At 54.9% G+C, this 284535-nt stretch overlaps 1 protein-coding gene and 1 long non-coding RNA gene across 5 annotated transcripts; one reads left to right on the forward strand and one right to left on the reverse strand.

Annotated features, from left to right (window-relative positions):
• Positions 1 to 13841: 13841 nt before the first annotated feature.
• RBM19 (RNA binding motif protein 19) lies at positions 13842 to 156176 on the reverse strand. 4 transcript variants are annotated; one of them, XM_047827917.1, is made up of 25 exons: positions 156038 to 156176; positions 151996 to 152178; positions 150204 to 150329; positions 149967 to 150005; positions 149473 to 149665; positions 148136 to 148377; positions 146451 to 146531; positions 139067 to 139142; positions 136842 to 136913; positions 135689 to 135892; positions 134230 to 134360; positions 133075 to 133196; positions 132602 to 132698; positions 130701 to 130811; positions 128499 to 128699; positions 127083 to 127212; positions 118201 to 118370; positions 116313 to 116373; positions 112918 to 112997; positions 110320 to 110375; positions 106845 to 106961; positions 61325 to 61430; positions 48735 to 48855; positions 30014 to 30126; positions 13842 to 14535 (listed from the first exon to the last, which is right to left on the reverse strand). In XM_047827917.1, exons 1-25 carry the CDS (start codon positions 156071 to 156073, stop codon positions 14524 to 14526), a joined length of 2880 nt encoding a protein of 959 aa, XP_047683873.1. In that variant the 5' UTR covers positions 156074 to 156176; the 3' UTR covers positions 13842 to 14523. The 4 variants fall into 4 exon arrangements, with proteins under 4 accessions (XP_047683873.1, XP_047683872.1, XP_047683874.1 ...); XM_047827916.1 differs by having other exon boundaries at positions 139067 to 139145; XM_047827918.1 differs by lacking the exon at positions 13842 to 14535 and adding an exon at positions 26682 to 29401 and having other exon boundaries at positions 139067 to 139145.
• Positions 156177 to 156332: 156 nt separating this feature from the next.
• On the forward strand, positions 156333 to 164946 carry LOC125149670 (uncharacterized). Its single transcript, XR_007146003.1, has 3 exons — positions 156333 to 156586; positions 157783 to 157883; positions 164615 to 164946. It is a non-coding gene; the product is annotated as an uncharacterized LOC125149670 (long non-coding RNA).
• The last annotated feature ends 119589 nt before the right edge of the window (positions 164947 to 284535 follow it).

Consider the following 284535-nt stretch of genomic DNA (forward strand, 5'->3'; position numbering starts at 1 on the left):
CACTTGGATTTTATGGAGTTCTTTGGAGTTGCCACTTCCGCCCGACTTCTGGAGGCCGCCGGGCCTCTTGCCACCTGACTCAGCCCCGGTTGCTGGCCACGCGCTGGCCCCCCGCGCCCCCAAGCACCCCAGGCGGTACGAGGGACCCCGTTTGGCCGATGAGAAAACCCAAGTTCCCGGAGGGGCGACTCGCTGCCCCTGTCCGCCAGCTGGGAAGTCTGGCGTCACAGCCGGAGCCTTTCCGCTGTGCTCGCGGCCTCGGCACCCCGGTCAACAGCTCTCAGCACCCAGAGGAGCCCCACGCTTCTCTCTGCCCCCCTTGTTAGGGCTGTAGGGAGGGTAATGAGAGCCCCGCTCGACCGGTGGGGAAACCGAGGCAGGAAGCCATACAGCAAAGAGGTTAAAAGCACGTTCCAGCGTGCCGTAGGGAGTCTCTGGGTTGGTGGCCCGGCTCCCCACGAACCGGCTTTGGGCACCTCTCTGGGCCTCAGTTTCCTCATCCGTAAGATGGGGGTAATAATAGTACCCGCCCCCTAGGCTGGTCAGGAGGATGAATTTTAAGTGTTGAGGACAGTGTGTGGCGCACCTACTGGTCATTATTATAAAGGTGACTCCAGGGTCAGTTTGGGGGCACTGCTGTGTGTCCCTCCGCCCCACCCACATCCCCGGGGGGGCTTGGCTCCTCTCCCGGCAGCCAGTGCTCTACAGGAACTCCCCCACCCCGGCAAGTGCCCCGGTCGTCGTGACTGGCACCGGCCACGGTTTCTGTGTTCAGGAGGAATACCAGGCACCAGATAGGAAAATCTCTTTCAGGGAAAGGGGGGAACTTTTCTCAGTCTCCCCCAAACCATCACAGCAGAGCAAGAAGGGCCCCCCTCCCCCCACTCGCCGCTTTGTAGGTGGGAAACTGATAGGGTATCAACAAACATGTGTGGGTGAATGGATGGATGGATGGATGGATGATGGATAGGTGGATGGATGGATTGGTGGATGGATGGACAGATGGACGGATGGATGGATGGATGGATGGACAGATAGATGGGTGGATGGATAGGTGGATGGATGGATACGTGGATGGATAGGTGGATGGATGGATGGATGATGGATGGATGGGTGGCTAGATGGATGGATGGACAGATGGATGGATGGATGGACGGATGGATGGGTGGATGGATGGATGGATGGATGGATGATGGATGGATTGGTGGATGGATGGATGGATGGATGGATGGATAGATGGATGGATGGTTAGATGGATGGATGGATGAAGAGTCACCTGTGAAACACAGAGGCAGCACCTGCCAAGTCCCAGGCTAGGCGCTGGGATTCAGCAATGAGCATTGCCGCCCGGTAAGGTCACTTAGCCTGCATTCTGCACACCTGCAGGGGACAGTGGTCACGAGCCACGAGGTCGTAGGCACCCCTAGGATGTGCAAGGTGGTGGCCCTACATCTGAGACACCGTCTGTATTCCCAAGGAGTACATGGATGGGCGGGGGGGGGGGGGGGGGACAGAGGAAATCAGCCGTGTGGGAAGTGCGATCATAATCGTACGAGGAAGCCTCTGTGGCATTTTCCAAGAACGGAATGCACGACTGTGGGTGTTTGTTGCCACCTCTCGCGAGGCCCGGAAGGTGAAGGTCACCGCCACCACCGCACAGAGGAGGAAATGGAGGCTCAGGGGGATGAAAAGAATCTGCCCAGAGCCACACAGGAAGTGGTGGATGAAGGATTCAAACCCACGCTGGTCTGGTCCAGAACTGTGGGTCCAGGACGAGGGAGTGTCCGCCTCTTCGGAAGAACGGGGGACGTGGGGCTGGAGGGCTTCCCTCTGGAATGTGGCGCCCGGGATGGGTAATGGCCAGAGCAAAGGCCATCTGAGCCAGAAGCTTCTTAGTAGACCTCCTCTTCCTCCTCCTCCTCACCTCCTCCTGGGACGGGATTGAAACTGACTTTAGCTCTTTTGTGTTCCGTCTGGAAAGCGGACGTCCTGCCCCCATGGGGGCTCTGCTTCTGCTCTACCCCCTGCCTGCCCCCAAATTCCAGTGGCTTTCAGCACCCCACCAGGCCCTCCAGACAGCTGACATTTTGCACTGCCCCTGTGGTCAGCTTTGGGCAGTGATAACAGGATTAACCCCGTGGAGGCAGATCACTTAATTAAACTTTGGGAGGAGGAACACTGTCTTCCTTCCTGGTCGCGGCTCCGGGAAAGGGGAGTGGGGGCTCCTAATTGGGCAGCCTGAGGGATTTCACCCCCACCCCCACCCCCCACCCCTGCCCATGGTCAATTCTGGCTCAGACAAAGGCAGAGAACATCCATCCGTCATCCCTCCACCTGAACGTCCATCCCACAAGTACTGACTGAGATCCTCACCCGTGCCCGGCACCGTGTTATCGCAGGGAGAGATAAGTGGTGTACCTAAGTGGCTTCCAACATTGGTTTGGCCGATAGAATGTCCCAGAAGTCATGCTGTGCCAGCTCCGTGTCTAGACCTCGAGAGACCTTGCAGCTTCTGCTCTTCCTTGTAGCTCTGGGCAAGCCTGGGAGATGAGCGACCGACCATGTGGTGGAGAGCCGGGTCCTCCCAGCAGAGGCCGTTCTGGGCCAACCGTCAACCAGCTGATGCCTCGATTGCAGGTGCCACCTGACCCACAGCTGACCACTGATGTGTGAGAGAGCCCAGGCAGAGCCAAACTGTGACCCACGGACACACAAAGCAATACTTTATGGTATTGTTTTAGGCCTCTGAGTGTTGGGGTTATTTGTCTCGCAGCATCATCGTAGCAATAGCTGACTGATACACCTCCCCCTCGCCTCTGTATTAAATCCAGCCTGCCCGTGCTCCTCACCTCTTCCCACACGTCCCCTCCCTCGCTCCCTCCCCTCGCTCTTTCCTCCAGCCATGTTTGCCTTCTTGCCCGTATTTCCTTGTAAGTCTTGCTTTTTATCTGCCCCCAGCCATTCAATCTGGCCCGGGGCAGGTCCCCGGTCAATGTCTGAAGAATGACTGACTTGATGAATGAATGAGTGAACACAGCGATCCTTGCACATAGGGGACGTAACTGCTGAGTGGCAGAGATGATGTTACCAAATCCCAAACGCTGCACGCTCTCAGGGAGGTCAGGGGTGGGAGGAGCAGTCTGTCAAGAAAGCCTTCCCGGAGGAAGTGATGTCTGAGCTGAGACCTGAAGGACGAGTGGGTCCCGATCAGGTGAAGAGGGCACGGAAGGGCATGTCAGGCAGAGGGAACAGCAGGTGCCAAGACACTGACGCTGGAGGGAGCATGATAAGCTCAAAGGGATGAGGGGGGCACTTCGTCTTAGGTCTCGGACCTCAGGACCTCCCTGGCCCGCGACAGGAACTAGCGCTAGACCCGGGCAATGGAACAAACCACTGTATAGACCGATGGTGGCCCGTGAGTGAACCCTGGGCTGCAGCGCATTTCGGTCCATCAGTGATACTGGGGCCCAGCGACACCGTTTGCGTCCACGTTGTTTATGGCAACTCCGCTCTTCTCTGCAACGGCGGCAGGGGTGAGGGGGTCACCGCAGGCTTCCGCAGCTGAAAATATTTACCATCAGCCCCTTTACAGAAAGAGCCTGCCGGGCCCCTGCACCGGACAAACAAAGAATGTCGATGACCTTCTGCCGAGGGGACAATGCACCGTGCTGGCAAGCCGAGAGAGTCACTCCCAGCCGTCCAGAGGCTGCTGGCCCTTCCCGCGGGCTTCCTCCCCCTGCTGTGACTCAGGAGGCAGGGAAGGCCAGACCCTGCCTTCTGCGGAGTGGCTGTGTCCCAGCAGAGGACGGGTGTGGGGAGGAAGGAGGACGACCGGCGGACGGGGAGTTGGCCTTTTGGGAGACCTGTGATCATCCTCATTCTAGACACGGCCCACGCGGTATTTCTGAGCCTCCTGGCCACCCGCTGAGGTATCACAGCCCCCTTTTGCAGATGGGGAAACTGAGGCCCGCGGAAGTGAAAGTGACTTGCCCCGGCCCATGCGGGTGGGTGGTAGGGTTACAGCCCGAACTAGTTTGACCAGATTCTGTGTTTTTTCTACAACCTGCCCCCTTATGAGCGTGTGTTCCTTTTACACACGAGAAAGTGAGACCCTGAGGCATCACCCGCGGTTGACGTGGGTGACCCACGGGTGTTTCCCTGTACTTTTCTGTTTCTACTCTTATTACAAGTGAGCGACTGCCATATGTGAGACACATCATGTGCAACGTCCACTTCGTACGATTATGGATTAAGTCATGTTATTCCCCCCCTCCCCCAGTTTACAGATGGGGAAACTGAGGCCCAGGCAGGGTGGTGATGTGCCCAAGCTGTGGTCAGGATGGTGCTGGGACTTGATCCCACCCCCTCGGCCCTCTCGGCCGGTAGCTTTCATCGGCCTTTGGCGGACCTCAGGGTTGTCGCCTCCCACACCTTGTGTTTTCGTGGTCTGGGGTCTCCAGAATGTTCCCGTCTGGGATCTGCTGTGTGGGGGAGGGGTGCAGGCGGTAAGCGAGGAGGGAGCGATTACCCCTGTTTGCTCAATGGGGAAACTGAGGCCCGAGGGGGAGAGTGGGCCCGTCCGGCTAGGACAGCAGGTCAGGTCGGCAGACTCCCCCCTTCGCCCGGTCCCTTGATTGGAGCCCACAGCCCCCGTCCCTCCCTCCCGCCCTCCCCAGGTCGGTCCCCCCCAGGGAGGGCCGGGGAGGACAGTGATGGATCTGGGCCAGCCTTCATTTTCATTCCTTCTCCACTTCTCCTGCTGCAGACCGATGACAAGTGAGGACGTCTGTGACCCGGAGAAATTATCTTCCCTTCTCTTTCACAGCATAATTTTCTGCCCTCTCGTCTGGACAAGCCTGGGTGATTTTTAGCTACAAAAAAAGGGGGAAAATTATCATTCAGAAAAAAAAAAATAGAAGGAGTCTCCTAGCTATCCGACAGACAGGCTGTCTCCCGGGTGAAAATGAAAATCTCCTGTCCTGTGAGCCCCGGGGACTTCGAGGGGGGTTCGTCCTCGCGGGATGACGGCGGGCATCCCAGAAGGCAAGGCTTGTGGCCCCAGAAGTGTCCAGCTGTCCTCGGCGGATGGGGTACCGGTGGTTTTTCTGGGTGCACCTCAATGCCCACCCACACGTGGGTGCCCACCTTGAGGACTTCGGGGCAAAACAGCTTGGTTGTGGGTCACCCGTGAGTGCCCCCGCGTCATCTGACAGGCCAGCCTCACGGTGCCCAGGACCCGGGCAACTGTCCACCCAGCTTGTGGCTTTCTGGAAGTTTCTCTCCCTGCCCCACCACCCAACGCACACAGACACACGGCCACATGCCCCACGCGTCAGCAAGGAAAGTATTTTTGACTTTCCAAAAAAATCTCTGTTTAATTTTTCTGATTTGAAGCTTCAAACGTTACAAGCAAAGGCTGAGCAAGGGAAGGCCCATCTGTTTCCTCAACCTTGTGAGTAACCATCGCTAATGATTTGGTGTCCATTTTTTTCCAGACTTCTCCGTGCAAACACCATGATTATAAAAACGCAGATGTGCGTGTGCACACACACACACACACACACGCCAGTTGTAAAGCCACTAGCACTGGACTTGAAGGGTGTAGTTGCCAGCATATGCTGGGCTAATTTGGCTCTGCTATGTGATCTTGCCTCTCTGGGCCTCAGTTTCACCATCTGTAAAAGGGACACAGTAACAGCATTAAGGGCTCCTGGGAGGACAAACTGGGATGGTGTGTGTTAACCACGTATAGCGTCTGGCGTGGCAGATAATATCCCCCCAGGTAATAGCTGCCGTTACTATTATTAGCTCTGGATGTGGCTTTGCACTGAATGGACTGGAGGAGGCTGTGTTTTTGTTCTGGAAGCAACCGTGGGGCTTTGCGGCAAAGCAACTCTCCTGTACCCTCTCCCCCAACCTGTGGCTGCAACTTAGAGGTCAGAGGTGAGCCTCGCGGGGATGGCGTGGCCCCTGAAATGACGCACGTGCCCACCCCTTTTGCGACCGCTGAAAACAGTGTTCCTTCCTGGCAGAGAACTTTCATTTTTATCAGATACACAGGGTGGTCCTGGGGACTGGGATCTGAACGCTCTCAGGCAGCGTTCTGAGGGGGCTGGGAGTCCCAGGGACCCTTTGCAGGGCCCTCCTTTTCTACCTTGCCCTATGTGGGACAAGAATGTCCTCACACACCTCAACCCCAACAACAGACTGCATCAGATTGCAGAAGCGGGTGTGAGAACAGAGAGTCAGGCACCCCAGGTCTGCGGAAAGGAGAAGCCGTTCTGCCCCCGTCCCCACGTTCAGTGTAGTGCTTGGAAAATATTATGAGCTTTCCACGAAATACGTTACGTTAATATGTAATTGAGTTTATTGGTAGTATTGCTAAATGAATTAAGTATCTTTACATGTCTCAGTTTTAACTGCTGAACAGTACCTATTAATGGATGGCACCCACATAAATGACATCTCTTTGAGGTCCTTACTGTTTTAAGAGTGCAAAGGAATTGGGGCGCCCGGGTGGCTCAGTCAGTTGAGCATCCGACTTCGGCTCAGGTCATGATCTCGCGGTTCGTGGGTCCCAGCCCCGCGTTGGGCTCTGTGCTCACAGCTCAGAGCCTGGAGCCCGCTTCGGACTCTGTGTCTCCCTCTCTCTCTGCCCCTCCCCTGCTGGCGTTCTCTCTCACTCTCTCTCTCAAAAATAAATAAAAAACATTAAAAAAATTTTTTAAAAAAAGAGTGGAAAGGGGTCTTGAGACTCAAAAATTTGAGAACTGCTGCTCTACCAACTTAACTGGTTGAGAGAGAAGGGGCCAAGAAGATTCTGACTCTAACCCAGGGAATGGTGGCGGTTTTGTCAGAGGAGCATCCTGGGGCGTGTGGCGGGCAAAGCAGGCCAGGGTCAGGCAAAAGGGGCAGATCAAGGATCAGGCCAGGGTGCCTGGGGGCTCAGTCATTAATCTGACTTCAGCTCAGGTCATTATCTCACAATTCAAGAGTTCAAATCCTGCATCGGGTGAGCTTGAACCCCGCTTCAGGTGAGCCCTGCTTCTCTCTCTCCCTCCCTCCCTCTCTCTCTCTGTCCCTCATGGGATTTTCTATTTCTGTCTCTAAAAAAAAAAAAAAAAAAAAAGGATCAGGCCAACTGGACCCTAGCCAGGGACAGCCAGGACAGCCATCCTTAGAGGACATACAATCAGCGATAGACATGTAATAATAAGGAGAAAACAGTGTTTTCTAGAACTCTTGTTGGGGGAGACTCAAACAGCTCTGTAACACTGTAAGGCTCTTGGAGTAGGGAGGGTGATCCCCAAGGAGTTTTTTCACATAACAAAGATGTTTGCTAAACTGCCTTCGTACGACCATGTGTCTAGGAACTAATGGCGAAGCCACTGCTTTGCTGAGGACGATATGCAAGTTCAGAGCCGGAGCGGAATTGCAGTGGTTCCTGTAGGAGAGGCCGAGCTCTTTCTTCCACCAGGGGGCACTTATTCTTACCGTCTCCCCAGGAAGCTCTCTGCTGCTCCTTAAAACAATGCTGAGCAAATATCTTTAGTGGCTCTCAGCCTGAAGGGGCACCAAATCATTAGCTCTGCTGGGCAGAAAGAACATTTGGGTTGATTACAAGGAGGGCAGAAATGGAGAAACAGGTGGATCCAGGAAAGAGGCAGTTGAGGATTCCGGGGGAGGAAAGGGCTCCCGTGCCTCTCAGGGTGGGCTTACGACATTACAAGACTCAGGGTCCAAAGTGCAGACACTGGCTCTCCCATCAGGAAGAGACGCTTGCCAAGAAGCATCCTCAGGGGCGACAGGTTAGGTGTGAACCCCAAGCAGGACCTCGAAGGCAGCTGGGGATAGGAAGGAAAGTTCCTTGGCCAACCAGCATGGATTGTGTGATATAGGAAACCTTTTTCTTAACAGAACACGTTCGGAGGGCTGCGGGTCGACACGTGAGACTCCACTGTGTTTGCGGGCTGGAGGCTGATAGCGAGGGGGTCCATTGGCCTTGGAAAGAGGCTAAACAGCTCTGTTCCCCTATGTTCCCGACACTTCCTGAGAAAGGGGCGTGCTTTCTGTGTACCTGAGGAAACGCTGAATGCTGAATGCGGAGGAAACCCTGAAATGAGGTGCTGAAGCACGGCTGTGCTGTGCGGCTGGGGTGTTCCCTCCACCTGCAAGTCCCAGGGTCTCGGGGCCGGGGGGGTGGTGAGCTGTGAGAGGGACAAGCCATGCCAGCCTCCAGGCGGGAGGGGTGGTGGTCTGGGGATGAATAGGATCTGGGTGTGTGTGTGGGGTGGGGGTGGGGACTGTCTACTCTCACACCCTGCTTCCAGAATGTTCTAGAACATTCTGGAACATGGGGTGGGCTGTGGGCTCAGTCACCGAATCTCCCTCCAGCGGGGGTGGGGGGCAGGCAGGAAATGGTAATTAAGGAGGGCTTAACAAAGGAACAGAGGTGTGGGCGAGGCGAAGAGGCACCACGAAGAGGGGTGAAGTGCCTCGGGACTGGCGACAGTGGGGAGCCATTACAAGTCAGCTGCCGGAGATAGGGCGCCCAGAGAGCTCGTGCCTTCTCAGTGGGGTCCACATCACCTCCAAAGGGGCAAAAAATGGGTGCCTGGGAGATGAAACGAACTTACCTTTTGATGTCTGAAGCATAAACATGCGTACCTAAACAGACACCCAGTAGGTCTGCGGTGTTGCGATTTTAGCGGTGGGGGAGTCATTAGGAAGGAGTCGAAGGGGTCTCCGTAGGGGGATGGTAATGAATAGAGAACAAAGAAGCATTGCGGTCACTGATGGCGCCCACTGCCAGTCAGACACTGGGGCCTCTGATGGGGGGGCGGGGGGACCAGTCAACCCCGGGTGACCCGCCAGCCGGGGGTCTGGCAAATGAATGGCCCAACCTCTTTCCCCTCTGGCCTCTCATCTTCTGTCAGGGCCTCCCCCGGGGCCAAACACAACTTGATCCTTGAAAGGGAGTCCCTTGACGCCTTCCACCTGGGCCAGCCTCCTGGGCACGGAGCGGGGTGAACGGCGGAGACCAGATCCGGGGCCAGATGCAAACGGATGATGTCCGGCACCTGATCCTGAGTAGCCCTTACGAGCGGCGCGGCTTTGGGGGAAGGTCTATCTGACACCAGTTTCGGCCTGGCTTCCCAGCTCTCTGTTGGAAACGATATCGCTCTCTCTCCCTCTCCAGGCAAGAAATTGGGTCAGAAGCTGGGTGGTTCAAAAGTATGGCCATCATGGTACCTGGGGGGGGGGGGGCGCTTACGGTTTAATAGGGAGTTAGACTTGCAGACAGGGCAGTTCCTCTGCAGAGATGTACAAAGGTCATGGGAGGTGAAGAATCCAGAAGAAGATTCCAGTTGGACGGGACCCCGAAGAGACAGGTAGAGCTCTTCATGCTCCCGAGGCTGGTCTGCCTCTGTGCCCCCGTTTGTGCCGTTCCACCCTGGAATGCTTGTCCGTGCCCTCTCGTGTGACCTGTCCAACTGGACGTCCGTCTTATCCACAAAGCCTTATCTCCTCTGACACAAGGTCTATGCCAACTTCTTTCCTGAGATGTCTTGGAACAGAGACAATCCCAACTTTTGATTATTTCTGGGATCTTGTCTCCTCTAATAGACAGTGAACACCTGGAGGGGGGGGGGCTAGGGTCACCCTTGAGACAGAAGTCCCAGAGCCCAGGGTTGCTACCCATCAAAATGACCGGGGGGCACCTGCAATGCCTGTTAAACACACACACACACACACACCCCAAAACCAAAACGGACACCATAAAAAGCAAAAAAACCCCAACACCAAAAAAAACCACACACAAAAAACCTAACAACCAGAAACTTAGCTGGGAGTTCTGAGACGCCCCCACTGTCCCGGATGAGCCATTACAGAATCTCTTGGGGTGGGGTCAAGGTGTATGTCTTTCAAAAACTCCCCAGGGGACTCTAATGCGCATCCAGGTAAAACAGGATAAATCACATAACAGACTTGACTATTGGATTACATACGCACGTGGGTATCTGTGGCCTTTTTATTTGTTTTTGGAGCTACAGCTTAGACAAAAGGCACATCTCACTGCATTTCTACCCGTGTAAACCCCTGCGTGACCGCCACCCAGATCAAGGCGCGGGGACGTCTGCAGCCCGTCGGCGGGCTCCCCTCAAGGGCAGTGGAGTCGCGCAGCAATTTTGTGCCTGGCGTCTTCCACCCACTGGGCACCGTCGGTGAGATTCGTCCACGCCACGGTCTAGTCACCCGTTTCTGCTGCTGAGAAGACATCGGCGTCCCCATGGACGCCACACCTGGAACTTTCCGGGCGTAGACCGGCCGGCCCGCGGGGCAGCAGGCACACCGTGGGTCTTCGACAAATGTTTGCCAACTGCCTGCCATTGTGCCGCAGAGCTTAGGCAGAGAGCCGTGTGACGGTTTCTCTTGGCCCCGCTGGCCCTCGACCTCAGGTCAGGGAGTGGATTAAGGGGTCGGGACTGGGACTGGCCTGCTGCTGGGTACTGGGAACCAGGGCTCACACACTCATCGCCTCTCGTGCAACGCCACTGAGGCCTCCCTCGATGCCAGGGTATCTGGGTCGTTGTACGATTTCCATTTCAATGCACCTCTCTGCTTAAGAATGGGCCTCTTGAGAGAACAAAAAAAACCCACGGAATACATGTCCTTTTTTTTTTTTGTCTTCTTCTGCATCAAGAATTTGCACATTCTCGTCATTTTTCTCTCCTATTGCACAGAACGTTTGTCACGACGTGCCTCCCAACTCTGGAGACCCAGGGGGATAGCACGTGGGCCCTGTCAGGGCTTGTGCCGGAACATTCTCGCCTCTCCCTCCTTCCTGTTTGTTTTTCACCACCCCTGGCTCCTTCCCCACCTCCATTCAACGATCCCGTGAATTGAACCCCAGAAAGCAGTCTTTTCCACATGGCGACGTCTGCCCACCCAACTTGCTCTTGGGTGAACTGAGGGTTGCACGGAGAACAAGGATCCGTGTCTAGCCAGACTCGCTTCCCCTTAGCCCTTCCCAGTAAGGAAGGGGGACTTGAAGTCCCCCAGTAAGGAGGGGACGTGAAGCAGGAGTTCTCGGTTTCGTACAGTGAACATTCCGCACTCAAGTAAACAGCAGGTTCATCGTGTCGTCAAAGATGGTTCTTCCACACGGGGCGCTCCATTTCAGAATCTCAAGGCTGTGGCTTTCGAAACCAGACACACCCACTCACTTCTCTCCGGCCCCGGGTCCTCACCCTGTGTACCAGCCTGGGCATTCTTTTGGCAAATAACACAACAACCAACTAATTGTATCTTAAAGACGAACGGGGACTATTCTTCCAATGTACCGAAGAATCTGGAGGTTGCTGGTGCAGATTTTCAACGGCCTGCCTGTCTCTGCAATTCTCACGGCCTTTCCCTCAAGGGGGCAAAATAGCCGCGGCAGCTCCGGGCATCACGTCTAAATCAAAGGCAGTAAGAAGTGGGGAGGAGCGAGGGAGGGCCTGCGGTTTCCCTACCCCTTTTATCAGGAGAACAAAACCTTTTGCTGGAAAGCTACCAGATTTCTGCTTGGGTCTGATTGGCTAGAACTGTGTCTCCCACGCCTCTGGCTGCCACGGTGCCGGGTAGGCAACACGGACGGAGGGGCTGGGAACCACCGGTTTTCCCGCGGCGTCTGCCACATCCTGTTTTCACCCCGTCTCCCACACTTCACCGTTGCACCCTTTACCTTTCTTGTCTAAATGAACAGCAAGCCCTCTACAGTGGCCTCTGCGTGGCCGGGCACCTGTCCACTCTGTCCCTCCGTCATCCAGCTTTCAGTCCTTAGCCACATGGTCCGTCTGCCTCCGGACCTTTGAACTTGCTGGTCTCTGCCCAAGATGCTGCAGTCCGCCTCCGATGTCGCCTTCCTTTCTGGCCTCGACTCTTGGCTTAAAAGTCACTTCCCCGGGGCAAGGCCTCCCAGGCCACCACCGCCAGCCGAGCCGGCCCTTTGCCCACTAGCTCTCACCGCTGCTTGAAATTGTATTATCCCTTCGTTCCGGGTTTAGCGTCTGTGCTCCCACGAGGCTTCAGCAGGTAACGTCCCCGTGCGAAGCACGGTGCCAGGGTCTCAGCAAGTATTTGCTGAATGCATAAGTGGCAGGAAAGGAACGCTGGAAGTCTGCCGGCAGGTACCAATCGGCAGGCGGGGGCTACGGCTCAAATACGGGACCTGAAATGGCCCGAACGGCACCGTCGTTAGGAACAGAATGTGCGTGTGTGGGCGCTCACACATCCACACGCTGCACAGTGAAACGGGACAAGGAGAGACGAGCAGAGGAATTCTGAGGCATGATAAGGGCGCTTTCATGGCTTCTCACCCGCCTTTGGGCTTCCTTCCCGGACCATGAGGCTGGACGGGCAGCACCAGGGGTCGGAGGACGGAACGAGTCATTCGCAGTGACTCATTTATAGGCCCAGATGCATTTCTTTCCACGTGGGCCCAGTGTCGCAGGCTCATGATGATGGGGCCACGGCACGGGGGGACTGGGCTGCATTTCACACGCAGGGCACCTGCACACCTCTCTTGGGGGAGCACCCAGCCCCGGCCCGGGGGTCGCAGGGGGCGCGTGGGTACTTGGCACGGAGGCCGCCGCGGTTGCCTGTTCAACGCCCCGGCCGCCTCCCACCTTGCTGCCCCCTCCTAAGCGTCATCCCTGCGCAAAGGTCGTTTTTGTTGAACGCTGACCCTCCCAGGGCAGGGCCCGGTCCCTCGCCTTTACCACCCCAGTGCCGAGCACCCAGTGGGCGCTTATTAAATGCTTGTTGCTCTCATGTCCGAACCACGCTTTCCTCCCATCTTCCAGAAGACGCTGACCTCCCGTGTGAAGTTTATTCAATTCATTCTGGTCTTATTAACCCCACACCCGACTGGAAGCTCTTTTCAGCACAAGGGGGGTGGCCTCGCCTCTCAGGGCGCAGCCCCGGGCCCGGCCCATCACGGAGCTCTGCAAACACCTGCTCCCCCGAGGCGAGGCCCTCTGGAAGCCTCTGGAAGAGGGGGGCCCCCGCGGGCGCGGCTTTCCCAACGCTCGTGTGATGGCCCTGCCACTGGGAACTCAGAGCAAAGTGAGCTGCTGTGTTTTGTAAGAGGAGGTCGGGAAGACGTCGGAGGACACCTCCCTCTTCCCTTGCCTTCTGCCTCCGGAACACTCTGGACCTCAGAACATCGGTGACTCGTGCGAGGAGACGTTAAGACAACCAAGTGGGTGGACGGACAGAGCAATGGGAATCGGTGTCCAAATGCTTCCAGGACCCTCTGGGTGGAGCCTCAGACCATTCTTCACCCTCTTCCCTCTTGGACAATCTCGAGCAGCCATGACATCCCCTCCCCCTGCAAGGGGCCCAGTCCTTTCTCCGACTGCTGGGGTCTATCCAGCCAGCCGAGGTTGCTTCTTCGAGACCTCCCCCCACCCAAGTTCGGCTCTGGCCCCAACTTTCGAAGGCGTCCGGGGAGGGTGAGCTCACGCACTGGGCATCCACAGCCGGGACATCTCGGGAGGGGCAAAGCCCACTCTGCGTGCGTGGGTGGCCCCAGGTGGAGGATGTGGGGGCAGGGGGCGGGAGGGGAGATACCAGGCAACAAACACCAGGGACCTCAGTAGCCTCTCCTCTGTCAGGGGAGGGAGGGCCGCCGTCTGGGCCTCGGGCGGAACCCGCAGAGGAGGTCCAGGCCTCTCCTCTCCAGCGATGCCGTTATCAGAACCCGGAGAGGGAATCTGAATAAAGACGAGCCAGAGAGAGAGCGATCCGGCCCCCACCGCGGTTTCCAGGCGACACACAGGCTGTCGTGGCTGTTGTCATACAAACCCTTTCCCCGGAAGACGGCGGGTCCCACGGGGAGAAGGGGTGAGGCGGAATATTTTATCAGCCATGTACATATGTAACCAGAAATGGGGCTGAAAAGCAAAACCTCGTTTCCCTGAATAGGGGGAAGGGAGGAGGGGTGGAGAGGGGCTGGCGGAGGTGGCTGGAAGGGACTTATCTCTACGAGGTCAACGGCGAGAACACGACTGTGACCATGGTTCTCGCCCTCCGAGTTGTCAACGAGCAAAATGTCCACGCGGAGGGCTGTTCTGGGGACGAAGTTCAAAAGGCATCTTGTTTTCGCATTTAGAAATAGGAATCCAATATACATATAAAAGGTGAAGGGAGAAAAGGAGTAAGAAGTATTTGAGAACCGTGCAGGAACGAGCCAGATTTCTCGCTCATGGGCCACCTTCCAGTCGTGGTTCGAAGACAGTTTTGCTTCTGTGGGCAACGGGTCCTAAGTCCCGGCTTCCCGTGCATTGCATTTCCGGGATCAGCCTGCAGCATGGGGCCGGGGTGGCGGGGGGTGGGGGGAGGCTGTGTCCGTGTGGTGCTGGGACAGAGAGAGTCCGGCTTCCCCCTCCGGTCTATCCAGGTATGCCGAGTGGAAGGCGCGGTCTGTCCTCTGCTCCGAAAAAGGCAGCCGTCTCTTCTCTGCCCTGGTGAGCTCCATCATCCGAGGATCTAAAGAATGAGGTTAAAAATAATAATAATAATAATCGTGGGGCGAGACACCTGCTTTGCCCAGGACCGGGCGTGAAAGCGACCAACCTCGCCAACACCCACCGGCCCTCTTGCCCGGGGAAAGCGCCCGCCCGCAAGGTATGGTGAAGGATGCTCTGTCGCGCCAGGCGGGGAGGTCTGGGCAGGGGGGTGGGGAGAAGGAAGACCCCCATGTTGTCCAGAGACCGGCCCGTGCGCGCCTCTCCGAGGAAGAGAACGTGGACGGCACACCCTCTGGCCGCAGCTCACCCGAAAGTTTGTGAGGTCAGCAAAGTTAACGCGGAGACGGATGGAGACAGGGAGAGGAGAGAAGAGGGAAGCGAGGGGGAGAGAGGGGTGAGAAATGCAAGAACCCATCTGGGCAATGCATCACATTGAAATTGCCCCGCATTAAAAATTCACCAGCCAGTGAATTTTCAAGGGATTTGTAGTAATTAGATGACAAAATGCTGGCAAATCTCAGGCTTGCCAAAGATGTTACTCAGGGGTCAAAGACTCGACACTTTCGGCTGGGTAATTTGTAAGTGTCAATCACTCCCAGCCATCAGAGAGCAGGCAGGATCTAACGGCTGCATTCTAACTAAGGCGAGACGAGCCTTCAGCCGGCCGTCCGCCAGCAAACCCCCAGACCCCGCGGCCGCCACCCGCCTGGGGCCCCAGAGCCACACCGGCCAACCCAACTCTCCAAGTTCTCGTTTGATTTTATTCCCCTTTATCCTCCTCGGACGTCCCTCCTTTAAGGCGGAGAAAATGTCCTGTGGCCAGAGCCTCTGGAAGTTGAGAGCTCTGCACTGGGGCATTGGGGGGGGGGGGGCGGGGGGACACCCAGCCCCGGGGCCTCAGTTTTCTCCTCTGTCAAAGGGGAAAGAAGAGTCACCTCGCAGGGGCATTCTGACTGAACCAGGAAGCTCTCTGCCGACCTGACAGAGTCAGTAGCTCAGGATCGACGCGCCCTTGCCCCCGGAGCTGTTCTGGGCTCGGGGGACTCAGCAGGGACCAATAACACGCCTGCCCTCGTGGAAATTTCTAGCTGGGGGCAGCAGGAGGAACGGACAACAAAGGAACAGCAACTATGTCAGAGAGGGGCAAATGCGCGGAAGAAAATGAAACCGAGTTGGGGGGTAAAGTATTTTGTACCCAGGGGGAGGGTCACATTAGATGAGGTCACATCTGAGGAGAAACCAGGAGATAACAATAGAGGACGCGTAAGGATGAGCCCTGAGCCGGAGGGGATTCTCACGGAGGCTGGAGACGGTCGGACAACGGTGGGCAGGGGTCCGGTGGGGCTTGGCCTTGGCCCTTGAGGCCTTGGATGCTTTGAGGCCCCACGAGACGGGACTCCGGGCGGCCCGGCCTGGAAGGCCGCGCCTCAGATCTGACCCGAGTCCTAACGGGGGAGAAACAGCCATGGGAGGGCCTGCGGGGCTGGGCCTACAGCCGCCAGACGGCCTCATTCCACCTGCCCGCACTGAATTAGAGCGAGGGGCCAGGCGGGCCAGTGGCTGCTTGGAGCCCAGGCCGGATAGGCTTCCGAAAGAATGGGCACGACGGGGTCTTCTCTCTCGCTGCCTCGGCCCATCGGGGTGGCTTCTGCAGAAAGCGTTGGCTTTGCATTCAGACCCCGGGCCTCGAAGCCTCACTCTGCTGTTTCCGGACCGCACAACCGTGGACAAGCCGCCACACCTCTCTGAGCCTTAGGTTCTGCACACGAGCCCTCGCTCACACGGTCAGGGAGGGCCTTTGGTAAGAAGCATCCGGCTCCGGGGAAGTTCTCCATAGAAGCATTTCTAACGCACACAGCGCCTATCGGTGAAAGATGATCGGACTCCGGGGGGGCGTGTCCGAGGATCCTACACAGCGAAAGCGGCTGACCCCCTTTAGGGAGACGAACCGAAGGCCAACCTCTGCTTCCAAAGACGAGGAGCCAGAACAGGTTGTCTCCGTGCAGTCTGCTGCCCGGTTTGCCAACGTCCAGATGCAAACCGGGCGGGATCTAAATGCTGGGCCTATTTATGTATTTGCTAAAGACTCCCGCCGGGTCCGGGGCTCGCATTTCTCACTCACTTTCTCCCTCGGGCTCTTTCTGGGTATTCGGTGGTGGAGGGGGGGGGGGGAAGGGCACGGTGTTGGGACCCCTCAGCCGCCTCCCTCCCCGGGCCTGGGTCTCCAGCCGGCCAGCCTTCGCTGCAGGTGAAACCGCTCAAGGGGAAAATGAGAAACTCCGCGGCGTTTCGGGGGAGGTGGAGGGCCGCGCTGGCCAACCCTCACTGCCGCGCCCCACCCCCTCCATCTCAGAGGCATGGCGGAGCCCTTAAGGCGTGAACGACGGTCATCAGTTGGTGGCAAGGCGGCTCATCCATTCCCCACGAGGGCGTGTGATTCTCCTGGAGGATCAACGAGAGCAGGAGCCATACCCACCATCACTGTGGCTGTTGTTTACTGAGCACTTACTACGTGTGAGGCGCTGGGCACGAGCCGGTGTGCTGGGGAGGACGGCCTAGAGGAGGTGTCCTGGCCGCTGCCGGGTGCACAGACGCAGCGCTGGCGACTGCCACACTGCCCTCCCAGGGCTGAGGCTGAGCTCCCGATGACCACAGAGCCGCGTGTCCACGGCTGTCCCGTCCGTCCACACACACAACCACGGGGACACGCACCTGTGTCCCCTCAGACGCCAGGGCAAAGCACCTAACCTCTCGCTCCCAGGACGCACGGGCACGTCAGTGTTCTGTCTGCCATGGCTGGCCCGTCCGCCCCCTGCCTCGCCTGTGGGCTCTGCAGGGCAGGGGCTGGGTCTGCCCTCCTCCCCGTGGACCCCAGGGCCTGGCCCAGGGAAGGTGCTCGTGTCTTGTGAATGAACAAATGCGCTGGGCTCAAAGGCAGGGAGACCAGACCGGCTTCTTTCTTCCGAGCTGAGTGACTTTGGAGGGCGGTGGGGGGGGGGGGGGGGTCCCGGGCACAGCCCTGAGCCTCTATTTGCTCAACTGCAGAATGGGGAGAAACCGCAGGTTGCAGGAGTCGCTGGGCTGCGGTGAGGACTCCGTAACCGATCGTTCAGCTTTTTTATCGTGAAATCCCCGGGGCCGAGGACTTAGCGCTCAAAGGAAGATGGCCGAGGCACTAGGGCTCAGAGCGGAGCCCCGAGAATCTGTCGACGGTGTGTCCGGAGGCCTGCAGGAGCTTCTAATGTGGGCCCCGAACTTCTCAAGCCCCGAGTCCGGGTCGACCACAGTCCCCGACAGAACTGCCTTTCCCTCTGGAGACAGAACACCATTCCTGCCGGGACTCAGGGGACTGGTGTTACTTCTGCACCGACTGAGGATGGTCTGGGAGGGCGGACTCGGCTGTCCCAGCAAGGGGGGCCATGGCACCACGGCGGCTCACCAGGCCAGGCAAGGACGCGGGGCAGGTGCACCGTACAGGCCCCCACAAGCCCCGTTAAGAATCTAAACGCTCCCCCTGGTGCGCGAGGGAGAGGGGCAGCAGGAACGGGCTCAGAGCCTTTTGCGGTCGACGCAGGGCCGTGAGTCCGCATTTGGGAGACGATGACGGGCAGACGGAGACCTGGCAGGCAGGCTGCGTGGCGCACAGTCTGGAGGTGAAGAGGTGAAGAGCACACGCCAACTCCGGCTTGGCCGCGGGGCTGTGTGGTCTCGGGCGAAGCACCTAACCTCTCTGAGTTTCCGCTTCCTCACTGCAGATCAGGACGGCAGAAGCGGTGCCCGTCTAGCGGGCTGGTGGGTGAACTGAGCCATCTGTGCTTAGGGCAGCAATGATGACGGCCTCTTATCAGGACGGTGGAGAAAACCGGAACGAGGGAGGCCGAGGGGGGGAGGTGACCCTCACTCGACGTCCACGGTGTGCCAGGGGCTTTACACATCCCTTTTGGTCCACAGGCCCCGCTGCAGTGGGGCCACAGCTTAGCGAGTCCTCTGAGGTGGGTGCTCTCATCCCATTTAAAGGAGACTGAGGCACAGAAAGGCCAGGTGACTTGGTCCCAGGGCCACAGAGCTTGTAACAGTACGGCTGGATCTCACGCCGGAGTGCGGCCTGTTCCCGTGGCTGTCCTTAACCCCGATTCCCCGACCTCGGGCTGCGGGGCGCACGCAGGAGATGGGTACCCACGCAAGTGCTCAGAAGGGGACTGGGCTCCACCCGGGACTCCGGGTGCTGCTCTCCAGGACCAGGAGGGCCGCGGTCCCCCTGGGACGTGCTGCCCCTGGCCTCCTGTCTCGGCTGGGGGTGCCGGCTGGACCCCACGGCTGCCCAGTACCCAGCGGGATGGATGGGAACCTGCGGGGGCCCCACACCCCGGATGCCGGCGACACACAGGTGGGCTGTGGCATCCCTGAAGGGCGGCCTCGCCTCCCCCTGCTTCCCCAGAGCCTGCTCCCCGCACCCCCGGGGGCGCTGGCTGCTGCCCGTGCGGGACGCCTGCTCCCCGAGAGCGCTAGGGGCCTCAGGCCACCCTGCCGCCCGCGGCTCCAATGTCAGGCTTTCCAATTCCGGTCACATCGCGCCCACACCTGCCTGCCGCTGCCACTCTCCTTTCCCGGACCCAGTTTGGGGTGAAAGCCTTCCTTATTAGTCAATCTGGATCCCACTTACTGTGAATTACCAGGCCTGATTGATATTCATGAGTGGATGCATCTGAAACCTCAGCCGGCTGTCACGTGACTCCCCGCCTTGGGGGCCGCGGGGACCTGAGCAGCCCTGACACGCGGTGGCGGCCCCCAGCCGGGGACAGCACAGTGCCCTGGGAGTGGCCCCTGGCTGACAGAGGTCCACCCCTCCCCCACCCGCCTCCGACAGTGGTGGCGGGGCCCGGAAGGTGCCAGCGGGGCTTTCCAGTCTGGACGGGTTCTGGGGGCTGGGGTGGGAGGGGGCCGGCGGCCAGGCTCCAAGCCCCCACCACAGCAGCCTCGCACAGGCCGTGCCCCACTCCCCTCTTCCCCTTTGCTTGGCTGCCTCCCGCCCCCCCTGCGGGTGGGACCCCACTTCTCAGAAGTCCCTTCCCAGCACCCACATCTGCACGAGACCCCCGTTACTGTCCTCACGGTGCACCCAACAGTCCCCGCACACACACTGCAAAGCACCCCAGACTACCTGGCGTTTCTGGAGCTGGGGGCAGAGCCGCAGTGCGTTTCCCAGGGAACAGGCCTTGGGCTGCGGCTTGGCACCCACCCTCCGGGGCCCTGGGACCCCCGGGGAGGGACGGTCTTTTCTATTTTCAGAGGAAGCAGACGCAGAGGTTCGAGACCGGGAAAGCAGAATCCGGGCTGGGTGATTCTCCAGCCTGTGCTTCTGGGCCCTTCACCTCTCACCCCCCAAGGGCTTGGGTTTCTGGCAAGTACCCTCCTCTGGAGGGTCCAGTGGCTTTCGCTCCAGAAGCCAAGACTCCCAGGCAAGACGCAGTTGAAAGTAAATACTTGACAGTCAACTCAGAGAAGGTAAAAATGCCGACAGTCCTCTCCTCCCTCGTTCTGGAAACAGCTTTGCTGAGTGGAGGCTGAACGGATGGGGCTGGGACTTTTCGGATGCTAACGAGTCCAAGCACGGGCTCCAAGCAGGACCCAGGAGGACCTGCTTTCCGGTCCGCCCAGAACCGGGGCCACACCACCCGGGGGGAGAGGCGGGAGGTGCTGATGTCCCTGATTTGGGGCCAGGCGGCCAGAGCAGGGGGCTGGGGATGGCAGAGGAGCCGCGACACAGAGAAAGGAGGCTAACTCCCAATCTCCGGTTTCTGCATCCTAACGCTTCCAGAGAAAGTGGGGTTCGGAACGACGGGAGTCTTGGGAACCAGAATGGACCAGATCAGGCTCCCAAGAACCCCGGGGTACCTTCTGAAGGGAGGCTGAGGACTGTCTCCGGGCCAAGCTGAGCAGGCGGAACCGGGGAACGCGGGCCCGCTGAGGGCGCCCTGCACGGAGGGGAGGGGGCTGGTGGGCTTTGAGGAGGATCAGGGTTGAGGCTGCCTGGCTGGAGGGCACCTGCTGGTGGCCCGCCTGGCTGTGACGACGAAGCAGGCTAGACCAGAGCGTGCAGGGAAGGTAAGAACACAGAACCTTCCAGCAGGAGCGGAGGAACTCGATGGTCCACTCACCCGGGGGTTTGGTGAGTGCCATCTGGGTCCCCCGGCGACGTGAGAAGACAGGCTCCTGCACAACCGGGATTTCCCTGGTTTTGGCCACAGAGACTCTGAACGGCCTGTTCAAGAGGCCAGACCAGGGCCGGCTTGGATCCCTGGGAATCCTCAGCAGGTGCCTCTCCTGCTGGCCACTACTGGGTACAAGGCCAGGTCCCTGCCCTGAAAGGGCGTCTGGGTGGTGACAGACTAGCAGTGACAAACCCACGGAGGCCCCCCGGGAGAGCCCCGGAGCCGGGATGGGGGTGAAAAGGAGGGAGGCCGCCCCACTCATCTAGGTGGTAGACGGTGCCCAAGGAAGGGTGTGGGGGGGAGGGACTGCATCCAAGCCCCGACTTTCCACCACCTGCCGCCCTACCCCACGTCCATGCCTCTTGGGAGTCCCCTCCCTTGAGGACTCTGTCACGTGACTTGCTGTGGCCAGTGGGGCAGCTGCAAACACGTCTTCACGCGGAAGCGACACCCATGGGTCTCTCTGGGGATCTGCGCTGACAACTGGTGCTTGGGTCTGAGATCGCAGGGGCTTCCTGCACTCGCTCCCCTGCTCCTGGAACACGAGGACGCCGCGCCTTCGTGGAGCATCCGGCTCCCACGTGGCCCTGCTCCGGCCAGAAGCGCCGAGAGACCGCCCGGGCTGTGGATGCTGTCTGGGCTGGCCTCTCCCTGTCTCTCGGTCCTGCAGCCTGGTCCTGCCATAGTGGGAAGTGACATGCCGGAAGCCGGAGGGGGTTAAGGGCTCTGGCCCCAACCCGTTCAGCGCCACGTCCTAGCCCTGAGAACCGTGAACAGAAGCAGTGATGTTGGCTGCCGTGCACGTGGCTCCCGGCGTATCCAGCTTCCGCCCTTCTTCCGCAAAGCCAAGGGGACGACGAGACGACGGCCCAGACGGTGCCACGGCCGCCACGGCACGCGCCTGGCAAGCGGCCTGCCTCCATCTGGCACCTTCCGGGAATACTCGCCACTTCGCTTCCCCAAGCCTCAGTTTCCCCACTGGTGCAACGAAGGCGACAAGTCTCCGCCTTGTGACTCGGCCGAGCTGGTGGCTGCGAGGGCTTTGCCCACTGCAGGGTGGCACGCGGGCATCAGAGGAGGCAGCGGTATATCATCGCCTGGAATCTTCTCGGGGACCAGGAGACGGGAGGGCTCCTGACAGCTCCTGGGGAAGGCAGAAGCAGCTGCCGCCCGGAAATCTGCAGAAAAATGCCTGCTGTTGGCCTGAGCCCAAGGACGGGGCGCTGAGGCCCCAGCGGATCGTTTTCATGAAAGCTGCAATTAAGGGGAAGTGGGGTTTATTAAGGAAGCTGGAGGGGACGGAGCCCTGGCTTCTGGCGAGGCTCTAATTAGATCGCAGAGCCCCTCTTGTTTCGCCGCTGAGCCGGAGCGCTCGGCCTCCTGGGTGGTGGGTGGTGGGGTGACACAGGGGACTCTCCTTGATGCTGGGGGGGACGGGTGACGGCAGTGATTTCTTCTGCAGCGCTCAGCGCGTGGGGGGCGCCGGTCTCAGCCCTCGGCGCGTCTGTGCTCGTGAAACCGTCACGGCCCCAGTGAGTTGGTTCCGCCGTTGCTCTTGGGTCACAGGTGAGGACACTGAGGCGGAGAGAGGCCAAGGAGCCGGCCCAAGGTCATGCTGCGGGTGAGGGGCAGAGCCGGGATCTGGGCCCAGACGGCCCGGCTCTGGTCTGTGCCCGGGCCGCGTGGTGCAGCGGGCAGCGCACAAGATGGGGAGTCCCTCAGGTGTGGCCTTGGAGCAGCCACTGGCCCTCTCTGGGCTGCAAAATGACAGGGGCTGGCTTTCGATCGGGACTCGGCAACCTTGATGCGAAGGGTCAGACGGGGAATATTTTCGGCTTGGCAGGCGATACTGCCTCTGTTGCAATTATTCAACAGTATGTAAACCCACGGGCGTGGCTGTGTGCCAATAAAACTTTATGCAAACAGGCAGGGGCGGCGGGATCTGGCCCCTGGGCAGCAGTTTGCTAACCCCCCCCCCCCCCCCCCCCCCCCCCCCGCTTCCCACCATTCACGGCTCTTCGTTACCACTTCCGTGTTACTGTCTTCACGGTCTTAATAATTCTCTTTAGACGGAGAGTTTTGTTTTGTTTTGTTTTGTTTTGACCTCCTCCTGGAGCTCGGTGAAATCACAGGTTCGACGAGCTATCTGTGCATTTGTATTTGCAACATACACGTGAAAATAAACACACACGTTAAGAGTCTGCCCCGAATCTTGTGAACCGCTGCAGGCTGCACGCGATGCTCTGTTGAGTCCTGTTTTCGTGTTACCTCGGTTCTTTGCACCGCTGGGGTGTCGAGGCAAAGGACGACTATGTGGGGGGGGGGCCCGGCCTCACACCCCGACTTTGAACAGAGTGGTTCTGCTCTGTTTTCTACACCGGGGTTCCGCAGGACACTTTTGTTTGGGCAAGAGGGTCCTGTGGCCAAGAGAGTTTGGAGCGGTCTAGGGCTGGCTTAAAAATGAACTCGGAAGTTCTCAGCTTCGAGCGAGGATTTACTGGCTCTCCCTTCAGGGGCCCATGAGTCCCCCACACTGCTTCTTAGATTTCTTCAAGAAACGCAGATGGTTTCCCATTATGCCTTTGGTCCGGCCCTCTCCTGTGAACTTGAGACATGTCTGCCAAGAAGCTCTTTGTCTCCACCTGACGGCTAATGGTCATCTCCAGCGTAATGTGCATTTAAACCCCCAACTCCGGGTGTCCCCCCTGCCAGCTCCGGCAGCAACCGGCCTCAGCACATGCTCGCTTCTTTCTTCCCACCGTGCAGGCCCAAACCTTGGCCTTGCACACCTCAGAGTGTGTCCCATGGGCTGCACCTTCAGCACATCTAGGACCTGGCCGCCTGTCACCTCCTCTGAGGGTCTCAGTCATCCCCCCTGCCCCTAGATAACACATGTCACGCCCTCCCCCCTCCCTGGGCTCCGTCCACATGCCTCGCCCTCAGGGAGCTCCCCCGTCGGCCCTTCTGGACACCCTGTACAGACGGCGGCCCCAGCGGCCCTACAAGGAGCCGACTGCTGGCTGCCTGGCTCCTCACCTCCTGCCGTCAGCTCCCCGGGACCGGGAGCATCATCTGCCGAGCTCACTCCTGGTCCCCAGTGCCCACGGCCCGGCCTCGTGCACAGGAGGCTCCACAAACACGTTGGACACACACAGCAAGGTGTTTTATTTTCAAACCTCAGCTTCGGCTTCGCAGCTCTATTAGCTCCCGGGGATGAGGACAAGGGCTCAGACCACCCTTCAGGGAGCCTCGGGGCTGCTTCTGTCACCCCCACTCTCCGCCCGGGGGGCCCTAGGATGGCGCCTGGCGCTGGCCACAGCCCTTCTGAGCCACATGTGCCCGGGACTGATGGCATCTGAGGATACTGCAAACACGCGCACGCCGAAAAGCACGCTAGGGATCCGTGGCAAGTACGTGCTGGATGGGAAAAGCCTGATCGGGGGGAAAAAGACAGGATGCCTTTTGTTGCAGCTGCCCTGAGTTAGAGATCCAGACCCAGCACACAGGGGGCCTTCCCTCCGGAGCCCCAGACTCGCCTGTAAACTGGGGACACTGTGGCCAACCGCCCTACGGCTGAGAGAGGGAGAGAGGCTCTCTCTCACGCTTCCTGCGCGGCATGGTGCTGGGCATGAGCCCTCCGCATGGTGTCACCTGGGGAAAGCCGCTTGCCTCTCCGAGGCTCTGTTTCCACCATGAACCCACCTCCCACAGCTGCCGGGAGGTTCAAGTGGGGAGCATTCGGTCCGTCAACTATCGCCACCCCCCACCCCTGCCCGCACCAGGCAGGGGAAGCAGGGTGCAAAAACGTGGCTCCTACCCTCCGGGGGTGGTGGTGGGGGAGCACACACAGGAAACCACAACACAGACGACCTGTGACATTTGGGTGTGGCTGGACCTTCGGAGTCGGGGGGGGGGGGGGGGGGGCTGGGCTTGCACAAGTCACTGCTGGCAAGATGCCCGTTTCAATGGCTGGGGCAATATGGGAGAATGTTATGAAGCAAGTATTCCTCTCATCTTTTATTAGTAGTATTTCCGGAAAAAAAAAAAAAAGCGTGCCACCTAGTCTTAGTGAGGCTCCGGGGAAACAGAAGTGGGGCGGGGGCGGCGGGGGGGGGAGGGACCCAGGAGCGGCTGTCGCGCAGGAGGGGGAGAACGTGTTCCATTTCTGCAAGGTGCACCAAAGGGTTAAAGTCATTTTCATTAAAATTTAAATTTCAGCAGGCGTTCACTCTCCCTTCCCCATCCTTTGAACGTTTGACTGGCAACCATTTCATATTTCAATCTCGGCAGAACAAATTGAATTAGATGTTGAAGCCGAGCTCGGTGCTGTTCACCAAAGCCTGCATGCTCGGCTTGCGCTAATCCTTCCTAGACGCCGCGGAGCACAGGCACACCGGCCCGGCCACAAAAGACAAGCCGAGGAGGCAGCAAAGGAGGAGGAGGAAACACGGGCGGGCGAGGGCCGCTGGAACCTGTCCTCGGCCTGACACGTGGGTCTTCAAGCCCAGGAGACAGAAGCTCATGTGGCCGTTCTGGCCTTGAATCCCGGGTGCCCAGCACACGGGGCCCCTGCTAAGTGTCTGATGAATGAATGAATGAATGAATGAACGGACGAATAGGTGAGGCGTACTGGCTGACTCTGTGGCAGGCTCTGCCTCTGGCTGGTGCCCCTTCCCGCCCCATGTGGAGTGATGGTGGCTGCCCGGCCCCCTCCCAGAGTCCAGATGCTTCCGTGGGATCCCGGGTTCACTCGGGTCCGTGACCGTCTACACCAGCCCCTGACTGGCGTGCCCCTGACCGGCGTGCAAACCGGCCAGAAGACGCCGGCTCAAGTTTCCCGGGAGGGAGGCAGACCTGAGGGCTTGCCCAGCGACCTTTGCCGGGTGGGCACCGACAGGACCCTTTCCTTACGCAGCCAAGTGGGTGGACGGGTCTAGGAGTGCTGGCCCAGGGGCCCGAATCCGGCTCTCAGAACGGCCGGTTCTACTGTGACAGTGGCATCCCTGCCCGCGGGTGGGCCCGGGATCACAAGCGTTAGGAGCAAACCCAGCCATACCACGGCCTGGGGAGGGGTCCACCTGTTTTCCAACCGCACACCCAGGCAACCACTGGCTCATCTGGGGTCTGGCTGTGTGCCAGCAGCTGAACCATGTGCTTGCTCGGCCCGCTTTGGGGCCTGTGGGCAGAGGGCACCCTCTCTGGGCCACCTTCCCGCGCGTATGGACTCCCCATCCTGCCCCATGCCTCCGATGTGGGCCCAGCAGGCCTGCCGGGCACGCGCTGGAGCCTGGCATCCTTGGGCATTCGTGGGCAGAGTGCCCCAAGCTTCCCTCGTTGTGAAATTCGGACAGCAGTCGTGAGAACTACCCCTTATCTAGCACCCCTGCGGCATGCAACGGTCTTAAGTGTTCCCCAGCCGGGGTCTTTCAATGTTCAAAACGCTTCCACGAGGCAAGAAGTCTTCTCCGACTGGTTTTAAAGGCACGGACGTGGAAGGAGGAGACAGCTGCACGGCGGCAGGGGTGCAGCGGGGGTCCCGCCCAGGCCTTCCTGGGACCAGGGCCTGTGGGTCCTGCTCTCACTCCCCTCTGGGAGACCCCCGTCTAACTCCCACCCTCCCCCCGCAGGAGGGAGCCGGGCCCCTCCTCACCCCTCCAGAGCTGTCTTTACGGCCCCTCCCCGCACCCCTGCCTCCCACTCCGAGCCAGGCCCCACATTCCAACACTTGGTCCTACCCTCGAGGGTTCCCCGGGGCCTCATGCCCTTGCTGACCCCCCACGGCTCCTGCACAACTCCTGCCCTCCCACCCCGGCTTCCCTCTGGGCCCCCTCCCTGCCGTGCCTGTAGGGCGGGTCCACCGAGGGGGGACTTCAGGCAGAGCCAGAGGCCAATGGGTGACAATGCCTCCACGTGGAGGGCCCCAGGGACTGGGAGGAATACCCTGGCTTCTCTCTCCTATGAGCCCCCAGAGCCTGAAGGCGCCCACCCCCGACCAAACCCTGCTGCCAGGCTGTTGCCAGGGGAGGCTGGGAAACACGACCTGCGGGGCTTGGGCCCCGGGAGTCCCAGCAGGCGTGCGGTGGGTGTGTCGTGTGTAGACGTGGGGCACACAGGCAGGGCTCTAGCTCCTGACTCTGCTAACGGCCGTCTGCACAGGCCTTGAGGTCAGGACCCCCCTCTGACCCTGCGGTCCCCGGCCCCACATCACCTCCCCTCTCCGGGTGCCTGCTCCGGTCCAGCCTCCAGCACGGCCCTCTTCCTGGCTCCCCCTGACCATCCGGGGGTCAAAGACCCCCTTGAGAAACGGGTGAGTCTGCACATACATCGGGAGGCTCGCCGGGGCCGCACCCCTTCCTCAGCGGCCACCTCCGTGGTTTATTCCTGGCATTTCTTCTCTGGACCGAATGATGGCCCACTGTCACTTCTAAACCCTCCTCATAAGCTCCCCTGCGCCCCATGTTCCTGGTGACAACAGTGCCCGTCTGCCGGATGTCTGGGCCCCACAGTCAGGAGTCCCCACAGTTCACCCGGCACACTCTGGATGGATGCGTTTCTCCCAGGTACTCCCGGCGGCCCCTCCCCCGTGCCGGGCGAACTTGACCCAGCTTCGCTGGACGGTCATCTGGCCATGCTCCGCCTCCTTCCAGAATCGTAATAGACACGGCAGTTCCGATATAAGTTACACAGCGTTAGTAGCTCCTGACTGCTCAGGGCTGCAGTCATTTTCAATGGGGAAGGGACAGGGACGTCCGAGACAGGGACGTCCGCACGTGGCAGGGGTGGAGTGTGGCCCCTTTGGATAAAGCGGTCAGGACCAATCTCTGAGTGAGGAAGGAGAATTTAAACTAAGATCTCAAAGGGAAATAAAGAGAGACAGGAAAGATGCGGGGGAAGGGTGTCTGGGCAGGGGGAAGAGCAAGTGCAAAGGCCCTGGGGTGGGAGCATGCTGGAAAGGCCAGCATGCAGGAAGTGAGGGACAAGAGGCAGGGCCTTCTCGCCGGGCAAGGAACGTGACTTCGTTCCAAGTGTGTGGCGGGCCCTGACGGGTTTTAAGCTATGACTTGTATGATCTGGTTCACGGATCCAGCTGGACCCCCCTGGCTGCCTGTGGAGAATGCAGTGCCCCTGGGGAAGGGGAAGGGGGGAGATGAGGGTGGCATCCGCCATGGATGTCCTGGAGAGCCAGGTGTGGCATGAAGGAGGGGTGATGGGGCCCCCCGCGATCTCCAGGGGAGCCGAATCGACTGCTCTCATTTGCTTATGTGGCGGCTCCCTGTCTAGACAGTGAGCCCCTGTGGGGTTGGGGGGCAGAGAGGCCAGGCAGGGCAGTGAGAGGGAAGGGGACCCAGCGTCCCAGGCTGGTGTGAATGATAGCCCATGCTCGGCATGCAGCCCCAGGCTGCAGGACTTGGCCGGTCCTGCCCCGGGGATGTTCTGTTACCTTCATCCGAGTCACTTAAGTCTGTGCCAGCGACGCCTCCCGTGGGCCAGGCCCAGGGGGTCCGATGGCCTCCTATTTGGTGACATGCACTACCCCCCACCATCGGCCTGGCTCTGGCAGTGGGAGCACAAATCGTGTGTTCCGCCAGGGGGACCCACGTGCCGCTCAACGGGACAGGCAGTGGCGGGGGAATGGGGCGGGCCCGTCACCCCCAAGACCCACGGCACCCGGGGGGACTGGCCACCCGAGGGCCTGGCCGGGGTGAGGCTTAACACTGACCCTGCCGTACAGCCCCACCTGCACACTGTGGCCGCACCTGCTCTCTGCAGGACACTCCAGCATAAAGGCTGGCGACCAAGCTCCTCGGGGTTTGTGCCTTTTGCCTCCGTTGTCTCCCAGGGCTGGGCACCTGCCCCATGGGCTGAGCCTCACAGAGCGACCAGCGCCGTGGAGCTTCATTGGGGTTCCAGACGGCTCAGGCAAGCGGATGGAGACGGGAACCTCCCGTCTCCGGAAACGCACAGACCCGGTTTTCTGCAAAGTCGGAAGGTTCCTGGACGCGCACCTGGAGCCCTGGCCAGAGGTCCCAAATTAAGAACAGAAGTGCTGATGGGCATTTTCTCTGGGCTTTACTTGGGTTGACGGGGGCAGTCAAACACCAGGCTGGCACAATGTCACCTCCCTCGTACAGAAAGGGAAGCCGGGGGTCAGAAGGGACCTCCCTGGTCTGCGGCGGGGGCTGAGGAGGGCGAGGCTGGGATTCAGACCCAGAGCAGACCAGCTGTGGCTCTTTCCTCCCCACGGGGGAGGCCTTATTTCCAGGCTGGAGCAGGTGTGTGTGCACGGGCGCCCCAAGCCCGGGATAAGCCTTTCGACACCGCCTGCCGGGGCCGGGGCGCGTCTCACGGGGTCCCCTGCCTGTGAGCGGAGGGCGTCCGCCATCAGAGACACGGCTTAGGCGCAACTGGTGAGGCTGGTGGCTGGGCTTCGTGAGCAGCTCAGAGGCTCCCCAGCCCCGTGCTCGGTCGCTGGCGGTCCCAGGTGACCTTGGAGCAGGACGGAGGCCAAGTCCCCAGCCGGGAGCACTCCCGCGGAGGGCCGTGGGTGGGAACCCCCCGCTGACAGCCCCGCAGGGGAAGGCGAGAACAGGAGTTTCTGGGCTGGTCTCACGTGCTCAGCCCCGCGCCCGGGGGTTCTTCGTGGATTAAGGCGGCATTTTTTTCTCACTAAACCTGTACGAGGCGGGAACCCGTTTTCAAGGCAGAGGTTGGGACCAGGGAGGTTAGGTAACTGGGCCGGGGTCCCCAGCCTCTGCAGCGTGGAACGGGGGCCTCGTGCCCAGACGGCCCGGCTGCAGGGAGCTGCCCTCAACCCCGGTGCCACACTCGTTCCCCTGCAGCCGTGCGCCCCGGAGCGACCCCCCCGAGTCCCTCTGTGCCCCGACCCTCCAACCAGCAAGGTGGGGCCCTGTCTCCCCGTCTGGGAGCAGCGGACTGCCAGGCTTGGTGGGGGCCGGTTCGTTTTTGCTGCTCCCGGGTCCTGTGCTGGCACAAGAGGCTCCCTAACGCGGCCGCGCCTCGCCTGCCCGCGGCCCTTGGGTGCCGGGCATAGAGTGGGCACACAGTGGCCGCTGGAACCGGTCACCCTGGAGGCCGACTGGGGCCCAGGCTGCCCTGGCAGCGGCCTGAGGCCACTGTCCCCTCTGACCTTGGGCCGGGGCAGGGTGGGGGCTCTCTTTCCCCGCCCACCCGCGCAGTGCTGCCCGCCCCCTCCCCAGCCCATGTGGCAGGAGCACAGAAGCCGGAGCGGCTGTCCCCAGTCCCCAGGGCCCTGGAGCCACGTACCCTCTCGGTGCCAGCTTGCAGCTGAAGGGTTTGCTCCTCACTGTCATTTTCACTGTCTTCCAGCTGCTCCAGGATCTCGTCCAACATCACAGACCGCTTTTTCTTCGGGGGCTCTGTGGGAGCCCAGATGGCAAGAGAGGAGGAAAGAACAACCGAGAGGGTTGGGAGGCGGGAAGAGAGAGCCGGCAGGAAGGGAGAGGGAAAGGGGTGAGCAAAATGGAGGGCGGGGAGGCGAGAGGGGAGAGAAGGCACGGAGAGGGAGGGGGCACGAGGGACGGGAAGCCAACGGGGAACAGAAAACATGGGAGAGAGAAACAGTGAGGGTTAGTCTCCCGCTTCACCACGGGGCTGCCTTCCCCCCAACCCCAGCCACTCCCCTGTTCTGCCCGCCACCCCCCTCCCTGTCTCCCACCCGCAGAGGAGAAGGGAGGGGAAGAGAAGGGAAGGGAGAAGAGAAGGCCCCCTCCCAGCAGCTCCGAGGTGAGCGGATCTCTGTCCGGCTTGCAGGGAGCAGGAAACCTTCGGAGAGGATGGGTCAAGTGAGGGCAATCGCTGGGGAAACAAACAGAAGCCGCGCAGGCTTTCTTGGAGACTGCAGGCTCCTAATGGCAGGGGAGGCGGCTGGCATCCAGCAGGTGCTCAATTAATGTCGGGTGGAATCATGCTCAAAGACGGCAGAGGAGGCGTGGAGGGAAGAACAGCGAGAGGCAGCTTTAGAGAGGAGGGGCGTTCTGACTTGGGCTTTGAAGGACACAGAGGAGGTTTCTGTGACGACAGGGGAAGGGGGTGCAGGTGCACAGCATGAACAACGGGACGGCGGGCTCAGCAATACCTATTCCCCCTGGGCCTCAGACGCTACTGAGCGCCCACTGGGTGCCTCAGCTCCACTCCTCTTAACAAGCCCACAGGCAGGTGTTATTATTGCCTCTTGCAGGTGAAGGGACAGAACCACAGGCAGGTGAGTCTCAGGTCCCTCAGACAAGGGGTGGAGGCAGGACTCGAACCCAAGCAACACCACAGCCACAGCCTTCCCACTTTTCACGGGAGTCTCCGGTGCTAGCCAGAGAATGCCAGGGAGACTGAGGGCGGCTTGGGGAAGGTGAGCTGGTCCCCTTGGCCCTCCTGGGAGGGACGGGGTGGTGGGGAGGGGGAAGACTGGGCTCAGGCCGGGCCTGCTGGCAGTCCCTCTTCCGGTCTAACCACTCGCTAACGGTCAGCCTCAGTCAAGGAAGGAGAACGTGGGCTCCTTCAGAGGCGGCTGCGGACGCCTCCTCCGCGAAGTCTTCTGCGGGGACAAACCCTTCGCCTCCGGGTCTGCAGAGCCCGGTCTGGCCCTTGGCCCAGACGCGAAGAGTCCTGGGCCTCTTGTAGAATGTTCTGGGTCAGTGACTTGGCGTTCCTGAGCCTATTTCTTCACCGTGTTCCTCCCCAGGTGACCGGGGGCACCGACCCCTCTGATCCTCTCCACGGCTACCTGCCTGATCCAAGCACTTTCACCTGAATCCCTGTTCCCGCCGCCCCACACCGTGGGGTCTGCCCTGCCCACAGCAGCCCGAGGGATCCTTCTAGCACAGGTGCTACCCCCGGTGGTCTCAGAGCTCCCACGGCTTTGCCCAGCAGGGAGCGGGAACTCTTGCGTCCCCTGGGTGGTGTTACTCGAGCTGGGCCCTCCGGGAGACCCCTGCCCCCGCACGACCCAGGTCGCCTGTGTTCAAGCCCCAGCTCCCATGCCCCCTTCTCAGAGGACCCCCAGCCCTGCCGCGTGACCCTTCTCACCACCGACACCACGGCGCACGTTTCTTTGTCTGGGAACAGAGCTGTCCTGTGGGTCGCTATGTCCCCTGGCTCAGCACACAGCCTGGAACTCGGTGTGTGCTCATTGATGTTTGCCCAGTGAGGGGATGAGCATGTTGAGCGGGAAGGAGGGACCGAGCGAGGCTTGAGGAAGTGGTGGGAGGCTGCCTGCCCCCCCCCCCCCCCCCCCCCCCCCCCGCCGCAGGAGCCCCCAGGCCTGGCAGCTGTATCCGTCATTGTTAGTCATGGAAAGGGAGAGGGGGCAGGACGGGCTGGGGGTAGGGGCGGCAGCCCCCGGGCTCAGACACACGCTTCTTCTCCCCGCTGCCTCCTTGACGCTCTCGGTTTCCTTATAATCGCCAGGCTCCGGAGGTGCACAATGGCCTCTGGAAATTGAATTTGTGGGCAGGTAATGGGAGCCGGAAAATAGAAGGGCAGGAAAATAGGGCCTGTGGGCCTGTCACTGACGCCCCCTGCTCGCTACTAACAGCGGGGGGTGTGAGCTCCCGGGATGGCGGTCGGGCTCCCGAGGGGCGGCCGTGGCGGTGGAGCCACGGTCCTCCCCTTCAGGGATCGTTCTGGCCTTCGCCGCAGCCCGACACAGGCCAAGGGAGCAGGCTTTTGCCTACGCGTCCTATGGCTCAAGCTCTCAACCAGTTCTGCGCCCCACGCGCCCCCCCCGCCCCGCCCCCGCCACCGTGTCGCCGTGTCTCTGGTCCGCAGGACGGCGGGAGCCTCCTCCGCCCTCCCTCCCCAGCCCAGGCTCCCAGGGGAGTCAGAACATGTCGCTCCTTTGTCTCAACCCTCCGTGGTGCCACCCCACCTGGGGCAAAGCTGTCAGGACAGCCTCTAAGCCACCCGAGTGGTCCCTGTCGCCTCTGTGAACTTGTAGTCACACTCTCCCCCTCACTCGCACGGAGACAGCCACCGGGGGACCCCTTCCCGGTTCCTGGCACCCCCCGTCGCCCCCCTCTCCCATGTCCGGACTCTGCACCTGCTATCCCCTCTGCCTGGAGTCCTCTTCTCCCAGGAAGCCACGGGGGGAGGAGGAACCTCACCTCTTGGGGGCTGGGGTCTCCCTGATGCTGTCTGAAGTCACAAGTCCCCCCCGGTGCCCCTGCCCTACCTCCCTGTTCGCTTGCCACCATGGCATTTAGCCCTGTGTTTTACTGTTCAGCTCGCTCTCTGCCTCTCTCACAGGAACGCTGCCTCTGGGAGGCTGGGGTTTTGTCTGCACCATCACTCTGTGCCCCCCAGTGCTTCCAACAGTGTGGGACACACAGTGGACGCTCGGAGAGTACTTGCTGAGTGCCTAAACGGACGGGTGGCAGGGACAGATGAGGGCGAAGAGGGCAGGCTGCTGAAGGACAAACCCAAGCAGGGTCGGGAACCGAAAGTGGCCTTGAACCACCTTCATTCACGTTTTGGTCCCCTGACAACACAGACCAGGGCAGCGCTGCCCTGGGCCGGGCGTGGGAGTGAACGGGACAGGCCCCGTCCAGTGTGTTCCTGGCCCACGGAGGGGAGATCGCGATGGAGCCAGACAGCTACAACCCAGGGCGGGATTAGTGCCGGGACGGGGAGGCCCTGCTCCAGTGTGGGCTATCAGGGCGGCTTCCTGGAGGAGGCGACAATGTAAGCATGGCCGGTGCTGACTCCCAGCTCCGGCCCTCTCCCGCCACTGTGCTAGTCTCACCACCAGCTGGCGGCTGTGCTCACGGCTTCATGGCCTCTCCCACCCCCTGAGCCAGTGGGCCCCTCCCAAGCCCAGCCCGGCCTCCCGGACACCAGCCACGCTCAGTCTGCTGGGGAGCAAACCAGTTCTTCCACGCCTTTGCCCGGAATGCCGGCCCTGCCCTCGGTCACCCTGCGCCTTCCTTGGAGTCACCTGGGCCCAGAGACCCTCTCCTCCCCTGCGGCCACTTGATGAGCGTCTAAGAGCCAAGCATCTGTGACGCAGCGGTAACAGATGAAAAGAACCCACGGCACCCAGCGCTGGCCTCTGATCCTATGTTTCCCCTCCTTGGCAGCGGGGCTCTCACCCCTCGGAGCCTCAGCTCCTCGTCCTGGGACAGGTGGCCAAATGGCCACATGATAGACTACTGCCACTCCTGCACCTCTCAGCACAGAGTGGCAGCTCGGGGGGCCTCTGCCGTCTGACCGGCCTCAGGCCTGCCCTGGCCCCAGCTGCGAGCTCCGGGAGCCGGTCTGCCTTGTCCCCAGTGCCCAGCACAGAGTAGGTGCTCTGCGATCACGTGCTGAACGTAAGAACGAACGAACGAACGAACGAGCAAATGAACGATCGAGTCCCAGGGCACCGAGGTGGGTCGTCTCTGAAAAACCGCACTGATGTTGTCGGGACAGCAATACAACATAACGGGGGCCGGTGGGGGCGAGATGGCATCTGGCCGGGGAAACCGAGGCCCAGAGGGCGGGGGATGCGGCCGGCAGAGGAACGCACACAGGCGGTGGAGTCTCGGGGGCCCTGCCTCGGGGTGGGGGGGCCCCCGCCAAGGTCGCACGGGAGCCCGTGACACCGACACGGGGCCCGCGGTTACCACGTCCGGCTCTAGGATCACACGCACTGGCTTTGGCACGTCCCCCGTTGTGTGCCCTCGGGCAGGGCACGTACCCTGAGGTTCACGCCCTCGTGTACAGAATTGGGGGGGGGCAGGGCAGTTCCCCACCGCTCCCCGTCTCTCTAGAGCCACCTCTGCTGACCCGAAGGCTCCGAGGTAAGGAGCAGGTGCAGGCTCCCCCTTCCTGCGCAAGCCTCTCAGGGCACCCCTCCGTGCCCTCAACGCTTCCTTGCACGCTCAGGGACGCACGCGTGGACACCGTCTGTGCCACAGTCTCCCTACCGGTGACGGGGGGGGGGCACTACCAACATCGACCTCATGGGGTCGTGGGCAGGACTGACGGAGGGAAAAGAGCAGCGATCGATCGGTGCCTGGCTAGAACCCAGCCGATGGCGTGGAGACCGACATCTCTGCTACCGAAACTCACGTCACACGTGCTGATTTAACGTCTCGCTTTGCCATTAGGCCAGTGGGCGCCGACGGGGCGGGGGCCGTCATCGGGCGGCCAGCACACGGTGGGCGGTCCACGGAGAGCTGTTAGGCAAACGCATGGGATGATGCGGCAGGTACAGTATCCACTCCCCACCCCACGTTGGAAAACGGCCCAGGGGATCCGCCGACCCCAGCGGGGTGAGGGAGGGGCATACAAAGCGGGTCGGCGACTGGCTAACTCCACGGCCTTGGAGGTCACGTGACCAGAGGGCCCGGCTCTGCCGCCTAATGGCCCGGTGACCTCGGGTAAGTCACCTCAGCTCTCCGGGTCTCGGCTTCCTCGCCCGCCCACGGGGGATGAGAACGGAACCCGTCTCGCGGGGCGGCTGTGCGCATTAGCGAGTCTGTGCGCGAAGCCCCGCACGGTGCTCGGGGGCCACGACTGCTCTCGTGGGCCCTGGTGCATCTGGCTCAGGTCAGCCCCCGAGCACCACCCCCCCCCCCCCCCACCGCGAGAGGACGCCGGTTCCCACCAAACGACACCCAGCGACCCCCCGCCGGCCCTGCCTGCACGCGGAGCACCCTGCTTGCCGGGAACAGCTGCTGAAATCCCACTTCCCCGACATCAAAAGCCTCAGTGGGTTTTCACCAAACAAACATAATGCAGAACCGGAGAAAGGTGTAAAATAAATAAACAAAACAAGCTGTGCATTTTCTTTCAGCATTACAGCTGCACCCGAAGATAAACAAGAGAATGTCACCAAACATCAATACCCGAGAAATTAACTTGACAAAAAACTCAGCCGTCCCCCAACAACCCCCCAGTCCTGCCCCCCTCCCCGCCCCCCCTCCTCCAACCACCATTTTGCATTTCTGGAGTTCCCATCTAATGATTTTATTTTTCAATTAATTCCTTGACAGAATGCCAGCCCGCGTCTCTCTCCCGTCCCTGGCTGGCGCTGTCGCCCTGCGTGGAAGGCACAGGCAGGCAGAGACAGAGAGGCGCGAGCGGGTGGGCGGGGGGGGGGGGGGGGGGGGTTGTACTGCCGGGAGGACAAGAGAAAGCGCTTCGTGGGGTTTTGTTCCAGAGGCAGAGCGCTAAGGAAGGGCGAGCGGAGCGGGGCAGAAGGGAATTCTGAAAGGGACCGGAGAGGAGCAGGTGACGGCAGCCGGGGGAGGCCGGAGCCAGGCTGCCGGGATCCGAGCCCGCCGCCCCTGGCTGGGCCGCCTGGGGCAGGGAGCCTCACCTCTCTGTGCTGGGTCCCTGCACCGACTGAACAGTACCCTGCTCGGGCAGAGCCTAGGGGTCTTAGACGGGCCAACGTGCTGAAGTCTTTACGGCAGCACCTGGCACGGCGTGAGCGCCCAGGAGAGGTTGGCTGGTCTTATGGCTCATCGGTGGACGCGGTCGCTGGGCATTAACGAAGGCAGGCAGGCCACTTCCCTCCACTTGAAAATGGGGGCAGCACTACCAGCCCCGGACAAATGCAGTGGCCACCGTGGGTGTCCCATCCTGGTGGCCACCCAAGCATTAGTGGGCGGCTCCGCGACGTACACGTTAGTGGCTTTCCGTGGCCACGGGGGAATGTGCAACCCTGGCCCGGGACAGGCTGGGAGTGTTGGGGGGCATAAGCCTCCAGGGAAACCCTCCACCGGCGAGGCGTGTTAATGGGGACTTGGGGGACACGTGTCCCAGCTCCCTCGACTCCTGGGGGACAGCTCTGAGGTGTTCCACGCCGATCTGGCCACTGCTGGCTCACTGCGGCCCCTGGACGGGTTCCTTCCCTTCCTCCCCATCCCTCACCTCCTCCGTGATCTGCTCTGGACCTAAACCCACGTCTCCAGGTCGGCTTCTGGGGAACCCATGCCAGGACACCATGTCCACAGGTGACCAAACGGGAGGGAGCCTCAGGCCCCCGCAGAGCATCTGAAGTTGCGGACGTGATTCAAAGACTTAAACAGCTAGTGACTAACATACGAAAAAGTGGGGGTGGGGGGTGCTCCACGAGAATCTCCATTTCCAGTTTTTCTGGGAATTGGCTGACCTGTGTCCCCACCTAAAATACCGTGTGCCAGGCCTGGCGCTGCGGATCCAGCCGTGAAGACAACTCTCAAGGATACTCTGAACCATCAGCCACGGTGGCCACGTCGGAGCTCCAGGGTGGGCAGAGCCCAGGCACCTGAGAGTGAGCTGTGGGCTGCGAGACCGAGGATCTCTGCACTCCTTGGGCCTCACATCGTCGGAGCTCTGCAGGGAAGGGCAGGACGGGTATGCAGGGAAGGGCGGGACGGCTCCCAAGCACCTGCAGGCTCTGGGCGGCAGGCTGGGTGAGCGAGCGGTGGGAGAAATCCCACGAGCTGCGTATTATTGTCCCGTTTGTCGGATGGGCAAGCGATGGCTCTAGGAAAGTCACCCGACCATACTGTCCCCTCGCCCCATCACACCAGTGGTGCCTAGGGGCCCGTGGCTCAGTGGCCGCCCTGCAGTGGAGAGGCCGGCACAGCCCTCCTTAGGGAAGAGCTCGCGACAGGGAAGGCGAGAAACAGACGGGGCCCCCACAGCCCCCACCCACCTGCAGCAGCAGCCTGCGTGAGGCCAGTGGTTCTCGACCCAGCTGCCGGAGAGAATGATCTAGAATCCACTCCAGACACAACCCCACCCCCAGAGGTTGTGATGTGAACGGCCTGGGAAGGGTGCTGGTTATCGAGACTGCTGGTCACGGCCCTTACGAATCACCTCGGTACTCGGAGTTCCGGCTCGCTGTGAAGCGTGCAGCCTGGTGGGTGGCCCACGCACAAGGCCTGGATTATTGTGGATTTAGCCCGGGGTAGGGCTGTGGGGGCCAGGCCAAGCCCGGGGGCTTTCGGGCCCAGGCCTGCATGTGTTTGCATTAGTTACGGAGGCTGGGGAGGCCAGCGCAGGCTGGGGAGGCCCGGGAGTGGCCAGGCGAGGGTGACTCCTGCCACTGGAACAAAGGAAGAGAAAGGGGACTAGTTGGAGGTCATCGTCTGCCCCCGTCTCAGGCCTGGGGGGATCTTCCCATTTCCAGCAGTTTGATGGGCATTAGCCTCCTGTCCCTTCCTCTTGGCGCAGCCCTGGGCTGGGAGTAGAGACCGGAAGGGAGGAAGTGTTATCGTCTCCTCAGGGGGCCAGGGCGGAAGGGAGTCCGCACCTGGCACCTTAAGTGGCCAGGCAGGAACGGCGGGGGGACTATAGGGAGGGCCGCGGACTGTGGCAACTCGGCCCAGCCGTCTATGGGCACGCAGACCCGGGGTGGTCACACCCGATCTTTCCAGAGGCCAGGACCTCGATCTTCAGGTCCAATCTTCTGATAGCAAAATAGCAGTAATTCGTTGAAAAAACAAAAACAAAGACACAAACCCCACCTGTCCATATTTTACGGACAGATCTGTGGCGGAGGTCCGGGGCTGCCTCACCTGTGTGGCCTCTGACTTACTGTCTCTCCCCTCTCGGTCTCCAGAACCCTGTCAGCTTTACTTGTGGCCGCACAGCCGTAACAAAAACCTCCCCGTCTGTCTGTTCGTCTTGGGTTTCTCTGGCCTGGGCCAACCTACAATTCAGAAACAAAATCGGCCACCCCCTGCCGCCAGCCACAACCCTGGAGGGCTGTCCACCCTCCTCCTGCCCCTATTTCCAGCACTCCGGTCCCCAGGTCCCTGAACCCCTGTCCAATCCGGGCCCGGCTCCTTCCCCTCCCAAGTCGCTCTGAAATTCTCCTTCTGTCAGTTTAATTCTGTGATCGATGAGGAAGAGCAGGAGAAATGGCCCGGCACAGCTGGTTTCCCCGTTAGCCCTAGCAGGGATTCCTGGCCTCGCTGGCGACGGCTGAGTGAAATGTTTGCGGAGCGCAGAGAACACAAGTCAATAACAATTTAGCTGGATTGGGAGCAAGTACCTTCCCCGCACGGACAGCCGCTCCCGGGGGAAGGGAAAGAGAGTGTGCAGGATATTGCTGAAGCACTTGGAAATATTTCCAAAACACCGCGCAAAGAGGCTCGGGGCGTGGGGCAAGGAAGGAGGGAAGGGGCGGAGGAGGAAGAGGTGACCTACAGATGCCCGCTCCGGGCCCCTCCAGCCTCCCCAGCACCTCCGCAGGGAGAAGCTTTCGGCTTGCTGAACGTTGATCCCCCTCCCCGCCCCCCACTGTCATTTGCACCCTTGCGGGCAGTCGCCCCTTCGAGCCACCTGGCCAACCAGCTCCTGCTTCTCTAGATTCTCGGTGTGCGCCAGCTGGGATGGCTGGGGGCGTGTGTCCGAAGAGCGGGGGCCCCGGCTGATTTCGCCTTCTCTCCTGGTGCCACCCACCCTGCCATGGCTGGGAGCCGGCGCAAGAATAAAACACGCCACGCTGGCCACGGAACGCCATGTGCTTCCGAGAGGCGGAATTGGGAGTGGCGGCCTTCCCTCTGGGGCGACCGGGACGGGCCTTCGATGCCTCTGGAGGAAGGGCCGTGGAAGCGAAGCCTTGGGGAGGGAACGAGAGGCACCCGAATGGAGGAAGGAAAAGGAGGCCAGGGGAGCTTACGGGAACCCTCGGTCTCTGGGGAGCTGGAAAGAGCCACACAGCAAAGGGATATTTTGAATAATAAATTCTGTGACTTCACATACTTGCTTGAACTTTCCCGACTGTGGTTTTTAAAGCCTGATGATTATGTTTTCACGGCCAAGATCAAGAAGGCCTATTTGCAAGGGCTGGCGTGGGGATAACGGGCTCTCCTGGTCCCCGGTCTTTTGAAAATGTGCCGTCCTGTGAATGATTAAGTTATGGAAGGGGGGTGGTGGTGAACTGTCGCAGGCTTTAAATATCATCTGTATGCTGATGACTTCCAAATTTATATCTCGGCCCAGACTTTGCCCCTGAGCTCCGAACTCATAGATCTATCTGCTTGACATCCCACGGGGAGTCCTAATAGGTGTCTCAAACCCCCTGTGCCCCCTCCCCAGCCCCCACCTGCTTTTCCCGGCTTCCTGGGCCTCAGCACCATGAGGCGACGCCACCCTCTGAGTGCACGCTGGCCTTAATTTCCCTCATGCCTTCCAGAAGCAAATTAGGCTGGCTCTCCCTTTATCACATAGGCTCAATTCACCTGCATCTCTCCATCCCTACGGTCTCTGTCCCCACCCAGGCCCCTGCCCCACTTGCCCCTACCTCCATCCTTGCCCTTCCATGACGCATGCCTCGTGCAACAGCACGGAAGAGGTCTGACGGTGTAAATCGGGCCGCTGCACTCCTCTCTTCTTAAACCTCTGAGAGACTTCCTGCTTTACGTTGAATGAAAAGCCAGGTTCCCTGCCAGGCCCCACAAGGAGCCCTGCTGGCCCGTCTCCAGCTTTGTTTCCTAGCATTCTGCAACCTGGGACCGTCCTCTAGCCACACTGGCCTACTATGACCATGCTCCTACCTCAGGGCCTTTGCACCTGTGGGCCCCCGTGCCTGGAATGTTTTTTCCTCGCATCTTCGGCTGACTGGCTTCCTTCTTCCCATCTCAAAAGCACGGACTCCTTGGAAACACTCTTTCCAACCACAGTACTTGAAATCGCTCCACTCCTCCCCACCCCTGAGGAGTGTATTGTTACCCTTTCTAATTTCCTCCGTAGGGCTTGCTGTCATCCCAACTTCGTTGGTATTTACTTTCTCCTTTCTGTCATCTGTCTCTCCCCCCTCAAATATCAGCTCCATGAGGGCAGGGGCCTTCTCTTGTGTTCACTGCTTTGTCCTCAGTGCTGAGTAAGGGCTTGAGCATTAGATGGTCAACGCGGAACTGAGCGAGTGAGTGAATGAGTGGAGTAAATGGGGAGCACAGCAATGGGGCTTCCTTTCCAGGGGAAGCTGGAGTTCTTAAGCAGAGCACTCCAGCTGGGGGTGGGGGATGAGGGTGTGGCTGTGATGCTTCTGGAACTTCTGGAAGGCACGGTATCACGAACACCCTTTCCCCGGCAAGGAGCCCTCCCGAGAAAAGAGGAGTCGTGGTGGAATTAGCCACCCGTGGCTTTTAGGTAAATTAAGGGCAGCCATGTCACAAGCCCCAAGGCCCATGAACTTCTTCTGCAAGCGGGGACACGTAAATAGTTCTGGTCTCTGTTGCAGCCAGTCTGCTTCTCCTTTGCAGTGTGAGGATGCAGCCGTAAGTACCCTGGGAACAAATGGACGTGGCCGTGTGCCAAAAACGCTTTATTTGCGAAACAGGCCGCAGGCTGGAAGTGGGCTGTAGTTTGCAGCCGCTGCCCTACCCGGACTGGGAGACCAGCTCCGATAAAGGGGGGGATAAGCTTGGGACTTATTAGGGGCTTCTGTGGCAACAGGGCGTGGTGAAACAGGCTTATCTATTCTGCAGTGTGCAAAGCTGTGTGCCCTCCGGCAGTTCACTAGACCTCTCTGGGTCACAGTCTGCACCTCGGAAAGATGAGAACGGCCCAAAGGGGACTGCGCGCCCGAAACCCCTTAGCAGTGCTCCCCGCCCGGAGTGAGTCCTCGGCCGGCTCTCTCCCCTCCTCTTCTCTTGCACCTGACTTGGTCGTTACTAAGAAGCCGCATGGCTGCCTCCTTCAGAGCAGTGGGGTGTCGAGGTTCAAGGTGGGGAAGAGCCGGCTTCAGGTCAAGCGGGGCTCGGGTGCTGGCTGCACACCTGGCCACCGTCCGTCCAGCCTTCCTGTGCCCAGGCTTCCCTCCCACGGGGTGACAGTGAGGAGGAACCGAGTGGCCTCCTGCACGGGGCCGAGTGCCTACCAGATGCCCGGTTAGGAGGGGCCGTTCGCTGCTCATTCACGCACCCCACGGACAGTTACGGAGCGCCCCCTCCGTGCCAGATGCAGGGCCAAGGCAGGGGATGCGGAGAGGGCCCTGAGCCTGGGGACGGAGACTCTCGGGGAGAAAACACATCGGACAATTGCACACGTGAACACAAAGCGGCAGGAAGGCGAGGTGAGGGGCGGGATGGGGGAATTGAGAAGATAAGGGGCATCGCGTCCAGGGGGAATTTCAGACGCTCTGGGGGAGACCTGAGGGCGACGGGGGTGGGGGTCAGGCTGCCAGGACGAGGGCACCAGCAGTCAGGCTCCTTCCCTGCCTGGTCCCCCGGCTGCAGGGGGGGCGGGGGCAGCATGTGCTAAGGGCTAGTGACCCACCTGGACAGGCACCCATCTGCACCTGGAGAGAGCAGATCTCCCACCCCGGCCGGGCCGGGCTCGGGCGGGCGGGCGGGGGGCGGCACGGCTGCCAGCCGCTTGCCATGCCGGTCATGTCTGCGCTCCCGGCTCCGGAGGTGAAAGGTGCAGCAGCTAACCACAGCCCATCAGTCCTCCCAGCTGGAATAAGGCAACGGCGGGAAGAGGAGCCACGCTCCCAGCCCAATAAAAGCCTGTTTGCCCGGGCCTCCCTGGCTGCGCGGGCTCCGAAACAGAGGGTTCTGCGGGCGGATTGCTTCTCTACCATTATATTCTCTCGGTGCCGCTCGCGGGTACCGCGGCCTGCCGAGGCCCTGAAAGCTTCTCGATGCCTCGACCCTGCTGGTTTGTAACACGCTCGGGAAGAAAAGGGCACAGCCAGTGGCCGACTTTCCTCCTCCTTCCCTCCTCGCGCTCTCTTTTCACCCTCCCACACACAAGGCGCGGAAGAATGGCACTTCACCTGCCGGGGGGGGGGGGAGGGTGGGGGCTGCTGCGAGGTGGAGAGGGGAGAGCTGGTTCTGGGCCGGGAGGGGAGGCAGGGGCAGGGCAGGGGCGAGGGGGAGGGCGGCTCTGTGCGGAAGGGCCGTCTCGCTATTCCCTCCCAAAGCATCTCCGTCTGGCGTCAAGGCCTTTGCAGACTCAGGGCAACTTTTCCGAGGCCTTTCAAAGACCTGCCCTTCGCTGCTCAATCTGATGGGTATTTGGTAGGTGCCACCTGGGCACTGAAAACAGGATACCCGGCTGTCTTACAGGGACCTCGGAGAGGACGCAGGCTTCCACGTGGTGGGGAAGCTGGGGGTTTAAAACCAGCTGCCAATATAGGGGCCTAGGCAAGCGGCGAGCACCAGACCGGGCGCCGAGCACGTTCAGTTCCCACAGCTGCAGTGGAAGGCAAGGCGTTACGAACACCCTTTCCCCTGGTGAGGAGCCCTCCTCCTCCTCTCGCTCCTCCTCCCCTCCCTCCTCCTCCTCCTCCTCCTCGATGCTACTGTGCAAATGGCCTGTCCTGAGTGCTGCCCACATGTCGGGCATACTCCCTCTCTCTGTCACACACATGTGCCCACGCGCACACGCTCGGTATCGCCCAGGCTTATAAAAACCGGGGCTCTTCTTCTCTATTCTCTCCTCCCGTGGCCGGGCCTGACTGCAGCGTAAGGTCAACGAGGTGCTCCTGGCGGCGCAGAGAGGGGAGACATTTGTCACACGCTCACCTGTGCCAGGGGCCCCTCCAGGCATGTTACAGGCGTCAACTCCCTCGGCCCAAATGAGGTGGGCACCCTAGTCCCATTGTACAGATGACAAAGCTGAGGCCCGAGGGTCTCGCCTGAGCTCCCAGAGCAGGGATGGGGACGTGGCCCGGAGTAAACGGAAGGGTGCACACCTGCTGACGGGAAGACGCCCGACTCGGCCGCTAGCCACGGGGTGCCCCTTGGGCAAGTTACCTGCCCTCTCCGTGCCTCAGTTTCCTCATGTGCAAAACAGAAGGTAACGACAGTATTGAGCTCCTAGGATTCGGCAGGATTAATACCTGTGAATAATCCCGCAGGTAGCTCCTGGCAGGGAGTGAGACTCAACAGATGAAAGTTGTTACCGCGGTAATAATAATCATTAGCGCCATCTAACCTGAACCGCGCATGGAGCTGTCCGCCTTGACCTAGGCTCATCGGGGACTCGTGGCTGGAGAGGGGGCCGGCTGCAAGGGCTGGGAAGCTCTCGGTTCGCCAGCAGGCTGTGTGCCTGGCCCGGCTGAATGGCTGAGACGCCTGCCTGTCGTTCCCTGGCCCACATTCCACAGGGAGCCCTTTGTCGCAGCCTCGGGGCTCGGGCTGGGCAAACGGGGCCGGGGCCTCCACCTGAGGTCTGTGTGCCTTCCTGGCAGAGCTCGGCACGGAGGGAGGAAACTGGGCATGGGTGCCACCTGCCCTTGGAGCCTGCCAGGGCCCTAGGAGCGCCGAACAAGGCAGATTTCGACATAATGAGCTGGGTACTTTTCGCCACAGGGAAGGGGCAGAGCGGGGAACAGGGTCCAGCCAGGAGAGCAGGAGGCCAGCAGCCCTATTCTGAACGCTCAGGGGGTTCCTAAAGAGATCGGGCGGACAATGGGGTGGGCGGGTGAGAGGGATGCACGACTCCAGAGCACCTGTTCTGCACACACTTGTCTACCCCCCTTCCCCAGGGTCCAGCTAGCACAGGAAGGATTGATGGAGCCATCAGCCCGGGTACGGGGCGCTTCGGCCTGACCGTGTGAGCTTGAGCCCGGCTTCCCCCGTTTACTGCCTGCGTGACCCCGGGCAAGTTACTTCATCTCGTCCCTTACTCTGTAAAGTGGGCAGACAAGCGGCCTCTGCCTCCCGGGAGTGTGGCTGAAGAAACCCAAAAAGGCAGCTCCCGCTGCTTTTGTTACTCTGTGCATCATCTTCACAACCATTTTAGGAGCCACGTCTTTGTCGGCCCGGTTTGTTTGTTTGTAAAAGGGGAAACGGAAGCCCACAGGGCACAGGGACTCCTCCCTGGACACCCAGCCGGGAAGCAGCAGAATCTGGGTCCCGTTGGTGACAAGGTCAATGCTCCTTCCCCTTAAGGCCAACCTTTTAGGGACCAGGACCTTACAGAAAATCGGACAACAGATCCTCTTGCCAAAGGGGTGTGGGCGCACGTGCACGCCCCCCGGGGGACGTTTCTGGGTGTTCACGGCCCCTCTGAGGCCAGCCCTAGACTAGGATCCACGAAGACAAGGTTTCATGGATCCTAGGGTACAAATCCCTGTCTCTTATCTTGCTGTGTTCTGGAGAGCTTTCTTTTGTTCTAAGAGGATTATCATGTGTTTCTTTGGGAAAGAGTGCTGTGAAACACGACTGGGAATTACTCTCAGGCTCTCTGTCCCCCAAACTCGCAGCCTGCCTTCCTGCCGCCTCTTCACGACCCAGACGGGTGAGGCCAGTGTGGAGGGTTGCCACGTGGCCGCGAGAGACCCTTCCAGACCGGATACTCCCGCCCCTCACCCCAAGCCGCACGCCCTGGTGTTTGTGGGCACCACACGTCTTCTCTGGTGCCGCCAGATCCATTCTCTGTCCTGCTGTCCCCCGGAAGGTGTCCCTGGGGGACCTGGCCCTCTGGCTTTACAAAGGGAATGGGCCAATGGGAGACCCGGGGGAGACTAGAGGTGGGAAGAAGGGGGGGCCGCAGGCATTTCCCACCCCAGCTCCCCACCTGCTTTGTTCTCTGGCACTGGCTGTGTTCCTCTACACTAGGGGACTAGGTGGCTGTCTGCATCGTTTCCTCCCTCTGCCCCTGCAGGCCCTGGGGACGGGACGACGGGGGAGTGGCAGGTGTGTGGGGTGGGGGGAGTTGCTCACCTCTGGCCCCTGCCCACACCTCCGCATTACAGGCTCTTCCTGCCAATCCTTGGGGTCAATTCTGTTCCCCAGTGGGACCCTGCCCGTCTACCCTTAGTGCTGGGCGGGGGGCTGGTAGCACTGACTTGCACATGCTCGGTTAGCTCAGAGTCGATGACCCCTTCCGGAACCTGCGAGGAAGTGTTCCTCCGGGAACAAAGGGGGTCTAAACACAGAGCTTGGCTGACCTTCAAAACTGACCTCAGGGGCCTCATATCACCTTTGCGCTTGAGCCCCCTCACCTGTAAGTGGGGACACCGTGCCACGCACCCCACACGGCTTTCTATGAGGACGCACTGCGTCAACACCAAAGGGCCTTATGCCACTTCCCATCACGATCTATTACTCACCCCCTCCATTTCTGGAAGGGACCCTGGAGATTCTACGTTCAGGGTCTGGACGAGTCCGGACGCAGGCGGCCGTGCAGTAAATGCTCACACACCCCACATCTAATAAAGGCCCCAAGCTTCTGGAAAATGGCATTGGCTAGTATCGGGCAGCACAGGACGGCCGGGCGGGGTGGGAGGCTCCACAGCCGGCCTGCTGTTCAAACCGGCCACTCTCCAGCTGCATGACCACGGGCGATGCCTCAGTTTCCCTGTCTGCAAAACGGAGCCAGCAGGGCCTCGAGCGGCTGCAGCTCCGGGAGGAAACACGAGGCCACGCAGGTCACAGACTGAGGGCGGGCCCCCTGGCGCAGAGCGAGTCCTTAATAAACGGCAGGGGTCACGTGTCACCCCGATGCTGGCTTGGTCTCAGTTCTCCCGTCCGTAAAACGGGGCGAATCGTGCCCATCTCGTGGGGTTGTTGGGGAACTGATGGCAAGAATCGTACGAACCAGCTGCAGCCTCCAACTGCTGCCAGGACCGCACCTGCCCCTGTGCGGGCCGCGGGGGCAGCCGATACTCGGAGACGGCAGATCCCGCAGAAACGCTTGTGGCCGAGGCTTTCCGCTGGGGTGAGGCAATAATGCTGTCTTCGGAACTCAATTTATTGAAGGGGGCTTCTCTCCCACGCAGGGCAGAACTGCTGAGCCTGCACTCTGCCGGCCCTGGGGGCGGGCGGCGGGGAGGACCGGGGAGAGTCCCTTACACAAACATTTGCCGACGGGTGCATTTGGGCCTGTCAATGGCTGTCGATAAGGACGGGTTCCCTTTCTGCGCGTCAGGATTTGGGGCCTTATTGAGTCGTAAGCTGGGGACTGTGTGCTCAGTCCTGATCCCTCCAGCTACTCGTTCGCCCCTGCTCGTATATTCCCCAGCCTCAGACTGAGGGCCCGGCACACAGCGTGCCCAGCAACGGGGGCCCAGCCACGAACCCGAGGACCCAGTCTGCATGCCAGGGAAGGCATCAGTCCGGTGAGGATAAAAACCAAAAGAAAGAAACTATCGCATGGCAGGGAAGGAGAGGAACAGAGGGAGGAGAGCAGAGGGTGGGGCCCATGACTGATACCTGAGAAGGAGGCAGACGGAGGGAGGGCTTCCCGGGGGAGGTGTCATTTGAGCTGGGCCTTGATGGCTGAATAGGCACCGCCTGATTCAAAACCACTGGAGGGTCAGGCATCGTGAGCAGAGGGGAGAACACACGGGAAGTCACAGAACACCATGTGGCGTGTGGGGAGGGTCGGTGGGCCGGGAAAAGGCCACCGGAGCAGGCAGGGGCATGTTCTAAAGGGTCTGGCAGCCTGGGCTTCAGTCCCAGCTCAGAGTTCTTAGCACACTCGACCGGGCTGTAGTCTCGCATCCCCGAAACGCTGCTCGGGAGCCCCGCTTGCTAGCCCAGAGCAAGACAGGTGAGGCCCAACCAGGAAACTCACGGCCCTGTATGGGCCACCTCCTCCCTGGGTCCTCCTAAGCTGAGCATGACTTTGTTCTGGCTCCAGGCTCTGTCCCTACACGGACGAGCGGGGGAAGGGTGGGCTGTGTAGCCAATACCCCCCCCAGACTGCCCCCAGGTGACACCGCCGGGCAGCGGGGATGGGTGAGGGGGGCAGTGGCAGTCGCTCGGGCAAACTGGTCCATCCAGGAAAGTTCCCGAAGCCATGAACCTGCCGGTTGTCCCTGGGACCTCTGGGCAGAGGAAGGCAGGCCGCCACCTGAGACCTAACGGCAGCCAGGCAGGGGGCCACGAGGGAGGCCACGGAGCCCCTTCACCAAGCCCAGCTCTCCCAGGCCGGCGGGAGGAAGGGACGCGTTCCCTGCTTGCTGAGGCTGCTTCCTGGACACCCGTCACTGAGCCACCAGGATCCTAAGGTAGGAGGCTCACAGCTGCCCCTTTACGGCCTGGCCTTGAACGCACTTCTGAGATGGTGGGAGAGGAAGGAGATGGGATGCGGGCTCCAAGGTCCCTTGACCGCCCGAGCGTGGGGGTGTGCACTGGTGGGGGGGATGGTTGGGGACCGGGGGATGGCCCGGTTCTTGGGGCTTTCCCTCATCGCCTCCTGACTCCCCAGCAACCTGCTGGAGAAGGTGAGGCCCCTTGTGAGCCAGCCCCCCACGCTCTTCACTTCATCTGTTGCAAACACGCTGGCCCTCCCCGTTTCTCCATGTGCCAAGCTCAAGGTCCCCGCTGCTCAGGCAGCCCTTTTGTGGGCACGAATGTCACCTCTGCAGGAGGCCTTTCCAGACCACCCGCTCAAGCAAGGTGCCGGCCTCTTCCGCTCGGACCCACGACCCGGCTAGGCCACAGCCACATCACTAGCCCCAGGACACAACCGGTGAGTAGTTTTGGGGGACGGACTGAGCGATCGGCGAGGATGCGTGATGCCACAAAGGTGTGTGAGCGGTGGCGTCACGACCTGGGCCCATCAGGCCCCTGGCAGAGAGTACAAGGCCCTCAAACCAAGTAACTGAGCAGAGTCGGGCTAAAAGGCGGCAGGGGGTAGGGGCTTCAGGGGAGGGACCCCCCCCCCCCCCGCCCAGGCTGGCGGCCGGGACGCGGACAGAAAGTGCCAGGCAGAGAGGGCTATAGATGGGGGGCAGTGCCAGCCGCTCAGCCCGCAGAAACCCGGCAAGAGGGAAGGCAGACGGGGATGATGGGACCGGGAGGTGATAAACGCCCTGACCCCAGTCTCTTCCTCTCCCCAGTTTCCTGCCAGGCCTCTCGATGACCCAGCTCAACCGGAAACCGAAGGGCACAGAGACCAGCGACGCTGTCCACACGGGTCGGCCTCCCGGTGCGGAATGAGGACAGGAGGCCGAGCAGCAGCTTGGGGGACAGCTGGAGGGGCGCCCAGCATGCACTGGGAGGGAGACGGGGTACCCTGCCGCGCGCGGCCCGGCCCGTCCCGGCCAGGGCGAGGGCAGTCCCCTCGGGAGCCCCGGCGCGCTTACCGTGGAAACGCTCGGCCGTCTTCCGCCTCAGGGCTGGCAGGCTCACTTCGGAATCGGCCCACTCCAGCACCAGCCTCCGGCCGTACAGGTGGGTGCTGTGGCACAGGGCGTGGAAGGCTCTCTGGGGGGGGCAAGAGCAGGAAACGGAAGTGTGAGTTAGCTGAGACCCACCCGCCGACGCCCCATCCCGCCCCCCTCTTGCCCGCCACCGCCTCAAGCTCCAAGGCAAGGTTCTGGCCCTTGTGACACCTGCTCTCTGGCCAGGGTGTGGGAACTCTTGGCCACTTGATTCAATTAGTGGGTTACGTTCCCAGGGAGAGAGCTGCAAGTGACCGTGCCGTCGATATATCTGCCGTCCGGGCCTATAATTGGTGCCTGGGCCGGCGTCTTCTTCTTTCCCGTGCCGTGTCCTGCCTGGGGAGGGCCACCCCATTAGCTGGCTCGCCTCCCACCAGGCCGTCAGGGGCACCGCGCGAGACAGCCGAGCCCTACCTGGCTATGGTGACAGCCAGGCACGCCCCTCACCGTCGCCTGGTGGCTCTGTCCTTCACTAACCCCGCGGATTCTGTCCCCCATCTCTCTCTGCTGCCCTTGGCCAGGCCCTCGGGCCCTCAGACGGCCTCCGCCCTCTCGGGTGCTGGCTCCTTCTCCCGGCTCGGCAGCCCCGTCCTCCTCCCAGCCTTCCCCCCACTTCTGGTGTTCGTGCTTTATTGAGATACGATATCCACACGTCACCCATCTGAAGCGTACGGCGCTGGGTCTCAGCAGATTCAGACTTGTGCGGCCGTCACCACGCCAACCTCACAAGGTTCTCCACCCTCGGCCTTCCGAAGGAAACCCCACCCTCGTGAGCGGCCATGCCATCCCTTGCCCCGGCCCCCGGCCCGCAGCAAGCACCAGTCTGCTCTCCGGCTCTTTGGATCTGCCTGTTCTGGGCGGATACAGACGGAACCACGCAGTACTGGTGAGTTCCGTCCTAAATGGCGCCGGGGCCCAAGCTAAGTGGAGCCTCGCGGGGCCGGGGGCGGGGGGGCTCTTCCTGAAGCACTCCCGTGGTACATGAGAGGCCACGCACTTGGCCTCTGGAGCCACCTTGCCCGGGCAGGTGGGCACACTTCCAGAGACTGGGCGCGTTGATGAATCTCACCGGCCTCGGTGTTCAAATCCATGAAGCGGGAATGTCAACGGCGTGCCAATCTAAGGGTTCTAGAGGAGGCGAGGAGGAGTTTTAACACGGAAGGTACTTCGAACGGCGTGGGGGCACACAGTCAGTGCTCAAGAGATGCTAGCTCTCCTCGTGGGGGCGCTGTTAACTGCAGGCTTATCGCACCTGCAATCACCTTCTCTCAGCAGAGGGGCCTCGGGTCAGCAGTGGGTGCGCGTCGGCCCCGGAAGCCACGGTGGCTAACGGTGGGCACCTTCGTCCCTGCTTCTGGGCTGTGGCAGCGCCAAGAGGCACCAGGAGGGGCCGTGGGGCCTGTCCCTCTTGCTTCCTCCGTGCTGCGGGGAGGCAGCATGTGACCAGGAGGGCTCTGCTCCGGAACCGGTCCGGACTCGGGCCCTCAGCTGCAGCGCGACTCTTACCGGCTGGACCACGTTCTCCCAGACGAGAGCGGTCGGCATCCAAACCCCTGGGGCCTCAGGTCGTGACCTTGTTTGGAGATCGGGTCTTTGCCGATGTAGTCAAGTTCAGACGAGCGCACACGGGAGAGGACGGGCCCTTTAACCTACCCTGACTGTGTCCTCGGAAGAGACGGCCGCGTGGAGACACAGAGATGCACAGTAAGCGCCCTGTGGGGACAGAGGCCGCTGAATGCCGCTGTCGCCGGAAGCCAGGGGAGAGCGGTGGGGAACAGCCCTCCCTCAAGAGGGACCAAACACTCTTGGCCCCTTGAGTCTGGGGACTCCTGGCCTTGAGAATTGGGAGCCGAGGAATTTCGGTCGGTTGTGTTTCCGCGGTACTTTGCGACGGCGGCCGCGGGGACCTCGGGTGAGCCGGGTGCCCCACGATAGCCTCGGTCTCCTCATCTGGACAACGGGGGGGGGGGGGATGTGTGGGATTACCACGCAGCAAGCCCGTGGGTGGCACACAGCTGACCACCCCCACACGACCCACCTTGAGGAGCGTGAGCAGGAGGCGGATGGGACACGCATCTTTTTAAAACGAGACACGTGGCCGGATTCAACAAAAAATACTTTGTTCTCAGATCCGCCTTTCCGAGAAGGGCCAGGTGCAGGCAACTTTTCCTTCCCACCCCCACCCCCTTTTTTTTTTCACTTTAATTTAAAAAAACTCTTTCTGACTGCCAGCGGAGCCTCTGCGTTTTTTTCCATGCGGATATAAAAATGCATCTGGACTCCGAGCCGAAATGGCCCATTCAGAGCTTTAAAACACACGCGTGCTCAGCTGGCGCGGCAGAGAAACAGCCTGACTGGGGGAGCCGGGGTTTGAAGACGGGGGAGAGGAGTCAGTCGGGAGTCTGGTGTGGCGGGTACTCCGGCCCGGCGCCGGGGTCCCTGAGGAGCTGCGGTCCCGGGGACACAGGCGGGAGGGAGCGGCCACGAGGCAGCATCTGGTGGAAGCCGGGAGCCGCGGCGAGGACAGGGGAGCAGAGCCCGGGAGGCGGGCCCAGGCGAGAGGCCCTGACCCCGGCCTCCCTCCCTCCGTGCGGCCATCAGCCTGGCGTCTCCTTCCTGCCCCTGGAGCCCCGTTCCTGTGCCGCACAGAGCCTGGAGAGGTCTCCACTCGCCACAGGAGTTGCTAAGAACTCCCTCTCCTGGCCTCCCTCCGACATCAACCCTTCCAAATGCTCATTTCCTCTTTAGAAGGGCTTCTGACGGCAGGAGGGGAGGTGGCACAGCCACTGAGATGGGGGGCTCTGGGCCCGGGCGACTTTGGTTCAAATCCCTGCCGCGCCACTTACGAGCGAGCTGTGTGAGCTGGGGCAGGCCGCTTAACGTCTCTGGGATGCATTTCCTCGAGAGGCGGCAGCAAAGAACGGATAGGAGTCCGTGGACTGTGAAGTCTAGCACTTACAGCACCACCATGGGCTGTCGTTCCTATTAAGGCTGCCCTCGGTTCCCCTGAGGCCACCGAAGAGCAGGAATAACATCCAGCGGGACACAAAAGCTCTTGTGTGTTTGGCGTTGGGAGCGCAGTGGGTGGTTCCCCCAAAACAGCAGGACCACCCTCCCGAGTTCCAGTCCCTTCTGGTCAATAAGAGACCAGGCCGCTTTCCTCAGTGCATGCTGCGTTGGTGATAACACTGACTCGAGGCTAAGATCGGCCTTGGACAGTCAGTCCGGGCCTCACGGGGCTTTCAGGTGAGCGCAGGGGAAGGCGCTGAGGAACGCGGAAGGTTCCAGGCACAGCAGAAGGGAACTGCGGCCCTGGCCTCTCTGGCCTGGGCCTGCCAGCAGCTTCCTCGCTGGCCTGTGTGCCTCCTGAGACCCACGCTGCCTTCCCCATGAGAGTTCTGAACCTCGGCTGTGGTTCTGAACCTCAGGGCCTTGTCCATCCTGGGGCGCCCAGGGGTCAGTGCGGTGAGGGTGTCTCGGGAGGAAGTGGGGAGTTACGTGTTCCTGGCCGTGTGCTTCTCTCCAAATCCAGCCTCTTTCTGTTGCCTGTTTCCTTCCCTTGGGAGGAAAGGGCCGCCTTCGTCCCAAGGATCATGTATCCCCTGGGTTAGAACTCGGAGCCCATGACCACAACCTACTCATCAGAACGAACATTACTCTCCCGTTTCAACGAAAGGAACACAGAGGCACGGGCCGAGGTCTGCGTGCGCATCAACCGCCTTCTTGTTTTTCCTTTCAGACTCCGTGCACTCCGTCCCCGGGCCTTTGTAGCAACACCCGCCCTGGCCTCGGAAGAGCTCCCTCATCACAGCCGCCTCGGTGGCGGCCCAGCACAGGCCCCGCTCGCCTCACACAGACCGCCACCGGGCACCCTCCCCACGCCCTGCACACGCGGCTTCCATTGCGGCACCTGCCCCGTTAACGTGTGCCGGCCTCCGCGGCTCAGCCTTGAACCTTAGAGGCAAGGCCTCTCTCCCTGCTGCCCCTAGTACAGTGCTCGGGGCAACGTGTGCTCAGGAGACCGAGTAGCTCCCCCTTCTCCGCAGGGGATACGTTCTAGGACCCCGGTGGGTGCCCCGAACCCACAGACGGTACCGAACCCCATCTAGGCTGTACTTTTCCTGCACAACACGCACCTGTGGTGAAGTTTAACTTCTAAATCAGGCGTGGGACGCGGCGTGAGGCCACGCGGCCCGGGGAGGAGGGCCATCTGCTTCCGGGCCACGGTTGATCGTGGGTAACGAACCACGGAAAGGGAAACCGTGGATGGGGGTGGGGGTGGGGCTGCTGTATTCACAGAGCTGTATTCAAGTTGGTCCTGGCTAGAGACGGCGGGCTGGCTTAAATAACCCGCCGTGGTCCCTCCACGTCCCTACGATACGGACCGCGAAGACGCAGGAGCGAGGGGTATGTCGTCTCCGGCTGCCACATGCACGGGACGGCCCGCCTTGCGGTTAGGACGAGACCTGGTGCGGACATGCTCTTGGGTCTGGCAATGGGGAGGGGAAGGCCTGCTCCCGACGTGTAGGACTCTGGGGCCCTGGGGGACGGGAGCAGGTGCCCAAGCCACCAGGACCCGGGAGACCGCAGATCACCCGCTCGGCTCACCGTGCAACTCTAAGGGTGCGTTCACTTGTCCGGGAGCAGAATGCCATAGGAGGGGGGGCCTCTGGCCTCCGGAGCCACTTCCTGCCATCCTCTGTGGCAACAGGGCTGGCCGCTCCCACTCCTCTATCGGCCCCCACTCTCCGTGCTTTTGCAGGCCACTCCCACGGACCACGTAACTCGGGCTCTCGCCCTCTGGCTTCCGCGTAGGTGATGCCCGGAGTCCTGGAGGGAGGGAGGAAAGGGGTGGGGGTGCTGTTCCCCTGCCCCCTCCTGCTAGGACTACAGTTCCTGCCGGCGGCCCCTCCCCTCTCACCGGTCCCCCAGCCCCACTTATTCCTCCATAAATCTCTCCTAGACCATCGGGGGTGGAGTGTCTGCCGACCCGGGGGGCTGCCCGAAGTGCCTCTGCCTCGACCCAGGGCAGACGGGCCTCGCGCTCCAGACAGCAGGTCTCAGGGCCTGGCCCCGCTCCGAGAGTTGAGGCCCACTGAGGAGAGCTCGGGCAGGGCCGGCTGGGGTGCGGGCTGGCTCCCACCATCATCTGGTCCCTGGCTCGGCTGTCCCAGAATCACGCCCCTTTGATCTCTGACCCGAGCCACCAACTGTGGCCCCCGAGAGCCCTAGCCTCCACCGCCTCTTCTGCGTCCCCCCAGGAGGAAATTTGCGAGGACGGAGCGGGGAGTGACTGTGACCAGGCCTGGCAGCCATCTTTCCGGAACAGGGAAGACGCTGGAAGGCTGCCAGAGCGGCGCTGGCCTGACCTTTCTGCAGCTCTCCCTGGAGACACAACTCCTCTTGGCGGCAACAAAAGTCCACGCGATGCCCTTGGTGGAGCCGCCATCCCAAGGGCGGTGGCTCCCAGGCCAGGCTGAGGATGGGACTCCTGTCTTCGTAAGTCCAGGCACTCGTCGGCCCCTCCTGCCCCATGTCTCGCAGAGTGGGGAGGGCTGCAGCAGGCGTCAGATCCACCTGAGTGCAGACAACGCCAGCCTGCGCCAGGCCATCTGTGCCCCCAATGCCTGGAGTAAGCGTGACCTGAGCCAGCCAAGAATGACCACGTGTGCCCGGGGGCACGGGACTGAGCGGAGGGAACGAAGGCCCGGGGCCCTGGCTGGGGCTGGTGGGGGCCAGGCTCCTCCCGTCGGCCGAGACGGCTGAAAACAGGGGGCTGTGCTTCTGGGAGGAGGGCCTGCCGCGCCGGGATGTTCGCTGTCTTTCGGTGCAGCGTCCTGTGCTCTGAGGCACAGAACCGTCCAGTCCCTGCCTTACGGCTCCTGAGAAGCAAGCTCTCAGGAGGTCGTGCCAGCTGCTTCGGGCCTCCACGGGGGAGGAGTGGGGTGGCAGCCGGGCCTGGGAGGAGTACTGGGTGATCGGCCGTGGGGCCCCACTCAGCACCTCAGGCCATTTCCAGTTAAGATACCATGGAGCTGAGGACAAGTTTCTAAGAGAAACACCCGGGGCCCCGGTTCCGGGCGGTTGTGCCTCCATCTCTCAGACAAATAGATGTGTCTCCTTCCTTTCCTGCCTTCATCCACTCAGCTCCTCCCAATTCCGGTCGACAGTCCCCAGAGGACCCGCCAGGAACCAACGCTACGCGAGGGGACCCAGAGGTGAGGCACCACCTCTGCCCTCTGGAGGGGCGAAAGAGCCACCGGGAAAGATCCAATGCCGCCAGGTCGCCGACGGTCAGAAACGGTAAGGCGAGGGGGCGGCGTGGGCTGGTAACGGCCCTGGGCTCCAAGTGGGGCCCTGCTGCTTTCTGGCTTTGTGACCGGATGAGGAACTTCTTTGGGTCTCTACTCTGTCAGCTGCAAAATGGGGGCGTTTGGACCTCCCGCGGCGGCCGAGAGGAGTTAAGTAGGACAGCAACTGTTCACCGACCCCAGTGCCCGGGGCACGGGAAGGGCCTGGGTCCTCGCACCTGCTGTTGCCATCAGCAGTGAAGTCACCAGAGGAGCTCCTGGAGGGGAGAAAGGTGTCCCACTCAGCCGGGCTCATCACCTTTCCCTGGCAATGTGTTCCGAGTGCCTGGTGAATCTGACGTGAGGACACTAGCACCCTAGGTCTTCTCGTGTGGGCAGAGGCCCGGAGGGAGGGACAGGCTGAGCCGAGGGGCACCGCATGGCACTGCTTATGCCCTGGTGACGACGAAGGATGCACGCCTGCCAGTCTGAGGAGAGTGTGGCTTGCCCCCACCCCCCCGGCTTCTCAGCCCAGAAATGTGTTGGCTGAGCCTGAATCCCGGCCTTGAAATGCAAGGCTCAGGATTCTCCTGGGCCCCAACGATGGGAACTAGGAAAACCTTGCTAACGAAACACAGGAAAGAACCTGCATGCACGTGAGTATGTGCGCGTAGCATGCGTGCCTGAACAGAAAGGTGGGGACCAAAGCCCGGCTCCCTAACGTTTCTGGAGACGAGCAACCTCTACCAGGCTTCAGACCGCAGCAGCCCCACCCCACGGGGCCCGAGCACACCCGGCGGCCGCCCCTTCTTCTTCGGCGCTGTGTGCCACAGCCTGGGCCTAGCCCTGATCTCCACACTAGCCTCCAGGGCCAGTATCATTTCTGACACGGGGACAGACGAGTCACCTGGGCTTCGGGGACCTGACGCCCCTTCTCAGTGTTCGTGGCCTCCTCGCTCCCAGGGGGCGCTGGCCCCTGCGGACCCTGCTGTGCTCCCACGGGCCCCACGGAAACTGCCCGACTCCCTTCTTACCCTCGATGAAGCAAGTGCGTGTTGAGCTCACGCCAGTGATGATCTGACGGCGGTCACCGTTTACGGGGCGGGCAAGATGGCCCGGCCCTGTGCTGGCCCCGCCAGGTGCCGGGCAAGGAGGCGTCCCCACCTTGAGAGGCTCCGTCTGGCCCCCTCACGGTTCCCCTCTCTCCGCCACGGGTCTGATTTCGGCAGAGCTCTCGCGGCGACAGCACGGGCGGGGCCGGGCCCGGGCCCCGTGTCCATGTCGCACCCCCCCCCCCCACCCCGCCCCAGCACCGTGCAGAAGCGGGAACCGGGAAGGGATGCATTAACCGGTGCGACCCCACAATTAAAGCTGCGGCTGTTTACCACGGTGAGAACAGCTCTGCCTGCCAACGCCAGCCGCCATCACGTCTCCCTACTGCCGGCTCCCCCCAAGTGTTTATTTAAGCCAACACATTGCTCTGCTAATTGGATAACATTCCACGTGAAAATAGACCTTTTAAAACAACAGCAGCGGCGGCAAATAAAAACAGCCACAACTGCAAAAGTACAAAGGCGCGGCGGGCTCGGGGAGGGGAAATTAAAGGCGCCTGCATGGGGAAAAAAATTAATATTCCGGTTTCCGGGCTGAGAGTCTATCCTTCCCATCCCTTCTCTTCCAGGCTGGCCTTCCTTTCCTCCTGCAGGACCAGCCTGCTCTGCGCAAAGCGGGAGGTGGGGGCAGCTGCTAAACAGAAGCCCGGTGGCTACCGGTGGCCTCTCTGGGGCCAGGCTGCTTCGGGCTCGGGAGGGCTGGACTCGTGCACTCATGGGCCCGATGCCGGGGCGCTCACTCTTCTGGGTGCGCCCCCAAGAGATGCTCCGGCCCCTCCCGCTGAAATGGCTCTAATCGGTGAGTCGTCCTCTCCCCTGGGTGCTGGGGTGGGCAGTGGCGGGCATGCTGGGGACAGGAGGGGCCGGCACTCAGCTCAAGCGAACGAGCAGACGAGGCGGGGAGCGCCCTGGACGCACGGGCTGTGGCAGCCGGTCAGCACGCAGAGTTACCCAGCTCTGCCCGGTTCTGGCTGCATGACCCCGGCTGACCGACGTCACCGCTCTGAGCCTCAGTTTCCAATGCCACCTACCACTCACCTCCTAGAGTCCCGGGAGGACAAGACGTGACAAACGCAAACGCCCAGCAGCCAAAGACAGGCTTCTAGAAGTTGACGGTTTTGATCACCGCCAAGATGCTGCCCTTCTGGAAACATCAGGGCCCAGAGAGCCACGGGGGCACCTGAGACAGGGAGGCAGCCGTGCACACAAGTGCAGACCCAGGCCACCCGGGGAAGACCACTGCATTTGGGATGGCTTGCGTCCTTGACTTCCAGTCTTCCCTCGTCAGCCTCTGTCCTGCCCCCCTCCACCTCGAGGGAGTAGGTTCTTTGGAAGACATGGCCTCACCACCCCCGGAGTTTTAGGGAACACGGGCACTTTCAGAGGGCCTAGGACTCCGAGGGCTGACAAACGACCTAGGAAGGGGGAACGTGCCAGCTCACCGAGGCTGTGATGAGGGTAGACGGGTCTCCTCCAGCTTAGCGCCTTGGCCCCGGGGGCCAGCGCCAGGCTTCGCGGGGATCGGTCCACGGGGCTCTGCAGCGGCTGCACAGACAGAGCTCGGCGGCCGTGCGGAGATCGGGAGGGACTCATGCAAATCTCCTGCCCGATTCCCGGGGCCGCTGCAGGTTGGGATGAGACAGTGCGCGTGTGGTGTATATATCACGTATAAAAGCCGGTGCGGTCGGTCGCAGGGGCCTCTGACTATTGTCATCAGTTGCCTGGTTACCCTGAGCTCTGCCACGACAGCCTCTGCGGAGCCTTGTGCTAGGATTCTCTTCACGGTTTGGGGGTGTGCGCTTGCCCCAGAGGGGCCTGACGGATGACAAAGTCCCTGATGATGCACGGGCGGGGTGGAAGGCAGTGTCGTGGAGGAAGGTCAGAGGACTCAGGGTGCAGGGTGCAGGGACAGCGCAGATGGGCAGGCTGCCGAGGCGCTGCCTCGAGGGGCGGACCGGGGCTAATTCTCACCTCGGCCAGCTGGTGAAGGGGGCTGGCTGATGCCGGGGAAGGGGCACGGTCCTGGGAGCCAACGTATCTGGGTCCCGGCCCCCGGCCAGACACTATCAGTTTCTCCACTGCTTCCCAGACTCAACACGGAACGCCCAGCTGTCCGTTACCCTCTCCCTTCTCCCTTCTCCCCTGGTACCAACCCCCCCATTTCACCCTCCCCTCCCCTCCTCCTTTCCTCCCATCTGAGCACGGCCCGGGGCCCCCAGGAGAGGCTCTGATGCCAGGTTCCCGCGTGGCCGATGCCAAGAGTGACGCCTTCCATCCCCACGGAGGGTGTCCTGCCGGGCAGTGGGAGTGAACCCCCTCGCGAGGGGTGCAGGTGGGTCAGGCAGGGATCAGTCAAGCTCCGGAAAGGCTTCTGAAGGAGGAGGACTCCTCCTTCCCCGAGTGCTTCCGAAAGAGGACGGCCACTTAGGGGGAGCCTGCCAGACGGATGGGGGAAAGGCGCGTCCCCCCAGCACTCCCACCAATTCCTTCTGTGGGAGTAAAGGTCTCGGGGCACTCTCCTCGGCGTCTCCTTACGGCCTCGCACCCCGTCTTCAGACTCACGGCCCCCCACCCCTCCGAGCCGGCTCGACACGTGCGGCAGTCAGAATCGCATTCGTCGACGTGCAGTGCATGCGGCCCCCTGGGTCAGTGGCGGGCGCTGGCCGTGCCACTCGGAAGACAATGAGGTTCTCCAGACAGACACGGAGAAGGAGAGGGAGGCATGGCTTCCCCGGGAGGCAAAAAGAGCAACGTCCTGCTGGGTCCACGCCGTGTGGAGGGCCGGTTCGCACGCTGGCGGGCACGCGGGGCCCAGGTCCTCATGCGCCCAGAGGAAGGGCTGCGGCGGGGACGCAGGAGCCCGGCCGCCGCCTGTGGGGGGCGAGGGGCAGAGGGGCCAACCCCGGAGGGGCCGCGGGCTGAGTCCCTGCTGTCCTCGGCCGCCCTTTCTCCTCCTGGAGGCCAGAGCGGAAGGCGGGGAGGGGACGGAGGGAGAGGAGCGACCTCCGTGACTCCCCGGGCGCCGTGCCGGCCTTCGGAAGTCACGTCTGCGGCCCGGCTCTGGGGCCGAGCGCTGCCCCGTCTACCTGAGGCGCCCCTCCTGCCCCGGCGATCCCGGGGAACGAAACTGCCACCGACCGCGTCCTGGCAACGCAGCCATTGACGCTGGAGGCTGGGAGCCCACGCCGGGTCTGAGCCTCCAGCCCCAGGAGCCACATCGGTTGGGACATCAGCCCCAGCCCTGGAGAGAGGCCGCCGTGTGCAAGGGACACGCCCTCTAGCTGGGGGTCCGTCCTACCCCTCCTCCTTCTGAGAGCATCTCCCTTGTCACCACCGCCACCCTCCTCCTCCCGGGGTCAGCGCCACTCCGAGGACATCGCCCCCACCCAAACCTCACGACAGCTTGGGGAGGAAAATCCTCTCGCCGTCTCGTAAACGTCGCGGAAGCTGAAACATGCAGAACGTGAGTCAGTCGCTTGCCCGAGGTCCCTCGACAGACAGGGGCAGTACCAGGGTCCCGACTCAGGCCATCTGGCTTCAGAGTCTGTGCTCCACCAACGAGCCCCCTCATCAGAGCCCTCTCTTGGGGGTGAGGGGCGAACCCCTGCTCTTTCTTCCCTGGTCACAATCTCACACGGGAACCCTGAGAGCAAACAGGTGACCAGAGCTCTGTACCCTCACCGCCCAACCCCCCAGAGGCCCCCCAGCAGGGTTAGGGTTAGGCAGGCTGGGGAGGAAACACTGCCCTGCACTTCCCTTCCCTCTGTCTGGGGTGAAGGCACCCCGGCTCTTGACGGAGCAGGGCCGGTGGGAAGGGGGAAGAAATAACTCACTTGTCTCCAGCCTATGGGCCAGGGTTTCATGCGCACCATCAGATGAGGAAACTGAGGCACGGGGCGGGGCTAGGGGAGCCCAGCTGCCGGCAGGAAGGTGCTCTGGACGGCTCCCCTCTGAGCGCATGCGGGTCCCCCCCCCCCCCGCCCCCCAGAGGTGCCCGCGTGCCGCACGCTGGGGGTGACGCCGCGGACAGGAGGCAAGGGAAAGGCTGCCAGCCGAGAAGAAAGGAGAGCAGATGTCCGGACAAACGCGGCCACGTGTGGACAAAACAGGCACTTGAGTTCAAGACGCTGAGACAAAGGTGGCTGGCGAGGCTCCCTGAGGTCCCGGGAGGGCCCTCCGTGCCTGTGCGTGTTCCCAGGGCCCACAAAGGCCGCAGCTGTGTCCCCGAGATGTCACCTCCGGCTCCGCCCACTGGGCCTCTGGCAATGGCAGCTCGCTAAAGGCCGACGGGTGTGATTCTAACAAATAACTCTGCTTTTCCCAGGGAGGTCTCGTGAGAAGCGGAGGGGGTCCCAGGGTGGGTGAGGCCCGCCCGTCGCTTCCCCCGGACCCTTGACGAGAGGGGAGGCCGACAGAGGGAGAAACGCGCAGGTTCGTGAGGGAGCCCTGGGGATTCAGTGGCCGCGAACACAGCCAGACCCCCCGACCACACAGCCTGCGCTCCCACATCTGCTGGGCCCAGCACCCACCCCCGCCGCGCTGCGCCCGGCCCAGATCACGACAGGCCGCCTTGCTTCAGAAACGAGAGGCGTTCTGCCTCCTAGGAGAATTCTGGAGAATTCTGTACCTGTGCCTCTGCACAGCAGCCCCTGCCTGGGCAGACCTTGCCTGTAAGCAGCCCAACCGGCAGGCCCCGGCCACAAGTGGGAAGATGAGGACAAGACACATGTCCCTGTGGGAGCCTCCTCTCCCAGGGCCGCCCCCCTGGACCCTGCCTTCGGGGGGCGCTCGCAGCCGGGAGCTCTGGCTGACCTGGGGAGGCCTGGGAAACCCGCTCACTCCCCCACTTTGTATCCCAGGTTCCTGCTTCTGTCACGTGAGCGGGCGAGGGAGGGAGGGAAGGAGGGAGGGGGACACAGGTCTGCCCCCTCCTCCAACCAAACCCAGGGTCTTGCCTTCTCAGGGAGTTGCACAGATTGGCGGGGTCAGGGAAAGACCAGGAAAACCCCACGGGGCAGGGACATGCCCACATCCGTTAAGGCGTTTCGCTGTTTCTACAAGGGGGCCTGGAAGGCAGGTGGGAGCCGGGGGCGGGGGGGCACTGCCTCACCTTTGCATCCTGCTTCGTGAGGAAGTCCACGAAGCCGAACCCTCGGTGCGAGCCTGTCCCGCTCATCTTCTTCGGCAAGCGGACGGTCTTCAGCTCCCCGAAGGTGCTAGAGACAGAGGGCAAAGCACAGGAGAGCTAAGAACCGGGGCCCACAAAGGGGCTGGGGTGTGTGCGTGAGGGCAGGACCAGCTTACACACTCATCCCCTCTGGTTAGAAAAGACAAGTGCTCACAGGTGCACCCGTGCGCGCATGCACACGCACCGTAAACTGGTGTCGCCTCCCCCACCGGCCAGCTCGCGCTCGGGGCGTGCCTGGCCTTCTCCTTTCCGATCCCGGCCTTCCCGCTGGGCAGGGAGGGATGATGGGGTTGGAGACACGGATGGAGAACTTCCAGTTCCTCTGACAGGCTGGCACCCTCGGCCTCCCTTCGCCTGTGGGGCTGAGGATCTGGCAGGAGGCATGTGTGGGCTGGGGGAACGCAGCCCCACACAGGCAGGGCCAGGGCCTGGGATCCGGACGCGGGAGGAGGGTCTCCTGACCTGAATCCGCCTGCACGGCTGAGCCGAGCACACAGCAAGCTTGCATTGAGCAAGCAGGATGAGCCTCTTCTCCTGGCCCCGGGACGCGGGGTGTCTCCTCAGTGCTCCCCGCGGGAACCAGGCGCCGTGACTCCCTCGAAACCCCACCTCCCCTACCTCCGAGCTTTAGTTTTGAGATCTGCTAAGCCAAAATCAGGCAAAGCTCTAGGGAAGAAAATGTCGCGCCCCCACCCCCCCCCACCCCAGTCAGGGATCAAACAGGTAAACAGCTCGGACCATCCCCTGCCCTCCCTCACCCCAGCCCCGGAACCGGCCTCTCCTCTCAGATAAGTGTTTGAGAGATTCCCGGACAAAAGGATCAGGCCTGACTGGCCCTCCTGTCTCACTTCCCAGCCCCAACCCCACCCTCACGTCCGTTTATCAAATATATATGCACAAATCGCTGCCAATAAATATTTAATGTGCGCGGCGTCTGAAGAGCTGTTATTGTATTTGGAAATCTCCACACACTTGCGGGCGCCCGGGCACACACACACGCGGGCTCAACGGCCCAGGATGCTTCAGGGCCAAAGACCGATTGGGTGAAAAACACAGTAAAGGCCGTAAGCCCTCGTGAAATGATATAAGCTAAATCCGAGGCGTTAACCCGCGGCCCTGCCAGCATGACCAGGCATCGGCCGGCCCAATTTCCGAAGGCAGGATGGTGGGTAAATGCGGCATTATGAATCCTCAAAATGAATCTGCACGTCTGCCCGCGGCTCCCCCCAGGCTGGGGAGAGGGCCAGCCTCCCGGGGAGGGGAGGGGCTGGAGGGGGCAGGCGGTGGGGCCCTGTCGGTCTGCCCGCCCGGCTGAGGCTCTCTGGCTCCTTCAGGCGGCAGGGCTGGGGCCCAGGGGCTGGGCAGGTGGGGACAAGCAGGAAGGTGAGGTGGGAGGGCGGAGGAGTCCAGCCTGCAAACCCTGCTTTATTGTGCCACCTAAAGGCCGACACAGCCCATGACAGACAGACGCGGCCTCTCCTCCTCCGCGGGAGCCCCGGGGCCTTGGCCAGGGCGGGCGGGCGGGCAGGGGGATGGCGGAGCTTTCTCGCAGGCTTGTTGGGTAAACGGTCCTTTGGCTCTGGGTGCTTCAGAGGGACACGGGGGTGCTGCAGGGAGGGTGTGCCTGAAGGGCACGAGGACCAGACCGCGACAGCAGTCAGACAGAGCACCCATGTGCCCAGGCCGTGCGGGGTGCCGTACCGACAAGGGTGCGGACCCCCGATGGGTGTGGGGGTCCTCCCTCCTCCCTGCCCCAGGCTCCAGGCTCCTGCCGGCCTTGGCGGGCTCGCCGTGCCTCTCAACCAGGGCACTGGTGTGGACACCAGGGTGCCCTCTGCCTCCCCCTGAGGCTGGATGGAGCTCAGCTCTGCAACAGCAGAAGCCACATCTATCTTGCTTATCAGGGGCTCCGCAGCGAGGAGCCCAGGGCCTGGCTCACGGGGATGAACAAGCAAGAACACAGGAGCCCCGGACCGCAGACACGACCACCCGTACCTAGCCGCCGACACGCATGGGGACGTGCCGAGGACTGCGTGAAAACAGACCACGGGGTACGTACGAACAGCACCGAGGTGAATTAGTCTCCCCACCTCCATTTTACAGATGGGGAGACTGAGCTCAGGGAGGCAGCAGCTCCTGTTAGCAAGTGGCAGGGTTAGGATGCGAATCCGGGCGGGTCTGATGTTAAGCCGGAGCACGGCATTCGGTTTTCCTCCAACTGTCTGGACGGGGGCCGTCCACTTTCAGGAGTGGCGGGGGTGCGGGGGGGGGGGGTCCTCTTTCGGAGGTCTGGCCCCCCCGTCTGGCGTAGGGCTGGAAGGGGGTGGCTGGGAAGGGCTTGCTCGGACTCCCGTGGATCCGGTGACTCACCCGAGACCCCAGGGCTAGAGAGGGCGACTGAGTCCCAGTTCCTCCCTGCTCACGCCATGTGCCAGCTTCCTGCCTCTGCCCCCACGGATTACCATCCTGTCCCTCGATGGTCCCCGTGGCCTCTGCCCAGGTCTCCCCGTAGCCCTGATTTCTGGCGAGCTGGCCCATGTGAGCGTGTGCGTGAGAGAGGGAGGGGGAGAGGAGGCTGTGGACGTTCTGTGCATGGCAAGCAGCTGAGGGTCTGGAGAAAGGCAAGGAAAATAATTAAAAGGTGGAGAGAAAAGCTGATGAGGAGAGGCGGAAGGCGGTGTGCTTACGGGGCCGGGAGGACGTGGCACTGAGAGCTTGGTGCGGGGTGGGGGGGCGGGGTGCACGGCAGAGCGGTGCCCTTGGATCCACGAGGGACCACGTGCAGAGATCCAAGGGGGGGCCTTGGGGAGGCCACAGCCCCTGTCTGCACACGTGAAATACTGTGTCCAAAGGCCCTGGTCCTTTCGGAAATCCCTGGTCCTTTCCAGGGCTCAGGGAAATGGTTATGTGAACGTGTTTCTCCCTCCCTTCTGAGAACGGCACCAGAGAGAGCTGGTGGGTTGAAGGGGCAGCTGCAAGATTAGGGTTCCATCTTAGAAGGAACTCCCCGAGGCCCGGGAAGCCCTGAGATGAACAGGCAAGGCTTCAAGACACGGTTGTTGCTGCCGAGGCCCCAGGCGCCGATGCCCGAATGCCTGTGGGGTGCTCGTCCTTTTATGGACAGACTCCAGGGGCGCCTGGGTGGCTCGGTTGAGCGTCCGACTGCGGCTCGGGTCATGATCTCGCAGTTCGTGGGTTCGAGCCCCGCCTCGGGCTCTGTGCCGACAGCTCGGAGCCTGGAGCCCGCTTCGGATCCCGTGTCTCCCTCCCTCTCTGCCCCTTCCCCGCTCACGCTCTGTCTCTGTCTCTCAAAAATAAATAAACATTAAAAGAACAATTTCGAATACAGTTTCCAGGCGTCATGACTGGAGGGCAGTAATGCTGCTGCCTCTGTTTCCCCAGGTGAGAAAACCAGCGGCCGGGAGGCCCAGCGACCCGTCCACGTCCCACGGCCGGGCGGGCGCTTTCTCACGGCTGCCGCTCCTCCGGCCGGAGGACAATGCTGGGGAAGGTGGATGGTCCTGGCTGCTTGTATCACCGCGCGGGATAATATAAGGCTGATGCTAATGATCTCGCAGCTATATCGAAAGAGAATTAAAAAGAAAAAAAAAAAAAAAGGTTGGGGGGGGAAATCGATGAAGTACCTTTAGCTCCTTGGAGATAAGCGATATATAAATACCAGCCATTATTAAGGTTCTTATCTGACAGGAAGGTCCACGGAGCCATTTTTAAGAGTGGCTTTTGAAGGGAGTTCTGCACGCTCCCCCCCCTCCCTCCCCCCCCCCCCCCCCCCGCCCCCGTCTCCTGGGAGCAGAGGCCGCTGCCTGGGGGAGGCCGGGTAGGGCCGCCAGGGACCAGAGAGAGAGGAGAATCACAGGGCACCCAGGAACTCCCCCCAGCCCAGACCCTGCCGCTCGGGGAAGGAGACGCGCACGCTCCCCACTGTGTAGATAATAGAAACCACAAAATAGCAATTACTGTATCAGAAGCTGTGAATACAGAGGACATACCGGGCTTTTAAACACGGCCCTCCTTCCCTCCCCCACCCGCTCACACTTCATAACAAACTCGCACCTCACTTTTCCAATTATTTCATTCACCTTGGGTTCACCAATTACTCCCCCACGCGGCGGCCCCACCCCCCTCTGCCGCACCCAGAGCGCACGACTGCCGGCAGACCGGTCGGTGGGTTTGCCACAACCGGAGTTTGTTGTCACGTTTCTAATTTCTTCCCAGGCGGGTAGGGGTGGGAGGGGGGAGAGTGGAGGAAGGGGTGGGAGGGGGGCGCGAGGTGTTGAGCGAGGCGAGCCAATTACGCCCGGCCCTCGTAAACAGGTCTGGGCATGCAAATCATGTCTGCACGCAGGCCCGAACGCAGGCACAATATGTGTGCGTGTGTGGGTGCGTGTGTGCATGCGGGGACGTCCTCCCTCTGCACACGCTGCACACCCCGTGGCCGGACCACAGCCCTGGCCGGTGACTGCTGGGGCCCTCTGGCTGTGCTACTGAAAACGGATGAATCGTCCGCTCCCTCCTTGTTTGAAGCGATGGGATCAGGAGGAAGGAGTGAGAAAAGAAAGGTGAGGGGGAGGCAGACAGAACCCTCCAGAGATGCACAACTTGACAGCCGTACAGCTGCTCTGGTGCCTGGGTTCCGGGGCTTAATGAGGGGGCTGGGAGGCAGCCTGACCCTCTGGCCTGCACGCTGACACCAAGTGGGGGTCGGGCACACCTTGACAAAGAGCCCAGGCCCCTCTGTTCCCAGGATGTGCGTCCTTTCCGCCTCCCTACTTAGCTCTGCCGGAGGAACCGGCAATCCCAGCAGAAGTGCTGAGTCACGTGGGGAACTTTGTTGGCATGACTTCTCTTCCACCTGCGCTCAGTGCACTGCTGACGGAAAAAAAAAGAATCAGCCGTCACCCGAGGGACGCAGAGGCAGACAACAGTGTGGTCGCAACAGGACGAAGGGGCGGTTTGCGATAGGGATACGCCCGAAGCTTCCTTCTCTTCCTTCTGGAGGGAAGAAGAAAGGGCTCAATCTCTCGGCCAAAAAAAAAAAAAAAAAAAGCCTTTCAAATAGAGCCCCTTTTCCAACACGCACAGCACATCCGTCCGTTCCCCCAGCACTCCAGGCTACGAGCCCCTCGGCATGTTAAACACCTGCTGTACAGGATCTCACGGCAGCCGCGTGAGCGAGGCACGGCTGCTCCCGTTTGACAAACGGAGCAGATGGGGCTCAGAGAAGTCACGTGATTTCTCCAAGGCCGCTCAGCCAGTCGTTGCGTACCACAGGGGGCAACGGGTCTGGCCCCAGGTCCTGTAGGCGGCAATGAGCCGCGCTGGGCTCAAGGTGGGCGGCCTGTCCCCTTGTGCCTGTGATCACGCAGGGCTTACGGGTGCTGTCTGGTGGACCAACAGCCAGCTGAACGCTCCCTGTGTGCCGGGTACTCGGAGGGAGGCAACAGTGGGCCAGACACCAGCCTCGGTCTCAGGGGATGCTCGCCTGACGGCGAAGAGCCGGCAGGCGGGCGGTGGGCCCCTCTCTGCCCTGCCAAGGCAAGGAGAGACAGGCCACCTCGAGGCAAACCCCTCCCTCCGTCCACGTTAGGTGATGTCTGCAGTACCGTGAGGCTGCGGGACAGGACCCATCACCCCAACCCCCCAGCTGGGGCGTCCAAACCAAAGCCTCTGATCCAGGCAGCCTTGTCCGATCCTCCAGCCTCACAAACGGGGAGGGAAGGCTAATCCAACAACACTGGCTTTCCTCCTGCTCCTGAAGCCACCAAACTCAAGCCTACCTCAGGACCTTTGACCTCACCCTTCTTGTTACCTGGACCTCTCCTTCCCTAGACGTTCCCACAATCAACTCCTGCCCGTCATTCGATTTCTGCTCAAATGCCACCTTTCCAAAGAGGCCATTCCGCTGAATGTTCCCCACCCCCCCTCGCCCCCCTCGCTGGCCACTGTCCCACCTGCGCACCGAGGGCATGGCTTGTTTCCTTGTCCTTGCCCTCCCTCTTCTAGAAACAGAAAGAACACTCTGAGACGGCAGAGGTCGTGCCTCGCACACACGCCCACCATCCGGGCACCCACCCGGCACCCGTGGGCCCTCCCTGACTTGCAGGTCCCTATCCTCCCCGTGCCTCTGCTGTTGTGGCCACGCGGTCACGTGTGGGGGCAGGACACTCAGTCCTTCTGTCCTCAGGACGCGTCTTCACGGGCCACAGCCACAGCTTATTACAAGGAGCGTTTGGCCCCCGGGGCCAGCGCCTCTCCCCAGGTACCCACATCCACCCCTTCGATTGCGGTGAAGAAACAGCAGGAAATACAGACGGGGCCGACTCAAGTAGTTACGAGGGGACGGGTCCCTAGACTGGGACGTTCAGAAGCGAGCCCTGCTGGGTAAGGGCGGATGCGGGTCCGTGCAGACGGCCTCGGCCAAGGGGCGGGCAGGCAGACTCGCGGCCGCTGCTCCCCCCCCCAAAGGCTGCCTGGTGAGCGGAGACACGCTGTGGCCTGGAGCCTCGTGGGGCACGGGCTCTCGGGGACATTTAGCGGACGCAGACTGAGGCGTGCAGCTTCTTCCTCTTTTGTTCTCGCTCGCTCTCTTGTTAAAGGGTGGCTGTTAGACTGAACTTTTCCAATTACTCACCACTCATCACGGTGAGAGCCGGAGGCGGAAAGGTTACCTGCTCACCATCGGGAGCCAGCCTTCCTTTCATTTTTGCCTCTTGGAGGCTGAAAAATGGCCCGGTTTCCGAGAAAGTGAGAAAAGTGGCACGGGGAACAGCATTTAGCTTTTCTCAATAGCCTTTCACGGGGTCCTTTCCAGGCAAGCGTGACCCTCTCGTTTTCTAGATGAGGAATCCTGGGGAGGAGCAGTTAAATGGTATCTCTGAATCAGAGCTGGGGCCCGAGGACTCTCTCGAGAGGCTCCTGACAGGAGGGGACGTGGCCCTGGGAAATGGAAGGTCTGGCCTGGCTCTGCCCTCACCAGCTGGGTGACCCTGGCTGAGCTGTTTCCAGGCCGGACTGATGAATGGGGAGGAGAGGAGGGGAGAGGAAGGGAAGACGGACGGACGGAGAGAGGACACATGGGCACAGGGGAGGAGAGTCTGATCTGCCCTAGGTTCAGGGCCACTGCTCCACCAGAGGGGGCAGGGGCCACTCGGCCCCAGTCTGGATGGCCAGCTGGACACGTGGGCCCAGGAACAGATCTGTTCTTTCCTCTAAACAGGCCTACAGTCGAGATTCTTCTGAGAAATGAGATTTTTTAAAAAGGGTTTTTTTTTTTTTTTTAATGTTCTATTTATTTTTGAGAGAGAGAGACACAGACATGAGCAGGAAGGGGCAGAGAGAGAGGGAGACACAGAATCCGAAGCAGGATCCAGGCTCCGAGCTCTCGGCGCAGAGCCCGACGCGGGGCTCGAACCCACGAACCGTGAGATCATGGCCTGAGCCAGAGTCGGAAGCTCAACCGACTGAGCCCCCCAGGCGCCCCGGAGGAATGAGATTTTTTTTTTTTTTTTTAATTTTTTTTTTTTCAACGTTTTATTTTTATTTTTGGGACAGAGAGAGACAGAGCATGAACAGGGGAGGGGCAGAGAGAGAGGGAGACAAGATCGGAAACAGGCTCCAGGCTCCGAGCCATCAGCCCAGAGCCCGACGCGGGGCTCGAACTCACGGACCGTGAGATCGTGACCTGGCTGAAGTCGGACGCTTAACCGACTGTGCCACCCAGGCGCCCCAGGAATGAGATTTTTAAATACTGGTAACAAGGCCAAGACATTTGAGACACTGTGTCCCCAAATCAAATGAGCAGACGCACCTGTGGGCTTGCCCGATCATCACCGCCACATCCGGGTCCCGGTCCCGATTTGGTTCCAAGAGATGGGAAGCGGTGGTCTACTTCCAAAGTGACAGAATTGCCTCACCTCCGTGTTACCCAGGACCGGGTCCCTCCCGGCGCCCTGCGGCCCAGCGGCCCTCTTGCCGGCTTGTGTTCACGCAACGCGACCCGTGTGGGGTTCTAAGCTCCTTGAGCTGGAGAGAAGGCCTTGCCGGGGTGGTTTGCTCTACGGCATCGACCCCAGGCACCGACAGTCTGTGGCCACACCTGCCCTGAACGAGCACCGGTCACCGCCCTCCAGGACCCGTACCCGGATTTGAGGCGTGGTAGGAATTTGAACGTGCCTCGTCTTTCGTGCGCTACGGGTCCTTCATTCGCTCAGCAACGACTTCCTGAATGTGTGCTGGGCTCTGAGCGGCAAAAGAGCAGCGGCCCAGACGCGCTCTGGCCTCCACCGGCCGCAGCCTCTTCCTTCCTTCCTCAAGGATTGTAAGCCGGTGGTTTCCTTTTTTTTTTTTTCTCTCTCTCTAATCCCGGAGCGATGCGTTGAGCATTCATCTCCGATATTCGTATGCTTTTGATTCGGAAACGTGTACATACCGCTGTTCCACTGCATATGTACGTCTTTAAATACTGAACTATTAGAAGACTTGAAAGGATGAGATAAAAAGTAAGTAGAAATGGAAATTCTAATGTTTTTCTCCTGTTCCTCCAACTGGCTGTCATAGGCCATGTTTTTGGGGGGGGGGGGAGGGGTCACACCTTTTGAAGGCACACAACGGGCCCAGCGGTGTTGAGTTTATTCCACGGATAACTGGAGGCCGTCCTCAGCAACCCGTGAAGCAGGAGTTACGCACCTATGTTACATATGGAGAAATTAAGGCTCAGTCTGCTTAAGGGATTTGAGGGAAAACTCACAAGGCTATATAGTCAATGGCAGAGCCGGGACTCAACCTTAGGCCTAATGAAATTCTAAAGCCTGTGATCTTAACCGTGGCCTTGCAAGAGAGGGGGTCCATCTGTGCATGGGTGAAGGATTTAAGAAGCAAATGAAGGCTGAATACTGTCTGCTAAACCTGAGTAGAGTCCTTAGAAAATGTCACAAAAATAGTTTTAAGGTAAGAGGCAACTTTTTAAGAACGATTTTTCAAACCAGTCCTGAAAGATAGTCATAGGTACTTTATGGAAAAAAGGCTCCTGGAATTAAATAAATTTGAGAGCTGTCTGGTTCAAGAGACTTTCGCAAGCTTCTCTGCTGCAGACCTTGTCAGTGCCTTGGAGGTCCTAGGTACATGCAAGATGGATCTGGAAGTGAGAGGGAAGACCTGGTATTTTTCAAACTCATCTGGTAACTGAACCCCTCCGGCCGCCAACAGGAAAACCTATTAGCATCTCTCAGAATGCAGCTGGGAAATGTAATTTGGGAGATGGAAAGGCAGGTAGTAACCATGGAAGGCCCGAGCACTCACACGGGGGTGAAGCCGCTAACTCGCCAGGGGCTCTGAGCGGTGGGGAGCTGCTGCAGGGGGTCTGGTTTCAACGGCGAGGGGCCAGGTTCCCGCATCAGTGAAAGAACAGAAGCACGGAGTCAGATGTGGGTTCAGATCCCAGCCCTACGCCTGACGTCCCCTTTCTGAGGCTCAGCTCCGGCACCTGAAAAATGATCATCCCGCCCTACGAGGCTGCTGGACCCAGGGTTCCTGGCGTGGAACGGGAATGAAGGAACGGAAGCTGGTGTCGGCAACGCCCTTGACCATAAAAAGGATCCGCAGGCGTGCCAAGCAAGGGACGGCTTCCAAGCCCTACGGCATTTCAGGTCGGAGCTAGAAGGAGCCCGCTGGGCCGGTCAGGCCCCTCCTGGCGGACCCCAGGGGTTTCTAGCGGAGAGCTGCCACGGGACAGCCAGATGGGACCTTGTGATTCTTGGTGCCCCGAAAAAGGCAGCAATTCTCCGTCTTTCCCACATGACCCACGTGATGATAACTGGAAGAAAAACTGTCCCCAGGGAGGCATCCCTCAGCCAGACCCAGGCACCCCTGTGTCCCCTCGGGCGGAGCGAGGCCCCCGGATCAGCCCGTGCTCGGAGGGAGAGGAGCAAGACGCAACCCCTGGCCTGGGGCGCACGTTCTGGTCAGTTCCACGCCTCTGCCGGGCTGAGTTAATGGAATCCGCAGTGGCTGCTCTCCCCCACTTTCTCCCTCTCTAGTCTTCAGCTGCCTCAAGTACAGCTAATCCCATTACAAGGAAATAAAGTGGATAATTCAGGCTAATGAAATCGTTACAAGAATGTGGCCAGCCAGAGGTGGACATTCAGAACCAATTTAACACCCTTTGGTGTCATTATCCTCAGTGCAGGAAATGCTGGAGAAGAGGAAGGAAAAAAATGAAAAAGGGAGAAAAAGAAAAGCCCAGCCTCCTTCTTGTTGGCTTAACTCTGGCTGAAGAATGGATCCGCCGCGTATCTTGCTCGTTGTTGGTATCTCCGCCAAGTCCCGTGTATCTCCACGGTAACCCCAGGGAATATCAAAGCGGGTGGGGCGAACCCGGAAGTCACCCGCCACGGGGAAACCCGCGGACCCCTCCACACCTTTCGTTCTGCCCAAATCTGTTGCTGCTCCGGCAGGGACCACGAAGGGGGGACCCCCCGGGCCCCAAGATACCACCAAACTCTGAAGCCTCTGACGCTGAGTGGAGCAGGAGAAGCAGGGGTGACCTCCCAGGCGAAACAGAGCAGCCGGCAGGACCCTGTCTCAGGTGGGCCTGGGGGGCCGAGCAGGGGGCCGCCGTCCCCACTGGCCCACAGCCCCTCATGCCGCCTGCTGCCAGGTCACGTCCAGGCCTGCTGGGAAGGCTGACTCGAGAAATAGCCACTCAACCTCGGAGCACCCGCGACCCGCACTCGGGTCAGATGGCTCCGACCGGGGGCCGGCTCCTGCCCCTGCCGTGTCGCCACACACTCCGGAAGGGCCCTGACAGTTGCCTTTCCTTTGGATCCATTTCAGGGCTCGGGACCTTAAGGAGGACGGCACCTACCCCGAATCCCCGTCATCTCTAGTCGGTTCCCATCAGCTTGACGCTCTCTTCCACGTGAGTCCTAGGCTGTTCTAACCCCTCAGACTAAGGGCACCAGTCTCCAGTGACCCGGGTCCTAACTGGGGAACACGCATGGCAGGTGGAGAAGGAGGAGGAGGAGGTGAAGGGAAGGGATCCCACAGATGTGAGAACTTCCGCTGAGCTCGCGGGGTTGTGTAGAGATCTTAGGTGGCCACGTGGGGCAGAAGGGAGTTACAGTCACTGGGGGTTAGAAGGCTCCCGGGGACGGTCCCCCGCCCAACCCCCCGGTTCTTTGCGCCGAACAGCAGTCCTCAGTAACCAACGCCGCCCTCCACGTGGCGAGCGACAGGAAAGCCTCTGGGGAGACTGAAGACGGGCAGCCTCACAGCCTGCAGGACTTGGGGTGCACCAACACATATGCCCCACTCACGGCCTCTGGGCCCCGCCTCTGCTGACCTCCCTGGAGGGGCACAAAGTGGCACACGTCTACATCCAGGCGAGTCCACGTGATGTCCCGGCAGCAGCTCTAGAAAGGGCTGGGACGGGGGCAGGGGCCCTGGCCGGGTCCAGTGAGCCCTCCTGGGAACACCGATGGGATGGGAGCCAATGCCACGACTCAGGGGCCGAGGACAGAGACTCGGGGAGCCAGGGGCTCGGAGCAAAGCAGGCCGCATGCCGTCCAGGCCACGCAGCACCTGCCCACTCGCCTAGAAGCCCGAGGACCCAGAAGGAAGACAGGGGGCCCCCAGAACTGACGACGCCACGACACCCACGCGCTAAGCTTCTGCCGGCCATTCGCGGGCAAGCCATTGCCCCTGCCCCTGCCCCTGGCCCGCTGAAAGCCTGTTTACTTTTTCCTTTACAAACTTGCTCCTCTAACTTCTCATCCCGGAGCAGCTGAGAACGGCAAAGGGGTTAATAGAGGCGGGCGCCTAAAAGGCCTCAAGAAGTGACAAGCGACAGGCACGGATCAGACCAGGGGCCCCGCACGCTTTCTCTGTCCAGAGCCACAGAGTAAATATTTTTGGCTTTGCAGCTCCTCAGCTCTGACACTGCAGAAAGCGAGGGGTCACAGGCAGTGTGTACACGAACGGGTGTAGCCATGTGCCGATAAAACTTGATTTCCCAAACAAGGTAAAGGGGCGGGGCGGGGGGGGGGGGGGGGCTGGTGCCACACGAGCCTTATTTTGCCAACCCCTGAATTAGCCAAAGAAACCCCACCAAAACACGATTCTTTCCTGGCAAGATGCAGCAGTCCGGGCCTGTCACGTGTTGGGAACCCGACGTGGGGCTCGATCCCACGAACCACGAGATCACGACCTGAGCTGAAGTCAAGAGTCAGGTGCTTAACTGGCTGAGCCGCCCGGGCACCCCTGTTTCTGGCCACTCTTGTGACCCAGATCGTAGACACCACTGGGCACAAGAGCCAGAGGGCGGGGAGGGGGCCGGTGCTGGCTGGTGCCAGGCCGGATGTGCCACCTTCACGGCTCAGAGCAACCCCACGGGGCGGCAGTCCTCCCGGGGCGAGGGGAGGTCTGTCCGAGGGCCTGCGCCCAGGCCCGTGGAGCTCCCTGACTTCCGGCTCTGCCACCCTGCCCCTGGGGGCACAGCAGCCCACTTCTGCCCTTGAACGAACTCCTCAGGTTCTAGCCGTGCCCGCCGGCCACCGGAAGCCATCAGGCAAACGACGGAGGAAGCACAGAAGAGGCCGAGGAGATGACGACAGATACAGAGAGCAGCTTCTAAAGAGCTGGGCATTCCAGAGGCTGGGGTGTGCCTCCGAGAGAGCGGAGGAGCCTCAGCATCTGATCTTCCAGGAAAAAGCCAGGCCTGCGGCCACAGGGGATGACAGCCAAGACATGTCTGCAGGAAGGCGAGAGCGGCGAATCCACAGCGCGGGCCAATCGATGGCAGGCGCTGGAGGCCGTCCTGGGGGCACGGCAGGGGACAGGGGACAGGGAGCGAGGACAGTGATTCATGCCGCTGAGCCTGCCAGCACCGAGGGGGAGGACAGGCGCTCGCCTTGGCTGGGACAAATATTATTTTTAAAAGTCTACGGAAGAAAACAACAATAAAACAACTCAGGCTCGGGGTGGCTGGCGAGTTTTTGGATGCAGGGAGAGGAGGAAAGAGATTTGCGAGAGGGACCGTTTGCTTGGGGCCGAAAGAACCCACGCAGAACTCCACTCGGTCGGAGAACGGGGAGGGGAGGTGGAGAATCAGGTGGTCACCAGAGGCTCAGAGCCACGGGTGTCGAACCCGGGCCACGCGCGGTGTGGGGTCTGGCACGGAGCCATGGGCTCCGGAGGGCAGGTTCGGGGGGGTTGCTGCGGGTGAAGGAGAGGCGGGGACCGCGAGGACCGTGAGTGTGGGTCCTGCCGTGGAGCATCCGGGTGTGTGGGGTGGGGAGGCGCCTCCCTGATAAGACAGCCCGTTAGGGCCAGACAGGACCTCGGGGCTGGGACGACCGAGGAGCCGCAGGCAGAGGGTGCAGGGCAAAGAGAAAACCCCTTCCCCGGAGGGAAGGAGGCCCCGTCTGCAACGACCACGGCCCCCACGGTGAGTCGAGGAGCCACCCTTTGCAGGGTTCGCGAGGAGGGAAGACGTAAATTATCGTGTGTCTGGCGACGCACAAGGCCCTCCACACGCTTTGTCGGCTCCCTCGCAGCAGCCAGGAGACGGGCCGCGTGTGCCAATCCGGGCTGTGCCTCTCCTTCCTCGCTTCCCTCCTTGTCCCATCTGCAAGACGAGGGGGCGCGGCCACAGCTTTTCCCGAGGCAGCAGGCCCGCGGTGACCTGGGCCCCGGGGGTGGCCACGCGCTGGGCTGGGCAAAAGCAGTCAAAGGTTTCTGGGCCCTCCTGGGGCCGGGTGGGAGGTAATTAAAAGCAGACCCGGTTTCTCCGGCTGCACTCAAGCCCCCAGCAGAAGAGAAATTCTGTCCCCATCACGTGCGGGGTTTCCCGCTCCCGGTGGGGAGTTGGCGCCCCGTGTGTGGGGTGGTCCCGACCCCAGCTGGGAGACGTCGGGAGTCTGGAGGCGTAGGTGGTGCGTAGGGGTGCCGAGCACAGGCTGGGGGGGTCAAGCTGGCGCCTCGGCTTGCTCATCTGTAAAATGGATTAACTGAGATACTACGTCTGGGGCACTTCACGGGCAGCTGGGCCCACGGCGAGCGCTCACAAAGAGGCAACGAATGCGGGCATCACGTCAGGCAAGTACGGACAACTGTGCGTGTGCTCTCCTCCCTCTTCCAGATGAGGCGCCCGCCCCGCCTACCTTCAAGGAGCCAAGCCACAGAGGTGGCCCTGGAAGCCCACGGATCGGTGTCCCTCTCCCAGGGGGCTGTCCCTGTGGCCACAGGGACGCTCTGTCTTGTTTCACCCTCCCCACCTGGACCCAGGGAAGTGCCCCCTGGGCGTGGTTTGCACACTGGGATTCTGGGGGATGATTTCCCTTGAAACAAGGTTCCCCTTGCGGGGGACAACCCCCCTCCCTGCTACGCCAATGACCACGGCTGGGATCCAGGGACATTTACTGAAGGTGCGTGGGGGGGGGGGGGGGGGGGTGGGAGGTGGGGACAGTTACTATGGCAGAGCCATCACCTGCTCTCCAAATACCCACGGCTCCCACGCCTGCCAGCCCCCGCGGGCAGGTGGAGCCATGAGGTCCCGACTGGCCTGTGAAGCGTGAGCACAAGGAAGCCTGAGCGTGGCCGTGCGGCTGTCTCTTCCCCCGCCAAGGAGAAGCCCGAAAACCACACGCTGAGCCGCGGGGTTGTTCCCACAGCGCAGAGCCCATCCTGACTAACGCGGGAACGAGGACAGAAGCGCTTGGGGGCGGGGACCGAGCTGCCTCCAAGCAGGAGCCGAAACGCAAAGCAGAGAAACCCAAGAACGGCAGCCCCTGGGACGGGAGCTCCAGGAGACGCGTCTCCAGAATCCAAGTCTGGTTTGTCCCTCCGTGAAAGTGGTGGCACTTCCGACGTGCCCGGCACTTCGCCAGGTGTGCCGAAGGTGCGGGGACAGCGAGGCCCCGCGCCTGCCCAGTCTCGCGAGTCCTTCAGCACTGGGGTGGCTCTCCCCGTTTCCAAATGATAATGAGGAGAAAGCCACCAGGGGCCAAATGTGGCCTTCCACCTGCCTGGGTACGTAAGGCCGACCTGGAACACAGCTATGCCCGCTCTGTGGCACAGACCACGCGGCCCAGAAGGCCGAAAATATGGCCTCTCTGGCTCCGCGTTCGTGTTCTCCGGGGAAACAGAGGCAGCGGGATACGTACGGGACATAGAAAAAGCTCGACCGCCCGGGACTGGCTCACGCTCGCGCGATCACGGAGGGCCAAGCAACTCCGCCCTCTGCGGCCCGTCCGCAGGCTGGAGGCTCAGGGAGGCTGGTGGTGTGGCCCAAATCCAAGGGCCCGAGACCCGGCGGGCCTGACGTACCGGCCCTGGTCTGGGGGCCCAAGAGCCAGGTACAGCGATGTCCAGGGGAACGTCCCAGCGGAAGCGGAGAGCAGATTTGCCCTACTCCCTCAGCCTGCACGGTGCCCGCCCCCGCCGGGGAGGGCCGCGTGCTTTACGCACGTCACCAGCCCACAGCGGACATCCTCCCCAACACCCTCACAGAGGCCACCCCGGAAAAAGTGTCTTACCAGCTCTCTGGGCACCGGATGGCCCCGTCGAGTTGGACATGCGAAGTTAACTCCCGCGGGCTCTGCCCAGGAAGGCTGGCAACCCCAGTTCTAGAGCAATCTCATCCCCGGGGCCCCGAGCCCAGTCCACAAATTAATACATATATTTGCTATTTATACTATGCCTTTTCACAGCTTTTACGCTGCCTGGTGTTTTCTAGAAAACATATAAAACAATTGTTTCTATCAATCTATAAAACAAAACAAAACAACATCAGACGTATAAATGCAGTAAATACGTGTGTACGTAACATATATACAGGTGTACCAGAGAAGTATTTTTTTATGTTAAAAACGTTGAAAAACGTTAAAGGGAGAAATGAGGCCCACGGACACCTCAATTACTGGTCCTTCCAACCACAGGTGGATTGCAGCCCATTCCTCCCTCCTAAAAAGTGTAGTGCTAAGAAACTAATGTTCTCTCTTGATCTGTGTATCCAAGGTGCCCAGGAGAACCACTAGCTTCCCTCATTCCCTAGGCTGCCAGGGAGCTCAGGCTACATCCAGTATCTCACTGCAGAAACCCACCTAGGCCAAGTCTTCTGGCCCAAATATGGCCCTCACCTGCACACAGCTCCAACTGCCCCCTCCCAGGTCTATTTCCCCAGACGCCCTATGGAGGGCATCACCCTGCCTCCCTTATGGGTGTGTGTGGTGGCAGGGGGGGGGGTGGGGTGGGCGGAGAGGGGTGGGGTATTTCTTCCCAGCGTCCTTCTCCTTTGGGTACCACCCCCGCCCCCGCCCCCACCAGCAGTTCTGTCCTGCCCGCTACAACAACAGCTCCCCTAGGAAGTCCCTCCTCCGCCCCCGACTGCTGTCTGGTGCCCCACCTTGTCACCCTGGCCCCTGGGGCAGTGACGGGGGCTGCCAGAGAAAACACAGGGCGCGTGGCGACATGAGAATTTCAGATAAAGAACAAGGAACTGTGTTTAGGGTCAGCGTGTCCCAAATATTGCGTGTGACACACACCAAAAACCAACAAAACAGAAACAAAACGAATCACCTCACCTCGCTGTATTTAAAACCTTTTTAAAATCTGAAATTCAAATTGAACTGGGCATTTGGTATTTTTATTTGCCACGTGTGACACCCGTGTAGTGACATATTTTTGCTGTGGGGTCTCTGGGCGCCCCCCTGCCCCCTCCTCCACCGGTTCCCCATGGGCTCCACAGCTCTGCCCGCGTCTGTGAAGCATGCATTTAAAGCAGAGGCAGGAATTCTGCTTCCAGCGGGCACCCTGACAGATATGAAGGCTCTTACCCTGTTGGCCTTGTCCTGATGACAGTCTTCTGTCAAGTGGCTTCCAATCCTTGGGGTGAGTTGTTTAGACTCCACACTGCCCCAGGGCCTGTGGGCTCCGCCTGCCTCAGTCCCGACATCTCAGATCAGAGCCACCCCTTTCAGGAAGCCTTCCCTGACCACCTGCACCGAACTCCCAGGCACCACGGACCCATCACCGCACAGCAAGCCAGCACTGCGTGTCAGTCCCTGACATCACCTGTTTACTGGCCATCTCCCCGCGTGCACAGGAGCTCCAGGGCAAGGCTCTCCGTGGTGTTGAGGAGAAGCCCTCTCTGCCGGTCAACATCAGTACCTATTTCACACGTACCTAAGTGCCCCCCACGTCCCCAAGCCGCTTCGTGACACGTGGCAAGGCTTGCCCCAACGGGGGCGCTGCCCTACGGGTCTGTGGAGACGCGCGGGCTCATTGTATTGGATTCTCCGCCTGGCCCCGATAATGACTTTCCTCGACCAAGTTTCTCGGCGGCGGCTGCTGCGGAAGAAAGTGATAGAACCGGGAACAGGTACAGTTGCCATGATACGGCCGTCGTGGTAATTTAGCCTCAGAGCTCCAGCTCCCCTGGAATAATTTAACGATCGGTCATGCAAAGGGGAGGAAGGAGGACAATGTCGTGTGGCTTGATGTCTCCACCTTCAAAAAATAATCTAAGTTCCCGTAGCCAGAGAAGGCCCCCGGTCGGAGACGGAAGGGTGACAACATTTCCTGCCAGGACCCCGGTGGGGACGCCTTACCTATCTGCCTTTGTGGGGAGTGCGGGAAACAGCAAGTGAATTAGAAAAACCGTGGGGACATCTATTCCGAACCGTGTCTTTCCCTGGCCGCCAGTTATGTTCCTTTCGTACCCAGAGCCTGGAGCGTCTTTCTTTAAAGCAACCGCTCCTCAAAGCCTCTGACCGGCTTCCTCCCTCCTTCAGGCCTCCTGCCCCAGAGGACGGAGGACGAGGGAGCTGGGGACGGGAGAGGGCGTGGATGAGAAACGGAGCCACCGCTCTGGGCCCGTGACCCCTGTCTCCCTGACCGGAGACCAGGCTGCTTCTACAGGCTGGAGAAATCCCTTTGTGGCACAAGCCACTTGTTACTTCCTTGGCCTTGAAAATAAATACCCGGGGGCAGGGAGCAGCTCTTTAGAAAGCCGATTCCTCTGTTGTGCAAAGCCTGTACGTGGGGGTGCGTGCACGGCCTCCACCCCCAGGAAGTGAGCGCCCCTGCGCGTCACTGACCGTGCACCTGGCCCGCGCCCCGAGCACCTGCTGTTGAGGCAGTGCGGCAGGGACCTGCCTGCGTGCCGGGGTCTCCTGCTCAGGCTGACGAGACAGAAAACCGCATTCCTCCAGGAATGGACAGACTAACGGCGGCCTGCGGCAGGGAAGTTCATTTTAACCGGCCGTTCGGAGACAGCACACGCCTGGCCCTTGTCTAGGACGTTAAGCCACTCGCTGATCCCGCGTGTGGACCGGCCTGAGTGGCTTGGTCACCTCCACAGGGGACTCCCGGAAGAGGTCCACAGGCTGTAAAGCGTCATCCCCATTCGCCCCGATTCTGCGTTCTGGCCACACTCTTCCTCAGATGTCAGGGACTGGCACGCTTTATTTAAGGTCACGCCAAAAAGAGTCACTAGGCAAAACCCGCTGGGCCCCAGCAAGAAGACAGGAGGCACCAGAGCCAGGTGAGTTTCAAATGACAGTGCTGGGCGGGGGCTGGGACAGCTATAATGCCGAGGGGGGGCTGCCTCGTGACCAGGGCTGGCTCCCGTGGAGGACGGGTTGTGGCTTGGGGGCACCTTACCCCGAGGGACTGCCATCAGTCCCCACGCCACCCACAGTCTAAGTGTAGGCATGTGCTTGTTACTGTGCACGGGTGGCCTTGGACAAAGCCCCTGCAGAACCAGCTCCCCCGCCGGAGAGATTCTCCAGAGTTGTGGGTTCAGGACTCCGCCCTTACCCCAAGCGTGTGCCCCCTGGGTAGCTGTGCAGCGATATTAAAGCCGCCCTCTTCCTCCCGAGACAGGGAGTCAGGCGGTAACGGGAAGTTCTTGGGTCGCCTTGCAAGAAACGGTGAGCCTGAACATCTTTTTGGAACAGCCAGAAGGACAGAGAGACAGAGACATGTGATTTTGGGCAATGGGAAAGGCAAAAGGCGAGCCACCTTCCCTAAGAACATTCTGCCCTCAGAGTTTTCAAGAAGGGGCCCGTGGCTGCCAAAGCGACCGTGAGAGTGGCAGGGTGGTGACAGACTGCAGGGGGCGCTCTGGGCAGTACGGGCCTAAGCTGCAGAAGGCTGGGCCCAGCAGGACAGCGGGAGAGGGGTCACTGTCCACTGCAGACAGGGCCCCCTTTGATGGTGAGCCGGACACGGGTCGAGGTGTCTGCTGAGACTAACCAGCCGAGCCGTCGGCAGAAGCGACGGGAGAGAATAAAGCAGCTTATCGCGCACTGGGAAACAACCAGTCCCGCCCACACAGCCCGTCTGCTCTGCTGCAGAAAGTTCTGACGGAACATCACCAGCTAACAGGCCAGAGTGACTGGCCAGCCCACAAAGCCAGCCCGAGACAGAGAGGGGCAAGGCCCGGGGCCGAAAGAAGGAAAACCAAACTTCCTGCCCGGTTTTGCCCCAGGAAACTCTAGGATGGAGGGGGCGGTGTTTGGAAGGGTTTGTGTGAGCACCTGTGACAAGTGACGGGGTCAGTGCTGACTCCACGTCCCTATCTGTAAAAGGGGCATATGAGGACAGAACTCTCTCGGGGCGGGGGGGGCGGGGGGGGCCGTGGAAACAGTCCGGTCCGACGTCAGGTCAGCAGGGCCTGGCGGAGGTGGTGAGCTTCTTGAGGACTCACCAGGTGCTCTGCACTGTTCAAGGCCACAGTGGGTTTCACCGTTCAACTTTTAGAGCATAAGCAGGGTGGCCGAGGAAGGCATCTTGGGGGAGGGGACATCTAGGCGGATCGTGAACACCGTGAAGGAGCAGGGTTCCGGGCACAGGAAGAGCAAAGTCAAGGTGCCGAGTGGGCCAGGAGCGCGGCGCGGCTGAAGACGGCACTGATGGTGAGGGCAGGGAAGCCTGCCATCATGCCCAAGGACAAAGGAGGCCAGGAGAACACGTACGATTTGGAGAAGAAAGCCTGTTTCCTTAGCGACCTCTAGAAAGTCTGCATCGGGAGAGTTCACTGTTCCTCTACACCCGGCAATGGCAAACGCTAGCCAAGCCTGGCCCATCGCCAGATTCTGTACAGCCTGTGTACCAAGAACGTTTTTCTCCCCCCCTCCCCCCCCCCCGCCCCAGTTTTTAAATGGTTGGAAAGAAAAAAAAAAATCAAAAGAATAATATTTCATAGCATAAGAAGACGCTGTGAAATTTCAACTTCAGGGTCCATAATAAAGATTTATTGCACCAGCCCTGCCCCCTTGTTTACTTACTGCCCACAGCTGCTGTCCAACTACAGGGACAAGGTGGATGGAGTCACAGAGACAGAGACGAGCTGACCACAAAGGCGAAAATACTTCCCGTCTGGCCCTTTACGGAAAAAGGTTGTCAGCCTCTAATCTAGGCAAGCCATTCTCGCCCCTCGCTGTGATCCAGATCACCGCGGGGTGGGAGGGGGTTTAAACACACCCAGAGGTCCTGATTTGATTGGCTGGGGTTCCGTCCGTCTTTCTGAAAGCCCCCCAAGGTGACATGGATATGGCCTGTGGTTGGTTCCCTTGACTCGCCCACCACCCCCCCCTCCCCCCGTCATCCAAAACCAAGCCTGCCAGAGGTGGGCACAGAACATTTGCCCTACTGGGATTCTGAGTCAGGGGCCTTTGCCACTATGCCCGAGCCGCTTTTTGTAAAACCCAATGCTTTAAAAACATGCCCTTTGGGGGTCGCCTGGGTGAGGCGGTAGATTAAGCGTCCGAATTCCGCTCAGGTCACTATCTCGCGGTTCGTGGGTTTGAGCCCCACATCAGGCTCTGTGCTGACAGTTTCGAGCCTGGAGCCTGCTTTGGATTCTGTGGCTCCTCCGCCCCCCTCTCTGCCTCCCCGTCCCTTGTTCTCTCTCTCTCTCCCTCCGCACTCAAAAATAAATAAACACTAAAAAAATATGTAAAAACACGCCCTTTGGAATACCATTATATAAGCTCTCCATTTAACGACATAACTAACACCCATTACGATCCCGAAGAAGCCAGCGTCCCGTCACTCAAAGGGTATTTGACATTGCTTCGCAACTACTATGTACATTTCAGCCCAAATCTCGTCTGGCCTTAAACCTGATATTCTAGGTGCGAATTCCAGCGGCCACGGACTCAGCGGACGGCGCCGGTTCGTGAAGAACGCCGCCATTCACCGTTCAGGTGCATTTACGTTCCTGGCAGAGGCAGTGGTTCCCTGGGGGCACTGGTGCCCAGGGGGCCTTTGGAAGTCTGTGGGAGCCAGTTTGGGGTTTCACGATGATGGGGACCGCGACTGGCCTCTATTGGGTGGGAGCCACACATGCAAAGTACCCCATGGGCACAGGACAGTGCCCCCCCCCCCCGATGCCAGAGCACCCCTGTTCAGACGCACTGGGGCGGGTACTCCCAGCTCCTCGGCCATTTCCTCTGCAAACAAGGTCCCCCCCTCCCTACAGTCCAGGGTTCCTCGACCTCAGCGCTATGGACATCTGGCGGTGGGAGGCGGGGGTGCTGCGTGTTTCCCTGTGGTCGGGGCTGTTCTGTGTCGTCTAGGATATCGACCAGCATCCCTGCCTCCACCCACTAGACCACTGGACGCCAGGAGCACCCTCCGTGTTGTGACAGCCAACAATGACTCCAGACATTCCCAAATGTCCCCGGATGGGCACAAGTGCCCCTGACTGAACCCCAAAGCTATAGATAAACAGACCCTAGAGAACGTGGCTCTTTTTGCCTCCCTGGCACCAAAAGGCAAGGGAAATCAGTAGGAACGTGGTGGGTGTATATCTGTGGCACGAAAGTCATTAAAGCCCCCACGCCTGATGGCAGCAGCTGAACCCCGAAGTGAGAGAGCCCCCCGTGAGGTCTGAGTTGCCTTGGGAATCCTTTGGGCAGGAAAGAAGAATGATGCACGGTCTCCCTTGTCTGGGACACGAAGATCGCACTCTCCTGCAGTCGCTAGGCCTCTGGGACGGCCCCCACGGGTCCTCGATTTAAGGCAGAAGTATCCTTGCTTCCTGATCACAAAACACCTGCTTTCCGGTGTTGCTGACTTTTTTTTTTTTTATTATTTAAAAAAAAGAAGCAAAGAATGAATTTTAAAACTGCTTGGGTAAAAGGCAGTGAATACAAAGCATTTATTTCCCCCCGCCTGGGTGCACAGAGCTTGGAAAGGAACACGTGGAACAATTTATATTATGGAGCGAGAAGGCTCTTCAAGGAAGGAGGGAAAACACAGGCGTCCCTCTGCACTTCAGTCAAGCAGAGAAGGGGGGGGGCGGGGAGAAGAAACCGTAATTGATCAGAGCACCCCGTTCTCTGATGGGCGCCGCTCTCCCCAGCTCCCCGCCCTGGCCTTGCGGGGCCGGCAGCCGGGAGCCCGGGAGTGGTAACCTCACTAATGGAATAAATGAACTCTGACAAGCCTAAATGGTTGTTTGGATGGATCCGCTTTCACCAGCACTCTGCCCCCCCCCCCCCCCCCGCCGCCCCCCACTCCTTCGCTGCCCAAAACCGCAAATAAAATAAATTAAATAAAACAAGAGACACAAGCTGAGTCTTTTACGGCCGCCCTCCCTAGCGGGAGTCAGAAAAATGCTAATGATTCCGGGGCCGCTGGGCCGAGCCGGGCCTGGCTCTGGGCCTGGAGTGGCCGGGGCGTTCTCCCGTCCTCTGTTTCTGTTCCTCCTCCGTCTGCTTTGCCTTCCCTTGGCTCCCGCTCTGGGGGCGGGGCGGGGGGGGGGGGAGCTGAATATTATTCCAGCACTGTCATAGGTGCCTTCAGCCGATCGGAGGTGATGGCAGCCCCCTGCACCTTACTGACAGCTGCTGTCAAAACACCCTCACCACCGGCAGCTCGATAATGACTCGAAAATGAGATACAAATGAGCGACTCTTCGTGCGTGGGGACGTGCTGCGCCCCACTCTCTCCTACCCCAGCGTGGCGGGGAACGCTCGGGGAGGCTGCAGCAACGCTCTGGCCACGGCACAGGGACGGGTTAAAACAGCAAACCACACCTGCTGGGTGTGGACCACCGTGCCCGTTCCCTTCTTACGGGGGGGGGGGGGGGGGCACAGGGCTCCAGAAGGGGCCCCGAGTCCTCCCCCGAAAGGGATGCCGCACATTCCAAAGTACAGCTGGAGGTGCTGATGGCATCTCAGAGTGGAAACACCCGGGGCGGGGCGCATCTGTCCACCAGTCTGGGGAGGCGGCCTCGGGAGCCCCAGACAGAGAGGCAACCATGGCCTCATCCCGAGAGACGTGGCACCAATCCCCTGCCCCCTCCTGTCCTCCACAGCCCGGCTGCCCGGGCTCCTCTTCGGTTTGCATTCATCAAGCCGACTCTTCCCCGAAAACTTGGGCTGTTTTCTCCCGCGGGGAAGTCAACATTAGCGCGACTTGTTTAGAAAAGCACAAACAAGCCCCGGGGAGTACAAAATGTGTGTGGTCAGCACTTCTCCGCGTTCCCCGGGATTGGAGGGGCTCGGAGGAGCGGAGGCAGGCAGATCTGAGACTTCTGTCCCCGTCGCCGGGGTCGGACCCTGCCTGGGATCTCTGGTCTGAGGACACTGGGCGGGGCTGGGGCTGTCCAGGTGGGGCGGCGACCTCCATCCACCTGAGGACGCCTCTGGAAATTCCAGAGCACATACCATTCTCCAGGAGGTTTAGAGGCCCTTCAAAACCCACTGACTTTTCTTTGCTACAGCTGAGGCGATGACTCAGGCAGGGGTGGAGGGGGAAAAAAAAAAAAGCGCTTTTGCGAACAACCCGTTCATGGGACTTTATTTGAATTCAAGGTAGGCAGAGTATAAGTGCAGTCATGCTGCCGGGATTAAAGCCTCTTCCACATGCCTCTCTCTTTCTTCCCCCTCATTTCCCTGCAGAAAGCCTTTATTCCTCTGTCCGTGTGTCGGGTAAACATTTAGCTTATTCCGTTTGCGTGTGACAATGCACATTCTGAATAACCCCGTCTGTGGCGCCCGTGCCTACTTTAAATTGTAAACTCCCATAAAGAAAGGATCAGCCCCGGTGTAACTTACTCTGTGAGCTGAGCCATTGTAGAAGGCTTTTAAGTGCTACACTCGGAAGGACAAGAGGCTCTCAGCATCCCATGAATAGGTGAGAAGCCTATTTGGGGGTTACGTCCAACCTCACCTACGGAGCCAGGGAGAGGAGGCAGACTGGAACTCAGGCTCGGGTCTCAGTTCTGCCACTTAACCAGCTACGAGACCTCAGGCGAGGCACTTAACCTCCCTGACCCGCTGTCTCCTCATCTGTGAAATGGTGATATTCACACCCGCCCTGCCTGCGCAGCCGTATGAAAGGACGCAGAGGCGCACGTCAAAGGGGCTGCTGCGCCGCGTGGTGGGGATGTGGGCGGTGCGCTCCTGCCTCTGCTCCATTTCCCAACGTCTCTAGCACAAAGTTACCGTTTCTAATGGGAAAGAGTATTTTTCTAAGTTGGTTTATTTTTGAGAAAGAGAGAGAGAGAGAGAGAGAGAGAGCGCACGCATGCACGCACAAGTGGGGGAGAGGCAGAGAGACAGAGGGAGACAGAGCGTGAGCAGGGGAGGGGCAGAGAGGGGGGAGACACAGAATCCGAAGCGGGCTCCGAGCCGTCAGAATAGAGCCTGGCACGGGGCTCAAACTCATAAACCGTGAGATCACGACCTGGCCTGAAGTCAGCTGCTTAACCGACTGAGCCACCCAGATGCCCCTGAGAATGAATCGGTAAAAGGGTAAAACTTTGACTTGCTAAAAACACAAAGATTCAAAGGACTTCTGTATACGGAAGAGTTCAGAAATCACAGAAACGCTGGGCAAAACGGCCAGCAAAGCCAAACCGTCCAGGTTTCACTGAATGCAGTTTGATGGTTTCAAGGGGCCGGTGTTGGAGTCGATACCGAACAGAGAGAGGGGAAGAGAAGGCTGAGCCATTCAGAAGGCGTATTATGGGCGGGCTGGGCCGAGACTGGCCCAGAATATTCCATGGAACCCCACCCCCCACGCCCTCCTCCCCTGCAGCTTTCTGGACACATAACCTGTCCCTCTGAATCCTCAGCAATCTCCACACTCGGTGTAGACAACGTGCGAGGCGCACGGTGACACAGAGGAGGAAACGGGGTGCCAGTGAGCTCACGGACACGGCTGTTACTTTAGGGCCTTTCCTTCCAGTCTTTTTTTTTTTTCCTACGTGTGTTTCTCTGAAATCATAGGCTATGCTAGTCTCTGCTCGCTCCTTTCGCTTAACTGCTGGGTCAAAAGCAATCTCCCTCTCGGCGACATTCTTGATGAACACTCTTGATGTCTTTCTGGTATTCCACCCATGATTTATTGAACCCACCCGCGATTTATCAAACCCATTGATTATTAACAGGGTTTCCAATTTTTTGCTGTCATAAGCAACCCTGCATGGGCGATCCCCTGCATGTGGAAAATTGGCTGAAATTTACAATTATTTCTTTAGGATTAAATTCTATAAACGGAAAGCCTCGATCAAAGGGTATGACCATTTTCACACCGCGCTGTCCAACGAGGTAGCCGCTGCTGTATGTGACTATTATGTAAAACTAAAAAGGAGGGCCGCCCCTGGGTGGCTCGGTCAGCTGGGATCCCGACTTTGGCTCAGGTCATGACTCACGGTTCGTGGGTTCAAACCCCGCATTGGGCTCTGTGCTGACAGCTCAGAGCCTGGAGCCTGCTTTGGATTCTGTCTCTCTCTCTCTCTCTCTCTCTCTCTCTCTCTGCCCCTTCCCCACTCATGCTCTGTCTCTCTCTCTCTCTCAAGAGAAAAAAACATTAAAAAAATTTTTAAAAGTACATAAAATTCAGAAGGAAAAACTGCTTATTTTGCTATTTAAGGTTAAATTACACAAAACTGAAATTTGGTTCCTCGGTTGCGCAAATCACGTTTCAAGAGCTCAGCGGCTATCCTCCTGGGCATATTACCATTGTTGCAGAAAGTTCTAGAAGGACATACCACACACTTGCAGCACGGGCTAGCGCACCGAGGGGAGTGTGGCACTGGCAGCTGGCACTTCCCTCTTTGCTCGACCTGGTGTCATCTCCCCCCACCCCAACTTTCCTATCCTCTCCAACTTAGGACCTAAGCCCCGGCTTCGAGAAATTTCCCAGCAACGCACCTTATCCCGAATAGCAGACGGGAATAAATACCCACTTCTAAAGACTCAGTGAGCGTCGTGTAAATTCTGCATTCTAGCGTACAACAGGGCCATATGTGTGCAAAAACAAAGGGATATGATTTTTTCCCTGTGTGACTAAAACACATTGCAGGAGAATGATCCCTGTTAATCTTGTAGTTTGAGGTAGTGGAATGCTGACCGAGTACGCTCTCTCTAGCGTGAGAACTGGAGGCTTCATTCAGCCTGCCAAGAACCCTCCCGCAGAGTGCTCTCTCTTTAGGGCGCTGGGTAGGTAGATTCAGAATGAGCAGGCACTCCTGCTTTTCCCCCTTCTTGCTCTGGCTGCTAGGGAGCTCAGACTTAAGTTCGGCGCCCCTTTACTGAAGTACTCCTCGGTCTGGGAGTTCGTAATGTAATTTCCTTCCCGCTGATATTTTTCTTAAATTTCTGCACTGATTGAACTGAGGTCTTGATCGTGAAGTCGGTGAGGAACTGAGTTGCAAACAAAGGACAAAACACGAGGAAACTTTACAGATTCCTAGACAAGTTGCTGAGGCCTGGAAGTTCCTTTGGCAAAATCAGAGCTTCCTGGAAAGGGAAGACACTTTCTTCCAGCTTTCCTGGAAAGGGAAGACACTGTCGCCTGCTCCCTCTACCGAGAGGGGGCCAGGGCTGGGACACAAAGCTGGTGCGGTCTGACCGCCGGGCCGAGCCGGAGCTCCGGCCGGAAGTGCCTCACACAGGCTCCGGGGGGGGAGACACCCCTGCTGGGCTGATGTCACAGCCGCAGCTCGGACAGCCAGACGCCCACAGAAGGCCCTGAGCTTCCTGATACCGGACAAGTATCTTCCGTTCTTCCGGCCAGAGGACAAGGCCCGTCACAGGGGACGCCGCGCACAATGAGAGCCACCTAGGCCAGCAGCCAGGAAGCCCCATTAACCGAGGCTTCTGCCCAGTGCGCGCAGTGATGACTGATACCCGTAATGATGGCCTGGGGCCCTGCAGGCCCTGAATCGCCTTCTGGATCGTCAAAGATTCAATTACACTCCACCGAGTTCCAATGTTAAGTATATTTTATTCTATTCTAATTCCTTGGAAATTGGCCATCCATGGTATCGATGGTAACTCTCCATTAACCCGAATGGTGGGTCTGCCAGAAAACCCCATCCCTCAGTTCGGTTAGGCGGAGCTACACGTGAGTCTGTAAAGGAGGGCAGGGCAGGCTGCTGGAGCTCTGGAGACGGGGGCAGGGCCGCCGGTGGGAGAAAATCCAGCCCGGGCTGGGGGTCAGAAGCGGCTTTGCGCGTGCCTGCTTGGCTTTTCCCCTGCCTCCTGCGTTCTGTTTTCCTCACCTGTACAATGGGCTGCAAGTTTCCCGTGGAGGGAAGAGATAACGGCAGGCGTTAAGAAGGACCAAGTAGAGCTACATGGACTAAACCAGAAAGAGGGCCAAGACACCTTTCAGACTAGGGGAAAAAAAAAAAAAAAAAAACCCAACGATACATAAAACGTGGCACCGTTTTGGTCTAAATGGACGCAACACAACTGCCTATGTTGTCTACGGGTTCGCCTGCATGACGTGCAGGGAGAGGCTCTGGAATGTCTCATCCTCGGGGAGGACGGGGGGCACTGACCAGGGGTGGCAGTCGATGAAAGGGAATTTTCTCTCAACAAGGAACACACATTGCTGTGCCAATCGCGTCAGTACATTTTATATTTTTAAAAGCGGAAAACCATACGTACGTATAAACCACACGTAACCGAAATACATATACATGTGTATGTAACACACACACACACATAGAGACAGAGACAGAGACAGAGAGAGGGAGAGAGAGAGAGAGAGAGAGAGAGTGTGTGTGTGTGTGTGTGTGTGTGTGTGTGTGTGTGTGAACGTGCATGCACACACTAGGTACCTGGCAGGGGACCAATAACGGGTGAATAGTCACCATGAGGCCGAGCTAAGTAAAAGCACGGTGTCTGCGGGTCACAGTTGGCCCCGTGTCGGCATTCTTGCAAAGTCTAATATTTGCAGGCTGAAGAGCACCCCAATTCACCTGATGGCCAGAGGGGCCTGGGAGGAGGCGGGGAATGAAAACAAACCCACTGTAACCACACCGAGAAACCCTGGGCCCTGGGTTCGCACGTGGGCTGTGTGCTTTGCCCTGGTGCAGGGAGGCGTAGGGAGGTGCAGGGACAGCGGGCTTCTCCAGATGCAGCGGCCCCAGGACGCAGGACGCGGAGCCTCCTGAGAGGGCTTGGGAGTAGTGGGGGATTGCTCAGCTGGAGGCCATGTACGCTTCAAAGGCTCAGGGCAGTCAAGGCCAAGGCCTCGTTCTGTGCAAATCAGGCCCCACAGCCAGGGTCTGCCCCCTGACTGGGAGGAGGCCTCCCCGCCCCCACCCCCGACTCCCGGGTCCAGATCAAGGGCGCTGGACCTTGCCAGGAACGCCGTGAGGCACGGACGTGACGTGCAAGCGAATTAATTTCCTTCTAAGACTTTTACGTTTTGGACGCTTCACGACACCCCTTCGAGATGACTGCAGGCAGCCTGGGGTTCTTCCAAAATCTGAGCTGGGAAATCGATGTTCTGAGATGTGTTTTATAAGTGAGCAGAGACGAAGAGAGGGGAGGCAGGAGAACAGCCTAATAACCCTGGACACCAACGCCAGGCCCCGCGGCGAAACGTGGGAGTCGAACCCACGTGGAATCCTGAGGCCCTGCTGGCTATATTGTAACAAAACCACCCCCGGAGCTTGTGGAGTGTGGACATTTGCACCAAATGCTAGGCCTCGGGTTCCCAAACTTCTTTGGTTCATGCACAGTGCCCCTTGGTGTCTCCAGTTAGGTTTTCGTGGCATCTGTAGGCCGTAAGAAACAGGTACCCAACAGTCTGGTTCTAACAAGTCCATAGCCCAACCTCACAAAGACGGCCGAACCGTAGCAGGTGGCAGCATCTCAGACAGCAGTCGTCGTAGTTTTCCCAAAGCTCAGTCCACAGTGCACGCGTGAGCTCGCTGCGGCACCCCAGGGTGCCTCGGCGCACACTCTGGGAACCAGGATACCGGGCTAACTGCTTTACTTTCATTATCTCATTCAATCTTCCCAATAACCCTGACACATACGTACTACGGTCTCCATTTTACAGATGCAGATACTGAGATTCAGGGTATTTAAATGATTTAGCCAAGTCTCTTTAGCTGGTAATGGAGGAACCAACGTTTACACACTGATCTAGATCTGATGGACAACCAGGGCTGCCACGTTCAGTTGCACAGGTTGGATACCACACAATTCTGGAGAGTGCCACTCCCACAGACTACAATGCTGATGCTCGAAATCATGAAGCCTGCTGCTGGTGTTAGACTGGACACAAAGCCTCCAGGTGTAACAGCCCCGCCACTGAACAGCCTCTTGATTTGACTTCTGTGATCGCCTTAAAGGGCCTCTGCCCACATCCTTTCCCTGGCAAATTCAGACAGGCAGGATATACTAAAGAACTCCAGAAGCTTCACTGAACCCTGGTAACCAAGCAGTAAAACGATCAGCTCCAGCGGTGTAGACTGCATAAAAACGGGCGGTGGGTATTTCAACCGCAGGTAGGCTTGGCAGGGAAAAACGTCTAGAGGTGTTATGTGGACCCAGCAGGTACTGTGGACTGAAAATTTGTGCTCGCCTAAGAGCCTACTTGATAGAACAGGTGTCTCGAAATAAATATGTGCAGATGTGTATGTGTGTACTGAGGGCAGAGGCAGGGGTATGGGGAGGCTTAACTACTTCGGGGGGTAATTTAAAAAATTGGGGGGTGTATTTAGACAACCTAATTTTCAAGATACACACATACGTACGTTGTGTGTTAGAACAGTGCTTGGAGAGACTCGGCCCCCGGCGATACGGGCGCACTGATCTCAAGGGACCCGGGCTGGAGCAGCCTGTATGGTCCCAGGGTGACGGTGGACCCCCGTATCATGTGGAACCTGTCTTACCGCATTCCAGTTTGCAACAGGCCATCGATTGGGATTGGCCCGGGTGAACAATGAAACGCTTTGCTGTTCCCCGTTCCCAAAGCAATTGGTTGCCCGCTCATTGATGATTTCAATGACGCTGCAACGCTAACTTTTATTTATTTATTTTTTTTAACGTTTATTTATTTTGGGGACAGAGAGAGACAGAGCACGAATGGGGGAGGGGCAGAGAGAGAGGGAGACACAGAATCGGAAGCAGGCTCCAGGCTCTGAGCCATCAGTCCAGAGCCTGACGCGGGGCTCGAACTCACAGACCGCAAGATCGTGACCTGAGCCGAAGTCAGACGCTCAACCGACTGAGCCACCCAGGCACCCCTAACTTTTATTTTTTAAGTGATCACGATGGCTTTGCCGAACCACTAAGCGACACCGCGCTAAAGGCAGCATTTGGTGACTGGCTGAGTTTAGACGAGCCGGAGGTCGGATTATGCTGAACCGGCAAACAAAGCCTGTGGGTCGGTCCTCCCGTTCGGCCCGCGCTTCCCGAGGCAAACAGGCGTCCTCGGCATTAGCACTGCTGACGTAAAAGTACCGAGACGCGTTATAGATCTGGACCCGAGGCTACATCCTTCGGATATTAAAACCCACGTTCTGAATTCAGTTGCCGCGAAACAACATCATCCATCACGCTACAATAACGCTGTTAATTTGAATGCTATTGATTTTAAATGTTGCTTGTATTTAATTTGAAAACGGGTGTTGGCCTTATAGTCCTAAGAGCACCACGGGCCTAAGTTGTCGGTTTATTCTGAGTTTTGCGTTTGCACATGGCTAACTTAACGAACGACAGATACCTTCGCATCACCCGCACCCCTGTGGGGGAAGGGCTGCAGGAACTGTATTTTTCTTCAAGAGGGCTCTTCCTCCGTTACTCGGGAAGTGGGACAGTGTCGAGAAACACCGTCACGGCCTGTCATTTCACGGACTGTTCCTTTAGGCGGAAAACCCTTTCGGAGACCATCTCGTAGCTGAGCCCCCCTCGCTCCAGGGTGGCCTTGGGGAGACGAAGGAACTTCCCTAGGAGCTCAAAGCGAGGAAGCAGGGCCGGAGGTGAGAGCCCAGCCCCCTGGCTCTCAGGCGAGGGACCGGGTGTTCCCGAATCTCTGGACGCCACACGGCAGAGCCGCGCCTGGGCCACAGAGAAGCCAAGTGCTTTACCGATACCGCTGACCTCGTCCTCACGGCCAACCACACACCGTCGGTGACCTTGCCACCCTCCAGAGACAGGCACTGAGTCCTAGAGACTTCGTCACCAGACCAACAGCGTGTGAGACCTGGCCTCTGCCGTGAGGCTTTTTTTTTTTTTTTTTTTTTTTTTAACGTTTATTTATTTTTGAGACAGAGACAGAAAGAGCATGAGCAGGGGAGGGGCAGAGAGAGAGGGAAACACAGAATCGGAAGCAGGCTCCAGGCTCCGGGCCATCAGCCCAGAGCCCGACGCGGGGCTCGAACCCACGGACCGCGAGATCGTGACCTGAGCTGAAGTCGGATGCTCAACCGACTGAGCCACCCAGGCGCCCCTGCCGTGAGGCTTTTAGTGATGTGAGCGTGTATCCCCTTCCTCCTAAACTGAGACAGTCCCTCTCTGTCCTGGAGTTCACGTCTGTTTCTGTAACCCAGCATGCACCTGGCACAGCCCCTGCCTCATTAGAAGCGCTCAGTAAATATTTGCTAAGCCGGCGAGGTATCTCTTAACTAAAAAGCAGTGCGTCGAGACCTCCCTTTTCCCTTTCTCTCGGGAAGAGTCACATGAGCAGGCGGGGGCTGCTCCTGCTCAGGAGCTCCCCGAGATATCCCGGGGCTCCCGCCTTTCAGCACCCAGGATGCTGGAGACACAGAGCACAATTATCGGTTGCAACAATGAGCCCACGGCCCCGCCGGCTCTCCGACAAGCCCAGACAAAGCGCAGGGACCTTGTAACTGAAAAGGCACTGAATGGGGAGAGAGGAGGCGTGAAAGCAGGACTAGAGCAGGCTGCCGGGAAGGAATCAGGGCGCACAATGCCACCCTCCCCCACCCCAGGGGCCGGCGCCTTCTCCCCAGGGTGCCCCGTTCCACCGTCTGGGCCTTTGTCACCTATTCGGAATCGGGCTGGGCACGGAGGGAACGAATACGTCAGCGGCCACGGAAGACCAGATCCCCGGAATTGCGAAGGAAGAAAACGACAACAATGAAAAGAGAAGCCCTTCTCGACTCCCGGTCTATTACTGTTTTTGTGAAAGAGGAAAAGTAAGTGGGCTTCCCCACGGCCCCTGGTCTGGGACCGCTCCTCCGGCCAGTCTAGCAGATGGAAACGTAAAAGCTCCAGTGACAGGCGATCAATGCCACGTTCTTAGGTGAGCTACCTGGGGCTGCGGACCTATTGCAGATGCTGTGCCCACGGGCCGGGGCAGACATCACTAATCAATTACAATGCCATTTCCTGTGGAGCCCAGCCAGCTTCCCAGTCTTCTGGTACAGGACTCCAGGCAGCCATGGCCCATGGGGGTGTGTCAGCTTGCAAGGAGGAAGCTGCCTTCCCCGGGCTGGCCTTGCCCGACCCCTTCACTGATTCACTCAACAAAGGAGACTCTGGGAAGTCGCTCCACCACCCCAAGGTGATCTCAAGGGTGCAAGGCAGAGCAGGGCCAGAAATCAGGTCTCCTGACTCGCTGGCCAGTGTTCTGCTCACTTGGAAAATCACACTGGCTCCTCTCCAAGCTGACAGCTGACTTCTGATGGCCACGGCACAAGGACAACACGAGAAAGGAGAACTCGGGGAACCAGACTATCTCAGCCGAGCGAGTGCTGCTTCATCCTGGTCTGAGCAGCAGTAACTTTCACAGCCTCTGACCATCCCCTGGTGGACAGACTGGCAGGCAGAGAGCAGGGTAATTAAAAAAGGGGATGCAGAGGGTCTGAAACAGATTTTCTGCAGAGCGGGCATCTCGAATGAAGACAGTATCACCCAGCGCACGTCCCCGTCAAGTGCCTTGGGGCTGTGCTCCTGGGGATCTTAAATGGGGAAGGGCATGCTCTGAGAAACGTGGCTTTGTGCCCAGCCTGCCAGACCCCGTGTCTGGAGGGATGGAGAATCGACAAGAGCCTAAGGAAGTTATGTGCTGGTATCTCAGCTCTCCGATAATGGGGTAGAAACCCAGAACCGCTGTTTTCTCACACTGCAAACAACGGATGCTTAACATTTTTTTGCAGTCTCTACAGCGCCAGGTTCACGCACGAATCTGCTAAACAGAAGTAGACCCCTGGAGATCAAATACACCTACGAGGCCAATGTCTTCATTTTCTTGGGTTCAATTAGCCTACGTTTCAGTGATAAAGTATATACACCGTTCACACAGCTATAAAAATGGGGTAATTTCTCTTCTTCATTCCCACGCCCCCTCACCTGGCTGCTGTGTGTCTGGTGAGTGTTGATTCCCTTCTGACCAAAGGATCAGACTACCTGCAGCTGACCCAAAGGCCAGAGGACTCTCCTTTCTCTGACCCCCAGGGACGCTCATGCCGACGACATTCGGGGTCGAACTGTCTTGAAGGCAGTGGGCCTGCCCGCTTCATCAGAGATCCCTTTTATAGCATCCGTAACAGAGAGTTGCCTTAGTCTTCACTTGCCTGCCCCCGGGGATGGGCAACTCACTACGGCAGGGTGTGGTCTTGCTATAATCCTTTATGGATAAGGGTATTTGTTGTTTTAAAAAAACTTTTTTTTGGGGGGGGGGTGGGGGCGCCTGGGTGGCTCAGTCGGTGAAGCGTCCGACTTCAGCTCAGGTCACGATCTCGCGGTCCGTGAGTTCGAGCCCCGCGTCGGGCTCTGTGCTGACGGCTCGGAGCCTGGAGCCTGTTTCAGATCTGTGTCTCCCTCTCTCTCTGACCCTCCCCAGTTCATGCTCTGTCTCTCTCTGTCTCAAAAAAAAAACACGTTAAAAAAAAGAAATGAAAAAGCCTTTTTTTTAATGTTTATTTTTGAGAGAGAGACAGCATGTGTGCACGTGTGGAGGTGGGAAGAGAGAGGAGGACAGAGGATCTGAAGCTGTGTGCTGACAGCAGAGAGCCCGATATGGTGCACAAACTCACAAACGGTGAGATCATGACCTGAGCTGAAGTCGGACCCTTAACTGGCCAAGCCACCCAGGTGCCCCTGAGAAAACTTTTTATTTTGAGATCATTATAGACTTGTAGGCGGTTCTAAGAAATAATCAGGGAGATCCTATATACTACCCTTCACCCAGTCTCCCCCAGTGGTAACATCTCCTAACAGTACAACAGCACAAGCAGAAAATCAACATGCAATCTGACCACTTGCAGGCTGGTGACCGGTCAAGATACAGAATGTTCATCGCAAGGGGACCCCCTGTGCTTCCTTTTTACAGACACGGCCGCCCTCTCTCTCTCTCTCTCTCTCTCTCTCTCTCTCTCCATCTACCTAATCCCCAATTAATGGTCCCATCTCTCTATCTTGTTGTTTTAAGAATGTCGTATAAATGGAATCCCGCAGCATATACCCTTTGGAGATGTGCTTTTCCCTCTCGGCATAATGCCCCAGAGATTTCTTTCACCCAGGCTGCTGGGGATACTGATAATTTACCCCTTTCTCTCGCTCCGTAGTATTTTGTGGTTCAGATGAACCGCGGTTCATTTAACCATTTGCCTGCTGAAGGACGTTCGGGTGGTTTCTGGGTTTTGGCTATAATGAATGAAGTGCTATGTGCATCTGTATACAGGTTTCTTCCTCCCTCCCTCCTCTCTTTCCTCCCCTCCTTCTGTAGTAGCTTTATTGAGATACGATTCACATACCAGGCAATCCAGCTATTCGATGGTTTCTAGCATATTCTCAGAGTTGTGAAATCAACCACCATAACGGAGAAAATTTTCACCGGCTTAGAAAGAAGCCCCCGATCCTTGGGCTATCACTCCCCGACCCCTCTCCCTATCCCTAAGTGACCCACTCATCTACTTTCTTTCTCTCTTTATCTCCTCTGCACATTTCACTCAGATGAAATTATGCCATGCGTGGTCTCTGGGGACCGGCTTCTTCTCTCGAGCACAAGGTGTTCAAGGTCCAGCCATGGTGTGGGTGATGTCAGTGTGCATTCCTGTTCACGCAGGGTAACACCCCCCAGACCGCATATGGGTTGTCCACTCATCAGCGGATGGGCACGTGTGCAGGGTTTTACGTGCGCCTCAGTTCCCATTTCTCTGGCGCACGTGCACAGAGGTGTCACTGCTGGGTCGCATGCGTGTTTAGTTCGGAAAAAAGTGCCCATGCTCTCCCCGCGTGGCTGTACAATTTCATGTTCCTGCCAGCACTGCGGGAATGGTCCGGTTTCTCCACAACCTCGTCTAGATGTTCTGATGGGTGTGCATATGTATTTACCCGTTGCTACTCTGAGCACACGTCTGATCCCTGGGAACATCTGCTGAGGGTTATCAGCAGTCCCCTCCCGGGCACGCCTGTGTAGGCTGGCTGGCCTATCTAACAGGATAGAGCCTCGCCCACGCCCCCTCCGAAAGCAAGCTGGCCCACGTCGGAAGCTGGGTTCAAGAGGCGGCCAGGCCACAGAGTGGTTGGGACACCTGGGACACCCGGGACTTGGGCCAGGTGACTCTGTCGAGCTCTGTTCCCCACAGCTGGCTAACACGAACCCTGGGGTCCACTGGGAACCCCAGAACTTCTTTCTAAATAAAAAGACGTTCGGCAAGGACTCCTACATCTGTCTTTGGGACACTCTCTTGGAGGAAGGATGGATTCCTTGGCATTTTTTAGTCCCCGCCTAGTAGCTGGCATCATCTTTCTGAATGCAGCGATCCTGAGGGCAGGAGCCGGCCCGGCTCCCGGAAAGCCCAGGCCAAGTATTTGCGCACTGGCCCTAATGAGCATCGCAGACGCGGGGAATCTCACGGCGATGACGGCCGAAGACCGGCGTATCGAAAGAACTTAACACACGTGCCAAATGGGTACAGGAAAGGGTTAAGAAGGCGCATCTCTGTCCCTGGAACTTGTAGTGGGAGAGGCTGCACAGAAAGGGAGGAACGGGGAGTGTGAATCCGACTCTGTGACTTTCTCGGGGTTTTATGGCCGGGCAGCCATCTGCCTCGTGTGCCTCAGCTTTGGCTCCCGGGGCTCGTCGGGGGAGGAACGAGTGAAATCGTGAGCACCGGAGCACTTCAGGCCCTGGCAGCGCCCTCTGTAAGGAGCTGTGCAAACGGCTGGGGTGGGGGGTGGGGGTGGGGGGGATCGTCACCAGCGCCTCCCTCCCACGGCACAGAAAGTGCCAGTAAGGAAATGTCGATGCAGCAACGTCGGTGCCGCGGCTGACATCCGCGGGGGAATCAGAGCTGTTCCCGAAGGGAGTGCTCACCGGAAGCCCCCAAGCCCGCACGTGTGCTTGCACGGGTCAACTGAGAAACGTGGCCCTGGCACCACCACCGTGGCCAGTGGTTACGTGCGACCCATCACAGGCGAGCAAAGGGAGGCGCGGGGAGTGGGGCTGACGCCTCCTTCATGCTGCCCTGCCCCTCCCCCAGACGTGGCTCGTGATCCGCCAGTCGCTTAGGACCCTCGATGCCTCGAGGAGCTGTCCTCCACTCCTGTCTCCATCACCGTCCGCACTAAGCCACAGCGGGAGTTTGCAAACGCACCCCTGCCTGCTTCCACTGCCGACGTCAGGTCCAAACCACGATCACCTCTGGCCCCTCACACTGGCTCTGACCCTCTTTTCTCAAGCTCTTTTTACAAGTGTAAGTCACCGACCACTCCCCCCGGCTCTCGGGGCGGTGGAATATTCTTTATTTATTATTCAGACACAAAGGCCTGAAGTGCAAAGGGCCGGGAACAGTCAAGGCAATCGGGGAAGAACAAAGACACCAGATATCGAGCTCTTACTCACAAAGCCACAGTAATTAAGACGGGGCGTATTGGCACACGGGATAGACAAACAGACCGGAGGAGCGGATGAGAGAGTCCAGAAGCAGACCCTCACGTGCACGGTCATCTGATTTATGGCAAAGTCAATACTGCACAGCAGAGGGTAAAGAATGGTTTTCACAATAAATGATGTTGGGCCAACAGACTTGGGGAACGTGCCTCGATCTCTACCTCACGCCATATGCAAAAACCGATTCCTGCTGGACTCCGTACCTAAATGGGAAAGGTCAAAGCTTTTGGAGGAAAACAGGAGACTATCTTCACGAGCCTGGAGGAGGGAGGGTTTGCTAGTAGGACATGGAAAGTTCTAACCAGAAGGTAAAAAATGGCAGACAACGTTAAAATTAAGAGCCCTCTGCTCATCAAAGGACACCATTAAGAAACCCACAGAACGGGAGAGGGAGGGGCTGGCAGCCATATACCCACCCCAGGACTTGAAACCAAAATACAGAAAGTTATGTAAGAAGTAATTAGAAACATAAGAAAAAAATGAGACAACCCGATTTTTAGAAAAATGGGCAGAAGACTTCAACAGGCACTCCACAAGAGTAGACCACATGCTCACAAGCACACGACAAAACATCCGACTTCCTTAGCTACCAAGGAAGTACAAATTAAAACCACGATACAATGATGCCATTATACACCCACCAGAATGGCTAAGAGAGAAAGACACTACCAAGTGTTGGCAAGGACCCGGGGCAACTGGCTCATTCAAACTGACAGTTTATGCAAACGGACAGTTTCTTTGGAAACCCGATAGAGAGATTTACTAGAGCTGAAACGTGCACATCCCGTGACCCAGCAATTCTACTCCCGCACGGACACGTTACAGGAACGTGTGCACGGGGTCACCAGAGCCATATGCGAGGATGCTCGCAGAAGCGTTCTTTATTGGAAACAGCCAAAAACCTGAACACTACCCAAGTGCTCATCAGGAACATGGATAAGCATACTTCAACATATTCACACGATGGAACACCATACAACACTGAGGATGAACAAATCATGGTAACATTAAAACACAGAAGGATCTCACAATGAAAGATGTTGAGCAGACAGGACCGACACCAAAAGTGTATACGTGATGATGCCATTTACACAAAAAACCAAAAACAGGCAGCACAAATACATGTTTTTAGAAGTCAGGACAGTGGTGGGCAGCGAGTGGGTGGGGCGGTGACTGGAAGGGGGCACCGGGCACGCTCTTGTCCTGTTTCTTGAGCTGGCCGCTGGTCACACTTGAGTAACAAGTCGAACGACCATCCACAGCCCTCATCATGGCCCACAAGATCGTGCCCCGTCCACTCTTCTCATCTCAGCATCGTCCCTCTGCTCACCCTGCCCGTTCCCCTCCAGGGCCAAGCACATTCCCACCGGGGGCACAACCCCTGCCACCCCTACGTCTGCATGCAGCTCACCCCTTCATAGCCACAGGTCCCCACGAGAAGGTCCCTCCTCAGAGAAGGCTCTCCTGACCACCCTAAGACACCCGGTACTGGGCGAAACGTGCCCCCCAAATTCATGTCTGCCAGAGCTTGTGGATAGGATCTTATTGGAAATAGGGTCTTTGCAGATGTGATCAAGGTAAGGGGAGGCCATACTAGATCTGGGTGGGCCCTGAATTTAATGGCTGGTGCTCCCAGCTCAGTTAAGAACGCATGAATCAATGAATGAATGAATGCATTCACACCACCCTTCGAAACATCAGCAAAGGGGAAGGGAGGGATGAACGGGCAGACCACAGAGGACTTTTAGGGCAGTGAAAACAGTGTCTATGACACTACAATGACAAATATACGTCATTACACATTTGTTCAAATGCCCTGAACATATACCATCAAGAATGAACCCTAATGCAAACCACAGACTTGGGGTGATAATGACGTGTGAACGGAGGTTCAGAGAATATAAGAAATTTGCCACGCTGGTGGGGGGGTGTTGATGATGGGGGAGGCTATGTGGGTGGGGGAAGGAGGCCTACGCAAACTCTGTCCCTTCCTCTCAGTGGGGTTCTAAACCTGAAACTGCTCTAAGAAGTACTCTTAAACCACAAAGACCTTGGCAGACCAGGAGGAGCAGGGGTGCCCCGATGAGAAAACAGGTCAGAGTGAGGAGGTGGGCTGCAGAGGTGAATAGAGCAGCTCTCTGGGACCTCACGTCTCAAGCTCAACGGGGGCCAACGGGGGCCAACTGGGCTACAGCTCTACCTGTAAGGTCTCCGTGTTTTATCAAAAGCGGAAGAAGAAAATACCACGCCTGGGTAATTAATACTAGAAGACAATGCCCCAAACCTCTAGGGCGTGCCCCATCTCTGCGCAAGCCCTGTGGTTAGCTTCGTCTAGGGATCAGCAAACTTACCCCATAAAGGGCCTGACAGTCAGTATTTTACAAGCTCGCGGGTCGCTAGGTCTGAGATACAGCTACTCAGTTCTGCTGCTGCGGGGTGTGAAAGCGGCCAGACGGTGTGAGAAGGAAGGAGTGTGGCCGGATCTGGATGAGGGACGTGGTGGCCTCCATCTAAGGGCTCCCTGGAGGGCTGTGTGTGTGTTTGGGCGGGGGGGGAGGGGGATGACCTACGTGGGGAGAGACAGCCTCCTTACCCCCTCCCTTTCCGAAGGGAGGTTTTCTCTCTCCCCCACGCCCTTTCTCCGACCCCAAGGCTGCCTTAACAGAGCTCCTCCCCCGTGGAGCCTGGTGAACAGGAAGAGGCCCCATCCGTCCAGAACCTCCGAGAAGAGCACACTACAGGGATCCTGGCTCCCTGCTTTCGGGAAAGTTACTGCTGACAACCAGGAGCCCATCAAGCAGTGATCCCTTGCCCGGGTGAGGGAGGAGGTCAGGGGAACTTGGCAGGCGCACTGTTCCGCAGCCCTCCCTCCACGGTCACGGTCACTGCGAGAGGAAATGAGGAGGAGAGAGGCCAGGGACGACGGACCCCGTCCACAAAGCGGGCGCAACAGGTGCAGCGCGGACAGGAGACGCAAGCTGTGTAATTAAGGCCTCCAGACACCTGTTGGGAGCTCACCCATTCACACCCCTAGCAGGTGGTTCACACCTCTGAGTACAAAATCACCAAAAAGGTGGGGGGGGGGGGGAAGAGGCTCAGATGAAAAGCTCTCTTCACCTGTAGCCCGTAGCCGCTGCCCCAGCTCACCTGAGGCAGCACTTCCGCCAGCAGCTCCCACCCAACATCCCTGGCCCTTGGGGACAGTTTCAAGGGGGTAGGAGGGGCTCCAAAGTGAGGGAGACCAGGCGGTGCCACTGCAGAGCTGTGTGGCCCTGGGCAAACTCCCTAACCTCTCTGTGCCTCACATACCCTTTCCCTCAGGATTCCAACGAGAAAGGCTTGGAGCAGTTGGACCTGTGCGCTTAGCAAACGCTCACCTATGTGCTTAGCAAACATTTATTGAGCACCCTCTATGTACCAGGGACCCGGAGACACAGCAGCGACCAGAGTGTCCAAGATTGCAGTCTGGGGTGGGGGAAAGGGACACTGAACACCCACACGGGGCCACACGGGTCACGTGCTCCCAAAGCCAGCCGTGTGTGTAGGACCTCCTTCCCAGAGGATCACTGCCTTCCAGAACCCACGCTCAAACCAAGGCCGCCCATTGGGTACAGAAGAAACGGGCGAGCCAAGGTCCTGCTAGAAACAGCCCCTGTTCCTCTCTGGGCCCCAGGAAACGGGTCCGAGAACTGCAGCACACCGGGCCACAGGGAAGATGCACCGATGACGCAGGCGCCTGAGATGTGGCCGGCCCGGTGCCCCACGCCTCCTGGGTGCTGAGAGCATCACCACCTCGTTCTCCAGGGTGGTGCTAACTCGGGGCCATCGCTTGAAACTCGGGTGGGAACACGACCCGTCCGTCAAATCCCATGGCTCCGCACATGCGCTTATGCGTAAGGCGGGGGGGGCCCTGAGCACCTGCTTCAATTGGGGTTCAGACTTAGGCCCTATCTGTGGGGCTGTTCTCGGAACCACCCTCTGTCCCAGGGACCTTCAAATCCAGGCTTTGCCCACACACATACACGTGCACACACACCTACCTCCGCCAGAGCAAACCCAGACGGGAAGGGAAGCCAGTCTACACCCTTCCTCTTCCGGAACGGATGCTAGTTTAAGGCTGTGCACACCACAGGGTGAGCCGGGGGCCGCGTTCACCCCCGCTCTGGTTGTGGGGTGAGGAGTCTGGTCCCTGCGTGCCAGCACATGCTTGCACGGTCCAGAGGATCCCCATTTGTCTTCCGTGTGTCCCTTACGGAGTAGAGAGGCCAGTGTCCGTCCCCCAGTACTGACTCTCTCTGGCCCAGGGCCAGCTGGAGGGGGAGAGGATCACCAGGCAGGAAGGCAGACTCAGGGAAAGGAGGCGAACCAGTAAGAAAATGCCACGGGGCGGGGGGGGGGGGGGGGGGGGGGGGGGGCGCGCCTGGGTGGCGCAGTCGGTTAAGCGGCCGACTTCAGCCAGGTCACGATCTCGCGGTCCGGGAGTTCACGATCTCGCGAGATCTCGAGTGATCTCGCGTGAGTTCGAGCCCCCCGTCGGCTCTGGGCTGATGGCTCAGAGCCTGGAGCCCGCTTCCGATTCTGTGTCTCCCTCTCTCTCTGCCCCTCCCCTGTTCACGCTCTGTCTCTCTCTGTCTCAAAAATAAACGTTAAAGGGGCGCCTGGGTGGCGCAGTCGGTTAAGCGGCCGACTTCAGCCAGGTCACGATCTCGCGGTCCGTGAGTTCGAGCCCCGCGTCGGGCTCTGGGCTGATGGCTCGGAGCCTGGAGCCTGTTTCCGATTCTGTGTCTCCCTCTCTCTCTGCCCCTCCCCCGTTCATGCTCTGTCTCTCTCTGTCCCAAAAAAAAAAAAAAAAAAAAAAGAAAAGAAAATGCCACAGGGGACCGTCAAGGGTCTGCGGTGCCATCGAAGACATCAGCTCTGTCGAGAGTCAGACCGGCCCTGGGTTCAAAGCCTGGCGCCCCCAGTTTCGTGCTATTTGACAACCAGCGCTAATGTTTATTAACCACCTACTCCGTCCCAGGCCCTGTATTACGCTCTCCATAAGCAGACGCTCATTTAACCCTTCCAACAGCCCACGAGGCGGTCACGTGGCGCGGGAGCTGCTGGGTGCCGGTGGGGCCGGCAGATGGCCCAGTGGCGGGATCTGGAGCCGGGGAGCCCATTTCCTCCCTGGGAAACGGAGGCAACGCCACTCCGCGGGGCCGTTGTGGGAAACGGACCCGTAATAACGCAGAGCCTGGCACAGAGGTCGGGCTCGGAAACTATATTTCACGGTAACAAACACGTTCTTGCCGTAGCGTCGTCATAAATTACCCCAAATGCTACCAGCAGGGCTGCTGTCACCTGGTGCCAGGGGAAGCGGAAGCCCAAAAAGGTGGCAGGGGGGGACACTGCTGTGCCCACTCTGACTTTTCTGAAGGGCCAGCCGCGAACCGTCCCAGATGATGATTCCATAGAGATCCGGATCCACAGTGCCTCAGGGTACTGGATTCAAGGGGCTGTGGGGTGGTGTGGGGGGGGGACCCCACTGCATGGCTGGGGGCCCCCAGGAAGGGCACGGGCAGGTGCTGCCCCGGGGTCACGTGCAGGGCCCCGAGGGCCGGGGAGAGTGGGCGAGCTGCGACCCCCCAGCAGGTGCGCTTGAGAACATGACCGTGCCTTCCCGCTACGGCCCTACGCTCACTCCCGCGTGCCACAGGAGCATCACTGTCCAGCTGCCACCGTCGCTTTGCTCCCTGGTCCTCCCCAGTGAACTCCTCGGGGGGAGGCGCCCGTCTCTCCTGAAACAGCTGCCGGCCCGACACCTAGGCCCGGGGCTGGTGCGAACGACACATTCGCGGGACAATGGTGCCACCGACGTGATCTAGGGGGCAGTGTCCTTCTGGACCCGGGAGGAGGACGACAGGCGGCAGAGAGCAGCGTTTCCGAGCCACGGCTCTGGGTCAGACTGCTGAAATCCCAGTCCTGGCTCAGCTGCAGGTTCTGAGCAGGACGCTTTATCTGCCCAGGTCTCCAGCATCCTTCCGGGTGCAAAACAGGTAACAAACAGCCTCCCTCCTCTACATGGCGGCTACGCAGCTTAAAGGAGACGCTGCACGGGGCAGACGTGCAGCTGGGGCCCAACACACGGTGAGGGCCCCATCGGAGCGAGCTGGGATTCTTGATCGCACCCGGCAGGACAGGCCCGCAAAACCCGCCTGCAAAATGGACCAGACTGGTTCCCCTAAAGCCCCGAAATCCTCCCCTGGCTCTGACCTTTGCCGGCCGCTGGCTTTGTCTGAAATCGGGTCTGTGGTTTCCAGGACGAGCGGAGTCCCCCCTGAGAAGGCTCACAGCGCCCCCTGCCGCCCGCCACCGGGAACGGCCTCAACCCCCCAGCCCCAGAGCACAACAAAGCAAGGTGAGCCCTCCGCGGTGGCTTTCCGTTTCCAAGGGCTGGCGAAAGCTACCATCGGAACAATGGCAGGGGGAAGAGACACCGCGCATAATTACGTTCCGTGGACGCTAATTCCCTGTCTCCGCAAAATAAATATAAAACGAGAGATCAAACAAAGCGCTCTTCCCTTTCCGAGCGGATCTTTTGTTTCCCTGGGTAAGTGTCACCCCAAACAGGCTGCGGCACCAAGTGGAACTGTCATTTCGGCGGGATGCTATTTCCTGATCAACACGTGCTGTCTGCGGCAATCCTGTTTTGATCTGGCAGGTCTTAAATTGGACTCTCTTTCACAAGCAGGAGCCCGTTAAAACGAGCCGGCGTGCGAGGCTGAGGATGCGTACTCCTCTCCCTGGGTGCAGGGAAATGGAAAACGTCCCCCCAGGTCGTGACCCCACCTCACCAGGCTGTTACTGCCACGCAGGGGACCTGGGATCACAGCTAAGACCCCACTCCTCCGAAAACGGCGTCTGCACCAGAGCCAGCAAAACCACGTCTGTTAACGAGCAGCACGTTCAGCGTACAATTTAGAACGGAGGTGAGAAGGAGGGCGGAGGTGAGAAGGAGTTTTGAAGCAAATCCCGTAAATGGTTCCCTACTCTTTAAATCGGGTGAGAGGGCGAAGAGGTAGATTCACACAAAGGTACTTCTGTCTAGTCCCCCAAATATGGGATTTATATTTTGCATCCACAGTTGACTTCAGTGAGGTGATCTAATCAGTAAGATGCCGACTGATAATTGCAACAGGGACACAGCTCTCCGGGTCCTGCAGGCCCGGGAGCCCCCGGCGATCTGGTCCACCTGCCGTTACACTCCGAGGGCGAGACTGTCTCTCCCTGGGCCACCCAGCACCCCACACCCGGGGAGGGTCTTGGCTTTAAACGTCTTCCTGTTACGCCCGTTCGTAAGATGTTTATCCAGGGCTTGCTTCTAGGTGGTACCCAACTAATCTGCAAGGCCGAACGGTGTAACGCGTTAGCACAGGGGTTGCAAAGTGGTGGCCCTTGGGCTCCATCTGGCCACAGCCAGACTTTGTCCTGCACTGTTTGTATTTGAGAAAGTAAATTAGTTGCCAGCTTACTCCCCCTAAAAATCTGGAATGCCGGTTTTCCTTTCAAAACATAGGGAAACTGGTCTGATTCAATCTGCCTTCCTGCACAGCATCACCACTGGCCTTCCTGCTGTCAGTACCTCGCCCCCCGCCTGTCCTTCCGGGTCCCAGTGCCTAGCGTTTCTGACCCTATGCTGGCATCTGTTGCCGGACTGCACTATTTATTCAGGGGATTCATCCATATTTCAAAACAGTCTCTCTCCGTAGACAGCAATGTAGACAGTGGTGCCCAACTCTGGCTGGACAGTAGAATCCCCAGTGGAGCTTTGATCAAAACACCAATGTCTGGGCCCCACGCCCGACCAACAGAATCCAACTCCACGGGGGCGGGGCCTGAGCAAAGGTATGTTTATGAAAGTCACCGGGTGACTCGAAAACACCACCGGGGTGGAGAGCCGCTGGCTAAACCCAGAGGAATGACTTGGCCGGAAGAGTTTCAGACAGATGCTGAGCCTCGGCCACCAGGGCCCCCGCCCCATCCTGCTGCGGGTGGGGACAGAGAACACCAGCCGCCCTCTCTTTCTGTCTCACCTCTGGGGGAGGAGGCCTGGCTGTTTCGAGTTTTCTCTGCATAGTGCTCACGGCGCATGAGTTCAAGAGAGATAAATCAAAGGCGGCCAAAAGATGACCTTTGAAAGACCACTGGGCCGGCCTGCGGTGGAGCCATCAAGGACCCGAAGGCCACCTGCCAAGGCTCCAGCAGGCTCCCCCCCACCACATGCCAACCGGTGGACAGAAGGAGAGCTGCTCACCTGAAGAGCTCTCGGATCTCCCGGCTGTCGGCCTGGAAGGGGATGTTGCGCACCAGGATCTTTGAGGTCGTCTGCTTTCTGGGCACTTGTTTCTTCCGAGCGGACGTCAGAGCTGGCCTAGACGATTAGGAGAGAAGGTTCGAGTTATCTGGGGTGTGGGCAGCTGCTGGCCTACGCTAACCCCCTCACCCTCCCTCCAAGAGCTGATGTTCTTGGCAGGTGAGAGATTCAAGGAGTTGGGGTGGATGAGGCAGAGATGAAAAGGGGGAAGGGGGTCTCCCCTGGGTGATTCGGAGCATAACCATCTTCCTCTCAAGATAGCTGTGGACAACCGGTCAGCACACCCGCCCTTGGGTCTCTCCTGCCCGTCGTCTGAGAGACGCGGGGGCTATCAGGGACTGGCGAGAGGAACCCTGAGAGGGGTGAGGCCAGCTCCTCACCCCATCCGGTGTCTACTGTCCCCTTCCAGATGTGGAAAGACCCCGGATGGCCCAAAGGTCTTATGTGAGACTTTCCAGTACATGCCCCAAGGGCCTCGCCCACAGGCCTGGAGCAGTTGCTAGCCCTGAAGACGGGCCAGGGGTGGGAGCAGAAGCTCATCCCGGGGCGCAAGGCCGTCTCTAACGCCCTCCCACCTCACCTGGGCCCCTGCTCGCCCTGGGCAACCTGCCACTGCGTCAAAGCGACGCGGGGTCGTGAGTGGGGAGTGAACGAACAGGGTGTGGAAGCCAAGTGAGTTGCATAGGATCTGAGTGATCTTGGGCAGGTAATTTGGCTTCTCCGGGCCTCAGCCTCCTCAAGTGCAGAATGGGCCTAAAAAGAGTGCCGGCCTTGTCATACCGTTTGAGGGCCTGTCAGACACTGCGTGGTGCCCCCCATGTGCCAAACATTCAATAAATGGCAGCTGTTGTCATAAAGACGACCGTGTTGCCTCACTTCTCTCGGATCTGCTTCACGTCACCTCCTCGAAGGCCCTCCCTAGGTATCCCCATTAAAGCAGTAACACCCCCCTCCCCCACCCCCAGTTTTGCTTTCCTTTCTGGCACTCACCACCACCTGACCGCGTATTACGTATCGTTCATGTTTCCCTTTACTGTGCTGTCCAATATGGTAGCCTCAAACCACATACGGCCGGTTAAGTCTACGTTAAAGCAACAAAATTCAAAACTCAACTCTCCAGTTGCTGGGATAGCCAGCCTCCAAGATGGTCCCCAGAGATCCCTGCCTCTCGGTATTCACGCCCTTGGGCAGTCCCCTCCCGTGCTCCATCAGGCAGGTCTGCGTGACCAGTAGAAGACCGAAGCAATGGTGACTTCTGAGACCAGGTCATAAACGACACTGCCGCTTCCTTCCTGCTGTCCTTTGGATCACTCGCTCAGTGGAAAATGGGCTGTGGTGCTGTAAAGACCCTCATGCAATCCCAGGGAGAGGCCAGCGTGGTGAGGAACTGAGGTCTCCTGCCAACAGCCATGTGCGGGTGCCATTTTGGAAGCAGATCCTTTAGCCCCAGAGGAGCCTTCAAAATTTTTTTTTTTTTTTCAACGTTTATTTATTTTTGGGACAGAGAGAGATAGAGCATGAACGGGGGAGGGGCAGAGAGAGAGGGAGACACAGAATCAGAAACAGGCTCCAGGCTCTGAGCCATCAGCCCAGAGCCCGACGCGGGGCTCGAACTCACGGACCGCGAGATCGTGACCTGGCTGAAGTCGGACGCTTAACCGACTGCGCCACCCAGGCGCCCCGGGGAGCCTTCAGATGAGACTGCAGCCCTGACCAACAAAACCTCCTGAGAGACCTGGAGACAGAAGTACCCAGCTAAACTGTTCCCAAGTTCCTGACTTCGGAAACGGTGAAATAATACGTGTTTGCTGTTTTAAGCTGTTTGGGATACTCTGTTACACAGCAACAGATGACTAACACAACTGTACTCCCCACCTTTACGTGTTCAAATGCCACGTGAGCAAGTGGCTGCCATACTGGACAGCACAGATGTGGAACATGATCGAGGAATCCCACTATTGTAGAAGGTTCTATCAATTACGCTGCCCTACACCGTGAACACCACCAGGAAACCCCATTCCTGGCACCTGGGCAGAGTATCTGGTACACAGTGGGCTTTCCGTAATTTGTTTGTTGAATAAAAGGATGACTAAATCAACACTGGCGAGGGACTGAAAGCTCGTGAGGTGACTTTAGCTTGACTCCTTCGAGACGGGGAACGGAAAAGACAGATCGCCACTGTTGGCTGAGTACTCATGTGCAAAGCACGTTCTAGAGGCTTCATGCACAACCTCTAGTTAGCACATACTAGTTCATAGGCAAAGTCAGCCACCCAAGGTCACGCAGCTCCTGGACTAGAACCCGAGGCCGTGGGGCTCAATGCCTGGTGCTCACTGTTCCATCCCAGCTCAGGAGCCCTTCCCGTACCGGGCCTTCTCCCCGAGGATGCTCCCACGGCACAGACAGGGTGGGCGAACAATACCAGAGGTGGCCAAGGGCTGGATTCCCAAGTAGCATTGAAAACAGAGAGAAGGAAGAAAAAGCAGCAGCTGGAGACCAGGCAGCAACAGCCAATCTGCTCAACGACCACAACAAATGCCCAACTTGCTGAAAACTACCAAAGAGAGATCTTAAACCAGCCCTAGGACTGTTAGAGGCGGTTACTTCATCGCCCGGGGCTGGTAGGCGATCATGACAATGACAATAAAAACAACACTCGCGCTGGGCACGTCACGTGCTGGGCAGTGTTCGGGGCACCTCAGGCCTATCGGCTCATTTACACATGCAAGCGGGTAGAAGCGTAGGCACAAAACTAAATCTTACGGGGCGCCTGGGTGGCTCAGTCGGTTAAGTGTCCGACTTCGGCTCAGGTCATGATCTCACGGGGCGTGGGTTCGAGCCCCACCTTGGGCTCTGTGCTGTCAGCCTGTCGGCGCAGAGCCTGCTTCAGAGCCTCCGTCCCCCCTTTTCTCTGCCCTTCTCCCGCTTGTGCTCTACCCCCCAAAAATATTTTTTAAAAAACCCAAAAACTAAAACACTACTTCAGGAAACTGGTCACCGGGCAGATTGGTCAGTCTCCAACTCTTAACACTGACTGAATCTCTTTCAAACTAACTGGAGGCTGTCTCTGGGCTCTGGTGTCCAGCTCCAGGAAAGAAAGCCCTATAAAGCTGGACATCAAGGTTTTATCGCTTCTCTGGCTCGTCCAGAGCACCAGCAACTGGCAATTCTTTGTTGGTTTATTTATAACACCAAGATGAGCAGAATGTGCTGGTTCCTCCCGCTCCTGCTCCTCGTATTATGACAAATGTGCATTAAATATTTATTCAAAGGACTGGAGTGGTCCCAGTTCATCACAGAAACGGGCCTCGGAGCTGGCAAATGGGACATCACCTTAATCAGGAAGACGATATACCAGCCCCAGAGCAGAAAGGACCCCCTGGAGGAGAGCAGAGAGGGGGCAATGAAGACTCACTTCGTGGCTCGTTCTGAGATCCTCACTTCCAGCTTGTGGCCGTCCACGATGTGACCCTAAGAGATAAGACCACACAGCTTGTCACCCTGTCTCCCCAGCAACACTCCCCCACCCCGCTGCTCTCCAAGAGAGCGGGCGTCAGCGGAGAGGAAAGGAAACTTCAGACGGGGGACTATCCCCGGGCAGCAGAGCCAGCTGGAATCAAGGACAGAGAAGTGGCTCAGGCCAAGCCCAGACAGCAGCTGGTGGTCACACAGACCCAGCCCTTCCAATGCCCTCTTGAGCCATGCGTGGGCCTTGGCCTTTATGCCAATCAAGGGGCACCGAATTTTCCATCGTTTGTAAGCATTTTTAGGCAAAGCAAGCCCCTTTGGTCCGGCTTGCAGCAAGAGTTCAGGCTAGACTGTGTGCTTAAAAAAAAAAAAAAATTCTAAACCGCAGAGGAGGTGTAGTGAAAGCTAGGCTCTCACGGGGGTCCCTTAAGGCAAAACTGGAGTATTAGCAAAATTACCCTCGACAATCCCTTAAGTCTCCCATAAGATATAGCACGGGTAGTTCTGTGTAAACGATTCTTTGTGGCAACGTGCACACATGTACGCACACAGGGAGGTACGGAACGCAACACGTGCAAGGTGGAGTTTGACAGAATCTTGCGTTACGTGGCAGAGAATGGACCACTGGACGTGCAGAGCCAATGCCAGCTAAATGCCTACGCGGCACCCGATGACAAAGTTGGACTGCCAGTGTCTCTTTGAAAAACAACACACAAATCAAACGCCAGAGAGGTGCCCCACGAGGCGTAACTGGCTGAAGCTAAGAAGCGGCTGCCCTCTCGACAGGGCACGAGTGTCCAGCTTTTGCTCTGGGTGATGCCTGCCCCCTCACTCCCTCACACTGCCCGCTGGCCCCCAAGGGTGTCTGGATATGCAGCCCTGGTAGACAGCAGAGCTTTCCAAGAGAGCGGAGGCCCCGGAGGCGTTACCTCCCCGTCATCCTACCCAAATCCAACTCGGCCCTTTGTGAAGCTGCCCTGAGCCAAGGGCAAGGTCATCAAAATCCTACAAAAACCATCAGATGAACTAAGCGCCCGGTTACATTTCCTATACCCCCCAGGGCCTCTCTCCTGTGCCAGAAGTTCTGCTGGGACAGGGCGGGGGCCCCCTATGGGCGCCTTCCCACCCTGAGAACAGCCCAGCCGTGCCTGGCCCAGGCTGCCTGACCCTGCCAGAGAGAGAGTGAGAGCCGGGTAAGGTGAGCAGGCTCCCATACACGTGGGCCGATTCAGCTCTCCTTTACCTTCACGCCACCTGGCCTCAGGCCAGGCCCTCTTTGTCCGGTGCTCACATAGGACATCCGGAATATGGCTTAAAAGGGTCCCTGGACCCCCTGAAGCTCTTCCAGGAACTTGGGTCTAGAAGCCTGACCTGCAGGCACGGTCAGGAGCGCTCGGCCTGCAGAACGAGGGGTCAGCAAAGACGGCAGGGAACGAGTGGGTCCTCAGAAAGAAGGGAGGGCACTGCTCCCTGCCCGCAAAGCCACCAAAGGGCCTGGGATGTGCGGCGTCGGGGAAGAGTGTGGAGGACGCGGTCTCGGGCAGAGGCCTGCCTCACGGGGGAGGAGCCCATCCCAGGCCGTGCCGCTCCCTGCAGTCCCAGCTCAGCTCCCTCCTGCTCCAGGCGCCTGATCTGATCCTGCACTTCGGGCCCAGCAGGAGGTCCTGTTCTGTGTGGAGTCCCTGTCCTAACACCTCAGAGTCTAGTCCCCTTGTCCTCATCTTCCCTGCCTCCGCCCGACCCAGGCCAACACCCTTTTCCTGCCCGGACGACTCCGTGGTTTCTCACCTGCCCCACTGTCATCCACTCTCTGCACAGCAGCGGGAGAGACCGTCCAGAAGCATAAACCAGTCCCTTCCCCAAAGTGCTCCAAGCCTTCCGACAGAATCTCACTGCCTTTACACCGGACTCCACGGTCCTTAAAAGGCTGACAAGATCTGGGCCCACACACGGTCCGCTCCAGCCACAATGGCCTCTTTCTGCCTCTCAAACATACTAAGCTCATTCCTACCTCAGAGTCCCTGCCTCAGACCCTTTGCACATGCTGTGTATTCCTCCTAGACTGCTTCCTCTCTAGATCTTTGTGTAGCTGACTCCTTCTTGTCAATTAGCGACCAGCTCAATGGTCACCTCCTCAGAGAGGCCTCCCTCACACAATGTAAAGTAACCCTCTCTGCCCATCACGATGCCTGCTTTATTTCCATCCAAGCACTTCTCGTCACCTGGTCTTGCGTATTTATTCAGAGATCCGCTCTGCCAGCCTCCCCCAGATCTGGCACAGAGCTGTGGATTCGTGAACGCACTACCATGACTACAGAGCGCTGAAGAAGATTCTTAATTTTTCTTGGGCCATAGTGCCCTGGAGAACTGGAGGAAGTGAGGGACCCAAGAAAATGTGGACTTACCCACATTCCTGCTAACTTCAGGAGTGTTGACAGGCCGGACCCCCACCCTCCACCCTCCCTGCCCCGGAAACCCCCCCACCCCCCCCCCCCACCACCTACCAAGCACCTCCATGGATCTCAGCTGAAATCCCCACCCTTACCTGGAGCTGCTTGAGAGCTTTCTGGGCCTGCTCCGGCTTCCTGTATTCCACGAACCCAAATCCCATGGAGAGCAGCTCTCCTAAAGGAGAGTCAGAAAGAGAGGTGAGGTGGGGGGAGCAGAAAGGCGAAGAAAGAGCACGAACCCAAGGGCAGCGGCTCCGGCGGACCCCTAGACGTCCCCTCTTTGCTCCCTTCCTAAAAAGATTTTAGCTCCTGGTGTCCCGATTCTTACCAGTCATCTTGAAGAATCAGCCAACGAAGTTATATAGCCGTCACCTGAGGCCCAGCTGACTATTAATTAAGAGATGATTGGCATGATAATTAACTTCCTAATAGAATTCCGCCTTTGGGAGGGAGCAGGAACGAACAGGGATGACCATCGCTGTGACAAGCTGCACAGTCCCTACCTAGGCAGTCCCCTGCTTCCACACACAATGCACGCGACGGATATACGCATGAAAGTCAAAGGCACCAGAGGCTTAAGTCTTTACGGGTGTTTCCGACCATCCAACGACGGCTGGTCCTGGGCTTCAGATACCGAGTTCGGACAGGGAGAGCGGCTGAATTCTTTGAACCTATCTGGCCCCCCACTTCTAGGTAGTGAGGCGCAAGGGTTCAGAGAGCAAGGGAGAGCTCAAAAGCATCGGGGACGTTTGCTTCCTGACTTTAGATGCGTGCGCGTTACGTACCTATGTATCATGTGGACGGCGCGGGGGGAGAGATTTTACAGGGCGTGTGTCTAATTACATCCTGCCCTATGTCACAGAATGGGACACGTGCCTCCTTCCCTGCATGTCATGCAGGTATATTCATTTTTTCACAGTGGAGCTCAGAGGACTGGCTCGAATCTGACGGGTCCAAATGAGGATCGAGACTCGTCACCTTCGACCCACACAACAGTCCCTTCTTCGCATCTACCGTGCGGTTTGTGAGACCCGAGCCCCTCCCGGGGCACTGCTTGCCCGTGTTTCCATTCACAGCCACGTGCTATCAAATGGGGCCCCCGTGCAGCAGGAAACCCCGTGCGTTGCCCAAATACGGCTCTGTGGGCCACAGAAGGGAGTCTCTGCCCGAGTGAGCTGTTGGCTGCCAGCCATGGCCACCCTGTGACAACCTCAGACACCGGAAAGCTCTCCCTGGGAGACTCCAGGCCGAGGGTGGTCTGTGGGGGTCTGTGCACACGGGATATTTGGAGGGCGCGGAGGAGCGCGTGAAAGGCAACTACTAACAGTCAAGTCCGTCACCCGATCCCTGACGCTGCCCGGCTCCTACCCTGGGAGCCTGACCTCCACAGGCTGCACCACCTGGGCTCCCTGACCTTCTGGTTTCCTGTGGGGTGTAGCCAATGGAAGCCCCGATCTGACTGGCAGGTGGAGAAGAAAAAGTTGGGGGTCCGGCTTCCTCCCACGCGCCCCCCACCCTCCCCGCCTCGGCGTGGTTCTGGCCGTGCTGGCGGCTTCCGTGACGGGTGACGCCACTCCCTCCCCGCGGCCCTCGGGGCTCACAGGGTTCTTCCGCTTGATGCTCCCCTCTGCCTCAACATCCCCCGTGGGTCCCTTCTGCTCAGCCCTCACCATCGCATCTGGCCCCGTCCTTACAAACGTCTCCTCGACAACCTGCCGAGGGTGCTTTCCACGGCCTCCTGCGGCCCCCTCCCTGGCACACAGGCGGCCGAGTTCCCTCACGCGGTGATGGATGGATGAGCCCCGTCGAGCAGGGCTCTCCAACACGGGCTCTTAAGTGCGGGTCGTGAGAGGTGCCCGCAACACGGACGGATCAGGTAACTATTTCCAACATACGCTCCACAGTGCTCCTGAGGGGCGAACGTGGAGGCGGGCTCCACCGTGGCTGACCGCGGAGCGCGCCACGGCGACACCGTGACCCACGGGCACAGCGGGGGGCGGCTCTCCTGGCCCCGCTCCCGGACTGGAAGTCAGGGGTCGCCTCCTTTCCCGAAGCTGGGGCAAACCGAGCCTTCGTATCACTTACTTGCTGCCTTTCTTACGTCCCAGACTAGCCCTGCGGCCCCTGGGGAAGAGGTTGTTATGGTCTGAACTGGGTCCCCCCCCTCAATTCCTGTGTCGAAAGCCGAAGCCCCGGCATCTCAGAATGCGACCTTATTTGGAGAAAGGTTCTTTTACGGAGACGATCAAGTGAAAAATGGGGGCGTGAGGGCACCCAGCATGACTGGTACCCTTTCAAAGGGGGAGGCATCTGGACACAGGACAGGCTCGGGCAAAGGGAGCCCCCCGTGAGCATGAAGACCACCGCCTACAAGCCGTGGGGGAAGGCCGCAGCAGGCTCTTCCGTCACGAGGAACCGCTCCGCTGAAACCTCGACCTTGGACTTCCGGAAACTCGTGTCGCTGCAGCCCCCTCGTTTGTGGCGCTCCGTGACGGCAGGCGAACACAAGCACCTCCCGAACGTCTGTGCCACGTGTCTGCTTCAAACCTTCCTGCCGTGGCTTGCCCCCGCTTCCGGGGAAAAGCCCAGACTCCTCTGCAGGGCCCAAGAGCCATCCTGTGACCCGGGGCTGGCCTGCCTTTCTAAGGGCATCTCCTGTGTCTCCCTAAAGACACGCAGGGACAGTGCCCGGTGGCAGCAGCCCCTCCGGCCTCCTTCCTCTGTGCACCTGCTCCGGCTGGCCACCGCCGTCCCCACCCGCCAGCCTCACGCTGACGTGCAGACGCCAGTGCTGGGACCCGGCCCCTCGTCACCCTACGCTGTGCCCCACCGGCTCATCTGTGTCTCAGGTCACGGCTCTGACTGACTCAGGTGGCGTCCCTGTAAATCTTGCCCGATGGAAGGGAGGGGACTGAACGGCTGGGCAAAAGGAAGGACGTGTGGCCTGTCCGTCACGCGCAGGAAGCCGGTGCTGGAGAAGGGACAAGCGGGGAGCAAGGGCCCGAGCCAACAGCTGAGGCGTAACGGGGAGATGAGGGTTGTCTGCAAGGCACAGACACCCACAGGCTGGGCGGGGAGTAGTATGGTCAATGGTCCACAGGTTCTACGTCTGGGTTGTTTCTTCTGGAAGCAAAGAGGGAAAGCCCAAGCCTGGTCTCCTTCCTGCTATTCTCTACGAAACTTCCGGAGCCCAGAGGTCCTGGGAGGAGGGAGAGGCTTCCGCTACTGGACAGTGGCAACCCTGGTGGCCCATCAAATGCCGTGAGACCACGGGCCAGTCCAAGGAGGCAAAGAGCCTGACGGGCAAGGCTGCCCCCATGGGACGCAGGAGTCTCCGGGGACAGAGGAGGGCCCATTTTAGGCAGGACGCTGGGAGTCTGAGGGGGGCAACACTTCAGACCAGAAGAGCGGGCGGTATCCCTGCCCCTCCACCCAAAGCGCCGGGTTCTTCTGGAATCATCCTTTCCGGATGCGGTTTCGTAAAGAATACCTGTTTTGTTCTTCTTCTTGGAAACAGAACAGCTCTTCACCATTCCCACTCTGGAAAACACCTGGAAAGGAACGTCAACGTGTATCAGCAGCACGTCCAGGCTAATCCTGCAACCAGTGCAGGCACGTCTCGAAAGACGGAGGCCATGTATGTGACCACGGGCCCCAAGAGGGCTGTGATTCCTGCCCGGCTTGTGCTTAAGGGGCAGACATTTACAGACTCTCGTAATCCAAGCGTCAGGCACTCGGATGATCTCGCTTGTCCCAAGCAGATGTCTAAAACAACTCCGCGGGAAGATTCTCCCGACATCTCCATTTTACAGATAGGGAAACTGAGGCACAGATAGCCCAAAGGGCTTGCCAGGGTTGCGCCGTTAACACCGGGATCCACGTCCAGGCGTTCTGACCTGTAACTCGGGGCAACACGAGGGGAGCCCTGCGGGCTGCATACTGTTTCTGACAGCGCCTCCAATGGGCTGGTGGCCCTGGGACTGTGAACCGGCTGGAGCCCAGTCTTCGCATCTATCCGGGAGGAACCTGGACTGCATCGCCTTGGCCGGGACTCCCCGTTCCAGAAGTCCTCACTTCTTGAGGATGCGCCTAAGTCTGAAGCTTGGGTGCATCTTCCGGGGAAAATTGATTCCCGATGACAGTCCTGTCCCGGACCCGGGAGAGCCGGCAGACTGGGCACGAAACACAGACCGCAAGCCGCACTGCCCTATTCGCAGCGAGCGTCACGGCTGGTGCGTGCCTCTTCACAAAAGCAAACTCACACCGAACCACAACAGGTTCAGGAGCGGCCAGTGCAAAGCCCAAGGCTGGGTTTCTAGTTGCTCGGTCTGGTCAATCTTTGCCCTGGAGAGGCTGCTGTGTGAGCCCGGGGCCCTCTGCCGTGGCCACACTTCTACCTGCCAAGAGGAACGGCCACATCACAGAGCCTTGGCCAGATGGCCTCAGAGAGGAGGCTCTGACCTCGTCTCCCCCAGAGAGGAGACGAGTTTCCCAGTCTCCCAGTTTCTCCCTCCAGATGCAGGCCGGCCTCCTTCCCGCCTCTGGGACTCAGTGGACACCGTCGTCCCCCCTCTTGAATCTATCTGTGGAATCTCGGAACTCAAAAGAACTTTTAGAAGTCAGTTAGTTCGATCCTTACGGTCATCTTCCCCCCCCCCCCCCCCCCGGAATCAATCATAGTCACTGCTGATCATTACTGATTTATGCAGTTAAAAAAAAAAAAAAATGTGCCAAACCCAGGTCACAGAACCAGAGAGTCTTCCCATAAGCGGTTCTCAGACCCGTGGGGGGAGCTTGCAGACCCCAACCTTTTGGAACTGGAGGCCCCACTTGCTTGTCTCTGGCCAATTCCTTCCGAAGGCCCCCCATCCCCATTCAGGGCAGGCCCCGCTTGGTGCTTTCCAAACACCTGCTTGGAGATGCCCACCTTTTCACCCTCTGCCTCCCTCCCAAGAATGCAGAACCCACACCCCAACCAGGGGTTCCGGGCAGGACTGTCCCTCGTTCATTCCTGTGTCTCCCGCATGCTCCCGTCAGGCAAGGAGGTGGTGCTAACGTTTGCTTTTGGGTAGTTAGCCCCGCAGAGAAAACCGGGGCGGGGGGCTCTGTTTGCTGCACGCACAATGCTAGCACCGACGACACCCCCTTCCGTGTAGGGGGGGTGTCCCTCCCGGCCCCTCGGCTGGTCTGGCCACTGCTCAGGTCCCCTGGTGAGGGGTCCACGGGACAGCCCCACAGGCACATCAAGTGGCCGGCTGCTGGTTGTCCAACTCTGTACCAGCACGAGCCACGCGCACAGGCAGAATCAACCTGGGCGCCTCGTCGGCAGACGGCCTCCCGGGCCCACGACCCCCGCCCCGTTTGTAGCCATCACTCACTTCCTTCAGGGTCTCCTCGGTCGTGGCAAAGTTGAGATTTTTAATAAACAGGGTACACCCGGGGGGGCTCTCCTCCTCCTCCTCTTCCTCCTCTTCTTCCTCTTTCGCTGGAGCGTCCTCAGCTCTTCTCTCTGTTGGCTTTTCACCTTCCGGGGTCTCGTTGTCTGGCACTGGGTCCCCCCGCCCCCCGCAAAAGACACAAATTCGTTAAATGTGAAATCCCTTAAATGTCTAAGCCCCGGGCCGAAAGCACGGGAACGTGCTAGATCAGAGGGGTTCTGCCTCTGGGCGGCATCAGGAAGGGGCCCCCGATACCTAGCCTGCGCTGGGTTCCGGCAACTCTCAGGGGGCTGGGGGAAGATGGGGAAGGGGTGAGGCTGTCCTGCATCCTGCCTCTGGCGGGGCACCGGGATGCCCGGCCGGATGCTCGGCCAGTTGCGCGTCTGACTCTTGACTTCAGCTCGGGTCACGATCACATAGTTCATGAGTTCGAGCCCGCGTCGGGCTCTGCTCTGCGCTGGCAGCGTGGAGCCTACTTGGGATGCTCGCTCTCCCTCCCTCTGCCCTTTCCCCGTTTGCACTCTCTCTCTCTCTTTCAAAATAGATACACTTAAATGCAAATTTAAAGAAAAAAGGACTACAAGACACAGACCAGAAGCCTGAGCCTTGGACTAAGCCGTGTCAATTTAAACTGCAAAATAAACTGCTGCGTGAGCTGTTTCACTGAACCACAAACCTCAAAACAACACGCAGCCGAGTTCTCAAACTGAAACACGACTCAAAACTTCCGGAAAAATGACAGAATACAGAATGGGAGCAAAAGTTAGAACCCTCTAAATACCCCACGAACCTAAGAGATGTTACGTTCAATTAAAATTCCCAATATACAGAACTTCAGGGAGCCACATATATCGAGCACGCCTCATCTACCGCAACAAGACAAGTTCAGAGTTATACCCAACGTCGAAAAATTAAAAAAAAAAAAAAGAGACACAAACTACTAAGTACTGATAAATAGGACCCTAGGAACAGTGCTACCAAAGGCTGGGATGATACGTGCTCATTAAAAATAACGTTTGCAGGGGCGCCTGGGTGGCTTAGTCAGTTAGGCTTCCAACTTCAGCTCAGGTCATGATCTCACAACTTGTGGGTCCCAGCCCCGCGTCAGGCTCTGTGCTGACCGCTCAGGGCCTGGATCCTGCTTCCAAACCTGTGTCTCCCTCGCTCTCTGCCCCTCCCCCGCTCACGCTCTGTCTCTCTCCTTCAAAAATAAATAAACATTAAAAAAAAAAATTAAAGAAAAATAATAAAAAAAATGATGTTTGCAAAGAATGTGTAATGACACAGAACGATGCTTATGATATAAAAGTTAAGAGAGAAATTAAGATATGAAACAGTAAACAGTCTAAGCCCAATCACGTTCTGTCCACACAATTTCCGGGGCGCACACACAGGGAGGCGACGCTGGAAGGGGACACAGGATGTGCTCCGGGGTGTTTCTGGAGGCCGGGATCCCAGAGGGCTGTCGTTTCCGTCCCCCCAGCCCTCTTGCCACGCATACTCAGAAGGAACAGCATTTCAGGAAGAGGGAAGAGCAGACACGAGGTTGTGCATGAGCAGGCGGGTATGTGTGGCCGCAGCTCAGGGTCGCCCAGGGGTGACAGAAGCCTCGGAAGACCGAGAACAGCCCTGCGACCTCTGAGAAGTCCTGCTATGAGGAAATGTGTCCGGGTCGGTCCAGCCTCCCCGAGTCACGCGATCAGGATCCAGGGTCACATCCGACCTCCGCCTACAAGCTTCTGGACCTCCTCCTTGGGGCAATTTCCTGGGGAGACTGAACCCCATCCCGCAGGTCCCTCAGAGCAGTCATGAGACTGCGCCCTCGCTCCCGGGAGGTTCTGAGCAGGTGGCCCGTCCCTGTGCACAGAGCCAATCCCGGCACAGGCCCCAGGGAGGCCGCTGCGCGTGCTGCCTCCAGGCTGACCGACACAGCCCTCTCCTCCCGCACACCTGCACTCAAACAGTCCAACCTCCTTGGGGTTCAAACCCATCCCCTCGCTCTCACGCCAAGTACCCACACCGTCTCCCATCTGTCTCCCCTGCCCCTTCTGGGCCGAGCTTAAGGCCCGCGGGTCCTGATTAAGCTTCAACCGCTTTGTCATAAAACAACCCTTTCAAGCCCCAATGGCAACGGGAGGCGGTGATGATGTTGTCTGTTTAACATCAATTGAACAAGCAGCCTCTGCCCCTCCCACTCCGTCGGAGGTGAACCCAGAACCCAGACCCTTGCTCCAGGACAAAAAAGAAGACATCAACCCAAAGGCTCCTCCCCTACCCGGGAAACGAACACAGTTTACCCAGCAGGGGACTCCGTGGTGTGGCCGCGCGTTCAAAGCAGAGCAGGGTGGACAAAGTGTTGCTAATGACGGGGCAGCAACGCTATGCAAAGAGGCTGAGCCCTCAGGTTCTGCACGAGAGCTTCGATGGGAACGGAAACCACGACCTTCCGCTGGGAATGACATTTCCACCCCGCTGGCTCTCCCTGCACTCCCCATCTTGGAGATAAAAGCAGGGGTGAAGGCAGGCCGATGAGACCCACCCCCCCCACCACACACCAGGCGCTGGGCTCGATGGCCCCGGTGGACCACCTCGTTAATGACCACGGTAGCCACACCACAAAAAGTGGGCGGCCCGTGAAAATGCTGGCGGCTGCTGCACCTGAACCCGAAATCTTAGGGACCCTCAGGCTGGGGGAGAGGCTCACGGAAGGCTACGGACATTCTTTTTACAGAGGAAACAGCGGTGGGGGTGGCGGTGGCGTCAAAGAGTGGCGACAAGGGGCAGGGGCAGGAGCTGTGATGCTCGGGTTGAGGGAGGGCGGAGCTGCACTCACGGTTAGGGCTGGCGCCCCAGGAACAGCAGGCGGAGCCCGGCCACGGGGAGTGGAAGACCGAGGGGACCGTGGGGGCGGCCAGGACCTACTTCCTCCCTGGGCGTGCAGAGGCCTGCCTCACCGGCTCCTCCAGCTGCTCACGGGCCGACCAACGGCCCTGACCCCCGAGGTGCGGGAAGAACGCCCGGCTTCGGATGAAAGGCGTGATTAAACGTGGCCCGTCCGTTCTCCAACAGCACGGAAGTGTCTGTTCCTTCTCTAAACTTTTGTGTCTCCAGCAGCCACCTGCCTGCACCGCTCACCGCCCCGGGGATGCTGGGACAACTGACGAGACAAGGGCACCAGTCTTGAGATCTGCTGAAAATGGGGGGGCCTGGAAAAATCGAGAAGGGGGCCCACAGGCGAGCCAGGAAGCACCGAGCTGTGGAAAGCACACAGGCCTTAGGAATGAGTGACCTAGGTCAGAGTCCCGGTGATGCCAGGCGCTACGGGTGTGGCCCTGTGTGACCGGCGTGACCACCCCCTCAGCATCCTCAATCTGGAACACGGAGCTAAACGTGCACATGCGTGCACACACACACACACACACACCTGCACTCTGCTGAGTCATCTGGAAATACCAGTGGCCACTACTCCATCCACACACAGGGTCTCTGGGCCCAGGCATCGTTGCCTCTCGTCTGGATGACTGAGTAGCCTCCTCGATGGTCTCCCCAGCACGTCCCACCTTGTCTGTCCCCTCTCGCCTGCTCCAGCTGCACTGGCCTCTGTTCTGACGCGAAGCCCGCCAAACCCAGCCCTACCACAGGGCCTTTGCACTTGCAGTCCCCTCGGCCTGTTGTGCTCCTGTCTCGTCTCTCCAGGCCTGGCTTCTCGTCAGGTCTCAGGTCAGTGTCCTCCCCTCAGAGCACTTCCTGTCCACTCCAGCTCCAGGGGTCTCCAGCCCAGGCCTGGCCACGTGCCAACACGTTCCCCTGGGCTCCTCGACTCAAAGCCCTTACTCCATCATGAAATCACCTTATCTGAGTACTTCTCTATGTCCCCGGCTATCAGGGGAGCTCCTTGAGGATGCGACCACGTCTGACTCAGTCACCACTACGTCCCCGAAGCTGGGTCCAGAGCAGATGCTCCAAAAATATCTGCGGATGATGAGTATGCCCAGCACTTGGCATGTGCCTGGAACGCAGGTGGTGCCCTGCAAATGGCACTTAGTGTGACTGAGAGGAACTGCAGGGTGGCAGCTCAGGGCACAGACCTCGGGGCCGCAGCTCTGGGAGCATCCGGCTCTCTCCGGTGGCGCGACCTCACGTAAGTCACTAAACATCTCTGTGCTTCCTTCTTGCGATCTAAAGCAGGGAATGACTACAAGAAGGCCCACTCAGAAGATGATCACGAGGCCTGTAGGAACAGTGCTTGGGCCTGTGGTGATCTAGAGCAGTCTCATCGGTCTTAACATCACCCCAAACGCCCATACTGCACACACTGCCCGGCAAGGCCGTGATGAGAAATCTGGCGGGAAATGTCCTAGGCCCCTAACCCCGAGGCCTGCAGCCAAGAGAGAAAGACAGTGGCTGCAGGGACCCCACAGCTCTCTCCCTGCAGGGCGGGCTGCCTGCGCCACAGTTCGGAGTCTGGGGAACTGCGTCCCCGCTGGCCACCTCCCTGAGAAGGGCTCCCGTTCCCTGAGCGGCCAGGCCAGGCCCTGCCGGGGCCCGTGCCTGCATCCAGACGCCGGGTGCCACGGCCGAGAAGCCAAAGGTCGTTTCTGAAAAAAGCACTTCTGCTCCGGGCCAGACTGGGGAGACAAAGACGAGAAGCAAAAACGAGATACTGCGAAACTCAAACAGATGTTTGCCAACAAAATCACCAGGAACCAGAGAAAGAGGAAAGCAAGAAAGGAAGCAGGGCTGGGCCAGAGGGTGGGGGGTGCGCGTGGAGGGGGAGGGGGTAAGGATTTAAAAGCAAGGTGGGCTGGAGGGGGCTGGGACAGGCAGGGGAGAATGTGCTTCCATCTGTAGTTAGCACAATAAAACGCAGTCACGCATCGCCACATGGGGCTTTATTATAATCAGGCCGCAGAATTTACTGTGGCTCCCCCCCCCCCCCCTTCCCAGCTCTGGGCGCTGAAGGCTGACAGCAGAGACTCTTATCAGTTGCAAGCAGCTTTTCAGGACCTCCCCCGACTCTGAGCCCTTTATCTGGAGGTGAGGGTCTTGGTTGTGGGGAGATAAAACACACTGTCCCCCTCCCTGGAGACCGGTACAGAGAACGGAGGGCTTTGCAGAAAGGAAGGAGGAGCGGGAAAAAAAAAAAAAAAAAAAAGCTCCGTCCACTGCCCTCCCCACTCCCTTCCTTTGGAGCCTGACAAAATCTAGGGCTTGGGGGCTGGCTGAGTCCCCACGCAACGGGGACGGGGGTCGGGGAAGCTTCAGGAACAAGGTGGAGGCCCGGGCGAGTGTGGGGGAGGAGCATGTGAAAAAAGAGCACAGGCGGCTGGGAAGAGGGTCATGGATGCGATTCGTGTAAGCAAAGGAACAGAAAGGGCAAACGGAGGCACAGGAGGTGAGCTCTGTGGGAATTCACCTAGTAACGGGGGACGCGGCAGGGCCCGAAATCGGTCCAGACACGCGCACAGCTTCGCATCTGAAATCGGGCCTGCCGCCGGGCTCTGTGGCCTCCTTTGTGTGAGTCTCGTCAGCCCCGAGAGGCAGGGCCTGCCGGGCCGGAGTCTGCCTGGGATGTTCTCAACACGGCCACACAGGCCCCAGGAAGCGGGGTGCAGCGGGGCAGACTGGGGTTCGACGCCTCGGCAGAGCCCGTGCGCGGTGAGCTCCAGAATGCTTCTGTACGCGGGGCCCATTCCTACTGCTAGTGTGACATCTCAGCCGCCCCCCAACAGCCCTGTCTGTGCCCCTCGGGCCTCTTCTGGGCAAGAGGGTCTGTGTGGCACCCACTGGGGTCAGCCCCGCTCAGCCCCGCTCAGCAGAAGCCGGTGCCCGCCGCTGAAATGACAGGCCATCCGCTCCGGCTTCTGCTGCTGAATGAACAACGGAGGCGGAGGAACGGTGATCTACCATACCCTCCTCCCCAGAGCCCCGCGAGGTCGGGATGGTCATCATGCCCATTTTACAGATGCAGGAACTGAGCATCAGAGGACGGCGGCTCGCTCGGCCACAGGGCTGAGAGGGGCCGACAAGGAAGACGGAGATTCCCCAGGAGCTCTGCGCTGCGCACGGAAGCACCAAAGTGCTCAGCGCAGGGCCCGGCATGGAGCAGTCGCCCGTGGACTCACCCGCAGCGCTGTCCCACCGGGCAGCCAGCGGACAAGGCAGCTGCCTTGCGGAATGGACTTGCTAACGGGGAAGCCAAACAGATGGACGGCAAGGAAATGAGCCTGTCCACGGCGCGACCCCAGGAGGCGGGAAAGGGTTACAACACAGCGGAGGGTAGCTCACGGGGTGGGCTTCAATCGGTCCGCACGGCGGGAGCCGTGACCGTCCCTTTCCGCTCTGACGCGGGCTGTCACCGGACGACAAACCGTCCGTCCCCAAAGGCCAGGGGGAGCAGCCCCCGCCTTTCACGGGCCCAGACAGAGGTGCAGAAACCCTTCTTCGGGCACCATTCACTCCATCCACACACGTTCAATGGCACCAGTCTAGGCCTGGGGCCTCACAGGGCGCGGGGCCCCCGGCAGGGCGCAAGACAGCCGCGTCTTGCCCTCGTGGCTCGCCGTGGACATTCAACAAGAAAAACCGACGAATGAAATGAGCGTTAGAAGAGCCGAGTGGACGGAGGGCCACGCCAGGAAACACGCAAACGAGTGTGGCCGCATGGCAGTGGTCACCGAGGGAGGCACCAGCCTCAGTGGTCCTGCCAAGCGGGTAGGAGAGGGTCCTTTGCTTCCGGCAAATCAGCGAGCTTGAAAGGAGGGCTCGCTGTGGCCAAAAAATATCAGTCAGGTTCGGGTTTAGCAAGTGAACTCTAAGGCCGCTGATGATTTTAGGGTGGTGGCTCATTGGGTAGGAAACATGACTACGTCACTGGGGCGCCTGGGTGGCTCTGTCGGTTGAGCATCTGACTTTGGCTCAGGTCACGATCTCACGGTTCGTGGGTTCGAGCCCCGCGTCAGCGGTGCTGACAGCTGAGAGTCTGGAGCCTGCTTCAGATTCTGGGTCTCCCTCTCTCTCTGCTCCTCCCCTGCTTGCACTCTCTCTCTCTCTCTCTCTCTCTCTCTCTCTCAAAAATAAACATAAAAAATAAATCAAAAAAAAAAAAACGTGACTACGTTACAAGAATTGTTTCTGATGGAGACGGAAGCAGGTTTTGAAGGGAACCCTAATCCAATGTGTAGACAAAATGAACTCACCAACAGGGGGTAGGGAAGGGCTTTGGAAGGTTCACACCAACAATCAGTAACCCTGCTGACCAGGGAGGCAGGCTCCCGGAGCCTCGAAACACAGAGACTGAAGAATGGCCCTTCCTGATCGGAACAGAGACATCAAACCAGTGGCTCCGAGTACCGTGTGCTGACTGGGCTAGTCCTGAAGAAGGCTCTGCTGGCTCACGAGGACGTGACAAATGCAGCCAGCCTGGCGTCGGGGGCCGGGGGGAGAAGGGGGGCAGGTATGGACTGTGAGCTCTAATCAATTAAAGGACCGTTGTTTAAATGCAATTTTTAAAAAAATTTTTCTAATGTTTGTTTATTTTAAGGGGGAGAGAGAGACAGCGTGGGAGCAGGGGAGGGGCAGAGAGAGAGGAAGACACAGAATCCCAGGCAGGCTCCAGGCTCTGAGCCGTCAGCACAGAGCCCGACGTGGGGCTCGAACACATGAACTATGAGACCGTGACCTGAGCAAAGTCGGACGCTTAACCGACTGAGCCACCCGGATGCCCATAAAGGAGTGTTCTTTAATGAGAACTCCGCTCGCCCCGTTTCTGCTGTGAAACAGCCTTTCTGGGGATGATGGAGAGGGCCGATGGGAGACTTATTTTTTCAATTCTTATTTTAATAAACGGGTAACCCTACAGGGGGTAAGTATGAAAGCGGACGCTGCTGGTGAGCAAAGTCCCAACACGTGGATAACAGGACCCCCGGTCCTTTTCAAAACTTTTCTCAAGGTCTTTTTTTTTTTTTTTTTTTTTTTTTTCCCAACGTTTATTTATTTTTGGGACAGAGAGAGACAGAGCATGAACGGGGGAGGGGCAGAGAGAGAGGGAGACACAGAATCAGAAACAGGCTCCAGGCTCCGAGCCATCAGCCCAGAGCCTGACGCAGGGCTCGAACTCACGGACTGCGAGATCGTGACCTGGCTGAAGTCGGATGCTTAACCGACTGCGCCACCCAGGCGCCCCTCAAGGTCTTTGATTCTAGGGTGTGGTCATGGCCCCGTGGGTGCTTCTCCCCTCCTAGGGCACATCTGGGGAACACCCAGGGGATGCATGTGGTGTTTCAGGAAGTCACGAGCACTGGGGACACTCCTGACACTTAGTGGGTGGCATTGGGGACACAAAATGCCTTGCAAGGTGCACAGCGGTCCGACAAAGAAGAACTGTGCTGTCTCGGTGCCAGTGGTGCCCCCTCCGCCCCCCAAGCGGGCCGCCCCCGTCCCTGCCCTTGCAGCTGTCGGTGACCAGGGGGCGCTATGCCACTCTAAGGACCTGGAGAGTACGTATCTCCCCTGGAGTCACCCTCCTTGGCCAGGCGTCCTGGTGGATGCATAAAACAAGGTCGTTTTCACCTGCTCTGTTCCAAATCCCTGCTGGTAGATTCTGGGAGTTTTTTTCAACCTTTAACCGATGAACGGAAAGGCTGGCTACTTTCGTCCCGCCTGTAATTCTACGTTCTACCTGTCGAAGGACGTTTTCCGAGACGCACCGGTTTCCAGGACGAACAAAGAACTTTACCAAACACCTGATACGCTTTAGTGCAGCGCCCACCCCCCACCTCCCCTTGCCTGCCGCCCCAGGGCACCCCGGCCTCAGCTCTTACAGGTTTCCGGCTCCACCGTGCCCTCTTCCGCAGGTCCCGCTGGGGGGTCTCGGGGTTCCTTCTTCTGCGGGGCGGAGCTGGAGAAGACGCCCACCGGAGCCCATTCCAGATACAGGGGCACGTGGCGACACTGCAGAGACAGGGCAGGGGAGGGGCTCAGTTCCCTCTGCAGAGGAAGAGCCCGAGGCTCAGACTGTGAGGACGACTCACCCCGGGGAACGGAGCAAAGGGAGAGGCACAGCCTGGAGCCCTCTGTGCTGCCTGATCCCTGAGAGCAGCTTGGGGCCCCCTGGCTGCAGCCTGGGGCTCAGGGGAGAGGCCCCAGCGTCTGCTGTCACCGGACGTGTTTGTGTCTCCTCGTGTTTTCTCTGGCCAGGCAACGGAGCGGAGCGGGCCAGGGAAGGGGACCGGTGATAAAGCACAGCACAGTGGATCGGGACCGTCAGAAACCCACGTTCTCCCCCGCCCCGCCTCCAGCTGCCAATACCACAGTGCAATGCGTGTGCACGCAGAGTTTTTGCCTTTAAAGAAAGGACGAACTGGACACCGATAGTCTGCGCGGTGCTACAGTGCCTGACAAACAGAAGCAACTCGTAGCGGGTTGAAGGGTGACACCCCCACAAAGGTAAGTCCGCATCCGAAGCCCCAGAACCTGTGAATGAGACCTTATTTGGAAAGAAGATCTTTGCAGATATCACCTAAGTAGAAGATCTTGAGATGAGAGCATCCGGGTTATTGGGGTGGGCCCTCAACCCAATGACAAGGGTCCTCGTAAGAGAAAGGCAGAGGGAGACCTGGGACAGAGGGAAAGAAGGCCACGTGAAGAGGGAGGCAGACACTGGGGGGACACGGCCACGAGTGAAGGGACACGTGGTGCCACCAGCCTCTGGCAGAGGCAGCGAAGGGTGCTCTCAGAGCGAGCAGGGCCCGAGGACGACTGGAATTCAGACTTCTGGCCTCCACGACTGTGAGACAATACAGTGCTGCTGTTTTAAAGCCACTGCGTTTGCGGCCATTTGTAACGGAAGCCGCAAGAAACTAACACGCTGTGACAGAAGTGTGTGCACATGTAATGCTCCTTCCTCTTTACCCAGAAAACGGGGGACAGGCCGCTTACAGGAGTGACTTCTAACTTATCGTGAGTACAAGATACCCGAAGCTCTGGGAATGATGGCCCCGATTCACCCGGGGGATGGAAAACCACGGGAAGCCAGAGTCAGGCAAGGAGCCACGGCCAGGTTTCTGGGGGATGTTTAGGGCGCCCCTCTCACATTCTCCCGCCCGGAGGTGTTCTCAGGGCTGGGGCAGCTGGCAGATCATGTCAGAGAGGGCTGGTCTGCAGACAGCGCCTCACCAGCCTGCCTGCGGGTCCGTCGGCCCCCTCGCCCTCTCCTGAGCAGGCCCCGGCAGCCCTACCTTGGAGTAGGCCAGATGCCTGAAGGCCCTGCGGGCCTCCAGGGGCTCCAGGAACTCCACGATGGCAGTGACACCGCCCTCGGGCAGCAGCACTCGGCCCAGGCTGCCGAATCGGCCAAAGGTCTCCTGCAGCTCGGCCGCCAGGGTGCCCGCCGGGAGGTTCTTCACCAGAATTACAGTCTTGCTTCGCTCGGCTGCGGCCTGCGGGGCAGGGAATGAACACACGTGGGGCAACAGGCAGGAGAATCCCCCAGCCCAACACCAGCCCCGATCTGTGGCTGGCTCTGCACCAGGTACCCCTCTGCGATCTCAGGTGCCAGGTGCTTAGGGAGCGGGCCCCCGAGGCCCCACTCTCTTGGGCACGCCGCTCCAGGGGGCAGCTTTTTGGAGAGAATGGGAGGAGGGCTCCAGCTCTGGAGCCCGGGTCAAATCTCAGCCCCTTCCCTCCTGAGCTGTGGCAGATTCTGACAATGCCTGACCACAGCTCTCTCTGGACCTTCCGGAACGTTCCTGCCCAGACTGCCAATGGCCAGGATGTGCATCTCAGGGCCGAGAGCCTTTTTTCCTGGAACTCCAGACACCACACGTGGGGCAGGCAGGAAGGGCCGAGGGGTTAACCCCCCCGGAGCAGCCTACAGCTTTCAGGAGTTCACGTGTCCCCCGTCCTCTGGGCAGGACAAGTGTGAGGTATGAGCCCTGCAGCTTTCCCCATAAAGTTCAGCCCCCTCGCTGCACCAGCAGTTACTGTAATAAGCACCCCCCACGCTGACCTCCTTCCCCTTGACCTTTCTCACCAGTATTTTCTGCACTGCCCAGTAACCTACATGCACTTGACCCTGTCTCAGCGTCTGCTCTTGGGAGAAGCCAAACGAAGACACTAGCCATCCAGCCCGAGAGACGTACTGCACCCCGGTTCAGCCCCTCACCTAACATTGAGGACGCGGCGCCCGTTCCACGGGACCCTTGCGGGGACGGACTTAATTATGCGCCTTAATACGAGCCAAGTGCATAGAGCACGTGCGCTCAGTGAATGTCAGCGGTTACTGTACTGAAAAGCAACACGGGAAAGGCGGGAAGGAGCCAAGATGTAAAGGAAAAACCCCGGGCACTTGGAGTATCCGAGCATGAGTCTCAGCTTGGCCACAAATCTAACTGGGAACCTTGGGTCAGTTGCTTTCCCTCTGCCCTCTGTTTTCTCATCTGCAAAATGGACCAGCTAATGGTCACGCCCATCCTCTAGGCCTCGCTGCTGCTGGAAGGACTAAGACGGGTGAGGTGGAAGCCGTCTGTGGGTGGGAAGGGCTGCACCCCAGTGGGCTTCAGGTGCAACTCCGGCCGCAGGGGATGATGGCTAGGGGTGTGGGCTCTGGGGCTCCACCCTGACTTGCTTTGTGACCCGGAACATGTGGCTTGGCCTCTCTGTGCCTGTGGCTCCCCCCCCATCCAAGGGCCACGATGGGAGCAAGCAGTGCTGCTTTCCCGGCTTGTCAGGTGAGTGAGCCCAACAATAACACACAAATGTAGACGACCGCCGCGGTCAGTCCCACTGTCAGCTATTAGTGTATTTACTTGACATACCCACGCAGCCTTCCTTCCCAGCTGCCCTCTTACGGTAAACCTGAGGGCCTGGACGGCTGACGAGAGTGCTGTTTGGGAGTCCGAAGCTGAGATTTAGCCTGAGCTCCTGCCACAGGCTCACTGTGTGACCTCTGAGTCCCCCGCCCCCCTCTCTGGGCCTCAGTGTCTTGTGACGGAGGGGTGGGTGTGAGGGGGCCTCAGCGGGCCCGCTAAGACTCGACCATCCATTACTCTAATCTCCTATGTGGTGGAGAATAAGCCATGTTTAAGTGCTGGTCTGTAACCTACCTGGTCCAAGGAAGGTCTAAACCCCCAGATAACAGGTGCTTTTAGTAAGGTGCTGGGTGGGGGGCGGGGGGACGGGCTGTTTGGGGCCCCTCCGATCTGGGTGGAGAAGCCATGAGTCACAGGGCAGTCCTCCTGCACACCACCCCCAAGAGACACCATCCGAGTCAAATGGATCCCTCGTCTGAGCCCGCGTGAAACTTTTTTCTTTAGAGACAATTTAAGGGTTAAGACTGATCATCCTTGAGAGGCCTGATCCTCAAACCTGCCAGCTCACCCGGATCTGAAACTCCACCCTCGGCTCCCCGGTGGCTGGTGACTCGCCGAGCTGGTACCCACCTGGCTGAAGGAGTCCAGGCTGACCCCGTTGTCCAGGAGAAAGCGCCGTACTTCTTGAACGAGCTGGGTCTCCCCTAGGGCCACACGCACGGCCACGCTGCCCTTGGTCTCCTGCGGGAGAGGGGAAAGGAAGAGGCCGTCAGCCGGTGGGCAAGGGACAAGTCAGCCGTCCCATCTCCCAACAGCCTGAAGAGGCAGCCGGATGGGACTGGGCCCCCCCGCCGACGCCCCTCACATACCCACAGCGATTTGTGCCTCTGACTTCTGTGCCTTTCACAGTAAATCAAGGACCCTGCACCCACCTCTCTAGCTTCATGCCTCACCCTCCACTGTGGCCGTGCAGGCCGACCTTATCCCCACCTCGGGGTTCCCGCACTTGCTGACCTCTGCCCGCACGGCGCTTACTCCACAATCCCTCCTTCCATCAAACTTCTGCTGAGATGTCACTTTGGTGACCAGCCTACCCTCACTCGCACACCCTCTCCCCTACTCGGCTTAACTTCTTCATAGCCATCACGGACAGGCTGCACCTGTTTGTCAGAGTCTTCCTCCTCTGGAACAGACTCTCTGTGTGGGGTGCCTGTGGAATCTGAACAGGCCGTGCGCGTCCTACGCCCAACACGGTGGCCCCGAGCCCCATCCGGCCACTGAACACTTGCAACGTGGCGCGTGCGAATCAAGAAGTGCTCGGAGCAAAAAAACACGTGCTGGGTTTCGAACACAAAATATCTTGTTGTCTGTGTATGAGACTGTGTATGAGGTTGAAATGACATCGTGGCTGCACTTCAGCTCCACTGAACTAAATGAAACAGATTATGAGCACGAACCTTGCCTGTTCTTTTTTGCTTTTTAAGAAACACGGCCACCAAGATGTTTCCTAGTGCACGTGGGGCACACGTTCTCATTCTAATGGACAGTGTTGACCTCGAGTGTTGGGCAGGAGTAAATGACAGCGGGTCAATGGGCTTATGGGCCGAAACCCCTGTAATCCTTTGCTGACTGGCTGGAAAACACACGCGGATATTCTGCCTAAGTTGGACTCCGCCGTGGTGTAACTACACACACGTGCGTTTTATTTATTTATTTTTAAAAAATTTTTTTAACGTTTATTTATTTTTGAGACAGAGAGAGAGCATGAACGGGGGAGGGTCAGAGAGAGGGAGACACAGAATCTGAAACAGGCTCCAGGCTCTGAGCGGTCAGCACAGAGCCCGACACGGGGCTCGAACTCACGGACTGTGAGATCAGGACCTGAGCCGAAGTCAGACGCTCAACCGACTGAGCCACCCAGGCGCCCCCACACATGTGCATTTTAAAGAAGGCCTGTGATCTGAGGGCGCTGGAGAGATGGGTGGAACAAGTCAGCTGGAATTAGGTTGGACTTCGACAGGAAGCGGGGCAGAGACTGAGGACTCCTCTTTTCCCGTCTCAAAGACCAGGGCTGCCCCGGGCCGAGGGACCGGGTGCAGTAACCCCTGGAAAGGAGTGTGACCGGGCTCGGTGCATGGGCACCAGACTCAGGCAGACCTGGTGTCATCTCATCTCAGGCTTTTCCAGGTGCATGACCCTGGCCAAGCTGCTTTGTGTCCCTAGGCCTGTTTCCTCATCTGGAACGTGGGACAGGAGGAGTGCTAGGTCACCAGGCTGTGGCGAGGAGACCACACAGCTGGGTGTTTGTCATCAGCTGTGGCCTCTGGCTCGGCTCCACACGGGCCCGGGAGACACAGGCCTGGATCATGGATGGGACACTTCTCGACGAGGCCCCGAGGGTGCCCACAACTTCAGCCTGAGGCCTGGGGCTTGGAGATCACCCCCGAACAACGGCCCCTCCCCTGCTTCTTCTCCCCTCCCCCCCGGCATTCAGCCCGGAGCCCACCGTGTCGGATGGGACGCCCACTCACGTGGTCAAACACTTGACTCTTGGTGGCGCTGTATTTCTGTGCAATGGCGTCGGCCACAGCGTTTGGGCCTATGAACAGCGTGTTCCAGTTGTGAGAGCTGAGAGGCAGAGGCAGAACGGGGAGGTCAGACCAAGGCTGAACGAGCGGAGTGTCTTCTCAGGTGCAAAGCCCCAGAGAAGTAAGCTCACTGCCCGCCCTTCACCCAGGGCCCAGAGACGTGAGCAAGGACAATACAATCCCTAATATCTGACCAGCACTTGCTTTGTGCCACAGATTAAGCACTTTGCTTATATTGAGGCAGCTAATTCTTACAACACCAAAAAAGCAAGGCACCACTGTGATTCCCCCCCATTAAGCAGATGAGGAAAGCGGGGCTCGGCAAGGTCATGGCGAGAGGCTGAACCCATCCCAAGGGGCCAGAGCACCCGGGCAGCTGGAGGGGCGGGGCCCAGAGGCTGGTAGCAGGTAAGGACCTGGAGCTGTTGGCTTTGTCTTTAGATTCTTTCTTCTTCTTATAAGACGATGATCCTGAGGTATCAGTGTCCTCATTGGCTTCCTTCTTGATGGTGGACGGTAACACGTGTAGCATCCTGCCCTGTGGGGGGGCGGGCGTGAGAAGGGGGTAGAGAGAGGAAGGGAAAGGGTACGTCCGCATCCTGCCTCAGGACACCAGTCCCTCCACCGGCAGCTGGAAAGGCTGGACAGAGCCTCGGGAAGAACCATGTGGCCACCCACGCACAATGTGGGGCCTGGCCATGTGACTCAGGGACGGGACACTGGGGGGGACCTTTTGACACAACCTCACAAGGGAAACTGAGTTTATAAAATGCCTGCAGGGGCGCCTGGGTGGCTCAGTCGGTTAAGCGTCCGACTTTGGCTCAGGTCATGATCTCACGGCTCGTGAGTTCGAGCCCCGCGTCGGGCTCTGTGCTGACAGCTCAGAGCCTGGAGCCTGTTTCAGATTCCGTCTCCCTCTTTCTTTGGCCCTTCCCCTTTCGAGCTCTGTCTCTCTCTCTCCCTCTCAAAAATAAATAAACATTAAAATAAAATAAAAAATAAATAAAAAAATAAAAACAAATTGCCTGTAGCAGCCCCCACCCCCTCTAGCCTGGGGCCACTCCTGTCCCCTCGCACGGAGGTGGGGGCACCACATGGGCAGGAGCCAGGTCTAGCTGGAGAGATCAATAAATCATGAATGAACGAATGCCTGGGGCAAAAAGGAGAAAGGGAGCTCGAGGTGGCCTGGGCTTGAACAGGCCTGCTAAGCACACTACATGGTAACACTGGAAAAAAGGAAGAGTTTCTTGCACCCTATTGTGACCATTTAATATGACCAGGTCCAAACTCTCTTTCCTTACTTCTCTTCCCAGCGGTATTTCTGGGGACGGACAGCATATTGGTTCGTGTGACAAACAGTTGGGAGTGTGTACTGTGTGCCGGGTGCTGTCCTAGGTGCTGAAGGGCCCTGCCCTCATGGAGCCACCTTCCACTGGCTCCGGTAAAAAGGAGTGGCTTCGCACACCATCACGCGCGTTTTCTTGCAAACGTGGGTGCCTGTGCACATGGGCACACGCACCCCTTCTCGACCTCCTGGGCCCAGCCGCCACCCGCCAGCCTCGAGCAGTCACCTGGAACACCTGCCCATCCACTTCCGCGTAGGCCTTCACGGCGTGCTCGGGGAACATGAAGGTGACGAAGGCAAAGCCCTTGGGTTTCTTGGTCAGGCTGTCAATGGGGTAATGAAGCTCAGACAGGGGACCTGTGGACAGGAGAGGCGTCAGCATCTCGGGGGCCGGGGCTGGGCCCAACACGCGATGGGTTTTAACACATAACAGCTGCTGTTCTGGGTCGGTCACGGCCACTTGGCCCAAGGAACAATGTGGCAAGCGGTTGGCACGAGACCACCTCAAGGGTCAAGAGTGTCCTTGATTCACAGTCCTTTATGCGGCTACCCTCAAAGTACAGGTGCCTGGGCTGGATCCTGCCTCCACATGGATGTGTGTGGCCTTGGGCAAACCCCGAGCCTCCACATGCCTCAGTCTCTCGTCTATAACACGGCACCCCAAGAGCACCGAGCTCACAGGACAGCAGTCAGTACATCCACAAAGGCGTCACTGTGTGCAGCATGCTGAACGGTGTTGCTCCAGAGTTAGTCTCCCAGAGGCTTCTGCTGTGACGTGATCATTACGCTCTAAATACAGCCTGTCCGAACCGGCTTCCACCCTAAACATCAGGCTGCCCTCTCTGTCTTCATCTTCCTGAACGGACACCTGCCCGTCCCCTCGCCCGTGCGGCTCAGCCCTGCTGTGCAAACCAGGGCAGTGGCCATGGGCTGGGAAGTTATACCAACGTGCCTGCTCGCAGAGTCCTGCCCGGGGCCGCCCTGCCCCCATAACAGGCACTGAGCCGAGCTCAGGTCCTCACGGCCGTCCTCCAAATGGAAGTGAGGGATCCCAAAGCTTCCAGGCCTCGCCCTCCACCTCAAACCCTCACTTCCTTCCTTCCAACGGCCTTACAAACACACACAGCCCTGCATGCCAAGCCGAATCCCAGGCCTTCCAATTCTCGCCTGAGAGAGAACGGCAGCAGCGACCGTGACGGCGGACATGACCCTTGCCGTCAAATGCACTTGGGACGCTCGGTCTGGAGAGTGAGGCCTCAGACGGTAGACCAGCTCAGACCGAAGAGCACGGTCACATCCACACCACCAGTGACCGGACTTCAACCACTGAGCAGCGAGGCAGTCCGGGCGGCAAGGCCAAGCTCTGCAAAACGTTTCCGAATCTCGTCTGTTCTGGGGTCAGACGGTGAGGGCAGGAGAGGGTGGGTTCCGACAGCACGCGAGGCCTGTGATGCCACCTTTCACTGGGGGCCCTGCTAACCCCCGATGTAGGTGACATGTCAACGCTCACCCCAGCTCAGGGATCATTAGCCCCATCTATGGATGAGCAGACGGAGACTAGAGGGGTGACGCCATTTGCCCGTGGTCAGGAGCCCCCCGGGAGGCGGACTGGACCGGAACTCAGGCCGTGTGCTTGCACTATGTGCCGTGGGCGTGCGCGGTGAGCGGGAGACGGGGGCCCCTACCGAATCTGGAGAAGAGCTGTCCCAGGTCTTCCTCGGTGCTGCTGTAGGGCAGGTTCCGTACGAAGAGCCTCCCAGAGTCGGCCAGGTCCTCCTCCTCTTCGTTCTCCCCGAGGGTCCGGCCTGGCCAGGGTTTGGCGCTGTTCTTCAAGGGCCCCTTGGCCGTGGGGGCGTTCTTTTCCCTGAACACCTCGATGTAGCGCCCGCCTGCAGGAGGAGGGGGTCAGGGCTCCAGAGCAGGCCTGGAACCTGCCGGGACTGCTGGGTCGCGATCCACACTCCCTTGCCGCCTTCCAGGTGCCGCGGCCAAGCCGACAGCACTGGCTCTGGCTCTACTGCTGGATGGCAGTCTGGGCCGGTGGCGGGCCTGAACCCGGAGGGCCCCCTCCCCGAATCTCACCCATCCGACTTCAACCCTGGGGGGGCCTGCCCCGCCACCCCGGGGCCCCTGTGCCGCATCCCCTCTGGGGGCAGGCCCCCCCGCAGGGCTCGCAGCTCTGCCCGGGCAAGGGTGTCACGTGACAGCCAACACTGGAGAACTGTCTCTGTGCACCACCCTGTGCGCCTGATTAGACCCTGACCATCCCCTCCATGTGCAGGTAGTAGGTGCTCAATGAAAACCTACCGCCTGACTTACTAACAAGACTCCTCGGGCTTCCCGCCTTTCCTAACAGCACTCGTGTCCTCACTGGGGGGGTCACTGGCTGGCCCTGAATCACCTGTCTGCACTGGGATGCGGCAGAGGCTGCATCCGTGGACATTGTTTGGGTGACCCCCCCCCCCCCCCCCGCCAATGGTGGGAACTTGTGCTTGCTGCCCCCTCCACTGAACGGCCTGCCCACGAAGCCAGAGCCGGCCCCCCTACTCCTCCGGGCTTTGCTCCAATGTCACCTGGGTGAGGCCCAAGTGGATGAAGTCCTGTTTCAAAACGCGGCTCCTCCAATCCCAGCCCATCTGACGGCTGCCTGTCTCTGCCCGCCGCGTGTCAGCTTTCTCTGAACCTCCAGGAGGGCAGAGACCGGTCCGTTCTGCTCACTGCTCTATCCCCCCGTGTCGGGAGCAGTGTGTGGCCCCCAGCAGGCCCTCCACAGAACTTCACGGGGCAAATGAAGGAGCGAAGGAAGCCCTGTGAGCAGGCAGAGGCAGGCTTCCTTACCCATGTACTCCCTGTTGCATTTGAGAGCTTGTTTCACTTCCTCCTCGCTGCTGAAATCCACAAAGATGTACCCTGAGGGACGATGACAAAGACAGAATCTGTAGACACGGGTGGGAGTCACCCAGGAGTGCCCGTGCTGTGCTAGGTGTCCGGGGGGAGCCTGAGCAGAAAGTGGGGGGGGGGGGGAGCTCCCATTTCTGCCCAGTCTCCAAAACACAAGCCGACTCTCCTGCCCCCCCCCCCCCCCCCCCAGCCAAACTTCTCTTTGCAGGGAGCCAGCGGGGAGACACCGTGGCCCGGCTGTACACGTGGAGGGCCTACAGGAGTCAGGAACACGGGAGGCCCTTACCTCCCTTCCAGCCTCATCCCACCTGAACCAGGGCCTGCCCCATGGCCTTCCCTGGAGACGTGCCCGAAGCCGCCGTGTTACGACCAGCTTGGCGCCTGCACAGCCTTCTCCACGACTGTCTGTGACGCCTGAGGCCCCAACGTGCATACAAAGGAGGACCCAGGAGTCCTTCCTGGAGCCCAGACAGACTGAGGCCTCACACCTCCACCTCACACAAGGCCTCAGTGCTGTCAGGAAGCAGAGCATCAGGGCTAACAGATGGCAGGGCTGTGACCTCGTCCAAAGCCCACGGTCCGAGGCCTCTATCACAAGGCTGTTTATTCCCTCCTAAGATTCTCCTTCCTGTCTGTTCCCAAAGGCAGGCTCCTCATCCGTCCCCATAAACATCCTCCCCCCCTTCCCTCCCCCTCTGCCACACCCTAGCCCAGCCTACCGCTCTGAATCTTCCCAGGAGGGCTGCAAAGCCCCACCCGGCCCACGGCCCCAGGACCCTCCTGTCACCGGCCAGGGGTCCGTTCTATATCCAACTGTGGCCTCCTTATGCTTTAAGCCACTGGCAGGGTCCTGCACCCAGGCTGAAGTCCACGGTCATTAGTAAGCCCCAGGCCTGGGGGCCAGGTCCTGTGTCCTCACTGGCTATTCTAAGGGGACATTCTGCCCCTCCTCAAAAGCGTCATGGTCACGTGCCTGCTCCCTCCAGTTCCCAAGACTCCAATAGGGTTTAATAGCAGCTCTTGGGGAGCGTGCAGTAGGCGTTCAACACTGTTTAGATGCTGTGTGTGTACTAACTCACTGAACGAGTTGATACAATTTAATGAGGCAGCACACCTTACTACACAGTTGAGTAAACTGAGACGAAGTCCCTCATCCCTGGGCACAGGGCTCGCGAGTGGCTGAGCTGGGATCTGAGCCCAGGCAGGCGCTCGTCACCCCGTCCTCCACCGCACTTGGAGAGCTGGGCAAGGAGGGAGGGCTGGCTGGCGGAGCAGACCCGCCTGGGAGGCAAGGTTTCGTGCTCAGAGACCGGGGAGGAAAGATGACAAGACCCCCCCAAAGTAGGAGCCCTTGCGTCCCTAGACATCAGCCACAGTTCCTGAACCCTCCACCCATGCCAGAGTCTTCTCGCCCAGGATGCCCTGCATGCCCAGTGCCGGCCTCCCCATGGCCGGAGGCCCTCAGTGCATTCCTCCGTATCCTGCAGCCTCCCGGCCTGGCCAGCGGGTAGGCTCTCCAAGCTCAGGCCCTTCTTTCCAGCATGCTCCCCACCCCTCTGAAGCCTAGAGAGGGGGCCGGCCACCAGGAGTGGGAAGGGGCGCAGAAGAGGGCAGCACAGGGCAACACCACACATTCTCAGCAACTCAACAGTGCTGCCCGTGGACCCGGCCCAGAAAACCCCAGGACCAAGGACATCTGCTTTTTTTTTTTTTTTTTTTTTTTTTTTAAATGTCTACTTATTTTTTTTTCAAAGAGAGAGAAACAGAGTGCAAGCAGGGGAGGGGCAGAGAGAGAGGAAGACACAGAATCGGAAGCAGGCTCCAGGCTCTGAGCTGTCAGCACAGAGCCCGACGCGGGGCTCGAACCCACGAACCGTGAGACCATGACCTGAGCTGAAGTCGGACGCTTAACCACCCAAGCGCCCAGGGGTATCTCACTAAACAGAACAGGTGAGCCAATGAGCACAAGTGTGGGCTGAGGTGGGGAGGGGAGAGAAGAGGAACAGGTTAAGACGACCCGCCAGGCCACCAGGGAGGCTGGCCCTGGTCCTGAGCGCTTCAGCCCGTCCGCTGAACGGGGCCCCGCAAACCGCAAACCCAGCAGCTGCCCCGAGCCTCCATCGATACCGCCTGCCTCCCCCTCGAGCTGGCACCGGCCTTACCTGTCTTGTTCCCGTGAGCATTTCTCACTATTCGAATGGCCACTGGTCTCAGCGGGGCCAGGAATTCCACGACATTCTTCTATGAGAAGAAAAGTTTTTCCTTCTTTATCGACCCAGCAACAGACGTGCAACCCCATCAAGAAACGGGGGCCAAATTTCTGAATTCAGAGAGGTCCCCACAGTGGCTTACCCTTCAGCATCTCTCGCACCTCTGAATAATACGTATCTTTTCCCCTTGGTAAAACTACCTTAGAAAAGGTTTGTAAAAAAAAAAAAAAAACAATTGGGAGTGAAAAGTATAAATATATCTGTAGAGTAGTAACGTCCCAATCAGCATTTTCAGGCGTGGTTTCTGATCTTTTTTCTTTTTACATATTTGGGATTAACTCTTTTGTCACTTCTCATGAATGCATGAATATTTGTCCATGTTACTTCTTCAAGGTGACACATAGAAACTTAAAGGGCTGTTGTAGACAGTCCCCGATTTTCTGAACTCTTTCTGTTTTGGACTAAAGGTGATTTAAACACACTTTCTTTTTTCTCTTTTTTCTTTTGTTTGCTGTTTTATTTATCTTTGAGAGAGAGAGAGAGCGACAATGAGAGAGAGGGTGACAGAAAATCCAGAAGAGGCTCCCGGCTCCAAGCTGTCAGCACAGAACCTGATGTGGGGTTCGAACTCATGAACCACAAGATCATGACCTGAGTCGAAATCGGACACTTAACCAGCTGAGCCACCCAGACACCCCAAACACATTTTCTTAAGATGCACACAAATATACACAATATTAGCAAATGCCGAAAAGTACAAAACAAGAAGTCAAAAATGGCCCCGGTTTCCAATGCCCAGCTCACTTTTGTTGGCTTTTTATTAAAAATGAAAGTAGGGGAACCATTCTCATTTGTGTACTGGCTTTTAAGCCCGTTAGAGAAGCTTCAAAGGTGCAAGCAACCGTAAAAATCAAGGCACAGAAGACGAATGGAAGAAGTCCAATAAAGTTGGGAATTTTTGCTGTTGCTACTCCCATTTTTAAAAATGTCAAATTACCAAATTCTCCCCCCCAAAAAACCTTCTTCCTCATTTTCATGTGCCTACTGAGAAATCTAGCATATGATAGAAGGTGTGACTTCTTTATGGGGCACCGGGGCGGCTCAGTCGGTTAAGCGTCTGACTCTTTCGACCTCAGCTCAGCTCCTGATCTCACAGTTCCTGAGACTTGAGCCCTGCACTGGGCTCTGTGCTGACAGCGCACAGCCTGCTTGGGATTCTCTCTCTCTGCCTCTCCCAGGCTTGCACTCTCTCTCCCACAAAATAAACATTTAAAATTAAAAAAAAAAAAAAAAAAAAAAAAGGTGTATCTCTTGGGAAAAAAAAAATTCATCAATCTACACTCTTCTGTATGTTGCATGTTTTACTTGATGGTAAATCCTGGGGACCTTCCATACCAGGACATTCTTTTAAGTGACATATCATATCCTACTGTTTCAATGTGCCCCACCTTAGTTAACTCCAGCTAACTAAACTCCAGTTCGCGTGAGTCAACTAGACCTTGTGGTTTTCAGTACGGGCACTACGGAAATTTGGGGCCTGGTGATCTGTCCTGTGCACTACAGGATGCCTGGCAGCATCTCTACCCTCTGTCCCCAGATGCTCCCTCCTCGGCTGCAAGAGTTGAAGCCATCTCCAGATATTGTCAACTGTCCCCTAGAGGGGGCACACCATCCCCAGCTGAGACCCCCTAACTTAGCCACTTCTTTTTTTTTTTTTTTTTAATGTTTATTTTTAGAGAGAGAGAGAGAGCAAGCAGGAGAGGGGCAGAGAGAGAGGGAGACACAGAATCCGAAGCAGGCTCCGGGCTCTGAGCTGTCCGCACAGAGCCTGACATGGGGCTCGAACCCACGAACCGTGAGATCATGACCTGAGCTGAAGTCGGACTGAGCCACCCAGGCACCCCTAACTTACCCACTTCTTTAAGGACAACGTGTAAAGGTTGTTTACTGGTTTTTGTTTTTGGGTGGTTTTTTTTGCGTTTCTAAATAACAACATAAATTGATGCATTAAGTTACCAATTAAATAGTAACACGAAAAGGCGGCAGTGAACATTCTTGCACTGAAATCTTGGTGTATGTGAGCCGTTCGCCTACAGCAAATTCCTAGCATTAAAATTGCTGGGCCAACGGACTTCAAGCTGTATTACAAGCTGTAATCATCAAGACACTATGGTACTGGCACAGAAACAGACACTCAGATCAATGGAACAGAATAGAGAACCCAGAAATGGACCCATAAACGTATGGCCAACTAATCTTTGACAAAGCAGGGAAGAATATCCAATGGAATAAAGACAGTCTCTTCAGCAAGTGGTGCTGGGAAAACTGGACAGCGACATGCAGAAAAATGAACCTGGACAACTTTCTTACACCATACACAAAAATAAACTCAAAATGGATGAAAGACCTCAAAGACAGGAAGCCATCAAAATCCTCAAGGAGAAAGCAGGCAAAAATCTCTTTAACCTCAGCTGCAGCAACTTCTTACTCAACACGTCTTTGGAGGCAAGGGAAACAAAAGCAAAAATGAACTATAGGGACCTCATCAAAATAAAAAGCTTCTGCACAGCTAAGGAAACAGTCAGCAAAACTAAAAGGCAACTGACAGATTGGGAGAAGATATTTGCAAATGACCTATCAGATAAAGGGTTAGTATCCAAAATCTATAAAGAACTTATCAAACTCAACACCCAAAAAACAAATAATCCAGTGAAGAAATGGGCAAAAGACATGAATAGACACTTCTCCAAAGACATCCAGATGGCCAACCGACACGTGAAAAAATGCTCAACATCACTCATCATCAGGGAAACACAAATCAAAACCACAATGAGATACCACCTCACACCTGTCAGAATGGCTAACCTTAACAACTCAGGCAACAACAGATGTTGGCAAGGATGCGGAGAGGATCTCTTCTGCATTGTTGGTGGCAATGCAAGCTGGTGCAGCCACTCTGGAAAACAGTATGGAGGTTCCTCAAAAAACTAAAAATAGAACTACCCTACGACCCAGCCATTGCACTACTAGGCATTTACCCACAGGATACAGGTGTGCTGTTTCGAAGGGACACGTGCACCCCCATGTTTATAGCAGCACTATCGACAACAGCCAAAGGATGGAAAGAGCCGAAATGTCCATCGATGGATGCATGGATAAAGATGTGGTATATATACACAATGGAGTATTACTCGGCAATCAAAAAGAATGAAATCTTGCCATTGGCAACTACGTGGATGGAACTGGAGGGTATTATGCTAAGTGAAATGAGACAGTCAGAGAAAGACAAAAATCCTAGGACTTAGCTCATATGAGGACTTAAAGAGACAAAACAGATGAACACAAGGGAAGGGAAGCAAAAATAACATAAAACCAGGGAGGGGGTGCAAAACAGAAGAGACTTAAATACAGAGAACAACAGAGGGTTCCTGGAGGGACCGCAGGAGGAGGAATGGGCTCAGTGGGGGAGGGGCACGAAGGAACCTACTCCTGAAATCACTGTTGCACTGTATACTAACTAACGTGGATGTAAATTTAAGAAAAAAAAAAAAAATGCTGGGCCAAATGTATGTGGCTTCTTAATTTTGACGGACGCTTCCAAACTGCCCTCCAAAAGGCTGCACTGCACACTTCTACCGACAGCCTGCCAAAGTATTATCGAACTTTTAAAATGTTTGCAAAACGTAATCTTCCAGGTTGGACCTGTAGTTCTTCAACTCTGAGTGAACTCAAGTATCTTTACTGGCTCATATGAGTTCTTTTCCTTAAAAGACCTCCTAACCTTTTGTCCATTTTCCTTTCAGGTCACAGGTCCCAATACCAACCTATTTATTTGTAAGTTAAAGAGACCTGCCTGTTCTTCGGTGAAGAATGTCTGTCATCTCTTGACTTTATGACATCTGTCGTCCTACAGAAGGTTTTAACTGCTGTGTAGTCAATTAATCCATGTTCTTCCTTACGGCCACCAAAGTTCTGCAACAGCTTGGAGGGCAGTGTTTCATACTAATATGATAAGTAAATTCACCCAATGCTTCCTCCTGTAACTTTCACAGTCTCGTTTTTTAAAGCTTTCGGTACACCTGAAATTTATCTTGCTGTAAGGAGTAAGGCAGGAATCCATCTTTCTTTCGGCAGAAAAGCTCACCGATTGTCCCATTATTATTTATAGAAAAATCTCTCTTCTCATTGATGTGGACCACCCCCATGACACTAGAGTAAATGCCGATATAAATTTGAGTTTATTTCTGGATTCTATCGTACTCCATCAATCTGTCCACAACGTTGCTCGAACCAAACTGTTTTAAATGCTATAGCTTCAATCAGGTTTCAGTATCTTGTAGACAGAGGTCTATTCTTGCAGGATATTCCCCATTGTTACACCATCCCCTCTCGTGATGAACTCATTCTTCTATAAGAATTGGTATCTTTACTTTCCAAAAATGTATGGCTTTCCATTTATGTTAAGTGTTCTTTTAAGAATCCCTCACTGGAATTTAACGTTTCCTTTATACAGAACCTATAAAACTTCCATTAGAGTATCTATAAAGCCTCCCTTCACACACACACACACACACACACACACACACACACACACACACAATGTTCATCAGAATATCTAGAGGCAGGTTTTCTTTCTGGCTTAAACACAAATCTTTTCTTCCATTGTATTTTGTTTTTGTTCATAGAGAGGGAAAAAGTGACTCTTTTTTATGGCGTTAGTTTTGCAAAAAGACATCTAACGTTTACTTATTTACGTTTTTTAATTTTTTTAGGTTTACTTATTTTTTGAGAGAAAGAGCAAGCCGGGGAGGGGCAGAGAGAAGGAGAGAGAGAATCCCAAGCGTGGGCTCTGCACTGTCAGCACAGAGCCCAACCTCACGAACTGTGAGATCACGACCGGAGCCGAAATGGAGGGTCGGATTCTTAACCAATGGAGCCACCCAGGTGCCCCATCACGTTTACTTATTAAGCATGATTCTCTGCATGTTTGATATTGAAAGGATTCTGACTCTAAATTACCCAATAATTCAGAGAGTCTAGTGCGACCCAAATACTGCCTGCAGAGATGAACTTGGATGAGCTTAATTTTTAAGAATCGGTAAATACAGACTATCAACACAGAGGAACCCTTCAAGAGGAAAAAAAAAGGGCAAAGATATATATGGTCGGGCACTTTGTAAAAGAGGATGAATTACAAATGTGATCGGCCCCACCAATGATTGAAAATATAAATCAGGATGAGATGCCATTTTCTCCTGTCATGTTGACACAGGTGAACACCCGGGGTTCACAGAAGCGGGCATTTCTGTACGTCGCTGAAGAGAGTGCAAACCAGCAATGCTTCCGAGGGCAACTGACATTCTGTATCAAAGCCTTGAAAGTGCCCGTGCGTGCGCCTGCATGATATCTATCTGAAGCAAGGGTTGGCAAACTGTGGCCCGCAGGCCAAATATTGCCCACGGCCTGCTTCTGCATGACCTGAAAGCTAAGAGTGGTTTTCCGTTTCTGAAGGGTCATTTGAAATAAAGAAATGTGGTCCAGATACCATAGGGCCCCCAAAGCCTAAACTCTGTTGACCTCCGTGGAAAAAAATCTGACCTCTGGTCTCAAGGGATGCATTATTATTAACAGCGAAGTCTGGAAACGACTCCCAGGCCCCACCTTTGGGGATTCGGGGAGTACATATCACAGTGCGTCCAGAGTAAGTCACGTGCAACGTGAACGATGACGCTGGCGGGGAGGATGCAGAATATTCTACACCACGCCCCCTCCTGATGAACTTACTCTTCTACAAGAATTAGTATCTTTACTTTCTAAAAACATGTGGCTTTCCATTTATGTAAGTGTTCTTTTCAATCCCTCCCTGGCTTGCTCTTTCTCTCAAAAAGTAAATAAACATAAAAGAAATTGAAAATAGTAATTAAGCAAACATTAGATGCCTTTTTGCAAATCTAGTGACATAAAAAACAGTCACTTTTTTTCCTCTCTAGGACCAAAAACTAAACGCTGCAGAACATTCAGCATTCAAAAATATTGTTGACGTATTGTGAAGTTTGAAAATAGTTTCTACTGTAGGAATGCTTTTTAAAGCTAGAAGACGGTGATCATTGTTAATATACTAAGAAAAAACTGTCTAAGATCAACTCAGAATTTATTAGTGGTTCTCACTGAGTGAGATACAGGGATATGGGGGGGGGGGGGGGGGGGGGGGCGGGGCATGTGGGTGTGTAGGAAGTTGTCCTGCTTTGCCTGGGACAGTCAGTAATTACACCCACAGGAAGTACCCCTGCGTCCTGGCTCCCTATCTGGTGAGCATTCCTCTCACCCTCAACTTGATTAAAGAACATTTTATTTACTTTTTTTTTTTTTAATGTTTATTTTTGCGAGAGAGAAACAGAGACATAGCATAAGCAGGGGAGGGGCAGAGAGCGAGGGAGACACAGAATCGGAAGCAGGCTCCAGGCTCTGAGCCATCAGCACAGAGCCCGACGCGGGGCTCAAACTCACAAACCACAAGATTATGACCTGAGCTGAAGTCAGATGCTTAACCGACTGAGCCACCCAGGCACCCCTTGAACTTTTTTAATGTTTATTTTGTTTTTGAGAGAGAGAGACAGAGAATGAACAGGGGAGGGGCAGAGAGAGAGGGAGACACAGAATCAGAAGCAGGCTCCAGGCTCTGGAGCCCGACGCGGGGCTCGAACTCACGAACCGCGAGATCATGACCTGGGCCTAAGTCGGACGCTTAACCAACGGAGCCACCCAGGCGTCCCAAAAGAACATTTTATAGGTTCATCCTAGTTCTAAGTAATTTTACCTTATATAGCTACTTACAAAAATCTTCTACTGTAAACTTTTGTGACTTCCATAAAGGAGGGAATCTGCTCTGTAAACCCAGAATCTAACACTTTTGGCCTGCAGGCCAAAAGCGGCTGGCAGCCCGTTTTTGTCAGTCAAGTTTTTCGGGCGCACAGCCATGCCTATTTGCGCACCTATCGTCGAGGGCGGTCTCTGTGTTGCCACAGCGGGTTGGGCAGTCACAACAGGGACCGTATGGATCACAAAGCCCTGAGTATTTACCAGCTCATCCTTTTCAGACGTTTTTACCAGAGAAAGTCTCCCACGTAACCAGGGGATGAAACCGATCTTTCTCGGTCTCTGTTTCCTGACCCTGTCAACGCCCGAGATCGGAAGCTCTCAATTTGACCCCAATGCCTTCCAGTTCAAGTCCTCAACTGGCCCTGAAGTCCCCATGCAGCACAGCGTCCTGGAATCCTCACCCCCGTCCCCTGCTCTCCCAGGGGCTCCTTCCCCTCGTCACGTTGTCGGCACCTACCTCCGTGACGTTGAACGGGGCTCCCCGCAGCCTCACGGTGTGGGGGGTGGTGGGTTCCTTCTGGGTTGCTGGTTTGTCTGCCTGAACGACGGCAAGAACAGAAAGGGCCACAGTGAGTTCCTTGCCACAGCTGCAGGAGGTGGCCCTTCCAGACGCCTCGGCAAGGACTCAGAGGCACGTGCTGCCAGGGCGAGCCGCGGGACGCTGACAAGCATCACGCCTGCCGTGGAGGTGCCGTGTGGCTGGTGTGGAGGTGAGGGCGTGCTAACACGGGCTCCAGGCTACAAGGAGGGGCAGAGGGCCCGGGATGGAGCCTTGAGGTACCGTGACAGTGGCTACCATTGACTGAGGGCCTGCTCTGTGCCCGACACTGTCCGAAGCACTTTGCAAACACGGCTGGCCTGTTGAATCTTCAAAACAACCTTAGAGGATTATGGGTTTGGGATCTTCTTTATAATGCCGGAACCCAAACTGCCCAGAAAAAAGGTAGGTTTTCTATAATCTCTTTGGCAACAAAACTTGCCCTGACTTGAAGTCACCTGCCAGGACAACCTGCCCTCAGCTGATGCGAGGCAACCTACAGGCGACCCTTACCCTGAGGGCAGGAGTGGTCCTTTGTGGTTTCACTGCAGAAACAGAAGTATGTGATGACGGACCGGACCCCACTGCGGGTGCCACGCTGCCAGGGGGATCTTCCTGATCTCTGAAACTTCCAGGGCCAGCAGGTGCCCCGGCACAGGGGTTTGGAAAACCAGACACAGAGGCCATTGCTATGCTGAGTGTCATCTCAGACGAGGAGAAGCACCCTCACCCCGGGTCCCACGGCTACTCTGTGTCGGGGCTGAGATCTGAACCCACAGCTCTAGGAACTCGACATTAGTCCGGAATATACATTTTTAGGAGAAAAGGATGGAATGTGCAATCGGAAGGGGCCAAAAATGAAGGACGGAGAAGGATGAAGAAAGAAAAAGAGAGAGGACACGTGGCACCTTGAAGGGAGCTGGCTGGGGTATAGGGAGGTGAGGGCATGGGGCCCAAACACGACCCACCGGGTCCCTAAGCAGAGAGAACGCCCTGGTGGGGGACAAGGCGGCCGTCCCTGAAGGTCGCACCCACGTTTATAATGTAGACTTCAGAGCCCAGCAGCCCAGCAGTTGTGACCCCACGACTTCCCAGCCATGACCTTGGCCAAGTCGCTTCCCTCCTCTGGGCCTCGGTTTCCTCACCTACAAAATGGGACAGGAATCCCTGCACGCCCCTGCTCCCCAGAAGGCTGTCCTAAGAGTCCGCGACAGACGACAAAGCGCGCGTTGTACCCAGCATGTAGTAAGCACTCAATTAATCCCATCAGTATTGCCGACTGTGGGCTCACACCCGCCTATCCTGCTACGAAACAAAGTACCACCTGCTCCTACCTCTCAACCAGCTCATTAACACCCCTCAGGTCCGGAAGGCAGGTGGCCTCTCCACGTTGCCACAGAAAATAAACTCGGGGCAGGGAGAAGTGCTTGCTCTAGGTCCCACGGTGAGCAAGCGGCAGGGCTGAGCCGCAGAGCGGTCTTTCCTTTATGATACCCGCCGCCAGCAAAGGGGCCGCAGCGAGCACGGGCGAGGACGAGGGCACACGTCCCCTCCCCGTCCTCCCTCTGCCTCCCGAGTGCCCGCGCACGTCCTCACGCACACACCTCAGCGCCGGCCGCCCCCGGCCTCTTGTCCCTGGACGGCGCGTCCTGCTCCGGGCCAGCCGCGCGCCCCCCTCCGTCTTGCCGGACGGCCTCGCTCCCGTCCGCACAGCTGACAGCTTCGTCTTCGCTCCCCTCCTCCTCCGAGGATGACAGCGACTCGGACGTGACCATCTTGGATTTCAGGTAGTCCATGTCGGACAGTTCCTGCTGCACGGCTGCCCTGGGTTCGCGGCCACCCTCCTCTGCAAAAAGCAGGGGGGGCAGTGAGCGGAGCAGGGGCCGGGGCAGCAGAGGGCCACTGGGGGCAGCCCCGGTGGGTCCTCTGACACGTGACGTTAACCGGGGCGAACCGCGGGGAGTTCTGGTATCTCACGGGCCACGGCTGGTCGAGAGCCACGCGACTCCCCGGGCCGGCCCTGCCCTCGTCAGTCTGCTCTTTCGACTGCGGCCTGCGGGAGTCTTCTGAGAGCACGGACAGGACCGTCACTCCTGGAGTGGCCTCCAGATGCTCCCGGGACACCCACCCTCTTCCTCGGGCCCACGTGAGCTGCCCGGCTTCTCCCCGGCAGCCACCCCAAACCACGCGGGGTCCCCTCGAGCTTCTGCACTTCCCTCTGCCCTGTGCCCTGGCCACGCTCCTCCCTCTGCCAGCCACCCCCTTCCCGCGCCTCCCCCGCTCTATCCCAGCAGCTCCCAGCGAGTCGTCTGGACTCTAGTGTTGCCAGAAGCTTTACCAGGCCTGAAATTCACAGGGAAGTCATTCTCCCGCCTCAATGCAAAATCGACGCCCGACCCGCAACCACAGCAACTGCCACTCTGGATGGCGACTGCTCCCGCTCGCATCCCCCCGCCCCCCCGCCCCGACGTGGCCGTGGGCCCCTGCTGAGGACAGAGGTGCTCTCCCTCACCGCCTTCAGGCCTCCGCTCTACGGTCCCCTCCTCAACAGGCCTTCCCCGGGAGCTCTCCTCCCCCCTTTCCTGCTTTCTCCCTGTGGCACCCGTCTTTAGGCACGTCGTCAACACTGAACTTCATCTCCCGTGGTTTCTCTCCCCACCACTGGAATGGGGGCTCCATGCGAGCAGGATTCTTCTGTCTTTTGCTCACTGCTATGTCCTGAATGCCCGGCATTCAGCGGGTGCCCCATAAATATTTGACTGACTGTGACCAGGCCGGGTCAGAGCATCTTGGGTGGGATAACCACCCCCACTTGAGGACAGCGTCTCTCACAGTCGTCTCCTGTGTCTGGCACTGAGGGGCCCAAGGTCACACCCCTGCTGGTCTGGACACACGCAGGGGCACGCGCTCCGGCAGGGAGGGTGCACGCGGATGCCCTTACCTTCCGGGTCCCCCCCAGGCCCCTCCTCGTCACTCTCCTGCCCCGAGTCGGAGTCGAAGTTCAGGTAGTCACTGGCAGTCCTGCCCTTCCCTTTCGAGGGCTCGGCGTCCAGGGCATCGTTCGCCCAAGTGGCTGTCTGCGTCCGCTTCTGATGAACCGACAGGAACTCCCGGAACTCGGCGTCTTTCTTCAGCTGGTGGCACCGGGGCCGGGGACAAAGGGGGACAGGCAGAGAAGGCTCAGCTAGGGCGCACCCGCCTGCCTCCCCGGAGGATGAGGGCATCCGCCGAGCTCACGTCCCTGGCCTCCTGAGGACCCTGGGGGCAGTTGGTGGTACCCTTCACCAGACTAGAGGACTATGGAGCCACAGAACCATGGCAAGGAAGACGAGGCCCACCTCTGCCTGCCAGGCTGCCTCACCCCCTCTGAGCCTGCCGCAGCCCGCCCAGCACCACCCAGGGCACCCACGCTCTCGGCCAACGGGACACACTCACCTTCTCCAGCTCACCCGCTACCTTTTTCGTCTTGTCATCCTGCAAACAGAAGTCGCAGACGGTGAGGGTCACAGATGAGGGGGAAGGGGGGACAGAACGCATTGCCCGGGGAGCACCCGCCTTCAGGAAGCACCCGAGGGGGGGTGTCTGGCCATTCCCGCTCCCACCGCCCAGCCCATGCAGGGGCCACCACCTTGCTGACACCGGGGATGCGGGTGGGAGTGACCCTCTACGCACTTTCTTAGGTTCCGTCGAGACGGAGTCTTGGCCTTTTGAGGGATTCTTAGACTGGCTTGTTTTCTGGGCATGCTTGCTCCAGGCCCGGGGCTTTGTCGGGTCCCCAAACGACTTGCAGAACTCCACCTGCGTGGGAGAGAGAGGGTGATGGGGACACTGCCACCCGCCCAGCACGGGCGCTCCCCTTCGGCACCTGGGGAGCCGGGCCTTTTTACAAAGGTGGCTGTCACTTGCTGGCTGAGTCGGCTGAAGCAAATCACAACCGACCCTTGAACCACAACCCCCGAGTTCCTGTCTCCACTCCTGTCCCGATCACCCAGGTCGAAGGTCGCAGCCACTTAACCTTTCCGATGTTCAAAGTGGGGGGGGGTGGGGGTCGCTCCCACCTGCAGAGGGCTCAGACTGCCTGGCACGTGGAACTTGCGGGTAAGCGCAGTGACCGTGGTGACTTTAGCGAGGATGGGCAAAGCCCGCAGGGACTACAGATGTCCCTGGGATGATACGAGTTGGAACCGTGCGGGTCCGCTTGTATGCAGATTTTTTTTTTTTTTTTTTTTTTTTGCTAAATACAGTACAGCATCGTGAATGTCTTTTCTCTCATGATTTCCTTAATGTGTTTGTTTGGGTTTTTTTAGCTTATTTTATCGTAAGATTACAGCACAGAACACATATAACATGCAAAATACATGTTAACTGTTATCAGTAGGGCTCCTGGTCAACAGTAGGCTATTAGTAGTTAGATTTGGGGGGAGTTGAAAGTTCTGCACGGATTTTTAATTGCGCAGGGGGTCGGCTCTGGAGCCCGAGTTCTTAGCCATCCAGCCCCCAGGGTGGCTGACGCAGGGGGTCGAGGCTAAGCTAGCGGCCTCCCGGATCACTGTCATTACCGTGGGGCAAGCTCAGCCGGCCCCAGAGGACAGCTCTGGGGTGACGAGACAGGGGGGCGACCGCTCGGAAGCCCGGAAGTGCTTGGTGTCCAGCCTGAGCTGAGAGCCACGCTTTCTGCCACACTCAGGAGTGCCAGGCGGCCACCTCTGCCCCCTGGGGACAGGCTACCATCCTGCCACACCCCTTTGTAGGGATTTTCAAAATAGTTCTGCTGTTTCTGTAGCAATGACATGTGTTCAATGTATGAAACTTAAACCAACAGAAGAAAGTACAAGTGGGAAAAACAAACAAACAAACAAAAACCCGTTTTTACCCTAACCCTTATCACCCGGAGGGAAAAATTAACGTTTTGGTAAAAATCCTTCCACGTGGCTCTCTTCACATCACACACTTGTAGACTAAAAAATACGAATTGTCTGAAAGGGATCGCATCATACACACTTGTCCAACATCTGGTTTTCTCTTCTCACCAGAGCGTTAAGGATGTTTTACCAACTCATTAGATGTACGTGAGTGACACGGGCAGGACCTCCTCCTCCAGGAAGCTCTCCTGACCCCTTCCCAGGCCAGGACCCGGGCCCCCTGGCGCTTCCCCGTCACAGCGCTGACAACACGGACCGAAAGCGGCCTATTCACCCATGAGGATGGGGCCAGGGGCACGATGTTTCTCTCAACCCCCAGCATCGGGTGGGCGCTCCCCGCCCCCACGCTGAGTCCCACCCTGCCCCCACGCTGAGTGGGAAACTGCGGAGAAAGCTCTCCAGGGGAATCGTACGCAGGAAGTTTGAGCACCGGTGAGGTGGACCAGGGCAGCATGGTCCGGAAGCAGCCAGGCTCCGGACAGGAGCGGAGAGGGGAAGGTCAAGTGGGGTCAGGTTCGACGGGCAGGCAGAAGTGGACTCACCACGATCCGGGATGTGTCGATAAAACTCCTGTTGAAATGGTTCAGTGCCGATCGGGCCTCTTCCTCCGACTTGAAGCCGATGAAGCCAAACTTACGGAACTTGCCGTCTTTGGTGAACTTCAGGCTGCAGTCGGTCAGGGCGCCAAAGGAGGCAAACAGCTGCCTGAAACGCTCCTCCTTCATCTGGGACGGAAGGGGCGCAGTGAGGGAGGAGCAGGGGAGTCCTCAGAGCCAAGGGGGTAAAACCGGGCTGGAAACCCCGAGGCCCTGGGATTCCCTGTTAGGATAAGGAGAGCGAACACATCGGGAGGTCAGCCCTGTGGCCACTCCACAGCCAACACCTGATAAAGACCTGTCAGGATAAATGCGTGAACAAATGAACGTGGTAGGTTACATGTGTTTGCTCATTGTGGTAGAGGGTAGATGTCCACATCCTAATCCCTGGGCCCCGTGAGTATATGACTGTTGATGGCAAAGGCATTTCACAGATGTGATTACATTAAGGATCCTGAGATGGGGAAGTTCTCCTGGATTATCCGGGTGGATCTGAGGTCCATGTTCCACTATACGAGACAGGAGGGTCAGGGCCAGAAAAGGTGATGGGATGTTGGAGACAGAGAGAGACTGCACGATGCCATGCTGTTGGCTTTGACCATTCAGGAGGTGGCCAGAAGCCCAGGAGAGCAGGCAGCCTGGAGAAGCTTAAAAAAGGCAAGGAAACAGATTCTCCCCGGGAGTCTCCAAAAGGAACGCGGCCCTACCAACGCCTTGATTTTAGGATTTCAGCACCGGGGTGGCTCAGCCGGTTAGGTGTCCGACTTTGGCTCAGGCCATGATCTCACGGTTCACGGGTTCGAGCCTCACGACAGGCTCTGCACTGGTGTTGTGGAGCCTGCTTGGGATTCTCTCCCTCTCTCTTCCTCTTTCTCTGCCTCCCCCCCACATGCACCCGCTCTCTCAAAACTAACTAATAATAAGATTTAAAAGAAAAAACAAGGTTCTCTGCCCTCCAAAACTGTAAGATTACCAATGTGTATTGTCTAAACCACTTCGTTTGTGGCAATTTCTTGTAATAGCAATAGAAAACTAATTCATTAATGTTCTTAGGATTTGGTCACGGGGCCCACAGTATGGAAACTGGCTCCTGGCCCCCATCCTCACTCCAGCCAGGCTACCCATCCAATTCAGTGAGTTTTTTATTTTATTTATTTATTTATTTATTTATTTATTTATTTATTTATTTTTTAAATGTTTATTTATTTTTGACAGAGAGAGAGACAAAGCATGAACAGGGAAGGGGCAGAGAGGGAGGCAGAATCTGAAGCAGGCTCCAGGCTCTGAGCTGTCAGCACAGAGCCCGACGCGGAGCTCGAACCCGCAGACCGCGAGATCATGACCTGAGCTGAAGTCAGACGCTTAACCAACTGAGCCACCCAGGCGCCCCACAGTGAGTTTTTTAAGCAGTGACTGGGAGAACTGTGTGTATGTAGTACTGGGGACACCAAAAGCCCCCCAAAATAGCCAATACAAGGTCTAAAATTAAAAACACTGGAGACCTTGGCAGCCCAGTAGGAAGGGAAAACACATTTTCTGAGGCAGGTTCTTAATAACTCTGTAATCATTAAAATCTCGTATCACCCTATGAGTTAGGGATCATTATCCACGTTTTTAGAGAGGAGAAAACGAAGCTCGTGGAGGACCAATGGTCTACCCAAGGTCTACAGGCTCGAGGTCTGTGACTCAGCTCAGGTACATAAAAGGCAGTGAAATTCATCACCCCCACTACCTGGGAAGAGCCACGCGCAAGTCTGACCCCACCATTCCTCTGTCCAAAACCTCTTGGCGACTTTCGGACGCCAAAGGCTCATGGAGAAGCCGCTAAGGTAAAACACGAGATTCTCCACAACCCGGCCTGACCCACCCCTGCAGTACCACCTCTTGCCAAACTTCTCGAAGCCCTCCCCGACTCCCACCTCTGAGGTTTTACTGATCGTCTCCTGTGGGTGCAATCTTCCCAAAAGGCCCCGGCTAACCCCTCATTCTCAATTCAGTCATCTCCCCCAGAAGGCCTCTCCCAGACTCCTCAGGTGGGTCAGGTAACCAAGCCGCCTATGCTCACACAGCACGGGGTCCTACTTCGATCCTTGACCTTATGTCACAGTGATTTGGCTCCGATCTCCTCTACTAGACTGCTCGTGCTCTAAGGGAGGGGAGGAGGGGGGACTGAATTTTATCTCCCACTATCTACAATGTCGGCAACATAACAAGTACTCACTACTAAATACGTGTTGGGAAAGAGTTAAGAAAAGTGTATGCTATCGTGCAAAGAGAGACAGTATGGTGAAGGGGTCAGGAACGCACATTTCTAGAAGCAGACTGCTCAATTCAATCCCTGCTCTTTGAATTACCAGCTGTGTGCGACCTCAGGGACATCACTCTCCTTTGCTGTAGTTCGGTCGCTTCACCTTTAAAATGGGCGTAATCATGGAAGCTACCTTGTAGGGTTCTGCTGAGGAATAAATGAGTTACTTAACCGAAAGCCACTGGTGCAGTGCCTGGGACGCATGGAGCTCTCAAAACGTCAGCTACTACTACCATTGGTTTTCGTGAATTCTTTCATTCATCAGACAAGACAAGCAAGGGTAAGAGAGTCAGTCCAACGAGAGAAGAAGCCCAATGAGACGGAAGTTGGGAGGGTAGCTATGCTAAAGTCCTCATCCATCACCGTGAGGCACCAAGAGACACTGCCTAAAGCAGATGGATGGATCAATATGTATTCTGAAGGTTTACTCCTTAGGGTAAACAATGGAAGAATTAAAAATAATATAACAGACAGTTAGGGAAAAACAGATGATTAAAATTCCTCATCTTGCTTAGGGGAGGGTCAGCAGATAGTCACTGAGGTAAACAGACCACGAAACGGAGGAGAGAGCACGCTATTTAGACATGAAGAAACACCAATGAGGAGTCCTAAAAACAAACCACGGAAGATGATTCCTCCTGGACAGAAAGACAGAGGCAGGGTGGAGCAAAAGATTTTGCTTCTCATTTCATACACCATTGCGCTGTTTGAAAATTTTTTTTTTTGTAGTGTTTGAATTCTTAAAATCCTGTCATAGGTCCCCCACAACCGCTGGGGGGGGGGGGGAGGGAGGAGTTACACACACACACAATAAAGCCGAAATGGCTTTGTGTTGTCACTCCTAAGGAGAGAACCGCCTGAGGAATTAGAGTTAAGAGTCCAGAAGACATCTCATCCCATCCAAAGGGCACATTTTGTATCTTGGGAACGAGCTTACTAGCCACACCAGTGGTGGGGGGGGGGGGGGGGGGCTCTTCATCCCAACAAAAGTTACAGCAAAATAGGTAAGGATGAACCCCTGGGGCTCGCTGCCTCCAGGCATCTGACACCACCTACTTCCCGGCTATTTCTTCACTTATTCGTTCCACATGTTTTTACTGAATGTCTACCACGTGCCAGGTTCTGTGCTGGGCTCTTGAAACAGTGACAAGTGTGACTGGCTCACCCCTCTCTACTTATTGGATAAACGGTTTAAAGCCCTTCACACGCACTCAGTCTCCTTAAATTATGCCCACTGGCCCTAAAGTTGGGAGTCAGGATTGTAACGCAGGTCCTCAACCTAATACTCCCCATTTGCCCCTCCAACAGTTTCCCGAGTGGGAGATGAATACCAGTGCAGGGTCCGAGCCAGTCACAAGTCAACAAAAAAACGTGATCGGACCAGAGGGGTTGTGGAAGAGAGCATTCAGCCCACGTGGGGTGTTGGCATCTCCGCCGGAAAAGTTGTCGGGATGGAAGTCAGGTACCCTCGGACCGGCTGTGGAACCTTGAGCGCTCGCTGTCCCCCTCTCCCAACTGTCAAATGGGGGATTTGCCACCGATCCTGCCCTTTTGGGTTTCGAATACGTCCTGAGTCCTGCCCCAGGGCCGAAGCTCCTCAATTCTCCCCAGCCACCTCCTTCCTAGCCGCCAACTGGCTGCTCCCAATTTCAGATTCTCAAGTCCAGGCCCCGCACTCACCCCATTCGGGAGGTTCTTCACGATCAGTCGCGACATGGCGCACGGTCCCCACTGGGTTGCGATGCCAGCGCAGGTGGACAGCGTCTTTCACCAACAACTTTCACGCTCCCGCTCTGGGGGCCGCCATCTTTGACGAGCCGGAACAAGATCACGTGTTTCAGACGTAAGCCCGCCCTCTCCGGAAGCAGGCGTGGCCGAACCGGAGCGACCCAAGGAAGTCACACCCCTCAAGGGGCGGGCCTGAGCGCTTGCATTCTGCGCATGCGCAGGCTGTTTTCGCCCGTAGAAACCGGTGGCCCCGCAGGCGCCCGGGGGCGCTGGTTGGCTGGGGTCTGCGTGTGGCGGGTTGGGCGCTTGAGTGCTGGGGAACACTCGGAAGTCGTTGTTAGCCCCCTTCTGTATTTTCTTTTATTATTGAATCCTAAAACAGCCCGAAGAAGTGGGGGGGGGGGGCGGTAAGGATTAGGGATGCTTGCCTCCCATTCAGAGATAAGGAAACTGAGGTTCAGAAAGGCTGCCAGACACCATGAATCTATGAGAGCGTCACTTGTAAGTATTAGAACGTGTCCATTGGAAATAAACATGTTGTTTTGCGGGCGAGTCCGCTGGGAACCAGATTAAGGCAGCTTGCTCAAAGTCACAGAGCTGTGACATATTAAGTAGTATTAAGTAGTCTTAAGAGCTAGGATTTTGAGGTTCGTTGGTTTCCTACAGGTGCTGTAACATTACCAGAAACGTGGTGACTTAACAGAAATGTATCCCTTCACAGTTCTGGAGGCAGGAGACCCCAAATCAAGGTGTGGGCAGGGCTGCACCCTCCTGGTAGTCTCTAGGGGAATATCCTTCCTTGCCTGGTCCAGCTCCCGGTGGCCCCAGGTGGCCCGTGACTTGTGACGGCATCCCTCCAGTCTCTGCCTCCTGTTGACAATGCCTTCTCCCCTGTGCATCTGTGTCAAATCCACTCCCCTCTCCTTTCTCTTACTGGGCTTAGAGCCCATCTCAAATCCAGGATGACCTCACGTCAAGATCCTTAACTTTCTATCTGCAAGGACCCTCTTCCAACTAAGGTCACATTGGTAGGTTCCAGGGTGCAGGGCATGGGAGTGTATCTCTTCGGGGGACACTATTCAACCCCCTTGATGAGGATTTATTTGCTTTGTGTAGAGGGTTACTTGGAAGGTCGAATTTCACCCTCTCCGCCTCTTGTAGTCCCTTCCGAGGAAAGCACACATACACATGTAAAAATGTACCCTCACAGGCCTAGAGTGGATGATTTAAGGGATCACTTTATTTATTGATATTCGTGAAAATGCTCTTTAATTAAATGACAATTAGGGGGTTGTTTTCTGCACACAGAGACCCTGGTCAGGAGGGGCTGAAGCAGGCTTTATAAGGCAGCTCCAGGATATTAGCCTTTTATGAGAGGGCAAGTGTGGGTTGCCCCACCAGTCCTGGCTTCATGTACTTTTATTTTATTATTTTCATGAACTGCCTTTATTAAAATGTGCGACTAAACGTAGCCTTCCCTAAAGAAATTCACAAATCAGAAGGTCTTTCAAAGGTATTAAAAGAAATCGAATGCTCTTTGCCAATCTGTGTGTCCCAATGCTGGGCCAGGAAAATATGGTCGCCACATGTCCCGGACGGAGGGACTGCTCCTGGGTTGTATTGCATATCCCCGTGCATTTAATAAACAGCCACGTTGTAACGTTGTTATTAATCTTCCTGTTCTCCTTCCTTGCCAGGTTGTCTCTTGCCTCCTTTTCTCTCCCAGCAAATATAATCTGGGGGCACCTGGGCCCCACCAGACCGGCCTCTCTGATCACACTCAAGGATTAACAATCAGGTAGGTCTAAGCCGGCTCTACCCGAAGCTGCCATCATGAGTGCACTGGGGACTGTGGGAAGTTGTGTCTGGATCGTGAGGGAGTTACCTTCCCAGGGGAAAAAGGCTGCGGGAAGGACTTGGAAGGGTTTGGTAGAGGCAGGATAGAGAGAGGACAGGAGATTGGAGTCTTGATTTCCTCCACATGAAGAGTCTAATTATGAGAAGACATCAGATAAACCCCAAGTGGGGGACATCCAAAAAAAAAAAAAAAAAAAAATCCCTGATCAGGACTCCTCAAAATTGTCAAGAAGTCTGAGAAACTGTCCCGCCCAGGAGGAGCCTGAGGAGACAGGACAACTAAATGTTAACATGGGATCCTGGGACAGAGAAAGAGAAAGGCTGAGGACATCCAAACAAAGCATGCCCTTTAGTTAATAATACTGTATCGATTTTGGTTCCATTGTGACAAATGGACCATGGGGATGCTAACCCGCAGGGGAACCTGGGTGCAGAGTGTGTAGGAACTCTAATAGTCTCACAACTTTTCTGTAAATCTAAACATGATTCTAATATAAAGAGTTTATTAAATCTTTTTTAAGGATATTTTGAAAATTAAAGGGATTTGAGAGGTCGGTATTTATAGATGTGGAATAATCGCTAAGGTGTGTTAGGGCAAAAAGCAAGGTGCAGAAGAGAGAACTCTCTCTGCCCCTGCTTGCCTGATACTAACCTGCCCCACCATGAGAAGACCGACCTTTGGAAAGGGCTTCTATACAATAAAATAACAACGGACGCCTCAAATGCCTTCAGGCATGATCCTTTCTACTTAAGATGTCTCAACCCCCTTCCCAGGGGCCCTGCGAAACCCACCTTCCTTCTCAAAACGTCTTTTGGTAAATGACTTAGATTTTTAAGGATACATCCAGCAACCATCACTCCCGTTCCCCCATCCAATCTGTTCTCCTTCCTACAGCAAACCACTGTCCAAAGTTCTCATCCATCTGTCTCTCCAGGGACAGCCAAGCTTGTGGTTGTCGCAACAGGAAAGTAGCCACATCAGTGGATGTGTGTGTGGCTGTGTTCCAATAAGACTTTATTGATGGACGCTGCCATTTGAATTTCCTATCGGTTTCATGGGTCCCCAAATGGTACTCGTCTTTTGATTTTTTTTTTTTTTCCAACCACTTAAAAATGGGAAAACCATTCTTGGCTGTGAGGTCATAGAGAAATGGGTGGCTGACCCAATTTGGCCCGGAACATAGTTTGCTGACCTGTATGTAGACGCAACATGGGTAGAGAGCCTTTTCCTTTGAGCACCTCGCTTTTAGCCCTTTCTAATACACCTTAGCAATTATTCCACATCTATAAATACCGACCTCTCAAATCCTTTTAATTTTCAAAATATCCTTAAAAAAATTTAATAAACTCTTAATTTTAGGGTCATTTTAGATTGACAGAAAAGTTGCCAGAATATTAAGAGTTCCCCTGCACCCTGCACCCGGGTTCCCCCGCGGTTCGCGTGGGCGTTCGCGTAGGCGTGGTGCATTTGTCACAATCGAACAGATATTGATACATTATTATTAACTCAAGTCCGTGCTTTATTTGAATGCCCTCAGTTTTTCCCCCGCGGAGGTTCTCATTTCCGTTCCAAGCGTTCCCGTTTCTTCCAACAGCAGCTTTTCTGGGGATCCTGACACCTAGTAGTCTAATGCAGCCCAGCAAATATCTGAGTGACTCCCGTGCAGGCACTGGGGCTACAGCTGTTAACAAGACAAGCGCCGTCCCTGTGCTCATGGGGGAATCCCACATGAGACAAGGAATTCCAAGTGCAGTGAGCGTTCTGAGAATTAGGATGTGGTTCCCCAGGGGACTTGATTGAGGCTGGGGCTTCTAAGAATCCCGGCTGGCCACATACTCGCTAGGTGGCCCCCAGCAAAGTGCTGATCCCTGAGCCTGTTGTCTTTTCTATAAAATTGGGTAATGGCTGTCAACACCCACGTGTGCCCACCAGGCTCACCGAGGATTAACATTCAGCCCACTTGACTTACCTCTCTCCGTATATTATCATTATTACAAAACTAGTTGTATTCATCATGGCCCTTCACGCTGAGACTCTTCCCCCCAGATCCAGTCCATAACCACAGTGCAGTCATCAAATTCAGGAATGTTTAGCATTGATATCGTACTTTTTTTCCTAACACCGCGTATTCAAATTTCAGCCAGCGTCTCAACCACCATTTTGTCCCCTGGTCCGTGATTCAGCCCAAGATTACACGTGGCAATCCCTTGTCACGTCTCTTTAGCCTCCTTTAATCTGCCAAGATTTCACCAGTGTTTCTTCCCCTGTCGTTCCCTTGATGGTTCCGAAGGCTGCAGGCTAGTCATGTTATACACTGTCCCTCAGGGGAGGTCCAGCTGGCATTTCCCCACGACCGAATTGGGGCTATGCTGTCAATCTGTCGCAAAGCGGGCGATGGGAACGCTCGTCAGCAGGGTAAGGGCCGTCTGCCAGGCTCCTCTTCCGTAAAGGTTTTCCCTTTGTCATCTGTAAATCACCCATGGGGTTTCTAGAAAATTTGACGGTATTTACAAAGGCTTAGCGGCAGTCGATTTTAGTTTGTACAGGGTTACACGAGTCCCGGACGACTGCCTTTCTATCCATTGACACACAGGGAAACTGAGGCCCCCAAAGGAGGAAACACTAGCTCAAGATCACAGGGTAGAAACCAAGGTCAGGTTCAAGCTGGGCTCCTCTGGCCCCTTCTCACCTGTGGCCATTCCCTGTAAGGGCGGCAAGGGAGGTGCTGGAGACCGCTACCCTGTATGTCACCACCTGACAGTTTCAGTGTGGCCCTGGCCATTCACTGCCCATCACCCCAGAATCCCCTTCCCCAGAAAAGCAGCCCCCTATTCCCAGGAACCTGCAGAGGAACCTTCATGGATGCAGGAGGCCATGGTAACTTGAGACAGGAGACCAGGTGTGAGCCACACCTGTGTGGACATCGGGTAGCTCACCTGTGACCGGTGGCAGCTGAGGACCCCCCCATCCCCCTGCCTCTTGGCCCTGCTGGGAGCCCAACATTGGAGATGTGGGGGGCCCTTCTTGCCCTTGGCGGTGAACCGTAAAGATTCACCTGGAGGCACATGGAAATCACAAATCATTCCTCACACAGACTGTGGCTGGGGGGAAACTGAACCCATTCTAAAAAGATATGCCCACGGGGGTCTTATCCCAGGCTCTGGTGCCTCCAAATTCCAGTGCCTGTTGAACCTGGCCTGGAGGCCTGAGACAGGATGATCTGGGGGTAAGACCAGAATCGTTGTCCTTTCTTTTCTTATTTTTTCAGCTGTACTGTGGGCAGATGCCCTGTCTCACATACAGAGGATCAAAAGGCTGGTTTGAGAAGGGAGTTCGTTTCCTGACCGGCCTCCAGGGCCTGTGAGGTCCAACCACTGACCACTGCTCCCCACTCAGCTGCAGCCACACTGGCCACTTTCTGCTTCTCAAATATGCATGCCTTGTCCTCACCTCTCATGGGTTGAACTGCATCTCTCCCCAAAATATCTAGAAGCCCTTGGAACCTGTGAGTGGGATCTTATTTGAAAATTAGGTCTTTACAGATGTAATTTAAGGATCTGGAGATGAGGTCATCCTGGATTTAGGGTGGGCCGTAACCCCAATGACTTGGTGTCCTTACAAGAAGGTCACATGAAGACACACGCACACAGGGAGAACTCTGATGGGGGAGACAGGGGTTGGGGGAGGCAGCCACCAGCCGAGAATTACCAGCAACCACCAGAAGGTGAAAAAGGTGAGGAAGGATCCTCCCCTAAAGACTTCAGAGAGACCACGGCCCTGCTGACACCTTCATTTTGGATCTCTAATCTCCAGAAGTGTGAGAAGATACATTTCAGTTGTTCTAACCGCCCCCCCCCCATTTATGGTAATTTATTACAGGAGACCAAGGACACTAACACGTCATCTCAGGGCCTTTGCATGTCCTGAGCTCTTCTTTTTTTTTTTTTTTTTTTTTTCTTTACGTTTATTTATTTATTTTTGAGAGAGACAGAGACAGCATGAGTGGGGCAGAAAGAGAGGGAGAGAGAAAATCCCAGGCAGGCTCCACGCTGTCAGCACAGAGCCTGATGTGGGGTTCAAACTCACGAAACCACGAGATCATGACCTGAGCCCAAACCAAGAGCCAGAGGCTTAACCGACAGAGCCACCGAGGTGCCCCCCGAATTCTTCTTTCAACTCTTCACCTGATCGAGGCCAGTTCATCCCTTGAGCCTCAGCCTGAGAGGACACGTCCATCGACATTCGGTCCCGGCCGACACTGACTCTGAGTGCACCCACCACCTTCCCCAGCGGCTTGTAACTGCCTAGGCGTTTGCTTGCCTACAGGTTTAACACTCGCCCGGCCTAGAAGGTACTCCTCAGCGGGCGGGGGCTGTGTCTGCTTTTGCTCACCTCGGTGGATGATGGCAGCCCCCTCCCCTGAAGGACTGTTTGCAGAGCCTCTCCCCGGCTGCAGAGAGCCGCCTTGCCCCAGGTCCTACCCCACCGTTTTGGCCTCTATCCACCGACTGCTTGGTGTGGGGGGTTGTAGAGTCTCGGCCTCCTTGCCCTAATTAGAGGCAACCCCGGAGTTTTGGCCGCTCTTCAAAATTCTTTGCGAGGTCTGCGAGGTCTCTTCTGACACTGAAGTTCAGCCGGGCTCATCCTTCCGGCCCTTCCTGCTCCTTCCCTGTCCTTGCCTGGGTTCCCCCCGGATCCCAAGAGCACCCCCTCATGAGCCCGCTTGTACTAAACTCCATCTCAGACTTGGTGTCCTGAGAACCCCATGCGCAAGGATGTCCCGACGCTGGGCGCACGCGGGAGGGCGGTGCCAACTGCGTAAAAACAGTTGTTTGTGGTAAATGAATGAACTTGAACTGCTGTGGTCCTCCCACCCCCTCCAGGTGCCTGCCCTTAGCATCCCAGGCCAGTCACCCTTGTCTGCCTCCCTTTCTTTCTTTCCTTCCTTCCGTCCTTCCTCCCTCCCTTCCTTCCTTCCTTTCCTAGTAACGATCTCCTAAGCCAACAGGTGGCACACTTTTTCTGTAAAGGCCGAACTATTTGGGCTTCATGAGCCATGAAAGTCTCTGTCACAACCACTCAGTTCTACCGTCGTGAGCAGCCACAGACAATACATAAATGAATGAATGTGGCCGTGTTTATTCCAATAAAATGTTAATGACGAGGCAAGGGGCCAGATTGCTAACTGCTGGCCCCGATTTACTTTAGTGGCTCTAAGGCACCGTCACTCTGTTCCCTCTGCTTAGGTGTCAACCCTCCGAAAATAGAAAAAGCATACTTAGCTTGCAGGTCATACAAAAGCATGCCGTGGGCAATACATGCCTCGTGGGCCACGGTTTGCCAACACTTGCTCCAGATAAATATTTTATGCAAGTGCACGTATGGACATTTTCAAGGCTTTTTTTAAAAAAAAAATGTTTTTATTTATTTTGGAGGGAGAGATGCAGTGGGGGAGGGGCAGAGACATACAGAGACAGAATCCGAAGCAGCCTCCAGGCTCCGAGCTGTCAGCACAGAACCCGACGGAACATGACCTGAGCCGAAGTCAGATGTTTGACCGACTGAGCCACCCAGGTGCCCCTAAACTGGCTCATGTAAACCTCACAATAACCCAGTGATGTGGGTACATTTATCAACTCCATTTTACAGATGAGGAAACTAAGGCACAGACAGGGGAAGTGACTCAACTAAGCTCACTCAGGAAGTAGGAGGTGAGAAATCAGAGCCTGTGTCCTATTCACTGCGGCACACGGTGTAGAAGCCGCTCCCAGAACTCAGGTCAGGGTCAAGCTTGATGCCTCCTCTTTACTGGTTTTAGGTTTTTGTGTCTCAGTGCTAAATGCTGGTGGTGTTCCACAACCCTTCCCGCCTTTCTTCCTTTTCCTTAGTGCGGGGGAGGTATCTATCCTCACTTGGCGGGTCTTCGTGCGGCCAAGCCAGAAGGGCTGCCTGCAATTCCACAGACCGACCAGCAGGGGGCGCGAGAGGATCACGTATAAACCCGTGCAGAGCAGGGCAAAAAGGAGGACATTTCAAGCTGGAAGTTTCCAGGAGTAGGACGCTGCCCACCGGCCTGCAGGAGCAGCAGAGATATGGGTCTAATCTGGCCTGGTCGCAATGGATGGAGATTAGTTCTGATTTCACTCCATTAGGAAGACAGAACCCTGCCTCCTTGCGCCAGAACCCTGCTAAAACTTAGCCTCTGGCTATAGGTTTGTCTGTAAATATTTCTGCGTAAGTAAATGGCTTTGACCCCAGGGGAAATTAAAGAAGGCCCACAGTGTCTACATGAAGACAAAGGAGAGTTACCTGTCTAGGAAGGAAGGCAAGGACACTGTGCTGGTCAGGTTAGCAAGCAGGGGAAAAGGTCACCGTGGTCTTGAAGACATTTCGATGTAGAGGCCTTCTCCACAGTCCTGGGCAGGGTCAGGAGATGCCAAGGATACCAGGACCCTGGACCAGGACCCGTGACAGTGGGATCCATGGCAGGTTGGGAAGCGGCACCCCATTAGAGATGCACACCATAAGCCCGGAAACTTAAGGTTACCTTGCATGGCCAAAAAAAAAAAACAAACAAAAAAGAAAGCCTTTGTAGGCGTGATTAAGATTAAGAGGAGATGATCCAGGACTTTCCGGGTGGACCCGAAATGCAGTCACACGTGCTCTTACAGAAGGGAGAAGGTGATGTGAAACGGAGCAGAGGGCGATCTCAAGGCGACCGTGGCGAAGACCGCACCGAGCAGCCACGAGCCAAGGACAGCCCGCGGCCACCGGAAGCCGGAAGAGAGAAGCCAGAGGCGCGAAGCCGGAAGAGAGAAGGCACGGATCCTCCCCCAGAGCCTACGGAGGCCGGGTGGCCCGATGGACGTTCAGTTTCCACCCAGCGATCCCGATTTCCGATTTCTGGCCTCCGGAACCGTCATGAGACAATAAATCATCACATGTGTGGCAATTTGTTACAGCAGGCACAGGAAATTAATATAGAGCCATTGCTTCTGCAGGTCCAAAGGGGTGGAGGGAGGGAGGGAGGGTCACTGCCCAGGGCTGCCCAGAGGGGAGCTGAGGGCACAGGGAGGCACAGCCACTGTCTGGTGGCACTGTCACGCTGGGCACGGGGGAGGTCTAAGTGCCCAGTCCCCTGCCTGCCTCCCAGCGCTTGGTGGTGCCTCCCATTGGCTGAACCGGCTGACAGGTGAAGGGTAGACGCGGGAGGCTGCGTGATGGGGTCCGTGCAGATTGGCCTCGGTCGGGGTTGAAGGACAGTGGGTCATAACCAGCGCCCCTCTCGATGCCCCGCACGGGCCTGTAACTGGCCAAGAGCTCCCATTTTTCCAGGACAGCCCCCTATTTGGGTGGGTTTTCCCGTCTTATACAAAGACAACGTAGGCGCCCCCCACTGTGGTGCTTTAGGAACTTTCCCAAAGATACCTTCACTGATGAGCTTATGGTTTCCGACTCAGCAAAAACAAAAACAAAAGAATATAATAATCTGTATTGGTGAAGGTGTTGGGAAATGGACAGTTTTGTAAGAGTCTGGGAAAGGTCGTGCAAAATTTTCTGGAAAGGTTATTTGGAAACCACATCAGGAGACTTTTTCACAGCAGTTGCGTTTCTTGGGGCTTATTTTAAGGAAGTACTTAAATTTTTTTTTAATGTTTATTTATTTTTGAGTGAGAGATGGAGCATGAGTGGGGGAGGGGCAGAGAGGGGGAGACAGAATCCGAGGCAGGCTCCAGGCTCTGAGCCGTCAGCACAGAGCCCGATGAGGGGCTTGAACTCAAGAACAGTGAGATCATGATCTGAGCCGAAGTCAGACGCTTAACCCTCTGAGCCACCCAGGAGCCCCAATGAAATACTTTTTTTTTTTTAATTTTTTTTTTCAACGTTTATTTATTTTTAGGACAGAGAGAGACAGAGCATGAACGGGAGAGGGGCAGAGAGAGAGGGAGACACAGAATCAGAAACAGGCTCCAGGCTCTGAGCCATCAGCCCAGAGCCTGACGCGGGGCTCGAACTGCGGGACCGCGAGATCGTGACCTGGCTGAAGTCGGACGCTCAACCGACTGCGCCACCCAGGCGCCCCAGAAATACTTTTTAACACATATTTGAAAATTTCAATTATGTATGGTTTATAATAGTGAAAAGTCAAAGCTATAGAAATGCCCAACAGTCCAGGATTGGTTCAAACCTTAAAAAGATTTTCTTAAACCATGGTGTATCTACACAATGGAGTTCACGAACTCATAAAAATAATGCCATGAGAAGATGTCCAATATACACTCATTGCAGTCTTCAAAACGTTATGTAGAGCATGATTCTATTTTGGCGTAAAACCCATTCTGCACACTTTCATTTTTTGCTCTAACCAGTCTCCTGGTGATGGCTTCATGCATGTATACCTTTATTCAGCTACCACTTGTATAAAGATGTGTCCACACACACGTGCCAATGTATGCAGAGATGACTTCCGGAAACTGGCAGCGATGATGTCTACGAGAGAGGCTTCTCTGGGCACTTACGCCCTGCCCGCTTCTTGTGGAGCTGGCATCCCCCCCTCCCCAAGGGCTTCCTACCAACACCCTGGCACCAGGCAGGCTCTCAGGATCACGATGATGTGAATGGATAAGCAGCCCACATTCCTCATCCCTCGGTGAAAGAGGACAGCTCAGGTGTTTTCCACAGTCTCCCCAGACTTCCAGCTAGACTGAACCCCAGCTGTCCGCATCAGTAACGGGGCCACATCAGGCCTCATGAGTCCTGTAGGATCGGGACACATTTGTCTTTGAGGCATCTTTCCCCATTAAAACACACACGCGCGCACGCACACACACGCATATGTCCTGTGCGTAAAGGATGCATATATTTTATGTATAACCACATGTTACACATATAATACGTGTATATATATAAATGTAACTGCACAGGCTTTATGCAATATTTATGTATACATAATATAACAGGGAACATAACATATATATATACATAGTATATGCCATATAGTTATATATGCTATACTATGTGTAACATGATACATAGTCATGTAACTCTTATAATAATCATACACCTGTCTTATGACTGTGTTGCTATAAAGATAAATATAATCCAGGCTGCAGTCACTCCTTTCTATTCATTATTATGACGTTCATTTTTTTTCCCTCCCGATTAAAAAAAAAATTAACACTAAAACCTTTTTGTGAGTCCTTGAACTTGTCATGGGCCCCCGGCACTTGTACCCGCCATTCTAAATGGCGAGGTCCTTTCCAGCAGGGATCAGTTCATTTCCATCCGGGCATTGTTCTCTTTCTCTCTTCTCTCTTACTTCCCCCCTCCCCAGCCAGTGCTCCTGGGCATCCACTACCAAATAAAAGACTTTCATTCAAATCTTTGTCTTGGGAGTCTGTGTCTGGGAGGTGAAGCCACAATTCTCTCCCTGGGAAGGGAGCTGTGGTGGGGGGAGACATCCTTGTTTTCGTTTTCGCCCCCCCCCCCCCCCCCCGCTCATTTGCACGCTGAATTGTGTGAGGGTGAAGGTGGTGAGTTTCGCCGGCCTAAGTGGGTCACCCAACGGGGGTGGCTCTTCCCGGCTGCTGCAGGTGTTGGCACGTGGACAGGCAGCCCCGCTATTGAAAGATCTTCGGATTTTTCCCCCAAAATGTCAGAAATTTCAGATTTTTCACATGACCTCTCCTGGCCTTTGAATGTTGGAACTGATAAAGTAAGAAACAGAAATTCTGTGAACCCAATCAATGAATCGATCCACCGAGTCCATGGGTCGGTTTGGGATCGTAGGCCGCCTGTTTGTGGTCCGTGACTCCCCTCTCCCCCCCCAACCCTCTTCCATCTGGTTGGAATGGAGGCATGAAGGCAGGAGCTGGGGAAGCCATTTCGGACCATGAGGTAGAGGCTACGTTTATCGAAAATGGAAGGGCAGTGATAAAGAAGTTGCCACGCAGCCCCAGCTAACGCGTCTACATTCTAGGCAGGAAGGAGGAGGAAAGAGGGAAGGACAAAAATCCTTGCCAACAGGATCGGGTACCTTCCGAAGTCTTCCTAGAAGTCCCCCTCGCCAACAGCTTCCACCCACCAACCATCAGTCAGAACTCAGCCACATGGCTCTCTCCAAGCTGCAAGGGATGTTGGGAAATAGTCTTCTCAGGTGAACCCAGAGTCCTATTAGTGAAGAAGAAGGGGGGGGGGGTCTTTTCTGTACAAGGAGCCCACGGACGAGGCTGCCACAGCTGTTCGGTGAGAGGTGATGGCACCTCGGATTGGGATATGGTGGGGATGGAGAGGGGCACGGCCACCTGAGAAGACCTCCCCCAACGTGGTTGCTGGAAAGAGAGGGACAGGAATAAAATCAAAACCTCCCTGCTCCCGCCATCTCACATGGTCATGACGAAGTTCCCTCCATGAAACGGGGATGTCTCAGTGAGGCCGGGAAAGGATGTGGCTTTCTCCACCCACCTCGTAGAAGTCCACACCTGAAGCCATGTCTGCATCCCTGGGTGTGTGGGGTTGTGGGGGGGGGGGGGGGGGGCTCCTAGGTTCCAGGTCGGGGAAACGGAGTAAAAGTTAAGCCAAATGACCCCATGGCCATCTCATCATCTGTGCTCACGGGATCACCATAGCACGGGGCTCTTCCCCACACGGTCCGCCTCACCGCCCTCCCCAGCTCTGTGAGCTTTTCTTCAGTGTTACTGTTATCCTTTCCTGACGGGAATCTGCTCAGAGTTGGGGGCGGTGTCGGCAGATACACGGCATCCCACGACGGCGGTGCCGACAGCCAACGGATCATTTTGACGGTGGAGGTCATGTTTGTTGAGTGATCGCAATGTGTCGAGAACTGTGCCAAGCGCTTGGACCTACTGCCTTAGTTAGTTCTCACATTAACCCCCCGCAAGGCGGGACTATTTGATTTCCATCTTATAGATGAGGAGATGAGGCTCTAAAGGGGGGAAGTGACTTCCCTGGGCTTTCACTATTTTTTAAAGATTATTTATTTTGAGAGAGCGAGAGAGCTCAAGTGGGGAGGGGGGGAGACGGAAAGGGAGAGAGAGAATCCCAAGCAGGCTCCGCACTGTCAGTACAGAGCCCGACGCGGGGCTCGAGCCCGTGAACCCTGAGATCGTGACCTGAGCCGAAATCAGGAATCAGATGCTTAACTCACTGAGCCACCCAGGCGCCCCCGCCCCCCCCCCCCCCCCGTGCTTTTAATTGTTGTGTGTCGTGCTTTTCCTCGAACAGGGCCCAAATACCTGCTCATTCAAACATGTAAGCTCCTGTCTCATCCCAAGCGCTTTTTTGTGTGTGATCTTACTTTTTTTTTTTCATTTATTTAGTTTTGAGAGACAGAGTGAGACAGAGCATGAACGGGGGAGGGGCAGAGAGAGAAGGAGACACAGAATCTGAAGCTGGCTCCTGGCCCTGAGCTGTCAGCCCAGAGCCCGACGCAGGGCTCGAACTCACGGACCACGAGATCCTGACCTGAGCCGAAGTCAGATGCTCAACCGACTGAGCCACCCAGGCGCCCCAGTGCGTGAACTTATTTATTCCTACACGACGTACTGGCTTCAAGAGCGATTATTGTGCCCATGGAACAGATAAGCAAAGTGATACCCAGAGAGGTCAAGGGACTTGCCCAAGGTCATATGGCTGGAAAGTGTATACTTTGGTTTGAACCCAGGACATTCTGACTTTGGAGCTTCAGCTTTTGCTCCTGGTTCTGGCTCTAAGGGCAGCGTGCGGGGATGGGGCCCGGGGGCGGGGTGGCTGGTGGTGAAATGCCAAGCTCAGGGGGCATGAGAGAGGCAAGCCCAGCCTGCCCTCTTTCCCGGCTCTCTCTGCCCCTGGGACGCTGCCTCACTCACACGTACTCAGCTGCCAGGGATCAAAGTCCTCTCCGAGATGTATGGGCTGCGAGTTCTAAACAAACGGGTGTTAGCATGTAGCTAAGAGAAACATCGGAGGACACGGGGGATGGAAGCCGGCGGCCTTTAAAGTCCCGGTGATTGATCAGCGCCTCTGGTCTCATGCTCTTCAGGGGCCAGGACGGAGGGGTGGGGAGACGCAGCGCTGGGAACACTGAGGCAGCGCGGTGGGTTATTCGGGCCTCCATGCTGCCCATCTGTCTCCCCTTCGTCCCGGAGGGAAAGCCCCGTCCAGCCGATGAGGGTGTAAAATCAACACACACACACACACACAGCTACATTTATTGAACGACCACACTCATCATGCTAAGCACTTTCCGTGCATTGCCTCTTTCAGGCCGAACCACAACACGTGTGTCTTTATTGACCCATTTTACAGACGAGGCTAAGAGCACACATTGCTGGTAACCCGGGAAGCCGGATTCCCTTTGGCACGAAGCAGATACTGGCTGATCGAGATGGCGGGACACCGTTCCTACCTTGTGCTTGCCCACACTTTCAGGGGGAAGACAGGGAAAGGAACTCGTGTGGTCTGGCGGGATGAGGGGCAAGGCAGGGCTGAGCAGAGAGGATGCTCTATGAGAACCCGGAGCCCACACAGGAGGGGTGGTCAGCGGAGGTTAACCGAGGGGAAGTGAACCGGGGACAGCGGGGCCGAGGCCGGAAGGAGGAGAAGCAGGTAGCTAGGAACGAGTGACGAGACCAGTCCAGGGAGGGAGCACAGCCTGGGTGTGCAGGGCAGAGGTGTGGCGGGCTCGGCACCCGAGGACCTGAGGTACTTGGTCTGCTGGGGCCACAAGGGACAACGGAGGGAACCACGGGAGACTCGGCCGGAGCCACGGACGTGATTCCAGCCACAGCAGACCCTGACCTTGAGAAGGAGTTTGGCCATTGACCGAAGAGCTTTGGGTCGCCACGCCAAGATGTGGGGCAGGGAGGTGACGCGGCCGGTCTAACGAAACCACTCGAGCGAGCTCCGTTCCCAGGACCGTGGGAAGTCGGCGGCTCGCACAGAAGAAGATGCGGTTCCAAACTCCTGCCAGTGACTTTCTGCTGGTGCTGCTCTTATGTCCTTCAAAAACAACACATTTGGGGACGGAGGCCAGACACTGCATCTAGTGAAGCGGGATCAGAATGACTCACGTGATGCTTGGGCCCTGACTGCAGGAAAGAGAAGAACATGGATGGGTTTTTACTTTACCTCCTCACGTAGCTGGAAGACGGTAGCCGGTGGCTCCGGGACCCGGCTTCAATGACAGCTTGGCGTCCTCAGTGCAGAGCACAGGTGCCCGTCTCGTACGTTTCCAACCCCGACTTTACCACTAAGGACGATGTGTGCTGGGGAATGTTTACCAGTGCTCTCTGGGAAAAACATTGCTGAGATGTGACATTGGCCAGTCTCCCTGGCATGCACGCTCCTACCGTGGCCGATTCCTGTAAACGTGATATCCCTAACAATTATTTCCAGCAGCCGGAAGTAACCCCGAGAGCACAGACAACAGTAGAATGTCGTAAGACAGTTAAGAAGCAGTGAGTGTGTGTGTGGGGGGGTGGCGCCTGGGTGGCTCAGTCGGTTGAGCGTCCGACTTGGGCTCAGGTCGTGATCTCGCGGTTCGTGGGTTCGAGCCCCGCGGCGGGGCCCTGGGCGGACAGCTCGGAGCCTGGAGCCAGCTTCCGATTCTGGGTCTCCCTCTCTCTCTACCCTGGTCCACTCACATTCTCTCTCTCTCTCTCAAGAATAAATAAACATTAAAAAAAATGAAAAAAAGAAAAAAAAGAAAGAAAGCCGTGAGCTTGGGGGCACCTGGATGGCTCAGTCGGTTAAGCCTCTGACTCTCGATTTCGGCTCAGGTCGTGATCTCATGGTTCATGGGTTCAAACCCCACGTCCGGCTCTGTGCTGAGAGCACACAGAGCACGGGACTCCCTCCCTCCCTCCCTCTCTTTCTGCCCCTCCCCTGCTCTCACTCACTCTCTCTCAAATGAAATAAACCTGGAAAAAGAAGGGATGCGTTTTGAACATTTCCCTTGTTTTTAATATACTTTATTTCACTGTAAGTGTACATAATTTACTTTTTAGTAATGGCCATGATCACCAACAGATTCCCAGAATTCCTGAAAATGGAGTCATCAGCTCACACCTGTGTCCTGGTAAAACCCGGATGGTTCCACTTGCTTTAAGTGTCCAGAGTCAGAGAGGACGCCTGCAAAGAAAGGGCTTTCCCCAGATCACGCGCTCAAAAGGAAAGGAGCCGCCTTATCCCTGTCCCATTACAGTCTGTGACCTCTGAGCGGTTTCTGAGGCCGGGGACACAGGGCCTTCTGGCACACCCTCCACTTGGCTTTCTCCTCCGGAAACGGAAACTGGGACAAGAGAGGGAAGCGAGGTCTGCCACCTGCCGGTCAACGCGCAGGTTCCGGGGGCGCCCCTTGCGTATTCCAGGCTCGTTTGTTTTTCCAGCCTTGTATCTTGTCCATTTCTCTCATCTACCGTTTATATAGTCACATCATACCTTGCCGAAAATTAATATCCAAACACACGCGCCATCTCACATCGTAAGGAAAACGGCCGTTTTCCCCCCAGCCCACTTCTGGCCACTGTCGATTTTCTGCAATATACTCTTCCAGATTTTTCCCTCCGTTCTTACAACGTTTTGTTTTTTTTTTTTTTTTTTAAAGCCCCCAAACCATGGGAGTCTCCTACGCAGGCTGCTCCTTTATTTAACGAATTGTAAACATCACATTCAGCTCTTGACGACTTGCAAGAAAACGCGGAGTCCATGGGGCGCGTCATGTAACAGAAGGAATTACTGTCATTATCAAAGCTACAGGCAGGCGCTGCGCGAGTCTCCGAGACCCCGCTTTTCTGATCTCCTTTTGAGGCTGAGGCCCCCGCAAGCTAGCGCCCGGCGTTTTCAAAGGTAAGCCGTCGCCTCTGGGTCCGGGCATCGGCTGCAGACCCACAGCCACAGGGCGAGGGCCCAGCCCGGGGGTCCCCGGCGCCCGGCCCCGCCCCCGCCCCGGCGGAGCGGCTCCATCTGTCACGTGTCTGTCCCTCCCACCCTCTCGCCGCTGCTCCTACGTGCGTCTACAATCGTGTGCTCCGGGGAGGGTCCGGGCAACAGCTGCCTTTGATCAGGCCAACATCTGGGAGACTCGGCACTTCAAGAACGCTGACTGGTGATCAAAGGTGGGAACGCTGTGACAGCCCAGACTTGGCGAGGACCCAGCCCGACTAAATGCACGGGTGGGGGAGGGGAAGGGCTGGGGTGGGGTGGGTGGGGAGCGGGGAGCCACCTACCCAACCGCAGGGGCCTGGCGCAGAGGCGCACGGAGCTCTGCGACTGAGCTTCTGTGACTTTCACTCTCGGCGCCTCAGTTTCCTCCTCTGCAAAATGGGGTTATGCGATACGAAACAAAAAGCGCTTAGAACACTGCCTTGGGGCCCGGCGAGAGCCAGCTGTTCTGAGGCTGGTCTGGGGGAGACCTGCCTCTCTCCCAAGACTCTGCCCCTTTCCAAAAGCCTCCCCTAATTTGCAATGAACCATATGGGGCCTGTTTCCCCCCTCCGGAAAATGGAGAAACACAGCCAGACTTGGAAATTAGGCAAGAATTCTTTCCCCGGACCCTTGGAGAAACGGAGGTCTCAAGGTGGGAAGTCATGTAGCCGGGAACCTGCTATTACCCACCTAGAAGCTCCCCGCTCAGCGGGCCCAATGCAAAATCACTGGGTTTTTCACTCAAGCCGAGAATTCTCCCGCCTTCTCCTGCAGGTGGGGTTCCAAAACACCAGCGGCAGCAGGTGACTTAACCTTTCTTGGCTTCCCGCTCCTCGTCGAGGTGGCACGTGCACAAAGGAGAGGGAACGTGTCAACGCGCTGAATTGTCACAAACCGAACGCACCCATAGAACCAGCCGCCAGGGGGAGAAACGCACCTTCCCAGCCCCTGGGAGGGTCCCTCTTGCTCCCTTCCAGTCACTAGCCCCTCCACCAAGACTGCTTAGCTTTGCTTTTATTTAGTGCACGCCCGCTAGGAGCCAGGCAAGGCAGGAAACTACCCTGCGGGTGTGGCCTCGCATACACGTGGCAGCAACCCTACGAGGCCAGCGCTGTTGTGATCTCCATTTTGCAGATGAGAAAACCGAGGCACGGAAGAATCCCAGTCACTTGCCCAGGGCCACACACCGGTAGGCAAGGCTTCGAGGCCTCGAAGGCCTGGCCACAGGACTGTGTGCTCTTGCCGTGAGAGGGATGATGCTCTTGGGAGTGGATTGGTGTGGAGAGCAGTTTTAGTTTTTGGAGGGGAGACGGTAACACTGCAGGGCTTTTAGGAAAACAGAGCCGTTCAGTGGCCCGGGGGGGCTTCTACTGATGCCCGTGAACTCTTCATAAGCAGCAGCCCGGGGCTTGCCCTCGGGAACTGGGTAGCACAGCCCCCACGCCTCTCTCCTCTTACCTCCCAATTCTCTATCCCAAGAGCCCCATCAGGCCCTACAGGGGAGGTGCTGATGGCACCAGGGGGAAGGCCACCCCCTTTTCCCTACAGTCTTAGCCTTAGAATATCTTAGCCTGCGTCTGAAAGCAGAGCTTGAGGCGAGGGTTCATGTGCAGGCAGTTGACCTGGGAGGTGATCCCAGAGGGTGGGAATGAGGGACAGGGAAGGAGGAAGAGCCAATGTGGGGGTGTGGTAATGACTTGGCCGTGGCTGCGGGCAGCCGGTGTATATCCTGCAGGACCTAGAAAGCCTCGCAAGATGCATCTCGGAAGCGTCTGCTCAGGGCATAAAGGAGGGAAGCATCCTTTACTGGCACCCACCCTCCTTGGCTCAAGGTGACCCTGTGACTGTCAACTCCCACTCACTTCTAGGCTGTGGGTTGGTGACCTGGTCTCCACATCAGTGGCAGGGGTAAGAGGTGGGCTTGAGTAGATAGACGAGGTTCGTGGAAGAGTCTGAGACACCGGGTGCTCCGTGGGCTGGGGCTGGCTCCTTCTCTCCACAGCTAACTGGTCACCCTCCCCCCTCATCGGTCCTTCCCCCTCCCGCCCCCTACTCAGGTGACCACTGTCCTTCTAGCTTTTGCTCTGACACCATCCCCGACAACACCAGATGGTGCCTGCCTTACCTGAAGCCATCCTGAAATTGTGTTTCTCAACTATTCTTTTTTTTTTTTTTAAGGTTATTTATTTTTCAGACAGAGAGAGACAGAGCATGAACGGGGGAGGGGCAGAGAGAGGGAGACACAGAATCGGAAGCAGGCTCTAGGCTCTGAGCCGTCAGCACGGAGCCCGACGCGGGGCTCGAACTCACGGACCGGGAGATCGTGACCTGAGCCGAAGTCGGACGCTTAACCGACTGAGCCACCCAGGCTCAACTATTCTTATGTTCAAGTCCTAGCATACAGTCAGCTAAGATGTGGTCATCCTGGAGTAGGGTGGGCCCCCAATCCAGTATGACTGGTGTCCTTATAGAAAGGAGAAATTTGGGCACAGACACGCACGCAGGGCGAACACCACAGGAAGACGATGGTGGAGATCGGGGAGGGGGAGGAAACATCTATACACCAAGGAACGCCAGAGATTGCCAGTAAACCACCAGAAGCCAGCATCGGCCCCCGAAGGGAGCGTCCCTACCAACACCTTGACCTCAGACTTCCAGCCTCCAGAACCATGAGAATAAACTGATGGTCTTTTTCATGAGCAACCTTTGTGGAAACGTAAATCACGAGAAGGGAGAGACGCCTGTCACCGTTCACGATGCAAAGGTACAAGTAGCAGAAACCCGAGGATGGGGTCTGAATGACGCCCGCTGAGCCAACGTCACAGCTTCCGGCTCGCAGGGGGGCGCTCACCAACGCTTGTCCCTGGGAAAAGGGGACCTAGAAACAGGATCTGGGGCTTGCAGACCAGAAACAGTTCCACAGGGCTACTCCTCCGAACCCAGGCGTCCAGACTTCCAGCAGATTTGGACCATCGGCGCTCCCTCCAGATTCCCTCTCCTGGGGATCTGCGAACATCCTCTGGCTTTGCTTCCGGTGGCTGCACCTGTCTCCGGTGACCGCTGCTCAGCCTGCAAGCAGGGCTGAGGTGCCAGGAGACGGGCCGCAGCCTGGGCACCACTCAGGAGTGACCCTCAGCCGACTACCGGCTGCTACAGGGGTGTGAAAGCTCATCTTCTGGGTCTCGAGGGAGTCGGGGCAAGCTCGGAGACATAATTTACACTCCTGAGCTCCCCACAGGATCAGGCTAAGCCGAGGCTTTGCTGAAACCTCGCCGTGGCTTGGCTGCTTCTCCGTCCCCCTTCGGCTTCCCCCGCACGGCCTCTTGATTTCTCCCGAGCGCTTCCTGAATAAATCACGCGTAAGACTCTTGTGTCAGTTCCTGCTTCTGCGAATCTGACATAGCGGGGCTGTTCAGTCTGTTCTGAAGCATCCTGGATATCTCCAGAAATATCCTGGGATGTCTGCTGTGGGTCTGGTCCAAATGTTGTCAAGTCGTCCAAGAAAAGAGATGAGCCCGGGGGTAGCATGAGAGAGAAAAAAAAGGAAAGGCGTCAGTTAATAAGGTGATCAATAAATTTATTTATTTTTGAGCGAGAGAGGGACAGAGCATGAGTGGGGGAGGGGCAGAGAGAGGGGTAGATACAGAATCTGAAGCAGGCCCCAGGCTCCGAGGTGTCAGCACAGAGCCCGACGCGGGGCTCGAACTCACAAACCACGAGGTCATGACCTGAGCCGAAGTCGGACGCTTCACCGACTGAGCCACCCAGGCGCCCCTCCATCTTGGCATTATTGACATTTGGGGCTGGACGATTCTTTGTTGTGGGGGCTGTCCTGGGCATTGGAGGACACTGGGTAGAATCCTTGACCACTCAACAGGTCTCCAGACATTGGCAAATGCCCCCCAGTTAAGAACCGTTGCATTAAAACGAGGCCCGAGCAGTGAGTGAGAGCCAAGCGGAAGGCAGCATGCTGAGAGAGGAAAGAGCATATGCAAAGGCCCTGAGGTAGGAAGAACGTGGGTCACTGGAGGAAGAGAAGGAAGGATGACGTGGCCGAGTACGGTAAGCAAGAGGGAAGATGGGGAGAAGCCAGATCACGCAGGGCCTCGTGGGCCACCGCAGAGATTTTCAATTTTTAACTTAACACGAATGGAGAGTCACAGAAGCGGGTTGGCTCCCCCCCCCCCACTCCCCCACTTTCACAACCTAGTAAATGTCTACTCTGTACCGGACATGGCGTGAGTGAAGATCAGAGAAGGGCCTTCAGAGGAAGAATCTCAATCAGTGGTGAATCTCTTCTGTGTACGTGCTCCTAATTCCTAGGGCCGCTTCTGTGCCTGGCTTCCCAGCTCCACATTCAGGGACATCATACTGATGCTTTGAGCGGGCTACGGAAATCAGTAAGCACTACAGATCAGGACGTCTCCCTCCGTGTGGCCCAGGAGATGTTATCCCCCAGCAGAGGCAATTTGGGCTTCTGCCTTTCTCATCTGGTTGCCCGCCTTTCCCTTCCTTCCCTCCCTCCCTCCTTCCTTCTCTTCCTTCCTCTTCCCCGTCCCCTTCTTCCTCCTAACTCCCTGGCTGCAGCCTCCGGTGCAGTGAGAACAGACGTGGCGGGAATGGCCATCGGGGTCCCGGTCCTGATCTCCAGGGGAACGCTTTGGGTGTTTCGTCATCAAGTCTGACGCTTGCTGTGGGTTTCTTCTTACCAGCTCGAGGAAGTGCTCTTCTGTCCCCGAGTTCTGGAGTGTTCTTGTTTCATGAAAGGGTGTTCAGTTCCCAGAAGCACTGGCGGAGGAGTAAGTACCTTGAGCAGGCTTCTCCTAAGTTGCGAAGCTGGCTCTGGCAGTTCAGAGAGTGGCCTGCAGGGGGCGGGGTGGAGGCAGGGAGACCCCGGGGCGCTTGATTTACTGCGGGAGGCCCTAGGGTTGGGGGGTGGGAGGTAGGCAGAGGGGGGCGGGGCGAGGAAGCAGGATTGGGCCGCAGAGGGGGCCGAGCCAGGGTGTGGTCTCTGGTGAAGCCTGGCCGCCTCGGCCTGACCCTCAGGGGCATCTGGAGCACAATCTGCACCATAGAGGTGCCCCCCCTCCCCCTTTTTGGTCAGTTGTCTCCACGTCTGGGTGAAGTGGCACGACTCAGTCAAGGTCAATTCTCCAGGACGGTTGCACCTGTGAGCGAATCAGGCCTAAAGGCGGTGTGGGCGGGGCATCAGCCACGTCGACGCGCCTGGCACATTTATGCCCCGGAGGGCTCAGCCTGGTGCCAAGCTGGTCAAAAGGAGCGTGGGACGGGGCGCCTGGGTGGCGCAGTCGGTTAAACGTCTGACTTCAGCCAGGTCACGATCTCGCGGTCCGTGAGTTCGAGCCCCGCGTCGGGCTCTGGGCTGATGGCTCAGAGCCTGGAGCCTGTTTCCGATTCTGTGTCTCCCTCTCTCTCTGCCCCTCCCCCGTTCATGCTCTGTCTCTCTCTGTTCCAAAAATAAAAATAAAAAAACGTTGAAAAAAAAAAAAGGAGCGTGGGACGAATTTTTGCAACTGAATCACCAATATCCTTGAAGAGGTCAGCGATGGGCGTGTGTGCGCGCGCGCGCGCGCGCGCACGTGCGCGTACGTGTGGTTGGGATCACTAGCCACCCCGTCGCTTTTCCCAGGACTGAGGGATTTCCCAGGACGTGTGACGTTCAGTGCTAAAACCAGGACTGTCCTAACCTGCCTGGGGCTGTCGGTCACCCTGTGAGTGGAAGGTAGTTCAAGCCACCTAATGCGCAAGGATCCTAATAAAAGAAGCTTTCCCTACAGACTGCAGGTGACGTGCCTTCCCAGGGTCCTTTTCTACTATTTATGTGGTGATAAACTGACCAGCAGGAAGCATTTTCCAGACATTACCTAAACCTCATCCCTCTCCTAATATATCAGAAGATGGGAGTTTGGTGGGGGCTGATCCAAGCCCCAGCTTTGAGGACGGGGCGACGCTTACCTAGCGCTTAGCTCTCCTGTGCCCAGGCCACATGGGCCACGTGGGGAAGGCCCCCTCGTCCCAGATCTGCTTTCTAAGTGCTGTCTGGAAGGCAGAGAGACCCTGGCACCCAGCTGAGCCGCGTCGGCCATCTTTTTACCCCATAACCTTTCCCTGTCCAAAAAGTGACGCAGGCTATCTTCGATCCCGAAGGCGTTTCAAGTTTTTGCTCCTTCTCGAAGTTTGCCCTGAATCAGCCCCTTCTCCTGGGACGGGACGTGCAGACGACCTTCTTCTGTAATGACTATCTCCCAGACCCTTCCCCTGCTTTGCCAAGATACACAGTCTCCACCTTTCCACCCAAGCCCGGTGCCCAGCTGTCTGGGAGAGAATGAGCCCCTTGTGAGCCCTGCAGGGCAGTCCTGCGCGGGGTGGTCCACTGGCGTCTCCGTGAGCATGACCTCCTCTGCCCTGGGCTCCGCCGGCCCCAGCCAGAGCTGGCCAGACTCTCCCCCCCACCCTCCCCGCCCCAGCTCCCCGGCAGCTCAGGCCCAGGCAAGGCCACACCGCCTCCCACTCTGGTCAGGGGCCTGAGTTTTCTTGGAAGCATCTGATGACGATTTTCAAAAACCTTCTTTTACTTCTTTTCCGAAAACAGCCCATACGGCCAAAGGAAACGTATCGTGGTTGGGGGCCGCCCATGCACGGGCAAGCCGACGAAGAGAGATTTTTCTTTTCCCCCCTTCTGCCTAATGCTTTGAGAAAGTCGATGGCAGCGTGGTTTTCTGTTCTCAACTTCTAGGGAAGATTTTTTGTTTTCCAAACGTGTCACCTGAGTCGTCTCCAGGTGTCGAGATATTGGCGATATCCCGGTTTACATAAGACTCTGTCAAGACTCTACGGGCTAATGATCACTCTCTTTTGAATGGAATTTGAACAGGAACCTCTCACACAATATGTACCATGTTGAGAATGGGTGTTAATGGGGCGCCTGGGTGGCTCCGTCGGTTAAGCGTCCGACTTCAGCTCAGGTCACGATCTCGCGGTCCGTGAGTTCGAGCCCCGCGTCGGGCTCTGTGCTGGCAGCTCAGAGCCTGGAGCCTGCTTCAGATTCTGTGTCTCCCTCTCTCTCTGACCCTCCCCCGTTCATGCTCTGTCTCTCTCTGTCTAAAAAATAAACAAACATTAAAAAAAAAAAGAGAGAGAGAATGGGTGTTAAGGCCGCGAGCCCCTGCTGACCTCTTTTCCAGGCGCGAATCCCGCGATGTCAAGGACTACAGGTGTGTTGTCGGTTTGCAGGGGGACAAGAGCAAGGCTGGCTGCTTTCTGCTGAAGAGGAAAGTTGCCACGCCGGGTACCGGGCAGCTGAGTATGCAACCTGGGCAAGTGTCCTCTCCTAATATTAGCCGTGGCCGAGGCAGGCCCAGCCAAGCACCTCACACACATGAAAACGACCTCAGCTCCAGCTCAGGACAGATCAAAGACTCAGGTCCCTAGGTGGGAAGGTGTCTTGGGTTGGACTCCCCCAGAAGAGGACCCTGAGGCAAGGAATCGAATCTCACATGACTGTGAGATCATGACCTGAGCTGAAGTCGGACGCTTAACCGACAGAGCCACCCAGGCGCCCCAAACCCCTGCCTTTTAATCTCCTTTCCCAGGGTTAAAAGCCTTGATTTGATGATTGGGCAGCCCTGTGTTTAAGAAGGCCGAGTTGTCGGGGGGGTGGGGGGGGCCTGGCTCAGTCGGTTAATTGTCCGACTTTGGCTCAGGTCATGATCTCGGTTTGTGGGTTCAAGCCCCGCGTGCGGCTCTGTGCTGACAGCTCGGAGCCTGGAGCCCGTTTCAGATTCTGCATCTCCCTCTCTCTCTGCCCCTCCCCTGCTCACACTCTGTCTCTGTCTCGAAAATGAATAAACATTAGAAAAATTTAAAGAAACAGGCCGAGCTGAAGTGCAGCGTACTTTGAACAGGTGCACAATGTTGCATTCGTGCGCTCGGGCGCGTGGCTTCCACGGAAATGTTATTTTCACACTGTTTTGGAGCCTGGAAGCCCAACGTGAAGGCGTCAGCAGGCCTGGTTTCTTCTGAGGTCTCTCTCCTTGGCTTGTAGGCGGTCTCCTTCTGCGTGTCCTCGTGCAGTCTCCCTTCTGTGCACGTCGGTGTCCAGACCCCCCCTTCCATGGGCCACCCGTCAGATTCAGGGCCCATCTGAATGGCCTCATTTTAACGTTATTACCTCTTGAAAGACTCCGTCTCTCCACACGGTCACATTCTGAGGCGGGGGCGGGGAGGGACACAATATCGCAACAGGTTCTGGCCCTGGAGATTGTATTACAAACCACAGAAGACTTTTTTGCCATAATATGGGGAGGGTTGAGTTTTGGTTTGATTGCATCGCAGAGAGTGAATACACCCCTCCCGGGGATACTTCTTAAATTTCATTAAGTGATTTTGAAGCAGCTTCTGGACTGTGGCATCCAGCACCTGCCAGTGAAGCCATCCCCCTGGGAATAGTTACAAAATCCCCAGTGGACTTAGGGCTTCACGTTAATAAACCGGTTCCAGGGTCAGTTGGCTTCCATGAGCATCGTGCACGGGGACTGAGGTGGTTGTCAGCCCGTGGTCCTTGAACTTGGACGCACTTTAGACTCATGGGACAGCTCTAAAAAACCCTGAACATTAAAAAAAAAAAAATTTCAGGGGCGCCTGGGTGGCTCAGTCGGTGAAGCATCCGACCTCAGCTGGAGTCATGGTCTCACAGTCCGTGAGTTCGAGCCCCGCGTTGGGCTCTGGGCTGACAGCTCAGAGCCTGGAGCCTGCTTCAGATTCTATGTCTCCCTCTCTCTCTGCCCCTCCCCCGCTCACATTCTCTCTCTCTCTCTCTCTCTCTCTCTGTCTCAAAAATAAAGAAACATTAAAAAAAAAAATCCTGGGGCGCCTGGGTGGCGCAGTCGGTTAAGCGTCCGACTTCAGCCAGGTCACGATCTCACGCTCTGTGAGTTCGAGCCCCGCGTCAGGCTCTGGGCTGATGGCTCAGAGCCTGGAGCCTGTTTCTGATTCTGTGTCTCCCTCTCTCTCTGCCCCTCCCCCGTTCATGCTCTGTCTCACTCTATCCCAAAAATAAATAAACATTGAAAAAAAAAAAAAAAAAAAATCCTGCCCAATGACAGCAGATTCCCCGGAGCATCAGGACTTCTCAAAGCTCCCCAAGGTGATTCCAACGTGCAGCCAAAAGGGGAGAAACAGTTTTTTAGGCTAACGTGTTCTCCAAATAATACTTTGTGGTTCAAAGTACAATAACCTGGGGGTAATCCACAAGCTTGAATGGGAATTAACAACGAATGAGTGCGGAGTCGACTTTTCCAGTGCTATTTAACGCTGCGTCCAGGCACTATGTCCTGTCCTGAATCACCAGTGGGAGCTGTTGCACCAGGGTGGGCCAGGAGGCAGGGTGGGTGAGTGGCGAGGGCCTTTGTTGTGGTTTCTCCAGGAAGGGCAAGCCAGGGGAGCAGGCTGAAGATGAGCTGGTTTGCATAATTTGAAAGGATTCTGGAGCATCGTGGCTGTCCCTGGGGGTCTGGTACCTGGCCTCCGATTAGGGCAGGGGCACAGCGGCCCAGAGTGGGAGAGCCCAAGGAGGGGGTGGGTGGGGAGCTCTGGGTTGGCTGGTTTGCATATGACACTTACAGGCAAGACTTTGACTTTGTCTAGGAGTCAGCCGGCCCTGGAGGAGCAGTGTCTCCAGGACCAGTAAGACCCCGGGTGTCAAAACATCAAGAAAATACAGAAAATGAAAAGACAACCTTTGGCAACTTCCAGAGGAAGGGAAGGCAGGTGACTCCCCGCCCAGGCCAGGCAGAGGTTTGCTTAAATGCTGCCTATCTTTTTTTTTTTTTTTAAGTTTATCTATTTCTTTTGAGACAGAGAGAGAGAGAGAGAAGGTGTGTGAGCAGGGCAGGAGCAGAGAAAGAGGGAGAGAGAGAATCCCAAGCAGGCTCCATGCTGTCGGCACAGAGCCCAACGTGGGGCCTGAACCCCAAACCGTGAAATCATGACCTGAGCCGAAACCGAGAGTCAGACACAACCGCTTAACGGACTGAGCCACCCAATCTGCCTATCTTAAAAGCGGCCATGAGGTCACGTGTGTCCCTGCAGGGCGCCCCCAGATGGCTCTTATCACCCAGAGATCAGAACCAGCCAGGGGCTGGGGATAAGGTAAGGAGAGAAGCCAAGTGGGAGGAGACAGGGAGAAGAGGTCCAAAGAGCACCATGTGCCATTGAATGGATGGCAGTGGAGACTAGGTGGCCAGGTGACAACCCCTGGAGGGCTAATCCTGACACTCCCTAGGCTCCTGGGGTACGGGAAACCCCAGGAGAATCCAGGGAGGAGGGAGAGATGGACAGGGGGTGAGAGAGAGGAAAACTGATCCTGGAGGGTCTGGCTGGGAGGTTCCCATGGCTGGTTTGCAGTCTACAGTCTCGCTATCCCGATGGGCACACTGGATCAGAGAGGGAAGGGGACTCACCCAAGGTCACGCAGCAAGGGGAGGGCAGAGCAGTGCCGGGGAGTGGGGTCTAGCAGGGAGCGAGCCTTTCTTGTGCGGCCCCCACATGTCCTTTGTCACACACAGCGGACCCCTGTTGTAGGCGCCCCTTGGGTCCCTGGCTTCCCCCAGCGATAACTCATTGACACGGTCTTCCTTCTACTGGTGCTGAGACTGGCACTTGTCACGTGCCGGGGACCCGTTTGCACGTGTCCACGCTTTCCCTCACTTCCTCCTCACCAGACTCCAGGAGCTCGGCTTTATGACTGGCTCCATCTTATAGGCGAGGACACCCTGGTCTGTTTTGCAGACGTTTCCGCGAGCGGGCGGGGCAGGGGTGCTTTGTCAAGCAGTGGGGTTCAATGCGTCTGCGTGAGGTGCTTCCGTATCAGGGACTTCCGCTGGTGCAACTCTCACCGCCAGGCACGTCACACACGTGGTTTTGTCGCATCCGGGACAAAGCCCTGTGAAACTGGCACGTCCCCATTTCACAGATGAGGAAGCTGAGGCGGAAAGAGGCGACGTGTCTCACTCAGAGTTACGAGGCGAGCCAGCGGCGAAGCTGGGATTTGGAGCCAGGCCTGGTCAACCCCTGACCTGCGCGGGGCAAGGGCACGACTTCCTAGCTAGCCCCGTCTTCTTTTCCTTTCCGGTTTCCTTTCTGCCCCAGCATCCCGTGGCCATGGGAACCAGCGGCACACAGACGCGCGGACCCTCACCTTACCTGCGTTTCTCGTCCTTGTGTTTCTCCGCCCGCCGCAAGAGATCCTCCGGCCCTCTGGACGTCTACACACACGGGGAGGGATTAAGGAGTTAACATTCTCCTGACGACCTCGACTCATGGGGTCAGAAGCTGCTGGATCGAATGCTCTCCGTGCCTTTGTCCTCTGTCTTGGGGGCAAACATCTGAGGCACGTCCTACGTGGTTCCTCACCGGTGCCCACGGGGCACCGTGCCCGGGTCCCTAGTAGGCACCCAGATCAATACCGCACCTTTGAGTCGGTTTCCTCTGGTCCTGATTTCACCCATCGGTCTCTGCTCCAGCTCCCTGATCGCCTCCCCAAATCACCTTGGTCTTGGCCTCTGACTTGGGGGAACCGAGGTAGCATCGTGAGTACTGTTTGTCTGTCTGAGACAACCTTCCTCAGCATCCAATATCTCTCCACACCCCCCGGCTCTAATTAACTCACTAAGCGAGCACGACTGTCCGAGGCGGGGCTTTCCAATGCGTGAGAAGCCTCTAAATCAGTGGTTCTCCTGGGGCGCCTGGGGGGCTCGATCGGTTAAGCGTCCGACCTTCAGCCCAGGTCGTGATCTCGAGGTTCACGGGTTCGAGCCCCACGTCGGGCTCTGTGCTGACAGTTCGGAGCCTGGAGCCTGCTTCGGATTCCGTGTCTCCCTCTCTCTGCCCCTCCCTTGCTCACGCTCTGTCTCTCTCAAAAATAAATAAACACTAAAAAAAAATTAAATCAGTGGTTCTCAAAGGAGGGGATCACCCCTCCCCAACCTCAGGGACATTTGCCAATGTCTGGAGCCATGTTTGGTTGTCCCGATTCTGGGGGTGTCTACGAGTGTGATAGGCAGAATAATGGCCCCGCCCCCCCCAAAGATTTCCATGTCCTAATCCCTGTAAATTGGTGACTATGTTAGGTGACATGGCAGAGGGGGATCGAGGTTGCATATGGAATGAAGGTTGCTAGTGAGTTTACATTAAATTGGGGGAATTATCCTGGATTATCTGGGTGGGCAAGTGGAAGCTTCTAAGTTGGGGAGGAGAGAGGCAGGAGGAAGACAGTCAGAAATGGGACTTTGGGCCAAAATTTAGAGAGACGCCGTGTGGCTGGCTTTGAAGACGGAGGAAGGGGCCACGAGCCGAGGACTGTGTGTGGCCTCTGAAAGCCGGGGAAGGAGAGGCAGCGGACGGTCCTCGAGCCTCCGGAAAGGAGCACAGCCCTGCTGACATCCCATCTCGGCCCAGGGAGGCCCGTGTTGGACTGTAGGAAACACATAGCATGAGCATCTGGAGTGTGGAGGCCGGGATGCTGCCCACAGGACCGTCCAACCGCAAAGAGGTGCCCAGCTCCCAATGCCCACGGCTCCAGGGCTGAGGTCCTTTAGGGATTTCAAACATTTGTTGGCAGTGAAGGGAGTCACGGGTCCCTGTGGGCGTCGAATAAAAGTGAGGGGCCTCTCGGCGGATGAGCATCTCATGGGCATATGTACACAAACACTCCCATGCGGTTTTAGGGGGGCCAGGGAACCCCCTCGGGGTCCACAGGCACAGGTGCACAACTCCTGTCCTAGAGGGGCGCCTGGGCGGCTCCGTCGGTTGAGCGTCCCACTTCGGCTCCGGTCATGATCTCGCCGTCTGTGGGTTCGAGTCCCGCGTCAGGCTCTGTGCCTGCAGCCTGCTTCGGATTCTGTGTCTCCCTCTCTCTCTGCCCCTCCCCTCCTCAGTCTCTCTCTCTCTCTCTCTCTCTCTCTCTCTCTCAAAAATAAATAAACGTTAAAAAAAAAAAAAAAAAAAAAAGAGCTCCTGTCCCGGAAGAGACACAGGACCCACCTCTTCCCAGGTGCCAGAACAGAGGGAGCACCGGGAGCCCACTGAGGCGTCCTGGGGTGGGAGGGTGTTTTGGAAGCCGCAGGGAGTCCCAACCCCACTACCCCCAGAGTCTCTAACTCAACGGGTCTGGGACAGGGCTTCAGAATTTGCATTCCTAGCAGGTTCTCAGGTGCTGGCTGCTGCTGGCATTTGGATCCCAGTTTGGGAACCCCTGTCATTGTGGTAGCTCAAAACACCCGGGGAAGGGGACACTTTGGGGAAAATGCAGATCTCCAGGCCACCCCATGAGAAACACCGACTCAGTGGGTCTGTGCTCTGGGGTCCTAAAGGGTGAGACTCCCCTCTTTCAAGAAGCACTATCTTCGACCACGGGCTCTCTCTGAGGTCAGAGCCAGAGAGGAAGCACATTGCTGTTCCCTCCTTCGTAACCCAAGACCCTCCCCTCCTTTGGGTGGCACACAGAGGTAAACCAAGCTGGCCCAGGCTCCCCACGGAGTTAGAGATTTGAGTCCCTGTGGACTTTCGAGAGTCTGTTCGTGTGACCACCCCTCGCTCCTCTCCCCCTCTTTGGGGAGCCAGCTGCCGGGGCTTGATATGATGGGTTGTAGTTGGCGGGCCCATCAGGGTCTCCTGAGGCGGATCCAGGGGTTTGGGGTCCAGCCAGGGAGGCTGGCAGCCGCTTCTGGGAAGCAGTGTGGCCGGCAGGCCCTCAGTGGGTGGAGGTTAAGGCTGAGCCTGAGGCCGGCTCTGCAGAGAGCAGTCCGGCCTCTCTTCCTCTGTGAGCCTCGGATGCACAGAGCAGGGGCTGGGTGTGGTCTCTGCAAGGGGGAGCCTCCCCTCTCCCACCTGCCCTGGCTGTCACTCTGGGGTTATCTCCGAAGCAAAAGCCACCCCCCTCCAAGACGACCTGCTCGTTGCTCACACAGCCAGAGATGCTGGGTTGCTCAGGCTGGACCCGAGCAGCAGAAGCTTTCAGCGGCCGAGAAAGGCCGGTGGGGATGGGCCTGGCAGGTGGAGGGTACTGGGGGCCGGGCTGGGTGGGCTTCACAGACCTCTGGGAAGCCCTTTCATGCCCCCTCCCAAATCTTTCCAGCAGGCAGCTCGCCTCTGTGCCAATGCCCGTCCTCTAGAAAGGATGTCACGAAGAATTGTGGAGCCCGGAGCAGAGAGTTCTACTCGGGCTCAGAAGACTGGGGTCTGAGGTCCGACTCTGGCCTAGGCTGCCAGCATCACTGTTGAGTGCTTAGGGACAGTAGTGATGGTGACGAGGACCGCTAGGGGCCTGTGACGATGGATGAACACGTTCTAAGTGCTTTACATAGTATTAAGTCCTTTAATCCTCAGACACACCCTCGAGGAGGCTCAGTGCCTTGTACAGGTGCATTTGGGGTGGGGAGGGGAGAGAGAGATGGGTGGCTGAGGGAGGGAGGGAGGGAGGAGGTGAGGGAGGGGGGAGGGGGAGAGACGGAGGGATGATGGGGGGGAGGGAGGGAGGGAGGGAGAGAGGAGAGGCGATTATATATATTTGGACGCAGGAGGGCTGGGTGGGGTCTGGGGCTTTGCCCCGTGGTCCACACCCCACCCTTTGTGCATCCAGGGCTCACTCAACATCCCAAACCTGGGACTAGCTACCCGTTAGCAGAGAGACTGGGGAGGGGGTGGGACTGGACTGCCCTGAACCTCAAATGATGCCAGGGCCCTGCCACCCGGATGGCAGATAGACACCTGCGATGCCTGCCTTTTGCATTTAGGGTGCGGTCCTGCGTTAGGACAGAGCAGAAGCAGCAGGGCGGGAGGAAAGGCGTGGCGGCTGTGTGACCCCGGGGGAATTCCCGCCCCTCCTGAGCCTCCGTGGCTTCCCAGGGAAGACGGGGGAGAGGCAGGACCCGACGTGTCACAAAGAACAAGCGGCAGAGACAGGCTCGGGACCAGGCTTCCGGCACCCACGCGCGACCTTTGCCACAGCTCCAGAGAGTCCTGATGCTGATGGGTGGGTTGAGCCCAGATGCTCCTGCCGCACGAGCTGGCAGGCTGGGGTAGCCAGAAGCCCCGCTAGGGATATGGGAAGGCGGGGCCTTCAGGAGGGAGGAAGATGCCAGAACCAGAGGGCCTTGTGGCCCGAGCGGCGGGCTGGCTGCTAGCCGGGGGAAGGGGCTGGGGACGGAGGTGACCTCTGGCAGCCCCTGCAGGACCCTTGTCCTGTCAAGTGTCAGGCACTGGGGTGGGACATTCTAAACTGCATACAAGGTGTCTTCAAACTTCCCATCCTTCCCACGTCCTTCCTGTGTCCGGTGGGGGCTGCAAAACCCCCACTTTGGGGGGCTTTTTAGCCGCAGCTCACCGATGGCCTCGGGGGAGCCAGAAGCACACACGGCCAGGGACTCGCCCCGCTGACAAACGGGGGCAGAAGCGGACACCCCTCCATCCTCGGGAGGGAAGGGGTTGAAATGAGCCGTGGGTGCCGCCACCCTCCACCCCTCCTGCCGGCAGACCTCGTAGGGCGTACCCCGGCTTCCAGGACATTCCAAAACATGAGCGGTGGTGTCTCGTGATGGGACACAACTGAATACTTCTGGTCATCCCATTCTCTAGGCGGGTAGACTGAGCCCCCCCCCCCCCGAGCCGCGGCTTTCTTCCAGAATAGTATGATACAAAGAACGGTTCAACGTTTCCATAGGTCCGTGTTTTCCTCCAGAAGAGAAAGAAAGCACTTAGGCTGATCGAATGGGGAAAATACAAAGAAGGAAGCCTAGGGAGTAAGGCCTGTAACTAATATCAGCATCCACATGAGACCACGGGCAGGAAGAGTAGAACCCGGTGCACGTTTGTGTTGCTTTAAATTTCTCACCTTCTTCCCGATGAGGCCGAGCTGGAATAATTCAGTGGCTTTCACGGGAGCCTCCCTCCCCACCCCACCCCTCCCCTTCCGCAATCCCTCCCACCAACCGGTCCCCTGGTGATGGAACTGTTCTCCAGTGAGGCGAAAGTTAGCCACAAGGGGTCCCCCACACTCTGCCCGAGGAGAAAGGGGTTTGGAGCCCGAGAAACGCTGGGTTTGTTATCTCAGCTCTGCCACCGGCTCTCCGCGCCCCCCTCCCCGCCCCTCCCCGGCGCTGGACAGGGGATTCCACCTCTGTGCACCTCAGTATTTCCATCTGAGCACTGGGGATGGTGGTCCTTTGACTCCATTAGCAAGTTATCAGAGCGTGTGCCTGGTGCCTGCGGGCGCTCGGTAAGGGGCCGGTCTTCAGGATGTTCTCGAGCCTGCTGCCTGCCTCCTTCCTGAAAAATGGGGACTAGGGGTGCCTGGGGGGCTCCGTAGGTTAAGCTTCCGACTTCAGCTCTGGTTATGATCTCGCGGTTCGTGGGTTCGAGCCCCGCGTCGGGCTCTGGGCCGACAGCTCGGGGGCCCGGAGCCTGCTTTGGATTCTGTGTCTCCCTCTCTCTCTGCCCCTAACCCACTAACACTCTGTCTCCGTCTCTCAAAAATAAGTAAACATTAAAAGAATTAAAATAAAATAAAATGGAGATTAAAATGGTCCCCAGCTCCCGAGGCTCAGGGGCCGGCTTGACTGCATGCCTCACTCACCTAGCCGAGAGTTTGGGGCTTGAATTTTAACTTCGCAACCATTAATGGATAATTTTGTGGTTTTTAGTACTCTATGGTCCTGGTCGGCTAACATCTCCATTTGACGGAAGACGGGAGGAGATAAATTAGGCTAAGCCTTTGACAGGAGGTTAGAGGGGACAGGGAGCTTCCCCAGGCCCCACCCCCACCTCCTGGCCAGCACACTTCCTGCTGTCCTCTGCCCAGGACGTCCTGGTGGGGCCACTGCATGGGCTACCCTGAGTGCAGTGCAAACGCGCCCCGGGCAGTTGTGCAGCAGAATGACCTGGATCCTTGCTCATCCCCTCAGCAGACCAAGGACGACCCCCCCCCCGGGTACAGAAACCCCTCAACAGCCCTGCCGGTGCATCTTCTCTCTGAGAAATCCGTGCAAGTGGCCTCGAATTTCGCAGGGACACGTCCCCTCTGGCACTAACTCTCCGAGGGGTGGCAATGGGGGACACTTCCCCAGCCTCCTCCCCTGGCAATCATTTTGGGACACAATTCTCTCTGGAGCCTGGATTTGGAACCAGGTGCAGGACTGAGCCCCGCATCAGAACTCTCACCTGCCGTGAAGACGACTTAGTAGGAAGAGTATGTGCTTAGTAAATACCTGCTCTAATCTACGTATCGACGCATGCTTGTATCGACCTAGCCATCTAATATGTATAAAATTAGCACATACGTAGATAGAGATAGACAAGGGGATGTTTAAAGGAAAGAGAATATATGTAGATAAGGATGTGTGTGTCTATGTAGGTTGACGATATATGAACACACACACACACACACACACACAGTGTTTCAATCTTCCCATTTGAGGCAGGTACTGTTATCATTATCCCCATTTCGCAGATGAGTAAGCTAAGTCCCAGAGATACCAGGTGCCTTGTTTCAGAGTCCACACTCTTAATTGGAGCTCTAAAGGGCCCTGCACCATGCCTGGCACACAGGAAGGGCCCAGCACCTGGGGGCTGTTTGCACGGATGGACAGGCAGCCAGGGGCACCCCTCCACATCGATGCTTTTTAACTGACCTTCCGCAGGGTGGGGGCGCAGAGCTGGGTTATCTCACTGTGGCCTTTCAACCTCTCGGAGATCTGGGGTCAGGGCCGGGGCAGCAGGCCTGCCGAGAGCTGGCGGGGCAGCATGGACCCTGTCAACGTGAGACATCCCAGGAGGATTGCCGAGGCGGGACGCGGTGGGGTGGGGTGGGGTGGCAGGGAGGGGTGGGGCGGGCGATGCTCTGCCATGCACCCTCTTGCCGGGGAGAACAGGCTGAGCCCAGAGGCCAACGGGAGGCCCAGCCTGCCTCTCCGCCCTCTCCCCTAGCCAGCAGCTCTTCCGGGTTTTAGTTTGTCATTTGGAAGGGCGGTGACGCGAGGCCCTCAAGGACAGCGGAGAAACGCAGAGGGGTGGGTGTACCGTCCCGTCCCCCTGGGCGAGCGCACGGCAGTCGCCGGCGCGTGGCTTCCCCGCTCTCTCCGCGCTCCGGGTACCCATACACACGCACCTAGGACTGTCCCCTGGTGCAGAAACTGGGCGGCACCACACTGTGGGGCCGGCTCGCTTTTCACACACACGTCCTGGGCGTTTTTCAAGTTAAACTTCGCGGACCGACCTCGCTCTGAGAGTCGCGTAACACTCCGCCCCGTGGGCGAACCGTTGCTTCCCGTTTCCTCCGGGGGGACGCGCGGGTCACGCCAGGGCGGGCCTTTCCTCCTCGGATGTTATAAAACGCGCCACGATCCAGACCCCTTGGCGTGTTCTTTGAGCACTTCGGGCGCCTATGGGTTTCGCGAGGGTAGGGTTTCCGAAGTGGGGGGGGGGGGGGGGCAGAGGCCATGTAAGTTTAGGATTTTAGTAGATTTTTATTGGATCGCTGGCCATTCATACTAGCCCCCGACAGTCCGTTGGGGGCCCATATCCGTGCAGCCCGGGTGTTCTATCGAGGATGGAGGAATCTGTACCTGAAAACCACCAGCTTCTCTCCCGCTTATGGTTAAGGCGTCTCCGTCACAGGCAGTTGGAGGAAATCTTCCTCTGCCTTTGTTGCGAGGGAGAAGTAAATAAAAATCGTGGCATCCGAGGGGCACCTGGGGGGCTCAGTGGGTTGAACATCCGACTTTGGCTCGGGTCACGATCTTTGCTCCTCGTGAGTTCAAGCCCCACCTCGGGCTCGCTGCTCTCGGCGCAGAGCCCGCGTCGGACCCTCTGTCCCCCTCTCGCCGCCTCCTGCCCCGTTTGCGCTCTCCCAAAAGTAAATACTAAAAAAATAATTAAAAATAAGTAAATGCAAATCACAGAAAAGAGGAGACTGAAGGTCTGGAAGGGAGTGCCTGCCCCTGGGACCAGGACAGTCGTGGCCAGCAGCAGGGAAGCAGCCTGGGAGGCTCTAGTCAACTTCTGACCAAACAGAAGGTTGGGGTGTCCAGGTCGGGAGCAAGGAGAATCGCCATGTGGAGCTGACCCCACTGGCTCGTCACCCAGGTCCCCTTGGATCCCTTTATCCTGCCTGTGGCCCCATCGGCCCACTCCTAATGACAAGCGTCTACACCTCCCCCCGGGGCGGGGGGGGGGGGGGGGGGGGAGGTGCGTGGAGGGCCCTGGAGTCGCTTTGCCTTCATTGGCAGAGAGGTAGAAGTATCTGGAACTTCATGTTCTCCTGGGGCAGCCCTTAGGCAGTGACTGATTGGGGGGGGGGGGCAGAGGACCCCAGATCCTCTGCCTGGAGTCAGACACATTCAGGGGCAGAATTCTCGGCGCTGAGCACCCGCAGGACCCGGATGAGACCCTGCCTGAAATCACATCTCTACCGGATCTCTTTTCCTCACCTGCTTCCCCCTTTCCTCATAGGCTTCTCCTGGGGACCATCCCTTCATCAACCCCTGGCACACAAGTCTGCTCTCAAGGTCTGCAGACGTGAGGCCCCGTGAGGGTGGCAATGCCCCCAGAGTGTTCTGCTGAGGGGGACGGGTTCCTCTCACAATCATCCAGCGGGAGGGTCAAGGGCATCTCCAACTCCCACAGGCTGCCGCAGAGAGGCTGGTGTCGGCCCCGGAGGGGCATCTGACGGGGCGAATCCAGAAACTAGGAGTCTGTACGCTTCTCGCTTTTATCCTCCTAAAGCTCAGAAAGCGGCCTGAAAAAAAGAGCTTGTAACACTCACTCCTCGCTGGGTAGGCTTGTACAATCCGCTCATCCTCTGTAGCCATCAGTTTTCTCATCGGTGAAATGGAACAATCACGGCACCGGACCATATAGTTGTGTGACCTCAGATGATGCATTCTGGTGCTTAAACCCCAGAGCCCCAGTAAAGTGGAAATGCGAAATAAATGCTGTGGCTTATCCCACATACAGCCTTGCAAGCGCTGACATTTCCAAACCGCGGGGACTAGTAAATTGCCCACGGTTCTACAATGGCATATTATTGACTTGATTCCCCCCCCCCCCCCCCCCCGCCCGGAAGAATATAAGGGACTCCTAACATTGGTCATTGTGGGGAAACAGGAATCAGCAGGAGTTAGGGAGAAATGTACTTTGAATTTCCTTCCCTGTCGAACCGATATTCTTAGAAAGAGCCTCAGAGGGTGTAAACCCAGAGGGTCAACAGGGGTGACCCAGGTGATGAGACGGGTCTGGCCCCATGCGAAGTGTTCTGAGGACTTCAGACGTATTTGCTCACTTCATCTCTGCAACCACCGCATGAGACAGCCACTGTCACCACCCCCATTTCAAAGTCGAGGGGCGGAGGCACCGAGAAGTTCAGTAACTTGCTCAAGGTCGTACAACGTACAAGTGGCGGGTCTGGGATTTGAAGCCTGACCACCTGGCTCTAGCTTCCATGCTCTTAACCACTAGTGATGCTGATGGTTTAGAAACACTCATTTTGGGGGGTGGCTCAGTCCGTTAAGCATCCGACTTCTGCTCAGGTCACCATCTCGCCGTGGGTTCGAGCCCCGCGTCGGGCTCTGTGCTGACCGCTCGGAGCCCGGAGCCCGCTTCGGATTCTGCGTCTCCCTCTCTCTCTGCCCCTCCCCTGTTCACAGCCTGTCTCTTCTCAAATAACCATTGAAAAAAAATTTTTAAAAAACAAAACCACTCATTTTGGGGGCATATACCCTAGAAGTTACTGGTCCTCTAATTCATGAAGCCCCACTGGTCCCATAACAAACTGAAGACATCTGGGCTGAAAATTCCAGAGCCTGGGACCACGTCTTCCATTCTGAGGCTGGTGAACCATGTGATCTGAATCTCGAGGAAGCGATGACCTAGCCCAGCCCGTCGGAAGGTATCTTTGGCTCTAGCCCCGCAGCTCCGAGTCTGTGCCAGGAAAACTCCCTGAATTAAACGTTCCCAGGGCCGGGAACGTTCCTGGCCAGGTTGCTCGATTTGTGCACTGCTCAGCCGAAGCAGGAGACAGCTGTGGTGTGCCCTTGTGGGGCAGTCACTAGACTCAGCCTTTCTCCCCCGAGCCTGGCCACTCAAGAATCAACTAGAGGGGCGCCTGGGTGGCTCAGTTGATTGAGTGTCTGACTCTTGATTTCAGCTCAGGTCATGACCCCAGAGTCCTGGGATTGAGCCCCACGTCGGGCTCTGCACTGAGTGTGGAGCCTGCTAGAGATTCTCTCCCCCCACCTTCCCTCCTTCTCTCCCACTTGGATGTACTCTCTCCCAAATGAACTTTTTTTTTTTTCTTTTTTAAGGAAATCAGCTAGAGATCCACCTGAGGTCCTCTCTGCTGGCTCACCACCCAGCCCTCCTAGGCTGCCCTCCAGGTACTGCTGTTCCAGGAAATGGTCCTGGAACAGGTGGTGCTGTCCCTAGAGCCCTGGCTGGGAACTCTGTCCAGCAGGGCACCGGAACTTGGCAGCCTCCTTGCCTGGCCCTGAGCCATTATCAGGTCAGAGGCTGAGCTAAACCCTCAGCTGGGCTATGGGGACATTATATGGCATTTCTTTAAAAATATGTTTTAACGTTTATTTTTGAGAGAGGGCAGGGAGGGGCAGAGAGAGAGAGAGAGAGAGAGACAGAATGTGAAGCAGGCTCCAGGCTCCGAGCTGTCAGCACAGAGCCCGACGTGGGACTTGAACTCACAAAGCCACGAGATCAGGACCTGAGCCGAAGTCGGACGCTTAGCCGACTGAGCCACCCAGGCGTCCCTTATATTGCATTTCTAAGAAGCCTGCAAGATGCTGGAGCCATAATTGGTGAGACAGGGTTCTTTGCAGACGCATCTGGGTGGGGGAGGTGATGGAGGTAACCTTGGAATGACCTTGGGGGACTCCTCAGGCTGGAGCTCAGCCGTGGCCGCAGCTGGGGGTTCACACTTGTCTCTACGGTGCTTGTTTTGGCAGAAAAAAAATGATAGTGTGACCTTCAAAAAGTTCAAGCTGCGAATTTCAGTCCCCCCCCCTCCCCCCCGCCTCCTTGAAGTGGGAACAGCTACTTCTCTCCTTACGACTATCATGAGGATTAAGTGGACGGCCATGCTCATTCGTGGTCACGCACAAAGTAGGTGTCCAGCCATGTCATAACTCCCGCTTGGGATCACCTGGGATGGGAGGACAAGCTAGGGACACACCAGATGTCAGACCAGGAGGGAAAAATAGACAATCTGTAAAACACACACACACACACACACACACACACACACACACACAATCCAGCAAGAACATTTTATGACTGTATAATTAAAGAGAAAGTCACACAAATCGATAAAGCAAAAGTCTCTCCTGATCCTCCCCCAAGGTCACTACTGCAATGAGGTGGAGTAACTCTCCAGTCTGTTTTTCAATGCATTTAATTTTTTGAGAGAGAGAGAGAGAGAGAGAGTACAAGCGGGGAAGAGGCAGAGAGAAAGGGAGACACAGAATCCAAAGCAGGCTCCAGGCTCCGAGCGGTCAGCACAGAGCCTGACCAGGGGCTAGAACGAACAATCAGGAACCTGAGCCAAAATCAGAAGTTTAACCGATTGAGCCACCCAGGTGCCCCCTTACATATTTTTTAATGTAACATTTTGAAAGATAGTGATTTTAATGTGATGTGTCTCTATGAGTGGAACGTTTTCAGTTTCCATACCTATGGCTGGGTTAGCACTGCATCCTGCAAACGATCGCTGAGTAGTCCCTTAGCAGCTCCTTCCTTGATGGGCACTTAGGTGCCAACTTTCCCCATTGCTGGTCATTCTACACACTCACATCTTTGTGTGTGCTCATCTCTGTGCATGTGTGGTATTATCTTCCTAGGATCCATCTGTTGGCTTTCCAGAAAGACCCCCCGAGAAAGTTGTAAGTCAAGAAAATTGAGTTACTAGACTCACCGCAGTAAGGGAGAGCCCCTCTCCCCGCCCCGGACACTATCAGTGGGGTCTCAGAAGCGGGGCAGAATATTTATAGGGTTTGAAAGGCTGGGCTGGATGATTTTAAGGGGGGGAGGGTCTTGCCAGACAGACACAGCGAGGTGAGGATTTGGGGCAAACCTTGGTGAGCAAACTGTCACGATGTCAGTTGCTAAGCCTCGTCGTCTAGGGCCAAGCATGTCCTGAAACAAACAGTAAGGTGTCTTGCGTTTTGATTCTTTTTGCCTGGTCTTGTTATTGTCTAACACACAAAGATTGATGTTGGTCCCAATCTTTGACGTCTATGGGGTAAATTTTTGAATCAAAAGCATGACTGTTTAGAACTCCTACAATTCAACGCCCCTCCCCCCAAAGATGCCCCCAAGCAACCTGCTTTAAAAAAAAATGGGCAGAGGACCCGAATAGACGTTTTTCCAGAGAAGACACACAGGTGGCCAACAGGCGCATGAAAAGATGCCCGACAGCATTCTCATACAAATCACACCGCTGTGAGAAACCACCTCACTCTGTCAGAATAGTTGTTACCATAAGGACAAGAGACAGGAAATGCTGGCGAGGATGTGGAGAAAAGGACCCCTCTCCCTCCCACCCCCGTCCCCCACATCGTTGGTGGGAACGCACACTGGTGCAGCCACTATGGTAAACAGTATGGCGGTGCCTCCAAGCTTAGAAGTAGACCTACCACGTGACCCAGCACTTCCGGTTCTGGATATTTACTCAAAGGAAATGAAAGGCTGATTTGAAAAGACACGTGGGGCGCCTGGGTGGCTCAGTCGGTTAAGCATCCGACTGTGGCTCAGGTCATGATCCCACAGTTCACAAGTTCAACGGTTCTGTGTTCTCTCAAAACTGACATTTAAAAAATTGTTGAAGAAAAGATGTATGCACCCCTATGTTCATCGCAGCGTTATTTACAATCGCCTGGATATGGAAGCAACCAAGCGTCCATGGACAGGTGAACGGACAAAGAAGATGTGGGGTCTACACCCAATGGAACATTACTCGGCCCTAAAAAGGATGAAATTTTGCCATTTGTGACAACGTGGATGGAGTTAGAGGGTGCTATGCTAAGCGGAATGAGTCAGAGAAAAACAATTACTGTACGATTTCACTTGTGTGTGGAATATAAAAAGTAAAACAGAAAAAAAATTAAAAAAATAAAAAGTAAAACGCAAACAGACTCACGGATACAGAGCACAAACTTGTGGCTGACAGAGGGAAGGGGGGGAATGGGCGAAATAGATGAAGGAGATTAAGAGGAATGCACTTCCGGTTATAAAACAAATTAGTCACGGGGAGGTAACGTACAGCAGAGGGGACACAGTCAACGATAGTGTAATAACTTGGTGTGATGACAGAGGGTAACTAGACCTTTCAAGAGGAACATTCTGTAGTGTATCAAAATACCGAGTCACGAGGTTGTACACCTGAAGCTAGTAAGCTATTGTACGTCGATTCTCATGCAGCTAAAAAATGTAAACAAAGGCTTAAGAACACGTTTAACAAAGATTTTCCTAGCAAGCTAAACAAACCAAACCAAAAAAGCACGAGTGCTTAGAACTGTCAGCACACAGCAATAATAAAAAACAGACCAACTGCTACTGATTTTATTGTCGCTTTTCCTTTCTTCACAGACAAATGCACCTCGCTATTGTTTGTATTTGGGGCAGCCGTTCCCACATCCCTCTCCCTCGCTCCCCGCAGTGGACCAGTGACTGGTGTGCAAGTATTTTGGAGAAGAGCTGGCAGGAGAGAGCGACGCGGAAATAACATCAGCGATAAGATGATCCCTTCCCGCCATGACGCAGAAGCCCATCCCACCTTCTTGGCCCCATGCTGCTTCTAAGCTACACCACTGACGAAGTGTCAGAGGCTAATTCCTTTCTGGAAAAAAAAAATCACTTCTCAGATGTTGGAATAATTTTGGATCGACAAAACAGTTGCAAACCGAACCCAGAGAGTTCCCGTAGAGCCCCGTCCCCTGACGTTCCCATCTTCCAATAGCAGGGACGTTTGTTCATCGAAGCTAAGAAGCCAACGTTGGTTTTGAACCACTAACTAAACTTTACTCTGACTGCATTCGGAAGAATCACAGCGGAATATTACTCAGCCATGAAAAGAATGAAATTTTGTCACTTGCGACAACACGCACGGCGTTAGAGGGTGCTATGCTAAGTGGAACAAGTTACAGACAAACAATTACCGTCTGATTTTGCTTACGTGTGAATATAAAAAATAAAACAGACTCATAGATACAGAGAACAAACTCGTGGGGGAAGAAAAGGACACCTTTATTCGGGTGTCCTCACTTTATACGCAGTTGTATCTTATCTTTGTGCCAACGTCTCGTCCAGGATCCCACACGGCCATCTACTCATCTTGTCTCCTCCCACTGCTGGCAATTTCTCAGTCTCTCCGTGTTATTTCGTGACGACCCATTTCCGGAGTACTGGCAGGGCACTGGTAGAATGAACTTGGAGTTTGTCTGAGGTTTTTGTCACGATGCCCCTGGGGTTATGGGCTACTGGGAAGAAGACCGCAGAGGTGAGGTACCTTTCACATCACGTCAGTCACCTGCCCTCGCAGGTGGCGTTAACCTTGATCATCTGGTCTAGGTGGTGTTTTCCAGTCTCCTCCGTTTTCTTCCTTCCCATGTTGTCTTATTTGTGGGGAGTAGGGAGTGGGGAGGAAGGAGCTTAAGCCCCACCTCCCGGACGGGGAGATATTCACTTACATTGTTTGGATTCTTCTACGATGAAGGCTTTTCCTGTTCTCTTATCAATCACCTTTGTAAAGAGAGAATTTCTCAAATCCCACTAAAATTCCCCTCTTCCTCCAAGATGGGTCACAACAAGCCTGAGGGACAGAAGATCAATACCCAACACTCCAATCTCATTCAAGTTATATTGATTGCGGTGTCCCCAAAAGGTCTCAGGCAACATCCTCGATACCGCCTGAGCTCCTTCTCAGAGCCCTCTGACAATCGCCTGGGGCCAGGCATCAGGGGGCCAACCGGGTGGTGACTCGAACGTGGCTTCTCCAAATGGCAGCCGCTCGGCCAGCCATTTGCATCACCTGGGAGCTGGTTAGACACGTTCGTAGAACGTCAGGCCCCACCTGGATGTCCTGATTCAGACCCCGCATTTCAAGGAGCCCCCCCAGGCGGCTGGTGTAAGCATCCATCGCTTTCAAAGCGCTGCCCTAGAATCCCAGAGTCTCCAGAAGCGGGGCGAGGGTTGGGCGGGGGGATCTGCTCCAAGCAGGGTGGTCCCACGTCTGTTGCTGTGGCACCTGCTGTAATTCTCTCTCCTGCATCTTGCTCAGTTGGAGGACGATTAGGAAGGGCAGGAGTGAGGGTCACGGAGGTACAGGAGGAGAGGCTGGAGAAGGTGGGTGAGAGGCGGATGGTATCAGTGTAGCTGATAGATGAGTGTGAAGTCTGGGATGGCCTTGGGGAGATGGATGAGAGCGGGGACCGAGTGATGGATGGGCCGGGGTGGGGAGGCTGCCCGACAGCTGTGAGGAGCAAAGGACTCAGGGCTCAAGAGTCCGCCGTGGGTGGCAGCAAAGCCTGACAGCCACAAGCGAGAAGGTGCCCCTCTTTGTTGAGCAGCGTTCACAAAAGCTTTCCTACTTCATTCTCAGTCTTCACGTTTTCCTTAAAAGGGTACAGTTCAGTGGCATGAAATACACTCACGCGATCGTGCGACCATCACCGAATTCATCTCCGGCACTTTTTCATCTTGGAACGTGGAGACGCCGAGCCCCTTCACCATAGCTCCCCGTTCCCCCTCCGCCCGGCCCCTGGTAACCCCGCTTCGACTTTCTGTCTCCAGAGCTGACCACTCGGGGGACCTCGTATGAGCAGAATCAGACAGCATTTGTCTTTCCACGGTCTCTTTCCAACTTCCCGACTGCCTTCTCAATCAGATGGAGCGGGAAATGGTGGGCCCCTTGTGGGAGACGAGGAAAGTGAGGGTTGACTTGCCCTGGGCCTCACACCTAGTAAGTAACCGGCACTCAGCTGAGTCAGGACACTGGGTCCTGGCCCACCTGCCTTGAAGTGGGTCCTCTCTGAGATCAAGGTCCAAACTCGGAGAGGAATAAATGCTTGTAGCTTCCAAATACCCTCCCCGCTCAGGTACCTTGGTACCCGATCTGGAAAAGTTGCTCAGACGTTTGTTGAGTGAACAGACGATACACGCTCTTCTTCCTCGTCTGAGAGACGGGCAAGAATGAGTTTGCGAAGGCCCGACGGAGAATTCCCTAAATGAAGATTCACCGTGAATTCAGAAGGTGTTCCTGGATTTTTCTGGACCCCCTGTTCCTGCAGTTGAGCCCCAGGGCCGCAAGGGTGCGCGCACCAAGCAGATGGGGGAGAGGATGAGATGTGCCCGGATGACGTGACCATTTCAGGTTTATCTTCTAAAACAGAATGCAAGTGTACTTCAGAGCTTCTCACTCTCAAAAGACAGGGTCACCTGGTGGCTTTCACGCTGTGCTTTAATCAAGACACTGAACATTTATTAATCACCAATCACATATTTACCTTTAAAAATAGGATCATGTGGGTGCCTGGGTGGCTCAGTCCGTTGAGCGTCTGGCTTCAGCTTGGGTCATGATCTCGCGGTTCGTGGGTTCGAGCCCCGCGTCAGGCTCTGTGCTGACAGCTGGGAGCCTGGAGCCTGCTTCGGATTCTGTGTCTCCCTCTCTCTCTCTGCCCCTCTCCCGCTCGTGCTGTCAAAAATAAATAAGCATTAAAAAAGATTAAAAAAAAATAGGATCATGTGGGCGCCCGGGTGGCTCAGTCGGTTAAGCGTCTGACTCTTGATTTTGGCTCAGTCACGATCTCACGGTTCGTGAGCTCGAGCCCTGAGTCGGGCTCTGCGTTGACAGAGTGGAGCCCGCTTGGGATTCTCGGTCTCCCTCTCTCCCTGCCCCTTCCCTGCTCGTGCTTGCTCTCTCTCAAAAATAAACGTTATGTTTAATTTCTTCCTACACATCCTCCAAAAAGCTTATAATAAGCTTAAGCTTATTTTGCTAATTTTTTTTTCCCCACAAGACCAGGAGTGGACCTTTTTTTGTTTTTTTTTTTCCTGTGAAGGGTCAGATAGTAAATACTTTAGGGTTGAGGGCCACTCAAGCTCTGTGGCAACTACTCAACCTCGCCATCGCAGCGCGAAAGCGATCATAGACGAGACATTAATGAACGAGCAGGGCTGTGTCCCAATAAAACTTTATTTGCAGAAACAGGCGGTGGGCCAGATCCGGGGCCTGGGCCGTAGTGTCTTCACCCCTACGCTAGACGGAGAACTATGCTGTACTGGTGTTTGGCTCTCTAGGGCTGAGAAGCGCGTAGGTGGCTCTAGTCTTTGGAAGCAGGAAACACGCATCCTACCTTCAGTAGCCAGTCGCCTTGAAAGCTGCCTGGGATGAGCACGGGCAGGATCTGCTTGGAAGCCCCCAGAGCCACCCTCCACCTCCCCGGAGGCCAACCAGGGGGGCCAATGAACTGGGCTCCCTGCTCTCGGACTTCCGGGGGAGCTCTGCCTTTGGAAGGAGGAGCCGGACGTGAGGAGAGAGGTCAAAGCGCTCCCCACCCCCGCCCTGCTCCCTCCCTGCGGGGGCCTGTGGGTCAGTATAGTCGGGCAGGCAGCCCTCTGCCTGCACTCTTTGCTCTGGGTTCCGGGATCGGCTTGCTCCCTCCCTCTCAATCTGTTGGAGCTGCTCTAAAACCCCGGACGGGGGACCTTAGATGAGGCACATAGGTCTCTCACAGCTCTGGAGGCTGGAAAGTCCAAGAGCAACGTGCAGGCAGACCGGGTGTCAGGTGAGAGCCTGCTTCCTAATTTGCAGACTCACAGGACAGAAGAAACAAGGGAGCTCTCGCTTTTATAGGAGCACCAACCCCATCCCTGAGGGCTCAGCCTCCTGACGGACTACCTCCCAAATGCCCCACCTCCTAATACCCTGAGAATTAGACTTCAGTATATGAATTTGTGGGGGGGGGGGACACAACACTGAGTCTATAGCACCCCCCTTGCCTCTTGAGGGATGGGGGTGTTAATGGGGTCTGTGCTGCTGGCCCCAGGGAACTTCATCAGTCCCCCTTGTGTGTTTCCATGCTCCCTTCCACACCCTTGCCTGGGGCGGGCTGGGGGTGGGGGGGGGTGCTTAATGAAGGGATTGCACTTGAATGGGCCTTGTGTCCGGCTGGGAGGCTGAGTGCCAGAAACCTCAGACGATCCAGGCCCCACACCACGTGCTTCCTCCCCCCCTACCAGTTACAGCCTGTCTTCCAGGCTTACCCAAGATGGTCCCTGGTGACCCCGCCTCCCGCCGTCCATGCCCTTGGAAAACGGCCCCCCTCGCCACCACCCGCTAGGAGCGGGGCCTGGCATTGCTTCTGACCAGCGGCACGTGGCGCAGGGGATGGGAAGCCACGTCCGCGATAGGACACAGGCGGTTGGGACCTCCCTCTCTGCTAGCGGACTCTCCCTCGCCGCCTTTGATGACGCCAGTGGCCGTGGGGGGGGGGCAGAAGCACGTGGCACTGAACGGAGGGCAGCCACTCCCGGCAGCAGGTCCCACAACCCGCCAGAAACGGACGCTGCTGCCACCATCAGAGCCCGGGCGCGGGTCCCGCACCAGAGGAGCCTTAGGATGAGACCGCAGCCCGGCGTCTTCCCAGTGACCTCGTTCCAGCCACATCCTGGTTGCTGACCCACAGAAACGGAGTACATGCTTGCCGGTTGAAGTTTACAGCAATCCATGAAGCCAGAACGTAACCGCGCGGCAAGAGATTGCCTTTATTCCACAGGTGAGGACAGTGAGGTTCAGAGAAGTGCACTCACTTGCCTCGGGGCACACAGCTGAGGAGCAGGTAGGAAACAGGGCAAAGGCTGCCGCTCGGAGCTACCGCCCCCTGTGCGCGTGCACCCGTTTCCACCAAGGGTCCCTGTCCTTGGTGGAGGGCTTGCCTCTGAGCTTCCTGCTCTACCCAGCGGCATGGAGGGGGGAGCCACAGGAGAACAGGGTTTGTAAAACAGCGTCTAGCCGTCAGCACTGGCGTCTGTCAAAGGAAGTGAAGGCTCTTGGGCTCCAACGCTATTCCCAAAGCGGATGCCGCTCCTGAAAAGCGCTAGCGTGTGAGGGTCAGGTGCAGCCGGCAGGGGGCGGGGGGCGGGGGGCAGATAAAGGGGAAGCAGGTGCTGGGGGAAGCTGGGCACCTCTTCCCTTGCCCGCCTCTCACTCCCAGCCAGAAGCAGCCTCTTTCTCCAAAGCACTCACGGGGTGGGAGATGGGGGGGGCAGGGAGGGGAAAACCCCTCTCTCCAGATCCTACTAGGACCCAGAGCTGGAGAACCAGTGATTCAGGCTCCCCCTCCCTAGTGGAATACGCTGCTGGATGGATGGATGGAGGGTGTGTCTGCACAGCATGGATCGGAAGAAACTGAAAAGGCCTTTTCTGGTCCAGAGTAGGGGGCGAATGGGGGTGCAGTCCCCCCAACTGAGGAAATTGGGTCCTGGATTTTAGGACCTTTGGAAAGTGCGCCTTTGGAAAGGGGGCGTGTGAGCATCTCACTGTCTAGATAAGTTGAGGACACTCCCAAGTACCTCCCCCCTCCCCCGGTGGCCCTGCCTTGTATCCCTATTGTCTACCTGCCCTTATTAAGCAAGAATAGGTAACTCCAGATAAAGAATGCGCACAAGTCACTGCTCATCAAGAAGAGGGCGGGGGTTTTGTTGCCCAGGACCTGGGGACAAGGCACTGCGCCCACTTGAATGCCCAAGTATTTTCATAGATGGTTGAAGCCAATTACCAACTGGAGCCACGCTAGACCCAAGGACACAGTGGAAGCAGAACAAAATCCCAGCATGAGAGCTTACAGCTCAGGGGAAACCAGCGAATGCCGGGTAACAAGCATCCCTGAACTCAATAGCTCCAAATGATGCTGATTTCTCATTATGTGGTGGATCCAGCCTTCAGGCAGGGCTCAGCTGGGTGGTTCTCCTGCCCCCATCTGGGCAGCGGGATTCCCTCGTGTGCTTGTATCTGCCGGGTGGTTCGAACGGAACGCCCACGTGGCCTCTCATCACGGAGTCCTCACGGCGCCACGGCTGGGCTTTGGGAAGGGAAGGCAGTGGCCACAGTCTACCAGAGGGCTCAGAAGCCCCGGAACAGCACCTCCCTCACACTCTGTTGCCTAAGGAAGGTCCCAGGGCCAGTCCACAAGCAGGAAGAGAGAAAAAGAGAGCCCCGCCTCTCGCAGTGAGGAGTGACACGTGCACACAGGGAAGGGAGGAATGGGGGTGGCTGGGTTTTGAGACCATCTTTCCTGACGCAATTTCCGAGAGCAGTTCCCTCAGATCGTTTTTTTTTTTTTTCCTTCCCTGCCGTGTGTAACATCCGGTGCTGAGGGCGAGCGGCACAGCTGAGGCATGGGGACGCTTTCGCGCGGTGATGGGAAGGGAGGCCTCGAGAGGATACAGACTTGTGCTTGTAGGATTATCTGATCCTCAAGGATTCAGCGATGAATGCGTTATTACACACACAAGGGACTAGCGGCCAAAAGAGGTGATGTTACGGTGTCCTGGCTAGTTGTTGGGGGGCTGGTGTTTGGCAGTGGTGAAGGACTTCTTTGCCTGCACTATTGTGTAGCGTGCTAATACACGGAGCCAGGAACCACTGAAAGGTGCAAACGTCCATGGCATCCCTTTGGATTAAAGCAACCCGTGTCATTCACTCGTCTGTTCACATGTATGTGTGTATATGCATAGACGAACGAGTGTGTGCATGGATAGAACACGTTCACATAGACGTTGCCTAAAACATGCATGCGTGAATGAGACACCCAACGCACATAACACACATACGGTCTGTGCTTATGGGAAAAGGCAAGGGGATGGACTGCGGCCATTTCTATTTCTGGTTGTTTCCAGAGGGTCTTCAGAAGGATCGAGCCCCTGTGGCTCGCAGACCCATCGGACTGGAGGCTGGTGCGCAGAGGTTTGTGCATCCTTCCTGTGAGACACGCACAGAGAGCTCCCGAATCCATGGGAAGCGCTGCCCTGGGCGTTAAAGCTTCTAGAAGTTTCTAGCCCACAACAGGAGCAGACTCCCTTCCAGATTTCGGGGTGGGTGGTGGTGGAAGGGGGACCTTCTACCACTGCATGTAAGGCAAAGACCCGAGAGACGGGGAGGCAGGAATGTGTCGCAGTTGGGAACGGGGGCCTTGGGCAAGTCACTGCGCTGTGAGTTACACAGCTGGGGAGCATCAGGATCCAAAGCCTCTGCTTTGCCATCTGTCACATGGGGGGCAGAGCAGCACAAGGGTTGGAGGAAATCAGGCAGGTACGCTTCTTTGTGCTTCCAGCCCCAGAATGGCATATTGGTGGGGCGCTTTCAATAGACTGGATCCGAGAGTTGGGCCCCCACATCTCTGCTCTCCCTGTGTGGCCCCCGGTGCTGCTTCTCACCTCCTGGGCACCGCAGGACCCGTGGACTGGACGCCCTATCGTCCCGTACACAGAGACCAGGCTGCTGGCACAGGGAACATGGCTGTCTGCCTTGTCCAAAGCCAGGGAGCAATGCACGTCCTGTCTCACGCAGACCCTAGCAAGGTCAGGAGACCCCCGCCCCCCGCCCCATCCTGCAGGTACTGTTGAGGGAGCAGAAGTCCGCCTCTGGACAGAGGACTTCTCTACACCCGCCCAGCAGCAGACAGAAGTGCTAACCTTCCGCTAGAAGGTGAGTTCTTCCAGGTGACCATCCCTTAATTCTTGGGGCTTGCCCATCACAGGTGCCCGTGGAGCATCTACAGAAGACGCCCGTCATCTCCCGGGCCGCTTGCCTGCTTACCTCTCTGTGGCTGCCCCAGGTACGCGGTTCATCCGTTCCCAAGGCTGCCTCTTTCCAGCCGGCTGGCCCTGTAGTCTGTCACCGACAGGACGGCCAACCTCAGTGCCGGGTGACCTTTCAAAGACACCGGGATTTGTTTAATTTTCAGAATTCGCCTCCCTTTATCCTTCTTATCAGAGGCAGCGAGGCCCCAGCTGGGGAGGCTGTTTGGCGTCTTTCCCTGAATTTTGAAACAGATGGGCTGGGACCTTCTCAGACGGAGTCCTTTCTTCTCCACGGAGAGGAATGGAGAGAAAGGGAAAGATAGGAGAGAGTGGGGAGGGGTTGGGATTTGCTGGAAGAAAGGGGGGAAAGCTGAATGCACAACGATTATAACCCGTTTTCCTGAAAACCTTGTTCTTTATTACTGCATGTCCTGTCTTAAAGACGGGGCATGATGGGGGCACCTGGGTGGCTCAGTCGGTTAGGTGTCCGACTTCGGCTCAGGTCAGGATCTCACGGTTCAGGAGTCCGAGCCCCGCATCGGGATCTGCGCTGACAGCTCAGAGCCTGGAGCCTGCTTTGAATTCTGTGTCTCCTTCTCTCTCTCTGTCCCTCCCGGCTCATGCTCTCTCAAAAATAAATTAAAAACATTAAAAAAAATTAAAGTGGGAGAGTGTACTTCATCACTCGTGTTTACAGAGCCCTCATCAAATGCCAAGCATCGTCCCATCGGATCCTTACGGCAGCACCTCGAGCCTCTATGATCTCCATTTTATAGGCAAGGAAACTGAGGCATAGCCAGTGAAGTCATTGCCCAAAGCCGCACGCCAAGCAGAGGGTCCGGGGTTTCAGTCCAGCGCTGTGGACTCCGAAGTCTGTGCACCAGGCATGCGAGGTCTCAGGAAACCTCATCCGGTCCTCGCGATGGCCTCAGGGGAGACAGAATCCTACAGAATGGGGGAGGACCTCGGAGTATTTCCCTTTAATTTTCAACTCCGAGCAGCAAACGTCGAGCGCGGCAGGAATCGTACTGGAATGCTAAGAGCAGTGTCTGGGCACATGGGGGGCAGTCAAAGCCCCTTTCCGCCTTTGACCTTATGTAATCCCACCAGCCACACGGAACACGATTTCATCCCATGACCACTGCCGATTTCCAGAAGAGAAAAATGAAGCCTAGGGATGTAAGGTGCATCTGAGAAACCGCCGGCAGCTGGTAGAGGCAGGTATAAATTGGCCACCTGTCCCCACAGCCGACCGCGGGCTTGGCCACCAAGCTCTGTGCCCCTTTCCCCTGCAGACCAGGGTCAGTGGGACCGTCTCCAGTGGGGTTACCCAGTGCCCACGGATGAAGGACTCTGGACGTTCAAACCTACACACCCCGGGGAGCCAGGTGCCAGCTTGCCTGTCCGCCTCCTCCCTTGCGGCCCTGGCCAGTCCGCACTCCCCACACATTCCGCTAGAAGCCATGGGGACCTTAACTAGTTCTGGAGGAAAACATTCCTTAAGTGGGGCGTGACTAAGGCAGCATCTCAGCCAGGAGGGGAGGAAGAGATTTTGTAGGTGGGGGGTGGGGGGGTTGCCACGAGGACGCGGCTTATGAGCCTATGTCTGTCGTATTTACCTCCGAAGGAAGATTTGCTGGAGAGGCGGGCACCAGGCTGACGCCGGGGGCCCCCAGGAGACGATGGCGGAGGGTCCTGCTCAGCCGGGAGTGAGGAGAAAGGCTCTCTCGCAGCCTCCTGCCGACCGCGCTAACCTTGGAGACGGCAGGTGAGCAAAACACGTTTTCCTTCTGGAGCCCAGCTACGTCCCTCCGAAGACAGCCAGGGCTCCGGGCCCAGAGGGCCGCGTGGGAGCCGATGGCGTTTTTGGTTTCCGGCCGGACTTTATCACTGTTCCACTCCTTCTCGCCTTATTTCTCATCACGACGCCCTCACTTACATTCCTAGCTTAGGCCTTCCGTCGGTTCCTAAGCCCCAGTTTAGCCTTTCACGGAGATTATGGATTCTAGGAATCTCACTCAATCAAGAAACTGCAAGTGGGAAAAAGGAAAACTCACAGGGAGGACGTGCTCTGCCCCGGCGATGCACCCTGGGGGGGAGGGAGGGGGGACACGGTCTCCCACGCACCCAGGGAGGGTTCCACGTGTCCCTTACCGGCGTGGGAAGTTGCGGCGAGGGGGGCGCGGGCTGCTTCCAGGGTCCTAACCTAGCCCGGGAAGTTGTTTTACGATAATTCTGTTATTGTAACCTTTTATCCGTCGCTTTAATTGGGTTTCTTTTATCCTCTGTTTGGAAGATCATCCATTTAGAATTTTATTCCCAGTTGATAGGCTAGCAGGAAGTGGAGACGTAAGGGTGACCATACTGAGGCGAATTCCTATTCGAATCAAGGCGGCCTTTTAGCTGGCCCTTCCAGAAACCGTAACTCTCCCAGATACGTGCGTGCGCGCGCGCACGCACGCTCCCGTCGAAATTCTGGCGGTGTAAGCTCGGACTTCTAAAGCAGAAACTTTCCTCAACATTTGCACCTTAACTGCTGGAGCTAGATTACTTTCTCGAGTGTATCCCGTTTTCCTGTGGAATTGGTGGTTGTGTAAACGACGCTTTCCAAAGGTCCTAAGTGGCTGACGTCTGCATGCTTACCATGTATCATGAGCTTGTCTAACGTTCACCAGGACTGCAGCGGCAAGGTGCTAGCTATTTCCATGAACTTTTAGAACGCAAATGCCCACAAGGAAAGTTACTCCTGCCCAGGGGAAGATGCCACCGTGCTGTATACACTCTAGGGGATACGGAGGACACTCTTACGGTTGGGAGACCTCTGATCCTTGAAGGTACTGTTATGAGTGCAAGGCAGACATGAGACCTGGATCTGTCCCTTCCCATCAATGTGATGCGGGAGGAACCTCAGTTTGCTGATCCGTGAAATGGGGATCCTACCATCTCTTCCCCCGGAGAATCACTTTGAGGACACAATGAACCCAACGAAGGAAGGAAGGTACCGGGGAGGGGCAGCGAAAGTAGAGGACATGCTGGAAGGTGCGAACAGGCCCCTTCCAGGTGGACAAGAGGTGGCAGAGGGGTGGGTCAGAGGAGCTCTCCTGAGCTGCCTGTGGGAGGGTCCAGACCACTTTGGAGAGCAGGTTGGGCATCATTCACTAAATCAAGGTGCAAGTCTGCCCTGTGGCCTAGAAGTCCCCTTTTCTATCGCCAGAGGATACATCCAAGAACGTGCATAGTAGCATTGCTCATCACGGCCCCAAACTGGAAACCACCAAATGCCCAGACCACGATGGGTAACGGGTTCATATTCATAGAACACTGTGAAAATCCAATTAGCAAAAAGAAATCGCACCGCAGTTGTGGTAGATTTTTAAGGCAGGCAGGCCACAACACAGCCAAATTCAAAGGTCAGCCCAGCAAGAGTATGGTGACCAAGATGGATGGGAGTTCTTGGTAGCACAAAATCTGGTCTGTGACCTCCCTAATACCGAACCAAAGAATTGGAGCGTTAGGCATTTAGAGGCCATTCAGGTACAACCCCACACTAGGCATGACTTCCTTTGACGGCGTTCCTGATAAGGAGTGCCTGACCAGCATCTCTCCCTGGAGGCCACCAACCAAGTGCTTGTCACCAACCCAGGGGGCCCACGTGAGTATGAGTGAGGAAATTAGACTGTGCGCCAGACCTGATGGCGAAGACCCCCTTCGGGTGCCTCCTGTCCGTGCCCCCCCCTTAGTCTTGCCTCCCCGGAGCCTCAGGAGGAGCTCTGGGGGAATTTTCAAGATGGCGGTCTCTACGCCTTGAGCTTTTCCAACCACTCCCCCTCCCTTGCTCTATCTCAAAGTGGAGAGGCACCGTGACGTAATGGTTACGAGCCCTGCATCTGGAGTCAGATGGCTCACGTTCAAATATAACCCACATATTAGCCGTGTCACTCTGGGCAAGTGATTTAATCTTAAAGTTACTCCCATCACCCCTGTACAGGTGACCAACGAAACCTTGAGAGAGATCTTGGGGACTAAAGTTAGGGTATGCCATCTATTCAGCACAATGCCTGGCACAGACATAACGCGCGAAGATTTACGACAATGGTTCCCAAGTTTTGCTCCACGTTAGGATCACCTGGGAGCTCTAAAATAATCTCAAGGGCCAGGTCACATCGTGTACAAATCACATCCGTGTCTAAGGGTAAGAGCCAAGTATTAGAACTTTTTTACAAATCCCAATCCACAGCAAAGTTTGGAAACCACTGATCATGAAATCAGGTTTGGGGTGCCCAGTTTCCGACTTGGGGAGCACAGCCACCTGCCTGCATAGATCTCAACCTTTTTATTGGCTCTGGCTTCAAACCTTTTTCCACTTAGGTGTGCAAGACCGATTCAGCCGCTCCAGTCGTGGCCTCTGCCACTTGGCCAATGGAAACACACCGGCAGCCCTCCCTCGCTGCGGTGAGTGGCACCCCTCAATGCCCAGGGGCTCCCAAATTTGGGAGGCTGCTTTGACCTTTCCACGTGCTGTATTCAGCCAAGTCCGGCTGGGCTCCATCAGTCCCCCACTGCTATCTGTCAAGGAGAGAGAGAGAAGCAGCCATTCCCAATCAGCCTCACCTCTCACCTGGGTGGCTCAGTCGGTTAAGCATCCGACTTTGGGTCAGGTCATGATCTCCCCGTCTGTGGTTTCGAGCCCTGCATCGGGCTCTGTGCTGACAGCCTGGAGCCTGCTTCAGATTCTGTGTCTCCCTCTCTCTGCCCGCCCCCCCCCCCCACGTTCTCTCAAAAATAAACATTAGGGGCGCCTGGGTGGCTCAGTTGGTTGAGTGTCTGACTTTGGCTCAGGTCATGATCTCACAGTTCATGAGTTCGAGCCCCGCGTTGGGCTCTGGGCTGACAGCTCAGGGCCTGGAGTCTGTTTTGGGTTCTGTGTCCCTCCCTCGCTCATGCTGTGCCCATCTCTCTCAAGAATAAATAAAACGGTAGAAAATATTTTTAAAAAATAAACATTAAAAAAACATTTTTTAATTCCCTATCCTGTCCTGTAAGACTCTACTCCCAACTCCTCTAATCTCCTTTAGTCCTTGAATGCCCAAGCTTTAATGGTACTGGCTTTTAATTCCTTGAGTGCTTCAGCCCCAGGACCTTTGTACATGCACTCTTAACCCCAAACCACCTCTGAAACTTCCAGCTAGCTTACATGCTTCTGTTAGCTATTCCTCGGGTTCCTTATTTTCTGCCTTTCCCCCCACTGATAGGTGTGCCTGGCATCCTATGCCTGCCGTTGGATGCTTGCAGTATTGACCTTATGGTGTAGACGCTTACCCTATTTTATAGGTGAGGAAACCAGGGCGAAGAGACGTTGAGTAGCTAAACGGTCCCAGAGCCAGTCAAGTGCGAAGAATCTGAACCAAGAGCCGGAGACCTTGGCACGGGCCACCCTGACGCAAACAGCAGCCACGTGAGCTGCCTCTAGCTCACTCCTGTACTCCCCTCTTGCTTCCTAGAGCCTCGTATGCAGTAAGCACTTAATAGTTGCTGCATGAATAGCCTTCACCTGAGGAACAAAAGGCAGACAAGCATCCTGGCCCCCGTTGCCAGGCTGGCTCAAACACAGAGCTGGGGCGGGCCCTGCCTCCACTTGTCCCAGGACCCGGGTCTGCCTGCGTGTGTCTACACAGCCTCTCCCTCACCAGAGCCATCCAGCCGCTCCCCTGCCCCCTTCCCAGCTGCCTGCTAGGGGTCTCGGAGCAAACAATTCCACCAATCCATCAGGGGACGTCAGCCTCGCCGAGCGCTTCGGGGCATAAATCAAACTACGAGGAGGAAAGGTTTTTTGTTTTTTTTTTTTTTTAAAAAGGTAGCAGAGAGAAAAATCGGGGTAGGGGGTGGGGAGAAAGCGATGGAAGGAGGGGAAAAATGAGATCAAAGGCAAAAATTCATCAGAGATAACGGAATTATTTATTTTTCCTGCTCTGGTCTCTGGGCCTTTGAGGCCTCCACGCTGATGTATTTGGACATCTTGGGGCCGTCTGTTACCGGAGGCCACCCCAGCCCCCCCAAAGGCACGTCGCTTCCATCAGCAGCAGCCGCCCCCTCCACGGCTGCCCACGGAGCCTTTTGAAGTGGGTCCCGGTGGTGTTTACCCGCCTTTGCGAAAGAAACGTGTGCAGGGTGGCGGCAGCTGGCCCGGGTGGGGCCGGGGAGGAAGGGGTCCCCTCATCACTCACCAGCCTGTTTATTTGGGAGCCAGAGTGGCCCTTTCTCCAGTTATTACTCAACGTCCTCTACAGGCCAACCCACCGTCATTCCAGAAGGTGGGACGGGAATAACACACACGCTGCCCGCTGCTCGACGGGGCCCAGGCAGGATGGGCACGCGGTGCACTTGGCTTTCACAGAAGACGTGGCCACGATGGCCGGGAGGATGCTCGGCTGGTCCCAGGGAGGCCGGCCGGGAGCACACCCCCAGGAACCAGGACACCTGGCTTCAAACTCTGTCTCTTGCCACGTGACCCTCCCAGGCAAGCGAGCTCAATCCTCAGAACCCCCCCTTTTCCTAGGACAGCCTCAGAACATCCGCAAAGCTCAGTAGCCTTCTTGACACACGAAGTCCTGTATGGATGGTGTTCAAACACCGGTGGTCGGCCGAAGCCTTCTTCCTCTTTTCCTAGCTCCCCCAGGGAACTTTCCAGAAGAGTAAGTATGTGGTTCAATAACACGGTCCCTCCTCCTGACATGTCCATTTTCCCCGCATCCCGTGTTTAGTTAACCGGCACACGGCTTGCGACGTGACTTCGTAGGGTTTTAATGGAACAGATCGGCTACGAAGTGACGGGTGAAGAAGTCCGTGGTCTGGAAGGCTTATGGATCATGTCGCTGCAGAACACAAGCGGGCACGTTCAAAGAGAAAAACCATCTTGCCTCAGGTCGTCGGGTCGATTAGCTACAATATCAAACCGCGTGTACGGACAAAGACTGGAGTCCGATGGCCGAGACTCGAAATCCCGAGGCTGCCGCCTGCCAGCCGTGTGCCCCGTGGGGCACACAGGCCCCAGCTTGCTGGCCGGCTTCCTCACTAGTGAGAGAAACACAAGAGTTCCTTTCGCCCAGAGGTTTTTGTGACGATTCAACGGGCTCGTTTACCAAATACCGTTTCCACGACACGACCCGGCATGCGCGTTCTCGGTGCTTGAGAAAATACTCGCCGATTTAGGTCTCAGAGCAGGCCTCGGAGGGGGGCACTATTGTCCCACTTTACAGATGGGGAAATTGGGGGCTCTGCGGTAAGATTACACAGAATAATGCGGCCAGTGCACACAAGAACGGCAGATACAGAGGGTGGAAAATTCTCACGTCTGCGTCCTTGTAACGCGTGGGCAGTTTTGCGTTATAACCCCTGCCCCCAGGGTTCAGAACACAGACCAGCAGGCAGACAGAGGGGACTCTTCTGGAAGAGTTCTAGGAGAACGTAAAGGCACTTGGGCTGTGCATTGGGGGGGCGGGGAGGTGGGGCCTCGGATCTCTCGAGTCTCGGGGAGAGGAGGTGAGCCAATCTGTCCATTTGTATCTCCTGCAGAGAAAGGGACCAAAGTCCCACCAGACCCTGGCCGTCGGACCTCAGGCCCCAAGAGCAGCCAGGAGAAAGCAGGGCTCTTCCGGGAACGCACCGGTGAGCCCAGGCTGCTCGTGGGAGTAGGAGGGCTCACGGTGGCTTCTTGTCTTATTGGAGGAAACCCAGAACGTGGTGTGGCGGACCCCCAGAGACCCCACAGCTCCCCCACCGGGGCGGGTGAGGGGTTGCTGGAATTTCTGGCTCGAGCGACTAACGCTGGCACCCGGCTCACGCCGTCCTGGCTAAACTTACCAGCCTTGCCCCGGATACCAGGACAACAGGACCAGCTGGCATTAGGCCAACCGGGCTTAGCACTTAATTGTAAGGTTTTCCAACAGAGGTAGGGGTCTTCACTCCCCCCGGCCCTTAAGGGCACCCCAGAGAGCATGGAAGCAAATGCGTCTCACGCCTGGCATCCGACCTGACTTTGGAATCATCCCACACAGGCAGTAAGGCCAGAGGTGGCCCATAGCCCCCCTGGAACACGGAAACTCCCAGGGGATCCTCTGTCACTCACCTGCTCATTCCTGCCTCGGAGCCGCTGGCTCGTGCCCGGGGTTGAAACTCCGGAAGACGCCCTCCGAAGGAGTGGCTTCTGGACGGTGTAGACGAAGCCTCCCGGGTCCCTGGGACCCGTACCACCAAAGCTCAGCGGCAGAGGTGGGGGGGAAGGCTGGTGCTGACAAGGTACTGGTCGGGCCAGGGAGGCTCGGCCTGCTTTTGATTAAACAGCCATCATTTACTCCGGGCAGGAACAATGCCGGGGACGGCGGACGTGCTCACGTGACCCACGGGCTGGCGTGGGAGCCAGCAGTCCTGCCAGCCCAGAGAAGCCACTCCGGGTGAGGGTCCTGGCAAGGCGGGAGGACCCCATTACATCCCCACAATGCTCCTACTGAGACAGGTCTATCTATCACAAAGATTTCCTCGTTTCCCTCGGGAAAACTACTGCTCTCCAGCCTTTCGGACTCAGAATCCTTAGGAACTTTATCCCCATGACAAAATTAGGACGTGAAACAGATTCCAGACCGATCCCAGGCTTGGGTTGGCCAACACACCGCATTATTCTGAGGCTCCCGTTAGAAATTAAGTCAGCGGGAGTTACAGGCTTTTTCTTCCTCTTTTCCTAGCTCCACCAGGGAACTTTCCAGAAGAGCAAGTATGTGGTTCAAGACCCTTTTCCACTTGGAATGATGGTAGCTATCACGAGGTACCAGGGCTTAATCGGGGCTTTGAGGATTCTCGCAGCATGGGGATGGGACGTGGGTGCTTGGAAGCATTCATATTTTACAGATAAAAGGAGGCTCACAGCGGCTCCCGAGGCAAGGTTTCCTGAGACCTGTACAGTGAGGCTGTGGTAGAAACGGGGTGCAGAGTTGGGACCCTAGAAGGCGTGTCCCAAAGCGTTCTGCAAGGATATAATTCTATGCGGGCAGGGAGCTCGCCTGTCACCCCACTGCGGAACAGTGCCTGACACAGGGGAAATCGGACATGGCAGCTCAGGCTGGGGTCGTGAGGCTCACAGGTGAGGGAAGGACCCAGTTTCTTCGCCATTAAAATGAAACTGTGAGGGGTGCCTGGGTGGCGCAGTCGGTTAAGCGTCCGACTTCAGCCAGGTCACGATCTCGCGGTCCGGGAGTTCGAGCCCTGCGTCAGGCTCTGGGCTGATGGCTCAGAGCCTGGAGCCTGTTTCCGATTCTGTGTCTCCCTCTCTCTCTGCCCCTCCCCCGTTCATGCTCTCTCTCTGTCCCAAAAATAAAAACGTTGAAAAAAAATAAAATTTAAAAAAATAATAAAAAATAAAATGAAACTGTGAAACCTCTTTACTGCCCACCACTAGGGGGCGCTCTGGAGAACACAGAGGGTGAACTGGATGGTCCTTCAGTCATGGCGCATCGTAATTCGAGGTTATGTTCAGAATGAGCTGAAAAGGTTCTCAAAGCAGCACCGGCTCTGGTACCGGTTTTTTACGGAGGCGTGGCCACCTGGACAGATGTGTCTTCGGTTCTCAGCCTCGCCTCTGGGTAGCCGCCAGAGCGTTGAGGGATCCGAGGGCGCTAGGGACGGAAGGCCAGCCACCAGGCAGAGGCGTCGCGCTGCTCAGCCAAGGTTCGCAGACATACCGAGCCCAGAACCAACCAGGGGTCCCGTGTGGGTTCTCGGCCTTAAGCAGAGAAGCTGCAAGCGTCTGACCTTTCAAAGTCGACGAAAAACCTATCGCTGAGCTTACAAGTGTTCATTTAAAAAATTATGTTTTATTTGAGAGAGAGAGAGAGAGACAGAGCATGAGCAGGGGAGGGACAGACAGCGAGGGAGACACAGAATCCGAAGACAGGCTCCAGGCTCTGAGCTGTCAGCGCAGAGCCCAACACGGGGCTCAAACTCTCCAACCGCGAGATCATGACCTCAGTCAAAGGCGGACGCTCAACTGACTGAGCCACCCAGGCACCCGGGTGTTCATTTCTAACATACATTTTAGTTTGGAATACTTTCAGGTGTATAGAAATGCTACAGAGAGAATATGGAGAATCCCCCCGTATACTCTTTACCCAGCTTCCCCTCATGCTTTAGGTTACCATGGGTACATTAGTCGGAATTAAAATGAACACTGGTGCATCACTATTCACATATTGCTGAAATTCAAACAAAGCCCGGAGTGTCTCCACTGTGGTCTTTCCTCTGTCCCAGGATCTGATTCAAGGCATTTGGAAGAGTATCACTTTTCTTTTAAACATGTAACCTAGGACTACATTTCCTAAATAAGCCAAATCACACACAAGAAAGAGAAAACAATCCCCCGTGATCCTGGCCCCGTAGCCTTCCAAACCTGCACCATCCAATATGGCACCCACTTGCCAATGAGGCGATTTCAATGAATGAAAATTGAGTAGAATTAACCTTCCTCAATCACACCCCACACTCCAGTGCTCAGGAGTACGGGTCACCCGTGGCTTTGGGTCCGGGCAACAGAGGTTCATAATACCTCATTATGTAACGCTCTACTGAACAGACTGTAGGAAAACACATGGAAAAGATCCAGAACGCACATACACTTAAAGACATACCTCTAATTTTTTTACATGAAGGCTGTAGACTTTTGTGGATCATGTAGGATTTCTCCCTGGTTTTGGAGATCATGCCATGTGGCAGCGGCCATCAGCAATGAGGCCAACACACCATATCGGTCCATTGTACAGACTGCCTTTATGGGGGTCATCCTCCTGACGGGCACTTAAGTTGTTCCCAATTTCCCATTCCAATGAAGGCTGCCAAAAACATCCTTGTTCCTTCCGAGAGTACCCTGGGTCGACTTAATTCAGGGTACAGGGACTTTGGCCAGTGGGATAAACACTCCCACTGAAAAGATCTTTCCGTACATCAGGGCTGTGCCTCAGGCCACGACCGGGCTTAGCAAGACCGGTCGCAGACAAGGCACCCGGCCACGCTGTGATGTGGGCAGGTGGCCAGGGTGTCCCGGGGCAGGAGGGTTTCAGGCTACCATTGAGAGGTGCGAGTCAGAGACACTACCCATTCACAGATCAAAACAACGTGACAAGCAGACTAGAAAACCACATCCAACCAGTATCTCGGGATCGGAGTTACGTGGTTTGACTGGCAAACACCATCTGCACGCCAAGGAATTACTAGTTGGTCCTAAAGAGGTAGCTGTGTCCCAGCAAAGTACAAACACTTTAATGCCATTTAAGCCATCGCAGCTCCACGAGGCAGGACCCCTGTTCCCCATTTTTACAGACGGGGAAGTAGAGGTGGAGGGTTGGGGGAATGTCACGATTCTGATTCTGCGAAGAATTCTGGTAAACGGCTAAATGGGGACACGAACCCAACATCGAGCCTGCCGACCTAGAAAGTTCCCTGTGGGAACTTGTTCCAGCTTCCTCTAATGTTAACCTCTTAGGTTATACATTTGTTAGAACTAGGCAATGATGAGCCTTAGTATGTTACTGCTAAGTTCCAGACTTGAATTTTTTGGTTTTTTTTTTTTTTTTTTTTTTTAAGCTGTTTCCTCTTCTCTCTTCATCCCTGCTGGCCGCAGAAAGCCAGACTCTTCTCTGCAGAGGTTCGTTCCCGGAGCTTCTGGCCCATCCTTTGCGGACCAGAGCTGTACCCTCCAGCCCAGGCCTCTCTGAGGCCAGACTGAGCAGACCCTGAGCCGGTCGGTTCGCCTGGGCGGGTCGTGCTTGATCTTCTAGTCTGCTTTGCTAACGTGCACACGTAGCTGCTCAAAAATCGAGGGTTGCAGGAACTGGGCAAGACTTCTGGGTAGTGACGTGAGAATCAGGACCAGGCAGAGCAGAGAGCTCCTGCGGGCGCCCGTGTCCCCAGCCCTCTCTCCTCCGAGCAGCACGGTTTGGGGCACAGAAACTTACTTTGTGATTGAGAAATCCCAGGCCTCCAGGCTTTGGATGCCCGATCTCAGTCGTCCTGATCAAATTCAGCTGGCCATCCATCCACGCGGCTCAGATAGGAGGTCCGCAGTCCCCCAAAGCACATTTGGTCTTGCTCGCTGCTCTGCACGTGTGGGAGGGCCCCTCCACGCCCAACCCACAGAGACTCCAAACCTAGATCGATCTTTGAGATAGCCAAAGGCCAAGGGCCCACCTGTACGGCCTCCACCCCAGCTTCCTCGCGGTGGTTTGTCATCACGGAAGAGCATTTGATCGTGGCTTCAATTCCACCCCTCATTCATCACGGAGGGCCCCTAGCAGCACACGCTGGCAGAAGATGGCCCGCAAGAAACAGGGTAAGGTTACATCAGAATCCCCCGGGATGCTTGCAAAGCATCCAGAGGCCCTAATCGGTCCCCTGGCTTTTCACAATCTCCTCAGGGACTGGACCAAAGCCAGCCTGAGCCATGATCTTGAACGGGTTTCCCGAAATCTTACAGGAATGTTTCCAAGGAGCGGCTTGTGGAGAGAGGCGTCCTTAAGATCTTAGGGACTGAACTCAGATGGCACAGTTGTCTCGCTTTTGGCATCGCCCCGAGGGTCTTACTATTGGGGGCAAAGCAGGCAGGACACCTTCCTTACCACCGGGATGGAAAGCTGCCTCCTGACTGAACAAACAAGGATCATCAGGGACCTTGCAGAAGCAAGCTTTCGCCAAGTACACAGTGAATAACTAGAGACGAGCACACTTAATGCTTCCTGAGGACACTTGGTATCCAAGTGTATAAGCTGCCTTCACTCCAGGGCACCATTTACTTCCCGGGAACCCATGCACCGAGCCCTTTGCGTTCAGAACACTTACGCCCTGAACACTACGTTCACGACTTTTCTGGATTTTGAAAACCTAACCTTTTGTTGATAAATTGTTTGCAGATTACTCCAAGGCACCTGAGCTTTCCCATTAGAGTATGCGCCCCCTCCCCGACCAAAGCAACACACATTTTGAAAACCCAGTGGATCCCCTCTCGATTACGATTCCCCAGTTGTGCGACCCAGAAGAATTCAGCGCTCCGATTTTTGGCATGCAGCTTTGTAGAATACTGGTTCTTAGCTGGGGGGTGACTTTGCTTCGGGGACATTTGGCAATACCTGAGGACAGTTTTAGTGGTCACACCTGGAGGGTGCTGCGAGCATCGGCGGGGAGGGGTCGGAGAGGCTCCAAAACATCGTACAACACACAGGACAGCCCCCCTCCCCCACCGCCCCCCAGTGAATCATCCAGCTCCAAGTATTGCTAATGTCAAAGTTGAGAAACCTTATCCTAGATCTATCCTGTGTATGCAGGCATACACAACCACACTCCCCCCACCCCACCCCCGGGACATATTGTAACAGTCCTGAATTGTTGCAATTTCTATGCACTGCTCTGTTGTGTGCACATATCTTAAAGCATTTAGAAAAAAAGAAAACTGGGAACCATCTCCTGTCGATTACCTACACTTTTGCACATTTATCTGAGGGTTTTCTCAACTCCTGTCATCTGAGCAATTGCAGAGTGATTGCAGACGGTTCTCTTGTATCAAAAGGACTCCGGAACTGCCCGCTCAGGTTGCCAGAATTGGACCGTGTGGTTGCATCAGCGCCTGAACACATACTCACAAAGTTTTGTGAATCATTGAGCCACCGGGGCCTTGGAGGACCTTCTCTCAAAGAGCCAGGCCTGTGCAGGGAGCTCGTTGGACAGAGCTGCTCTCCAGGTCCTCGGCCTGAAGCACACATGAGTCATGGCTTTGAAATCCACCTCAGATGCCAGCTGAAAACAGAGGCTTTGCATAATCAAGTTGACAGATGAAGCCAGAGCTGCCCTGCTAGGGACAGGCCCATCCATATCCTGGGTTAAAAGAAATATTGCGTTTTTTAAGAGGAAAGAAACATATTTAAGAGATAAAGGGAGGGGGAAAAAAAAGAGAAGAGTTTTTTGGCCATTAATTATAATAAAACACAGGGGGAAAAATTCACTTTAAAGGCATGCTAAAGCCCTGTAATCTTCAAAGAGACAGGGGCGGCTCAGATGCCCGGGAGGAGAGAAACTTCACCAGGAGGCCACCATTTCCAACAGTGCACACAGCCAACGTGAGGGCTGCCTTTGGAGGAGGGACACGGGCTGGGAACCAGTTATGTCGCTGCCTAGGTCAACGCTTGCCCCGGAGGGGTTGCTCAGATCAGACCACGTGCAGCGGGGCTGTGGTTTCCAGATCGACTCCAGGATCATAATGCCCGGCTGTCCACCGCCGTTCTTTCGGGCTCTGGCTGCCTGTTGGGACCTTATGCGATCAGCGCAAAGTCCTGGTTTCCCTCCATCGGATCACCGCCGGGGGCGAACGCAGCCCAGCTGGGGCCGACTTCGGCCACAAGAGGCCCGGGCTCCAGGATTTTATGTCCAAGGTTCCCGTCCGTCCGAGCAAAATGCCACGCCTGTCCCCGAACCAAACCCTGCCATAGCCAGTTGGTCTGAGGTTTTCAGTGGCTTCCCACTGGCCATCTCGAGGGAGGCGACAGGAATTAACGCCACGGTGTTAATGGCTCAATGGAGTGTAGTTATCCGACAAGTGCTTGGCTTGATTGCATAACCCACGGTGGCGAAAGAACCCGCCAGTTTTGTTGGGGGCAGGGCGGCGGTTGGCGCGGTGGGGGTACTGGATTAGGAAAGGACCTTGCCATCCTTGGCATAAACCCCCTAGAAAACACGTTCCTGTGGAACCCCCTCGTTCTCCCCCACTTGCGAACACTTCCCAGGACATTGTAAAGGTGAGGGTAGAGAAAAAGGAACCCTCAAGGCGCTGTTGGTGGGAACGCAAATGGGTGCAGCCACTTTAGAAAACGGATGGAGGGTCCTCAAAAAAGTTACAGATACAAATACGACACACGCGATGTGATAATTCTACTAGGTGTTTACCAAAACAAAAATACAAGTTCAAAAAGATAGAAGCCCCGATGTTCACTGCATCATTTACAATCGCCAGGGTATGGGAGCAATATTAATAGACAAATGGATACGGAAGACGGGTGTCTATAGAACGGAATGCTATGCAGCCCTAAAAAGGAGGAGATCGTGCCAGTTTCGACAACACGGATGGACCCAGAGGGTACTATGCTGAGCGAAATAAGTCAGGGTGACACAAATGCCACAGGATTTCACTCACGTGGCATCTAGAAAGCTCAGGAACAAAAAAGGAGAATCAGACCCATAAATAGAGAGGTGGTGGTTGCTGGGGGTGGGGAGGGGCGTGGCTGGGAGGATGGAAAAAATGGGTGAAGGTGGGGGAGGGGGTAGAAGGCACGGGCTTCCTGTTACGAAATAAAAGGCACAGCACAGGAACACACGCCACGGTGTTGTAGTAACATTGTATCCCGACACACGGTAGCCACACTTGTGAGCACAGCTTTGACAAACTTGTCACTGTAACATTGTGCGACTGCACTCAACTCAAATTAGAATTTTAGGAGTGCCTGGGTGGCTCAGTCGGTTGAGCATCCCACTTCGGCTCAGGTCATGATCTCACGGCTCGGGAGTTCGAGCCCCGCATCGGGCTCTGTGCTGACCACTCGGAGCCTGGAGCCCACTTCGGATTCTGTGTCTCTCTCCCTCCCTCCCTCTCTGTCCCTCCCCTTACTCATGGCCCACTCTTTCTCAAAAATAAAGATTAAAACATTAAAAAATAATAAAGTTTTAAACAGTATCTTGGGGGAAGTAACTATGCAAAGAGAAGCTTTGCAAGCATTTCAACATTTGTTGTTGTTTTAAATGAGCCTTTTAATCACCCTTTTGACTCACCCCTAACACCTGCATTTCACCCTGGAAGTCATAAACCCGTTAGAAGCTTCATAAGTAGAACAGCAAATCCAAGCTCACTCCGTATGGTGTTATACGTGGAATATACCGTATTGCTTCGAGACCTTTTTGCTTCGGTTACTCACGCCCACGCGCGTGTGGGAAGGCTGGCTTAGGATTGGTGGGGTCCGGAAGCTGGCTCCTTCCTCATTCAATGGCTTCAAGATGCTCCTCTGAAATTGGTCAGGGCGGGAGCCTTCACACCATGGAAACCGGCGAACCATACCCAGCTTTTCCCCGGCGAGCTGCTTGTGTGTAACCAGTGGCATACCGGTAAGTGTTAAGGATGCGCGTCACTCTTCTTAACCGATGGTAGGAAAGGCATGTATTGTTGGTGCGGGGGGGGCCCCCCATGCAGGTGGGCTTACTGGAGAACCCTCAGGAATAGCACCTGGGAACTGGTGGGAGGATTGGGCTTCTCCTGGGAGAACGGGGCCGTGATGCGGGCTGCAACACAGCCTCGGGTGGCCCCGGGGAGAGCCTTGGGAGAACTCGAGGCCCACCCTGCTTTCAAGCAGGGTGAGGAGAGGGAAGTTTTATACCCTTCGTAGACCCAAGCCATATGCACTGAGCTCTCCACATACCATTTATGCCCTAGCCCTTGAACGCAGGTTGCTAAGGGAGCCGTCTCACCCCGCGTCAGGCTTCCGCCTCAGGAGCAGACAGCAGTGCCGAGAGAACCACTGGACTGTGAACCATCAACAGCCAAAACCCACGGCACTTGGGGGAGTGATGGGTCAGTCCAGAAAAAGGATATCCGGGTGGTGCCTCAAGGCATCTGCTACGTTGGACTCTGAATAGTCCAGAAAACCTAGTATCACTTGAGTGAACTCAAGCTAGCCTACTGGAGAAGGACAGATCACGTGGCCCAGCTGTGCCCAGCCAAGACCATTCTAGACCAGTCTATGGCCACTTGACCCCCAAATACTACCTGAGAAAGCCCAGGGCTGCTCCCCAACCCCAGCTGACCAGAGATGCAGGATGAGCCCCCCCCCCCCCCGAGATCAAGATCCTCCCCCTCAAGCTGAGTCCTAGACTCGGTAGCCATAATACATACTCAGCTCTTTAAGCCACTGCACCTTGGAATAAGTTTGACACAGCAATAGCTACCTGATGCAAGGTCTGAGCAGATTATCCTGGCTGAAGCCACACTCAGTAGACGTGAAAGGGAAGGTGTGGATGTCTGGTGGAACCTTCCTAGCCTGTATTTGGGGCCTTTCAGCAAAAAGATGAACTTGATTCTGAAGGCAGTGGTGAGCCATAGCAGGTTATTGAGCAAGACTAGCCCACCCACCCCCGAGCGCTCCCTTTCCAGAATCAGACTGTTCCAATCAACACTTTTGGCCACTAGAAACAGATCCACTCGTGTGCGTGACCTACGGGCAGGAGACTGGATGTCTGGGCCTGCTGGAAGTCAGAAGACTGGTCGTGTCGGGGCAACGGTCCGTTTCCCTGCGGCCACATGGCCTTTCTTACATCCCTGCAGGTCTGTTGCATTCTGTTTCTCCTTGAATGACGGAAAAGCAGAGGCCAGCCTCTTCAAATATTTGAATACCTGCAGCGTGCCAGGCCAGGATTTTGCTGTAACCACTTCTCACCCTTTCCTCCGCGCAGCCCTGTGCACGAACACCACCGGGGCTGCTGCCTAGACTCCCTGCAAGCAGCTCATCCAATGGGAGGAGAGAGAAGGGAGAACCAGGCTGTCTCCCTCCCTCTCTCTTGTCCTCAGATTTTGTCCCGTCAGTTCTGTCGAAGCCCTGTTGCGGGCTGTATTCCTCTTGGTCGCCAACCACTGCTGGGGGATTCCAAAGCCTTTCCAGACTCAACCCGATGGCCCCCTTCTAACAGTGGCCTCCAGTTGCTGCTCCCTGGGTTGCCTCACCTTACCCTGTTTGCTTTAACACGATTTGAAGTTTATTTTGAAAGAGAGAAGAGAGTGAGAGCACAGGCAGGGGATGGGGGGCAGGCGAGGGGGAGAGAGAATCCCAAGCAGGCTCTGCACTGTCAGCACAGAGCCCGACATGGGGCTCAAACTCACGAACCACGAGATCACCACCCGGGCTGAAACCGAGGGTTAGATGCTTAACCAACTGAGCCACCCAGGCGCCCCTGCTCCTAATACTTCAACAGGCAGAATCCATTCCAAAGCCCTTAAATGCCCTGGCCTTCCCCCCCACTCCGCCCACCCACCCCCCACACGCCTGGAACCTTACTGATGGAGCCGCCATATTGGGTCACACAGGGACACACGGGCCTTTCACTCAGTGTCCCCTTCGAACGACACAGCGCAACAATCCCACACCGGGTATCATTCTACGTGCTAGGACAGGGCCGTCCACGCGAATAATGAAATCCCAACCCTCGGGGAGCTCCTATTCCAAGCTCTACTCCCCACAGGGGAGGGGACCGCTAAACAAATACAACATCAGTTGGTGAAGAAGGATAGAGTAGGAACGGGGGGGGGGGGGGGGGGGGCAGGCCGGCCGTTTTTGTTTGTTTTTTTTTTAAAATATGCTGGGAAAGGTCTCCTAAAAGATAATAGGGGGAAAGACGTAAAGCAGTAAGCCCCATTAACGTCTGGTATAAACAGCCCCGGGGGAGGGAACTGCAGGTTCAAAGCATTCTGCTGTTGGAATCAATAAATAACCCGGTCTTTTTCTCCCTCTACCTTCTGATCTTCCTCCTCCACCGACTCAACTCCACTCCACTGGAGGCCAGAAAGCAAAGACAGAGTAGCTGGAAGGGGCAGGCAGCGAAGCACGGCTGGTCCAGAGCACGTGGAGGCACGGAAACGGGGTTCGGTGCCCGTCTGTCCCATAGCAGGGTCTCGCAGGTGGGGAAAACGCAACCCCCCTCCCGCATGCGCACAGGGGGGCTCCGCCCCGTAGCACGCTTCTCAGCTTCTAGTTCAGCTCCAGGAAGGTGGTTAGCCGACAGAGTTAGGATCTGCCTCCCCAGCGATAACGCGGCTGGGCAGGGGCAGGCCATCTAGCCACTTCCGCCCAGCGCAGGGGTCCCCTGCGCCCGGGCCGCCTTTGCTCTTGAGCGCCCCCCCTAGACTAACTTGGTCAGATCCGCTTCGTAGGCAGCGGCCAAGCCTGCCAAAGTTTGGGTCTTCCCCACCCCTTAGCTTTCCCTGGTGTTGTCAGCGGTGGGCTGGTAAATGGTTAACCTGCCCCTGAACACAGTGGGGAAGGGATACCAGCTCTAGCCTGACCCTAGGAATTGTCCTAAATTAAAAAAAAAAGGGGGGGGGGGTGGGTGTCGTTTAACATTATCGAGAGACAGCATGAGCAGGGGAGGGGCAGAGAGAGAGGGAGACACAGAATTCAAAGCAGGCTCCAGGCTCTGAGGCATCAGCCCAGAGCCCGACGCGGGGCTTGAACTCACAAACCATGAGATCATGACTTGAGCCGAGCTCGGATGCTCAACCCACTGAGCCACCCAGGTGCTCCAACGACTTGTCCTTTTATCTGCATCTCCTTTTTGAAAAACCAAAGGAACACAGCGGGGGGGGGGGGGGGGTGGACTTTCAGAACTCTACCTTAAAATTTCTCTTCCTAGATCCCCTCCATCAGCATGTCACGTCAACTCACCAGTTCTGTCCTGAATCTACCCACATTCTTTCTACTGATCGTTCTAGAGAGAATGGGAGAAAGGAGACCAGTTGGCTCCACCCATGGTGATAGAGTAATATTTCAAGATCTTATTTTAATGCTTCTGCTTTTCTACCGGCCTGAGAATAAAAGCCAAAGTCCCTTCTCCGACCTATAAAGTCAGTCATAGTCCAGCCCCACCGGTCTCTTCCCAGGGCATCTACCACCGCTCTCCCCCCGCCATATTTGACCTTCCTGCAGTTTCTTGATGCCAAAGTCAGTTGCATCTTACTGCCCCGCCCCCTTCTCCGTTCCCCTGACTTGGGATGATGCTTCACTCCGGCTGCCGGCTTAGCCACCTTCTTAGTCTTCATTCAGATCAGCTGCCGGCTGCCATCTTGGCTGTTTCCCTATTTGAGGATCTACAGATGCCAAGTAGGACAAAGTAATGGAGAATGACTGCACCCTAGTGGGTTAGGAAAACGGTGGCTACTTCTCGAAGTCAGGAGATCTAGATTCTTTAGATCAACATGCTCAATACATAAGACCTTGGGTGGGACCTAGCCATGGCTTAGACATTTACTGGCTGGGTTAACCAAGGCTGCCATGCCGGTCCAAGCACAAGCTGGCTGTATTAGCAGGGGCTTGTGTAGGCTTCCAGCTCTAGGAGTTCCCAAAGGCAGCACATGTGGCCTGCACGTTGCCTTGCAGACCACCCTGAAGTTCACCTACAAGTTCAGTGGACAGCTCCCGTCACATGATCTTTATGCTGATACCCGCCCCCACCCCCCACCTCAAAAGCCCCTTCATCTCTGAAGGGCTTTCTCCAGCCACGAGAGCAGCTGTAATCACACACAATTCAGAAGTGCTGAGAAGTTAACACCCAGAGCGACCCCGCCCCGTCGACGAGAGGCAAGGCTTGGTGGTTAAAGGCCCCCAGCTTCCTCCTTCCTGGGAGAACAATTCTGAGGTTTATTCCAGGCGGTATCTCACGAGGTTCCCAGGAGGATAAGTCTTAGTTGCTCAGGATGGTCATCTCATTTACAGCCCTCTTAATTTGGAGGTCATCCCAGAAAGGATGGTGGGGGGGGGGGGCAGGAGGCGACAATACTAACAAACTTGTACCCAAATCATCTTAATTTGGGGTCCCTGGACCCACAAGTCAGCCAAGCCGATTCTAGCAGGAGCTGGTACGTGTGGAGACGACTATGAAGCCTCATAGATTCAGCTTCCAATGACACTCGGTCCTAGCATTGGTCCCTGCCGGGCAGTGCAGCAGTCAGATGCATGGACCAACCATCTCACGTGCAGCAAAAGCAGGTGCACGTGGGAGCCCCGGGAGGTGGGGGGGCCACCTTGCTTCACTTAGCCCTGGCATTCTGGGCCGGAGATTGCAGGGCCCACCCCTGCCCCACACGCGGAAACCTTCAGAGGCAAGCCTGGTCCCTGCAGATTTATAGATTGTAATCTCCGGCCTTGATCCTGGGCCACTCGCTCACAGCACCCTCCCTGCTCTGCGTTCTCTACCTGCTCTGAAGTTATTGGGGCCTGGTGTGAATTTAGGGACAATAAAACCATCAAAGGGCTGGGTCCTGAGAACAATCAGCTGGGGGGGGATTTGCAATAAAGGAACATCCTGCCCAGGAAGGTGTGAGACTTGAAGGCAAGCTGCAGTGAGAGACTTCTGAAAGAGGTCTCTGGGGAGTCTGGCCCCATCCACACCTGGGCTGGCTTAAGGTGCCATCTGGCCTGGAGACAGGCGGATGGGCCGTATCTGCCGCAGTGAGGGTCCCTCTCTCTCCAGGTCTCCGGGAGAAAGGTCACTCTCTCCTCTCCAGGACATCTGCTCCAGTGGCCAAGGCACCGGGCAAGCTATCAGGATGCACCATGTTTTCTAAACCAGCTCCTCTGCCCCAGGACCCTTGCACAGGAGGTCACTGTACATTTTGCCACCCGGCCCTGGCTCCTCTCCCATCTCTTCGCTCACTCGGGCAGAGCCCTCAAGTGCAGCCAAGTGAGTGGCTGTTGCTCCGAGTGCTGGGGCTTCAGAGGATAGAGAATAGGTCTTCCCTTGGGAGGATTTCCATTCTCGGGGCAAGGACAGCTGGGGAGCAAAGCAGGGTACGGGATGGAGTGCAGCAAGGGGTGCCATTTGGGAGAGAGTCATTGGCTCAAACGTCCCCTCCTCAGGAAGGCTCCCCAGGACCTGAATGTAGAGAGAAGTGAGCCATGTGGCTGTCTAGGGGAAGTGTGTTCCCAGAGACTTCAAACAGGCACACGCTTTGTCCAAGGACAGCAATGGGCCCGGCCCCTGCCCTTTCCTTCCTCCACCTTCCCCATCCTTCACCCAGGTTTCCTTGGTCTACACATTCCTCCCCCCTGCACCCCCACCCCTGTTGTCTTTCACCTAGCCAAGTCCTTCTCCCGTGACCTTTAGCACTCAAGCCAGAGGCCGCCTCCTTCAGGAAGCCCTCCCTGCCCCACCCCCACTCCATGTATTTCTTTGGGACTCACTGCTCCTATCTGATCCCCCAGCTGTAGAAAGCCACCTACCCAAAGGTCATGCCCTGCTCTGCCGTAGCCCACAGCTGGGGATATGCCCATGCAGGGGGGTATAAAGGCCTGGCCAGGCCACCCCTAGCACACCTCTGAAGGGTCACTCTAGCTCCAGGGCTTGCCATGGGGTCAGCCAAGGCTGTTGCACTGGGTTCACGCTGCAGCTCAACTTTCCCCTCTCTTCCCTAAGGGTGGATCCCTTTTAGTGAACATCTCAGTCTTTTTCCCAGAAATCCAACCTGTGACATCTCCCAGTGGGACTTCTCAGTCTGCAGCTGCAGCCATGGAGACGGTTGCAGCCTCAACGAGACCGTTTTCTCCATGCCCAGCGCGGACACGGATGAGCATTTTCATGGGAAACCACATGTGCAGAGTTGAGTGACCTCATCTCAATCACCCTTTTCCTTGCTCCAGAGAGCGGGGAGAAGGGGCTCACTTAAGGTCTCCCAGCAGCTAAGAGGCACAGCCAGCGTCTGGCACCTCGGGCAAGCTGGGAAATCGGGAGCTATGATTGTTGCCCACCTCCTTCCTCCTCCTCCGAGGGGTCCTTGACCTGGCTTCCCACTTCTATGGCCTCTGCCTCTCTCATAGGTGACTGAGCCCAGAATGGACATCACCAGCCCCTCATCAGCTATTACCCAGTTCTGTGCCAGCTCCTCAGCCATTCTTCTAAAGTTTCCTGGACCGTGGGTAGAGCTCCTGAGCTCCTCTGTGCAGAGCCCCCTCACCACCATCTACAGATGTCAAAGAACCTGGCCCCGTGAACCAGCACCTACCCTTTACAGAGGGACCACAAAACCCCAGAGAGGGGTATTGTTCACAGTCTCAAAGCATTGGATGGGCTAACTGCACCTCAAAGACAGGAAGTTGCCTCTGCTGGCAGGAACTTTGAGATCTAGGAGAAGAGAGGCCTGCTTCTAGGGTCTGAGCCAGCCCGAGGGGTCCCCGGGCTTTGCCAGCAAGAACCAGGAACTGAACACCAGAGGCCCGGGGTGCAAAGAAACATATCAGCACATCCCTACCACTTGCATTGGGGGCGGCTCTAGTAGGTGAAGGAAGAAAGCCACCGTTTAGGGGCCACGATGTGCATCACCAGTCCCTGCCAGGACATGCGGGCTTGGGCAAACTCCTTATCCCCATTTTACAGCTGAGAAAAAGGCTTAGAAGCTAAGCCGTTCCTGCCCATTTTCTAGCATCATACTGAGGAAGGGGCTCTGAATTACAGCTTTTATGAAGGACGGGTTTTCTCAGCGACCTGGTATCCATCTGGAACTCTGAGGTTGACCAACTACAGAAGGAGGTGCCTCCTTCCCCAAGCAGGGAGGTCTTTTATCTCTATGTCCTAAGGAGTCCTCGCTCCAGACATCTAACAAGTGCTTTCTGTGTGAACATCCAGTTGCCTGGCCTCTGTTTTGGGGATGCTCACAAAGACCACCCATGATCATTATTAGCAAGGAAAGATACAGGGCTGAGGGCCAGGCAGGTGCAGGCTTGAATATTCTTTCCCTTAGGAGCCTGGTGACTGTAGGGGTGGGACTTCACCTCCCTGAACCTTTATACCACCGTAAAAGGAGGCCTTTTCCCAGACCTCATAGTTGTCATTGGAGTTGGGGTGCACTTTGTATCCTGTGTCTTCTGCCCAGATTGAGCGCGTTCAGTAGTCATTTTTTTCCCCCATGGGGCGGGAGGCAGACACCTCCACATGGTGTTAGTTGGTGTTCACACCCTTGGATGTGGATTCTTTCTCCCTGTTCCCATGGCTGACAAGCCAGCGCGGGTTATATCTAGTTGGGCTTCTCAGGAATGCTTGGGCTTCCTTCACAACATGGCGTGGTTTCCAAGAGCAAGTGTCCCAAAAAGAGAGAATGCTGGCTGGAAGCGATCTTGCCCCTTATGATCTTGCCTTGGATGACGGGGTATCCTTTCTGCCAGATTTTGTCCGTCAAAGCAGATACAAAGCCTGGTCCGAGTTCCAGGGGTGAGGATGTAGACCCCCACCCTCTTGATTGGGTTTGGCAAAATGGACAAACATTGGTGTGATCATTTTTAGAAAATGCAGTCTGCCATTCTGCTGCCATCCCAAGTTCAGTTGCCCACATCAAGCATTTGAGTGCCTGCCTCTGAGCTTGGCATGTCCCCTGCCCTGCTTGGCTTTGGGCTGAGCACCAGCCTGGAAGCACTAGGGATAGGACAGTGAAGCATCAGGTGCCCTTAGTGGCTCCTTCCCATCTCCTTTCTTATGCTTTGTGGGTCTTCAACAAAGACTCTTGGAGATATTAAGACTTTACTAAATACATAGCTTCAGACCCTTTAGGACTCTGGGCTTTTTAGAAGAGCTACAAAGGGGGACTTAGCTGTAGGAGTAGGTGATTAAGCTACCTCTCAAGTTATTTCCTGCCATAGGAGTGCAGATCGAGTTCTAGAAGAGCAACACATGTTCAAGGGTTGGGTTAAAATGGAGGCAGCATCTGGATTCATCAGACAGATTCTCCGAATGACTCGAGTTCTTAGAAGGGAGGTGTGGGTAGGAGAATCCCCATGTGGCAGCCCTGGAGGAAGCTGCTTGGATACCCTGCAAGAGAGAAGCTGTTCAGTTGTAGGAGAGCACAAAGCTGCAGCACCTTTGGGAGGCTTCATAGAATGCAAGCTGTTACCCATGGCCTCTCCGGAGGAGCCAGTGTCCTAGGGCCCAGCTGTTCCCGCCCAGCGTGGCACGTCTCTAATGGGCAGTCTTTGCTCTGGAGCTCCCGTTGGGTTTGCTGAGACCTTACTGGATCCGCATCATGATGGCGGGCTCTCCACCCCACACCGGCATCACCCACTCTTGCTATAACCTGCTTTCACACCTAACTCCTGGGTCTTCCAGTAGGTAGCTGCTAACAAACGGATCCACTCCAAGGGGGTCAGTAGGGCAGCCGGCATGGAGTATAGAAGTGATTGTCGTGTGTCTATTTCCAGACAAACACCAGCAATAACATTATGCCCAGTTGTCACGCCAGTCCCTGTTTAGCCCAGCCCCCCTCTATCAGGGGCATGCCTCTTCCGGTGGCCATGTTGGCCCAGGGAGGTTCTGCCCCAGCTCCTCCCAAGGAATCTTGGAAGCATAATTGCTGACCCAGGATGTGCTGGTGCTGAGTTTATCATGACGCTAAATGCCAGCATTCTTCCTTCAACTCAAGAGCCAAAACTAATATAAACACCCCACTCCCCATTTGTTAGCCTAATGCCATCCGCAATCTGATGGGGCCTGACCCCATCTGAGCCTGATTTATGGCCTTACTAACAGATGCTATGGCTGAGAACTGAGCCAGGCATCTGACTGAGGGGGAAGATGGTTCAAGAGAAATGGCAGCGTCCCCTCCTCACCTTGGGGGTGGGGCAGTGCACAATCTTCTTTCCCGTCTACCCAGCAGGGTCCCCAGCTTCTTAATCTCTTTGCTGAATAACAGAGGCTATCTATTTAGGGCAGACAAATATTTATGGATCTCCTCTTTTCTCACCTAAGTCTGCTGATCTGGGAAAGAAAAAGCAGTTGCAAAGCATGGGTCAGGGGCATAAGGAGGACGTAGGTGAGGTCTTACTCCCTTCTCCCTGATTATGAGGAGTCCTGGATCCTTTTTAGCAAAAATTTCATGATAGGATTGTGGGCAGCACTCCCACCAAGTCAGGATGTAGAGAGCCATGTATTTTTCTCTTTACAGTCAGATTTTTTTCCACATACATATAGAAAAGTGCACACGCAAGTATAGAGCTCGAGGAGTTTTCATAGTGTGAGTGTACTTGTGTGCAGCCATAATTACACACAAGTCACCATTAGGTTAAGATTAACATTCTTTTTAAGGATGTGTTTAAGAGTTGGCCCCAGGCTTTCTTTCCTATAGGCAGAAAACTCTCGCCTGGTTCACTTAAGGTGTTACTTTGCAGGTTTTTAACTACCTGGTAGAGGAGGTTTTCAGCATAAGGAATCAGAGCTGGTTGTAGCCTGGGGCCATTTGCAGTCTGGACTCTCTGGCATCCTAGTGAGCAATTCTGCCCCTTCTCGCTGTCCTCACTTCCAGCCCCATCACATGGGCTGCTTCATGCCAACGTTTGCTCTTAACTGTGGATCTAGATCAACCCAGGTTTGAATCCCTTCTCTGCCACAGTCTTAAAAGTGTCTGCCCATTTCAAAACTCAGGAAGTGGAGGCTAGCGGTTATATCTAGGCAACTTAATTTCCACAGGGCTGGACACCAAGCAAGACAACCACATGAGCAATGTGGGTCACCCATCATAAGGTCCATTCTGAAGTTTGGGTGAAAGCTTGTAGGAAGCAGTCTCAGAATCCACTAGTTGGGCAGCAAGGAAGTGGGGCCAGATAGGCAAGGAAGCACACAAGGTCTTCGTATCAAGCTAAGCCCACAGGGTACAACTGACTTGGTTCTACAGGCCAGCTCCAGAAACTGGGTAAATCATCTCAGGTTGGCCTCATGGTGGTGAGGAGCCGGACCATTTATACACCTGCAGCCATCAGTCATCTGTCAAGGCACTTCTGGCACCCCCCATCCCCCACTGTGTGCACCCTAAACCACCTGAGGTCCATCCTCCGAGAAGATGCAGGTAGGTGCTGGCTGTTACAAGTGGAGCTGCTCCAGGAGCCAATGGGTTTGAACATGGCAGAGACACACAAGGGGACATAGACAGCACTGAACACCTGCCTCACACCCACTAGGGCATGCTACAAGGACTGAAGAGATTGCCAAGATGCTAGATAATTCCTGCTATATAGCTCATTAAGAGGCCACTGTGGGGTTGAGAGTCCAGATCCCTGTACCCTCACCAGCCTTTTGAGCCACAGATTACTTGCACCACCTTACCTGTGGCTTTCATTGTAGACAGAGCCACAGCCAGAGAACGACGTTCCGATGAAAATTAAGGACCAAACTTACTAGACACTTACATTTTTTAAGTCAGCATTGTTGGCAGGGACAACAGTTGTGGAATTCGTGGTGATGGTCACTTCTCTTGCTGCTCTGAGAACCCGAGAAGCATAGAGCAGTAGCAGCCACAGTAGGTGTGGTGGTAAGACCAGAAAGGACACCTGCATGGAGACCATCTCCTTATGACCAAGTCAGGCAGAAGAACCACAATAAGAGTTGAAAAAGGCTCCAAAGAGGCAGTGGCCACCCTAGAGCAGAGAGCCCCAATGGTAGGGAGGATCCTACAGCATTCTAGACACAGGATGCTGTCAATCCTCGTTATACTTGAACAAAGGCCAAGAAATAGGCTGGCAGCAGGATAGGACTGGGTGTGATTATTCAGCTTGCCTCCAAAGATCCACTCATTCTACCATTCTTCACCCTGTTCTATGCTCTGACAGGATCACCCATTTGTATTTGCCTGGAGGATAGAGGGAAAGACATCCACTGCTTCTCTTGCCAACACCTGCAGGCACTGCTCACTGGTTGTAAGAGGAGAGAGGTTGGGGTATTTAGTCCCTTTCCTCTAGGCCAGTCTTTTAGGACTTCAGCTCACTATCAGGCCACAGGGTCATTGATTATTTCCCCTTCCCTCTGGATTCTGAGAGGAAGGAAGGAAGAAGAATGAAGCCCTGTGGCTATAACAGAGGGAAGACCATCTGCCTTTGGTTCCCTCAACTCTGCCCATGTCAAAGAAGTAGTCATCTAATGTGGGTTGGATCTCCAGTCAGGGCCCCAAGAGAGATAAAGGCTATTTTGTTGTCAGGATTCAATGCCTATAGCATGCAGGCTGGTAAGAAGGGTACAGCATAAACAGTCTCCTACGACAACTAGGTCAACCTTCCTGACCGAGAAGGGAACATCACCACATGAAGAAACTAGGACTCGAAAGGTTGTTCTTCCAGATGAACCAGGATGAAAGCTTTGGTACACAGGAACATGACTCAGAAATCGGAGATCCCCAAGCACAGAAAGATCATTCCATCCATTAAAGGAGTACAGAGAGTCAACTCTTCCTTGATACGACCTCCTCAAGAGAAGTTCCTGTCCATGCCTCTTTGGGATCATTAGGATCAATTTGCCCTCGCAGTGATCCAGTCTCTGGGCAGAGGGCCAGAGTAGCACTTTACTCATAGCAGAGTCTACTCCTGGATGCACTTAAGACCACTTTTGGACTTCAAACAACAGGAGAGTCCCTCCTGAGATTCTACAGAAGAGCCTGACCTCGCTTCTGAAGTCAAGGATATCCCGAGCAAGGCTCCACTACTGGGAACTCAGTTCTGTGATCTCAAGGATATCCAGGAGAGCTTGCTCCACTGAATTTATGCAGGGCTGGCCAGAATCTGATGTCCTCATACCTCGTTTGAGATTATCTTGCTTCTGTTCCTTCTGTCTCATTAAAGCACAAAGCCTATCGAGAGGTCTACCTCCCCACTTCTGGAAAATTCTATCATCTAAGAATTCCTGAGGCTGGAATTCCAGATGGTGCCGACCATTCAATGTTTCCATTGTCAACTAAATCCTATCTCCTCAGACATCCAAGAAATTTCAAAGGAGAAACACATTCAACTGGACTCAGAAGCCAGATTCTCAACACCAAATCCTCAAAAGACACTTAGCCAAGTGATTGCAGGGTGAGTGCAATGTTTCTGCTGGTCATTCTCCCTCACTTGCGATGGCACATCTTGTTTCACCTTCCAACAAGAGGAGCATAATGCTCCTTGACCAACTATCATACCATGGAATCAACTTGAACTACCAAGTGACACAATTCCAGTCTAGCCTCATGCTCATTGACTGAGGCTCCACCCACCCTCACTTGATCCATGCAGGTCTACTACCCACCTAATGTTTTGCTAGAACTAGAGAAGACTGCCCGAGATATCTTACGCCACTTCAAGTTGCATGGCAGAGCCATTTCACCTATCCCCCCACCCTGGCAAGACCTCATGGCTAAGTCGACCGTGATACAGAAAAGGGATCTGTGATGTACCTCCTTGACAACTCTGTAGTCTACTTTAAATGCCAACCAGAATTCTGACTCTGGAGATGGACTATGGGGCCCTGTGGGATTCCTACCATTTGTAAAATCTAGAATCTCAATGCAGTAACACCATTATCCCCAGAAGTTTCTCAGTGGATGGATTTTCTCAGCACCAGCAGGACTCTAAAGACAGAGAAAGGGAAGTGGCCAATACAGCAAAGGAGGTGTACAGAAGAGAGAGAAGAGCTCTCCTGAGAAAACCTGGCTTGCAAAGCTGACTGTTGGCTGCCACCTGGGAGCACGAATTTTGGGAGGGCCTACCATTCTATCATTAGGCACAGCGAGCCATTCTTAACTGTGCAAAGAGTGTGGTATACATTGAACATAGGCTTTTCTCTGGGAGTCTGGGATTTAGGTATATGCTAAGCAGAGGGTGGCTATGTGACCAGCCCCCAGTGAAAACCCCAGACCCTGAGTAATGAGCTTTCTCGGTAGAGCTCACTTCATGTGTCAACTCATCAGAGAGGATGAAGCACTTGCTGTGGGACTCCACCGGAAGGGGACTTTTGGAGGCTTGCACCTAGTTTCCTCCAGACTTTGCCCCATGTGCCCTTGCTCTTTATGGATTATCACCGTGAAAGGCTGCAAAGCATAAACATCCATGAATACCATTATACATAGAGTCCTGTGAGTATCCTGGTGCATCCTTGAAACTGGGTGTGGTCTTGGGGGCTTCCAGCATAGAAGGGGTATCTGACCACAGGAGTTTAGATAAGTGTGCACAGAAGTGCAGATGCCAGCGTCCATTTCCTATATGCAGGGAGATTTGCTACCTTTTTTTTTTTTTTTTTTTGAGTGGTAAGCACATGTCCCCATATTCCCTCAGATGCTCTCTCCATCTCCATCCTTGACGAGCATTGGGTTCTACAACTATAACAACGTCTGAGCTTCTTTCTTCCTTATGTGAAAACCCACACGTCCTTGTTTACTAATGTTTGCTGTTCCTTTGCATTCTCGTTGAAGTGTTATGAACAAGGAATTTTCACTTCTTTTCTTATGCTCTTACTACCACAAATATGCCAAGAGTTTACAGCTTTTCCCTCCTTTATCCTCAACGTACAAAAGTTGACGTGCTTAGGCTGTGAAGGCTACCAGGTCATCCAATACAGCATTCTTGTTAGACACCCAATTCTGCTAGTCATTTGCTGCTCTGGCCTCAGAGTTCCAGTTAATTGCAAAACTTCCGCACCGATGGACCGGTCTGGAATCATAAGAGGGAAGAAGATGTAGCTCAGCTGTCCAAATCTGGGAGTTAAGAATTCAAAATCACCCTAACTCAGAATTTGAGTGTAGAATTACCATCCGTTATATACACTAGGTTTATGTACAGTCGTATTCTTAGGATTTCCTCTCTAAGGAGGAGGCTCAAAGCTTTTCCTTATTGGGATAGCATAAGGGGGAAGGATCAAGGCATGGAAGTCTTCTGTGGTTACCTCTCAGGTCACATTTTCTAAGAGGTAAAACCTTTAGAAAAGCCTAGAGACACAGATTTTGCTTGGATGTTTCTGTGCACAGTGTTCTACTGAATGATGGTCTTGGCTATTACCACTGTGAGACTTAAAGACTTAGTGGAGACATAGTTTTACCCCAATTTATGTCAGAATTGCATTTGATTGGAGGCCAAGAACTCCAGGGACTTTATAGCCAGAACCTCACCTTACTCCACCCTCACTGCCAGCACACACACTTCAAATCATGTTGTAAATGGGCCATCCCCGTGCAGCACGAGGTTCCTGTGTGAAGCTTCCTCCCTCTATTCACTTTTTAGCTTTTACTCGTTGCCCCATCACAGTCTTCACCCAGAAGACTACCATCTGGCTGTAACCATAGGGTAACCAGTAGTTCCTGGCATGGTCTATCATTTCCAAAGCAAGAGTCACTCCAAAGAGTTTTACCATTCTCAGACGGGGCCTCGCAGGCAAGGGGAGCTTCTGTTCCAGACCTGGGCTAGACCAAGCACAACCACAAGATTCTAAGTGCCTAAGCAGGGACTGAGGAGTGTTCCCACCTTTTATTATCAATCATAATTCCCTGTATAGGAGGCTGGAAACCAATCCCATCAAGCAGTCCTTAAGTCTAGGATGGATAGACCAGCACAAGAGGAGACAGGAATGACTTTGGAAAGCCTTAAGTGGCTCACTTAATGAGCCTTAGGCTTTTTTAAATGGTGTTTTAATATTTTGCTTTGAGAATTTTTTGTACAGTCTTGAAACCAGTCTTGCCAGTCATAGCTGATAAGCGTTTTCCCCTATTAAAGGGCTTTTCATTTTTGTATGATCTTCCAAAAAGCAGAAGTTCTTAATTTTGATAAAATATAAATTTGAGGTTTTCTTTTAGAAGTTTCATATAGTTAGGTCAATGAACCAGTCTGACTTAATTTTTGTATGTATCATGACATAAATCAAGGTCCCCCTTTTGCACATGGGCAGTTATCCCAGTAACATTTGTTGAAAAAACTAGCCTTTTTCCATTGAACTGCCTTTGCGACTTTGTTTTCAAACATTCGATTCACCTCTGACATGTGGGTCTATTTCTGGATTGTTCCATTGATCTATTTTTCTTGATGCCTATAGACTTTCGATTACAGTAGATTTATAGTTAGGTACAGAAGCATTTAGGAGTTACATCCTTTCAAGAAATCAATCTTTTACTATGGAAGGAAGGGCTTGCTTCATACCTGGTAAGTATTCCTTGTTCTAAAATCTGCTTTGATATGGATATTGCCACTCCAGAATAAGCTGGGGAAGTTGTAGGGTTCACCTTATTTCCCTTCTATTAGGGGTCACCTGGACCCCTTGCTATCAAGTGTCTGAAAATTATAAACTATAAAGTTTTAGTTTTTCCAGGTGGCACCTGGACCCTGTTACTTCATTTTGACAAGAAGTCTAAACTTGTCTCCTACAGGAATATATATATTTTATAATATAGGATTTTTCTTTCCCAAAGATATGGGATAAGGTCTTCTCCTAGGACCCCTGGAAAGACCTTTCACAGCAAGATTTCCCAGTTCAGAAAATTTTTTCAAGGCTTCAAGGAAGTAGCCCTTAGCCATTAGTATTTCTAGTCTGTTATCAACAGTTGCCATGCTGTTCATTAGATCTTCTGAATTTATTCCTCTCGAATAACTGAAATTTTGTACCCTTTGACCAACATCTTACCAATGTTAACTCTTGACTACCTTCTGTGTTATGTAATTGCTTAAATGAGTGAGAGAAAGAGCAGGGCTTTTGTTGATATTGAAAGAGCAGACCTAGGCTGACCAACTCCATCTTGTTCTGTGTCTTTCATCTTGAGTGACGATGTCCCCAGCGTGGCCGCAGGAAGAAGCTCCCGCTCAAACCTCAGACCACACCTCCTCCCCTTGAGTAACTTCCCGCTCCCCTGTTCAAACTTCCTGATCAAACCACGCCCGCCCGGCAACCTGCCTGAAGGGACTCTGACCTTTCCCCAGCCAATCGGCTAGCAAGCCAATCGGCTAGCAAGCCAATCGGCTAGCAAGCCAATCGGCTAGCAAGCCAATCGGCTAGCAAGCCAATCGGCTAGCAAGCCAATCGGCTAGCAAGCCAATCGGCTAGCAAGCCAATCGGCTAGCAAGCCAATCGGCTAGCAAGCCAATCGGCTGAGGCCACGACCCTTCCCCAGCCAATCGGCTGAGGCCATGATCCCTATAAAACCTTTGTGCTTTTGAAACATGCTTGCTCTCTCTCCGGTATCTCACCGCTGTGTTGGTGCAGGTAGGTGATTGAGCTCGAGCTAGCTCGAATAAAGGCTCTTTGCTTTTGCATCTGACTCGGCTCCCTGGTGGTCTTTGGGGATCACGAATTCTGGGCATAACAATATTTGTCAGCTTTATCTTAGCCAGATTGCCAAGGATGAAATTAAGAACCCCTAAGAGTTATTCAGGTCTGTAGCCTTATAAGCAGTCTTCAGAATAACATGGTCTTTGGTGCTTTTAGTTTGGAAAGCAAACCGTCGACAATTCCAGATCCCGCAGATGCAACCCCAGTTACCAATATCCCCCCAAATCCAACTTCCATGTTGCTGTTGCCACAGGTTCTTTGGGGAAAAGAACCAAGACTTCAAATAAGGTCCTGATGACACCAGCTTAAAATCTCAGATTCTCAAATCCCTTGGACTAGAAGATCCTACCAACCTGAGCAAGCCCTATCAGCTGTGGCTCACAACTGTTGAAAGAGGAAAAAATGATTTAAGCAGAGCTGTTAGTAAGAAGGAAGGTTGTCATTTTACCCTATTAAAAATTGGTTACTAGAGGTTTTCCTTCCTTTAAACTTTAGATCTGAATGAAATAAAAGCCAGGGACTTTATAGATAAAGTCAACAGAGTTGCTACAATATTACCTGAACTCCTAACACTGGTCAGAAGTTACTGGTGGCTTTGCTTCAAGGTTACTCTGGGCTTTTCAGAGATTGCATATATTGAAATAGCTTCTTAGGCTTCTCTCCAGATCTTTGCTGGGTGGTCATGAGCTCTGATAAGAGCAATACCTTTTCTTCCAGGGAAATAGTTATGTGGAAAGAGGATCATGTAAGGAGCTTATAAGAAACAGGATCTTAACATCAGCTAGAAGTTGCTACTTCAGGATTCTTTGAGCCAGTCTAGAATTTCAGTAAAATTAACAGGAACCATGGAAACCAGTGGAACAAAAGCAGATAGCAAACTAAAGTCTATAGGAATAGCAACCAGGATCAGATCAGAGGCAATTTGGGGAAGGCTCTAGATCTGAGAGCATACAGTGACTGAATCCAAGATAGGAGTCCCAGTGGTTCACCTACAGATAACAGGTCTGCCTTTGAACCTGTGAGCTTGTCACTAAAACTATCGTATCTGTGAAGAATTCCTTCAAGAAAGTGTTGTTTTGTTAGTAGTGCCCCCAAATGGTGACAACCTGTATTTCTGGTTGAGAACAGGACACCCCTCTCCACTAGATTCAGGCAGTACCAAAGAAGTCTATCCCTAAACAAGGTTCATAAAGGGACCTTGGGCAGAGGGACCCAAAGCTACATGCAAGCATTAGGAAGTGACCACGTCATAGCTTGCAGGGCCCCATTAAGAATGGAACACTTTTCACTCAAAAGAACTTCCTTAGGAAGGTGCCATTCTGTTCCAGAGAACAGAGCTGGTGTTCTAGAAAGAGTCTTAGCCATTCACAGCCTGACCTTGTTTACATATGCCCAATCTCGGTATCCCACATACTGCTGGAGAGGCAAAGGTCTCTTCCATTGTAGACTTGGGCCACAAAGACGAACCATGGCAATTTTCCAATCCCGGCTTAACCATCACTCCCTCAGAGTCCATATCACCAAGTACATCACAAATCTCTTTCAGTAAAGCTATAGATCAAGTCACTTATTCTAGCTAACTCTAAGCCTGGGGCAAAGAACCCACAGTGCTTATATGGTGACACAACCTTAAGAAATCCCAGTGGCTGGTCACGAAAGCCACTCTACCGAACCATATTCTATTCAACCAGTTCAGGAGGAGCTAGAGACATTCACAAAATCAGTCCTTCAAGAAGAGGGAAGGCATGTTAACTCCTGTAAAAGAGAAGCTACACAACTAGCCTATTTTATAGCAACTTTACCAAAAGAATTTCAATTCCTGACCAGAAGATACCATCAATGTTGCAAAGACTAGATTACAACACATGCCAACATCCTTTCTCCTAAGCAGTTGGATGAGGATACCCACAGCTTCCTACTGGTTTCAGACTTGCAGACAGTTACCAAGTCAAAGGCTAATGACAAACCACAATCTAACATTGAGGATAAAAGTTCTATTGTAATTTGAAGGGTCTCAAAACCAGATGTATAGTGAGATGGGAAACCTAGTGGCCACAAGGAGCATCTGTAATGAGCCAACAGGACACAGTCTGGGGATCAAAGAGGACTTCACAGAGCTATTCAGAGGAAGATCTATATTCTAGCTTCATTAACAAAACCATTATTTGTCTGAGTGGCTCTGAGTTGAGGTTATTTGTCCCCCCCACCACCACCAAAAAAAAAAAAAAAAAAAACAAAAACGGAGACTGAACAAGTCAAGGGACCCTGACTACACTGGACAACTCACAAAAATGCCATACCCTGTTGGACTCCAACTTCAAGGAAAAAAAAAAAAAAAAAAAAAAAAAAAAAAATCAAACCTTTTTTTTTTTTTTTTTTTTTTCAGAGGAATTGGATCCAAAGCTAATCACAGAAAAATGTAGTGTTAAGGTTAGAATGTGGGGGTGCCCAGGTAGCCCAGTTGGTTAAGGGTCTGACTCTTGATTTTGGTTCAGATCATGAGCTCATGGTTCTGAGATCGAGCCCTGCATCGGGCTGTATGCTGGGCATGAAGCTTGAGAGGTTCTCTCCCCCGCTGCCCCTCCTCTACTTGCACACTCAAAAAAAGAGGTTAGAACTTGGGTTTTCTAAAGGTACACGTTCTCAGCCTCAGAGTTGTTAAAAGATTAAAATGACCAACCCAGACAAGATGCCCAACAGACCCTAAAAGGGTGCTGGAGACTGTGGGGCCTCTGGGTAGCATCTGTCCTGAACAGTCACCATGTGAGCAGAGTAGGGCCCTCGGAGTACAGGGCACTTAGGTGAGCACTTCCACGAACTCCTAGGACAGCTAGGGACAGGCAATACACATACAGCTTCATGAATTCGCACCTCACCAGGACCACAGGTGTGGTCCTAGGCACTAGTGCAGCAGGGCCCTCAGTGTAGGGGCCTCTTGGCCAACCTAGATGGCCAGGCCAGAGTGCACCACTATGCTGGAAGCTGCAGGGCACCTGGGTGCCTCTTGGCCAGTATGTTCACCATCCACAGTTAGCTGCAGACCTTGAGATGCATGTACTTGCAAAAGTTGTAGGGCTGTTTTGGGTTACAGCAGACACCAGGGATGCACCCCTTGTCCCTGACTCTGGGCTTCATTCTGGGAATGCCACTGAATGCCAACGCCCTTCAGGGAGGGGTGGGACATAATCAAGAAGGGAAAGATAGGGTCCCTTCCTTTCCCTGGGGAAGGCCAGGCTCTGGCTTGAGTCCTGCCTTACTGTCTCGGCCCAGGAATAAGTCCAGCTAGACCGGGAGACTTGAAACGGACCAGCACTTTGCCCTTGAAGTGAAGGGGCAAAGATGAAAGCAGGGCTGCAAAAGAACAGTCTAGATCTAAAGTTTTACTCTGGACAGTTGAATTTAAAGTGAATTCATATTTATGTTTTGGCTTTTTAGGAAAAAAAAGAGCCAATCTTCAAGCTCCTAGCTTGTTTCCTTGACTCATGGCAGGGTGGGGGTATGGTATCTCTTCTTGTATATGGTCATTTCTGCTTATGTATTTTCAAACACAGGACCATCATCTCATGAACTTAGATGTGTTTAGGTTTGGCAAAAAGGTGCTTGGGGGCACTCGAGTCAATAGCTAGGACTTGGCTTTCAGAGAAGTTGCCGTATGGTAACAGGGGACCTCAGAGGTTTGTAGCCCCCCACCTCCCTGCCCCGGGAAAGACCAGGATCAAATAACTCCTTACACCCACTTAAACTAGGGTTTCAGAAAGTTTCAGAGGCCGTGGAATACAAAAATGAAACTGGCAATTGGGCAGATGGCAGTCAAGATGACTGAAAGGCCGGGACCATAAGTAGGAGGCTCTCGATCTACTCACTGGCAGGCTCACAGATCTGCACTGAGGAAAGAGATGCCTGAGCCCCCATAATCAGGACAGCAAATGAAAATGAGTTTTGAATAAATAGGAGTTTAACCCAAGATCCCGTGAACTCATCTTTAACACCTATCCCAGAATAACTGCAGCCTTGAACACCACTTGGCTCCCCTCAGGTAGTCCTAGAAGCTTTAGAGGGATGACATTTTGACCTAATTGGAAAATGGGAGTTTTCAGGGATTTCACGTCTGATTCTAGACTCACCCTATACACTTCAGTGCAATGGGTCTTTGTAGCCCAGCTTTTGATTCAATGACACATTGTAGGCAGAGACCAGAACAAGAGAATCGCCACCTTCTGTCTATGTTTCTCCGTTTTACATTAGCCACAGTTCTTGGATCAGGTGAGGCAGACTAGGCCATCGTAGGTACTTCCAGAGCCTGGAGTAGGAGAATGAAGGAATGCAGGTCTCTCTAGAGGCTGCAGCATGATAAAGTCAGGCTGGTCGTGTCACAGGTTCTCACACAGAATGTTCTAAGGGACTCAAAACCATATAACACAGGAAAAATAGGACTTCTTCCATGAACAGGATGTTTTCTGTAACAGTACCATGTTAAGTGAACATAACTCAACATACCTGTTGAGGTGCTACCTGTGCTATTAGACTCAGTTTCCAGCCACAACTGGAGTCTATAGCTCTATTCCTGTGCATGCTGAGGGCACTCAAACGTGATCCAGGGATCAAAGGGTGTGAGTTGGGATGACCCATCACATTGTGTCCTATCCCTAAATGCAGAGATTGTGCTAGATTAGAGGCCTTGGTTCCAGGATAGGTAGGTGATAGGTCTGCCATGGTACACAGTAAGGGGGTACTTGCCATCAGATTCATGGGAACCAGGTGGCAAGGACTAGGCTCCCCACTCACCCATGAACTAGCAGGCAGAAACAGGAGTTCTACCTCCAGGGGTAACCGGGCCTGGCTATCATCCAGCAAGAGCTATTGCTATACAACATGGGCGTGGAGGAGGAGGTCTGGAACTTATAGTCACTGGGGCATCAGCAAATGTAGCAACACAGCCTGACAAAGGCAAGGCAACCAAGGCTCAGATTCCTCCAAGATGAGGGTCTAGGTCACTCCACCATGCAAGTATAGGCTGGCAGTGGGGGAGATAAAGTTAATCGTAGTCTCAGCTTTAGCAGTAGAGACAATAGGTGGTTGGTTTTACTAGCTTTCTCATTTGCACCCTTTTCAGTCATTAAGCACATGCTGCCCTGGCACCTCCAAGTGGAGGCTGGTCATTGTGGAACACAGGAATGGGAGCCGCCCAAGGGGCACACTGTTGATTCTTCAGGGGACCTGAGCTGTGGCCCCTTGGCTCACCTCCATCAGTGCATATGGTAACTGTCAATCACAGCTGACCTGAAATCAGGTGCTAACTCAAGAACGCACTGATTTTTCTTCAAAGCTGTGAGAAGTGACAGTATGCAGGGTAGCCTGGAACTCAAGAAATTAACCTCTTCAGAGGGCTTTCAGCCAACAGCAACTGAGTGCACAGATGAATGCCCCAGCCTCCTGTCCTCGGAGGTAGATTCTAGATGGCAACGTGGAGCATCCCCTCAGGATGAGCTCCAGTTGCCCACAGCTGTGACCAACTTGTCACATTTTTACTGGTGTTTCCTCCATCCTGGCCCCTCTCTTCATCCTTGCTATTGGCTCCCTGGAATCAGATTCCAAATAAACCTCCTGCCCCCAAGTCTGAATTTTGAGAGAAATAAAAATTGAGGCAGGGAAGGAGGAGAAAAGGAGGCCAAAAGTTTCCCAGGTATGGCCCCACACGACAGGTAGTTTAAAAATGTGGATATGGGTACCACATTCCCAGTACATAAATTAGAAGAAACCCCAACACTGGAGTTGCCATAACCCCACATGGGAAAAGTATTGGGGCTGTTCATCACTAACCTATTTCCTATCTTCAAAAGCTATCCTGCTGCCCAAGGCCAGCAAGAGGTCCAAAGGTATGGAGAGGACCAGTGCAGAAGTTCTCTGAAAGCAGAGACTCTTTGTCCCCACCACTTTTATATTGGTTTGAGGAATACACATGAAGCTTGCTCTCAAAATCCTTCAGTGTACCATCCTACACATGGAGGATTGAGAGGTTGTCAGGATGCATTCATCCGAGTCCAAAGCCCAACAGCCTCATAAGAGGGAGGGAGATTGGTTTGCACACCCGCTACAGCAGGGAGGGACTGGTGTTGAACTACACCCAATGACTGATGTGATAGTACAGAGGCCCCGCCATCTTGATCTGGCATAGGACACGCTGACACTTCTTGATCCAGAGCTCTGTGCCAAGTTGGCCAAGGCTTGATCAGGTCTGCACTGTGGTTTCACACTTCCCCCTCAACCCAGTCCTGCTTCCCTGCCCTTTTCACAGGTGTCAATCCTAACATCATGTCATGGTCCTACCCCTCACATATCTTGGCCTCTCCATCATGGACTGGCCTTGAATGGCAAGTAGCCCAAGGGCATGGAGAGGACTCGGGAGTGGAATCCTCTCCTCAGAACAGGTGTTTCTGGACTCCCCACCTCCTGCGATAAGGGTTTGCTTTCCCTTAGAGGTGGTCTCATATCCCTGCACAGGCTGGGACTGCTCTGCAGAGAGAGACTCAACAGGGGGTGTTGAAGATCCAGCCAAGGTCCTGTTCAACTATCTCTTGGGAAGCAGGAAATGAAAACTCTAGGTCCCTCTTGCTAAGCTGGTGCTTCCTTGCCTGCTTTGAACATGGACATAAGCCCAGCTGGGCCATGGGTTTTGAGGAGAGGACACTCCTTTGACCTGAAACATAGGAACAAGAGTGGAAAGACACTTTGGAGCTGTCACCCCCTTTTGCTATCTAGATGACATTTGATAATTTTAAGATGTTTTGGGGGTAATTCCAATTTCATAGGATTTTTAACCTCACCTGAAGGAGTCATTCTAGCACATGTTCTCTGCCACGATGGTACTCCTAAAATGGTAGTAATGAGACTAGAGTATTAATTAGTATGAGTTCAAATCTTTTCTAGGATACCAGAGACCAGAGCATATCATGCCATGTGGCTTCAACACAAGCCCCAAAGACATGTACCTTTCCAAATCCACTTCATAGAATAGCACCAGGAAGTAAGCAGCTAGTGACCCAAGGAAGGCTTCCTATTAATGGTCGAAAAGGTTACAGCATTCAAGTCTTTGTAAAAACCTGTAGGACGACGGTCTTTGGTTTGCCTAAACCCCCTAATAAGATTGCATATATGTGCACACAATTGTGTGCCCACATCTTTTGCACAAATCACTCAGTGGAAAACAGGGGTCCCAATTCAGAAAGGGAGAGGGCCTCAAACCCAAGGTGATGCCAGCCAAGGTGCTCTCAAGGGCCATGTACTGACCCTAATTCTTCACATTCTGGATAAATTCAAAAGGGCAGATACTAGCAAGAATTCACAAAGGCATGAGGATGTCCTTGAAACTCTAGCCACACTGCTCTGCAGATTTCTCCTTCTGCCTGGTTTTGAGCTTGTAGCTATTAAAAAATAAGAAATGGTGGAAAGCTTTTAATGAGACAGGTTTTCTCTTGATTCAGCCACCACTCCCGCTATACTCCCTTCCAACAGACTCAGTCCAACTGAATTACTAAGGGTATCATCTCTTTAGTCTTTAATAAAAAAATTTTTTTTAATGTTTAGGAGAGCGTGAGCACATGCACATGAGCAGAAGGGCAGACAGACACACACCACACATTGTCCAGAGCAGGCTCCAGGCTCTGAGCCGTCAGCACAGATCCCTACACAGGGCTCAAGCTCACGATCTGTGAGATCATGACTGGAGCCGGTGTTGGACCCTCAACCGACTGAGCCACCCAGGCACCCCTCATCTATTTAGCTTTGCCTTGCTTGCCTATCAAGTTGGGGCTCCACCAGTGCTATGAAAAGTTTTCACCATTAACTCTAACTGAAGGTTGGGTCTACTGTTGCTTAGATAGGACCATGAGATACTTGTTCCTAGATGGCTGAGCAGTTATCAGGAAAGTCTTCCCAAGCCTCAACAGTTTCAACGTTTTGGTTCTTGTCTGATCGATCCAACAAAATCTCAGAATCCCCAATTTAAAAAATTCCATTCTGTTTTGGTTTCTGTGGCTTCTGAGAGAACAGATCTACCTCCACTAGAGAACACAGAATTTCAATATAAAAAGCTTCCCTTGTGATCTTAAGGATTTCCATCAACTAAGGGAATCATCCCATTGAGTACAAGGAATAGGGCCTTAGAGACCACCAGATTCAGATGCAAATTCTGGTTCCCGCACATGTATCAGGTGACATGTGTATAGGTTCCGAGCCTGACCCTAAAATCCTGATATGGAAAATAGAGTTTTTCCATGCCAGGAATTTTATAGCTTAAAAAAGCATAGAAGCCATCTAAAAAATGAGCTTCTAGTATCTAATATATCTAATGAATGAAGTCATTTTCTTCTAAAGTTTTGCTGAATTATTCAAAGTGAGAAAATAACTGGATTTTGGGTCATGGTCTAGCTCCAGTGACCACATAGACAGGATGTCTAGTTTTTCAAAACTGCTTTAATATTATGGAAGCCAGATAACTCAGTCCACATCACCATTGCCAAAAGGGATTTTCCCCCACCTTGGGAAGTAGCAGTACCAGCTTGGAGCCCAGATTAGTTTGGACCAATTCTGAGTTATGTAACCTTGTCAAATTCCTACCTCACTGGGTAAATACACATAGGGTCAGACTGGTTCTGCCTATTAATAAACCACTATGAATTTCAAGTGCCAGAAAAATCATCCAGAGGAAAGGTATTTATCTGCTACCTCAAGAGAACTTGTTTATTTTAGATCCCAGCTATTTGACAAACCCTCTTCTGAAACCAGCCTGAGGTCCCAACCACTTGCCAAATCTCATCTATAAGAGACTGTTAAGGGCATAAGTGCCTAGTATATGGTCTTGGGATAAACCCACAAGGGGTCTCATCTGGAGAACTGGGCTATCAGGTAACATTAACTCCTACAAATCTGAGACTTCCAATAGCAGACAAGTCCCTGGTCCTCAGTAGCTTCCAAAGGAACCCCCTACAACATCCTGATGAGGACTGGTTCAAAGCCCCCACACAACAGACTCCCTGTCTACTTGCCCAGGAACTTCCTTTCTTATTGATACTATCTTCATGATTCAGGAATAGCTTCTAAGGATTATAATTTTGAGTGGCTGGAGGTATTGTTTGTTCTTTAACAAACCTTTAGACACAGAAAAGCCTAAGAGGGAAAATTAGCTCTTATATCCCAAGTCTGGCCAAAAGTTACTGGTTACTCTGTCTCCAAACAGGCCACACTGTAGACCTCTGGGAAGTTTCTAGTATGGGTAGAAATATATGGAACAATCAAATGGGGAATCCAAACACTTATCTCTCCCAAAGCAATTCCTCCATATCAATAAGGATGGGCAAGAAACAGTCACATAGAGCCTTAATGATGAGCAGTCTGGGGGCACCCGGGTGGCTCACTTAAGTGTCTGACTTTGATTCTGGCTCAGGTCATGATCTCACGGTTGTGGGCTTGAGCCCGCATTGGGTTCCTCGCTGAACGTGGAGCCTGATTAAGGATCTCTCACTCTCTGCCCCTTTCCTGCTTGCACTTGCTCTCTCAAAAGAGAAAAGGGGGGAGTTTGGTAATGCCCCTGGAAAGGCTTAGAACAGCGACAAAGCCTCTTTTGTAGCCATGAGATCATGACCACTTCCAGGCTTCTGGAATTGAAATGAACCCTTCAGTACAAAGGCCTTGAAGATGTTGCTTTCAAGAAAGATTATAAAACCCTACAGCAGTGGCCTCAGTGAATTTTGTGACCCATCTGAATCTAACTCAAATATTTAGATCAAGATAGTACAGGTTATGTGGTCAAGGCCTCCCTGGAACCAGATAGCTGGGTCTACCTTAAATTGGATTATCAGGTAAATAGAACAATCCAGCATCAAGGGAGATAGATTGCTCTAGAAGAGATTAGCTACACACAATCCCTCACCCTAAGGTCAGCATATTGTGCTCTGTGTTCAGAAACCAGGTTTACTGGTAAGACTAGAATATGGAGGGGAAGAAAAAAGGAACCAGATACCGCCAACCAGCAAGACACTCAGGTGAGGCTATGATAAGATTCACAGTTGCCCCTGCAGAGTTAGCCCCCCATGACTGAGGGGCTCTTATCCTATCCCCAAGTCCTTGGCGGTACAGATACAGGAAAATCAACACCTTTACCATCACTGGGATCTGGCCTAAGATGTTCCTCACCCCTCCAAGTGACTCTTGCTCCTGACCGGTGATAGAGGGGAGATAGAAAAACTAGGAAAAAAAAAAAAAATACCTGCTTATTCTGAAAGTAGAGACCAGAGAAGATTTTAAATGGAGGAACATGTTCTAGGACAATGTGAACACTCAGTAAGAAGTACAGAATGGGAGGCTTAGGGCAATCAACCATCTTTAAGTAGGTGATAATTCTTTCAGTGCTACAAAAAACAGTTATGCAGCCATAAGACGCTATGGAGGAAATTTACACATCACTAAATGAGGCCCATCTGAAAACGCTACATGCTAAGATTCCAAACAGGACACTCTGGAAAAGATGAACTTATGGAGACAGTATGATGATCAGTGGTTGCCAGGAGTTGGGGGTGGGAGGGTCAGGAGGGATGAACAGGCAGAGCACAGGAGTTTTAGGTAAGTTACTACTCTGCGTGATACTAGAATGATGAATACATGTACACTTTAGAGGTTTAGACAAGTGCATGACATCAAGAGTGAACCCCAATGGAAAGGATGGACTTTGGGTGATAATGATGTATCACTGTAGTCCAACTGGATCAAAAACAATGCTCTGGTGAAGGATATTGATAATGGGGAGGCAATGTATGTGCGGGGCAGGTAGCATATGGGAACAATGTACCTTCCTTTTAATTTTGCTATGAACCTAAAACTGTTCTTTAGAAGTCTTAAAAAAAAAAAAAAAAAGATGGTGAATAGAAATGGGAACCTATAGCCTTTAGAAGACATGTAAGACCTAGCCACCAACTACAATGTGTTGACCTTTTTTGGATCCTGATTGAACTGTCAAGAACATGTATGATCCTTAGAATTTAGAAGTTTAAAAACTGATGGGTTGTTTAGTAATGAAATTGTGGCTAGTTTTGTATGACAAAGGTCTGGTGATGGTTTAAAAAGACCATCTTTTTAAGGGATATGTATACATATTGCAATATTATGGATTAAGGCAATTGAGGGCTCAAGTTGACATGAAAGGACTCAAGAAATGAATAGGTTAGGGTGTGTATGAAACAAGATTCCCCATGAGCAGTAACTATTAGATGTGGGCACATGAGAGACTGAGCTATCATTCTGTCTAGTTTTAGGTACATCTGAAGTTTTCTACAACAAGAGTTTCAAGACAAAACAAAAACAAAAACCGCCTTTCCAACCGACTCAGAAGGCCAGAGTATTTGTATCACACATAGATTCAAGGATTCCGAGAAAGGTTTCTGGAGACTAGTTCATTGCAACTCCCAAGACCTTTTCCTGGAAATTAGAATTTGAGAATTCCATCCTTCCTGAAGTTTCACCTTGGATGGATCTGCACGCTTCTATTGTGTTTTCCTTTTTGCTAGTAAAGCTCTTGCACATGGTAGCAGGTCTGCATTTATATCAGGGAAGTTTAGGCAAAGCAAGAACCACCAACCACTTTATGAGCCTTCAGTATCAGACCCATCTGACACTATCACCCAGTGACAATGAGGAGGTTTCCCTTGTGCAACAAAAGCGAATCTGCATCTCAGGGCAGAATTGCCACCAGCAAGGGGCTTGCCCAACATAGCCAGGGGGCTCACACCAAGTCCACACTCTAGATTCCAGAGTCAAGGTGAGGAAGAAATCTGCCAAGGAACAGTGTTGCTCACAGTGACCCCAAAGGAAACAGACTGAAGCCCTGCACTCTCTCCAAGACAGACTTCCATACTCATACCCCGATTGCCACTGTCATTCCTCGTCTGAGAGCTAGTTTCAGGATTCTTCAAAGAACATGGATGGGAACCCTGGGAGACTGGGCAGGTTAGCCGGCAGGTGCTCTTTGTCCCTCTGAACTCAGGAGGTCTCAAGATCAGTTAACGTTTCCTCCTCAGGAAGATACCAGCTCTGTCCTTTCAAGCAACCAATAGCCTCCTGGTTATCAGATGCCAAGTACAGCTTCTGTAGTCTCTGCATTCGAGGTAGGGCTTTTTCTTCTAGCAAGATGGTCTAGAGTTAACAAAAGCAAGGGGGATGAGGAGGATTAAGGTAGCAAAACCAGGATATTTTAGCAGTTCTTTCAGGTTTCAGTTAGCTTTGGACTGAGTCTCCCAACTCATGATTCCCACTAACATAAGGGGCAGCTTTGTTTGGCATGAAAAAGCTATTCCTTGGCTTTCGTAGGCTTCCCCATGGAGCCAGTTGAGCTGGAAAAAGAGGGAGATGCCAGTAAGCATGAAACAGCAATGACCAAAACAAGTATCTTTTCCAAGACAAAGCCTAGAATACAAAATACAGTATCCCAGCCTTGGGCATGCAGGTTTCCCTCTAAATTTTAATGTTTGAGAAAAAGAGACAGAATACAAGCAGGGGAGTGTCAGAGGGAGACACAGAATCTGAAGCAGGCTCCAGGCTCCGAGCTGTCAGCACAGAGCCCGACATGGGCTCACAAACTGAGATCATGACCTGAGCTGAAGTTGGACACCAAACTGACTGAGCCACCCAGGAGCCCCTGCAGGTTTCTCTTTGTAAGGATTCTCTCCTTGTGGCCAGAGATGGACCTCAAAGTGTGTCACAACCTTTAGTACCCAACCCCTAGAGCTTTGACTCCAAACAGAAAATGCTACAAAGCTGGTTGTGATCTCAGATCTGACTATCCAGTCTAAGAGGCATTCAGGATTCTGTGGAGTCAGGAAACTCTGGCTCCCCCTCACCTTGGCTTCCCCCTCACTTAGGTAAGCATTAACCTTCTACATAGAATTCCCAATGATTCCATGGACAGCCTATTCAACTCTCTTCCAAAATAACAAGAATCTCGTAGTAAACATCAAAGGCAACTGTCGTCTTCAAGGCTGAGCATGGGAAACCGTGAAGGAGGGTGCAATCCAAAGCCTAGGGAGAGCAGATCTGTACCAGCCACTCAAGGATCAGAGCTCTGGAGCTATGTTCAGCTTTCTCAGGTTTCCCCTGAAGGGCAGGCTCCCTAGTTTCTACAGAGAGGTAGCCCAAGCACCAGAAACTAGCAGACCCAGAACTGTCAGACCCATCTGATAGACCTTGGTCTTTAACTTCCCTTAACACTAGTGACAGACTGAGAACAGATCTGCTTTTAGCCCTGGCGTTGATAGCTTATCTAGATCAATGTGGTTTTAAGACCAAAAGGTGGATAGTGATGCAGGAATGTTAGTGGTTTAGTTACAACTCCAAATACTTGAGCCTAAGACAGTCACAGGATACCAGGTTTAAGCTGGGTAGCTGAGAAGCAAGAAGGTCACACTTCAAAGTCCTCATCTTAGAGAATCATCACATGCTTTAATGGAAAAATCCCACGGTCCTTACTGAGAAAGAGTTGGTGTCCCTGTGAATTACATCTTGCCCATTCACATCTGGGTCTATCCATACAAGTACCTGATCCCAAAATAATGTCATGGCTGCAGTTGAGTAGAGAAGGCAAGGACCCTGTCAGACCTAGACCTGGCTACAAAAACAATGATCACCATATGCTTCAGCAGGAATATAGTCATCGATCCTTCAGTGTCCAGACTCTCAGAAGGGACACACATCACCATTCTCTGCTATGGTCACCACCTCTACTATTGGGGAAACACTGGAGTCTAGGATTGAAAACTAAACCCTAATTAGGGTTGGCACAGCTTTGGGAAATCCAAGCTGGTCAAATTTCCACTTCATCCAAGAGGGTGGGGAGGAGAATTCATCATTTGACTAGACGCCTTCATATTGGTATGACCCTCATGAACACATTTAACGGATGAAGTCTTTCAACAAGGAACTGAATTTACCATGGCAAACGCTGGCAGAAGAGGGCAGCCAGATCCCTCCTTATTGGCCAATAGTGCCGAAGGTTTCCTGGGAAGTGACAGTATGTTTCTCTATTTCCCTGCATTCTTGATGGTTTCTAAATTAAGTTGGTTAATGAGCATTTATGATCTCACCAGATCAGTGTTGCTACCACCACCAGTCCTGGACAATATGTGGTTTGTTAAGATGGGACAGGTCTTGGAACAGATTTACCCACTATTAATGTCCTCCCCCCCCCCCCCCCCCACTAAACAGAATAAAAGTGCTTAAAGAATCTAGAGGAGTTATCTTGCAGATTATCCCCCATGATATAATTTAGGAAATATTTGGTTCTGGTCCTTGCCTTGACACATAGGAAATAACTAGCTTTTTATGAGCTACTTAAGAGCCATAGGGGCATCTTTGTAATGTTTTTTTTGTTGTTGTTGTTGTTTTTCCTGAGATAGTTACAGGGCTAGAAAGAGAAAATGGGGTCTTTTGTTATTCATAACAAGCTCCTTTTAACCACACCTGGGTTTTGCTTACAAACCAAGGGGCTTAATGGGGGCTGGTTGCTATGGGAACCAACCAGGTGACTCTAAGGTAGGAACTTCCAGTCCTACCCACCCCCTCTCCACCTCCAGGGAGGGGTGAAATGCTGGAGATTATGTAATTGACTACTAAAGATCAAGTCAGTCACACCTATGTAATAAAGCTTCCAGAAGATCCCAAAAGAATGACTTCGAGGACTTCTGTGTTGGTGAACATGGGGGGGGGGGGGTATTGGAAGGAAGATGCTCCTGCTCCTGGAGAGGGTATGGGTGCTCTGTGTCCCTTTCCCCATATGTTGTCCTATGCAGTTCTTCCATCTGGGTACTCCTGTGTTCCAGCCTTTTAGAATAAGCTAGTCCTCTAATAAAAGGTCTTCCCGAGTTCTAGGAGCTGCTCTAGCAAATTAAATCAAACCTATAACCCATGGGATCTGACACTTCTTTCCAAGTAGATGGTGTCAGAATGGAGTTCAATTACAGAACACACAGTTGGTGTCAAAGAATTGCTTGATGAGTGGAAACCCCACACATGTGGTGTCAGAAGTGAAGCAGTAAGGTTGTATGGAGAATAACAGTTCCCTTCTTTAGGTTTTGGATCACTGTCATTAAAACCTTGGCCAAAATATGGTGGGAGAGGGTGGCATAGATCTTCTGAGGTTCCACCTTCCAGACAAGTGGCAGAAATGCTTGGACACGACCAAGGTGAAGAGTCTACTTGGGAGAAATGCTGTCCCCTGACCACCTCGATGTGGGCCTGACACTTCGAATATATGGAGAAAGGCAAAAACCCACAGGTGGTGTGTAGTCTTTAGCGATGAGGGTAGTTTTGACACAGGAGCCCCACCAGGCAGTTAGAAGCAAAGCTCTCACACACTCTCAAAGCTGGTGATCATGAAGCAGAACACCAGACCCTCTCCACCGGTTGCTGAAAAACGTGGCACCGGCCACAAACTTCACTCGCCTTTTATCCTGGGTTCAGGAAGACCAGTGAACCTTCATGGAGAAAGGTACCCATTCTAGGGAAAAAAAAAAAAAAAAAAAAAAGTACCTCTATCCTACCTCACATGTGTTTAAGAAAGCTGCCTTTACACAACCTCCACATCCCCTTCTCCTTGGAGGAATAATGACTAAAGAAACCTACGGAGTCATTTTCATTTCACTGCAAGGTACCCGACCTCCTATCAGGTGGTCAGTCCAGTTCATCCTAAGACAGGATTTTCTCATTACCCTTTGGTCTGTTAACCACTAAGGCCCAACTGGCCTCCAGGAACCCACAGTTGGTACATCAGGGTAACAGCTTATAATATATTCATGCCAACAGGGTAAGGAGTCCTCAGTCTCTCTCCAGATAGCTCTAAGACCATCAGAAAACAAAGATGTTCTTTAGTGTCAAGTTTCTCCAATCCCCAAATCTATGGCCAGTCTGCCCCTTCCTCCAACAGGAAGCCAAGTAGAGGCATTTTAACAGCTTATGCCATCTGTTATTTGGGAGCCAATGGATAGATGCCTATTTAGTGGTGATAGTCCATCATCCTTTGGGAATGTCCCCAGAGAGATACCCTCACATCAATAGATGTGAAAGAAACCATGTTCAGGGACAGCCTTAATGAGGTGTTCAGCACTGCCTCTAAAAAGGCTTCAAGCCACCACGAAAACCCTTGTTGTCTCTTGCCCAAGCTCTTCCCTCCAAAGGCCTTCAAGCAAAGGAAACTATGGCAGTGGGCTTGTTTACTCTAGCCCATTGAGTTCTTGAAATTGCTAGATCAAGGCACCTGTTACATAGAGGTCTCAGAGATACAACTGGTTGGGCTCATCTGAAACTTAATCAGGTACCCAAATCTATCCAACCTCAAGGGAGATCCATCCTTCTCTTCTGGTTACCCACATGCAGTATTTAAGAGTCCTCTTACTCCCAAAAGGGCTCTTCCCAGCTGAGTTCCTCTTTCTCTTGTTTTCTGGCACATTGGAGATACAGGCTAAACCATAGGCTGGCCAATGAAACTATCAGTCTTCTAACTGCCCTTCCCTATAACCTTTACCACGTTTGACAGTTCCTTCTGGCCTGATCTTCTCCATATTCTGTTGGATAGGAGGTCAGTTCCTTGGGGAGAGATTTGGGGCTCTCTGTTCTAGGGCTCTCTCTCCAGAGAGCAAAATCTGAGCCATGGCTCTGATGCTAGGGGGTGGGGAAAAAGGCAAGATTCAGTGACACTCTCACATTAGGAGCAGACTGCCTGGTGAGTAGGTGATGGCCACCCCAGGTCTCCTCTGCTCACTTCTCTACAGGAAATCCCTGCCCCACAAGCCCCAGTAATTTCAGCAGCACTGAGCCCAAGATAGAAGTTCTGCCTCATCACTAGAAACTGAGTGGAAGCCATGTTGATACAGAACTTCATCTCAGCAACAAGTCGCTGGGACAGGAGGAGAAATGCGGACATCCTGTACCTCCCTGGAAGGAAACCCTCCAACATAGCAGCCCTGTGTCCCCAGCTGTACCGTGATGGAGGAGATCTGCCTTTTAGCTGAGCCATGAGGGAAAAGGACCTTACTGGTCTTGCCCGGTTCGAATGCCACAAACTCAGCAGTTGTAAGTTTTTAGGTTTTCTTCTTAGATGTTTGTTTCCTATAGGACATTAGGGCCTTTTCAGGAGACTTTAAATGGTTCAAAATTTCACCAGCTTTGCCAGGGAACAGGTCTACCCCAGAGCTTGTTATGCTAGAAGCAGGACTCTATGTCTCCCTTACTATTTTAGGAAACTGAGGTTTGCTTACAAACTCAGGATGGGGAATAAATGGATCATAATGACTCACGAGGAGAGAATTTCTGGATGTGGGTGTGAAGGTTAGGGCTACCGTTCTGTGTAGTTCTACAGTTTTCTGTAATAATTTTTAAGAGGCAAAAAGCCACCCAAGATGCCAGAGCAAGTGGGGTGTCCTGCATAGCTTTGAAGCCCCTCCAAGCTATTTTTATCTTTCCTATAGACCCTAAACCTATCATTCATTGGTTAGTTCGAAGAGTTAGATTGGCAACCAAGTTGCCTTTCTAGATGAAAATATTCCTTTGGACAGAACTCTGAGGGCATTTTTTCTGCATTGTCATTTTACTTTTTGATAACAGGGTAATTTCTATTTGGTCAATAGGAGGTTCTTGTACATCTAGGCTCACAGCAGGAAAGTTGAGGCAAACCAAGGACGGGCTCTTCATGAGCCTTCACTGTCAGACTTGGCTCTGACACAAGTGACCCAGTAGCAATGACAGTGTCCCCTGTTCAACAGGAGAGGGAATCTAGAACTCAGGACAGAGCTGACACCACCAAGGGGCCTGCCCAACACAGTCAGGTCTCACATCAGGTGCACAAACTCCAGGTAGATTCTAGAGTCAAGACAAGGAAGAACTAACCAAGGAACAGTTGTGCCCACATGGACAAAGGAAACAGACTGAAGCCCTACACTGCAAGACAGGCTTCCAATATTCATTGTCCAGTTGCCAAAGTCCTTCTAAGGACTGCTTTAGAATTTTTCAGAGGAGGAGGACAGTGGCTTTTGGGAGGACTGGGCAGGGGAGCCCACACCAGCTTTCCCTCCCTCTGGGCTGTGGGGTCTCAGGTTGTTTGCAATCTTAGTGCTTCAGGCAGATGTCTACTCTGCCCTCAACCTCCTGTGCTCAGACACCAAGTGTGGTTCCCTGCAACTCCATTTCCAGAAGTTGGCTCCATGTTTAACAAGATGACCAGGAGATAAAAAGGGAAAGAAGGATTGAGGCAAGATAAGAAGGTAAAATAAAATTATGTCCTATCAGTTGGCACGTTGAGATTTGAACCAAGGCTCACAGATCACAATTTCTCCTACTGTGGTGTGGTTTTGAATCATCCAGAACATCTTATTCCCCGCCCCCACCCCCACACACTTTGTGTGAGGTCTCCCAGGCTTTTTCACTATGCCTGGAGAGTTGGAGAGAGAAGGAGAAGCCAGAAGAGCATAGAACTGTAGGAAAAAAGCTTTTGCCAAGACAAAACCTAGAAAGCAATAAAAACCACCCCCATCTATGAATGCCAGCCTGTTTTTCCAGGGTAACAGAGTGGCAGCTGGGACCTTGGTGACCAGAGCCTGTGCTCCTGGAATAAAACTCCCATGCTGTCACAGTGTCTCCCTGTCCTTCTGGACCTCCAACTCCAGGCACATAAAGCTATGGGGTTGCTTGCAGCCTTAGTGATCTGACCTCTCAGACACAAGAGAAAGGAGCTAGTGTCTTCTACTGAGTGGGTTTAGGAAACTGTTTAGAAACTTCTGGGTGCATCCTGGCATCCCCTTCCCCCAGTTTAAAGTTAACTTTTGACATGGTCTTCTAATGGCCCCAGGGACTTCCTGCTCCATCACTGGTCTGGAATCAATCTCCGTTGAGGTGCCATAGGGCTTGCACTCAAGAAGCTGAGGTCTCCAAGGAGCGTAGAGGACAGTGACAGAGGGGGCAGTTGAAGCCCAGTGAATGCAGATCTGTGCCACCCAGCCAGGAACAGAGCCTTAGAGGTGCTCTCAGCTCAATGCTAAGTCTCCTGAGGAGATGTGCCTAACATTCATGGGGCAAAGCCCATTATCCCAGGGAAACCAGCACACCCGAAAACCCTCATACCTGCCTGATGAACAGGTATTTTATTATAGAGAAATTGACAGCTTTCTCTGTAAACCTAGGGATAGACTGAAGGAGAGGTCGGTGACCTAGTCTGGGGTTGATCAGAACTCACACAGACCAATGAAGCTTTAAGATCAGAACGTGCACAATCACTAGAATAGTTGTAGGACCACATTTGTCAAAGGATATTCTGATTTACCTTTGGTTGCTGCCCCACCTGGCCTTGTCACCAGGAAAAAAACACTTTTGGGGAGAATTTCCACATACCTTACTGAGATCTGATATCACCGCAAAATGTTTTTGCCCATTTGAAACTTGGTCCTACCCACACAAGTGGGTGATGGGAGAAGGACTCCATGGTCTCCGGTCAGAGAAAGACAGTCTCTTTCAGACGGAGCCTTGGCTGGAAAGCAGGAAGGGGCACCAGATAGCTGGAATTCAAGAGTCAGGCCTTCAGTATATACACTTTCAGGATGGACACTCGTTGCAATTCTTCATCTTGGTCATTGTCTTAATACAGGTTTAACGCTAGAGCCTGGAGGTAAACACGCCAAGGAGTGCCAATTAGAATGGACTTTGGGAAATCCAGCTCATCAGACCCGTGGCTTGTAGAAGGTGGCGGCACAGAGATTAATTGCTCTTGCTACTAAGTATCTTCTACCTTGGTCTCCACAAAACCCAGGAGTTACCTGGTGGCCAGAAATGGAGTTCATCATACATAGGAGTACTGACAACACTAACTCTATCCTTGGCCCTCCATCTTGTTCATGTTCCCTTGATGACCTCTTGGGGCTGCATGTTCCAGGCCCCTTGGAGATTAATATTCAGATTTTGGAAATACCCATCAAGGAGGGTATTTATCAAGGTGGGGGGAAGCTTGTTAGTCTTCCACGCATCTTTAGAAGCTTCTTCCCTTCCTGATACACAGGTGGTACCACAAGATCTAATCAAAGGTTAGATGTCAATTAAGTGCATGTAAAACTTTTTGAGAGAGAAAGACTGAGGGAGGGGCAGAGAGAAAGGGAGACACAGAACCCAAGGCAGGCTCCAGGCTGTCAGCGCAGAGCCTGATGCAGGGTTCAGGCCCAGGAACGGTGAGACCATGACCTGAGCCAAAGTCCGAAGCTTCACCAACTCAGCCATCCAGGCACCCCATGCATGTGAAACCTTGGGCTGCACAGCACTGTCTTTCTGTGCGTCCCCTCCCTCTAGAAAGTCTATGGACTAAGGTCTAGACTTTGTGGAGGATAACTGCACAGCCATCGTATCAGTTACCCTTGATAAAACTCCATAAACTTTATGGCATCTCTGACTTCATTTTCTAGCCTCAAAGTGCCTTCTGAGTTTGGGGAGATACTCTGCTGTCCCTCCTCAAACTTCTAACATTACGGGGGGGGGGGGAAAAAAAAAAAGACAACACCACAAAACAAAACCGAGTAAAATGGCAGCCAGACTCCTCATTGGCTAATCGTTTTGCTTCCTGGGAAGAAAAACAGTTGCTTATGAAATGAGATGGTCCAATTCTTGAGTTAGTGCTCATGTGGAATTATTTCTGATTTAACCAGATAGGAAGAGCAACACCAACACCTGCCAGTTCCACATACTTTGTTTTATTGAAGGAGTTTCTGGGACTAGTGTACCCAGCACCCATATAAGGATCTCCAAATGCCATTCCCCACTAAGAACCACCAAAACCATTTAGGTAAAAGGCCAATTACAGACCTGGAACACAGCAAGTTCCAGAGAAGCATAGACTGTACTGTGTCCTAAAGAGAAATACACAGAGTATTAGGGAATATAAAATAGACACAGTTGCCACCATGAAGGGGCTCCTGTAGGACAAGGATAACCTGTATAGAAGTAGAAACAGATTACCAAAGGGCACTTGGGTGGCTGAGTCAGTTAAGCGCCTGACTTCAGCTCAGGTCATGATCTCGTGGTTTGTGGGTGCTAGCCCCGCATTGGGCTCTGTGCCGAGAGCTCAGAGCCCGGAGCCTGCTTCAGATTCTGAGTCTTCCTCTCTGCCCCTCCCCCACTCATGCTCGAAAATAATACATTTCTTTAATGTTTATCAAAGTGGTTAAGATCACTGGAGTCTCCGGTGTTATTTAAAAGGAAGAGAGGAAAAACTTTAGGGGATGGTGGGTTAATAAGTGTATACCAAAGTGACAGAATTAAGAGTGTCACCACCCAACATAATGGATTCAGGGAGGAGTCAGCTGATGTTATAGAAATTGAGGAAAATAGGTCAACTCCAAAGGGCTCAAAGATTCTCCCCTTTTGTGACTAATCTGGAATGAGATTCCCTTACAATGGATAGAGGTTTATTTCAACCAAGCCATCAACCTCTGCCTCTTCAATAGCAAACTCCCCAGCATATACCTCTAGATACAAGGCCATAAGGAACAACCACTGTCTACATGGGATTCTTGCCAAGTATTTAACTGAACTTGATTAGAAGCAGCCAAGGACTTTTTGACAAACTCAGGTTAGTTGTTGTACAAGTTCCCATGCATTCTGGCTTAACTGATCTTGAGAATTTAGGGGTGGGGGGGGAAGCATGGTAGGAGGGGCTGCCATAAATATCCTAAGAGCCTACCTTCCAGACACCTAGAAATGCCTGAAGACCACCAAGGTGAAGACCCTATCTGAGAGAAAACCCTGTCCTCTGTCCACACCACCTCCACATGGATGGAACCCTTCAGACATGTCAAGAAAGGCAAGTACACAGGTGGTGACTAGGACAGTAGGAAGGTCTGGGGTATGTGGACTCCCAGGGAAGACAGGGTGGGACCTGGCTACCCAAATGCCACTCAGATGAGAAAACCAGGTAGGGGGACCTGGAAGAGCCAGCCACACAGAGACCAGAGGGTCCCTGACTGTACCAACCGGGCTCTGGGAGCAACGAGCAGCCCAGCCGGGACTCGGCTCAAAGAGGATATTCCTTCAACATGAAGGCAGGTGCACAAGATAGAACACAGGCTGTTGGGGTTCAAGTTCTCGCAGCAACTACTGACTTCCCATCACTGAAGCACATCCTTATGCTGTACTAAGGACAAATTTTAGCTCTCAGCCTGATTTCTGAAGTTTTGTACTGTTAACAGACCTCAGTAGGTGGAGTTCTTAGGCACCCCTCTCTCATCACTTTCCCATGCATGACAGGTTGCTGTGAACCTCTCCCATGAATGAGGCAGTGGTCTGGACAAGGTTCAGGTGAAGTTGGGGACTTCCTAGGAAAATAGCAGGTGTCTTGGCATGAACCCCCAGAGTGTCTCTGCAGGTTGTGCCAGATGAGGTTCTGCAAGGGCAGAAACAGGGGCAGCAGACCCATAGGCCACTGTGGCTCTGGGCAGTGCTATAAGCCAGCTTTGAGCCCTATAACAGGGCACATAGCCCAATCCCCTACAGCATTGCCTGTGAGGACAGTCATGGAGGAAACTGCTCATCACTGCTCCCCCAAGCCTTTTTTCAGCTGAGAGTCTTGCTTCCAGGGCAGGCTAGGGAAACACAGAAGGCTCTAAAATGGTTTCAAATATACAGGAGCCACCATAGTGCAGAGGAACCCCATGGCAGAGGGGCCTCCCTCCCTACCACACACAAACTGGAAGGGGTCTTCAGGTCTATTTCTTGGTCAGAAAGCACTGCACTGAACAAAATGTTGGGAATCCAGAACCAGATGGCCCTGAAGGAGCATCTACCCAAGATCGCAGCTTCTGAGCAAGTAGGTCCAAGAGTCCATGAAATCTTATGAAAGTCTAGGCAGCTCATAGGCCAGACAGCACCCCTAGGAAGGGAGGAACTGCAAGGACCTCGAGGAGAGCTCATTGACCCTGTTCTGGTTCTCTTTAAAGGGGTCTGGAAAAGGCTTTGGGGCAGCAGACCACAGTCACCAGAGACACCAGTCTTCTGAAGAGTCCCATCCCCTTGAAGGATTAGCAGTGGCTATCAAGGAGGTTTCTTGACCAGCCTGGGCACCATGTGTGAATAGCAGCTGACCTCTCAGCATGGAGAATGTAGGTACAAGCTCCATGAACACTTGGGCTACAAAGAGGGGGGAGGAAGCCACTCAGGCATGGTTACTCCTAGTCAAGTGACTAGGTCATATGGAGGTTGGATCACTGTTCTTTTTCTTGGTCCAGGACCTGACAGAGGCACTCAGGACTTCTTGCAACTTCTAGACCAAGAAGTTATTGGACATTAACCCTAGGGCTTGTCACACTCCTCTTGGTGGGGTGTCCATAAAGACATTTGAGGAGTACCGTTTTGGTCAGGAGACTGAACTGTAGGAGTCAGAAATGCCCCCTGTGAAGTTAACAATCTGTTTGCTCTTTAGAGGTTTCCAGGCAAACCTCAAACACAGCCTTTTAAGATTCAGTAAGAGAATCAGCCATATTGTAATTGCAATCTCCAGTTTTATATAAAATTCACTTGCTAGAGAAGGAGCTAGGGAACAGAAGTGGGCTGTTTCAATCATCTGCAACATGGCAATCCAGGATAAAGCACACTAAGTGAGGAAGAGCTATGGACTCTGGGAAACTCACGCTTGTCAAGACAGGTCCCTCAAATGCCCCTCACCCCCTTCATTTTGATAGCTATGCTTGCTAGCAGACAGCCTCAGCAGTCCCCCTCCCTGGGGCCACTGTGGTTGCTGAAGAGCTACCTTTGCCCAGGTTACATGGTCTTCCACTGGGAGAGCTTGGCTCAGTTGGCCAAGGCCTCCAACAAGAGAGCATCCCACAGATTTCTCCACCTGCCCCATCTTGCTTCATTTCCATCGGCATCAAACCCAAGAAAGCTCTGGACTACAGGACCAGTGAGTGGGAAAGAGCATCAGGCATCCATCTGAAGGAACAAAGCAGTGTGTAAGAGGCTAAGCAAGGGCCATGGTGCCCCTGCTGTAAGAGACTTTTCCTAGGAACTGCCTGCCACGCCACCGTGTTAGGACATCTCAGAACCAGAACTGCAATGCCCCTAGGAGAGGTGGCTTTGTTTCAGTCAAGGCAGATCAGATCTAACCACAGCTGTAGCAACCTCCGAATGCAATGCATCCTCGTGGATTTACGAGGATTATTTTCTACCTCGGCAAGCAAGGTGTGTCCTTCTCTCAAAGGCAGCTCCCCAAAGCTGGTCAGCAGCCTGCGGACCCACTGGCCATACCAGCATCACACTGCCACCTGTTTGTCCTAGAGCATTGGAGCCACCACCCCTCACCCCCCACCCCCACCATGCTGGAGTTGGGAATTCATGGCACCAACTCTGCCAGATGGCTCCTGGAGACTTAAGTGTTGCTTAAGTGTCAGGCACCATGAGGACATAGATCTGAAAGCCTCTAGGGTGAAGGATGCCCACCTCACCATCCTGCCTGCCCTCTGCTGCTGCCCACTTCAGGCTCCTCATCTTCTCAGGTCATCTAGGTTGGAGAAACACTAAGGAACACGTACTGGGGCTGTCCTAGCCCCCTTAGTATTGTGTGTGTATGCGTCAGGGGTGGGGGGCGGGTGGAGGCAGACCTAGTTCAGCTGGATTCCAAGTGTTTGACATTTTATCAGTATAATTTGCCAGGGACGAACTCCCACTGATAAGGTATCTAGATACTACTATTTCAGTCCTTCCTATGGTCCCAGATTTAATGTTTGATGGTCTAAAAATTTTTCCCCAAAGACCCCTGGGTTACGTGAAGTGCCCTTGTCCCATTGAATACATTGAAACTATCTGTGTCCACCCACATGTTCAAAGTGGGACAGGTCCAAATGCCAAGTTTCTGGAAATATTCCAGGCACATGCACAGTGAACCCCATCCATCTGCCCTACCTTATGAAGTAGACAGCACAGCTTCAGTGGAGAGAATAAGCAAGTAGGAACCACAGGAGGTAGAGCTTTAAACACCAGTCAGCCAGCAGTCTGATGCCAAAGGAAGCTATGGAGGTTTGGGTAGTATATGAACAACCTATGATGCCCTGTTATGCAGTCTTTCCCAGCTCAAAGCAAAATGCCGGGACTCTGCTCAGCAAGCATTGGTAGAGTGCTTACATGCTGTTACGTACCAGAAGATGAGAAACTCCGTGATCTTTCTGGACTTCTGTTCACACCATTTCTTTTTCATTTTGCTTCACCATAGATCTCCCTCTCTGGGCAACAGTCATTGGGAGAGTAGCTTCCTCACCTATGGCCATGTAGAGGAGTGAGAAGCACAGACTTTGGCATCTACTCTACCTGGATGGAAATCCAGGGTTAAAATGAGCATTTTGAAGAGGAAGACATTTTGCTCCTTCTCCATGGAGAAAGTGGATATTCAAGGTCATCCACATGGTCTTTACACTGACTACAGTATCTATTGAAGTGCAAAGTACCAGAGACAGGGCCTGGCCAACTGATAGAAGCCAATGTTTACTGTGTGCATTAGGATTTTCAGCATGTTCAGGGTTATGAGAACAGAAATGTGCTTTCCCCCATTCTCTATTGGAAGTTCTAGCAACTAAGGAGAGGAGAGTGGCAGATTTAGTTCCTTTTTGGAGAGTGGACACAAGTCCCCAGAATTCGGACTATTGGTCCCTTGGGAGGTACACTGATCAAATATTAAAACCACCATTATTCCCATCCTTCCTGTGGTCCCAGCTTTAATGTTTGGTGGTCCAAGAGTTGCCCCCTGAAGAACCAGCCTGGGATCTATGTCCAGAGTCTTGGACATCCATCCCTGCTTCACACTGACTCTGCCCGTCTGGCTCTCATATTCCAGATCAAACCCTGTTCTGCTCAGAAGTCCAAGTGGCTGGTTTCTCCCTCAGGTCTCAGCTTACATTAGTACTTCTTGTCTTGGGGACCAGGAGCAGAGGCTGGATGCAGACCATGGGAGAGCTTTTTCCTGAGCAGCAGGAGATGCTTGGGGAGTGAGCCGACTTCACTCCTGGCTGCAAAGCCTTTCCAGAGGAAGTAAGACCTCAGGAGCTCGCTTGGCCAACAAAAGATTTTATCACAAGGGCTGAAGTAGAACCTAAAAACTGTGGGAGAAGTAGCTGTGATTTACTTCTGGCACATGCCTGCATGAGCATCCAAGTCAAGGGGGGCCTACAGGGCCAGGTTTTAGAAGATGAAGATGGTACGTCAAAACCTTCCAGGAGCACAAGACCCTCTAAGGCGAAGCATCTGCTAGGCACCTTTTTGCAGAACAAGCTTGGGGTCTCTGAAGGATTTCACCAACTCACCGGTAGGGCTGTCCAGCTCACACACACACCATACTACACCAGCCCGTCCATGCCTTTAAGCAGACATCATCCAACCTCTTCTAAACCACAGGAAGAGGACAATTTCATCTCCAGATCCAGGCTCTCTATGCCTTTACGTCCTACGTCCACACTTTTTATTCTCGCACCATACTCTTCAGCATGGTTTATATTCTTATCCAAATTAGGTCATCAGTCCAGAAGGCTTCCCTATAAGCTTCATTGCCAAGATAGACCCAGGTGATCCTAGCCCACCTCTGAGCAATGGACTGGCTAGATCAAGGGCATCATGGACAGAATACTCTATCAAATTGACTTGACTCGGAAGATGCAGAAAGGATTTAGACTCACCATCTTTCCAATATGGGTTATCAAATTCTTTATTGGGAGATCACACTAGATAAGAAAACAGACATCTCTACATTATATCAGAAAGGATCAGTTGGAAGACTCTGAATACCACCTGGTGAACACTTTTACTGGGACCAAAGCAATGTTGGAAGTACCATCCATTCCTGACCAGTTGGCACAATCTGAATGATTACTGAGGTGGGGTGGGGTGAGGGCAGAGGTAGACCTTGAAGCCATCATAAGACTTTTCATACAGAGCTATAAACACTTAGTTTTTTTATAAGCATGTGAACAGACCTATCCAATCACTTAAGATAACCACCCATAAGGGCAGGTGGCTATTAGTTGCTTCAATTGGAGGTCCTCAGGAATTATTTCATCTAGAGAGTAATTTTTAATTAGGAACCCTTTTTCTCATGATGGGATCATCCCCCACCACAAAATACGGTTCAGCCAACTAGAGGCCACATGGGGGAAAGCCAAATGGCCCAAGACTGAGTAGTTTTGTACTTAGCACTTAGGATAGCAAATTCCTGAGCCCCTCTTGGAAGGGAATTCAAGAGTTTCTATGGGACTGAAAAGCAAAGAACCATCCCAAAGAAAAATCTTAAGCTTGGACCAGGTATCATTCACGTAAAAGAAGAGCTTGGGGTTGGGAAGAAAACCTGTTCCTGGACTCCACATTCTCAGTTTCCTAAGAAGCATGAAATGCAATAAAGCAGGGAGGCTTTCTATCCCAAATGGAGCCACGTGCCTCCAAACTGATCTTTTCAGCAACCAAACCTCCTAGAACCAGCAACAATAGCCTTTTAGTGCTATGTAATTGCTCTGTAAGAGCAGATTGCAAAGAAAATCCTTAGAGAAATTTCTGTCACCAACCTATTACCAAAACCAGGGGTTATTCCACTGATGCTTCATACAATCTGTAACCACGAATCAGTTAAGACCTACCTTCAAGTCCCTGGTGTACAGAATGGACTCCATATTTATTTCTGGCAGGTTTGGGGAGGGAGGAGATAGGATTGAGAGGAAAGAAGTCACTGCTGGCTTCAGCCAAGATCAGCATAAAGTCATCATCATTTGTGCAAAGTTATGGAAGTGTTTTTTAAAAGGGGGAGGGAGAGTTATCTGCGTGGGATGGATGCTTTTTCATCTACTTGGGTCCTCAAACTAGGAGGGCCAGAGTGGTCATGAGCCTGAACTTACTCTGAAGGAGACTTTAAGGCCATGGCTACTTGCCCCCAGCTAGCACACTGGCTACAGGAAACCAACTGACAGGGATAGTAGACCTCCACAGGAGAAAAGTACTTCCTCACCTCCTGGATTGAAGGTAGCAGTCATTCCACTGGTAGCCAAAGCAGCCTAGAAGTTACTAAGCAAAAAGCACAGTTGCTCTTGGGGACTTGGCACAGAACAGGAACGAATGAATGGAGATGGCATTAGCCTGGCCAAGTGGAGGGAGACTGACACTCTCAACCTTTGGATCCTTGGACCCCAGTAGACTAAGGAATCTTTTTAGCCTCAAAGACTTAGCCTTGGAGAGAAGAGAACAGACATGGTCCACAGGGTCTGCTTTACCCCAGGGTAGATTTTTCTTAAATGGATTTCATCTTCTAAATGAGAGGGAGGCTCTACCTCAAAGTCAAGATCTCTCCAAACTGGAAGAAGCTTCACAGTTGGGACCTTCATGATGCGAAAGCAGCAGTCCCACCCTCTGGTCCCTCCAGCAAAGAGCAGACACCAAAAGTTCTAGGGGATGGAAGCCACAATAATGGACCAAGTGGGTCCCTGAATGAGGAGGTCTGCCCATGCCTCCTGGTGACCATGAGGGAGTAACATGGAACTGCAGGGGAGCAAGAAATACATTTCTGTTAAGATACTAAAGAGCTTGTGATTTATATATCAGAGAAGAGAATCCACAGATGGATCTGGACATCCAGCTTAAGAGCTAGAAGTCTAGATGTACACAGGAGTAGGAAGAAACCAATAGATTCCTTTTCCAAGAGCAAAAGATTCCACAGAGGAGGTTCCCAGTGAATTAAATGCACCAGCCCCACCAGCCAGGCAGCTGTAGTTGAATCAAAACAAGTTCCCAGGAGACCCTGACTTGCCTGATCTCCAAGAAGAATCCTAAAGCAAGGAGAGAATTAGCTTGAGCTTTCCTCCACACCAGACACATAGGCTGGGAGAAGGAAGCATAAGGAGAAGAAATGATGAGAAGGCCAGGTACTGCTCACCTGGGGGACCCCCAACATTTCAATAGCCCTGAATCCCCCCACAGTGGGGAAGGATGTTAGACATGAAAGGTTGAGGAGAGGCTCTGGGGAAGGTTCTGGGACTCCCATCAGCTTCTGTTCCTTGGAATACTCAATCCCCTGAAAGCAGGAAGCAGGTTTGGAATCTGAGGCAACATGTCCTCTCAGATTAGACTCAGAGAAAATGCTCTCCTGATCTCTGCCCCTCCTCTGTGTCTGATTGCTTCGGCATTTGAGTTTAATCCCTCCTTTCTGAGCTGATGCAAAACAAACACCATGCTCCCTTTCTTCTTTAGAGATAGGGATCCCATCCGTGCCCCCCTAGCAGCAGGGAAACAGACTTTTGCTCCCCTGGGTCAAAGAGGAGACACTCAAGAGATGGCCTGCTTCCAAGCCCCTGCCCTCCCCTCATTCCTGAAGCCAGAGGCTGGAGCCACCGTCAGCTCTCATTAGGGGAGCTGAGTATCCTTGCTTCCATTCTTAAAATGGCAGACATGGGGTAATCACCCCCACAGGGAGTCAGGCTGGGGGTGGGCACTCTGAACGAAGGATTCAGGCTCATTAAGGCCAGATTCAGGAGATGTTCCTTGTCCTCCTGCACTGAACAATTAGGACTAGCTTTGTTCAAGTCCCTCATCACGGCCGGGGAACTAATTGATCCTGAGCTTGGAGGCTCCATCTTGGTGAATGCAGAGGCACCATAGGAAAGGATAAGTGGCACAGAAAAAGTTAAAGAAGTCTAGGAGCTTCCCCCAGAGTGGTTTCTACTGAAATACATCGTTTGGGGGCATTACTCCATGCAGGGGACAGGCTCCGTCAACCCAACTGCAACAGGCTTGGGAAAGTTTAAGCATCTGGTTTGGTTGTTTAGAAAAGACCTTCACTCAAGACCCAGTGTTCAATGAAGTTAGTGGAGAGGACACTGGAGTTTCAAGGACATGTTTCCAGTAGGACGGTAGTCAGGAAGTTGGCCCACAGAAAGGAGGCAAAAAACAAATTCGTTTTACAGAAGATTCTAGAGAGGAGGTTTGCAGCAAACTAGCCCCACCAGCTGACATCTATCGTAATAATGACCCTTAGTTTTTCCCATAATGAAGAAAGCATCAGCATGTCTCGTCTCCCATTCTGTCTCCAGATCATGCCTGACAGTGATTTTTGCGGGGAAAGAGGAGGGTGGTGAAGCATACATACCATAAAACATGCCAATAGGATTACATATAGCCCCCCCCCCCAAAAAAAGGCTGAGAGTTTCTACAAATGGCTATTTTATACCCAAGGAACTTCAGCCATGGAAGAACCCAAGAAAGTGAGGTACAGAGAAAGATGATGCTGGCCAAGATGGCCAAGCTTTCTCCAGGAACCAAAAGGAGGCAAGTTGAAGGGAATCATCATGTTTTCCAAGAAGCTAGGATTGTTGGCATGATTATTCCAGCCCCATGACTAGGTCAGAAGAGCTTCAAGAGGAACACAGTGGGGAAGTTTCTATTCCTGCCCATGCCAGCTTCATAACCCAGGGAGACCCGGCTTCATACAGTGGGGGATACAAAGTCCCATCCGAGAGATGGCTGCATGCATTCCAAGTTCATGTTGGACAAGCTTGAATAACCAGACACAACAGGAATACCATTGTTTCTCGTAGGCAGTTTCTATTCCTACACCTGGATGGGCTTTGGATAAACTCAAAGGGAAAGACCAGGCTAACTGAGCAGCCTGAGAAAGACCTGAACTCCCAAAGGCACCCTGGGTTGAACCACATCCTAACCTGCCATTTCCACACAGAAGGCGTACGTGCCCCTCAATGGCAAATCAGCCCAAGCCCAAGGTTTAGAGCAGTCAGGACTCCCATCCCCTTAGCCACATGGACAGTTTCAGGCCACCCAGGCCTAAGGGTGAACAGGCAGTCACCACTTGGCATTCCCCAGCCAGAGTGGAGTTCAGACTAGCTCTGGGAGTTTTTTCTAGGTTCTCTTGCCTTCTGAACAGTACAGCAAGCACAGAGCTTAGGGAGGGATAGGGAGACATGAAAAGAGGTCTGGTGAAACCAATACCTGAAGTCCCCCATCCATGTGCATAGACATGGATACACAGACACTCTGCACGGGCTTCTTCCTGTGGAGTCTCAGCTTCAGGTTTTCCCAGAAAACCTACAGATACTTCTCCTTCCCCAACCCCTGCCATTTAAGCAACATGAAATGGATTTCTATTCTAAAAATTGGGAGTTTTTACACAAACTTCTGGGACGGATGTTTAGCCCTTCTGAGGTGGGAGGTGGCGAAATAACCCCTCCTGGAGGGTCCCATGGGAAACTGCTCTAGTTTGCAAGACAGAAGGGAGAGTTAACTATGGACAAGCCACATACATCCTACATATCCACACACTCCTCAGTCGGTGTGGGTAGGCTTCAAACCATTCTTCACGGCAATGTCTTACAGAGCCAGGCAGAGGACCCCCGCATTCTAGCAATTTTTTTTTTAAGCCTCAGAGGAAGTGCTTAGATGCCTGCCCAGTATAGAAAAGCTCTGTCCTACTTCAAAGTGTTTTGAGGATTAAATGAATGGTACTGCTTTTAATCTCACCCCAAAACCACCAAAGCAAGCTGCTTAACACATCTGTGCCTCAGAATCCCACAGCAGATCGGCGAGCAGGCAGGATTCGCACTTGGGCCGTCTGGTCCCCGTCTGGCATGGCGACACTAGAGCCTGCTGCTTCTATCACGGACTTTGAAGGAATTTTAAAGGGCCGTATATAGAACGCAAAAGCGTTCACACACACAGGGAAGGGTTTATCGACAAACAAAAATAAAAACATTTAAACAATATCTGATTATTCTTTTTATGTTAAGGCATATTGAAGCCTTTAGATGTAAGCATGGTAGTTTCCATAGTTTTCTCCCCCTATGTAGCCTCTTTAAAAGCTAAAGTAGGGCAGATGTTTTATGCACAGATCACTGTGGTGGGCAGGGCTTCCCAGGGGGATGCTGGGAGAGGGGGGTGAAAGCAGCTTCCAGTAACCCTCCTAAGTTCAACCTAGAGGAAACCCAGTATCTTTCCAGTCACCCGAGACCTTAGTCCGAAACTTAAGCACTTTGTTATTGGGGTCATAAGTAGGGCAGGAACAGATACTACATAAAATGGGACCTTCCACAAAATGGACGGATATTTGTCAAAGTTCTAAAGTACATCTTCCTGCCCAGACAGGGAAATGGGTCAGGTGGCTTTATAGGTTCTCCCCACTTTAGCATTTCACGATACCGATCTTTGCTGTATCAGAGTTCTTTGGCATGAGGGAGGGGGCGGCTTTCAAACTCATTGGCAGTGGTAACACACAGTTCCACCCTGTTCCACAAACCAAGGACGTTGTAGAGAGAACAGCCCAGGTCCTACTTCACTCAGCCCAGCCTTGAGGAGGCAGCCTCCCAGGGCCTCCTTGTTATCTGGAATCATCATTTGCACCTTGCAACCCCAGCAGCACCCTCCAGGCTGTACACAGTATGAATGGAGCCTGGATGGACCTAGGTTCATTATCAGCAGCATCTACTGTATACAGTTGTTGAAAATGGATCCTGCAGATGTGGGACAGCTGTTTGTACTTAGCGGTTAAGTGTCCCTGCGATGCTGGCAGCCTCTGACAAAGGCATTGTTCTTTGAGAAGCATTCATCTCAGAGACTTCCTAAATCAGGCCCAGATGTCGACATTCAACTCACATTTCCCCACGAAGACTCTTCTTTCTAGAGAAGTGGAGTTTTCGCGAAGGTAGCGAAAAGAGTTGGCATGCCCAACTCTGAAAAGGAAGGATCCAAACAGGAACTAGAGAAACACCTCCAACATCCAAGTCAATCCTCACAAGACCATGTAGTTGATAGCATGCCCATTTTACAGGTGTGAAAGTAGCGGGGATGAAGGATCTTCCCAAGAACACCTAGCAGACAACAGCACTGGTTTTAGAACCGCAAAGCCACTGACACCCAAGGCTTCTACGGTCACCCCAGAATATCTGTTCTTGCCCTTTTCAAACATAACTTCCATCTTTCAGTTGGGTGGACTTGACTGCCCAGAATAGGACCAGTTTTTCCTTGCACTTGGGTTTGGCTAGGTCACTAGAATTCTAGCAAACAGGATATAGGTGGGATTTGGGACTTCGAGTTCCAGACCCAGTTCTTAAAGGAGGCACCTCCATAGTCACCCCTTTCACCTTCCTACTGGCTGGAATCTAGACAGTGACTGGAGCCCCAGCAGCCATCTGGCAGCATGAGGGGACTTTGGGAAGGTATGCTTTGTACAACAGAGCAAAAAGACTGGAGACGTCTGGGTTCCTGCATCTTGGAACATCACACCAGCCCTACAGGGACGACCTCTAGGTTTTCATAACAAATGGTTAAGCCACTGCTCTTTTAGATTTGACACTTCCTGGACAACCTGAGTACAGAATAACAAACCGCCTCCCTCAGACGCATGGACCAAAACAAGAATGCCTGGTCAGCACGGGTCCTGTGCCCCTGGTCAACTACCTTCCCCCCATGCCAGGTGGAGAGGGGTCAAGTCATTGAAGATGGAATCTTAACAGTTCTGAGCAGCTGGGAAGGATTTGAGAGGACAGCATTTTAGCCAAGTTTTAGCATGGCTTGACTGATCTCGCTCTCAAGTACTCGAACTCCTGAGGTTTTAACATCTTTTAGAAGTTGGCATCTTGGCGGGGTCCTTAAAGTGCTCAAAAACGGATATAGCTGTTGGGTCAACCACTTAGACACAGGATGTTATCTAGACTCACAAAAGCCCTGTGAGGCAGATGTTCTGGCAAGATGAACCTGAGCCTGAGAGCTGTCACCTTGCCTAAGGCCACCCAGCTCGTGGCAGAGCCAGGCTTTCAACAGCCACAGTGGACTCCTAAGCCATGCTTTGAGTCATGGCACAGGTGTTACCTGGTTCAGCTCCAGGCTCACCCATCCAGTTACTGACAAAGCCCTAAGTCCCCAGGGGGGGTATGTTCTTCCTTTCTATGCATCCGAGTCCTGTGTGGGGACAAGAGTTTGGAACGTACGGGGTCTAAAGACCTTCGTCAAGGGAGTCAAAGTTTCAGGAAAAAGGCTATCGAAATTCTAGACGGTTTCTTGGCTAGAAGATCTCAGGGGAAACCACACAGAGCAGCAGGCTGCTTTACAGGGGTCAAGTTAGGAATCAAGCCTCTGGAGTTGGATTCCCCAAGTCTCCATGCTCTGGGCCTCTGAGCTAACCTACGAAAGGTCCTAGGAGCTCAGAAGGACAAGGGCGCATCCATCACCACAGCATGTGCTTTCCCGGGCCATTGTGGAACCACCTGCTCTGTCCTAACTTAGACCAACTCCCACACTTGGTTTCTGTTGCTAAACACCCATCTCCCCCCGCCACAAACAGGCACTCCCCTTGTTGTGCACCAGGCACTTGAACAACCAGCTCTCATGGACCCTACTTCTCCCTCCATCGCTAGGGGTTCCCAGAAGGTGGAAGGGGCATTGCAAATCCCAAGCAACAAAAGCAAAAACAGCCGCGCCAGCCATTAGGCAACATTGCTGGCCTGGCTCGAGCCCTGCCTGTGCGAGCTGTTTCATCTATGCAACAATTGTATTTTACAGGAGACTGAGGTTTAAAGCAGTTTTAAGACCTTGCCCAAGGCCACACGGCAAGAGCCAAACCCAGATTTCAGTTGGACGTTTAAAGTTAAAAACCCTATAGGAGAGAGGATTCGATTCTAAGCATTAGCAAGACATTACAACCCCCAGAAATAGGGCCAGGGTAGTGCTGGCAGGGGGGAAGCGGGGTGGGATCGAACCGGCCGGTGGAAAAAGTCCCAGCCTCCTGCATCCTTGCCCTGCAGCCCAAATGCCTATTTAGATTAGTCCCCGACAGACCTCGGGGGGAAATTACAAGTAAGTGTTCCATTTCTCCTTCCGCAGCAGCTTGTCTCAGCTTGGCTCTGGGAGACGGTTCCTCCCCTGCAGCCTTTCCACACCCACAGCTGCGGCCCCTCAGTGTCAGCGTGTTGCCAACAGGCTGGAAATGAACGCATTTCCTGCGGATGGCTGTCCGGGAGGACACACGTGCGCTCTCCCTGCGCTCAGGTGGCGCTGGCCAGTCTGGGAGGACACCGTTCCTGGGCCGCTGTACCAGGCAGTGTCTACTGTCTGCCCGTCTAGGGTTTCTGTTGACAGGGAGGGAGGCAGGGGGGGTAGGGATGGAAGCTGGAGAAATCTGGTTGACCTCTGCTGAGCCCCTCTGCTTCCTAACTGTGGCAGGAATTGCTAAGGACGCTGGACGTGTGCGTGGAGGAGAGGGAAGACGGGACCACCCGAGTTGTAGCGACCCACCTGCCCCCCAGGCGTCCAGGGAGCTGGATAATGGCACACCTCCTGGCTAGGACTTCCTCTGCCTGCCCAAGTTACCTGCCGTTTCCCTTACTACTTTTCCCACATGGGTTGGTGCTTGGAAGGGGGAGGGGGAAGACTGTTCATCTCCCAGTTCGTTCTTGGTAGGAGGTGATGCTTCCGAAGGTGTAAGCCACGGGAAGTTGAGCGACCCAGTCAACTTCTACGAGCCTGAACCAGGTGTCCCTCCTTATCACTTCTCGGGTGCCAACCCTCCATGCTGCGAGTCTTTAGATGTTACATGCTCCAGGAACCCTTTGAAAACTTGCCATCAAGCTTGGGACCGGGAAGCTCTTCTCAAAAGGTCCCACAGCACTGTGCGCATGACCCCCTAAAGCACTGGTCAGACCACAGTACACTGATCAGTCTCCCCAGGACACTGAACTTCGTGGTGGCAAACGCACAGCGGCTGTTTAATCCATCACTTACAGGAATACTGGTGGACCACGAACTGTGAAAAGGCCCACAGCTCATCCTGACAGTCTTGAATGGCAGGTTACAGGCCCAGAAGTTAACTTCCCCCAAACCTACAAATACGAAGAGGCAGAAGGGAGTTGGGTAGGTCCTTGGTCCTAAGAGGATCACAAGATTCCTACATTACCAGCATGTATGGGGAACTTAGCTCCAAGAAGAATCTAACAGCTACAAGACTGTCCAAAGAGCAGTCTTACTTTCGGGAGGTCACAAATGTTGCAAGGTCCCTCCCCCCCCCCCCCCCAACCAGAGGGTCAGCTCCAAGACTTCTGTCCAGAAGAGTAGTTTCTGTTGAAGTTACCAGCCCTAAAACTCTGCAGGAATCCTCCTGAGCACGCATGGGTTTAGGAGGGCATTGGCAGGACAGTTCAACGTGGAGTCTGTATTCTTATTTTCAGGAACATGTGTAGGGTTGAGTCAAAGTACACTGGTGCATCCGTTTTAGTATGGTTACCTATGCCCCCATTTATCAGTCGAGCGCTCCATTGCATGGTTAAACAGAAAACTTAGGTAAAACTGATCTGGAAAATTCAGTCCCATAGCTACCTTATGATAGTTCCTGGAGAGCTTCAACAACTTTTCAGCTCACAAGTATTTTTAGCTAGTAAGGAAGTTTTCTTCTGCTTTGGGAAAGCAAGTCTGAGTCCCCAGGGCTCTGGACATCACTCAGGGGGATCAATGGACTTGGTGGGCTATTTAGTGGCAGTTTCATTTGGGTTTAGACCGCTGGACAGGGATTTCTTCAAATAAGTGGCCAATGATCTTAGAAGCCATCATGTTGCCTGGTCTTTGCTTTTCCTCCATTCTTCAAGGATGGTCTTCGCCCTTCCTATCCTTTGCCCCAGGGTGGCTCCCCCTGGACACCTCCCTCCAGCTCCCAGCTGTCTGATTTTAGCAGCAGACAAGGCATCAGAAGGAAATTGGCAGAAGAGAAAACAAGACCTGGACCTCATTCTCCCAGTTCCTTCTTCAGGAGCTCCATTTTAGAAGTAACCAGTTTCCTACCTCAGCCCAACTCCGGGTTGGTAGCAGCTCCCCTGCTTACTATGGGTGCCTGGCTCGTTCTGGTTGGTTCCCTTAACTCCACTCATGCCTCTGCATACAGGCCTTTCAGTTATCCCTTTAAACCCTTTGGATGTGCCAGCTTCCCAGGATCCTGAACAACACAGCTGGTCCTGGGAGGGCACATCACTTGCTGGCCCTGTTGCAAAGTGAAAACCTGGACTTCTTACTCAAGAATTCATTTCAAGCCAAGCAACATCAGAGCATTAAAACAAGCACAGGGCTCTAAGCATTTGGCTCTTTGGGACTCCCCAGATTGCACCCTCATGAAGCTGGTCCCATGTCTGCTTATACAGGAAGGTTTTTCCTCACCAGGCCCACAGGAGGGATGGCAAAGGGCTCCTCCCTGGCTCTGTGGCACGATTATGCACCTGACACAGTTGTGACTCTTTGACTAAGAGGGGGACAGCCAGAGGCTGCCCAGGTGCAACAAGTGTAAAGATCCAAAGTTGACCCTCCTTATTGGAGAGGGGCTGGAAATGAAGGTCCAGGCTCCCACCACAGGAGGAATCCGATTCACCGGAGGTGAGGAGATCCATAGTAATGGCTGACAATCCAAGAGACCTGTTCTTGCTGTAGGCACGCACCATGCCAAGCTGAGCATTTCACACACATTCCAGGTTTGCCAGGACTTAAATGGGTAGCCCATTTCATGGATGGGAACGGAGGTACAGAGAGAAGCAATGACGTACCCAAGCTCACATAGGCAAGGGAGAGGTGACCTTAGAACAGCTCCCCAAACATTTAACAGCAACGATGGGTCATTCAGAGCCAAGCGTTTGATACGCTGCGAATCTCCACCACGCAGGATGGGGTTATTACGACTTGGAAAGTGGAACTGTCAGATCTGCATCCCCTGGAAACTTGGTTGACCAATGACCCAGCTGCTGAGGTTAGAGAGCCATTTGGTGCATTTGCATGGAGGCCATATACCCCATGGGCTACTCCCAGCCAGTGACTAGGTACTACTGGGACATGGAGGGAAGGGAGCATTTTCTGGAGTCCGGGGATACCTCCGACAGGGACTACAGCCTGACGGCTCCCTTACAGCCTTGCCAAGAGCGCTTAGCTTCCACCTCCTGTCTTTTACTTAGGACTGTAAGGTGCATTGCAGCGGAGGGCCCCCCCAACCCGTGTCCCCGTTTTCCCTCACAAGCATCTCCCTTAAGGCATCTCTTGCAAGTCTAAATCTGCTTTAGCATTTCTCAGAGGACCTAGAGGACAAGAATCGAGCTCCATTTTAGAGGTAAAGGCTCTCAGACTAGGCATTTGCCCAAGGTCACACAGCAATCGACAGTTAAACCCAGTATCAGATTCTCGAGTTTGTGGTTTTCAGTGCTCCAGTCAAATTCGGATTTGGCCCAAATTCATGTTGTTCAAGGCAAGGTTCCTTATTTCAAAGTTGCTTAAGTCTTCTGGGCATTAGGAAGCTAGCAAGTTAGCTTCTAGAATGTAGGGCTTGGTCATTCTTTGCTTACCAAGCAGGATAACCCAAAGGGATCTCCTACAAAAGGTCACCCCGCTCTACTTTTGGAGTTCTTAGGTATGTTCTCTGAAACTGGCCTGCCCGGTGAGACCTGGGCTTGTTTTTAAGAATCGCTTTAGCAGGCTTGATTAACACATTCACCTTCATTCTGTGAAATTATAAAGTTAGTATGTGAGAAGACGCAACCTCAGCTTTCTGCCTCCACATAGATTTTTACAGACATATGTGCAACTGTGGATCTTTAAAAAAAAAATTGTGACCTGGACTGTGGACACGCCATACTAGATCTTTCTAATTTAAACCCTTAAGTCTAGTGCCCTTCCCCCAGTCTTGTGTTTAGGAGTCCAAAGAAAACATTGCCTCTCGAATAAATCATTCCTGGAGGACCTTCATTTAGCCAACCCTATTGCTAGAAAGTCCAACAGGACTCCAAGGACATCTACATGTATCAATGTGGAATGATCGCCAGAAATAAATACATGAGTGAGCCAAGGTACAGCTGAGGTTTGTAGCGTGTCTTAACATCTAGAAAGATATTTCTGTCCGTGGAGGATTTCAGGGTACTTCTTCCCAGCAGGTCCCACTAGGAGGAAAAGCTTCACTATGTAACAATGATTTTGGAATTTGAATCACGTGTGTATTACCTCACTGTAATTGGGCTTAAGGAATTGTACCTAATCTTCTAATAATAAATACTAAGAGGTTTGGGCAGCTTGACTTCTAATTATCTTCCAGCATACTGGAAATAGTTAATTGCCAAGTATCTAGTAGCAGCCAGAGTCTACCAGAAACAGTCACCTGCTTGACCCTGAAAGTTCATGCTCGTGGATGCACGTGCTTACCTGGGCCCAGTCGGCATTTCCAACTGGCTCTTGGCCCTGCTCTGGGTCTAAACACGTTCATTTGCCAGCTTGTAATTGCAGGCGTTGCCAAGGGATTAGGACCCTCACCTTTGGACCTTCTCACACTCTGCTAGGTGTGTTCTAATCACCACGGCAGGCCCTGGCTGTCAGGCCTCATTACTTAAATATATTATCATGGCCTGGCCTCAGTATTTGTGGGATTAAGGCAATAAAACTATATGGACAAGTGGCCAGCGTTAGGGCTGCTCTTACCCCATTGCTAAAGGTAATGGCCCACAGCTGCAGCACCAGGCCCTTGGCCGCCCACCCCCACTTCCTCTCTGCATAGCCCCCGCCCCAGGCACAAGGAAGATGCTTCTGCCCTCCCTCAGCAAGGCATTGGATTGGTCCAGCTCTGGCTACTCGGCAACTAAGTTCAATATGGAGACCCATTGTCTAGCGACACAAGAGCTTGGACTTCGAGTTCCTGGAGGTCCTAGGAAAGTCTCCTTTAATTATCATAGCTACCACTTGCACGGACGGAATCCTGGCTTCTTTACATTTATACTGGTTTATTCCTAGTAGCTCTGAGGGGTGCATTAGTCTTTAAGAGGGGGCGAGGCAGAGTTCAGCAAGGCTCAAAAGGTCGTGGTGTGTAGGCCATGTACATTGTAGGGCAAGTCAGAGCTAAGAGTTAAGACCCTGGTTCAACTAAAGCCCATGCCCTTGCAAAGAATTATCCACCTTCCATGCTTTTTTGGCCCCTCTTCTCAGTAAGGCACCTGTGTGATGCAGATTTCATGCATTCTTGCACCTTGTCTGAGCTTTTGACACCTGCAGATTGGTCATGCCATTTTCAGCATGGATGCTAGACGTGTTTTGATGACTTTAACTGTACTCAGTTGTTGTGCTGAGTTCCTCATTCTGTGGGATGTTAGTACTCTGCAAAATAGTTTATGAAAAGCATAGTTTTTTTTTGTTTTTTTTGTTTTTTTTTTTGGCTAAAGTGGCTATTGATTGTAGCCAGTGACAAGCCACGGTGTGATTCGGGCAAACTGGATGGTTGTTCCCCCTCGACATGGACTCTGAGGGCTGATACTGGGAGAGTCCCAGCAGGGAAGATTGGTCACTTTCTGTGTAATTTAGAGGCTTCTGAGAGAAGGGAAAGGCCAAATGAAGATGGAGGAAAAATGAAGTGCAGGCATTTTCTGATCACCTGGGTCCATTGTTGGCCATATAATTGATAGGTCACAAGACAGGTTCACCTGCAAGGGAGAACTAGGATGTATGGAATCTAACATATCTACACAACCTCAGTCTCCTCACATCACTCAATCTCCTTTAGTTACCATTGGAAGACCAGGACCGCAGAGGAACACCATACATGACTTAATGAGCCATTCATGGGCCGGGGGGGGGGGGGGGGTCGCACATGGAGGTTTTTAGTGAATGAAGTATACGCCATAGTTAAACATCAGGACCTTCCCAAATATCCCTCAATTATGCTACATCCATAGCTATAGCTTTGAACAAAGTGGATCTTTATGACACGGGAAGACAAGATAGCAAAATCGCAGAAATCACTTATTGCATACTATGAATTGTAGGTCGCTACCCAATTTTGATCTTGTCTTGCGGCATAAGATTGTATTTATTACTCAGGCAGAGTTAATGGACCCAAGGGCTCCAATCTATCCCAACGGCTCAGAAAAAGACAACTTTACAGGGAATATCAAGCAGAGGGGGCAAAACGTAAACAATCAGGGAAAGCATACATGAGAATTCATAATATTCCTACAGGTCAACCTCACAAGGTAAGATACAAAAAGACTGAGCTGCATGTAAGTGGTTCTGGTAGGATCTTTTTGCTTTGTACTAACGGAGCACAGAGTATAAGACCACTGACCATCTTCAGATTTTAAAAAGGGTGGTCTCAGAGATGAGGATTCCCTAACTTTTCACGTTAGGAATCTCTGAACTGTTTGGAATTTAGGAGTTGTAGAAATAGGGCATAAATAAGAAAGGCTTTAAGGAAACACACACCTAACCCCACCCTTTAAGATACCAGCTACGAACTGCGTGGGGGCGGGGGGGGGGGGGTGCAGCTAGGATGACAACATTAACTTCCACCTGGTGATCAAAGGGCTGTGGTTGAGAAAAAATGGATAGCCTGGAAGATAGTTTTACTCAGTTTCACGCATTTTTCTGAGCTTTGGACTTGGCCACTTACTCACTCGAGGCCAGTGGGATACATACTCAGATGTCATTTCAGTTCCCAGGAGGATGTTTTTTTTCCAGAAGTTCTTGGTCTTCACTCCAAGAAAACCACTTACTGTCACTTAAAGGAATCCAACTCTTAGCAGCATTAAGAGCATGGGCACAGAGTTCAGCAGACTTGGGATGATTAATTCTGCCGTTTCCCCACTGAGGGCTCTTACAAAGACTTTAGGGGCTTGAGCTGGTTTCCTCCACTGTAAAACAGATGTTGAAACCTATCTCAAGTCTTCTGGGTTATGTGACATCAAGACATGGTCTCCATGCCTAGAATGTTGATAGATCTCATGGGTCTTGGTGTTTAGCATCAGGATGATCTTTGTTCCTTCTGAGCAGACAAGTTTTATTGTGAATAGTGAAGTCTCCATAGACTATGCCTTGCTGTCGACCAGTAGGAAGCTTGGAGCCAAGTTCATAGCCCTTGGGTTCTATTGGACCCACTTATATATGCTCACACAGCTTAGCTTTAGTTGTGTTTTATCTTTACACACTTACTTGGAATGTTTTGCAGGAAAGAGTGGCAAGCACTTCCAAATGCATCAACATGAAGAATGAAGAAATCGCTGGCTACTCCCACACTTCTTTCTTAAACCCCTGCACGTTTGGTCAATGTATCAGCCCAGTGTCCATCTTTCTACGGCTTTCTCTAGTTTAAGTCATAAAAACAGGTCTAAGTTTTACTGCATAAGGAAGTAGTGTTTACTAGAGAGACTTGGACAGAACAGTTGACTACTACAGAAGTCAGTCCAGTCCAGAGTTGACACTATCAAACTGGTTAAGTTCCAACTTCTGGTTGGATTCTCTATCCACCCACAAGGCCCTAGGGATAGGAGATGCGGTCCCATCATGCAGGACTCTGGATGAGCAACTTGGCTTCTGATCAGTTTTCTCATCTATAAAAGCATCATCAACACACCCTGCTCCAGATTTAGGGGATCATGAATCTCAAAGGATAACATTAAGAGCCAAGACAGTCCAGTCTGCACTAAGAACCGTACCAGAAGACCCCTGAAATCAGCAAGTCTCAGCAAGTTCCCAGTGAGAAACACAAATGGAAAGGGATTGGGAAACCCTGGTCTACCCAACTGAAGAGATTGAAAGGAGAAAACAAGCTGGAAAAAACACCTCAGATGCAGATGTGAGACTGTAGAAAATAGTCCATTAGGAGAGCAATGGTAGCCACATTGCTGGCTTTTATAGATAAGCAGCCTAGAGAACGTGCAGGGGTGGAGGTTTACACTGGACCCTAGGGCCTGGAGCCCAAGTAACCCGATCAGCTTCCCCCAACTCTGTCTTAAGCCCACAGTGGAGCTTAGATTTAAGCTGGGTTGTGGTTCAAACCATTAATCTTATTGGCTAAAGGGTAAGGTCATGTTAAAACTGCTCCCCACCTTGTCATGGGGGGGGGGGGCAGTTGACAGCCATCCACTTAGATGTATTAGGAAGATCAGCTCGAAGAGCAAACCACACTCTTGAGCCAAATGGAGTTGGAGCTAGGTGGGGGGTTGTCATTGCATCAGTTCTCAGCCCTAAATCTGGACAGACTTCCCCATTGGCAAGACTTCCTTATTTGAGGTGCTGTCAATTTCACAGAACTTCATTGACCTTGAGTCAGTTCTGGTGACTCACCCCCAGATGTCTGTCTACACCCCATGGCAGCTGCCACCACCAGGGTCCGGTTTTTCCAGCCTCATCATGTTGGCTCTCCTAGTCTCTCCATGCCAGCCACATGGGCCTCCTTCCAGGCCTGCTCATTTGTCTAAAAACATTCCCTTCTCCACTATTTGCTGCTTAAACCTACCCAGACTTCCTTTTTCGGCACAAGGGTACCTCCCCATAATTCTGAGTTCTCACAGGTCGGACAGACTGCTATAGACCTTTTAGTACTACATGCCTGTCCTTCCTGGAATGGGCATAAAAAGCCTGGGATGGGTCTAACAGGTTTCCCACTAGTCTGTTCCAAGGCAGCAGGTACCCGATGCACTGTGCCTGGCGTAGTGATGCTCATGTTGCACAAGTGATTGCCATGGAGAAGTCAGAAGACAAGTTCCAGTCAGCTCTCACTTTGTTAAACCAGAGAGGTCCCTCATGGTGATAGGTCTTCATGGGTACAAAACTGGGTGGTTCCCAGTGTATTTCTTTCTCATGCCTAGGCTTTGATTTCCTACCAGTAAAATGAAGTCTGATGAAAAGTTAGCATGGCATTCATGGTACTAGCACAGGAGCCTTAGACTAACCAGACACTGCCATTTGCCCTACCCACTCCTGCAAAGGCCCAAAGGAAGTTAGGGGTCCTAAACACCTGATAGAAGGCAAAGCAATACAATAAGGGGCATTAGTCAAGACCTTCAGTACACAAATCCAGTACAGAGCACTGGAGCAGTGAACAGCATTAACTTTAAACTAGCTTCAGACCATAGCAGCTACTGAGCTTATTCAGAGTCCACAATCTTATTCCCATTTTGAGAGCAAAGGATGAGCCACTGCAAACTTTGCACGGGGCTGGGATTGTAGAGCTTTCCAGAGTTTTCTCACAAAGCTTAATCCACCAGGAAGGGAGACTGGCCTAGGATCTTGGGAGGAAGGAGATGAACATCTGAGGATATGGAGAGTTGAGAACGGACAATAAGCCAGCCCTTAGAAAGACTAAGGTTTTGAAAGTGCTTGAAACCATGAAGTGATAATGGTAACCAAGGAATAACAATCGACAAATGAGTCCTGTCTGCAGAAGAAGTCTTCAGCAAGTGGTTCATAGGACCTGGGCTAGCCCTAGGATCCTGACATATTTGGTTGTAGGATTCAGAGTATCCAACAATGCTGCTTGGGTCTATCCTCGCTTAGACTCTGAATTGTTTCCACTAGGACAGGAAACTTTCACATATTTTCCCTTAGCCAAAGGAAAGGCCTTCATGTCCCAGCAGCATGACCACCTCTTGTTTCTGGTCGCCAGGGCTAACTAGCTGGCTCATGATCCAAAATCATGTTTTTTTATGGTCCCAGGATTCAATCCAGGATACTATGTTGCATTTAAATGGCAATGTCTCCACCTCCTCTAATCTGACAGTTCCTCAGTCTTTCCTTGTCTTGTGACTTAAGAGTTTGGGTCCGTTATTTTGTAGAAAGTCCCTTGTAAAGGCTTTTCTGATGTTGTCATAATTGAAGTTATGCATCTTGGGGAAAGATACTGCAGAAATGATGTTGTGTCCTTCCCAGAGCATTTTATCAGGAGGTACACGACATCAGTAGGCATCATGGGGGAGGTTAGCCAGGAGGTTTTGGTTAACCACGAGTTTTATCAGGGTCTTCTTGGGTTCTTGGTTGTAAATTCCCCCTTTGTAATTACTATTTGGGCAGGAAATACTGATGCTATGAAAATCCTTTCTGCTTAAGTGTTTGCTCACTTATCCATGTGTCAGAGGATACTAGGTCAGCTTTCCCGGACGGGTGGTACTCTTCCAAGCAAAGACCCAAGTTAGGAAATGGTTTCTCCAAGTCCTTAACCATCCTGGTCTTCAGAGACAACATTTAACAGAGTCAGAAGATTTGTACAAAGTTTCCATATACCTTGACCCAGCTTTCCCTTAACCTCCAAATCTGTAACCTACCATTACAACAGCTATCAAGATTAGTTAACCCCAGTACAACGTTAAGCTACAAGATTTTCTATTTGATTATCAAATATTGCTTAGCTACCAAAGTAGACAAAAATTAGGATAGGGCTGGAATAGTTTTGTTTTAGTGATTAAAGCCTGCAGGTGTCAATTGGTAACAATCCTACAAGGTCCTCTTCAGGCACTTGCTGATTCCCTTCAAGGCTAGGAATGGAAAAGTACTCATCTTCAGTAGACCAGTTATCAATAAACTAGGATATCCCAGAAGATTCTAGAGTGAACCTGTTTGCAAAAAAAACCCTTTAGCAGCCATATTTGCTCCTGGAAATACAGAAGCCAAGGAGAGAAATATCTTTGTTGATGAGGAGTGTAGTTGTAACTATCAGATTAGATTAATAGATTTACAACTATGGAGAAATAATTTTAGAGCAGCACACCAGTACAGACATCCCCTGGTCGATAGTTTACCAGTGATTCAGATAAAGACTGTTATTAACTACACCATTATCAGGCCTAAGAACATTTACATGGACAACTGTGGTCTCATTCTGGTCTGTTTTCCAGTTTCACCAAAATTAACCTCAGGGATAGGTCAAAACTTAGACCAAAAACACCTTCCTCAACATTCAAGTTGAAGGGACTTAGAACCTTTAACTTCAACAGAAGTCAAAATTGCCCAAGTTAGTTCAAACTTAGGCTCTTAACATTATAACTTCTAGAACAGTGGTGTTTACTTTCTCAGTATGATTGATGTTGTCAAATAGTATTCCACGCAGTATTTGGGACATCCTTATACTAGAAGTTTTATG

The sequence above is a fragment of the Prionailurus viverrinus genome, chromosome D3 (genome assembly GCF_022837055.1).
Source record: "Prionailurus viverrinus isolate Anna chromosome D3, UM_Priviv_1.0, whole genome shotgun sequence".
Taxonomy (NCBI): Eukaryota; Metazoa; Chordata; class Mammalia; order Carnivora; family Felidae; genus Prionailurus; species Prionailurus viverrinus.

Excerpts from the sequence above, each read along its gene's own strand:
- RBM19 (XM_047827916.1), bottom strand. The coding sequence starts at position 156,073 with ATGTCGCGACTGATCGTGAAGAACCTCCCGAATGGG. Across the intron at positions 146,532-148,135 it reads CGGGGGCGGCCGGCGCTGAG|GCAGACAAACCAGCAACCCA; the intron begins GTGTGTGCGTGA and ends GCCGTCGTTCAG. Across the intron at positions 133,197-134,229 it reads TGGATGGGCAGGTGTTCCAG|GGCAGGATGCTACACGTGTT; the intron begins GTGACTGCTCGA and ends GCCCCCCCACAG.